General features: G+C 41.3%; 8 protein-coding genes and 1 pseudogene across 16 annotated transcripts in view; 5 read left to right on the top strand and 4 right to left on the bottom strand.

Moving 5' to 3' along the window:
* Positions 1 to 26,912, top strand: part of Egfl6 (EGF like domain multiple 6) — a 72,336-nt gene extending 45,424 nt beyond the window's left edge. Inside the window, exons 7-12 of the mRNA XM_035449812.1 lie at positions 9,155 to 9,277; positions 13,148 to 13,468; positions 15,242 to 15,322; positions 20,555 to 20,656; positions 24,244 to 24,509; positions 26,802 to 26,912. Of these exons, the coding sequence (XP_035305703.1) occupies positions 9,155 to 9,277; positions 13,148 to 13,468; positions 15,242 to 15,322; positions 20,555 to 20,656; positions 24,244 to 24,509; positions 26,802 to 26,912 (1,004 nt within the window). The remainder of the gene's footprint in view (positions 1 to 9,154; positions 9,278 to 13,147; positions 13,469 to 15,241; positions 15,323 to 20,554; positions 20,657 to 24,243; positions 24,510 to 26,801) is intronic.
* Positions 26,913 to 42,007: 15,095 nt separating this feature from the next.
* Positions 42,008 to 50,869, top strand: Tceanc (transcription elongation factor A N-terminal and central domain containing). 3 transcript variants are annotated; one of them, XM_027432779.2, is made up of 5 exons: positions 42,008 to 42,175; positions 44,049 to 44,082; positions 45,199 to 45,330; positions 45,442 to 45,545; positions 47,294 to 50,869. In XM_027432779.2, exon 5 carries the CDS (start codon positions 47,302 to 47,304, stop codon positions 48,448 to 48,450), a length of 1,149 nt encoding a protein of 382 aa, XP_027288580.1. In that variant the 5' UTR covers positions 42,008 to 42,175; positions 44,049 to 44,082; positions 45,199 to 45,330; positions 45,442 to 45,545; positions 47,294 to 47,301; the 3' UTR covers positions 48,451 to 50,869. The 3 variants fall into 3 exon arrangements, with proteins under 3 accessions (XP_027288580.1, XP_027288581.1, XP_035306085.1); XM_027432780.2 differs by having other exon boundaries at positions 45,199 to 45,334; XM_035450194.1 differs by having other exon boundaries at positions 44,049 to 44,087; positions 45,199 to 45,334.
* Positions 50,870 to 73,291: 22,422 nt separating this feature from the next.
* On the top strand, positions 73,292 to 74,719 carry LOC100768943 (stabilizer of axonemal microtubules 1). Its single transcript, XM_027432704.1, has one exon. The coding sequence runs from the start codon at positions 73,292 to 73,294 to the stop codon at positions 74,717 to 74,719; it is 1,428 nt and encodes a 475-aa protein (XP_027288505.1).
* Positions 74,720 to 76,397: 1,678 nt separating this feature from the next.
* Positions 76,398 to 97,849, top strand: Rab9a (RAB9A, member RAS oncogene family). Of its 2 annotated transcripts, XM_027432788.2 has the most exons (3): positions 76,421 to 76,532; positions 91,978 to 92,008; positions 96,620 to 97,849. In XM_027432788.2, exon 3 carries the CDS (start codon positions 96,651 to 96,653, stop codon positions 97,254 to 97,256), a length of 606 nt encoding a protein of 201 aa, XP_027288589.1. In that variant the 5' UTR covers positions 76,421 to 76,532; positions 91,978 to 92,008; positions 96,620 to 96,650; the 3' UTR covers positions 97,257 to 97,849. The 2 variants fall into 2 exon arrangements, with proteins under 2 accessions (XP_027288590.1, XP_027288589.1); XM_027432789.2 differs by lacking the exon at positions 91,978 to 92,008 and having other exon boundaries at positions 76,398 to 76,532.
* On the top strand, positions 76,436 to 157,855 carry Ofd1 (OFD1 centriole and centriolar satellite protein). Of its 2 annotated transcripts, XM_027432787.2 has the most exons (24): positions 76,436 to 76,532; positions 91,978 to 92,008; positions 115,286 to 115,384; positions 117,852 to 118,052; positions 120,786 to 120,854; positions 120,937 to 120,967; positions 123,711 to 123,818; positions 126,342 to 126,478; positions 133,518 to 133,691; positions 134,975 to 135,081; positions 137,387 to 137,506; positions 138,916 to 138,989; positions 140,316 to 140,407; positions 141,692 to 141,881; positions 143,060 to 143,190; positions 143,861 to 143,972; positions 145,591 to 146,202; positions 146,672 to 146,846; positions 148,949 to 149,049; positions 151,411 to 151,515; positions 155,217 to 155,374; positions 155,984 to 156,136; positions 156,851 to 156,918; positions 157,729 to 157,855. In XM_027432787.2, exons 3-24 carry the CDS (start codon positions 115,292 to 115,294, stop codon positions 157,769 to 157,771), a joined length of 3,054 nt encoding a protein of 1,017 aa, XP_027288588.1. In that variant the 5' UTR covers positions 76,436 to 76,532; positions 91,978 to 92,008; positions 115,286 to 115,291; the 3' UTR covers positions 157,772 to 157,855. The 2 variants fall into 2 exon arrangements, with proteins under 2 accessions (XP_027288588.1, XP_027288587.1); XM_027432786.2 differs by lacking the exons at positions 76,436 to 76,532; positions 91,978 to 92,008 and adding an exon at positions 114,765 to 115,120.
* Positions 85,643 to 87,899, bottom strand: LOC118239392 (annotated as a pseudogene).
* Positions 102,637 to 114,730, bottom strand: Trappc2 (trafficking protein particle complex 2). Of its 2 annotated transcripts, none has more exons than XM_027432790.2 (6): positions 114,608 to 114,730; positions 109,640 to 109,703; positions 109,272 to 109,383; positions 105,915 to 106,059; positions 105,107 to 105,192; positions 102,637 to 103,498 (listed from the first exon to the last, which is right to left on the bottom strand). In XM_027432790.2, exons 3-6 carry the CDS (start codon positions 109,362 to 109,364, stop codon positions 103,400 to 103,402), a joined length of 423 nt encoding a protein of 140 aa, XP_027288591.1. In that variant the 5' UTR covers positions 109,365 to 109,383; positions 109,640 to 109,703; positions 114,608 to 114,730; the 3' UTR covers positions 102,637 to 103,399. The 2 variants fall into 2 exon arrangements, with proteins under 2 accessions (XP_027288591.1, XP_027288592.1); XM_027432791.2 differs by lacking the exon at positions 114,608 to 114,730 and adding an exon at positions 111,971 to 112,231.
* Positions 132,139 to 132,325, bottom strand: LOC100767204 (60S ribosomal protein L39). Its single transcript, XM_027432792.2, has one exon. It carries the CDS (start codon positions 132,299 to 132,301, stop codon positions 132,146 to 132,148), a length of 156 nt encoding a protein of 51 aa, XP_027288593.1. The 5' UTR covers positions 132,302 to 132,325; the 3' UTR covers positions 132,139 to 132,145.
* Positions 157,856 to 161,887: 4,032 nt separating the features above from the next.
* On the bottom strand, positions 161,888 to 204,032 carry Gpm6b (glycoprotein M6B). 4 transcript variants are annotated; one of them, XM_027432741.2, is made up of 8 exons: positions 203,972 to 204,032; positions 195,680 to 195,799; positions 176,170 to 176,356; positions 173,383 to 173,539; positions 168,660 to 168,831; positions 166,285 to 166,358; positions 165,088 to 165,153; positions 161,888 to 162,116 (listed from the first exon to the last, which is right to left on the bottom strand). In XM_027432741.2, exons 1-8 carry the CDS (start codon positions 204,030 to 204,032, stop codon positions 161,967 to 161,969), a joined length of 987 nt encoding a protein of 328 aa, XP_027288542.1. In that variant the 3' UTR covers positions 161,888 to 161,966. The 4 variants fall into 4 exon arrangements, with proteins under 4 accessions (XP_027288542.1, XP_027288544.1, XP_027288543.1 ...); XM_027432742.2 differs by lacking the exon at positions 161,888 to 162,116 and adding an exon at positions 163,556 to 163,636; XM_027432743.2 differs by lacking the exon at positions 195,680 to 195,799.
* Between the last annotated feature and the right edge of the window lie 59,996 nt (positions 204,033 to 264,028).

The following is a 264,028-nucleotide window of genomic DNA, read 5'->3' as shown; positions in this document are numbered from 1 at the left end:
TTTTAATTTCATTGTATGGTGTTTTGGTGCTAGCTTCTTGAGCTCCTTGTATATTTTGGAAATCAGACCTCTGTCAGATGTGGGGCTGGTGAAGATTTTTTCCCATTCTGTGGGTGGTCGTTTTGTCTTACTGACTGTGTCCTTTGCCTTACAGAAGCTTCTCAGTTTCAAGAGGTCCCATTTATTAATTGCAGACCTCAGTGTCTGTGCTTCTGGCGTGATGTTCAGGAATCGTTCTCCTGTGCCAATTTGTTCAAGGGTTGTTCCCACTTTCTCTTCTAAAAGATTCAGTGTGGCTGGGTTTATGGAGAGATCTTTGATCCATTTGCACTTAAGTTTCGTGCATGGTGACAAGTATGGATCTATCTGCAATTTTCTGCATGTTCGAATCCAATTGTGCCAGCACCATTTGTTGAAGATGCTATCTTTTTTCCATTGTATGGATTTAGCACCTTTGTCAAAAATAAGTTGTTCGTAGGTGCGTGGGTTAATATCAGGGTTTTCAATTCGATTCCATTGGTCTATCGGTCTATTTTTGTGCCAATACCAAGCTGTTTTCAGAACTATAGCTCTATAGTAGAGCTTGAAGTCGGGGATGGTGATGCCTCCAGAAGATCCTTTATTGTAAAGAGTTGTTTTGGCTATCCTATTTTATTTTTCCATATAAAGTTGAGTATTGTTTTTTCAATGTCTGTGAAAAACTGTGTTGGGATTTTGATGAGGATTGCATTAAATCTGTAGATTGCTTTTGGTAGGATTGCCATTTTTACTATGTTAATTCTGCCTATCCAAGAGCACGGGAGATCTTTCCACTTTCTGGTATCTTCTTAATTTCTTTCTTTAAAGTCTCAAAGTTCTTATTGTACAGGTCTTTCACTTTTTTGGTTAGTGTTACCCCCAGATATTTAATGTTGCTTGTGGATATTGTGAAAGGTGATGTTTCCATGATTTCTTTCTCATTGAGTTTATCATCTGTATACAGTAGGGCTACAGATTTATTTAAGTTAATTTTGTATCCTGCTACCTTGCTGAAGTTGTTATCAGCTGTAGGAGTTTCCTGTTAGAGTTTTTCGGGTCACTTATGTAGACTATCATGTCATCGCAAATAGTGAAAGTTTGACTTCGTCCTTTCCAATTTGTATCCCTTTGATCCCCTGTTCTTGTCTTATTGCTCTAGCTATAACTTCAAGTACAATATTGAAGAGGTATGGAGAGAGTGGACATCCTTGTCTTGTTCCTGATTTTAGAGGAAATGCTTTGAGTTTCTCTCCATTTAGTTTGATGTTGGCTATTGGTTTGGTGTATATCGCATTTATCATGTTTAGATATGTTCCTGTTATTCCTGTTCTCTCCAAGATCTTTATCATGAAGGGATGTTGGATTTTGTCAAAGGCCTTTTCAGCATCTAGTGAGATGATCATGTGGTTTTTCTTTTTCAGTTTGTTTATATGATGGATTACATTGATGGTTTTTCGTATATTGAACCATCCTTGCATCCCTGGGATGAAGCCCACTTGATCATGGTGGATGATTTTTCTGATATGTTCTTGGATTCGATTAGCCAATATTTTATTGAGTATTTTAGCATCAATGTTCATGAGAGATATTGGTCTGTAGTTCTCTTTCTTATTCTTATCTTTGTGTGGCTTGGGTATCAAAGTGATTGTAGCCTCGTAGATAGAGTTTGGCAATATCCCATCTGCTTCTATTGTGCGGAACAGTTTGAGGAGTACTGGTATCAGCTCTTGTTTGAATTTCTGGTAGAAATCTGCAGTGAAGCCATCTGGTCCTGGGCTTTTTTTGGTTGGGAGGCTTTTGATGACTGCTTCTATTTCATTAGGGGTTATGGGTCGATTTAAACTGTTTATCTGATCTTGATTTAATTTTGGTAAGTGATATTTATCCAGGAAACTGTCCATTTCCATTAGATTTTCAAATTTTGTGGAGTACAGATTTTCAAAGTATGACCTAAAGATTCTCTGGATTTCCACAGTGTCCGTTGTTATATCCCCCTTTTCGTTTCTGATTTTGTTAATTAGTGTGCTCTCTCTCTGCCTTTTGGTTAGTTTGGCTAGAGGTTTGTCTATCTTGTTGATCTTCTCAAAGAACCAACTCTTTGTTTCATTGATTCTTTGTAATGTTTTCCTAGTTTCTACTTTATTGATTTCAGCTCTCAGGTTGATTATTTCCTGGCGTCTACTCCTCCTTGGTGAGTTTGCTTCTTTTTGCTCTAGTGTTCTCAGTTGTTCTGTCAGTTCTCTAATGTGACTTTTTTCTAGTTTCTTCATGTGGGCACTTAGTGCTATGAACTTCCCTCTTAGGACTGCTTTCAGAGTGTCCCATAAATTTGGGTATGTTGTGTCTGCATTTTCATTAGAATCTAGGAAGTCTTTAATTTGTTTTTTATTTCTTCCTCAACCCAGGAATGGTGCAATTGGGTGTTATTCATTTTCCAAAAGTTTGCAGGTTTCCTGCCATTTGTATTGTTGCTGAATTCTAGCTTTAATGCATGGTGGTCTGATAAGATACAGGGGGTTATTTCAATTCTTTTGTAATTGTGGAGGTTTGCTTTGTTGCCTACTATGTGGTCAATTTTGGAGAAGGTGCCATGTGGTGCTGAGAAGAAGGTATATTCTTTTGAGTTTGGATGGAATGCTCTATAGATATCCGTTAACCCCAGTTGGGCCATGACTTCTTTCAGATCCTCTGTTTCTTTGTTAAGTTTTTGTCTGGTGGTCCTGTCTAGTGGTGTAAGGGGGGTGTTGAAGTCTCCTACTATAAGTGTGTGTGGTTTTATGTGTGGTTTGAGCTTTAGTAATGTTTCTTTCACAAATGTGGGTGCCTTCGTATTTGGAGCATAGATGTTCAGGATTGAGATTTCATCTTGATGGACTTTTCCTGTGATGAGTATAAAATGCCCTTCTTCATCTCTTTTGATTGATTTTAGTTTAAAGTCCATTTTGTTAGATATTAGGATTGCTACACCTGCTTGTTTCTTGAGGCCATTTGATTGGAAAATCTTTTCCCATCCTTTTACTCTGAGGTATCGCCTGTCTTTGGAGTTGAGGTGTGTTTCTTGTAAACAGCAGAAAGATGGATTCTGTCTTCGTATCCATTCTGTTAGCCTATATCTTTTTACGGGTAAGTTAAGGCCATTGACATTTAGGGATATTAATGTCCATTGTTCGTTGGTTCTTGCTTGGTTTGGATTTATTTTTGGTGGTGTCATTGTGTGTGGATTTTGCTCTCCTGCTTCTTTTTGTGTTTGGCAATATTAGATTATCTATTGCCTGTGTTTTTGTGCATGTAGTTATGTTCCTTGAGTTGGAGTTTTCCTTCCAGAACCTTCTGTAGTGCTGGATTTGTGGATATGTATTGTTTAAATCTGTTTTTGTCATGGAAAATCTTGTTTTCTCCATCTATAGTGATTGAAAGTTTTGCTGGGTACAGTAGTCTGGGTTGACATCCATGCTCCCTTAGTGCTTGTAGTGTATCTATCCAAGACCTTCTGGCTTTCATAGTTTCCATTGAGAAGTCAGGTGTGATTCTGATTGGTTTGCCTTTATATGTTACTTGGCCTTTTTCCTTTGCAGCTCTTAATATTTTCTCTTTATTCTGTAGATTTGGAGTTTTGAATATTATGTGTCGGGGGGACTTCTTTTTGTGGTCCAGTCTGTTTGGTTTCCTATAAGCTTCTTGTACTTTCTTAGGCATATCCTTCTGTAGGTTGGGGAAGTTTTCTTCTATGATTTTGTTGAATATGTTTTCTGTACCTTTGAGCAGTGTTTCTTCTTCTACACCTATTATTCTTAGGTTTGGTCTTTTCACGGTGTCCCATATTTCCTGGATATTTTGTGTTAGGGATTTGTTGGTCTTGAGGTTTTCTTTGGTTGATGAATGTATATCCTCTAGCGAGTCTTCAATAGCTGAGATTCTCTCTTCTGTCTCTTGAATTCTATTAGTTATACTCACATCTTTAGATCCTGCTCGTTTATCCAACCTTTCCATTTCCAGCATCGCTTCATTCTGTGTTTTCTTTAATGTGTCTAATTCAGCTTTCATGTTTTGAACTGTTTCAAGAGCTTCCTTCACTTGTTTGGTTGTTTTATCTTGGGTTTCTTTAGCTTCTTTAAGAGATTTGTTTATTTCTTGAATATTTTGGTTTGTCTTTTCCTCCATATCGTGTAATTTTTTGCTTACTTTTTCTTCTATTTCTTTAAGGGATTTTCTTGTTTCCTCTTTGAAGGTCTCTATCATCTTGCTCAGATAATTTTTGAGGTCCATCTCTTCTTCATGCACTGTGTTGGGCTTTTCAGATCTTGCTGGAGTGGAGTCCCTAGATTCTGGTGGTGTCATATTGGTCTTTCTGTTGTTGAGCGGGTTCTTATTCTGTCTTCTTCCCATATCTTTTTCCAGTGAGTGCAGGTAGGATCTCTCTATCTCCTCTTGTTACTCTGTAGTGTGTGTGGGCCAGGAATTCAATGTCCGAAGCTCTGGATGGTTTTGCCTCTCCTCGTAGCCTCCTCACTCTGATGGCGTTAGGCCTCTTGGTGGATCGGTCGCCGGGAATGGAATGAAGAGTGGCCTGTACCCAGATTCGGGGAGCTCCTCCCTGCCTGGACGTGTCTGTTTCAAGCAGGGACGAGCCTGGAGGGATCTGGGTGGATGGCGCTTAGGACAAGAATTGGGTAAAAGCAGGGGGTGGCTCACCTGGTCTGCGATGAGTCCACGGAAAGGGAAGGAAGAGTGTCCTGAACCAAGCCAGATTCAGGAAGCTCCACCCTGCCTGGGCGTGTCTGTTTCAAGCAGGGCCGAGCCTGGAGGGATCTGGGTGGATGGCGCTTAGGACAAGAATTGGGTAAAAGCAGGGGGTGGCTCACCTGGTCTGCGATGAGTCCACAGAAAGGGAAGGAAGAGTGTCCTGAACCAAGCCAGATTCAGGAAGCTCCACCCTGCCTGGGCGTGTCTGTTTCAAGCAGGGACAAGGCCTGGAGGATCTGGGTGAATGGAGCTATTAGGACAAGAATTGGTAAAAACAGGGGGCTCACCTGGTCTGCGATGAGTTCACGGAAAGGGAAGGAAGAGTGTCCTGAACCAAGCCAGATTCAGGAAGCTCCACCCTACCTGGGCGTGTCTGTTTCAAGCAGGGACGAGCCTGGAGGGATCTGGGTGGATGGCGCTTAGGACAAGAATTGGGTAAAAGCAGGGGGTGGCTCACCTGGTCTGCGATGATCCACGGAATGGGAAGGAAGAGTGTCCTGAACCAAGCCAGATTCAGGAAGCTCCACCCTCCTGGGCGTCGTCTGTTCAACGAGGACGAGCCTGGCAGGGATCTGGGTGGATGGCGCTTAGGACAAGAATTGGGTAAAAGCAGGGGGTTGCTCACCTGGTCTGCGGTGAGTCCACGGAAAGGGAAGGAAGAGTGTCCTGAACCAAGCCAGATTCAGGAAGCTCCACCCTGCCTGGGCGTGTCTGTTTCAAGCAGGGACGGGCCTGGAGGGATCTGGGTGGATGGCGCTTAGGACAAGAATTGGGTAAAAGCAGGGGGTGGCTCACCTGGTCTGCGGTGAGTCCACGGAAAGGGAAGGAAGAGTGTCCTGAACCAAGCCAGATTCAGGAAGCTCCACCCTGCCTGGGCGTGTCTGTTTCAAGCAGGGACAAGCCTGGAGGAATCTGGGTGAATGGCGCTTAGGACAAGAATTGGGTAAAAGCAGGGGGTGGCTCACCTGGTCTGCGGTGAGTCCACGGAAAGGGAAGGAAGAGTGTCCTGAACCAAGCCAGATTCAGGAAGCTCCACCCTGCCTGGGCGTGTCTGTTTCAAGCAGGGACAAGCCTGGAGGAATCTGGGTGAATGGCCTTAGGACAAGAATTGGGTAAAAGCAGGGGGTGGCTCACCTGGTCTGCGGTGAGTCCACGGAAAGGGAAGGAAGAGTGTCCTGAACCAAGCCAGATTCAGCCATCATTTTTGTTTTGAGAACACTTAAAGTATACTATCTCACAACTATTAAAATATAGCATATTGTTATCAACCATATTTATCATGCTCTCAGTAGACCTCAAGACTTCAGAGAGTCCATGCCTCTTTCCAACTGCAGTTTTATATCCTTAAACCAATCATTTCCCCATTGTTAAAAGTCCCACATTGAAGCCTAATAGCCACAATTCTGCTCTCTGTTCCCATAAGTTTATCATTTCTAGGTTACACATAAAATTGAAATTGTGTGACATTTGTCTTCCAGTGTGTCACTTATTTTTTTTGGCAAGCATATAACTTTACTACTTACTAAAGATGAAATCAAATTTGCATGCACAGGTGAGCACTCACTGAAACACCTTGGATTCATCACATATTTGAGTTTCAATTAGCATATATATATATATATACATATATAGTATACATATATATATAGAGAGAGAGAGAGAGCAATAATGGCAATATGTTATGCATCAATAGCAGCAACAGCTTTTCCAGGTTCTGCAGTCCTTTGAACAAAATGGTAGAGACATCCAGCACACTCCATTTTAAAAAAAAACAAAAAACAAACAAAAACAACAACAACAACAAAGTAAAAAAAACAGACTCCCAGAAAACAGCACAGTTCTGTTACTCTTGTGGTACTTGGCACCATTTTTTTTAATTAGTTTCTCAATCATCATCTGGGAGGAAACCATTCTGAGCAACATCATTAAAAACAGCTCTGATAAATCATGGTCACTACTATGTATCATAAAACAGGTCCACATATGAGTGAGTACATATCATGTTTGTCTTTTTGTGATTGGGTTACCTCGCTCAGAATGGTTTCTTCTACTTCCATCCATTTTCTGTGAATTTCAAGATTCCATTGTTTTTTTCTGCTGAGTAGTACTCCATTGTGTAAATGTACCACATTTTCTCTATCCATTCTTCAGTTGAGGGGCATCTAGGATGCTTCCAGTTTCTGGCTATTACAAATAATGCTGCTATGAACATGGTTGAACATATGTCCTTGTTATATGAATGTGCTTCTTTTGGGTATATGCCTAGGAGTGGAATTGCTGGATCTTGTGGTAGACTCATTCCCATTTTCTTGAGGAGTCGCCATACTGATTTCCACAGTGGCTGTACAAGTTGGCACTCCCACCAGCAGTGGAGGAGTGTTCCTCTTTCTCTGCATCCTCTCCAGCATAAACTGTCATTGGTATTTTTGATTTTAGCCATTCTGACAGGAGTAAGATGGTATCTCAAAGTTGTTTTGATTTGCATTTCCCTGATGACTAAGGATGTTGAACACTTTCTCATGTGTCTTTCAGCCATTTTAGATTCCTCTATTGAGAATTGTCTATTTAGTTCTGTACCCCATTTTTTAATTTGGGGGACTAGCTTCTTGAGTTCTTTGTATATTTTGGAGATCAGCCCTCTGTCAGATGTGGGGTCACACACATCAATTTTTAAAAGGAAAATTATACAAAAGAGCACATGTTCTTTCCTCTTTCTTCTTTTAACCCTTTCATAGTTCAAGGGACAAACAAAATCACTCTCTGATAATACTGTTATTAGTCAGCTGTTAGTCTCATCTGCATGAAGTAAAACATTTTTATCTCTTAGTGAAGGGATCCCAAACGTCAAAGAGCTTGTGAGGTCAGATATGCAAACCCATTGCCTACAGCCAGCTTTTTCATCACACACCAGCTCCAAAATAACATCACAAAAACATATTATTAATTATGAAAGCTTGGCCTTTAAGCTTGTCTCGACTAGCTCTTACAATTTAAATTAACCCATTTATATTAATCTATATTCTGCCATGTGTCATTACTTCTCTTCCAACTTGTAACTCCTGTTTCCTCTCCATGTTCTGGATGGTGACTCCACCTTTCTTCTTCCTAGAGCTCTCTGCCTAGAAGTCCCACCTATACCTCCTGCCTAGCTATTGGCCTTTCAGCTCTTTATTACACCAATCACAGCAATACACCTTCACAGTGTATAAAGATGCCACAACAATTGCTCTTAATATATTGTCCTACAGTGAAGTGAAGTCTGGGTTGCCTCTAGCTCCCTATTCACATAACATGGATGACAAAGGTATGCACACGACAGGGAAAGCTAACCATTGGAAAAAATGTGGTTCTTTCAATTATGCTTAGGGCTTCTTGGGACACGTCTTGTATCATCATGTTGAAGCAACATCCAATTGCTGCTTTTTGAAACAACTTGGGAGGCCTCCACGGTTATTCCCTCAAATTCTCTTCGATACAAAGACAGACACATAAAATTCCTGTTTGTCATGAGCTTGGGCCCCAACTTGTACTGTCGACCCAGCCAGATGTGCAAGCAATGACAGTGGTGCAGTGTTCCCCAGTTCCCTGCCACTGCAAGGACTTCCCACACACACCAAGCTGGAAATCCACATAGCTTCACAAGGAAGCAAATCTCTGATTGCTAAAAAGTGCTTAAGATTAGCATCAGAGCTCCTTTTGTGGCTAAGTTCAAAACAATACACTGTTTTGTGTGCTTTCATCTACAAAGTCATAGACAGGACATGTGGTGGAGAGTAGAGCACTTGAAGCTCCCACCTGGGTGGAATCTGGCCAATTTTCCACCTCTAACTCCAGCAGACGAGCTCAAACCAGCCTGACCCTTTCCCCTGGCAGGTTCTGAACAAAATGCCCATGCCCATGAATTCAGATGATGTCAGAGGTTCTTGGCTGATTCTGTCCTTTGTTTATGAAGCATCTCAAGGCCATCCAAAATTAGAATTCATTTTCTGATACTGTTACTTTGTTTCAGATTACATAGATGAACAGCAAACCCATCCAAAATTTAGTATTTACTTTCTGATACTGCCACTTAGTTCCAGATTACATAGATAAAAATGTTAAGGAGAAACTCCAAAAATCTTAGCAGATTTCAATAGCATTAATAATAAGCAGGCCATGAAGTTGCTCTGGGGAGGTGAGCTGCAGGCACCCTCCCTACATACCAGACAGGTTCCAGGGAAAACCAGGGCTCTTGGCCAAAGGGCCTCTGGTTTTGAACACCTCTCCACTCTCAGGCAGCACTTAGTTTGCTTAGCGGTTGAGTGCTTGGCCTTGAAGTGGCTCAAGTGAAAAGGCTACTCTTTCAGCAAGCCCTTTATCATAAAGTTGTTCACTGGAATGTTCCCCTTTTCAGATATAAATGAGTGTGCTCTGAATATCCATATGTGCAGCCTCCATGCCAATTGCCTCAATACCCCAGGATCCTTCAAGTGCAAATGCAAGCAGGGATATAGGGGCAATGGACTTCAGTGTTCTGGTAAGTAGCATTTGGTCATGACAGTTTTTCTATCTTCCCCACAAAAAAGCGTTCTTTCCAGATCTCTTTCTCTCTGTCTCTGTCTCTGTCTCTGTCTCTGTCTCTCTCTCTCTCTCTCTCTCTCTCTCTCTCTCTCTCTGGGGGTGAGAGACATCCAATGAACTCTTCAATTATAGTAAATTTAAATTCTAAGTGTATAAGCCAGACATCCAATTAGAAAATGTCACAGCTGTTAATCTGGAATAACAAGAAAAGAGATTTCCCATGAGTACTATGTATAAAGAGACATTCTAGAAGATTTCTTCCTTAAGGAGAAACCCAATCTGACTAAGGTTCCATCATCTTATGGTACTAGGGTATTATTCCAAGCCCTTAGGATATTTCACACCCTGGAAAGAAGCATGGGCAATTAGATACCTACCATCTCTTATTACTTCAGCTTGGAAGTGGCAGACTTCAAGGGCCAAAATAATGATGATGGTAGTGGTAGTAATTAATGATGGTGGTTGGTGGGGGTGGTGATGAACACTATGAACCCCAGAGAGTACCTGGAATACCTGCCAGGACAAGCTATGTATGCTCACAGAGCAGGCCATCCTCTAGTAAACAGAGTCCTATAGTGTTTAAAGTCAACTAGCCAGCACAGTGACTCATGCCTGTACTCCCAACACTTAAGAGGTGGAAGCAGGAAGATAAGGATTTTATGGTCATCCTTGTCTGCATAGTGAGTTTGGCCTGGGCTTCATGAGGTCAAGATGAATAGTAGTAATTATGATAAAATAATAATTAACATCAACTTCTAGATTTATCTTTCTTTTTAATATTTTATTTTTTTATTATGCATGCAGCATTCTGCTTCCATGTACATCTGCACACCAGAAGAGGGCACCAGATCTCATAAGGGATGGTTGTGAGCCACCATGTGGTTGCTGGGAATTGAACTCAGGACCTCTGGAAGAGCAGTCAGTGCTCTTAACCTCTGAGCCATCTCTCCAGCCCCTAGATTTATCTTTCTTGTAATCCTGGCCCATTGTGTGACTAGACTTGCTTTTGTTTTGTTGTATTGTATTGTGTTTTTGTTTGTTTGGTTGGTTTTGATTTTCATTATTATTACATTATTATCATCATCATCATCATCATCATTATTATTATTAGTGTGTGTACATTATTATCATTATTATTATTATTATTATTATTAGTGTGTGTGTGCGTGTGTGTGTGTGTGTGTGTGTGTGTGTGCGCGCGTGTGAATGGTGTTTGAGGGGCATGCATACCATAGCATACATGTATACATGTGGAGGTCAGGAGAAACTTTCTGGAGTCAGTGCTCTCTGTCCACCTTTTTGTGGACTCTGGAGATCAAACCAGGCTTGTGCATCAAGAGCCTCTAATGAGCTGAGCCATCTCACTGGCCCTGTTGGTTTGATTATTTGTTTTGAAAAAAAGGTCTTGCTATGTAGTCTTGGCTGCCTAATACTCACTATGTAGTCAAGGCTAGCTTTGAACTGACTACTATCCTGCCATAGCTTCCTGAGTCCTGGGACTAGAGGCATGCCCTGCAACACCTGCTATAGACTTCTTTACTGCCCTGTCTCAAGTATCTCCTATGCCCTTTGGCACAATTCTCATCAGTATGGCTGTAAATCATATTCTGACCTGCCTCATATCCTGTGACCCCACCCAGCCAAGTCTGCTGATGACACACAGAATATCTTCTAAGCTGTGCAAGACTAAACACTATGTGCCATGACAGACATTCAACAGCACACACATAAAAGGTTCCTGGTATCCAAGTGGACTGTGGCTAGGTCCATTCCATGAAGAACTTTCAAAAGAATCGATTTTGAAGAAAAATGATGATGAGAAGCATAAATTGTGCCTGGAAATGTTTTTTAAAATGGGACATAGAGCTAGCCGGTGATGGCATACACCTGTAATCCCAGTTGGGGGGGGGGCACAAAAAGCAGGGGGATCTCTGTGAGTTCGAGGCCATCCTGGTCTACAAAGTGAGGTCCAGGATGGCCAGAGCTGTTATACAGAGAAACCCATTCTTGAAAAACCAGAGGAGGAGGAGGAGGAGGAAGAGGAGGAGGAAGAGGAGGAGGAGGAAGAAGAGGAGGAGGAGAAGGAGGAAGGGGAGTAGGAGGAAGGAGAGAGAGGAAGAGAAGGAACAGGGAAAGGGAAAGGGAAAAGGAAAGGAAATGGAAAGGAAAAGGGAAGGGAAGTGAAAGAGGAAAGAGAAATGGAAGAGAAGGGAAAGGGAAAAGGAAAGGGAAAGGGAGGGAGAAGGGAAGGGGAAAGGGAGGGCAGGGCAGGGCACATGAAACAAAAGTAGCTCCTCCAAAGAAGACTGAGGCCAATGAGTAGAAAGTCCAGTCTCTTGCAAAGCTGACTAGGTAATTTTTAAGAGTGGATCAGGAAACCTCACAGAGTCGTAATGGCAGAGGCATGGATAAGTATCCAGAGGGCTTTTGAGATGCCCAGGTCTCTGTGTCCCAGAACTCATTCTCCAGTTGATTGAAAGGTCTCTTTTGAATTAACTCTTTTTGAGGGGGGGGGTCGAGACAGGGTTTCTCTGTGTAGCTTTGGAGCCTGTCCTGGCACTCGCTCTGGAGACCAGGCTGGCCTCGAACTCACAGAAATCCGACTGCCTCTGCCTCACGAGTGCTGGGATTAAAGGTGGGCGCCACCAACGCCCAGCTTTGAATTAACTCTTAAGAGAATGGAAAAGAGTATGTCTCTATTCTTCAGAAAGCTTCCTGGTGGGTGAAAATCTTGGAATCTTTCTGTTGATTTAAAAAGTCATGGTTCCACTGAGAACCCATTCTGTAGTTTAAATCATATAACAGACTAGATAAAAAAAAAGAATTAAAGAAAGAACCAAAAAAATAACTTAAAGAAAAATATAAAAAACAAATATAAAAAATATTAAAAATCCCATGTTTTACCAGGGAAAACATAGCCTTCTGTTGATGGGCCTCAACAAAGTCCTGCTATGTCTGCCCTCCTTCCTTTCATATGGTATTTTAAATCTGAACAAAGGGGGAAATCTCAATACTCTCTCTCAAGCCATTCTGATACTTAGCCCTTCTTTTATCTATCACTGTTTTTCACTGACAAAGTTAGTGTGTTGCCAGGGACATAGGAAGTACAGCCAGAAGTGGCCCATCAATGATGACTCTCAAACCTGATCATTTTTAAATTTATTTTCTTCATTCTTTGACAATTTCATACACGTATCTAATGTATTTTGGTCATTTTGACACCCCCTCCCATTAGCCTCTCATCCCACTCCTGCTGAACGCCTTTATCCAAAGTCTCCCTCCTAGTTTTGTGTCTTTGTTGTTTTGTTTTGTTTTTTCTTAGGGTGGGTGGTGACCTACTGAGTTTAATTAATTAGAGTTGCTTGCATGAGCATGGGGTGAGGGTAGTTATTTACTGAAGCAGGGCAGTTTACCAGTATCTACACCATTGAAGAAAATGACTCCCCCCCCCATTAACCATTACCTACCAACAGCTCCTCAAAGAAGATGGGGCCTCATAAGCCTCTCCCCTCCATTCGTAATGGAATGTTGATAGGATCCATCTTGTGCAAGTTACCATAGCTAGCATGAGCTCCTGAGTGCAATATCCATGTTATGTTCAGAGGACAGTGTTTCACAGCACAACTGCTCATCCTCTGGTACTCATAGTTTTCCATCCCCTCTTCCATGACATTCCCTGAGATTTGGAGGAGGGTGTTATAAAGTTATTATTTGGGGCTGATTCTGGAAACATTTACTTCCTGCATTTTGACACTTCCAAAATGTTTGATTGTTCAAGAATGATCTCAACCAAATGGGAATTCTCCTGTCTTGCTTTTTGGTTTAGTTATCCCTGAAAACTCTGTGAAGGAATTTCTCAGAGCACCTGGGACCATCAAAGATCGAATCAAGAAGTTACTGGCTCACAAGCACAATATGAAGAAAAAGGTGAAGCTGAAAAATGTCACCCCAAGACCCACCAGTACACACACCCCTAAGGTTAACTTGCCTTTCAGCTCTGAAGAGAGCATTTCCAGGGGCGGAAACTCTGATGGAGAGCAAAAGAGGACGGAAGAGAGAAAGGGAGAGGGGCTGGAGGAAGAAAAAAGAGACAAAATCCTACAGAATGCGATAGAACAGGAGCGAAGCCTTCGAGGAGATGTGTTTTGTAAGTATTGCTTTCGTTATTCTAGCATTTTACAAAAACAAACATGATTCCTCATGAGAAATCAATGAACAAGAGTAGACAATTCCTGCCATAAGAAAGATGGCTTAGTTCCCTTTCAATATACTGATTCTGAAACATACAAACTTTTTATTTAAAAACATTTTATTACAATCACTTTATTAAATCACAAATAAAACCATCACACAGCAACTTTGAGGAGGCCACTCAAACATTTGTGCAATCCCAAACTATACACCTCAGTGAGCTCCTATATACTTATCATGGCCATTCTGAAGCTGTAGAGCTTCACTTGGGGTTTCACTACCAGTTACATTTTTATGCACCTATGCACCACCAAAAAGGAAACAACATAACAGAGTTGAAACTTGGAAAAAAAACTATCTATCCTCTTTCATGACTCATTTCCCTGTAGTCTGTCCTTTATCATCACCTGTCCTTTTGCCTGTATTCTGTCCCTTCTCATCACCTAATATTACCTTCTCTTGATCTTCTTCCTAAATGCTATACTACACCAATACTCACATGGGTTGACATATATGCATATAAGCATTAGGGGCTATGATCGGCGTATGAAGGCGAACATGTGGTGAAATGTTTTTAAACTAGAAAAAGGAAAACAATTTGACCCTCAAGTCCCCAGAAGCAAAGGCCTATGTAAGGTCTAAAGAATATTTTCCACAGGTGCTAAATGGGGTCTTCTTGCTCTGGGAAATGGGAGGCTAAGTCCTGTCCTGTACTTCTGTTTGGCACAGCCCTCCCTGCCAACACACAGCAATCATAGTTGAATGGCTGCCAGACTCTCCATGCAGGGCACCCACCGAATCAGAGACCTTCATCACCAGATCTCCCAGGCACTCCTGGAATTCACTATGTAAATTAGGCAGACCTTGAACTCAGATATCTACCTACCTCTGTTTCTAAGTACTAGGATTAAAGATGTGTGCCACTGTACCCAGCATTTGTAAAGTTTTTATGATGCCCATGGTGATGGTGCCCACCTTTAATCCCAGCACTCAGGAGGCAGAGGTAAGGTGGATCTCTGTGAGTTCAAGGACACCATGGTATAGAGTGAATTCCAGGACAGCCAGGGTTACACACACACACACACACACACACACACACACACACACACACACACGCACACAAAATAACTTGTCTCAAAAAAGAGATTTTATAGACTATCTGAGTTATTCCAATGAAATGTCATACATGCGCAGAATATATTTTGTCATATTATGCTCTCTTGTCCCATTCTCACTCTTGCTGGTCCCCACCCTCTTCCCAACTAGTCCCCTTCCTACTCTCATATCTTGTTTTTGTAACCTGTTGTGAATTCAAATTCCTTCTCAGGGAAGATATAAACAACCCCTCTCTGCCATCCTTATGAGGCCCCAACAATAGCACAAAGGGTGATTACACCAGAGCCTAACATGGCTAACCAATGAGTCTATTGGGCTTACTTACACAGTAAGTCTTTGCTTGATGGGCTACTTACAGGAGTGTTAGTGACCCCAAAGCAGACACACCACCATTCAGTCTCACGTCTGCATGGATGACAACTTCCCCATAATTCATAGATGGAGTCTCCCTTCAGTTACTCATCCATAACAATGGATGGTAGGGAGTGGTAATCTAACATGTTCTGCCATTAGACTCCATGAAAAACCTTCGAGGTTCCAATACTAAATTCATTCCTTTGGTGCATGAGATCAGGGTTGGGTTATTTCTTAACTGATCAACATTCTTTATCAGCTCCTAAGGTAAATGAAGCAGAGGATTTGGATCTGGTCTACATCCAAAGAAAAGAGCTAAATTCCAAACTGGAACACAAAGGTAACGTTAAAAAAATAAGAAAAACAAAACAAAATACTGCTCTTGTCTCAAAGAGAATAAATGATGAGTGGTCGCGGCCTAGGATTACAGATTTCAGGTATCTCAAACATCATCTTCCAATGTAGTAGCAGTTTCCTAGATTTTTATGGTAAGGAACAAAGAAAGTCATAAATCAAATCATTTTTCAAATGCACTGATGACAGCACCAGGTCAATAGTTTCCAGCCAAGTGGAGGAACCTCTGCTATAGGCTCCAGATGCTATCTGATGACATTTTTAGCTTTGGGGTTGGTGGAAGCTGGGAGTCTGCTAAGTTAGTACATCTGAGAAAGATTCACCTGATAGTCACAAAGGTGTCCAGTCAGACATGGAGGTAGGCAACAGATGGCTATTAAAGGGGCCAAAACAGCTCAAAATAATTTGACTCTAGATCTGCAGCATCCCGACCTCTCTGCAGTAACTCAAGTAGCCTTTGTAGAATGTTCTGTGTAGGTTTGGCTCCTTCCCAGGAACTTTTGTTCACAGCAACCAATGTTTTCTTTCTAAGTATTTATAGTTTAAAACAGTTAACAAACTCGTGGAAAGGAGCTAACATGAGATCACCCTTCGGGAAAACCTTTGTTAGATGAGGCCCTGACGTGGGGGAAAGACCTTTCAACTCAGGAGAGAAATAGCATCGTGGCTATAGGGAGCTCTAACAGGACCTTGAAGGGAGAAATAGAGCCTTCCCTTTAAAGCTAGAGTGCAAAGGGGTTGACTCTTATAGGTTTGGGGGGTTGAGGAGTCAACCTTCACACCATGTGATCTAGACTGCACTGGCCTACATGCCAGCATGAAGACAGGCACTAGATAGTACTATAAACTTGCCTTGTAAGTAGAGGGGGCGGGGGCACTTCAAGAACACAGCACAGCATACTTTCTTATCAGCCCCTGGGAGTAAGAGAAAAGCAGTTAGAGAGTCTGTGCTTGCACACTCTCGACTGCATCATCTTTCATTTCTTGAAATCACTGCTTCAATTGTAAGGAATCAAGAGAAAACTCACTATACTGTGGGGCACAGAACCTTTCCTGGGGAGACATGAGTAAATAAATATTTATTCACTCTAGATGTGGCACTAATAACAGACTGAAGTAACCATTCTACCCAAGTCTAAGTTGGTGAAGCAATGAGCTTTTCAGGTTTACTTCAAAGAAGTATGAGTGAATGAAAAATAACTGTATCACTGAGAGGTCCCACTTCATCATAGATAAGGATGATGTCAGAAAAGCTGCATCACGGAGTCCTGCCTTTTCAGGTCTTGTCTGCCCTAGTGCCTCCTAAGACTATTGCAGCAAGGCGGGGGTAATCACGAGGGAGGAGATGGCTAGAATCCTAGGTGAGAGTCCTGTGCCCCTCTCCCACTACAAGGGTCTGTTACTGACTCTGTTACCACTACTATAAACCTGTCCATTACTGTATTGATAAGTTTATTTTGTTGCCATGACTACAGGGCCAAGTACTCTGTAAATTAACTCAGCATCCTCTCCTCCATGATAAAAGATGGCTGTATAGGGCCAGGAGGAAATCCCTTTACCCCTAACCACCAGTGTTTAAATAATAGGTCATTTTATAATGTTTTTATTGGGGCTGGAGAGATGGCTCAGAGATTAAGAACACTGACTGCTCTTCCAGAGGTCCTGAGTTCAATTCCCAGAAACCATATGGTGGCTCACAACCATCTATCATGAGATCTGGTGCCCTCTTCTGGCCTGCAGGGATACATGCAGACAAATTTTAAAACCATTTTTTAAAAAATGGTTTTATCATACATTAATTATACATAATAAATTTCATTATGACATTTTATAATGCTTAAAATGTACTTTGACCATGTTTGTCCCTATTATCCTCTGTTGTGCCCCTCCCACTCTCACTGATTCTATTCCTCTTCCCAACTAGTTCCCATTCTACTTGGTATACATCTAGATCATGGGTCTGCCCCTTTAAGAAGCTGATCACATTAAGATGCCAGTCACATTAAGATGCCACATTAAGAGGCCAGATCTCTCACAGCCACACACCCCTGCAGCTCCCACTCCCAGTCAGTCAGGATGCTGTCAATAAAGCATAGTCTTACCCAAAACCTGACTCTTCCATGTTCTTTATCACACAGGCTATGTTGAACTAAACTTCATGACATGAAACTTCCCAGAAGTTTTTTTAAAAAACTGGCCACAACTAGCCAAACTATCTCCTTTGTCTCTCTGTCTCTCTATCTCCCTCTGGCTCTCTCTGTGTCTCTGTCTCTGTCTCTCTCTCTTTTTGTTTCTTAATATAGGGTTTCTCTGTGTAGCTCTGGCTGTCCTGGAACTCAATCTGTAGGCCTTGAACTCACAGAAACACAGAAATCTGCCTGCCTCTACCTCCCAAGTGCTGGGGTTACAAGTGTGTGCCACCACTGCCTGGCCACCAAGGGGGTTTCTATAAAGGCTTCTTCTCTTCTGGAAATCCCACTGGCATGCTGCCACGGGGATTACTTAGGGGTATCTCTTTTCTTGTTGTTTTGGGGTTTTGTTGGTTGGTTTGTTTGTTTGTTTGTTCATCCTTGTTTTTGGAAACAAGGTTTCTCTGTGTAGCCCTGGCTGTCCTGGAACTCACTCTGTAGACCAGGCTGTCCTCAAAGTCACAAAGATCCAGCTGACTCTGCCTCCCGAGTGCTGAGACTAAAGATGTGTGCCACCACCACCCTGGCTAGGCTATCTCTCTTAATGAAGCTCCTCTCCAGATTCTAAAAGAGAGACTCTTTCCCATTAAGATCCCCATCATGCTGCCTCTGATATGATAGATACACTGTCTGCCTTTAATGCTGTCCCACCTGAAAGTCAAACCTGACCTGTGGAAAATGGACAGTCATAGATCTCAGCCTGATTTAGGTTCTGGCTCAGTTTCAGCATTCAGTATCTGTGAAGCCTGGGTAAGTCACTTAGGAGCCTTAGATTTATTAAGGGTCAAATGACAGATATCTTTGATGATCAAATTAGAGGACATGACGTTTGTGGGGAGAAATGGCAAATTGAGATGAGTCAAGAAAAGGCAACTTATGGACCAGCAAGATGGCTCAGAAGGTAAAAGTACCTGCCACCAAACTTGATGACTTGATTTTGCTCCCCAGGACCCACATAGGGGAAGGACAGAGCTGACTTCCACAGATTGTCCTCTGACCTCCACATGCATAGTTCAAATGTAATTTTAAAAATGTTTAAGAAAATCTGGGCCTTGGTGGCACACGCCTTTAATCCCAGCACTCAAGAGGCAGAGGCAGGTGGATCTCTGTAAGTTCAAAGCCAGCCTGGTCTCCAGAGCGAGTGCCAGGATAGGATCCAAAGCAACACAGAGAAACCCTGTCTCGAAAAACCAAAACTAAAAAAATTTCAAGAAAAGGCTGGCCTAACATGGTAATACAAACCTTTCATGCCAGCATTCTGGAGACACTTGAGCTTATGTAAATGAGAAACCATTCTATACAGCGAATTTCAACCAGCTGGAGCCAAACAAAGAAACCGTGGAGAGAAAGGGGTGCTGCCTTAGCTTTACATCAGAAGTGTCTTGGTCTCTGTCCTCTTTCACAGTGCGTTGTTGTCGTTATCTTATGTCATGAGTCAGCACACTTTTCTGTGGAAAGGGCCACAGAGCAAATATGTGAGACTTTGTGAGCCAGATGGTCTCTATAGTTCATAGGTCCCTTTGTCCTTGTAGCTTAAAGGAACAAAATACTATCCAGGTAAATGGAAAGCTGTGCTTCCATAAGACTTTATAAAAGTATACAGTGGGTTAATGTGTTGGCTTACAGATCTCTGCTATACATAAAAGTAACCAGAGACACTGGTTTTGAACCAGTTTCCCAGCACTAGCTGACTCCACTCATATTCCTCTGATCCATCTGAACAACACAGCCACACTGCCACAACAGGAAACAACAACAAACAATACATTTTAGAAACTGCCAGTAGGTCAGCCTATTTGATCCACTATGTCCCTGGCAAATTTCTAACAAGAATGTTGGATTCATAAAATGCCCACTGGATTTTAATTAAGGGAAGTACTGGGCGACGACATGAGGCCAATGCCATTGAAAAAATAATTTATTATGTACAAGAGAAGGGGATACACTAAGCAAGAGTAGGAACTAGTGGAAAACTAGGCCAACGTCTTTAAGAGTTATGTAGAAGGAAAGTCAATGGGGAGGGGCCAAGAGAGATCTTGGATAATTTGAATAATTATAGAGGCCTTAGGGCAGTGGTTCTCAACCTGTGAGTTACAACCCTTTTGGGGGTCAAATGATCCTTCACAGGGGTCACCCAAGACCATCGGAAAACAGATATTTACATTATAATTCATAACAGTAGCAAAATTATACTTATGAAGTAGCAATGAAAATAATTTTATGGTTGGGGATCACCACAACATGTATTAAAGGGTCATAACATCAGGAAGGTTGAGAACCACTGCCTTAGGGGCATGGGGGCTATCCATAGCTATCTGGTTCTGAGATGATGTAGGTCAAAGGGAAATACTGGTTTGGTGTGTGTGTTGGTCAGTTTACTCTCACTGTTAACAAAATACCTGAGCCTTGTAGGAAGGGATGTGAGTTAGACGTCTTATGGCTGAGCACTCCACAGACACTTGTTTTCTGCGCTTTGACTCTGGACTGAATTGTATGAACAACTGGTTATAATTCCCTGCTTCTATTCATTAGTGAGGGTCATTGTGCTCTTAACCATGGAGCCATCTTTTTGGTTCCTTCAGTTTTCTTTTTTAAGGTTGCAACAGAATTTATTGAGAATGGCTGTTACAGATGTAACTCAAAATAGGGTATCTGGGGAGATGGCTTAGTAGTTAATTGCATTTGCTGTTCTTGCAGAGAACACAGCTTCTGTTCTCACCCACACGGTGGCCCACAGACACCTGTAATATACATATAATTAGCCACATAATGTCCTCTTCATACCTCTATGAGCACCAACACACACATGGTACACAAATATAAATGCAGACAAAACACTCATACACATAAAACATAAAAGTCTAAAAACAGTGAATGTGGTTTAAACCACCCCTACAAGCATGTCAAATAGGCACAATCTATATTCTGTGCACCTAAACCCATGACATCACCTTCCAGAGCTCCAAATTAGCTATTTTTATGACTCTCTTAATGGTTCTGAATGTAATTTTTATTTTTTTCTTTAGCAGACTTAAACATCTCAGTTGACTGCAGCTTTGGTCATGGGGTCTGTGACTGGAAACAGGATAGAGAAGATGATTTTGACTGGAATCCTGCTGATCGAGACAATGGTATTTAAATATCACTGCTATATGTTCTAGGAGAGGTAGAGAAGGCTGCTGTTACCGGAGGGTTATTCCTGTCACTGCTTAGATCATGGCTGTTTATCATCTTGGGGAACCTTTGACCTTCTGAGGTGGATGAGTAACTGGTGTCGCATTTATTTCCTCTTCATCCCTCTCTTATGACCCAGAAAATGTGTCCCAGGATCCATCCCTTTTTTATATTTACCATCTTCCTTTTAAGAGAGGGAGAGGAAGATGGGAAGGAGTCTTCTGTAGTTTTCCTTTTTTGTGTTTTGATAGGAAATAAATCTTTAAAGATAATAGGACCTCTGTGTACACTGTTGTTATAGTAGAGTCACCTCTCAAAGGATCAAAACCATGATGAATGTCAAGTTAATGACCTAAACTCCAAGACTCAGCTCTCCTCTCTGATGCCTAAGGAATTCTTTCTGGCCACCTGGCCTTGAATTGTTCTCAGTATTAGCACTAAGCCATGAACTTCCTGCCTTTTGTAGTGTCTGCTTCAGCACTATTGGCAGGCCCTGGCTTCCCCTTGGATGGAGGATTTGGCTTGCAGATACAATTAGGAGCACATATGGAATCCTGCTCTCCTGAAAGCTGGCCATATAACTGGAACAACTATTATACAGCTCTGGACTCCAGTTCCTATTTCTTTGTGGATGTACAGACTCAGCCTTGGGTTAGAAGAGCCTTCCTTAGGACAAATTCCTTTCTGAGATATTTCCTTACCTTACAAGTCCAGACCTGCAGTCAGAAAGCTTTGATATCCTCTACCAAGAATTCCTGTCAGAACTTGGATTGGGGTAAAAGAAATATATCCCACACAGCAGTTGTTCTAGTGTGCCTAACCCTAAAGATTCAAGGGCAGTGGACAACTTTAACAAGAGATAATACAATACATCTTTAGAGAAACTGTCTTGATAACTAACACGAGTTTCTTCTTTCTTCCATTATGGGAATGTAGATAATGGTGCTACCAGAGCTATAGCACATGGGGAGTCCTAGACTGACAGCTCACGCAGTCAGCATTGTCTTACATTGAATTTACCATCAATGAAGTCTCCTATTTGCAACACCCAATTTGCAAATGACCCCCAGGTTCTCAGCATCTGAGGCAATCACATCATACCTTCTCCCTTCCTACATGTCCAGCGGGTCTCAAAAATAGTCTTGTGTTCCCCTATAGAGAAAATGCAGACAATAAACATGGAATGAATTGAGAGTGTTGGAGGGATAAACGGTCAAGGAGAGCTGAAAGCTGAAAGGCTTTAGCTGGGATTGAAGAGGTCACAGAAGAGAGAGTACAGCTGATAGAGTGACTGGATAAAGTACAAGATGCCTTCAGTTGAGCTAAATACACTTTTTAGTATGTCTTAAACATATTGTTTATTTGAAATTCAAACTCCACTGGGCATCCCAGAGTTTAATTTGATGAATGCTCAGGCTCAGCTCACCTTCTCCTTTTTATCCAGTCCTGGACTCCAGCCCAGGGAATGGCTCTGCCTCCACTCTGAGTGGATTTTCTCACCTCAGTTAGCTTAGTCAATCCCATATGGACATTCCAGAGGCTAATCTGATCTAGACAATTTCTCCCAGCTGTGCCCAGAGGCTTGTCTCCTAGGTGACTCTAGATCCTGTTAAGTTGACCATCAATATTAGCCATCACGGGTATGATGGCAACAGACTCTGGTGAAGCTGTTGTAGAAATAATATACCATCCCAGTGAGAAATCACTCTTCACACATAGAGATTAACAAAGGAAAAAGCTCTTACCATGTTTCTGACTCTGGCTAATGCCCAAAGAGAAGTTGGCCTTGAATAGGATATTTTGCTAATTTATGTACACCTTAAGCTAGCATTCCACATAAGCTATCATCCTTAAATCTCTTTCAGGTTCCAACCTCAGGTTGCACTTTAAGTAATTTAAACAGAGAGACGGAAGATTGCAAGAGTGGCCATTTAGGCAGATGGAAGATTTACATAGCAAAGATAATTGTATATTGCCAGAAACATTTTAAGTATACCAGCATTGTTCTTTTCCAAATAGTTGTTACCAAAGGTCATCTTGCCCATCTAGCAGAATTATGCTTTTTCTGGGGAAAAGGACACAACAGTGCTTGGATCCAGTGAAGACTAAGGTAGCATCAGCCAGGGTCCTACAAGTGTCTCCAGGAGTTGTACCAGGAGAATACTGTACACCATCCCCAATGTCTTCCTCCCAGCTTCTTTGTGAATTCTTTCTTGTCTACTTTTTCAGGCCATGCTATGTAAGAGTTATTTTAGCTGAGTCTAGGGAAATGGTTCAGGGATTAAGAGCAATGGTGTTCTCCCCAAGGACCTGGGTTTAATTACCAGCATCTACATGGCAGCTCATAATCATCTATAACTCCAGTTCCACATACTACAATGCCCTCTTCTGGATCCTAAGATCACTAGGCATGCACAAGTACAAATATAGATGTAGACAAAGCATCCATACACATATAATAATAATAATAATAATAATAATAATAATAATAATAATAATAACGCCCAGTTTAGGCCAAGTGTATTCTGATGAGACATTTTTCTCTAGATCCACCTAAGTAGCTGGCCATCATACCTGTGATGGCTAACATTGTCAACTCAACAGGCTCTAACGTCACCTAGGAGACAAGCATATCTGCAAGAGATTGTCTAGAGTAGATTAGCCTCTGGAATGTCTATGTGGAATTTTCTAGCTTAAAATGAGATGGCAAAATCCACTCAGAATGTAGGCAGCACCACTCATTCCCTGGGCTGGGATTGAGGACTCGATTAAAAGGGCAAAGTGAGCTGAGTGTTCAGCATTGTCTACATCCCCACCGTGGATACAAAGTGACTGGCTGCCTTAAACTACTGCCGCCATGACCTCCTCCACCACCCAGGGCTATATCCTTGAACTGTAAGCCAAAATAAGTCCTTCCTTAAGTTTCTTTTTATTAGGGTGTTTTGTATCAGCACACAAGTCACTAATACAATACCTATCCTTGATTCAGTGGAAAATGCATCCTAAGACTCAAATAATCAAGGTGGAAGTGTTCTGGAACTCATTAGCTGCAAATTACCTTCAGTGCTAAATGACCATTCTATTATATTCCTATTTGCTTCTGAATGTGGAAAATTCCTTAGCTTTCTGGCCCTTAGAGCTCTTCTCTGTATAAGAAAATATTTCAACTCTCCAATCCACAGGAATCATTTTTGCATAATGAATCATTTTTACATAACTATTCTATTCTAATGTAAAGGACTTCAGCATGTCCTATGGGAGATTGTTGTTCATTTTTCTTTTCTTTTTTTTAATAATTTGTTTATTTCTATTATATGTACATTGGTGTTTTGCCTGCAAGTATGTCTATATGAGGGCATCAGATCCCCTTGGAACAGGAGTTACAGACAGTTGTGAGCTGCCATGTGGGGTGCTGGGAATTGAACCTGGGTCATCTGAAAGAGTAGCCAATGCTTTTAATTGCTGAACCATCTCTCCAGCCCTTGTAGTTCATTTTTCTAGCTTATTTATTCTAGCTTTCTCACAGCCTTTTGTTCTCTTAAAGCTGTTGGTTATTATATGGCAGTCCCTGCACTGGCGGGGCACAAGAAGGATATTGGCCGATTGGAACTTTTCCTCCCCAACTTGACACCCAAAAGCACCTTCTGTTTGCTCTTCGATTACCGGCTGGCTGGAGACAAAATAGGAAAACTTCGAGTGTTCGTGAAAAATAGCAACAATGCCCTGGCATGGGAAGAGACTCAAAATGAGGATGAGAGATGGAAGACAGGGAAAATCCAGTTGTACCAAGGGATTGATACTACCAAAAGTGTAAGTGGGGAAGGAATTCCATAGTTCCAGTGATTCAACAAACTATTTACTGTTGTCCATAGGTCTCAGGTGTACAAGATAGGCAAGACTTGCCTACTCAGTGTGACTAAGGAGGGTATTCCTTCAGTTCTTCAGAAATGACCTATTGGTGTGTCTAGCCCCTCTTACTAAGTTCCATGCAAACCAGCTATGCATTCTTTAATATCTTAAAAACAAATAAGCCCAGCACTCGGGAGGATCTCTGTGTGTTTGAGGCCAGCCTGGTCTACAGAACGAGTGCCAGGATAGGCTCCAAAGCTACACAGAGAAACCCTGTCCCGAAAAACCAAGAAAAAAAAAGCAAATAAGCAAACAGGAAAATAGTTTCTTGTTCATTCTATGGAACTTAGCTCAATAAGTGACAGCCAGAATATAATTATTTTAAGGTTATTTTAACTGAACTGAAGCCAGGTGGCAGGTAGGGGAATTCCCACTCTCATGTGGGGCAGAGGGGCAAATGATCCTGTAGAATTTTCCATAGAACTGATGAAAACTGTTACATTTACAGTTGTGATTTATATACATTAAAATCAGGAAAAAGAAAATGGGATATAAGTCCAGAGGCCAGGAAGGACCAGGCAGAAGCTTGTAGTTTTTCTTGCCCAGTAGACCCCTGAGCAGTTCTTAATTCTCCCAGCATCCACGTATGACAAATGACAAAATTCACAAAGTATTTCACACCAGGGAGGCTTTCCCAAGCCTTGGAACCCAAAGGGGTGTGTGTGTGTGTGTGTGTGTGTGTGTGTGTGTGTGTGTGTGTGTGTGTGTGTGTGTGGCATATGTGTGTATATGTCTGTATGTTAACATGAAAGCCATAGCCATAGTACAACCAACTCAGGTGTTGTTCCTCAGGCCTTGTCCACCTCGTTTCTTCTACATAGGCCTTGAACTTGCCAATTATGACAAACTAGCTGACCAGCAAGCCCAGAGGATCCACCTGCCTCTGTTTCCTTTAATACTGGGGCTGCAAGTGCACATCACTACATATGGCCTTTTTACATGAGTTCTGGGCATTGAACTCAGGTCCATATGCTTACAAGGCAAGCATTTTTATCACTTATCTGTCTCTCCAAGCTTTCAAAGTTGTTACTATGGTTCAGTCTGCCCGCATCATTGCTGGCATGGCTGACCTTAGCTATGCACTCTCCAGCATTTCCAGAACCTGCATTGATGTCATATAACTCAAGGCCCCCATCATAAACCACATTCTGAGCATGAACTGTCTGGCTTGGCTAAAGGTTACAGGTAAACAAAAACACCCTTAACCAAGTAGTTTTGAGTGTTTAGTGAGAGAAAACCATCTCTCAAATGTTCAGGTTTGGAACAACTCAGACCTGCTGAGTTAATCTTTTACTGTAGAAGTAGGTTTAATAAAGGAAATGGAAACGTCTCTAAAAGGAAGCTGGTTAATGAATTTGATAAAGAACAAATAGGATAAAATGATCAAGAGGTTACTGAGTTTGGAGGACCTTGACAAGAGCTGTTTCTTGAGAGAGAAAAGTAAAAAAATCACACAATAGAAGAACAAAGAGGGGGGTTGGGACGCAGCTCCATTGGTCGAGTGGGTGCCTGGCATGCACAAAACCCTGTGTTCAATCCCAAGCACTGTACAAACCAGGCCTGGTGGGGCATGCCAGTAATTCCAGTACTCAGAGATGGACAAAGGAGGAATGGCAGTTTAAGGTCATCCTTGGCTACATAGTAAACATCTATTCTCACATACACACACACACACACACACACACACACACACACACACACACACACACACACACACACAAAAGTAAACAAAGATTTTTCATTGTTTTCATTTCACGTCCTTAAAGGGAAATTCCAAAAGTTCCTTGCTCAGAATTATAGAACAGGACTTTCGTTTTCAAGACAGGGTTGCTCTGTGTAACAGCTCTGGCTGTCTTGGAACTCGCTCTGTAAACCAGGCTGGCCTTGAACTCACAGAGATCCGCTTGCCTCTGCCTCTGCCTCTGCCTCCTGAGTGCTGGGATTAAAAGCATGTGCCACCACCACCAGGCACAGGACTTTTCAGAATCCTCCAGAGTTTCCTGTGAGCCTGTCTTCTCTGAACAGAGGTCTCACTGTGAGCTCTTAGCATATGGGAAACATATTGCTATGTAGTCAATATGAAAGGCAATTTCCATACAATAGAGACACAAGTTTAGTCCTTGCTAACAGTTGTTCAATAGTCTGATAACATCATTGTTTTGAAGTAAACTTCTATTCTTTCTCCATTTTTAGGTCATTTTTGAAGCAGAACGTGGCAAAGGCAAAACTGGAGAAATTGCAGTGGATGGTGTCTTACTGGTGTCAGGCTTGTGTCCAGATGGCTTTTTATCTGTAGAGGGCTGAATGTCACTGTCTTCCTTTATAGCTTTATATGTGGCTTTTGGTTCATTTCTTTGTTATATATATATATATATATATATATATATATATATATTATGTCATAGGACTCTTCAATTTATAAATACAAGCTGAAAATGTGTAATGTTTCAACAGAAATACTAACATAAGATTCCCTTCTTGTGTCAAATGTACTAAGACTTGGTTAATATAAAGACACCACTGTGCCTTCTCATATGTTTCTGAATTTTCCACATTATGACACGAAGTATGGAAATACCAGCTCACTTACCCCTACCTAGTATATCTGCTCTTTCTGTGTGAGCAGATGGACTCTTCCAAATGACATTTCTAGAATGACAGCAACAGGAAAAATAGCAAAGATAAATGGTTAGTTGTTGAGGCTGGAGAGATGACCTAGTGGTTAAGAGCATTGGCTGCTCTTCCAGAGGATCCAGGCTCAATTCCAAGCACCCACATGGCATCTCACAACCAGCTGCAACTCCAGTTCCAGAGAGTCCAGTGCCCTCTTCTGGCCTCCATGAACACCTTCATGTGTGTGGTACACATGTGTATACTCCAGCCCATAAACATACACATAAAATAATAAAGTAAATCATTTTTTAAATGTTTAATCATTTAACTTTTAAGGTACTTCTTGGAAACAATGACATTAAACATAGATCTTTGCCTAAGTGGCTCAGCCTGCTCTCTCACAGTCAAACTAGCATATTTAATTTTTTTATAATCATATCCAGTTAACCACTTTATGTCATAGTAAGATAAAAGGATATGCTAGTGATCCTATGTTTACTTATGTGTATGATTCTGGAAAACATAATTTTTGTTCATTTCTCTGTTGAAATACTTTGTATTCATAACAATTGGCTAAAACGGGCTTGGGTGGCTTGGTGGAGTGTCTGGCAAGCACCAAATCCTGGGGTCAGTCTCAGCACCTAATAAATTGAATGGTGGGGCCAGTCTCAGCACCTAATAAATTGAGTGGTGGTGCCTGCCTGTAATCCCAGTACATCAGAAGTTTACGGTCATCCTTCGGTACATGGCACATTTGATGCTAATCTGGGCTATGTGAGACCTTGTCAAAAGAGAAGAGAGACAGAGAGTACCAAATCTGTCTTCCGGAAACAATATACTATGTATATTCACCAAAGCTATTCACTACACACATATCCCTGAAAAGACAGTACAGGAAAAAAAAAAAAAAGACAGTACAATGCTTTTGTGCGAAGAACACTGGACACTCATAGAGATTCCCCACCCACCATCCGACTCGTGGCTTTCTGGACTCTAGTAGATGAGTATGACAGCTAGAAAGGACAGATAGGAACACTGGCTCCTTACCAGTCACAGCACTGCAAATAATGCTCTCTCTCTCTCTCTCTCTCTCTCTCTCTGAGAGAAGTTGAGCAGTCCTCCCTGAAACTCACTTTTGCCAGGACAGCTGTTTAAATTCTGTTCCAGTTGACTGTAAGATAGCACTCATAGCAACATAGGTGGATTTTTAAAACAAAGCACTCAACTGGGTATTGAGGCACACTTCTTAAATCCCAACACTCAGATGGCAGAGGCAGGTGGACTTCTGAGTACAAGGCCAGCTGGGTAAAATACATAACATGTTCCAGGCTAGCCAGAGCTACATAATGAGACCTGGTCTCAAAATCTAGAAGTAATAATGTAAAAATAAATAAAAGGGCAGCACACATCAACTGTGGCCAGAAAGCACGTACTATGTGCTATAAAAGTTGTATGCGGGTCAAAGCCAGGCAAAATTAATCAATGGAGAGGAGTTGGGGTGTATTTACCATTGTGGGAAAGTGCTGGAAGGGACCACTAGGGAAAACTTGCAGAAAATAAGGAATTCTAGTGTTTGAGGGGTGTGTGGGATGTATATATGTGTGTTTCTTTCTTTCTTTTTTTGGGGGGCGGGGGGTTTCGAGACAGGGTTTCTCTGTGGCTTTGGAGGCTGTCCTGGAACCAGCTCTTGTAGACCAGGCTGGTCTCGAACTCACAGAGATACACCTGTCTCTGCCTCCCAAGTGCTGGGATTAAAGGCGTGTGCCACCAACACCCGGCTGTATGTGTGTTTCTAAATATGTGCATGTATATGTGCTTTCTGCTTCTGAATGGGCATGTTCAGTATGTAAAAAGTATTGAACAGTTCACTTAATGGCTGGTGCACTGACTTTTCTATGTATGTAATACTTCAATAGAAATTGCTTTTAAAAACTGAAAGTTGTGCCAGGCAGTGGTGGCACATGCCTTTAATCCCAGCACTCAGGAGGCAGAGGCAGGTGGATCTCTGTGAGTTCGAGACTAGCCTGGTCTACAAGAGCTAGTTCCAGGACAGCCTCCAAAAACCACAGAGAAACCCTGCCTCAAAAAACAAAACAAAACAAAACAAAAAAACCAAAAATCTGAAAGTTGTCTGCCCCCACCCTCACCCCACCCCTGTCAAAGTTGAATGTCACGTATGTGAAATTTTTCTTCATGATTTGAAATACCTAGAATGAATCCACATTTAAATACCAGGCAGGTTGTGACTTCAGTTACACACAGATTCATGTATAATCCAGCAGCCAAGAGTTTATAATGGGAATGTCTCTCAGTTTCCCCACCAATGGAACATCATCTGGCTACTGATGGTGAATGCCAGTGTAGTACCAAGAAGGACTGAGGCTGAGGGAAATTGGTCTTGCTGAGAAGTGTTTGAAGCACTTTTTGTATCCTGTTACTCTGTCTAAAACTCCTTTTACTAGGCTGAATACGGTGGCACATTAGTCTAAACACTCAAGAGACAGGCTGGAGGATCAGAAGTTCATAGTCTCAGCCCATTCCACATAGAAAGATACTCCCTGAGCCAAGACACACGGGGGGGGGTGGGCCTAGGTCCTATCCCAAAGGATATGATAGACTCTGATGACACCCTATGGAAGGCCTCACCATCCAGGGGGAGCAGAAAGGATATGTGATGGGTAGAGTTTTAGTTGGGGGGGGTGGCAGGGGAAGAGGGGAGGGAGAGGGAACTGGGGTTGTCATGTAAAACAATCTTGTTTCTAATTCAAATAAAAAAAAATCTGCCAAAAAACAAAAAGAAGTTCATAGTCTCAACAAAATAGCAAATTCAAGGTCAGCCTGAGCTACATGAGACTGTCTCCAAAAAGCCGAGGGGGGACCCCAGCCTTTAATCCCAGCAGAGGCAGGTAAATCTCTGTAAGCTTGTGGCCAGCCTGGTCTACATAGTGAATTTCAGGACAGTCAGGGCTACACAGAGAGATCCTATCTCAAAACAAACAAAGCCAATGAGGGGAGGGGATAAAGTGAACAGGGTAGAAAAGAAAGAAAGAGAAAAAAAGTCTTTTCTCTGCAAAGATGAGTCTCAGTCATAGTCACACAGCTGTCCCACTGAGCACAGGACACTTTGCATCCTGCAGTGTTTGAAATCTTCTCTCAGAAACCCCTCCGCACCCCCTGGTGACAGCTGCTATCCTAGTGTACCACCAGGCAGACACCATCAGACAGGCATCTGCTACTCCGTCTCTACCTCTTCCCCGGTCTTTTGTGAACTTTTGCTTCTCTCTGTGTACCAAAACCCTTCCAACCCAGTCATGCTTGAGACCTTCAAGCACTCAGTCTTCCAGACCTCTCTCAGTTCACCCTTGCTAATGCTTACTTGTTCTGTGTCTCATGTGCCTGGTCCCTGACAAGTGAAGGGACAGGATTCTTATAGCACAAGCACAGGGAACATATGGAGCTTCAGGTGTACCCTTTCTTGGGTAATATTTCATACAAGTACCACCCAATGCCTAATCCAAAGGGAAATTTCAGCACTGTGGTAACATCAACATCGACCTGTCCTGGAGTCACACACACACACACACACACACACACACACACACACACACACACACACACACACACACACAAAGGCTGTGTCAGTATGGGCTGGTAGCAAGCCGCAGAAACAGACCCCGAGGCACTTGCAGCAAGGACAGTAGTGTGTGTGTAGACAGGAGCCTTGGAAGTGAGCTGCGGTGCTAGAAGCAGGAGCCATTGTAGGAATGGCCTGCTCAAAAGTCAGAAATACCGGGGAATGGGGATGCCTGGTGCTCAGGCATAGAATCATTACCTAGCATACAAGAAGCTCTTTGTTCAAGCCAAAGCTCCAAATGAACTGGACATGACAGTGCATGCCTGTATTCACAGCCCTTGGGTGTTGGAGAAAACAGAATAAGTAATTCAAGGTTATCCTTGGCATTCAAGGAATTCAAGGCCAGCCTGGGCTACATGAGTTCCTGTTTCAAAAAGAAAAAGAAATCACAGAAGGTGCTGAGGCCAGGGAGCTGCCTCTGCCTAGGGTAAACAAGCAATCAATTAGCCATTTACAATGTGAGTAAGCTCGCTGTGTCCCACTCAAGTCTACCAGCTAGATCCCATGAAGCAAAAGCTGGAATTAAGAGCTTGTCAATTCCATCCAGAATACCAAGCTAAGTGATTGCCTCACAACAAAGGAGATGACGCCTTCCATTCTCTTCAGAAACCAGGTGGCCTTTGAAGCCGCCTTCAGATGAAAATCGACTATCATAAATACTATCACAGAAACCAAACAGTGCAGTTACTATGCTTTAGTTTACTATGGGGAAAATGAGGGTGAGAGGAGAAGCGCTTCTCTCACACACCACAAATCGGAGGAGTACACTTCAGGCCAAGTGTGTCTCCACAAAAGTCTGCAGAGAACGCAGCCATTCTTTATAATGTTTTCTGATGAGGAGACTGCCTGGCTCCAGGCATGTAGAAAGGGCTCTAGGTGAAGCATACAGTTATCAGTCTGGGAGAAAGTGCCATGAAGTTACAAGGTTAAAAAAAAGAAGAAAGATAGACAGACAGATAAGGAAGTACAGCCCCATGCCCTGTGGGTCAACACTCATGACTGGCTGTTTGGATGAAACAAACAACCTCCCTTTAAAAGGAGAGCCCAAGGACCGAAGTGAAGTAAGCCATTTCCAGAAGACCACACGTCGGGATCGGGATCTCTGGCCACCATCTGTAGTCCTGGAAACCAGCCACACTGACAGAATCAAATCCCACATGCTGGGCCTCAGCTCAGGTTTCTAAAGGACAACTGGACCTTCAACGGAATAGACAAGAGGAGGTATTTAAGTGAAATAGCATCCCTTTGTCTCATTTCTCATTGTGCTTTTTTTCCCTACAGCTTTCTGCAATTTTGGGGACTTTGAATAATGTCTAGCGACAAAAATCATAAAAATTGTGCTTGAATTCGCATCTTTTTAAAAATAATTTATTTAACTTTATTTTATATGCATTGGTGTCAGATTCCCAGGAACTGGAGTTACAGACAGTTGTGAGCTGCCATGCTGGTGCTGGGAATTAAACCCCGGTCCTCTAGAAGAACAGCCTAAGTGTTAAAGTTCTTAACCACTGAGCCATTTCTCCAGCCCTGAATTCTCATCTTATGATTATAATTGAAGGCAGACCTATGGATCCTTCATCATTCCCTTGCTTGTTCATATATATATTGGGGGATTGTTTTCGAGACAGGGTTTCTCTGTGGCTTTGGAGGCTATCCTGGAACTAGCTCTTGCAGACCAGGCTGGTCTTGAACTCACAGAGATCTACCTGTCTCTGCCTCCTGAGTGCTAGGACTAAAGGAGTGCGCCACCACTGCCCGGCTTCTTTTTGGTTTTTTTGAGACAGGGTTTCTCTGTAGCTTTGGAGCCCATTTCTTATGCTGGAATTTGCTTTGCAGAGCAGGCTGGCTTTGAAATCAGAGATCTTCCTGTCTCTGCCTCCCTAGTGTTGGGATTTAAAGGCGTGTGCCACCACCGCCTGGCTCCTTTGCTTGTTTGATTGTCATCAATCTATGGTAGCTTAAGTATAAAGATGTTTTCCCAAATAAGGTCACATGCACAGATTCCAGGGTTAGGAAGTAGACATAGCTATCTTTGTGGGGCGGCACTTCCATTCAAGTCCACACACTAATCAAATAAGAAATCTCCCCCTCTCTCCTCCTCCTCTATACCTACATTGATCCTGAAAAGAACAGAAAAGAAAGAGTGGAAGGCCTGTGTAAGATGAAGGCACTGAAGAAACTTACAGGTCTTTCTCTTTGCTGAGCAGAGGGAAGGTCAGATCTTTGAAAGCAATGAGTGACTTAATAAGTACTAATGATAGATGAAACTAGAAATGTTTTTAAATGCACTTATTATTAACATGCTCGAGTGTGCATGTGTGTGTGTGTGTGTGTGTGTGTGTGTGTGTGTGTGTGTGTGTGTGTGTAGTGGTGGCACACATCTGTAATCCCAGCACTCGGGAGGTAGAGGAAAAAGGATTAAAAAAAAATTCCAAGCCACCCATGGCTACATAAGTTGTTTAAGGCCAGCCTGGGCTACATAAAAGCCTGTTTCAAAGAAAGAAAAGTCACAAAGGGGGCTGAGGTCAGGGAGCTGTTTACCTAAGTACACAGGTATGTTGACTAGCTGTTTACAAACAAGATAAGCTTAAAGATGGGTCTATCCCATCAGTCTATGACATTCCATCGTGTAAAAGCTAGACTTGAGGACTTAGCCATTCCAGACCGTATACCAGCCCATCTACAACATTCCATTGTGCAAAAGCTAGACTTGAGGACTTAGCCATTCCAGGCCTTATACCAGCCCAAACAATTTGATTCTTTTCATAGCAAACATGACAACTGTGTGCAGGTCAGACAACAACTTTGCGGTGTAGGTTCTCTCCTTCTACCTTTATGTCAGCTCCAGGGATTAAACTCAGATTTGGCAGCAAGAGCCTTTACATGGTATTCCATCTATCTAGCCCAAGCCTGGACATTCTAAAACTATGTCATTTTTCTTTACTTATTTATTCAATTTTGTCTTTGACTGGGGATTGGTTAGGGTTTCATGCATGCCACTGAATATATACATACCCAGCCCTCTTTTTTAACCTTATTTTTTAAATGTTGACATAGGGTAGCACTGTGTTACCTAGGCTGATCTTGAACTTGCTCTGTCCTTGTCCTGCGTAGCTCCTCTCTGGATTTCTCATTGTAAATTAACCTGTGAAAGCCACACCCCACCCTAACACCAGGGCAGCTTAGGTCAAGTTTGTTAGGACACTTACAGCCCGGGAAGTGGCAAGGCACACCTAATTTCTAATCCTCCACCATTATCCCAGAGAAGCATGCTGGGATCCAACTGTGCCAGAGTCAACTCCTGTGGTCCAGATCAGGGTGTCTCCCACCCAACTCTGTTCTACTTTGCATGTTCTTATTTGGAGGAGTCATCTGGGAGCTTCTGGTTGAGGAAAAGGTCTACTAGAGTAAAGAGCCTCCAGAGCTCAAGTAGGGGAGGTGTCACACCAAGGACGCTTTTAGTGAGTTATTTCCTGGGCCTGTTAAACTGGCTTCTTGATGAATCCCCAAAGGGGGTTCATAGGGGGGGAATGAGTCTTTTTATTTAAATTAGAAACAAGCTTCTTTTACATGTCAATCCTACTTCCCTTTCCCTCCCCCCTCCCCTGCCCCCCCATACCATCCCCTTTCTGCTCCCCAGGGAGGGTGGGACCTTCCATGGGGGCTCTTCAAAGTCTGCCATATCACTTGGAGCAGGGCTTAGTCCCTCTCCCGTGTGTCTAGGCTGAGAGAGTGGGGGGGGATGAATCTTTGGGGATCCCTAGGTTTATCTTAACTCAGTATCAAGAAACAGATGGTTTACAGAAGAATGCAAAATGCATGCCATGTTTTGCGTTCTAAGGGGTTTGTGCATTTGGTTTCAGCTCTTAATGTTTTAAATCAGTGATTTTCTTTTTTAATTGTATACCTGAGTGTTTTGCCTGCTTGCAAAAGGGTATGTGCACATGCCTGAGGCCCACAGCATCAGATCCTCTGGAATTGAGTTAAGGATGTTTGCAAGCTACCATGGGAGTGCTGGGATCGAAACCCAGGTCCTCCCCAAATCAGTAGCTCTTGAAAGACTTTGGGGTGAAGTTAAGGGCAGTATCACAACAAATGAAGGTAATGGTATTCAATCTTGAATGTTCACTAGGAATACCTAAGAAGCATTAAAATACAGTAATGACTAGGCTTTAACCCAAGAGACTCTGATTTCATTGGCCTGACCTCCAGGAGTTCTAAAGGTTTACCAGTTACTTCTCTGTTGCTGTAATCAACTATCATGACCAAAATCATCTTAAGGAATATTTATTTGGGCTTAACTTCAGAAGGGTAGATATCCAGAATGATACAGAAGGCATGGCAGCAGGAGCAGGAAGCAGACCACACATGGGAAATAAAGAGTGCCAGCTGGAAGTAGAATGAGTCTATAAACTCTCAAAACCCTCCCCCAGTGACACACTCCCTCTAACAAGGCTCACTTTCTGAAAGTCCCAACCTTCCCAAATAGCTTCCCCCAATTGGGAACCAAGTACTGAAATACAAAAGCCTATGGGTGACATTTTTCATGCAAGCTGTAACACCACGTGATCCTAAAATGAGGTTGAGGATCACTTGCCTAAGTTGATCATCCTAGAAATCTCTGAAATTAAAACAATTGATAATCTCTAAGTGTTGGTCTGGATATAAAGCTATGAGAACTCCACTCCTTGCTGATGGGAGTGTCAATTATAACAATTATTTTGGAAAAAATATTTGGCAGTGTTAACTAAAACAAATACCTACCCTACTTCCCAAAAATTCCACTCCTGAGTATATACTCAAGAGCAGCGCATATGTCCACCAAAAGATGGAATGAAAATGTCCGTCGTAGCTTATTTCATGATTGTCCAAAACCAAAAACAAGGCCCGAGTGGTGTTCCATGCCTTTATTTCCGGCACTTGGTTGTCAGAGGCAGGTGGATCTCTGTGAGTTCAAGGCCAGCCAATGCTGCATAGCAAGTTCCAGGACAGCCAAGGCTATGTAGAGAGACCCTGTGTCTATAATAGAACAAAAAACGAAAACAATTCAAATGACCACTAACATCAAAATGCATACATTGTGTTAGTTGCATATAAGCCAATATCACACAGAATGAAAACCTACCGCAGAGGCAAATTCCATAGACATAAAATTGAGTGAGACAAACTTATATAAACTAGTACTATGAGTCTGTGTGTGTGTGTGTGTGTGTGAGAGAGAGAGAGAGAGAGAGAGAGAGAGAGACAGAGAGAGACAGAGACAGAGACAGAGAGACAGAGACAGAGAGAGAATGAGAGAGGAGATCATAAAAGTGAGTCAGACCCCCTGTAACTGGAGTTATGGACAGTTGTGAACCACCATGTGGGTGCTGGGAACTGAACCTGGGTTCTCTGCAAGAATAAGTGCTCTTTATCACTGAACCATCTCTCCAGGCCTTCCATCTTACTTTTGGAGACAGGTCTCTCACTGAAGTGGGAACTCCCTGACTCAGCAAGGCCCTGCCTCCAGCATTGAGGTTACAGATGTATAGCACTATGCCTAGTTTTTTCATAGGTGCTGGGGATTGGAACTAATGTCTTCACACTTGTACAAGAAGCACTTTACACACTGACTCACCTTCCCAGCCCAGTAAGCCTGTTTTTGAGAACATGAAGACAGACAAAGCTCATGTATGGAGATGGAGGTTATATAGCACTTATCCTGTGGTGGTGGGAGGGGCAAACAGGAAGCACTTGAGAGCAAATCTTCATCCTGAAGACATAATTTTACCAAGATAGAACTTTAAGGTGTATCCACTTTACTGTGTTTATTTATCAGCAAAAGAAAACTGAAATCACAACTCTATGACAATTAATTGTAAAGGGCTATATCAAACCAGGACTGTTGGTGCATGCCAAAAACCACAGCACTCAGGAGCATGAGGCAGGGGGATCACTGTGTGTTTAAGGCCGGGTTACAAAGTGAGACCTTGTCTCCAAAATAAAGGGCTTACAACAATGAAGTAAGTAAGCACTTAACACCATTTTTAAAATTGAAAGTCTTAGCCAGGCGGAGGTGGTGCATGCCTTTAATCCCAGCACTTGGGAGACAGAGGCAGGTGGATTTCTGTGAGTTCGAGACCATCCTGATCTACAAGAGCTAGTTCCAGGGCAGGCTCCAAAGCCACAGGGAAACCCTGTCTTGAAAAACCAAAAAAAAAAAAAAAAAAAAAAAAATCACTGGGTTTTTTGTTTATTTGTTTTCTGAGACAGGGTTTCTCTGTGTAGCCCTGGCTGTCCTGGAACTCACAGATCTGCCTTTAATCAGTCCCTGGCCCACCAGCCAGCCACTGTCTGATGTGTGAAGAAAGTAACTTTTCCTGAAATAGGCGCTGCTTCTGCGTCCTTTGACCTTTGTATGTCTGAGGTATCTGTTGCAGAAGTTAACCAGGGAGTTTGTGTTTCTACACTCTACCTTTTTACAATATCTCCTGCCAGATTTGAAGGGAACAGTTCTTTTTAAAAAAAATCCCATCCATTATATTGTCTGACCTTTACAAACATCCCCAGCTAAACTCAAAGTCCCACACTGGTGTTTAATCAGGAAATGAATGTCAGTCAGCACCTTAGAACCCCGCTCCCCTCCCCGAAAGGATGCAGTTGTTCTGAGTTCATTCCATGGACAACATCTGCAGCCTCTCCCTGAGTAAATGTGTAACACTAGCCTTTGGAGAGGCCCTAGGAAGGATTTTTACCTCCGTTCCTTGGGAATTTACAGGAAGGGGCTGTCTCTGAACGCTCAGGAAATCAATGTTGCCACTCAGAGACCTAATTAGAATTGAAAAAAAGAGTTTCCATTGCACTAAATGAAATTTATCCAAGAGAATCTCAGAGTATGGAAACAGCTGAAAGATGATTCTTAAACAAAGACCCAGGGCTGGAGAAATAGATGGCTTACTGTTTAAGACCACTTGCTGCTCTTGCAGAGGACCCTGCTGCAATTCCCAGCCAGGGGTTCTAGCTGATGCCCTCTGTGGGTACCAGGTACTAATATGATATACAGATATGCACCATCAGGCAAAACACTGACACACATAAAATTAAAAATAAATAAAACTAAAAGAAATAAAAAATACAAAAATAAACCTTCAAATGAAAACAGCAAAGACCCACCAGGCAGTAGTGGCCCACGCCTTTAATTCCAACACTTAGGAGGCAGAGGCAGGTGGAGCTCAAGGCTAGCCTGATCTACAGAGCAAGTTCTAGAACAGTCAGGGTTACACAGAGAACCCTATGTCAAACAAACAAACAAACAAACAAAAACACCGAAGACCCAAAACCTAGTGTCAAATAACTGAGTACTTTCATTGACAGTCTACTTAAAATTGCCCCAAACAGTGAACTTCTCAGAAGCCTTCTTTTTTTCTATTTCCAGGTGTTATAGAGTCATTACAGAGGAGCTGAGCCAGGACTGTTCAACAGAACTTTCTGCAGTAATGGACCTGTTGTCTACCTATGCCATGTAACACAGTACCCAATAGGCACAGTGGCTGAGAACTTGGCATAGATACACCCTGAGGAACTGACTTTTATGTTGTATCTAAACATAAATAACCACAGGTGGCAATTGTAGTGGCCATGGCAGGTCTATGCGGTAATTATGGCTCGCATCTTAGGTGACATACTGCGTTTTAATTTTTAGGTTTTTTTTTTTTTTTAACACCAGAGGAGAATCGGGGTTATATCTGGCTTTGTTTTTCACAATTTTGAGTAATGCCTTTTCTTTCTCCTCAGTATTAGCAGGGCCATAAGAAACTGGTTATAATGTCCCTGAAGGCTCTACTGGCAATTTTTGAAATAACTTTTAATATTTAGACTAATACTTTGGGAAAGTTTTTGATAGTTTTAATAGAGCTGGTTGGTTTGGGGATTGAACCTAGGGCCTCTGACATGCTCGCACAAGCATTCAGAAACACCTTCATTCTAGTACAATTATTTGCTTTTATAGTTTTGGTTTATTTATTTTGTGTATATGAGTGTTTTGGCTGCATGTGTATATGTGTGTACACCATATTTGTGCCTGGTGACAACAGAGGCTAGAAGGGGACCTCAATCGCCTAGAACTGGAGCTTCACACAGTTGTGAGTCACCACATGGGTGCAGGGAGTCACCACATGGGTGCAGGGAATCAAGCCCAAATCCTCTGTAAGAGCAGCAAGTGCTCTTAACCGCTGAGTCATTCTCCAACACTGTGGTATAATTGTTCTGAAAATATCTATATTTCAAGAATTGAGCACTATAAATCAATCCCATCGCAAAGGAAGTATTCTTCTGGGTAACCTCTTAAGGACAATGATGTTCCAGAGCCCTTTATTTATCCTCCTGAGCTCCCCAGTGGTTGTGATTGAACTCAAGGCCTTGTACACCCTAAGCAAACACTCTCCGATGAGCTAAGTGCTGCTTATCTTTACTTGTATGCTTCCAAATGTGGGTCAGAGTACTCAGAAAATGAAGCAAAAAATAACAATGGGGAAGGTATTTAAATTAAATAGGAGGGTACAGGGTTGAGGCTGTCACTGGCCTTTGAGTTCCTGCACAGTGAACTTCAGCCTAATCTAGTATGGAAACTGCAAGCATAACTGGCAAGTATAAGAAATAGCCAAACCGCCGGGCATTGGTGGCACACGCCTTTAATCCCAGCACTTGGGAGGCAGAGGCAGGTGGATCTCTGTGAGTTCGAGACCAGCGTGGTCTACAAGCGCTAGTTCCAGGACAGTCTCCAAAGCCATAGAGAAACCCTGTCTCGAAAAACCAAAAAAAAGAAAAAGAAATAGCCAAACCTCAACCAATCACAGTATTCCAAGTAAACAGACTGTATACACAAAGTCCCATTTGGAGCCGCATCCAGCCAACCCATCCTTCCCACGCTATTGCCCCGAGAATGCAGTGTGCGTATTTTGTCTGATTCTGGGCACTACGTAATTCACTAATAAGTCTTTGCTCAAACAGATTCTATTAAAATTAAGCTATCTAAAGCAATTATTCTTTTCTTTTTTTAACAAGCAAAAGAGTGACAAAGAGTCTTTGTAAACCAAACTCAAGTCAGGCTCCTAAAACTTCTCCTAGGCCTTATGCATGCACATCTTGGTAACTCTGCTATAGGAGAGTCCTGATACTTGAACTGACCCAGAGCTTCTCACCCAAGATATCCAATCCCCTCAGTGTTTGCTTCAGTTTCTCATTTGGCACTACCCACCTCTACCTGCAACCCCATACTGTCGGATCTTCAGCAAAAATCCTATTGGGTTACATCCTAGTTTGGTTTCTGTTGCTGTGATGACCACAATGACTCTGGCCAGCTTGAGTATGTGGAGTATGGCTCTGGCAGGCCTTACCCTTCTTACCCTTACATTCCCAAGCTGACCACCAAGGTCTATTCCCTTATTTGGTTACTTCCTTCTCCTGAGAGTGACTACCAAGTAAGGTCCGGCTATCAATGTATTGATGTCCAGAAATCAAAAGCCCCCTTGGCTCACCTAATTAACACACCCAATTAAAATGAACACCTCATCCTAACACGGGATGTCCCCCCTTTACCTTTATAAAGTGTCATTTTTCCACATGCCACGTCTGTCTCCTCTCTATCCTGAGTCAGTCCTTTGTCCCTCCAGGACAAATACCCCTGCTCCATTTCCCTTGTTCCCTTCCCCTTCTCCTTGTCCTCTATCTCTTGTCTTTGTCTCTCTTCCCTATCCTCTGTCCCTCTGGGGCAAATAAATCTCCTCTGTGTTGAGAACTTGGTCTTGGGGATCCTAAGCCCACACCGATACTTTTCCTTTCAATGGCCAAATACAACTTGGGGAGGAAAGGATTTATTTCTTCTTACAGTGCAGTCCATGGTTGAAGGAAATCAGGACAGGAACTTGAAGCAGAAACCATGGAGAAATGCTGCTTACCCACTTGCTCCCAGGTACACATCAACTACCTTTCATATACAGCCCAGGCCTAAGAATAACACTACCTTCCCACAGTGGGCTGAGCACTCCTATGTCAATTAGAAATCGAGAAAATGTAATCATACCCTGATATTAGCATAGTCCAAAACATAAAAAGAATCAGGTGTCCCCTCTCCTGATCAGCGGGAGTCCCTTGTCCTCTCTGTGAGGTAAAATCTATTAGATTCATCACAGAATCACCCTGCTTTCTGAATGTATCTAGTGCATACGACTGGGGAGTTTGCTTCCTTAAATCTTTCTCCCAAATTACTTTGGTTGCCAAAGGAGACTGCCACATTTTCTAGTTCAGTCACCACTGGTTTTAATGAATCCTTACAGGCAAGCAATATGCACAGGTGAATTCAGGTTGAGCGTGACTAATGAATGTTTACTACGGTCATTCATTCATCTGATTCATGCTACAAAGCAATGCTTGTTGGACTAATTACTGTTAAGTATGTCAGCAATTATGCCTTGTCTTTTGCTGCCGTTTATTGATTAATTTAGAGATAGGGTCTTAATATGTAACCTTGGCTGGCCCTGAACTGGTGGAGATTCTCTTGTTTCTGACTCTGGAGTATGTGAACTAAAGGCAACCACGGTCAGCCGTTTTTATTTTATATTGATGGGTTTGATTCTTTTTTTCCTTTAAAAAAAAACATATATACGGGCGACTACCTTGAGCCATTTGTACTTTATTGTTCTGTTGGAGGTTTTTTATTTTTATTTATTTAGGGAGGCGAGTATCGCGTCCAGCCTTTTAAGAAGGTTTGACCCAGGCTGGCTCCGAACACGGGATTCTCCTGTTCTGTTCTCCTGTTCTTTATTCTTCAGCGTTTGCCTACCAGCAGCCATCATAACGGCCCGCCTGTTTTTGTTTTGTTCGTTGACAGAAAATAGAGTAAGTTGGAGGTCATGGAAACAAATTTTGTCCCTGAAAAACAGGCAGCCAGGTTAGTTTCGCTTCAGGCCTCAGCTCCTCCATCAGGGACCCGCTAGGAGCCTGCCCTTCAGGTCGCTCAGCGCATGCGCCATTTCCCTGGCACGTCAGCGTCGGGACCCACGCCCGCGTTCTCTCGCCTGAATGTTTAGGACCGGTGGGGGTTTCGTCATCCTGCCCAGAGAACCGGAAGTTCCCTTAAGAGGCGGCCTCCCGGCGCTAGGGCGGTGCCTGCGCTTCCGGAGATGCTGAGGACTTTAGGGCGGAGACCGCACTTGTTGGAGCGGGGCGTTCGCCTTTTCCGTTAGCTCGGCCCCCCGCTGAAGGGCTAACTCCGGTTTCCAGTGGAAGCCCATCCCCGCTCGCAGAGGCGCTGTGGCGCGCCCTGTACCCGGGCGGCTCTAAGGTTGAATTCCCTTCTCCCCTCTAGCTGAGGTCCCTTGGGCGGGCCGAACGGCGCGCCGCCATTACTCTTCTCTAGGCCTCAGGGCGGTCCCTCGGGGGTGGATTTGTTCAGTCTTTGTTTAGTATTCAACCCCACCCACCGGAATCGCTCTGGGCGGACCGGTTCCTCTCGCTCTCCCCTGCTCCAGGATCGTTACGTGGCTGCGTAAAAACCGGAGACTCCCCCCCACCCCCCTCCCGCCCCCCCCACCCCGGCCAGGGCCTCCCTATGAAGCTTGACCATTAGGTATAACCTAGTGCTAGAAGGTTCGATTTTCCCCTTCGCTGTTGAGAGAGATTTAAAGACTTAAACGCATGGGTTACTGCTAGTTTGTACCCTAAGCCTCTGGAAATTTTCATTGTGAAACGTTCCTGTCGGTTTTCTTTGCGCTTAGGCTATTTTAGTACAGATGTATGTACTCCCTTCCCATATTTCCATATTTACAAGCGTCTGAGTGCTTTCAGGAAACATTGTGTAGGGCCTACTCTTACTGTCAAAGCTTTTTTTTTTTTTTTTTTTTTTTTTTTTTTTGGAGACAGGGTTTCTCTGTGGCTTTGGAGGCTGTCTTGGAACTATCTCTTATAGACCAGGCTGGTCTCGAACTCACAGAGATCCACCTGCCTCTGCCTCCCGTGTGCGGGGATTAAAAGCCTGCACCACCATTGCCTGGCGCAGGCTTTTATATGTCCATGAACATTATATATACATATATGTGTTTACATACATATATACACGTATGTTAACAGTAAAATGTATAAACATATTAGCATATGTTCTAGGACTGAACTACACCTGCCAAGAAATGTGTCTGATCTGAATTGGAATGTGTTAAAAATGTAAAGCACAACAGATTTTTTTGAGAATTAACACAATTAAAATACCCTTTTGCATCAGATTTTGAAAGGACAGTATTGGGGTGTGGCTTGGGTGTAGCTCAGTGGTACAGCCCATATTTTAGTGTGCACAAGACCCTGTGTTTGATCCCCAGCACCACATTTCTCTAAAGGAAAAAATATTTCAGATATACTGGGTCAAGTAAAATTATAATTAATTTCATCAGTTTTTAACGTGACTGTTACACATTGTTTTTAAAAAATGTGGCTTGAAATATTTTTGTGGGACAGCATTGCTCTAAGAAAGGCCTTAAAAAACAATGCCCTGTGGCCAAATACAAGACTGCCCATTTTCTGCTTTGAAATAGGGTCCCTTGTAGTCCTTACTGGCCTCTCTGTGACTCATCAGACCGGCTTTATGAAGTGCTAGGGGGCAAACTCGGGCCCCTTGTGTGCTTGCTAAGCACTTTACAAACAGCCTCATCTTCAGCTTCACTCCCCCCCACCCCCATGCATGCCTGGAAGCCAGAGATCAACTTAGATGTCTTTCGAAATTACTGTCCCTCCCACTTTGAGACAGGGTCTGTCACTGAACCTGAAACTCACCAATTCAGCTAGACTGCTGGGGATTCCAGATCCAGGTACTGGTTGCACAACAAGCAGTTTACCAGCTGAGCCATCTTCCCCAGTCCCAGCCTGCATATTTTATTATGTTTCAATGTATGTAGATGTCTGGGTATGTGCACATAAGTACCAGTGCCACTAGAGGCCAGAGGTATCAGAGCTTTCCAAAGCTGAGCTTACAAGCAGTTGTAAGCCACCCAGTGTAGGTGATGGAAACTGAACTCGTGTCCTCTGCAAGAGCAGTACACACTCAACTGCTTAGAAATTGCTCCAGCTCCATTCAGTATTTGCTATCTTTTGTTCTTGCTACAAAGGTAGCAGAGTTGAAAAGTCCCTCCACCAGAATTCTGAAGTATTTCCTATCTGTCCTTTTACAGAGAGTGTTTGCTGTCCTGTCCTGGAACACCACTGGTATGGTAGATATTAAATCTTTTTAAATGGTTTTTAAGAAAAAGTCTCATTATAAACTCATACTGTCTGGCATTGACAACCCTCCTGTCTTAGCCTCCTGAGTGTGTGCCAGTATACTTGGAAAGATTATTTAAAAATTACATTTGTTTATTGTGTGTGAATGAGCATTGCCACATTGTCTATGTAGAAGTGGGATAACTTGTCAGTTCTCTTCCTCTGTTATGTTCTAGAGATTGAACTCACATGGTTAGGATTGCAATAAGAAGTTTTACTCACTGAGCCCCTGGCAATGTTTTTTTTTTAACTTTCTATTGTAAATTCACATAATTTTCAGTCACTTTATAAAGACTAAGCACTTCGTTAAAACTGTCTCAATTAAACTGGGTGGTGGTGGTCCACGCCTTTAATCCCAGCACTAGGGAGGCAAAGACAGGTGGTTCTCTGTGAGGACAGCCTGGTCTACAGAGCTAGTTCTAGGACAGCCAGGGCTGCTACACAGAGAAACGCTGTCTCGAAAAACAAAACAAAACAAAACCAAACCCAAAACACCAACAAACGAAGCTATCTCTTTTCATTTGAATACTATTCCAAGGTGGCAGAGTCACCCCATTTTGAAGATGAGGAAGTAGAGGCACAGGATGATCAGTAAACTTAGCCAACTTGTTAATACCCTCCCTCAATTCCAGGAACTATACTTTTTTTTGGTCTTTTTGAGACAGGGTTTCTCTGTAGCTTTGGAGCCTATCCTGGAACTCATTCTGTAGTCCAGGCTCACCTCACAGAGATTCATCTGCCTCTTCCTACTGAGTGCTGGGATCAAAGGTGTGCACCACCACTCGGCTCAGAATAGTAGGTTTTGTTATGGCATTTTTATTTGTAGAAGTCATTATATTTTATTCTAATTATCTCCCTCATCCACTGCCATCTCCGTGTTCTCTTCCCCCTCTGACAGATTCCCTTCCTTGCCCCAGATAACACCCCTTTTGCTTTCATGTCACATGTATTCCATTACCCTCTCTTCACCCTCTCTCTTTTCATTATATCCCCTCTCTAGTTTTATGATAGAAGATTTTTAAATGATTTTCTTAAAGAATTGAGGTGGACTTTGTCTTCCAGGACTTAGATACAGTGAGTGGGTAAAAGGAAGTTGCTGCATAGTGACAAGAAGCTCACAAATTGAAAGGAGAGAAAGCATCCTGGAAACTTTGCCACTTGTTTAACAGAAGAACATATCTCGGGAGCTGTTTGGTAGGTGTGTTCAAGGGAAATGTGGGAAATGTAGACAAAAATGTTTTTAAATATGGTAAACATGAAAACACTGTAGTTATTTGATGTTTTTCACTGATTTTCTGTTGTTAGATGAAATTCATATCCCAGGCTTATTGTGAAGACTGAGGTAACCTGAGCGTGAATAGCACCATAGACTTACTCAGTAAATGTCCATTGCCTTCCACTGTTCAGAGGTAAGTATTAGAGACTATCAGGAATCATATACAACACAACATTTACTATATTACAATGCAAAGGATGCTAATTTGAATTGTACACAGCAGTGTTTTTAATAGTTTCTTATGTAATGGGACTTACTTAACATAATGTGAAGTTAGAGAGGTCAGTGTATTCAGTGAAGGAGCAGGACTGCAGCTCTGTTTGAAACTAATGATAACCTGTTGGTGGGGTAGGTTGGAAAGGTGAATTCCTGTGTGTGGTTTAAATCCGAATTGGCTGGAGAACTGGACAAATGCTCAAGTCCTACCCTCCGAGACTCCAGTTCATTCTATCTGGGGTGAGGCCCTGGGGTTGTTTGCTTTAGATTTTATTTGATTTCCTTGGATGATTCTAATATACAGTCAGGGTTAAGAAGCATCCATGGTGATAGCATGAGGCCAGGTTTAGGGAACTGCTGTAGCAAAGGCACAACTGCGTAATGGAACCATGCCTGTCTGTGGTTTAGAGTAGTCAAGGCAGAGGCCAGGCTGAGGTGCTATTCATCCCATGGACAGAGCCTAGTCTCTATCCTGTGAGTAGAAGGGAATGTCTGAAGGACTTTAAGCAGAAGAAAACACACACACACACACACACACACACACACACACACACACACACACACACACACACACACACACGAGAGTTAATGAAGCAAACTCTGCAAGGAAAACAATCTATAACTCCAGTCTGATATTTTCTTGTGGCCCCCACAGGTATCAGTCATATATGTGATGCAAAGACATACATGCAGATAGGCAAAACACCCATACATGTAGAATTCCACACAAAGAATTTTCTTCAAACTTAAAAAAGACCCTGCAATAGGGGATTTTTAAAAATACATTTATATGGCATATAAGTTTGCATAAAGGAAATACTGGTATCCTTTTTTCACAACTTTTGTGTAAATCTAAAAGTATTTCCAAATAAAGAATAAGTGGGTCATCTGGATTTGACCCTGTTTTTCCAGCACCTCAGTGTCAGCACATTGTACTCTGTTGACTTTCAGGGTTCAGCAGCCCTGCTTCCCAACCTGTAATATCTGTTTCTTTACATTGGTTCAGATATCAGTATCCCCATTTTTGTTGTTTCCTTTTTATATTCAGAAAAGTATCACTGCAAAGATTATAAAGGCATTAAGTATCTCGGTCTCATAACTGAATATGAGGAAAAAATAGCCCAGTATTTGCTTAGCATTGTCTTATGGATGCTTACATGAGCATGATTTTATTCCCAACATGATCATCAAATTCCACCCAAGATGAACTGATTTTTTTTAGACAAGGTCTCATGTATTCCAGGCTAGCCTCAAATTTTCTATGTACCTAAAGATTGTGTTAAACTCATGTTCTTTTTGTCTCTATCCCCAGGTGCTAGAATTGCAGGCATACATTACCATGCTAGGTTCCTGAATAATTTTAATCTAGAAAGGCACTTATTTGTACAGTTGGAGGTGGAAAAGTTGATAATCCTAGCTGATAATCCTAGCAAGGCTTTGAATGTTCTGCTGAAACTTTGCAGAGCCATTTTTTTCCTTCAGCTATTGAAAATAAAAGTATTGAAAGTTGACTATTTCACATTGTTGTATTATCTAATCTGCCACACCACCACACACTTTTATATCACATTACTCCTTCAGAAAATATCAAATGTACTGGCAGGAGCTGCAATTAATAAAGGCAAACTTTAAAAGATTGAACCGTCTTTTTTTTTTTCTTTGCAGCTGTGAAGATGGCTGAAAGAAAACATATCATTGCCAGGGCTTCCCTGATTGAGCAGCTGGTGTCTAAAAGGTATTTTGAGGATATTGCCAAAGAGCTTACTGAGCTTGAAATGATTTATGTGTCTAAGGAGCATCTCCAGGAGACAGATATAGTCAGAGCTGTATACAGAGTCCTCAAAAACTGTCCCTCGGTGACTTTGAAAAGGAAGGCCAAGTGTCTACTGGCAAAGTGGAGAGCTTTCTATAAGAGTACACATTACAAAACAAAGGAAAGCCTTAAATCACTCCATTATAATGTTAATAAAGAAGGTACAGCTAGTTCTCAGGATGTGAGCCAGGAGGAGGAGTTCGTTTCGAGCCAGGATGAAATATCAGGTCTTTGCAAGTCTCTCTCTAGGCTTGTACCCCAGGATGCTGCAAAGTCTGCTGCTGCTGCTGCTGCTGCTGCTGCTGCTGCTGCTGCTGCTGCTGCTGCTGTTCCTGCTGTTCCTGCTGCTGCAGCAGCAATTGGGTCTGAAAGTAGCATCACTGAAATGGAAATTAACGAAGAATATTTGGGGGGTGGTGACTCTGAATCCACTAGCAAGAGCTCAGGTGTGTTACAAGAATCCCTAGTGTCTGTTAGATCTAAAGGCATAGAGCTTCTTTACTCGGCATTAGCTAGTTCTTCTACAGATTACACAAAAACTCATTTGTGGCAGAACCTTGCAAGAGAAATTGAAGAGCACATTTTTACCCTTCATTCAAGCAACATCAAAAAATACAAAATTTGTATTCGAAGCAAAGTTGCCAATTTGAACAACCCCAAGAATTCTCATTTACAACAAAAGTTGCTCTCTGGAACCATGTCTGCAAGAGAATTTGCTGAAATGACTGTCCTGGACATGGCAAATGAGGAACTGAAGCAGTTGAGAGCTTCCTACACAGAATCCAGTATTCAGGAACATCACCTTCCCCAAACAGTTGAAGGCACACAGACAAATAAAATAAAGTGCAGGCGCTGTGAGAAATATAACTGCAAGATCACTGTAATTGCAAGAGGAACACTTTTCCTTCCAAGTTGGGTGCAGAATTCAAATCCGGATGAACAAATGACCTATGTCATTTGTAATGAATGTGGGGAGCAGTGGTACCATAGCAACTGGGTGTGCTTGTAATTTGTAAATAATCCCTTCAGGGGTGTGTGTTTTATGTGTATAACATAACCCTTTTGTGTTCATTTTTTATAGAATCTTACTGCTATTTTGTCTTTGGGATTTTGGCTTGTGAAAGATCTTACTATGCAAGCACAGTTAGCCTCAGTCTCCTCAGAGCTGGAATTACAGATATACACTACCACACCTGGCTTGGTATACTGTTCTTACTACAGTCCTGGGAATAAGGAAAGAGAGTTGTTTGCCAAAGTGCAGGCCACCATTGTTAAAAAGTTGTTTGGGAAAAGTACAAGACTATCACGTTGTACTTGTGGCCATTCAGAGTAGCACAGTAGCTCTACACAGCCTGAGATCATGTTAGAGAGGCAGACTCTCTGGACTGATACTCTTTGAATCCTGATCTGCAACTTGGTAGAATCCCCAGGTCATCCTCTGATAAAGTTGCAGGCCTGTGGGTTTCAGAATGACTATACATTAGAGTTTTCTTGGGCGCATTGAAGTATACTGGTGCTGAGGGCCAAGCCTAGAATAATTCAGTCTGAACCTATGGCGTGGGACCCAGGCATCAACATTGCTCTGGTTATTTCTTAGTTTGCTTTAAGTTGTTGTTAGAGTTGAGAAATACCTGTAAATAGTCTCATTTGAGCCTTTCTATAGTTCTGAAGAAATGAATGATATTCTGGAGACTTACAGATGAGGAAAGAGGCCCAGAGATCTTCAGTGACTTAACCAGGTTACATAACTGTAGGTAGTCTGCCTCACACTGATCCCAAATTATATACCTTCCTTCTGAAGCAAGTGTGATGGCACATGTCTGTAATCCAGATGCTAGGGAGGATGAAGCAGGAAGGTTTATGTGAGTTCAGGGCCAATTTAGATTGTAAAGTCCCTGTCTCAAAAAAATAGTACAAGTACATTGTGGTGCTTCAAATACATAATCCTAGCATTGGAGATGCTGAGGCAGACTCCCATGGATGAAGCCAGCCTGGGTTTTGTAGAGAAAGAATGTCAAAACAAAAAGATGCACAGTCTGAATATGACTTCCTATTGACTATGCAAAAAGTGCACTCCTGGAAATGGGTGCTAAGAAAATAGTGTTTGGGGCCTCTTAAGTTTACATGACTAGAGTTTTATCCTTTTGTCCTTGATTTTCTCATTTTTACAAGTCTCTCTCTCCTTTTTTTTTTTTTTTTGATTTTTCGAGACAGGGTTTCTCTGTGTGTATCTCTGGCTATCCTGGCACTCGCTCTGGAGACCAGGCTGGCCTCGAATTTACAGAGATCCACCTGCCTCTGCCTCCTGAGTGCTGGGATTAAAGGCGTGCACCACCCCACCAACGCCCGGCACAAGTCTCTCTTAACCTATTAAAAGTTGCACTGTGAGTTAGAATTTGGATTAGAGCCTGCTTTCTTAGTTAAATGAGCTGTACATATTTCCCTTTGTGTGAGCTTGTCTTTATCTTCTTTATTATACATAGTTTATTGATGTCAGGAATCTTCATGTCTTCAAAGGCATGTGTGTTCACTCCCTCAGCCTTTGAATTTATCAACATTCATTTACTAACTAACTGAAGTGGAAATCACTTCTCTAAGGCCTTTGTTTACTGATTTATATGCTTAAACACAACAAGCCTCTTGTTTAATATTACTAATTTTTTTCCTTAAAAATGATATAATGTTATTTGGGGTTTTGATTCTTTAACATGTAAATCAATTTTATGCATAATCCACACAGAAGGTTACCATGTGGTTAGATATGCATTTTTTCTTTTGTTGTTTGACAGAGTATCTATTTTTATAAACCTGACTCCACTCTGTAGCCTAAGCTAGGCTCGAACTCCTTCTGGCCTCAACCTCTGGAGTGCTGTAATTTGGGGTATAAGACACCATTCATTGATTTTATCATATTAAAGAATTTATTTCTTAGTTCCATGTAAACTCACATGTTTTCATCAATTATAGTGCCCTAAATCCCCAGTATTCCTTCAGTGGAATCTATAGGCTTTTCTTTATGTATATTTTACCTCTTTATGACAGTTCCCCCAGTGGGTGCATAAAACTAGCAGATATTTCTATTTCCTGTGTTTTGAGGCTGTCAAGTCTGAATTATATTTTGTTTTATTTTCTTCATTTTGCATTCCAGTGGTGTTCATTATAATGTAATGTGTTAGTCCTTTAAACAGAAACTTACAAAGTCATCAACAACTCAAAAGTTTCACAAAGTGTGGTTTCATGTGACTTGGAATGATCTTAAAACCTAGATGGTGGTTGTGCAAGAGTGCACACAGCACATGAAAACCATGTTTAATTTGTTCAAGTCAGTGTTGGTATTTGGGTTTTCTATGTATCTGCATATAAGTACTAATATTGAGATTTTGTAATCTACATTTACCAAAAATAAAAGTACTTGAACTGGAAAAATCTCTCATTCTCCAAGATTTTTTTTTAAATATGTGCGGTCTTTCTCATTTCCCATAAGCTTTGTCAGTTAGTTTTGCAACTAGGGAAATGGTGATGTGTGTTTTATTCTTTTGGTCAGTGAGACAGTTACATTTTCTGAGTACAGATAATTCTTTCACATTGTAGCTCATCTCAGAGATAGAAAGAAAGGGAGGGAGGAGTGAGTTTGTTTGTTTGTTTGTTTGTTTGTTATAGGGTTTCTTTGTGTAGCCTTTGCTGTCCTGGAACTAGCTTTGTAGGCTGGCCTTGAACTGACAGAGATCTGCCTGCCTCTGCCTCCTGAGTGCTGGATTAAAGGCTTGCAAGAAGTGTTTCTTTTTCTTTTCTTTTTTATTTTGGTTTTTTTCGAGACAGGGTTTCTCTGTGGCTTTGGACTGTCCTGGAACTAGCTCTTGTAGACCAGGCTGGGCTCAAACTCACAGAGATCCACCTGTTTCTGCCTCCTGAGTGCTGGGACTAAAGGCGTGCGCCACCATCGCCCAGCAAGAAGTGTTTCTTTACAGTTGCTGGTGGGGTTGATTCTCTTATAGGAACAAAGAGCAACTCTACAAACTCCAAGATGAGAAGGTACCTGATTATAAGGGACAGGGATGTGAATGAGAGACAGCGTGAAAGAGCCACAAAGTTCGTAAGTTCCATTGTAGGTCATGATAACAATAAGGACTTGGGGGGAGTAGGGTGGTTTTGTGTTTAAAAAAAAAAACTAAAGCTAGGCAATTTGTAGTCATGAGATTTGAGTTCCTTTTAGGAGGATCACTGTAGCTTTGTTGAGTGATGAGAGAAATACAGATGGATATGGAAACACCAGTTAAGTGGCTATTAGCAGTGGCCAACTAAAAGTATAGAAAGAGGGGCTGAAAAGATGGTTCAGCAGTTAGAGCACTGGATGCTCTTCCAGAGGACTCTTCAATTCCCACCACCTACATGGCAGCTCACAACTGTCTATAACTCCAGTTCCAGGGAATCTGGCACCTTCCCACAGATATACATGCAAAGAAAACACCAATGTACATAAAATTTTTTAAAAATGAAAAAAAATGTATAGAAAGAACAGTTTTCTGTATCCCAATAGTTAATGAAGCCCTTAGCAATTTTGCAAATAACTGCAGAATGTCAGCCTGTGCCCCAGTCTCCATGGTAACTACATAGGGTGAAAACATCCATTTTAATACCTGAATGTGGGAAGGTTTTTTCCATGGGTTTTCCTGAATCAGTCTCCTTTGTCCGTACTTTTTAAAGTGAAGGATTGAGTACAATTGTGGCTCTGTCTCTTCCCTGGGTATTTCCTGTGATGAGAGGCTTCTTTCATTCCCTGATACCATTTCTAAGTGCCAGGCAGGAAGCTTGTGGCTGGCAGTACTCCATTGCCTTTGCTGGGGCTGGTCCTTCCTCTTTTAGGTAAATTGCCTTGTTTTTTATAATGCCCAGTAAATGCAAAATATTTTGCCACAGTATTTTTATGTCCCTCAGAGGTACTTACTGTAAGCACCCAGATTGTAAGAAGCAACTTTCTAGTCTCCGAAGAGTGCCACAATCAGATGGGCTAACGAATGACAACCTCGTACAATCCTATTCATATTTAAAGTAAGGTTGCCAAAGATGTTACCACACACTGTCAGAAACTGCATTGGAAGGATCACACATTTTGTCTTGCCAGGTGCTAACTTTTCTGACAGACAGGAGCCTCCTTGGATCCTTTATGTGATATCATATGGCCATCTGCTATTTTGAAAAGTGGATTTTAGAATTAAAAATGTTAAAAATTAAAATAGGAACACATACATTCAAGGTAGCTAAAGCTGGCCTCAAAGTTCCTATATGAATTTTTGTGGATGTATATTCTTGCTTTGTTAAAAAATGAAAATGAGCTGGGCAGTGGTAGTACATGCCTTTAAAACCAGCATTAGGGAGGCAGAGGCAGGTGGATCCCTGAGTTCAAGGCCAGTCTGGTCTATAGAGCAAGTTCCAGGATAGCCAGGGGTACACAGAGAAACACTATCTTTAAAAAATGAAAATGAAACATGAATATGAGTGTCAGTTCTAGGTACTTACCATGGTCATCATCATTCACTATTATTTGAGACCCCATCTCATGTAGACCTGGCTGGATTTGAACTCACTACTTACTATGTAACCATAACCACAAATGATCTTGAACTCCTGATCATCCTGTTCCCACCTCCCCAGTGCTGAGATTATAATCATGTAACCATCATGCTTGATTTTATGGGGTACTGAAGATTGAATCCAGGACTTTGTGTGTTCTAGGCAGGTGCTCTACTGATTGAACCACATTTCTGTTAATCCTTTTCAAATGATGACACATTTCTGAAAATCTAAAACAGGCATGGAAAAGTTACAGAACTAAGAAAAAAATTAAAATATTATTCATTTAGAAACCACTTTTTATCTTCAGAATAGAACCACTTCTGTAATGATGTAAACACAGATGCAGCTGCTTATAAAAGATGCCAAATGAAATTATAATTCACCAAATTTACCTTTGTGGATTGAAACAAAAATTTAACAAATTTCCAAGAGTACCCATGAGGCCCTGCCTGAGTCATCTGACTGGACTCCACCTACCGTGCCTCTCCTTAAATCAGTGGTTCTCAAGTCTCCTAATGCTTTGACCCTTTAATACAGTTCTTCATATTGTGATTCCCAACCATAAAATTATTTTCATTGCTACTTCATAACTGTAATTTTGCTACTACTGTGAATCATAATGTAAATATCTCTGTTTTTCTGATGGTCTTAGGTGACCCCTGTGAAAGGGCTGCTCAACCCCCAAAGGGGTTGAGACCCAGAGGTTGAAAACCATTGCCTTAAATGATGGAGGACTGAAAACTACAAAACAGTTTCAGTTTCCTTCCTTGGCCACAATATGACCACAATATAGCACTTATCCAATCTTCATCTGACATAATTCATATCTGACAGCTGAACTCACGAATAGCTCAGTGGAAGAAAGCTAGAGCCTGTATTCACCCATGTCTAAAAGCAAAGGGCTCCACAATTTCAGGGGATTGTGTCTTGGTATTCATGAGGCCACTGGGCAGGCTTATCTTACTGTGTTTTCAGGCAGAAGTTTCTATTTCTGCAGTTTTGTTTCCATTCAGTAGATGGCTTTTTGCTCACAGCTTTGTGAAAACCCACAAATGGTTGAGCAGAAAATTTTTATATAACTTTAGTGAACATATATATATATATATATATATATATATGTTTTTCGAGACAGGGTTTCTCTGCCTCTGCCTCCTGAGTGGAATACATCTTAAAATAAGGTCGAAAGGACACAGGACTTTTCAGAAGTAATAAAACTGTGCAATTGCCTGATGTACACAGGTCTTTAATCCCAACACTCAGGAGGCAGAGGCAGGTGGATCTCTGTGGTTTCTTGGCCAGCCTGGTCTATAGAGTGGATCCCAGGCAGGATTGTGAGGGCTACATAGAGAGACCATGTCTCCAAAACAAAACAAAACAGTGCTGGAGAGATGGTTTATAGGTTAAGAGCACTGACTGTTCTTCCAGAGGTCCTGAGTTCAATTCCCAGCAACCACATGGTGGCTCACAACCATCTGTAATGAGATCTGATGTCCTCTTGTGAACTATATATATATAATAAATAAAAAAACAGAATAAATGCCATAAAATTGTTGGCCAATGGGTACTGAATTGTAGTCAGGACAAGGAAGCCTTGTTTCACATTACCTGGTAGGTGACTACAGATAGCAACTATGCACTATCTTAAAAAGTCACAAGAAGGGCCAGGTGGTGGTAGCACACACCTTTGATCCCAGCACTCGGGAGGCAGAGACAGGTGGATCTCCACAAGTTTGAGGCCAGCCTGGTCTACAGAGCGAGTGCCAGGAGAGGCTCCAAAGCTACACAGAGAAACTCTGTCTCGAACCCCCACCCCCAAAAGATGCTTAGTAGATATCAGTGTAGAGTTAAGTCAGCCTTTAGATTAATGGGCCTGGGATTCAGAGATGCAGGTCTAGGAAAGAATGGCAAATCCTAAACTCTAGAAGCCATAGATTTAGATAAGGTCACCAAATGATGAGTAGACACAGAGGAGATTGGAGGCATAAAATGTGGGTCATTCCACTGTTAAACAGTCAGGAAAGCAAAGAACTGACTGAGAGTGACTCATGGAAGGGAAAAACAGGCAATCTGCTCCAGCCATGAGAAAAACTGATCAACAAAAGGAAGTGAAAACTGGGAATGTTGGTGCAGGCCTGTAACTCATCTCAGCACTCAGGAGGCTGAGGCAGGAGGATTTTGCATTTGGGGCTACATAGTAAGCTTCAGGTCAGTCTGGACAGCTGAATGAGAGACTCCTAATGCACACACACATGCATGAATGCATGCACGCACATACCATTCATACATACATGAAAACTATCAAATGTTGTTGATCAGTTTCAAGGCTAAGACATATCTCTTGAATATAGCATCATGGAGGGTTTTGAGGCTGTTGGTGACTTAGACACATGAAAGGAATATTGGCAGCTAAGAACCCCTATCCAAAAGGGTGGCTAGCTTCTTTGTTGCTGTGGACAGGTAGCCTCTCACCAAGTGAATACATACAGGCATGACTGAGCACTCAGTAGGTCTGGGATGGAACCTGGGTGTCTCTGTACTTCTTTCCAGGTGGCCCAGGGCCCCCAGTCACAAGTAGGATCCCTAGTGTGAGGGCTTCACTGTGGCTGGCTGTATCTGCAGTGGTAGATGACAAGGTTCTTCACTGCACATAGATCTAACCAGCAGCATAGCATGCCAATGGATTGGGTTGATTCTAAAGGATTTTCTACTTTTCCAGGGCCTTGTCATTGATGAATTTCTTCTGCAGCTTGAAAAGCAAAGAAGAGACCTGGTGTGGTGGCGCACTCCTTTTATCCCAGTGCTCGGGAGGCAGAAGCAGGTGGATCTCCGTGAGTTCCAGGTCAACCTGGTTTACATAGTGAGTTCCAGGACAGCCAGAGCTACATAATAGAAAGACCCTGTCTCAAAAGTGTGTGTGTAATGGGGGAGAGGGGCTGTGAAGCTGTGTGCAAGCAAGAGGGTCTTCTATACAGAAACTAAATGCCAGGGCTCAGAAAACTACCCTGGCAGCTTCAGTGGTGCTTGGAAACTTACTGTTTACCTGGTAGGGCTCTGGCTGTGGTGGCCTTCCAACACTCAATTTGAGAAAGACTGCCATTATTTCTCTTCTGTATGTATGGATAATTGGGACACTGAAGGCTCAGAAATACCCAATAGATGCTCCATTTCCCTCTCTCAGCTAATTGGATGTTTTGTTAACAGATTTATTGAAATATAGTTCACTCATTTAGAGCATACAAGTCAATAATGACTAGCCCTATTTATAGAGGTGTGTGTCCATCACCTCAATGTTTTTTTTTCAGTTTTTGAGATAATTAAATGTATTCATCCTTGGTGCTGGAGATTGAACCCATGAGCATGCAAATCATCAACACCCCAAACTACAAAATTGTATAAATTAATGGCACACCATGTGATGTTTCCATATGTGTAATAAGTGATGAAATCAGGTTAAAGTTATGTATTTTATTTAGCATTACTTTTTTGAGCAAAAGCATTTGAAACCCTTTCTTGTAACTTTTAAAAAGTTTATTAATGCATTTGTTGTGCACATGCATGTGCTCCACAGCAGTGTGTGTATAGGTCAGAGGACAGCTTGCTGGACTCCTTGCTTTCTTTCACATTAGTTTGCTAATCAGTAAACGAATTCTGTTTATAGGTTATACTCCATATATAAATCGAGAGGCCCAAGTTTAAAATGGAGCTGGCTATGGAGCTAGAGAGACGGCTCAGCTATCTCTAGCTGAAGCCAGGCATAGTGGCACATGCCTTTAATCTCAGCACTCAGTACTCAGGAGGCAGAGGCAGGCAGATCTCATGTGAGTTTCAGCCAGTTTGGTCTACAGAGTGAGTTCCAGGACAGCCAGGGCTACATAGTGAGACCCTGTCTCCCAAAAATGCAGGTTTGGTTCCTAGAACCCAGGTCAGGTGGATCACAACCATCTATAACCCCAGTTCCAAGGCATCAGATGCCTCTGGCCTCTGAGGGTATGTTCACTCATGTGCACAAACTCACATGCAGACACGCATGCACACATGCCTGCCCCTATACATAAAATAATACAAATAAATCTTGAATATTTTAAAGGAGTTGGGTGTAGTGGCACATGCCAATAATCTCAGCACTTCGCAGGTGGAGGCAGGAGGTCATCCTTGGTTACATAGTGAGTTCGAGGCTAGGCCAGGCTATGTGAGATGCTATCTCAAACAAACAAACACACATATATGTTTATATGTATTTGTGAAAATGGTGGTAAAGCTCACTGATATAGTACATGCTTAATATCCAAGAGGCCCTTGATTTCCAGCACCAAACAATCTAGAATCTGACTATTATCTTCTCTGCCACCATCCTGGTTCTAAGCCAGTACCATCCTCATATATGTTAATATTGTCACCTGGATGACTAGTCTTCATATACACTAGATCTGCTAAGAGACTGTCATACACATACTGTTTTGTCCCTAGTATGTTTTGAACACAACTGTTGTCGGGTATTCACCAAACATGGCTTTAAGCCAATAGAAAGTCTTTATTAGCCAGCTGTCAACTATACTAGGTGTTCAGGAACCCAGTGTAGCCCTGCACCTTTCTCAGAGTGAGCTTTTAAGCACAAAAACCATGTCCTGGGTTGACATACTTTAGTTAACAAGAACAATTAGCCAGAAGTGGTACTACAGAAGCTAAAAAGCAAGGTTAGTACATTTAGAGACTTTCCAGAACTGTGAACTTTGATGGATTAGGTCTTTGTTTTAGTTTGACAGGTGATGCTGTCTAAGTACTGAATTTTATAGCCTGAATGGCACTTTCATCATGGAGTCAGTTAAGCTAAGGTCTGGGGACCTACTAAGGTCTGGGGCCCTGTTACAGCAACGGCCAAAATGATCATGGGACATACACAAATGAGATCACGTCACTCTTCTGCTCAAATTCTATGTTGGTTCCTGTCTTCAAGAGAAAGTCAAAATTCTTACGATGGCCTTCAAAGCCTCACTAATCTCCCGGGACCCATTACCTTCCTAAGTTCCTTGCTAACTAAATCACCATGACCACCCCCATATACCTTGCTATGGACTGGAACCAGTCAGGCTGGTCTCCTTGCTTTTCTTTGACTGTTCCAGGCACACACCTACCACAGGACCTTTGTGCTAGCTCTTGCTTTGGCTTGGAATGCTCTTATTCCAGAATGACTTGACTTAGCTCTCACAAACCCTACCTCAAAAGTCACCTTTTACTTTCCCTGGCCATTTCCTATTATCACCTACTACCCTTTCTGCTTTGTTTCAAAGAGCTTATTCACCATTTAAACACAATGCCTTCATCATTTACAATGATGATTCCCTGTCTCTTTCACTAAATTGTAAGCTCTGTGACTCAGAGATTTGTCTCTCTGGCTCCCAATTTATTCCCATCTCCTACACTAGTTCCTAATATACAGAAAACCTTCAAGAAATGAATGTTGCCAGGCTGGAGAATTAGAACACTGCAGACATTTTGCTCTTCTTCTCTACGTAGAAGCTTTCAGTAAGCACACATAGTCTTGGGTCACATATTTCCAAACCAATACAAACCTAATTTGCAATCGTTTTATAATCTTACCCTTCCTAATATAGTTACATTCTAAGGATTCAATAGCATTGTTATAGAAAAAAATGAAGAACACCAAAAATGAAAATTCCTGAGCCAGGTGTGGTTGTACATGCCAGTGATCCCATGTCTTAGGAGGTGGAGGTTCAGAAGTTCATGGCCAGCCTCATCTACATAGCAGATTTAAGGCCTGCCAGGAATACTGAGACCTTGTCTCCTGGTTCTCGCCTTTAATCCTAGCACTTGGGAGGCAGAGGCAGGTGGATCTCTGTGAGTCTACAGAGTGAGGTCCACAGCAGCCAGAGCTATGTAGAGAAACATTGTTGTCCCGCGCGTGCTGTATTTTCTCGCCGGCAAGAAATACACGCAGGACACTCGGATCCTTCTGCAGACAAGCTTTAATGCATAAGCTTACCAGAGCGGAGACACTGAACTAAGAAACCCATCCCTAATAAAGGCTGGCCAGCCGCCTGGGACGTGTTACCCTATGAATGGCTTCAGCTCCTCAGGCCAAATGAGCCACGGGATAGGCAGAGATCAAAGGAATGGAGATTACCCAGCGCCTGTGAAGTAATTTACATCTTGGTGTCTTTAGGCACCATTATTGTAATGGAGCATGCAGGAAACGGCCCCCTACACATTGTCTCAAATCAAAACAAAACAACAACAACAAAAAACAAAGCCAAATCATAACAAACCACTTGCACAGTTTTACTTGCCAGAAATTCTTACAAAATATTTAATGAGGCATGTTGTTGAAAGAAGTTATCAGACTGAATATGTTTGCTAATTTATTTTGAGTGTGTGGGAGGGCCTTGCAATTTAGTCATTGAATATTATTCATGACAGACTTTACTTGGCTATACAAGTCAACAAATTCAGAAGCAATTCTTTGAACATATTTCTTCCTACATCACATATATAAACACTAGTTCCTTTTTCTTTTCTCATTTTAGTTCTCTGAGACAAGGTCTGATATTGCCCAGGCTAGCCTTTAATCCACCATGTAGCTAAGGATGACCTTGAACTTCTGGTCCTCCGCCACCACCTTCCAGGTGCTGGGAAAACAGGCCTGTAATGCTGTGAGTGCTTTGCATGGTGCTAAGGATGGAACCCAGGGTCCTTGCCCATGCCATATAAGCACTCTCACCTGAGCTACATCCCAGCCCTAGAAACACCAAACTTTTCAAGTTATAGGTTGTTTTTTTTAATGTTCATGTGTGGTTTTTAAAAATCTAATTCAGTGGGTTTTAGTGTGACACAAAGTTGTTTGTCAGTTACCAGAAAAGATGGTGGAATCTTTTAATTTTCTAAGAAGTCTGGTAGCAGTTAACAGTTATTTGAGTTCCCTGTCCTCCCCCAACTAATTCAGGACTCCCATAAATATTTTTTGTTTGATTGTCTGTTTATCTGTTTGCTTGTTCATTTGGTTGGTTGGTTTTTGACCCAAAGTTTTTCTGTGTAGCCCCAGCTGTCCAGAAACTCAGTATGTAGACCAGGCTGGCCTCAAACTCACAGAAATCTGCCTCCTTAGTGCTGGAATTAAAGGTGTCTGCCACCACCACCTGGCTAACTATGAATCTTGATTCTTTATATTGGCTCTAATTTGCCTAACCTAAAACATTTCACAAAAAATATAGTCGTAAGATAAAGTCATAAGGCCTTTTATGTCTGTTTTTTTTCCCACAGGACTGGTGTGTGGTGTGTGTGTTTAACTCAAAATGTAAACCATATTTTTCTAACCAAAGGAACTTATAGTGATCCTTAGTTCAAGTATATCTTAGGTGAATTTACATAGGTACTTTAACATTTGCATGTTACAATTACACCGGTTCAAATTTTTGTGTCAGAAGTTGTTTCGGGGAGGGTGTGGTGGTGAGCACCTTTAGTCCCAGCCTGGTCTACATAGTGAGTTCCAGGCTAGCCAGGGATGTATAACCAGGCCCTGTCTAGGAATAAAAAGCCGAAACCAAGAAATAAACCTTTAAAATTTTTTGACTAGCCACATGCAAAAGTTAACATTTTAAAGGCAAGATATTCTTATGTATAAGATAAAAGTCATAAGACCTTTCTTTCTTTGAAGAAAAGGGAACTAAGGATATTTTCTGTAGCACGAGTTCTGATTGGTCTTAATAATAAAAACGTGGAGTCAGATATCGGGGTGTGTGCTGGAGGGTCAGAGAAGTGAAGGAGCCAGCCAGTAGAGAGACTGCTTACCTCTACCGAATCTCAGACCAAATGGGCGATCCGTTGTCTAGGAATCCTCAGACTGAATGCTGTCTCTATGAAACCTCAGACTGAATGCAATAAGCTCCTGTCTCCTACTGCCTTATATTCCTCTCTCTGCTCAGACATATCACTTCTGTCTCCACCTCCCAAGGGCTGGGATCAAAGGTGAGAGCTCTGTGGGTGGCCTTGAACTCACAGAGATCTGTCTGCCTTTGACTCCCAAATGCTGGGATTTAAGGTGTGTGTCACCACTGCCTGGCCTCTATGGCTAAATAGTGTCTTAGCTTCACACTCTGATCTTCAGGCAAATTGTAGATTGAAAACAAATTATCACCACAATTTTCATATATATATATATATATATATATATATATATATATATATATATATTATATATATATATATATACACACACACACACATATATATATATATATGAAAGACCCCGAAGGGATACTTTCGTAGAGGGAGACCCACACACCCAGGAACCAGCGAGGCCACGAACTGGATGTAAAAAAACAAGAGGCTTTATTGGAGACGCGGGTACCCGGGGCGACTTAGCTTTTCTGAGGCCAAGCGCCCCGCGCCAAGGGAAAGGCGTCCTTATATAGGGAAAAAGGCGCAAGCTAGGAGCAGGGATTCTATTTGATGGTTCAAATGAGGCACAGAGCCATTCCAGATCAGCATATTCTCAAGGTCTGGTGTCTGGTACAACAGACTTGATTCCTCCCTCTGCGCCCAGGTGGCTGACCTTGGGGGCGGAGACCTTGGGTACAACAGACTTGATTCCTCCCTCCGCGCCCAAGTGGCTGACCTTGGGGGCGGAGACCTTGGGACGGAGTGTTTCTCAACGGGGGGGGGGGGGCGTGGGGGCGAGGGGTGCTCGGCCCCAGCCCCGGCGCGGTGCCAGGGCAGCCCCGCCTGGGTGAACCGGCTTGGGAGGGAAAACGGCAGCCGGGGGAAGTGGAGGCCGGCGGGGGCAGGATGAAGGTGAAGCAGGGCAGCTCTGCGGCAGCTAGCAGCTGCCGGACAATTATCGCCCCGCGCTGCACTCTCCAGCCCATCCCGGCTGCTCCAGAGAGAACACCCAGCATCAGCATAGGCGGGGGGGGGACAGAGAGGCAGCGGGCCTTTCATATATATATATATATATGCAAGGAAGTGCACACTAAAACCATCATGTTAACTAAAGTCTATGTTGTGACCCAGCATGTCTCAGCCTTAGTCCATGAGGTTCTACCTGAGTGGGGGTGTGTGGACCTGGAAGCTCCGAGCAACCCAACAGCGATAAAGACCAAACACAGGCATCTTGTCATCTTAGCTCTCAGTTCCATGTTGTGGAACTAGAGTCATTTCTTTATTAGCCGTCTTTTCTGGTGTTTCTTAACCATCCTGCTAATACCACGAGGCAACCATTTCTCTCTTTGTTCCCTCTCTCCTCTGGTCCCTTGCCCCTCTTCCCTCTAACCTTCTGTCCTCACAAGTTATTCACACACCTCTCATCTCCCTGCCCAGGTGCAGGCCTATTCAGATGCTTAGGTGCATAGATATGCAAATAAGAGGCATATTACCCTGAGGCCATGGTAAATGGTAGTAGCCTTACTAGCATTAACAAGACAATAGTGGGCCGGAGCTTTCTGGTGCTCCATGTTTAGTGAAACCAAAGGCCAGATCTCAAAATATTCCATAGCAGAAAGATTTTGGTCCCCCACAAGTATAAAATTAGGAATACATACTAAGTTGGATCAATTTTTCTGCCCCTCTAAACGTATTTCCTCCCCTTCCCAAATACAGATACCATATGGTATAACATTATTGTATTTAATATGAGGTAAAAGTTACTTCTAATATATGTTTCTCACACAATTTCATAAAATTGAGGATTTTACACTTAGCCCATTCTGTGTGCTTCGTTTTTATCACTGCTTTAAATTATTTGTAGGCTTGATTTCATAAAATTATCTATCAAGATGCCTGGGCAGGTCTTAGGTTTGTATACCCCAAATGCTCTGAGGTTTAGCTCTGAGCATGGCAGGTAGTTACTTAATATTACAGTAGAATTTATTTTCTTTCTTTTTATATCAAGACAGGGTCTCACTATGTGGCTCTGGCTACCCTGAAATCCACTATGTAGACCGCCCTCAAACTCACAGGTATCTGCTGGCCTTTGCCTCCTGAGTGCCGAGTAAAGTAACTTTAATAAGCAGGACTGAAGGTTACTACTGTCGATGTTTCAAAACTGAACTCCAGGAAAAGTAATTTATCAAAGGTTTGTTAATCTCATTTTGTTATGGAATGAAAGAAGTAAAGGTCTGAATTATAATCTGTGATAGATTATATTATTGCTCAAATATTTGATGACTCTCCCAGTGGGACATTTCCACAACAGCACCTAACTCAGATAAAACTTTACCATGTGATTTTTTAGAGCCCCTCGGTACAAAAGTGTGACTTGTTTTGGTAAATGTCACCTCTAAGTAGAAGCTTTAAAAGTCAGGGGTTTTATTTTGGTCTCATTTGTTAAGAGAAATGAGTTCATTAGCTCAGGCTCATCATTTTTGGTCCCCAGGGGAAGATACAGACCCACAGCTGACCTGTGGTGTGCATTAAGATAAGAAGGAAGTCTTTGGTTTTATTAAACACTGAGAGCTGGGTACCGTGGCTGAGCAGTCTAAGGCCCTGGATCTTAATCAATCCCAGTCAATCCCAGCACTTGAGAGGCAGAGGCTGGCAGATCTCTGTGAATTTGAGACCAGCCTGGTCTACAAGAGCTACAAGTTCCAGGACAGCTTGCAAAGCCACAGAGAAACCCTGTCTCAAAAAACAAAACAAAAAAAAACCAAAAAAAAAAAACAACAAAAAAAACCTAAACAAACAAAAAAACAACTGAGATTTATGAGTGTATTTTGCTACTGTGTTGCTTTGCATAAACTGACATATACATGTTGAAGGAAACATAGGTTCATTTACCTGCATTTATATCATGAATCCCAGTAACTTGTACTAGATAATTGATAAGATACATTCCATCTTGGCATTATTCAGTGATTATAATTACAATAAAGATATCAACTACTTCTCTCTGGAAAACATAATTTTCTGGTGAGCCTGGGGAGATGGTTTGGTGGCATAGAGTGCCTGGTGCATGGGCATGAGGACCTGAGTCTGTATACCTAGCAACCCTGGAAAAATCCAGTCCCTGAGGCACATGTCTGTGACCCTACTGCTGGGGAGGTGGAGACAGATGGAAGCCTGGAGCTTGCTGGTCAGTTATTCTATACTGTGAGAAAGACTGGATAGTGAGAGACCCTGTCTCAGATAATAAGGTGGAGAGAGATGAAGGAGAGTGCCTGAGCTCCAGCTTACACACACACACACACACACACACACACACACACACACACACACACACACACACACCACACGAATAATGTACACAGACATCTTATAAATTATTGTATTCTAATTGAAAACTTCTGTGCTAGAGGGATATCCTCTATTCCAGTTCCACCCAATGGAATTTCCTACAGTGGTGAGCATCTTTTATATCTTCACTGAAGAGTAGTCAATGGAGAGTGATATAGTTAAGGGAATGAATTCTGAAAAGGTCTCTCTCTGTAGCCCTGCCTGTCCTAGAACCCACTATGTAGATCAGGCTGGCCTCAAATTCACAAAGATCTGCCTGTCTCTGCTTCCCTCCCAAACACTGGGATTAAAGGTATGTGCCACTACACTTTACTATTCAGGTTTTAATTGGTTTTATTTAAATGAATTTTATTTTAAAGACAAGGCCTCTACAGGTAAAGGTTCTTGCTGTCAAGCTTGACAACCCAAATTCAATCCCTGGGACCTACATGGTGGAAGGAGAGAACTGACTCCTCCAAATTATCCTCTGATCTAGATACACACACACACACACACACACACGTGTGTGTGTGTGTGTGTGTGTGTGTGTGTGTGTGTGTGTGTGTGTGTATGTGTTTAAACAAAGTCTCATAATGCCTAGGCTGGCCTTAAACTCACTATGTAGCTGATGACCTTGAATTGATCCTCCTGATGCTGTTGGGATTGTAGACATACAACAGCATAGATAATTTTATATTTAAATTTAGATAATCACATATCCCTAATGGTTAATGGTTTGGACAACAAAGGTCCAGTCCACAGAGGCACGAACCTGATATCCCATGAGGGTCTTCACCTACTTTTTAATATTAGATTTAGGTCTTATGATTTTATAATCTTGTCACTGAAATCAGTGTATTGCTGAGCATTGATAGCACATGCCTTTAGTCTCAGGAGGCAGAAGCAGGTAGATCTCTGAGTTCAAGGCTAACCTGGTTTACACAATGTTTCCAGGACAGCCAGGGCTACACAGAGAAACCCCATGTCAAAAAATTAATCAAACTAAGCAAGCAAATAAACGAAGTAACTTCTGTCTTTACAAATTTTTATGTTTTCTGGATTTGTTAGTTGTACATGTGGAATTGAGCTTTGCTAATAACCACTTTACACCTAGCCATCTTGTTGAACTATTTATTTTATTTTCTTAGATTTATTTTATGTGTGTGGATTTTGGCCTGCATGTCATGTATATCTGTGTATCACATGTGTGCCTGGTACCCTTGGGGACCAGAAGAGGACATCAGATCCCCTGGAACTGGAATTAAGGATGTTTTTCAACCATCATGTGGGTGCTGCAAATTGAACCCAGGTCCTCTGGAATAGCAGCAAGTGCTCTCAACTGCTAAGCCATCTCTCCGGCCACTTGTTAAAGTCTTTTAATGCTTGTCTTGGGGTTTCTATTGCTGTGAAGAGACACCATGACCACAGCAACTCTTATAAAGGAAAACATTTAAATTGGGTGGCTTGCAGCCGGGCAGTGGTGGCGCACGTCTTTAATCCCAGAACTTGGGAGGCAGAGACAGGTGGATCTCTGTGAGTTCGAGGCCAGCCTGGTCTCCAGAGCGAGTGCCAGGATAGGCTCCAAAGCTACACAGAGAAACCCTGTCTCAAAAAAAAAAACACAAAAAAAATGGTGGCTTTCTTATAGTTCAGAGGTTCAGTCCATTATCATCAAGGCAACGTGCAGGCAGACATGATGCTAGAGCAGACGCTGAGAGTTAATACATCTTTACTTGCAGGTAACAGGAAGTGGTCTCTGATGCTGGGCAGTATCTTGAGCATATATGAGACCTCAAAGAACACCTCCACAGTGACATACTTCCTCCAACAAGATCACACCTGCTCCAACAAATGCCAAACCTCCTAATAGTGCCACTCTCTTTGGGGACCATATCACCTGTAATTTGATATGCTTTTGTTTATCACTTTGCAATTCTCATACTTTCTTTTTACATCTGTGCACTAGGACCCCCATGAAATGTTGAGGAAAGTGATGCCAGCAGACATCTTTATCTTTTTTGTTCTTTAAAAGTCCTGCTTTCAGATTTTAATCAAAGATAATGTTTGATGAGATTTCAAGAAGATATTCTTTATGAGGTTCAAAGATTTCCCTTCTAGTCCTGGTTTGCTGAGGGTTAACTTATCTTGAATGGGTGTTAAATTTTATTGGATGCATATTTTTAACTGGTACATGGTGTATGTGTGTGTGTGTGGGGGGGTGCTGGGGATTGAACTCGGAGAGCCTCAACCATGCTAAGCACATATTTTACTGTGAGCTATACTCAGACCCCTGTTTTATTTTTATTTATTTATTTATTTGTTTATAACCTCTTTATTGAATCTTTGAGAGTTTCACATCACACACCCCAATTCTGTTCACCTCCTGGTGCTTGAGTATTCCCCCCTCATCCCTGTTGTGCCCCCCCCATGAAAGAAAACAAAACAAAGTAAGCAAGCAAGCAAACAAAAGCAAGAACAACAACAACAACAACAACAACAACAAACTAATAAGCCAAATATCTGCCTTTCCTCTCCTGTCTCTCCATCACCTCTTCATCCATCCTGGTGGTGTTGGAGGCTTTGGGATGTCATACAGTATACCCTTTTGTCCCATCTGCTTGACTGGCAAATGTTCATTGCAATGAGTCACTGGTCTGGTTCAGGGCCTCTGGGTTTTTAGTACACCATCCTCGATGGATCCTCATCAGAGCTCTTCTGGGGTATCCTGTGGGTGCCCCAGTCTTGGAGAACTTGTGGGTGTCATTTCACAGGACCAGTCCCTTCATGAGCTCCAGCAGGACCTAGATGGGGTAGATACTAGGGTGGATCAACCCAAGGCCCAGTCGTGGTCCTGGTTGTTAGCCAGGCAGGTTAGATCGAGCCACTGGGGCCACCCGCCTTAGGTGCTAGGGTGGAGTAAGTGCTGGGACTAGCTAGCTTTCTTGCTGTAGTGTCCATCGAGAGACAAGGTCAGCTTTCCCAGGCCAGTGAAGGGTGGGGCTGGCTCAGGATAGCTCTCTGATTTCATCTCACATGATTCCTAAGGCCTCCTGCAGTGACAGTGGCCACATACAGACAACACTAAAGACCCCAGCTATAGCTGGACCATGGACCCAGACATGGCCCTTGGCAGCAGCTTTGGCTCGGACAACATGGCTCAGGGTGGAAGGAATTGCCACTTAGGTGGGATGGTTCTGGCAGCCATAGGTCTCAGGTTGTGGCCCCAATCTTGGGTCTCTCTGTGACCATTGGTGGCAATGCAGGACCTGTACTTTAGCTCAGACCCCAGCCACAGTAGGACCACGGACCCTAACACTGTCCTTAGCAGCAGCTGTGTCTGGATGTCACCACTGCCCCTAGTGACAGTATGGCCCTGAGACACTAACTTGGCCCTCCTTCTTGGGTGTCTTCACAGCCTTCAATGATAACAGGAGCACTGGACATCAGCATAGCCCCTGGCTGCAGTGGGGTCCATGGATCCTGACATGCCCTCAGCTGCAGCTCGGGCCCAGACGTCATTGAATAGCAGCACTGGTCACTCAGATCTGGATGCATCCTGGTCCTTGGACATCAACCTGGACTCAGGTGGCTGACCTGACCCTGGGGTTCTTCATGGAGCTCAGTGCTAACCGGAGCTCATAAGTCAATTCAGACTCTGGCCACTACAGGGCCAGAGACCCAGACATGACCCTAGGCTGCAGCCTGGGCCCAGATGACACCCTGGCCCCAGGTGGTAGCATAGGCCACCCATATCTGTATGGCCCCTGCTGTTGCATGGCCCCCTGACTCCACCCAAGCTGCAGACTCTGGCCCAGATCCCAGGCCTCTATATGGGCCCCAGAGACAATTTGTGCCACAGAATTCAATGCAGGCCCCATGTGCAGCTATACCATGGACTCACAATGGCCTCAGGCAGAAGTTCAGCATTCTTGACATCCTTTTTCTGAGTGGTAGCTCCAGGCACTGAGGTCAGGATGGCTCTGATAGCAGCATGGCCCCCGGGACAATAACAAGGCCACAGGATGCATCCCAGATTCTAGGCTTCATGTGACCTTTGGTGATAACTCAGTATGAGGATTAGGGTCCCAAAAGCCAGTAAAAGAGTGAGAGACAGACCCTGCTCTCAGTGTTAGGAGTCCCACAAGAGTACCAAGCTACACAACTGTAATATATATGCAGAAGGCCTAGGTCAGTCCCATGCAGGCTCCCTGGTTGTCTGTTCATTCTCTGTGAGCCCCATGAGCCCAGGCTAGTTGATTCTGTGAGCCTTCCTGTGGTGTCTTTGACCTTTCTGTCTCCTCCTCCTTGTCCCCAGGATTCCCAAACTCTGCCTAAGGTTTGGCTGTTGGCCAGAGCCCCATTTTTAATATCTATTGAGTTGACTGTACTTCCCCCCTTTAAACTGCTGAGATAAATCCAAATTAATCCTAACACAGGAAATCCTATTGTTTTGTTTTCTTTTGATCATTAGCCACTTTCTCCTGCCTCTGTGCATGTCTGATGATCTCTATTGAGTGCTGAACATTGACTATAAGACAGGAATGCTCCAGATTGTGTCTTCCACCAATGAAAGTTCCTGCTTTTCTGTTAGACAAGTAGGATGAAGGACTTACTGCTTCCATCTAACCAGAGATTTTATTTCTGCTGAGTCTGGATGCAGTTTGGACCAAGATCTCTATGAGGTTGGAGTATTTATGCCCCAGTGTGGATGGGGTGAAGTTGAGGTTAGGAGGATGGAGGATAAGAAGTTGGCACTATGAAGATGGGAGTGGTGGCTCATAACTGTAATCCTGGCACTTGTGGGTCTGGGGAAGGAGGATTGCTTTGAGTTGAAGGCCAACCTGGATTGCAGAGAGAGAGATTCTGGCCCCCTGCCCCAAATAGAGGATGGGAATATAAGTGTGATAGCTGTCTCAGCTCCCATACCAAAACTGTGATGATAGCCACTAACGGGTATGAGATGGCTACACACAGAGTGACGAGAAGAGGGCAAAAGTGGAAGGCTTTGGGAGTACTTGGAGAAGCACAAACATTTTGGATATGTCCGTGTAGGACTTGTTTTGGAGGAAATAGTGCTGGACACTGGCTTTCTGTCTTGCACTAACCACTGTAACCTAAGGTGAAAATTGCACTTTGATGCTCTATAAAAGACTTCCAAAGTTTAACATTTCTTCCTTGCTGAGATTATAGGTGCAGGCCTTTAGTCCTAGATACCTGGGGGGCTGAGGCAAGAGGATTACAGTATCTGCCTGTACTGCAGAGTGACTTAGAGGGCAGCTAGGACAACTTAGTGAGACCCTATCTCAAACTAAAAAGCAAAAAGAGGGCTATGTGTGTAGTTCAGTGGTGGAGTGCCTGATTAATGTTTGCAAGTCCCTGAGTTCAAACCACAGAAAAGCTTCTAACACCACTGAAAGTTTCTACATGGGGCTGGAGAGATGTCTCAGCAGTTAAGATCACAGGCTGCTCTTCCAGAGGACCTTGTTCTGAATCCTAGCACCCTCATAGTGGCTGAAATTCATCCTTAACTCTAGTTCCAGGGGATCTGACATCCTCTTCTGGCCTCCATAGGCACTGTCCACATGTGATGCACAACCATATAAGCAGGCAAAAGACCCACATACATAAAATACAATTAATAAATTTATTTAAAGAGGGTTTGTCGCTCAAAAGAATATTATAACAGAGTTCAATTCTTGAATAAAAATCACCCAAAATCTTACTACTAAAATAATTCAATTAAAGTTTTTTTTGTGTGTCTTCTGTTCTTTTGTTTATAAATACTCAAATGAAAATACAAGCAATACCTCTTTTTGTAACTGTATCCACAGCATTTAGACAGCAATCTCCCTTTTTTCTAAGATTAAGTTCAGTTTATGACTAATATTTATCAGTAAATCAGCAATGGGATAAAAAATCTTCATTTCACTTATGAATTTTAATGCTTGTTCCATTCTGTCAATTGAGGGGAGGGCAGTAGTTGGTATTGAATGGAGGGCTTTGTGCTTACTGGGCAATCATTCTACTGACTGAACTATAGCTCCAGTCTCTATTCTGCCATTTAAAAAACCCTGATTTCTTTTTATTCTCATGTAAGTGTATGAGTATGTTCACAGGTGCCAAAGGAAGCCAGAGATGGTTTGGGATCCTCTTGAGCTGAAGTGCCAGAGTCCAGCTCCAGCAGAGTTCATGTGCCACAGGAAAGATGTGTGAAGTTGGTGAAAAGTGAAGAATCTGACCAGCCCTTGTCTTTCAAACTGATGGCCCCAACTAGCTCAGGCCATCTTTATTTATACAAGTTCTAATGCATTCAAGCACGATCAGTTCCAAATAATTTCTCTTTAATCATTTTCCAAGAATCATTAACATTTTAGTTTCTTTTCTTCTTTTCCACTCCCTTGATGTCATTGACCTTTACCCCATATCATTATATAGTAAGCCAAATGTTTATATCTAGCTAAGTACATCTTATTCATACTGTGCCCTAGCTGGCAGCAAATGTGGTTCTAAAGTAAGAGATTTGAGCCCTGTGATTAATTCTTGACAATATGAAATCAGATGAATATATTGTGATGCCTAGAGTATCATTTTCAGGTGTATACCAGTTTCTGAGTAATCTGTATGTCAACTTTATTATATGGATTGCAGTTATAATCTTATTCTTTATAAGTTCTCAAAATAATGATTAATACCTAACTCTAACTATTAGGATTAAGTTTCTTTATTTTTCTGGCAATTTCTACATGTACTTTTCTTTGAGAGGAACTAGTAGTTTCAGATTTCTTTATTGATACTTTGATATTGGGAAAGTATCTGAGTATTCATGTCCTGGTGCCAGAGAAATGTCTGACCTTTCATGTCCTATCTCTTTTTCTTTCTATGTTCCTATAAGGTTTTTAATGTCATCTTTAAGAAACCGTTTTCCAGGGGCTGGAGAGATGGCTCAGAGGTTAAGAGCACCGACTATTCTTCCAGAGGTCCTGAGTTCAATTCCCAGCAACCACATGGTGGCTCACAACCATCCGTTATGAGATCTGGTGCCCTCTTCTGGCCTGCAGATATACATGGAAGCAGAATGTTGTATACATAAAAAATAAATAAAATCTTAAAAAAAATAAACTGTTTTCCAAGTTCTTACGTTGTTTGGAATATATTCATCTCTTTTTGGTAATAAGCGATAATCCTTAACCTTAGTGAGTTCCTCCTGCTTATTCAGGATGACTGCAAAGAGACCCAAGGACAACTGGAGGAACTGGTTTCTGTAACAGATCAGAGAAATTTAATTTTTCTATAAAGACTTTTGTTCCCGGGGGCTGGAGAGATGGCTCAGAGGTTAAGAGCACTGACTGCTCTTCCAGAGGTCCTGAGTTCAATTCTCAGCAACCACATGGTGGCTCACAACCATCCATTATGAGATCTGGTGTGGTCCTCTTCTGGTGTGCAGATATTCATGGAAGCAGAATGTTGTATACATAATAAATAAATAAAATCTTAAAAAAGACTTTTGTTCCCATTAAATTCAGGTATAATCATGACAAACAAGGCAAAAACTTGTTACCATAAGAATAAGAGTTACCATAAGATTAAGCATAGCAAAAATTAGAGAAGCCTGAAGCCCATGGGCTCCCTAAGGTCAGCGCATGAATTTGCAGTATTGTATCCATAGGTCCTTGCCAAATGGATGGGATTCTCCAAAGGGCCTTACCATCTAAGGAGCTGTATTTGCAACATACCTATGTGCCATTCCCAAGGGTGACAGCATGGCTTCCGCCACCCAAGGCCCTCAATCTTATCTATAGCTACACATTTGCTGAGTTGTTTGCTCAGTGTCTCCTCCACTCCTCCTAGGAAAAGGACTACATTGATTTTATTCACCAGACCAAAGCCAGCAGAACTGTGTAGAGTTTTAGTCCTCTGGAAAGAAGAGTGGTGGTGGGCACATGTACCACCCCCAGTTTTCTTACACGTAAGCACCTAGCATAATGAATGGTGCTTTGTGGAATAAGCAAGTATTACTGTGGATTGACTGTTCACTTTCTGTGAATCTTAAAATCACCCAAGGGAAGAGTAAAAGTATGTCTATACTGCAGGTCTTGGAAGCCATTGGAATGGTGTGGCACTTACTCACATATGTGGGAGGTGCAAGTTGTATTGGCCCCTCTCTCCAGGTTTCATGGTTTTTGATAATGGATAAACTGACAGAGTGACTTTTGTCTCCCTATTTGCCAACCAATATCAACCATTGTATACAATTTGGGGGAATACATGCAAGAATGTGTTCAATAATGGTTGAGGGTCAGATCTTTCATTTAATCATATCAGCTCCAGAGTGGAAATTCTAAACTTTGCTCATTAATGAAAAGCAGGCTAAGAATAATACTTGAATTGCAACAGACACCTGAAGCCAAAGGGATTGGAAACTGTACTCAAAACTAGGTTTATGAAGGTCAGGAGTGAGTTTACATAAGAAGGAATGATAGAAAGTGCCACCCAGTGTGCTGGCAGTGTGATTTTTTTTACTAGTGATCATCCATTTATTTACTTGAGAACTCCAGGGCTCTCCAAATTCAGCTAGCCCCATCTTCCATCTTTCTTCCAAGACCCAATGGGGGAAACCCTATCATGGGCCTGCCAGCGAGGTAATGAAAATTTCCTGACCTCACAAGAAGTCCTTGTGACAGCATCGCCACACCTTCAGGCTTGAAGACGTCACAGAGGACCCCCAGGCTGGGCCCCGTGGCTTCCGGAGGCTTTAGGGGACCAGGCCAGTCACTCCAGGTGCTCGGTCCTGGCAGCAGCAGAGGTTGCTCTGCGCTGCTCAGCAGAGTGGGCCGGGCCCGCAGGGGTGTGGACTGGGTGATTCTTGCTTGTCCAAGGCAAACTTTGGGAAGGAAACGGGACAAGCGGACTGTGCGAGCAGGCCGCTTAAGTTTCCTTTCAAGAAGATAGCCGCATCTGCCAAACCTCTTGAAACTTGGCTGTCCTCCCACCAGGCTGGTTGGGGGTCCATGAAGAAGCTCTTGCCCAGGGGTATGATGTGAGGTGGTGTTGGAAGAATGGCACTCATGAATAGGAAGTGCATCTGTGACCTTTGCTCCTGTGGCAGGCATCACTGCCCGCATCCCCCTACCAAGATTTATGAGAAGTCAGAGAAATCATGTCATTTCACCGAATACACCGAGAAATATCCTACCTATCATTCTTACACGGCGCGAGAGTCCTTCAAACCCAAGGTAGAGTACCAGAAAGGAACAATACCAATGGAAGGCCTGTCCACAACCAAGAGAGACTTTGGGATTCACAGCATAGTACCGGTGAAACATCATCGTCCTGACAAGTTCACACCATGCCAAGATGAAATGGATTTCCTGACAACATATAATCAACACTACAACTACTACCCTGCCAGTCGAGTGTGTTGCATCAAACCTCGAGACAACAAACATCCGTGTGCTGACAAAATGGAGAGTGTGCCTACGTACAAAGCTGATTATTTACCTTGGAACCAACAAATAAGACCTCCGTTTCGTCCACAGCAAACATACCGTCCTGCGTCCTGTAGGTTCGATCATAGAACCACACACCAGGACGATTATCCCATGAAAAATCTTGTGGATACAGTCAGTTACAAACCTTCACCTGGGCCAAAGCTCTGTAACATCCCCCTGGAGAATATGACGAGCTACAAAGCGAGCTATGTGGCCCATCCTGTGGAGAAACGGTATGTGTACGAGGCGGAAAAGTATAAACCATGTGAAATCCCTTTTGATGGCCTTACCACCCACAAAGATTCCTACAAGGGTTTGATGGGGGAGCCTGCGAAGAGCTGGAAACCTGGATCCAAGCACTGTGGGCTAGATACACCTTTCCCAAACAACACCGAATTTCGAGATAAATTTCAAGCTTGGCCAACACCTCAGATAGTCCCCAAAGAGTCTGTTCCCTATATTCCTCCTGAAGGGAAGATGGATCTTCTGACAACTTCGCAAGCTGACTACACATGCCCCAATGGTGTTCCTTCTCAGTCTTGCCGGTCAGTCCACCCCATAAAGAAGTGTGAGCGCTTTGAAGGCTCCACCACCACCAGAGAGGATTACAAACACTGGGCCAACGTGCGCAGGGATCCAGTCAAACCTGCTTCCCAGCTGAAATTCCCTGATGAGCCTATGGATTACATGACCACCAATCGTGCACACTATGTGGCCCACACACCTGTCAATACCAAAAGCTGCAAGCCTACTTGGTCTGGCCCTCGTGGAAACATCCCTTTAGAAGGTCAAACCACCTATTCTACCAGCTTTACCCATAAGGAAATTCAAAGGTGCCCAGCCTCATATTCTGAACCCCCTGGTTACATCTTTGAGGAGGTGGATGCTGTAGGGCACAAGTTGTACAGGCCGGCTTCTCAACAGAGCAACCACCTTGGCTTTGGTGATGCGGAAAGTCCTAGCCAGAGAGAATTGGCAGTCCCAGCCCATCACTGAAAAATTGTTGTTTAGCAATTGAAATTGCACAGCATAGTAAAAGCCAACAATTGAGGATTATTAAAATTGGACAAAAAAGAATTCCCCAAAATGAAAACAACAATGTAAACAAAACAACAACCTTTATTATCAATTTCAGGATATTTGAATGAAATAAGAATCACCTAAGGAGAACAACATGGAATCACCAGCTGATTGACTCCTCTTAACCCTTCCTCTGCTGTACCTACCTAACCCCCCCATCCCCTCCCATTTCCCTTGCTTTGGGCTCATGAAATCAAAGCTGGTCTCAAGAAAATACTTCTATGATCTAGGTGTATTTTATTAATTTGGTCATTTGCCAAACTTGAACTATCAATAATAAAATTTATGTTGGGGAAAAAGTAAAATGGTGTGACCACTCATTTTTGTCTTTTAATTCCTTAAAATTTTTCATAATGTTGTGGATTAAAAGCAGACCCTTATACATGCTAATCAAATACTTGACTGCTGAGCTACACCCTAACCCCTTTAATTCCATTTTAGGGTAAGCAAATTTCTGGTACTTACATATTGAAATTATTCAACTTAATATTTATTTTAGTATCAACAACTTTGTATTGCTGCAAGAAATATGCTCACCTTAGTTTCTAGGTAAACTGCACAAGTACTACATTGGTTTGGAATGCTGAAAATGAATAAATGTTTTTGTATACCTGTACTGAAAATAGAAAAAAAAACTCATGAAATATGCACAAAGTAATGCCCATTAGCTCATTAGCTTTGGTTTAAGTAAATAAGCAAAAATTAACCCCCAGATTACTAAGTTGTATATGATAAAATTTTAAATTTCACTTACTTTATTTACTTATTTATCTTTTATCCTGCAGGTTCGTTGTGTATATATTGTGGCTTCCAGTTTGTGTTTTTATGGGACTGCTGAGTGTGCAAACTAGTGGCTTTATATTTGTTTCTTATGCCTTTTCTTGGGCTATTTACTTTTCTTTTGTCCTATTCCAATGTGTTAGTTTTTTGTTTTATCTTATTTTATTTTTATCCTTTAGAAGCCTGTTTATTTTCTAATGAGAGGCAGAAGGGATAGATCTGGATGGGGAGGGGGTGGAAAGGAACTTGGAGTAAATCGAGAAGAAGCCATAAGCCTAAAAGATTTAAATAGAAAACCTTTTATTATTCTATAATCTCACAAACATATTCCTTTTTCATCTACCTGTTCGTTCCTCGTTTGCACATTCTTTTTTTTTCAATAGTGCAATACTGTTGTGTCATTATGCTTTTATGACCAGTTTCTACTTTTAACTTTAAAAGTAACTATTGCTTTGTGAACACAATAGAAGAAACGCAGGCGGGAAGACCAGAGCAGCAGCTGGCACAAAGGAAAACTGCGATTTTGCAAAGCAGTCGGTTGGGAGACCAGGCTCCAGACTTTCTGGCTCCGTTTTCTTTGTCCCTACATTCCTGGGACCCGCATCAGGGTCTTTGCCTCAGGGTTCAGTCTCGCTTCCTCGGGCCCCGCCCCTCAGCTCCTGGCCCCGCCCCCACAGACTCAGGCCCTGCCCCCTCCCAGGCCTGTGCTACCATTCTAGGCCCCGCCCGCCCGACTTAGGCCCCGCCCGTCTCCCCACTGTCTAGGCCCCGCCCATCGCTTCCGCCCCGGCCCGCCCCGCCATATTGATCCCTCTGCCGAAGTCGCCAGGTTTTGGAGCTGGAGCTGGGTAGCGCTCTCTACGCTGCCGAGCCTCTGGCGCTTTCTTCCCTGGTTGCACCCAAGCGGGCTGGCCAACAGCTCCCGGGGCGTCCTGTTTGTGGCTGGAAGGTGAGCGGGGGGTCAGCATTCCCTTTGGGGTCGGGCTGGAACTGGTTAAGGGTGCGGGCGCCGCAGGAGCTGGGGGCCGCCAGGCGAGGGGCGCGCCAAATGGACGCGGGTTTGAGGACTGCTGGGCTACATGGGCGGCTTGTGCCCCGGTGTAATGACTGACGCAGGAGGAAACATCGGTTTGCACATCAAACACACGGGAAAAGGGACATACACCCAGTCACTCGGGGCATATACGCGCGTGTGCGCGGGTACACACACACACACACACACACACACACACACACACACACACACACACGCAGGAGGAAACATCGGTTTGCACACTCAAACACACGGGAAAAGGGACATACACCCAGTCACTCGGGGCATATACGCGCGTGTGCGCGGGTACACACACACACACACACACACACACACACACACACACACACACCACACACCACACATCGAGGAAGAGAATTCTATAAAGCACCCCGGGGAGGCGATACGCCCAAAGCCCCAAACACTTAGGATGGTGGAGGGATGCGCACACGGACAAATAGGCAAACACCTGGGTACACACATATACACCAGTCTTTCCCCTAACCACACAGGGACACCCACACACACGAGACCAAACCTTGTGCTGGAGTTACTGACTAATGCTGGGGAAAGCAAGAGCGCTTGTGTTATTTGAGTTTGGCGACCTCTGACATCCTACCCAGTTGAGCATTTACTTAATGTCTTTGGCCCACGCAGGTGAGGGAGGGAGCTTGAAAGATAAAGCCAGGGCAAAGACCATGTAGGCGGTTGGGAACATTGTCTGATTCAGACCTTGGCTGAGGTTTCAGAATCGCGTTTCTTCCTTTCTTCCATCTTAGTAAGTGAAAAGACCAGATGAGGCTTTTTAAGTGCTGACCAAATGGTTGGTGTGTGTATTATTGTTTTGTTTTTTTAAGTGATGACACATCCCGTGATCATACTTCTTTTGAGGAATAACTTTTCTGCAAGTTTCCAAATTGGCACATGATCAGTCTCTTCATAGCGTCCTCATAAAATCAGCAGACTGAATTTGGTTTTTGTTTTGTTTGTACAAGTTTTGTCTTTTTTTTTTTTTTTTTTCTTGCTAGTTTCACTGCAGTGGAAAATCCCTACACTGGCTGAAATCTCAACTAGAGTTGAAGGAAACCCAAGGCTTTCAACTAAGGACTATTTTCCTTTTTCTTTTCTTTCTTTACTCGTTTCCTTCCATTGCTGGAGACCAAACCCTGGGCCTTGTGCTTGCTAAGCAAGAGCTCTATCCCTGAGCGAAAGTCCCAGTTCCTCCCTTAGTTAGGGACTTAAGTAGCCTGCCTTGACTTTGTCTTTTATAATCTTAGGTAGAAGTTATTAATTGTGTGGCACTCCAAAGTATCTTACATCAGAGTGCCATATCTAACAATGGTGTGGCAGTTTCTTGCTTTCAGGGTTTTCATGTACATTGTAGTTTCTTGCTGTACTGCAATGTTATGCTTTGGAACCTTATTTACTTAGAACATTTGGGGATTTAAGGACATTTTTGTTTTATTTTCTGCAAGGTTAGAGTAGACAAGCAAAAACTAGAACATCCATTCTTGAAGACTAGGAAAATACATTGTTGGTATTCTCTCTTTTCCATAGATCTTACATTTTCCCTATCCAACTACTTCCGTTTTATACTATAGCATTCTGGAGACCTGAAGTTCTTTTAGTTCTTTAACCTTCTTCAGTTTCTTACTTTTTATTTCGAAGTCCTACTCCATATCATTTGAACTGGTTTTCCTGGTGTTTCCAAAGCAATGGCTCTGTTTTACAGATGATGAATTTGCTGGGACCCTGGAGGGTTAGATCTCCTCTCCAAGGTCACCTAGGGAATGAGGGAGCAGTGCTGATTTTCAAAGTGTGTTTGTGGGCTTCTTAGAGTAGTAGTTTGCATTGCGAGGAAATTTTATCCTCCCAACAGATATTTGAAAAATGTCTGGAAGCATTTTGGTTCATACTCGGCTTTTATAGTTCTTTAAGCACAATGTCTTTAAGCACAATTTTACTATTCAGGGTAGCATTTGTATTATTTAAAAGCTTGTTGGGGGAAAATTCTCTTTATTAAGAGGTGTATGAATACCTGGTAACAAAATCCAGGTTATTTTTTATTTGTTTTGGTTTTTGAGACAGGGTTTCTCTGTGTAGCTTTTGGAGCCTATCCTGGCACTCCCTCTGGAGACCAGGCTGGCCTCGAACTCACAGAGATCCACCTGCCTCTGCCTCCTGAGTGCTGGGATTAAAGGCGTGCGTCACCAACACCCGGCCAAAATCCAGTTTTTTGTTTCCATTTTTTTTTTGCTTGTTTATTTTTAAGCTGGTCTCAAACTTGGTATGTTATCAGAGGCTGACACTGAACTCTTGATCTTACTGCCTCAGCCTTCAAAATTCTGGGATTATAGGGATGCACTACCATACAAGTTTCGGAATCTTTTTTCTTCCCTAAGACACAAGTGAGAAAAACTTTCAAGCTATTAGGAACCATTCCTGTGGATTTAATAAGTTTGTTTCTTCATTATTCCATTCATTCACAGATATGTTCTGAGCATCTTGCTAGACGTTGGTACAAAGGTGCTGGCCAGAAGGAAGAGTAGTGGGGAAGCTTCCTCCTTCCTGAAACTTGCAGTCTAGTCAAAATCATAAGACCAGGTCCTAGAACAGAATTTGTTGTTTGGACTACTCAGGAACTGAGTCAGGTGCTCATTAAGAAAACAACACATCCACACCCAGCACAGAAGTACCTGTGTCATGGCATTCTTTTCTGAGCAGACTTAGATGAAGTGGAGGACAGTTGCTGTGCTCTTTAAAGCTTTGTGCAGTTGAATTAGGCGTGTGTGTTTACTAAACTATGTCCAGAGACTAGTCTTTTTTCCATAATAGGGTCTCACTGTGTGATTTCAGCTGGCTGCAAATTCACTTTGTGGAGCAGGAGGCTGGCCTGCAACTCAGTCCAGCTCACTGTGCCTGGGGAAGCTATTCTTTTTTTTAATTTTTATTATTATTATTATTATTATTAATTCAAGTTAGGGAACAGGCTTGTTTCACATGTAAGTCCCCTCTCCCTCTCCCCTCCCCTCACCCCCATTCCTTCTCCCCCACCTCCAACCTACCCCCCCATCCACCCACCACTCCCCTGGCAGGGTAGGGCCCCCAACAGGGGCTCCACAAAGTCCACCAAATCTTCCTGTGCTGGGCCTAGGCCCCTCCTGGGGAAGCTATTCTTAATGAACATTAGAGTCTTGCTTAAATTTAGCCTCAGTAGATAGTAGATGGGTGTTTTATTGTTGAAATCAAGAAATAAAATGAAAAATTTAAAATAACACTTGCAAAATTTTCTTTTTAAAGATTTATTTATTTTTAGCAGGGCGGTGGTGGTGCACTCCTCTAATTCCAGTACTTGGGAGGTAGAGGCAGGTGGATCTCTGGTGGGGTACAGGCTAGCCTGGTTTACAGGTCGAGTTCCAGGACAGCCATGACTATTATACAAGGGAGACCCTGTCTCCAAAAAACAAACCAAAAAACCCCCCAAAATTTATTTATTTATTTTGTGTTTATGTATGTAGGTGTTTTGCTTGCATGTGTGTCTGTGCACCACCTTCAGTCTATGGAGGCCAGAAGAGAATAATGGATCCCTTGGAACTGGAGATACAGATGGGTGTGAGCTGCCAAGTGGGTGCTGGGAATCAAACCTAGGTCCTCTAAAAGAGCAGCCGGTGCTCTTAACTGCTGAGCCATTTTTCCAGGTGGCATAATTTTTTTTTTCCTTTGGTGTTTTTCAGCCTGATTTTTCCATGTGTGTCTGAGGCCAGTCAGAGACCAGGCCTTTTCAAGTACATGCTGCTCCTTTCTAGTGGCAATTATTACTGTTATGTGAGCCCTGGGGATCAGTGATGGCTCTGTGTGTGTAGGGTTGAATGTCTTTAGTATTTCCTGAGAAAACAGTCACATAGTCAGTAGGTTTGTTTGTGGGTGTGAGCATATGTGTATATATGGTATATATGCATGTGTCTGTGGAGGTGAGAGAAGGATGTGGAGTATCCAGTACTATATTCCACCTATATTCCCTTGAGACAGTCTCACTGAATCTGGATTTAGGCTAATGGTTAATAAGCTGCAGTAATCTTGGTTTTCATGAGACTACAGCCAGCTTTTTCCGGGGATTCTGGGGATTCGAACTCAGGGCCTCTTGGCTGTACAGCAAGGTTTTTCACCTAATGGAGCCATCTCCTCAGCTCTGTAGCTTTGGCTTTTGACTCCTGCCACTGCATAGTGTTTTTCTTTGCTAACAAATACAGACTTCTCTATTGCTTACCAGATATTCTCTGCTATGCGGAGTGTGTGTATGTGTGTGTGTGTGTGGGGGGGCGCAGGTTATAGGAATGCTGAATTTCATATCACATGAAAATGATTGCCAGTACATGCAGTCTAACAAAGGTATGTGGGACTTTGTTTTGTTTTTCTTGGAAGGGTCAAGAGGAGTTGGTGCCAGGGAGTCTTGCTCAGTTATTACTTGTCTTGCTACTCCAGCATAGTTAGGTCACCACATTGCTTTCTTTGTAAAAAGATACATTACTTCCTAATGTCTGCAAGAGTATGTATATCAGGTAGAGACAGCAAATCATTAACTGCCACAATTTTGCCCTGGGCAGTTCATTGGTTAAGCAGCAGGAGGAAATAAGCCAATTAGAAATGGTGCCCAATGAGGCTAAGTTGAAAGCTATGTAGATAATAAAAGCTAGTATAAGAAAATAGGGTTTGTAACTACCAGGTCATCCACAGAGGCCATTTATTAAAGAGATGTTGGGTAGGGGAGGAACTGAAGTCAGAAAATGCCGCAGGGAGTTTGGTGGGAAATCAGGAAGCAAATGAAAGGTCAGGATATCTGAGGCAGGACACCTGGAGCCAACTAGGTATGTAGGTGGTGGTGGTTGTGGTGGTGGTGGTGGTGTGGTTGGGCAGGCTTGTGGCAGTTCCAAGCCTGCTTTGCCTCAGGGTGCCTGAGCTGGTTAGATAATTTGAAGGAGAACTCTGTTTCTCAATGTGACTCTTGGTACTGTACATATTGTTATGTGCTCTGGGTATTTCCACATTCTGGATTTTTCCACTACAGTTTGTTAATTTTTGACCCTGATATTTCAAGCTGTAGAATGTCATTGTATTAGAGACAGGACCTGGAGATGTAGTCAGTGGGTGTTAAATAAGATAACAGCTCTATATGAGGCAGTCAGGTCTGGCTTCATACTGTGTGGAGACAGACCCCACTTTTGTCTTGGGCTGAAAGCATTATACATGTTTGCCGTTGTATTGACAGGGACTGGAGAAACAGTATGGAAGGGTTCCACTCATTCCATACTCATTCCATGACTATGTTTGTTTTAATCTAAGAGTAAAGGGCTGAACTAATTTAATCCCAGGTTTTTGTGATTTGGATTAGGTGTTCCGGTACAGAAGTTAAGATAGCTTCCAAGAGGTGGTTGCTCATAAACAGCTGTGTTAGCAGTGTAAGAGAAATGTGTAAAGGTCTCACGCTTACTTCAACATCTTGCTCCTAAAAGGTGGGAGTGTTGAATGATTCTAACAGGGCAAAAAAAGGCCAGGCTTGGTAGTGCATGCCTGTAATCCAGGCACTTGGGAGACAAAGACAGGAGATAAGGACTTCAAAGCCATCCTTGGCAGTATATAGGAAGTTACAGGCCATCTTGGACAACATGAGACCCTGCCTCCAAAACAAAGTAGAATGAAAACAAGTGGAAATCTCTGGGTTGCTATCTTAAGCTTACAGGGTCATTGTAGTCTTTTGGTTTCAAGCTTATGTGTTTGATCTGGTAAGTAGACCTAGACTACATACACAGTGTAGTAGGAAGTCAAATTAAAAAAAAAACTGCTAGGGGGCCTCATGTTGTCGAAAGCAGAGTCGTCTGGAATGAATTACAAATTCTAACACTTTTTCTTTTGTTGACAGACAGGGTTTCTCTGTGTAACAGCCCTAGCTGTCCTGGAACTCCCTTTGTAGACCATGCTGACTTGAACTCACAGAGATCTGCCTGCCTCTCCCTCCTGAGTGCTGGTGTCACCACTCCCTGGCTGAATTCTAATGATTTGAAAAAACAGTTGGTTTGGAGGAACAGACAGATGCCATCCTTATAATCATCCTTTCATTTTTTTTTCTGTGATCCTGGGCAGATGCACCTTCACAAAGTTATGTCACCAAAAGGAACATGTGCAATGTAGTGTTGAAATTTTGAACTCCTTTGAGCATGGTATCATATGATGCCAGCACATCCGTTACCTTTAACATTTAGAGTAGCCTGCCATACTCCTGTGAAGCCATATAGTTTAGGAACCATAGCATTAGATGTTGGTGTTTTCCATTAGAGTTTATAAACCTAAAGGGTTAGTGGTAAGGAAACAAGGCATTAAAGTTGGTTTTTAATTCCCTACCACTCCCCTTCCTTTAAGTCTGTAAGCTTTTCTCCTGGGCTTGTAGTTTGGGAATGCTGAGGGGAACAGGGGCTGCAAAGGAAAGCACAGGCCAGGTTTCCTATGCAGGTTGTCCCTCATCCCTACTTTGCCATCTCTTTTCTCCACATCACTTGCTCAGGAAATAAGTGTGTTGAGGTGGTATGAGGCTGGCTGTTCTTTCACAGAGTGTCCCAGCTTTCAGTCTTTTCCTGTCTCTGTGGTTGGAAAACTGCTGGAGAGCTAAGCAGTGGTTTTTCAGTCCTCTGGCTGAGTTTCCTTGCCAGTCATTTCTTCTTGAGTTTCACACTGCCACCTCTAAAATAGTTTATTTTTTTTGGTAATATTGACAGCCTTTAATATACACGGAGAACCACAGTAGACAGACTAAAACAATTTAACTCTATAGCTACCCGAACCACAGGGGTCCTTTCTGATTTACCACACTTAAACTGTCAAGTACTGTTATTGTATTTGTAAATGAATAAGGTTATTTCCAGGCAAATTAAACCCCTAAAAACAAAGAAACCCAAATAGTACAATTAAAAAAAACCCCTCATGTGAATATACAACTTAATTCTCTCCTCTGGAAGGCCTTAAGTTCAATTAGAAAGGAAATGGAGAGGGGAGGTAGCGAACAAAACACCCATGAACTGCACAGGTAACTGCTAAGACACAGAACCTCTATCTTTTAAAACCAATCCAATGCTAATGATTATGTAATGGTATAAAATACATTTAGTTATTTATAATCTTGAAATAAATGCTAAATTCAGTTTTTATCAACTTTTTTAAAGATTTTATTTATTTATTATGTATACAACATTCTGCTTCCATGTATATCTGCAGGCCAGAAGAGGGCACCAGATCTCATAACGGATGGTTGTGAGCCACCATGTGGTTGCTGGGAATTGAACTCAGGACCTCTGGAAGAATAGTCGGTGCTCTTAACCTCTGAGCCATCTCTCCAGACCCAGTTTTTATCAACTTTTATTGTGTCCTTGAAATAAAACTATAAAAGCATTTCCAACTTGATTCAAAATAAAAACAGCAACAAAAATGAGGCCAAAATTTATAATTCTCACCTAGTGCTTGCTACCTTTTTAAGTTTTGGCAGACTAAAAAAATGTTTGTTTTTAACACAGATAAAATAACCTTCATTTTGCCTCCCTTTATTTATGTGTAATCCTACCACATTTTAAAATTTGTTATAAAAGGCTTTACACTTTCCAGATTTCAGATTTTGACAGTTTTAAATATGTGGCAAAAATACAACAAAAAGAAGGGAGGGAGAAGGGAGCTGGGATTGTCATGTAATTCAATCTTCTTTGTAATTCAAATAAAAAAACATAAAAGTGACAAAATAAAAAAAAACAACAAAAATTCAAGCGATGGAATCAGTGTTATGATAAACAAGCTTCATATCCTAATGAACCAAGGAATCAAAAACATTTTGTCACACTACACTATAAAGTTATTAACTATACACACAGAATATGTCCCCTATAAAATGTACAAGCAGATCACTAAAATGTCTGATCTGGTAAACATTTTTTTCCCAATACAGACTATACTAAGTCCATGGGAGTAACAACTGTCCGCCTCAAAATAATTTAATTATAGTACCCAGGATCTGTTTTAATACAAAGTTAAATACTTGTTATTTTGGGGATTATCTGTTTGTTTGACTGAGCCAGGAGTTAACAATTTAGTATTACTCTAGTATATTAACCACTGCACAGTAAATCTGCTTATCACAGGTTTTCTTCATTATTTGTAGTTATGGGGTACACATAGATAACTTAAAATGGCAGACAACCATAAAATTACTTATCTTTGATAGTATATTGTGTTTAGGATATGAATGGTATGAAGTATTGCCACAATACACCTCAAGATGTGGCCAACTGTAATGATTCACTAGATTGTGCTCAGTAGACACTTAGCTAAATTAAGTAATTATTCTCCAATTATCCAGTATAATGTTTTGCCCACAGTAAGGGTTCAGTAAATGTCTGTTGAACATACAGTCTAGGCAAGAGGTGAGAAAGAGATGGGCCCTCATGGTTGGATGTCGAGTATAAGTGGAATTAACCTGGGAAGGAGTTGTTAGATGTAAACTGCACATGGTATACAAGTAAATAACTCAGATGCCAAACAAACAAACAGTTATGCAGAAAATACTGGCACTGGAATAAACAAAGGCAAGACCTGCCAACAATGGCATAAGTGGAACTGACTTTTAAGAGATAACCAAGAAAAACTATATTGGACCATACCTTTACCATCCAATTTAGTTTGAGACAGACTAAGAGAGGCAATGTTAGAGACGATGGCTGTCTTCTTTGATATTCAGACATTCTAGTTTACAATAACTTCTCATGGATCTGCCACCCATGAGTCAATATACACTTCTTCATATTTAGGGATTGGTTTCCACAAGTACAAAGTTGAATTTCCTTTTATTTGTCCTAAAATGCTTACTTTCAAACTTGAAGGGGCTTCAATTATTCCATGTAGTTTTCAATAATTCTTTTATCTTTTCAGACCAGAGTCAAAATATTCGTACAGTATTCATACTGCAGCACCTTCCACCCCACCCTCTGGTCGCTTCTTTAGTTCTTTTTTCCGCTTTCAGATCTGGGTATTCAGCTGCAATTTGGTCTATCATTGTCGGAAAGGCTTCGGCTACGCTGTGGTCTTCCAGTCGGTCTACTGTTTCTAGGACTGTAAGATCTTCAGTAGTTGTAATCAAAAGAACGACTCCTTGATCTCCTTTCATAACTTCAGCTCTGAGAACATCTATATCGATCATAATCATATTGTGAAGAGCTGGATACATTCCTCCCTTCCTTGACTTTCATTTGATTTGGTGTCTTCCAATTCCCCTGTGAAAACTGTATTTCAATTTGACACCCACAAATCCATTTTCTGTCCAAATTATGTAAAGCATCTTCAGTATCACGAACATATGCAAATTGAACATTTTCAAATCCTCTTGGACTTCGAGTGTAGAAACCAAGTGGAACATAAACATCTACTATTGGACCATAACTACCAAATTTCTTACGTAAATCTTCAGACCTGGTGTCGTCTGCCACATTCCTGACGAACAGAGACGAGTTGGGGGAGGCGCTATGGCGGCAGAGGGAGTCTGGGCCTGAAGCACTAATGGACTCAGCAAACCGTCCGTGGCTCTGGCAGCGACTCACATCCACTCACACACTCCTAAAATAGTTTTTTTGGTGGCTTTTTTTGAGTCCTTTCTGTCACTTGTAGGTGAGGATATGACTTTTGACCTACTGAGTTTAGCTGGGCCTGGAGATGGTATTTAATCTTGGTTAGCTTTCTGGTCCGATCTATAAAGCATGGGGGGGTAGTGTCTGAATTGTGGGAGATTTTTAAGGGGCTGTGTCTTAGATAGTGTGATGGTTAGTGTTGTCAACTTGTGGGCCTGTGGACATCCTGTTTAACTGAGGTGGGAAACCCCTCCATTGTGGCTAACACCATTTTCTGGTCGGGATACTGAGTTGTTTAAATGGAGAAAGGGAGCCACATGTATTCATCCTTTCTCTGCTCCTCATTGGCCACATGTTTTCATCCTCTCTGCTCCTCATTGGCCACATGTATTCATCCTTTCTCTGCTCCTCATTGGCTACATGTATTCATCCTCTCTGCTCCTCTGCTCCTCATTGGCTACATGTATCTATCCTTTCTCTGCTCCTCATTGGCCACATGTATTCATCATCTCTCTGTTCCTCATTGTGATGCAATATGACTAGTCACTTCAGATGCTTGCTTGCCTTAAGTTCCCTACTGTGGTGGCTGTATCCTTGCTTCCCCAGAGCAGTAAGTCAGAAACTTTCTTAAGTAGCTTTTGTCAAAGTATTACGACAGATACTTAATAGATACTGTACTAAGTAGTCGCTGTTAAGATATTTAACTCAATAAGACAATGGTAATGGTTTGGGAAAGAAGTAGACAGAATTCTTCGTATGATTGAATGAGGTAGATAAGACAAGAGAGGTCTTGGAAGGATAAATAACATGCTTTGCCATACTGAATTTGAATACTGTTATTATAAAGGACTTGGATATTCTTGTGTGGCCCTGAGATGTGAGAGGGTGAAGGTGGACTTAAATATGACTTGGAAAGATTCCTGTGAGAAGAGTCCATTCTAGCATTTCAGTAGGGTTAAACGGGGTGCCACTGGACAGGTGACAGGTACATCCAGGAAACAGAACTTCATGGTTTCTAAGCCTAGACTTATTCTACCCATCACTGCCTATTTCCCCATCTGCCTCCACACTAGATTAACTCTCCAGAGTTACATACAAGGAAATGAAGGAAATGGAGACCCACTTGACAAAGTATCATGCCAGTACCAGACATTTGCCCAGAGGTGAGATGGGAGCCTTTATGACATAATAAGGACTAGCCACTCCCCATTATTGCCTCAGGAAGGACTGAAGTGTATGACAATAGCCAGTGGGAAGAGTTATGGACTTCAACCTCAGGATACTACATTCTTTGAGAGAATGCTAGGAAAGGGAGCACCTGGCTGAAGAAAGCTGAAGATGTAACAGAGAAAGCAGAACCTCATCAGTGGTTTCATGGACTATTTTAGAACATTTTCAAGAAGGAGAGGGTTATTGTCACTTTAGGGCCCCCATGTAGAGAAGTGAGAAGAAGCCATTGGATTGGCTAGTGGTCATTTTCTGATGACTTGCTGATGTTCCAGAGAATGGAGGTGTGTAACTCTGGAGAGTCAAACTAGTGTGGAGGCAGATGGGGACATAGGCAGTGATGGGTAGAGTCAGTCTAGGCTTGGAAACCATGAAGTCGTGTTTCCAGGATGTACCTGGACATCTCCAGCAATACAGAAAGTTCTGAATTATATGTTATTTAGTTGTTTAATTGAATCTTTTGTCCTCTTAACGTACCCAACTACAGATATGCTCTTATGAAAAATTAATGTATGTTTTTATTCAATTAGATGCTTCATTTTCCAGAAAGTATACTTGCTGGAATGAGTGACTTAAATAGAGTATGTGCATTGTCAGAGATAGTTTGGCTTATTTGTGGTTTGATTTCCACAGTTTTTTGTTTTGTTTTATTTACCTTTCTTATCTGTAAGTTAGTATTCAGTGCTAGACAATCTTATTTCACTTCAACAACTTTTTTTCCCCTGAGATAGCTCTGGGGAAACAGCTCTGGGTGTCTTGGAACTCACTCTGTAGACCAGGCTGGCCTCAAACTCAGAGGCCACCTGCACCACTGGCCCTGCCCAGCACCACCACCGCCTGTTCCAGTTGGCCAAATCTTAAGCCTCCATGTTGGCCTGTTCTTGTGGTATTTTCCTTAGTTCTGGTTTGTTTTTGCTTGTTTTGTTACCTTTTTGCTATAGAGCTAGTACCCATTAGACTCCATGATATCCCTAGCTTATATCTCATTCATTTTCTCTTTTTGCCCTCCTCTCCCTGCTCACAGTCACATGTAGCTCAGGCTAGCCTGGAACTTGTAATTTACATTGTCTTCAGCTCCTGAGTTCAGCGTTTTACAAGCATGTGCCACCCTGTACTGCCTGAAACTCAGCTTCCCTGTCTCTCTTTTTAAAATAAACATGCCCCTTTTAATATATAATTTATTTAACTTTATTTTCATGTGCTTTGGTGTGAAGGTGTCAGATCCCCTGGAACTGTAAGTACAGACAGTTATGAACTGCCATGTGGGTTCTGGGAACTGAACCTGGGTCCTCTGGAAGAGAACAGCCAGTGCTCCCAACTGCTGGGCCATCTCTCCAGCCCTGAAGCTCAGCTTCTTAAACTATGAAATTAAGTGAAATGGTAATGATGCCTCTAATTAGGACATTCAGGGTGAATGAATGCAAAAGGAACTTGTGAATTTGGGGAGAGGAAAACACCTTCCTAAATTTAAATGAGGAGTGATAAATTCAATTAAAAATTTCAGAAGTGAGAAGTTGGAAAGGGAGTATGTGTTTCTGAAGTTTTGAGGAGGCCATTTACCAAAGGGAGCCAGCCTACTGTCCCTTTAGTACCTTACAAACAAATGTGCTAACTTTTCATCGTGTGCATGCCCGCTTCTTGTTGATGTCTGTAAGTAGTACTTAAAGTGTTTTTCTCATTCGAATTGCAAGAATCAACTTTCCCTACATATTTTAATGGATATCAAAACTAAGAGGAAGAATGTATATATAAGTATAGCTAGAAATAATAATAGAATAACAAATAAAGGAAATGATTTATTTTAGCATTTATTTGCATTTCACCATGCAGACAAAAAGAGGACAAATGATTTGTCTTCGTTAGGGTTTCTGTAGCTGTGATAAAATACCATGACCATAAACAACTTGGGGAGAAAACTTAATATATTCATCACTGCCCATTTCCTCATCTGCCTCCATACCAGATTAATGCTCCACTGAGTTACTTCAGTTTACAGCTCTCAGGTCACACACCATTGATGAGGGAAGTCAGGGTAGGGACCTGAGGCAGGAACTGATGCAAATCATGGAGGAATGCTGTTTACTGGCTTGTTCCCCATGGCTTGGTCAGCCTACTTTCTTATAGCACCCAGGGCCACCAAGCCCAGGGGTGGCACTGCCCACACTTAACTGTGCACTCCTACTTCAGTCACAGGCTTGCTCACAGCCAATCTAGAGGGAGCATTTTCTCATCTGAGGTTCCCTTCTTCCAAAAAGCTTCTGTCAAGTTGACATAAAACTAGCCATCAATGAATGGATGACATAGGTGTTGTGTAACTCCTGGGGACTTGGCATTGTAATTGGGAAACAGACATGCAGCTGGGAGCATATAAGCAAGTGGGAAGTCATAGTGAAGGTGAGAATGATAGTGAGTACAAAGAAAAGAGAAAGGGCATCTTGGAGGCTTCTTGTATGGGGTGATCTGACCTAGGCCTCTGATGGCTGAGTTTTGTAACCATTGTGGTAGGAAGGTGCCTCCTGTACCAAGGTCATAGCCCAGGCAAAATTGGGGAGTCCACGGTAGCTCTGGATGGGAGTGGTGAGTTTTGAAGGTACTGGGACAGACTTGGGAGGTTTGATAGCAATAGTGCTCTAACCTGCTGAGTGTTCTCTTCAACCCCCTTAGTTAGGTAAATCATTTCTACTAGGTCATCTAAAGTTTTTTTTAAACAAAATTTCATTTTCTTGGGAGGAGGTGGTTGTAGAATACATTTTTTGTCTCAATGGTATATAATATGTTTGTGTTACTGTGAATGTTTTTAACCAGCATATTTCATTTTTATTAGAAGGCATGGTAGACATGTTGAGTACTAAATTCTGAATGGTAAATGTTAGGAGCATGGTAAAGAGGTTCAGTCAGAATTGGAAGTATTTGAGAGGGGGTGAGGTATAGCTGCATTGGCAAGGGAGTGTAATAGTTAGCTAGGTACCAACAAAAGGGAAGCTGGAAGTCTTACGATGAAAATGGGGACTTACAGAGAGAATGGAGAATCAAACAAGACACAGCCACCTCAGTTTTGGTACTTTTAAGACCAGCTGACACCATTGGTAGTGTGACAGAGATTGTGAAGTATCCATCCTAGCTCTACTTGAAGTCTTCTTCCTCTGTCACTTGCAGCTTATTTGTTTCTGTGGCAGCCAGTTACTTTACTAGGCTCTATCTCACCAAGTCTTCTACTACTGTCTCAGTGCTCTCTCTCTCTCTCTCTCTCTCTCTCTCTCTCTCTCTCTCTCTCTCTCTGTCTGTCTCTCTGTCTCTGTCTCTGTCTCTCTCTCTCTCTCGCTCTCTCTCTCTCTCTTCTCTCTCTTTCTCTGTCTCTTGTATTTTTTTGTGTTTTTTTTTGAGACAGGGTTTCTCTGTGTAGCTTTGGAACCTGTTAGCTCTTGTAGACCAAGATGGCCTCAAACTCAGAGATCCGCCTGCCTCTACCTCCAGAGTGCTAGAATTAAAGGCGTGCGCCACCATCGTCCGGCCTGAGTGGCATCAGGGTTCCTTGGTGTGTGTTGGTCCATTGTCCTGGTTCTGGCTCTTTTCTTTTCTAAGCTCCACTATCTTAACCTGCTTTCCTGAAGCAGATACACTTTTCCTTGGAGTCAAGGCTGCTTCCTAAGGGCAGCATGTGGCTAAAATGGTCATTGAGACATGGTTGTAACATAACACACTAGCAACATTCAGGCTCTTAGTTCCTGTTTTCCCTGTGTTATCCTTATTTTGTTGTCTGGGACATGGTTCTCAGCTACCCAAAATTTGGGCAAGTTTAATTCCCAGTATAATTTTTTTTTTTTTTGGTTTTTCGAGTTAGGGTTTCTCTGTGGCTTTGGAGGCTGTCCTAGAACTGGCTCTTATAGACCAGGCTGGTCTCCAACTCACAGAGATCCACCTGCCTCTGCCTCCCCAGTGCTGGGATTAAAGGCATGTGCCACCAACGCCCAGCAATTCCCAGTATAATTTTATAGCTGTGCCTGCATGTGAAAGTTAGAAAAGAAGGGTGGGCAGGTAATCTTGACAGAGGAAAAACAATAATTAAAATACAATATTTGATGTAGGGGCGTTTTTAGGCTGAGATAGATCATTAATAGCAGTTAGGTATTTTAAAATTAAAAATACAGATGTAGTCAAATGCTTTTTTTAACATTTAATTCTTTTTACAAAAATTATGAAAACAGGTATACGCCTGCAGTCCTAGTTACTCTGTAGGCTGAGGTAAGAGGATTAAAAGTTCAAGGTCTGGCCTAGACTACAGAGCAGGTTCAAGGTCAGCCTGGGCAATTTAGTGAGACCCAGTCTCAAAAGTAATAAAAGGGCTGGGGTTATGTAATTCACTGGTAGAGCCCGCATAGCATATGCACTGCCTTGGGTTCAGTCTGTAATACTATAGGGGGAAAAATCATCAAAACAAATGTACCTCACTAATGTGAGCTTCGATTTTTTTTCCTCTGCAGAAAATAATGATGCTTGAATTGAGCTACTAAGGTAAGGTTCATAACCTGTGTTTTATGTTTTTTATTCAGATGTCTTTATTTGTAGAATTTAGCTTATTAAGTTATATTAAAGTTGATGAAGATTATTCCTTATAGACAATCTTTCCAACTGTGGAATATCAGATCTCATATTACATTTATTTTTAATCTGAATTTTTAAAGTTACATGGTAGGATATTTTTATCCCTTTAGCTTATGCTAAAGAAATCTCAAAGGTTCTGCTGCTTTTAGAAAAGAATAGAGGGGCTCAGTGCTTAATAGTATTTGTACTCAGCTGGACTTGGTGGCACACTCCTTTAATCCCAGCACTTAGGAGACAGGCAGGCGGATCTCTGTGAGTTCGAGGCCAGCCTGGTCTACAGAGTGAAGTTACACAGCAAACCACATCTGGAAAAAACCAAACCAAAACAAAAAAATTAATTAACTAAAAGAAGTGTTTGTACGTAGCAGTTTGGTTCCCAGCACCCAGGTAATAAGCAAGAGCAGGAGACATTTTTTTTATTTCCATAAGCTTGCTGTGATTATGTTAATGAGTGGATTGAACAAGGCTGGCTTCTCTTAAATATCATTGGGAACTAAGATGGTTTATATATTTATTATTACACCATGTGTATTTGTGTACAACTCTAAGGTTAGAATCAAAGAGGTGTTCATGTGTGTTAATAATGTTAGGAAAGCCCATTTGTTCCCAAGTAGGAATGTCTGGGAACCCCCAAACAGTAAATATGCATGTAAAAATATTACTTGGTGTGTGGAATTTGCAAATGTAAAATTTCTTTTTAAAATGTCATGTCTAGAAAATCCCACATAATTAGGATCACTACAATTATGTAAGTCTGTTTTACTCTCACAACAGATCATGATACTTTAGTGATCCCATACAAAGAACAACATTGATGGGAAAAAGTAGCGGCAGTGACCAAGCTGAGAAGGTTTGAGGGCACAGCAGTGATTTTTGGGGTGGGAGTTGAAGCAGCACCAAGCTGAAGGAGTGGTATGTGCTTTGTCAAAAGCATAGACAGTGAGTTATTGTACGACATTATTCCTGTGAGTAAAACATCCACTCACTCAGATAGGGAATTGACAACAGAACCACTAAAGACTAGCTTGGTGAATCAATGTGTTTTGTTGGAGTTACTTACAGGAATATGGGTGAGGGGTTACTTAAAGGAACAGAAGTGCCCATAGACACCTGCATCCCTTCCCATTATTGGTAACAGCTTGTGAAAGTTAGAAAACCTGGAGCTCACTGCACAGCCTGCAGGTAGCTCAACAGGTTGGAGTGTCCTTTCCTGCTGGCTAGGTTCATCTGAGCCTTTTCTAGGCAGCTATGCCACTCTTTGTTCTCTTAAGCCAGTGGTTTTTAACCTTCTGTTGTGGTGACCCCCAACCATAAAATTATTTTTGTTGTTACTCTATAACTGTATTTGCTACAGTTCTGTATTGTAATGTAACTAATATGCAGATGGTTGACGGACCCTTGTGAAAAGGTCATTCTACCTCCAAAAGGTTGCAATCCACAGGTGGAGAACCATTGTTCTAAGCACTTTAGCTAGCCTCTGCTTCTTCCAGGTGTCTGGGCTAGTCTGTGAGTGTTATTTGAAGCTTTGCTTGTCTGAGAATGACTCTCAGCAGACAGACAGACAGACAGACAGACAGACAGACAGACAGACAGACAGACACACACACACACACACACACACCTCTCTCTCTCTCTCTCTCTCTCTCTCTCTCTCTCTCTCTCTCTCTCTCTCTCTCTCTATTTTTTTCCCCCTCCTTCCCTTTCTCTCACTCTTGGGGAGGGAGGGGTTTAGTGAATCTGGTCAGATTCAGGGACTTTCTAAGAGTTGTTTAATTCCTGTCTTAATGAGCTTCTGTGGGTATTTCACTTCCTTGTAAATACTATCTTAAGATTCCCTCCAAAATGGTAGGTTCTGATCTGGTAGGAAATGGTTATACAGCAGTTGTTGTGGGCTGGCCAAGTCAAAGTTAAGCCTGAAGAATAAACCATTAGAAAATTTTAATAATGATGAATAAGTTTTAGATGTTTTCTCTGTGTTGAAATACAGCACAGTGGGAACACATTCTGAGAAATGCATCATTACGTGACTTCAGTGTAATGTGAACATCCTCCAGGGTGCTTACATAAACCTAGGTGGGGTTGGTCAGTCACTTGCCAGGACCTCTTGATAGCATTATAAACCTGGGTAAGCATAAGCTATGTGAGGCTTGCTGTTGGCTTCAACCTTGTGCTTCTCTTGCCATTGTCTCGAGTGCTGGGATTACAGTCATATACCACCACAGCCAGATTTTGATCATTTTTTATTCATATTTTTCCACTAGTTTGATTTCTCTCACTATCTAAACTGCTGTTTTTTTTTTTACCAGAATAGTAGAAATATAGTTAGAAATGCAGAATTCTTTTATGTTACAGAAATATTCAGTAATACTAAATACCTTCACATTTAATAAAGAGACAAACAGATAATGTCTGCTACATTGGTTATAGAAATTCGTCCTAGTAAAAAGCAATTATTCTTCATTTTTTTATTATTTTCCCACCATGGGAGTCAACGATATCCAATTTCATGATAAAGCTGATGAGATTTTTATTTTAGAACTCTTGTCCAGTATAACTAAATGCTTTTTAAATGTGGCCATTTAAATTAGACTAAAATTAAATAAATGGGGCCAGAAGTGTAGCTCAGTGGTAGATGTCTTAATGCTTAGCATGCAAAAATCCTGATCCCCAGCACCTAAATTAATTAAATTCAGTTTCTTATTAATCAAGTGCTCAACAGCCACATACAGCTAATGAGTACCATGTTGGACCTTTCCATCATTATGTAAAAATCTTTTGGACAGTGCTGATGTAAGAAACTTAATTTTCCTTCATAAAATTTAATCTACTTAACATACTTAAATTTGAAATATTTACATATTAGATGATTTAGTTTGCTTCAACTTACATAGAAACAAAGGCAAATAGGAGTTATGGAACAAACAGGTTTTGCCTTAGGTTGATAATTGGTAAAGATGGGGTTAGGTTTTATGGGCTTTTCCACCCAGAAGTTTTGTGCATCTTTAATTTTTTGTGTGTTGTCTTTTGAGACAGGGTTTCTCTGTGTAGCCCTGGCTGTCCTGGAACTTACTCTGTAGATGAGACTTAACTCACAGAGATCTGCCTGCCTTTGCCTCCACCTCCCAAGTGTTAGGATTAAAGGCATGTGCCACAACTGTCTGGCTTTGATTTTTTTTTTTTTTACAATGAAATAAAAACAAAACATCAAGTAGGGACCGTGCCATCAGTAGGGGACTGAAGTAGCCATCAGTCACAGGCATCAGAAGTATCACCCCCACAGACTGACTCCTGTAGTGTAGGAAAGTTTTAAAATTTTGCACCTAGACTGCTTTAAAGGATATGTATTGTGTACTAGCACATTTTCACTTAAGATTGATTTTCGCTTTACTTTATACACACATGTGGGGTTGGGGAGATGGCTCAGTTGCTAAAGTGCTTGTTCTGCAAGCATGAGTACCTGAGTTGGGACCCCCTGTACTCATGTAAAAAACTGGCTATGGAAATGTACCCATAATGCTAGCACCAGTGAGGCAGAGACAGGAGGGTGTCTGGCTTGCTTGCTGGCCATCCAGCATAGCAACATCAGTGGAGCTTCAGGTGAGAGACCTTGTCTAAAACTCCTCCTCCCTGCTCAAAAATAAAAATGGTGGAAGACATCTGGCATTGACCTCTGTCCTTCATGCATGCTTATATGTACACACACACACACACACACACACACACACACACACACACACACACACACACACGCACACACGCACACACGCACACACGCACACACGCACACACGCACACACGCACACACACACACGGGGCAGGGGGAGCAGAGGAGAACACAGCATGGGTACATTTTTGCTAAGAGTTGGAGCTGCCCAAATGAGTTTTATGAGTCTTATGCTCTATTATATGAGAAATTCCATGCTGCTGTCACTGATCTTAGCAACTCAAAATAGTGCTGCCAATGAAGACAGTAAATTTATTGTACTTTGTGGTTGATTGGTTTTTATTTCTTATCTGAATCAGTGAGATTCTGAAAGCTTCTGACTTTCCTACTCAATAGCGCCTATATCTGAAATAACAAGGGGGAAGGGCAGTAGGAACATCTATCAGTGAACTGGGGATTGAGAAGCTGTTTAACGTTGTTAAACCTATGGACTTTGGACTCTTGCCACCTCTATCAGTTTAGGGTGGCTGGGGCTAGAGGAGTTTATGATAGTGATGGCTCAGAAAGGTCTCTGAGGTTAGATTTGGTGTGAGTCTAGCTTCACAGTCAGCTGTGGTGCAAGGAAGGGCAAGAGTGAGACTTTACTGTTATTTCTGGGGAATAACAAATGAAAATGGATAGGGATTGGTACATGTCTAAGTGACAGTAAATGACAATTCTCATTATTTGGGTAGTTCCTTTGCAAGGAAGAATCATGTGTTCTTATTTTATTTAAATGTTGATTTTATTAGAATTGTGTGGATCGAAACAGTATAAAGGCATGTAATGGTACCTACCCCCCCTTTTTTTTTTTACAGGAATCTGAAATAAAAACTCATACTATTAATAATGGCAGGAAAATCATCTCTCTTTAAAGTAATTCTTCTTGGAGATGGTGGAGTTGGCAAAAGTTCTCTTATGAACAGATATGTAACCAATAAATTTGATACTCAGCTCTTCCACACCATAGGTGTGGAATTTTTAAATAAAGATTTGGAGGTGGATGGACATTTTGTTACCATGCAGATTTGGGACACAGCTGGTCAAGAGCGATTCCGAAGCCTGAGGACACCATTTTATAGAGGTTCTGACTGTTGCCTGCTTACATTTAGTGTTGATGATTCTCAAAGCTTCCAGAATCTGAATAACTGGAAGAAAGAATTCCTGTATTATGCTGATGTGAAAGAGCCCGAGAGCTTTCCGTTTGTGGTTTTGGGCAACAAGGTTGACATAAACGAACGGCAGGTGTCTATAGAAGAAGCCCAAGCCTGGTGCAAGGACAACGGCGGCCATCCTTACTTTGAAACAAGTGCAAAGGATTCCACCAATGTCGCAGCTGCCTTTGAGGAGGCCGTTCGAAAAGTTCTGGCTTCAGAAGAGAAGTCAGATCATCTGATTCAGACAAACACGGTCAATCTGCACCGAAAGCCGAAGCCAAACTCATCTTGCTGTTGATGGCATTGAAGAGATGGTCGGTGCATGCATACACACACACACACATACACACACACATACACACACACACACACACACACACACACACACACACACGCACGCACGCATGCACGCATGCATGCACTCGCGCTCGCGCGTGCACACACACACACACACACGCGCGCGCGCGCGCGCACGCACGCACACATGCACACACGGAGGGTGGAAATGAGAATATTTGCAGGAGGGTTCATCTACTAATAAAATTCAACTAACGAATGAATATTGCTGCCTCATTAGTTGTTGGTGGGAGAAGGGACACATTCACTCTGGAGGAAATCTATTTACTCAGTAATGGCACCTTACATTTATAAATTGTAATGGTTGTCTAATGTTTAATTTAAAATGTTAGTGCTAATAAGATGACCAAGAATTGAATTGTAATTCAAAAACCTTGACTATTCTAGAAGTTACACTTAGGTTGTTTTTCCCCACAAGAAAATGGAGAATTACTTTTATATGTGTATATTTTTATGTAATTAGCATTCTATTCTTGGTCCAGGGAAGTAAATTACTATAGTGATACTATTAAAGATTAAAATCTAATGCTTTTCTTTATGTTGCCATGCTTTTTTGATTTGATCACTTCATCTCTTTAAGATGACTTCTTGCTGGGCAATGGTGGCGAATGCCTTTAATCCCAGTACTCAGGAGGCAGAGACAGGCGAATCTCTGTGAGTTCGAGACCAGCCTGGTCTATAAGAGCCAGTTCCAGGACAGCCTCCAAAGCCACAGAGAAAACCTGTCTCGAACCCCCCCCCCCAAAAAAAAAAAAAACATCACATTGATTTATTCAATTGTGTGGCATGCACATATATCCCCCTTCCCAATAGAGGAGGTAGCTTTTAAAAGAGTCTCATGTATTCCAGGTTGACCTTGAACTTCTGGTTTTCTTGCCTCCACCATCTGAGGAATTACAGGCATGAGCCTGTGCTGCCATGTTTAAATGTATGACAGGTGAGCTGTATTTTCAGCTCAAGATTGTACTTCCTGAGAGGGTAATGAAGGCTACTGTGTTTACACATGTATTTCCTTGGTATCTTCTCTGTTGAGTGATTTGCTCTCAAAACTATTCTAAAAAGACAACTTGCAGCATCGGTCTGTGATGAAACACCATGACCAAAAAGCACCTTGAGGCTTTTGAAAAGGGTTTATTTGGCTTACACATGCATATCACTGTTTATCATCAAAGGAAGTCAGGAACCTGAAGGAAGGATCTGATGTAGAGGCCATGGAGGGGGTCCTGCTTAGTGGCTTGCTCAGTCTGCTTTCATATAGAACTGAGAACCACCAGGCCTCACCCACAATTGGCTGAGTCCTCCCACATCCTATAGGCCTGCCTGATGTTACTGAGGCTCTTTCGTCTCATAAGAAACTCTTTCATGAGTTGATTTCATATGTGGTATCACTGACAACAGTCCTGTCCCGTGGAAGCATATCAATCATAGCCTAGCCTGATTGCTGCTATAATATGGTTAAGACCCTTCCCTATGATAATTAAGGACATACTAGAGTAGGAGAGTGAATTCCTAGGCTGGGAATTCGGAGATGGTAGAATGTGAAAAAATAATCAGTGTCTCTCTTGACCCCACCCATTGGAAACTAGGAGGAAACAAATTGCAGTAAGCTTTACTTTTTGAAAGTAATTCCTAACAAGAGGGACAATTTTGTTATGGGAACATTTTAAATTTGGGGCAATTCAAACTCATGTTACAGTGAACTTTCATTCATGTACACACACACACACACACACACACACACACACACACACACACACACACACACACACACACGTAGCTGGATGGATAGGTTTAGACAGTTCCATATAGTGTTGGCTGGCCTTGAACTCCTGATCCTCTATTAACAGGACTGTATTAAGCCCCCACCCAAATGGCCTCAGTTTAATCAGTTCTTCAAAGGCCCTGCCCTATACATAGTCACATTTTTAGTTTTTTTTTAATTTTACTGTTGCTGTGATTAAATATTGTAACAAAAGCAACTTAAAGAAGAAAAGGTTTTTTTCTGGTTCACAGTTCCAGCCTGTAGTCCATCATGGCAGGAGCTCCAGAGAACAGTCAGAAAAGAGCAACACATGCATGCATGCTACTTGAAGAAGCAGCTGAAGAGGTGAACTCTAGAATTTGGAGTCAGATATGGTGGGTGGCAGAAGCCAGAAAAATGATCCACACATAAGGGAGAGTCAGATCAGCAGCTTGGTTCTGCTAGGAGAGGCCGAGTTCCTTGGAAGGGAGCTCATATATGCCCTCTTGGATTTCAAGCACCAGATGAATGAAATCAGGGTGTGACTACTCCAAGGTATGGTTGAGGATTTTATTGTAGATATGAGAATACAGTCATGGCTATTTGTCCTGAATCTTTTGGGGACCTGACACCAGTGTTCACAGTCTAGAATCCCTTGCTTAGGGAATGGTGTCACCTACAGTGAGTGAGTCTTTCACTTCAACAAGGTGATCAACCATTGAGACTTCCCACATGATTTTAGATTGTGTGAACTTGGTAATACAATCAGGTTTTGGAGGTTAAGGTTTCAACATGAATTTTAGGGGGACATAACAACTCAGCCTATAGATATATTTAGGCTTTTATTACACACAGACACGTGTGTTTTAGGGCTACTTTCTGGAGGATAGGTATTTAACAGTAGCTTGGGCAACTTTACCAGTGCCTATACCACTGAGGAATACGATTTCCTCTCCCCTCAAGGAACTATCAACTGCTTACAGATCCTCAGGGAGGGGCAGGAGCCTCATGAGCCCCTCCTTCCTACAAATTTTAACTACCAGTAAGTCCTTAGGGAAGGGGGTGGGGCCTATGAGTTCCTCCACAATGGAATGTCAACACACCCAATCTTGTGCAGGTAATCACAGCTGCCGAGTTCACCAGTGCAGTGAACGTGTATTTTTTTAATTTGTAGATTGAATGTCTCTTTAGCTTTTGTTTGTTTAATGAGACAGACTCTTGTAGCTGAAGCTTACAAGTCCTGACCTTCCAGCTTCTATCTCCAGGTACAGGGATTTCACAGTTGCAAAACCCTACCCACTTTTTTTTTTAACATTTTAACTTTAAAAAATATTTTCAAATGAAGGATTATACTAGTTGGTTTTGAAAATATATAGGCAGCAAGCAGTGATCAAAAGAAGTTTTGTGTCTATGGAGAAAGTACCCAGCACCGTGTTAAAGGAGTACAGTGAATACTGGCTAACCTATTATGCACGCTACCAACTGTATAAACCATGAGGAAGAGGAGGATAGCCTTGGCATTAAAGTGTAGCAAACATTGAAAGGAAAAAAATAAGCATGAGGTGGATGAAGATAGGGTTTTCTTTTGATTGAGGAAAAGTGATGGCTGCTATTACCTAGACATAGATGGACAATACAGAAAAGCATGAGATGGGAAACTAAGCAGGTGGTGAGGCAGTGGAAGTAGTGACAAGCAGCTGCCCAGGAAGACAGCAGATAGATGGTAGGAACTGTCATGGTTCACTGCTTCGGAGGAGGGAGGCCCTGCTGGTAGAGTCGCCATATGGTGTCTGACTTTCTTTACAGTAATATCTAACTAAGGTTCAGCTGTGTAGTAATACAGAGCCTTCTGTGTACTCTCCGTGTGAAGAGATAAAAGGTGCATTTGGCCACTTGAGCAGAATTATTTCGGTTCTTTTACCCTTCTGAGAAACTTTGTAGTTGACATCCCTTGTCTCTAAACTGTTTTACATCTCTACACTAACTTTTCATATTAATCTAATAATGCCATGATGCAAGTTCTCTCCAAGAGCAGTAAAGTGTTAAGTAGGAAAAAATGGACCAATATAAGTTCCCAGAGAAGGAATCTAGGCAATCTAGCTAGTCTGTGGTTTCTAGGATGCTATGGACTGTCAACTAGGAAGTATGAGAGTCTTAAAAAATTAAAACATGCCAGGCCTTTGTGGTCCACACCTTTAATTCTAGCACTTGGAAGGCAGAGGCAGGCAGATCTCTGTGCTTTCAAGGCCAGCCTGGTGAGTTTCAGGTCAGCCAGGGCTGTTACACAGAGAAGAAACCCTGAGCCATGGCATATGTACCCTCCCTCCAAACTTCTCTCTCTCTCTCTCTCTCTCTCTCTCTCTCTCTCTCTCTCTCTCTCTCTCTCTCTCTCACACACACACACACACACACACACACACCTACTTTAAAAAGCCACAGGGGTAGTAGCATGGACAGAATAGTTAATGGTGCCTATGTAATAAAAATACATCAAAAACATGGATGATACTGAGTGAAGTACCCTAAGAATTTCCAGCTACAGAAAGGACACAAACAGGTTTGTGTATTTTTATTTGGATCCTTTAGAGTATAAATGTATACTGTAAATTTAGTGCCAACACAAAATTTCACATCTAGTAGGGACATTACCTGTCAGATCTAAGCTTTGTCAGATGAGCTTGCTTAATGCTGTAGCCATTACACAGGTTCTGGCTCCATGCCTCTATGCCCGAATGGTGCTTTCCAATTTGAACACTCTGAGGTCCCAGTCATTGTGGACCTCCCCTTGAGCTACTTGACAGTCTCATGTGTAAATTAGTACTTAACTTTGGCAATATACAAGGTGAGTGGTCCTATTTCCATCTTGCCCTCATAAGCCTGAAGAAAAGAAAGGCTCTTTGCAAGGTACCTCTAGTGCTCTCCAGGCCTAGAAGCCAAGTCTCACACCTGACTTCATGCTGTAATATGATGATGCTGCTGGCTGTCTGGAATTAACAGCACCTCCCTGGGTTCGGGTTATGTGCTCACTGAGAGTGAGACAAGTTGTATATGATAAGTATATATTTGGGCCTCTCCTTTTAGTATTGTTCCAAGTAACAGATTTTTTTAAAAAAGATTTATTATTTTTAATAGTATGTGCCTGCAAGTGCAGGTGTTCAAGGAGGCCAGAGGCACTGGATCCCTCTAGAACTGCTCCACCTAGGTGCTGGGAAGCCAACCTGAGTCATCTACAAGAACAGAACATACACTTTTTTTCTCCAGAACATACTCTTAGCCGCTGAGTAACATCTCTCCAGCCTCAAGTTCTAGATTTTTACCTGAGTGCCTTTGGCAGCTAGTGAAAGGTGATCTGTGATCTGAGCTGTTGAGATATGCCATATTAGTTTTCAGACTTTAGTAGGAAAATGGGATTTAAAAAGTGTTGGTGTTGGGCTGCATTTTAAAAGTAGGCTTTTAACTACCACAATCTTGAATGTAAGTATTTAAGAAATCAAAGAGTGATGGTAACAACTTCACAAAAGGATACAAGAAGGCTTGTAAGTACTTACTCAAAAATTAGAATGGAAAAAGTCTTCCAGTGTGTACACGAAAAGCTGGTTTACTTGTTTAAGCTGGTTTACTTGTTTTTCCATGCATATGTGCCATTGTAAAAATCAAACCAACATTTCTTATAGAAGAAGCCACATCTGCTACCTCCCACTCTATATATAGCCTAAAAGGCTAAGTGCAAATGTCAGTGTAACCCAGACTTTTATTAGCAATACCAAAGCTGTATTACAACATTTTTAAGTACAGATAGAACATGTTCATTAAACTTTCATTAAAGTTTACTAGGAGAAAGGAAACACATTTTGCTGTGGTCTGTAACTGGTCCAGTGTATACAGGTCTAGGGTTTAGAAGCAGGCAGGCATGTAACACTCGGCATTGCAGAGGCTTTCTGCTTCAGCGTCTTGGTACTGTAGTGTACTATGCATTTTAAAAGAATCTCTTTAAAAGTGTAAGTAACTCAATTTCATTCATGTCTGCAGAAGCATTTCATTTTAAATACATCTAACAAATATTAACTATGACATTTGCTTTTGAATTAATAAATTAAGATCAAATTATTTCAATCAGAAAAGTCAAAAGTTCATTCTCAAGCTTTTAAATAAAAACATTTACAATTACTGGTAAAGAGCTCCTTATAAATAACACTGTTCACAAGCAAATATTAATGCTGATAATCAACATGAAAACAATTTTAAGTGAAAGTTTTCAAGGCTATTTCAGATGACTTACAGTGCACACATTCCTGAGTATACACCATGATGGCGATACTGTTTATTTCAGAGTTTTTCTCCATTTAGCTTAAAAGGTGTTTCTTTCCAAGAAACTGAACTTTTCTGTCAAATGCACTTGATCGTATTGGAGAATTGGGTTCATAAAATGGATTCATCGAAAACTAGGAAAGAAGAAGGTATTAGTGAGTCTGTTAATGGAAAGAGGCTAATAAATCACAGGTTGCTAAAGGAAAATTACATTTTAACTTAAAATTTAGCAAGACAATAGCCTGAGTATCATTTTTAATTTTCTTTGAAAGTGCTTCATTGTTAATTTTTTTAAGAAGCAGAATTGGGATTTTTAAAAAGGTACTTAAATATAGAATATAATCATGAGGGTTAAAGAGAAAGACACCCAGGAAGAAAAGCACACCCAGGGCATTTGTATGGGCTTCACAAAGGATGCCTTCACAAAGGATTGTTAAATTGTAACATCTTAGCCAGGTGTATGTGCATTCCCTTGTAATTTCTGCAGTTGGGAGGTGCAGGAGGATCAGGAATTCAAGGCTAGCTTTAGCTGCATAGTGAGTTCAAGACCAGGTAAGGTTACATGAGACTGTCTCAAAAAGGCAAAGTGGCTCAGTGCCTAAAGGCATGCTTGACAACCAGACTTCCATCCCCAGGACCCACATGGTGGAAGGAGAGGGCTGATTCCTGCAAGCTGCCTGGACCTCTCTCCATTATGAACATCATGGTAGGTGCCACCTCTCCCCAGCACCCCAGCCCCACAAAGAGACAAAAAATGCAACAATAATCTTTAAAACATAAGCAACAAAAACATCCCCTTAAATTTTTCTGGGAGATAGTTTCTCATTCGCCTAGCCTAGTCTTGAACTCTGACTAGCATTAAACTCACTGTAATCCTTTCAGTCTCCCAGGTATTGAAATTTCGGCCTATGTTACCACACCTGTTTGTCTGAGATAGAGTATTATGTAATTCAAAGCAGCCTCAAACTCATGTATCTGAGACTGACTTTCAATTCCTGATCTTCCAGTTCTGTCTCCCAAGTGCTGTGATCACAGGCATGCATCACCTTCCTGGCACCTCTTCAGGAATTCTGTTTTCCAATATTTTTAGTTCTGAGAAGTACCTGCAGCTAACCTAATGGCTTTATTTTTTAGGCCTATATACATTAACGTGGATCTTGTATCTACCTTTTATTAATTATAAATGTGGATATAATTTATATGGCCTTTTGAATTATGTAAACAAATGGTAAATGTTTCAGATGTTCAGTCAAAAAAATGTTATAACATACTGCTATTAAGTACAGTCATTTTTTTTTCAAATTCTTGGTTAGCCCAGCTAGCTTCAAACTCATGATCCTCCCAAGTGCTGGGATTAAAGACACCTGCCACTGTGCCTTGTAATCCTTTTAATTTAATCCTTTAACATGCTTCATAACATATGTGAGAAAACACTAAAGTGGAATTATTACTGATAAGAGAAACAATTTTTCTGCCTAGATATTAGGACTATGTCTCTAGCCCTATCTGTTTTTTTTAGAAATTGTCTTTATTTATTTATTATGTATACAGTGGTCCACTTGCATGTCAGAAGAGGGCACCAGATTTCATTACAGATGGTTGAGGGCCACCATGTGGTTGCTGGGAATTAAACTCGACCTCTGGAAGAGCAATCAGTGCTCCTAACCACTGATCCATCTCTCCAGCCCTAGCCCTATCCTTTTTAAAAATCAGATTATTTTAAATTATAGAATATACCATACCTTTATATACAAATCATAGACATCAGTAAAGAAGTTCTTTATTCCATCTTCTTGCCTCACATCATGAAGCATAATAAATCTCATATGTGAAAAAGTTAAGGCATAATATTTACTAGAAATGAAAAATTCAAAGTAATCACCTGATAAGATAATCTCCATATTAGTCACATGAAGTATATTTTGTGATGGTAAAGCTGAATATATAAGCTGGCTTAAAGTCAATGTAATTTTACCTTAAGGAGAATGTAATCTTTTAAAGTTAGGAAACAGATAAAGTGAAATAGCCCTTGGTACGGTTCAGATAAACCCTAGTTTTACATGTGAGACACTTTAAAATTATTGGTTAAACAAAATGTGTTTACAAAAAAAGACCTCATAAATGGAAAATTTTTATCTCAGCCTGACTCTTTGAAGTCTTCAAATTCAGAGACTCTGCCTGTATGTTTCAAGTTCTTGTTTTCTAACTCAGTCTTTGGTTAAGTGTTTGTGATAATGTCTGAGAGGCGTTTTCTTAACTGCTAACTGATGTAGGAGGGATGAGCCTACTGTAGTTAGTACCATCCATAGGCAGGTGGGCCTAGGCTGTGTAAGAAAGGTAGATGAATATAAGCCTGAGCAAGCCCAGTATACAGTATTCTTCTATGGTCTCTGCTTCAGTTTCTGTTTGAACTCCTGCCCAGACTTCCTTCAACAATGGAGTGTAACTTGGAAAGTGTAAGCTAAATAAACCCTTTCCTCCTGTAGTTGGTTTTTGTTATGATGTTTGTAATGGAAACAGAAAGCAATGTACAACGTAAGGAAAGGATATGCCCTGCAGTGACAAATGCCGATACAAACCATTCATTGAATTTGTCCACAGTTTTTAAGTACATGTTATTAGAAAGCCACATGTTTTCATCCACAAGGTCAAGAGCAGCATGGGCTATGAACTGGTTCAGATGGCGGTGATCATCCTATATGACAGAGAATGGAGAAAGATGAACATTTCCATATGGTTTTGGGACCACAGACAATTCATTCTGAAATTCTGTCAATTTGTGTGTGTTGTGTGTTTTCTCTTATTTTAGATATGGCCTTACTATGTAGCCTAGAATGGTCTTGAGCTCCTGACCCTGCCTCAGCCTCCCAGGTGCTAGTATTACAGGTGTGCACCAGCATGCCTGGTTTTCATTCTGTACATACTTGTTTTTCTTAGGGGAGGATTCTTTTGCATTTACTTCATGTATTGTCATCATGAGACATAAAAGATTATTATTTTTTTGGTTTTCAAGACAGAGTTTCTCTGTATTGCTTTGGAGGCTGTCCTGGAAGTAGCTCTTGTAGACCAGGCTGGTCTCAAACTCACAGAGATCTGCCTGCCTCTGCCTCCTGAGTGCTGGGATTAAAGATGTGTGCCACCACTGCCTGGCAAAAGATTATTTTTATAGTCTTGATATCTATCACTCATAAATAATAGGAACAGTCAATTAATAAATGTCCTCAAGAAACTATTAAACATTTTGTTTTGAATGCTGGAAGAAGTCAATTACCAAATTCTATAACTTTTTAATCATACAAGGAAAGACTACTACTTTTTTTTTTTTTTTGGTTTTTCAAGACAGGGTTTCTTTGTAGCTTTGGAGGCTGTCCTGGAACTCACTCTGTAGACCAGGCTGGCCTCGAACTAACAGAGATCCACCTACCTCTGCCTCCCGAGTGCTGGGATTAAAGGTGTAAAGATGTGCACCACCAACGCCCGGCTAAGACTACTATTTTTAATGGGGGAAATAAGGCAGACCCTACTTTCCGGAAGCCCATATCTTATTAGAAGAGAAACACACAAGGTTTGTGAAGAAACACCTATAACCCCAAATGTAGATCAAAGAGGGCACTTTTCCTAGACCAAAGTGGATGTCAAGGAAAGATGCAAAGGTATGCTATGCACATGTGGCCTCAATAGCCAGACACAACAGGGAGAGCCAGGCTTCTTGAGCAGAAACAGCAGACAGATATGATATGTTAGGCCTCTTGCAGAACAAGAGCTTACATGGCTTTGGGATCTGGGATCTGAGATGGGGAAGGAGGTCACATTCAGCCCCAGCCATGAACTGTCATCTCTGTCAATAGTAAAAACAGTACTGTCACAACCACAAGTGTTCTCTTTGTGGGCTAAATGGCCTAACTGGAAAGAAGGTAGGAATGTCTATTATGTAGAGGGGACATTCACAACCTGGATGTAGTCTTACTTCTGTAGAATTCTCTTTCACAATGTCCATTTTTCAAAAACTACCTGCTATGATATAGATAATATATAGCAGTGGTTCTCAACCTTTGGGTTATGACGCCTTTGGGTGTCAAACAGCCCTTTCACAGGGCTCTTCTAAGATCACCTGCATATCAGATATTTACATTATGATTTATAACAGTAGCAACATTAAAGTTAAGAAGTAGCAATGAAAATAATTGTATGGTTGGGGATCACCACAACATGAACTGAATTAAAGGGTTGCAGCATTAGGATGGTTGAGAACCACTGCTAGTCTCTCCTTGATAAAACTCATATGGTCCTCAGAATATGGCCTTACTTAGAAAGAGGGTCACTGCAGATGTGGTTAATTAAAATGAGGTCACTATGGAGTAGAGTGGGCCTCTAGTCAAGTGTTCTTGATGTCCTTGGAAAAAGGTTCGTATTGTGTGCTGGCTCACACCTATAACACCAGCAATAAGGAGGGTGAGGACAGAATCAACCATGAATTGGAGGCCATCTTGGGCTATCTAGTGAATTCCTGGCCAGTCAGGGCTAGAGTGAAACTCTGCCACATCCTCCCCGACAAAAAATAAGTGGGGAGATTTGGACACATGGACACAAGGAGAATGCTGTCAGATGACTAGTATTATGCTGCCACAAGCCAAGGGAACTGCCTTCTAAAGGATCGTGGCCTTGCCAAGGCCTCAATTTCAGACATTTGCTCCTAAAACTGTGCTACAATGCATTTCTGTTCTAAGCCACTCAGTTCTCAGTACTGTGCTACTGACAGTCATAGGAAAGTAGTATAACCTTCTTATTCAGGAGGTTGTTGCCAGAATGGGGCTGGTGGAAGGTCGCTAGTTGCCCAGGAACCCTTGCACAACTAAACTATGTTTATATTCCTAATGCTGCCATGCCAAAGATACCTGAATCCTTAGAGAAATGGATATATTTTGTGCCTGTTGCTCAGCAGTGTTTCCCATGCCTGTACACTGATGATTATTCTAGAAGAATTGGGCACACACTGCGGAGATGCTTTAAGAAGGTGATGGTAGCCGGGTGGTGGTGGCACATGCCTTTTGTCCCAGCACTCAGGAGGCAGAGGCAGGCGGATCTCTGTGAGTTCAAGACCAGCCTGTTCTATAAGTTAGTTCCAAGACAGCCTCCAAAGCCACAGAGAAACCCTACCTTGGAAACTCCCCCCTCCAAAAAAAGAAGGTGATGGTAGCCAGAGAAAGTGCTAAGACCAAGTCAAGTTAAAAAGTATTTTGATGTGCTGCTACCCAATAGGCCTCTGGAGTGCACAGAAACTGGATGCAAGTGGCAACTTGCATGGAGCTATTGCTGCCACTACCTCAAAACAAAATTTAAGTGTTTTCCTGAAGACAAAGCTTTGAAAAAACACAGTACCAATAAATGGCAGAAAATACTGTAAACAAATTGCTTTGGTATTTTGGTGGCACAATTTGAATAGCTGAAAAATACCTCCTACTTAAGATTGTACAATGGGGACAATGTAAGCAATGCTGCAAAAGCCACTGATAGGAAGTGCTATAGTTCCAGTGACAGAAGGACAACATATGGGAGTAAGGTTCTTTTTTAATGCTCAGGTGTAAAATGATCTATGTCTGTTCTGCTGAAAAATGTGATTTACTGAAACAGAATGGACTACTGTGGCATTTTGAGGCAACAAAAATTGTTTTAGGAGCTTGACAGGTGGGCTATATTTGCATATGCTTAAAAAGCATTTCATAGTGAGTGGCACTTCTTCCCTAGTTGGTTTCTAAAAGTCTGGGACTCCAGAGAAAGTCTTATTTAATTGTTGCTATATCTTAGTGGCTTCATCTCTCCAGATCTATTTCAGTTCTAAAACACTATTATTCTATACCATTACAAACAGCCTAAAAATTCTTACGAAGTTTAAGGTTGCATACATACTTTGGATTCTGCTTTCCCAGGTGGCAAAAATTCCATTTCAAAAACTGGATTATCATGGTGGCCAACAATTACAAAGTAGAAGCTTCCAGACATTATCTTCAATATATAGCTCCTAATCAAATAAAAAAAATCACACACTTTTAGTCCTCAGTACCAAGACCCAAACTGAACATAGGTAAAGCATGAAATTCTAAAGGAGGATGTCTGGCTAACAAGTACTCAATAACTGTTATGTATAATAACACAGAAGAATGTATGACACTGGGATTGACAACTAGTAACTCCTCAATGTGGGGTGGGAATCTAGTCAACCACAAGTGTCCAGTCAGCTTCCTGGACATCTGAGGACGTGAGAGACCACAACTCACCAAGACTCTCTGGGTCTTCTGCTGATTCACACAGTGAAATCCAAAGAAATCGGAAATGTGTTTCCTAATGAAGGAGAAAGCAAGGCAAAATTAGCACTTCTAGTTCAAACTGGAAAGCTATGATTGTGGAATACAAACAAGAGATTCGATGGGGACAATTAATATTTAGAACATTATCTGGGACAGGGGCCTACACCTGCAGATTGCAGGCCAAAATATAACCTCATGCATCCTCTTACTATGGTCTAAAACTTGCCTTTCCTCCATTAACAGAAGAGCTGAGTATCAGCAACAGAGACCATTTAGCACACACAGCCAAAAGTATTTACTATTCAGTCCTTCCCAGAAAAAGCTGCTTGTTTTAGAAGAGAGGTAGGAAAAGAGTCCAATAGTAAAAGTGTGAAACAAATACAAACAGGAATACTAGAATAGCTATGCAAAGCTAGGGAGATTTGGTAGAAGTTTCAGAGAAAGGGAAAGGAGAGAGAACTTGAAATTTTAACCTACTAAACAATGATACCAAAAATTCTGGCTAGAATAGGCTGCAGGGCTACAGTTTGCCAAGGGAGGGATTTACTTTGCTCAGCACACATATTTTTAAGCATAAGAGGGGGGGGGTCCTGGACAGAAGAAGGAAGTGCATGCACAAGAAAGATAACCCAAATCATGCCCCACACTTGGTCCTTTATGGGCTGTGCAAATGCTAAAGAAGCCTAGTGTCTAAGGATAGCCTGAGATAAAAATAGGAACCAGAAGACAGTCATATGAGGGTTCTCTTACAACGTATCCAGCTGGACAGTGAGACAGATCTTTCCCTTAGAACTTATTAACTGCACAAAACAATGGCTTTCTCAGGACATCCTCATGCATGTGCAATGCACTTTGATCATCCCACTTTTTCACCGTTCTCTCTTGTTGCTCCTTCTTACAAATGCCCTCTCTCAAATAGTTCCCACTTCTACTTCCATGTGCAAATGTCATTCAACCTAGATCCCATACTTAAGAGAAAGCATGCAGCATTTCGACTCAGGAAGGGAGCATCTACAACCTTTTAGCAACTCTTCTCAGGTTTACCTCACACTGGGTAGTGGGCAAAGGTGACACATCTTTGTTGTCCCTGCTAATGAACCCTCTGCCAAGGCAGAAATGTTCTACAATAGTACAGTTTAATATGGAAGCCTCTAAGCATTTGAAATATAGCTAGTATAACCACAGAACTGAATTTTTAATTTATAGGTTTGAACTAAGTATGTGTGTGAGGCTAGCACTTCCAATTGAGCAGCTCAACTCTACTCTTCACAAAACCTCTGTACCTTCTCCACCCACAAAACAAGTACTACAATTTAGAGTTCCAACATATAAAATACAAATTGTCTCATGCCCGTTTTCCCAGCACTTGGGAGACTGGGGCAGGAGGGTCACTGACTCTGAGGCCAACTTGAACTAAACAGTGAGTTCCAGAACAGTCTGAACTAGAGTGAGATCCGGTCTCAAAATGAGAACTAACAAACAAACAAACAAACACAAAGTAATTGCTGTGGTTAAAAGAGCCTGTGCTGATCAATTTATGAGTCTCCTCATTTTCTTCAATGCCCTAGAGACCCCTGAAGCATCTCTACAAGGAGAGTCTGAAGAGGTGGACATACACACAGCTTGGTAGTAGATTATATATCAGCACAGAGGAAAAAGGAAGAATCCAGGATGATTTCAAAATACCTAGCTCAGATAAGCCTGATTAATGACCCTCCTTCTCTGGAGATGTCCACATCCTAATATCTGAACTTTTGAACATGCTATGGTTCCTGTGGATAGAAAAGGTTCTTATTAGCTTATCCCAAATAGAGAGATTAAGCCAGGCACTTCAATCCTAGTAGTGGGGAAGCAAAGGCAGGCAGATCATGGGTTCAAAGCCAGCCAAGCTCCATGAAAAAGAGCAAAATATGTAAAAGAGTTGAAGTGTATGAAATATGTTAAGAAAAGCAAATGCCTTTATAGGTTACCCTTAGGAAAAGCAGGGCTTCCAGCAATGGGTATACACTGAAATAACCGAAGATGCAAATCTGCTTAATTTCTATTTTCTCTGTTATAAAGCATGACTTCTCAGCAGCAAGCCATATTAGACATCAGGAAAACTCCTAGGCATTTCAATTCAAACAAATCTTCAGGTCCTGACAAATTATACAGCTTAGAGCAACAAATCTACATCTATTGTTAAGTGACATTAAAGAAGCCACAGAGACACAGATGCCAAGAAATAGGTAAATGTTATTCTTATCTTCAAAAACAGGTAAAAGGGGTATATCCAGAGATGAAAACATAAATAGGTATTACCTGGCTGGTTTTGGTCAGACTCCATGCCAACACCTTTTCCTGTACAGTAGCCCATTCAGTATAAGCAAAACCAAAATATGAACCCAAAAGTTTGAATTTATTGCTCAGTAAGCAGTATGACATGTCAAGAACAGAAAGCTAAAGCATTCTAGTCTTCATGAAGAGTAAGACAGTGGGGCAAAAAGATTGCTCAGGGGCTGGAGAGATGGCTCAGAGGTTAAGAGCGCTGGCTGCTCTTCCGGAGGTCCCGAGTTAAATTCCCAGCAACCACATGGTGGCTCACAACCATCTGTTATGAGATCTGGTGCCGTCTTCTGGTCTGCAGATATACATGGAAGCAAAATGTTGTATACATAATAAATAAATGAAATATTAAAAAAAAAGATTGCTCAGTGGGTAAGAAAACATAATGCTTTTGAAGAGGACCCAACTTTGGTTCCTAGGTCCCACATCAGGCAACTCACAACTGCCTGTAACTCCAGCTCTAGGGGATTTAATTCCTTCTTCTGGCCTCTGTGGGTGACTGTACTAACTTGCACTTACACACACACACACACACACACACACACACACACACACACACACACTTTAAAACAAATAAATCTAAAATACAAAACAACAACCAAAGCTGAATAAGACAGTGTCCTAGTAAAGTGGGGAAAAGTACTGCTGTCATTTTCATTAAATTCTCTGCAGAAGGTACTCAGTTCTGGGAATCAAAGTTTAAAAGGATGGATACAATAAACAACGTGTTAGGGGAAGGTGGGATTTAACAAAGAATGCTCTGGAAACAAAACAAGAGCAACAGAAGGAACTGAGGGTATTTTAAACTAAGTGGGAAGTGTCTTTTTGGTGGACAGGGGTCTAGTATATTATTGAAATACAATACAATGTCTGGTAGAAAGGGATTTCACCAGCGACAGCAAAGGCTTTCTTGAGAGCAAAATCTAATCAGCTGGTATGACTGCCTCGAGTTGGTGCTGGGAAACAGTGTGGTCAGCAGTGAATAACTGTGATCAATTATTCATGTCAGCTATGAGTTTTAGGGAGTGCAGCACTCGCATGAAGCCAAGTATTTGCTAATTCTGGGCTTGACAGACTTATTCTAAACTGCTCTAGAGGCCAAACCTAGGGCTGTCATCCGAAGTTATCAGGAAGCTAAAATTCATGATGGTGGAATACCCCCAGTGAAAGAGCAGGAGGATGGACTTAGAAAATCCTTTCCAAGTTAAGCATTTTAAGTTAGCAGCAAATACAAGAGAAAACTCATACACCCCAATTCAAAATCCATTTTTTTATAGGAAATCTCTCCACAGTCTCTGGAGGAACCTCTAGAAACTGCCCTATGTTCCTGACAGCAGTAGTTTCATTTGTTCTACAAATTACAGACTGTAAAACTAAACTGGTGTTGCATGGAACATGTCTGGTGCAATGAGGAGCTGTATGAATACACCACCACTGACAGTATGACCACCACTGACAGATCTCCAATGGGAGAATGTCCCTATAATATCAGAAGCAATGTCCTCACCCCCAAGTGAACTTATGTTGGCTTTTAGAGACCACTAAATCTACTTCTATTTAACTTTGGGACCAAAGACGGTGAAGAGTTCAAATATCTTTGGGCACTGATGCTATTTAGAAACAGTGTTTACAACACATCAGCATCATTTTAGAACAGTCTTCACTATTCTGCTCAAAAGCTTTACCAGTCAAGGCCCTGAAAAATCACACTTTCTCCATAGAGGTGTCCTCATTCGCTTCCACCTGCAACCACCTTTCTTGCTAAACTATTCAGTCCACAAGACTTCTTAGTCATCATTAATTCGCTGACTGCAATGTTTTTCCTCTTGCTTCTAGGGATTCTGGTTTCTTTTCTTTCCAATTAAAGTTAATTTTTTTTGATAAAGGGTCTCATTTATGCCAGACTGGTGTCCAACTCGCCAAGTAGTGAAGGACGATTTTAAACTTCTGATCCTCCTACCTCCACCAATACTGTGGGGGTTTTGTTTTGCAATGCAGTGCCTGGGATTTAATCCAGGGCTTTGTGTATGCTAAGCAAGTACTTTATCAATTAAACTACATTTCCCAGCCCCAGATTTTCATTTTCTTCTTCAGGTATACCATAGCCCAAAACTGACATCGCACTTTAAGCAATACTGCCTGTCTTCCCAGTGTTGGGATTACAGGTGAGCCGCCACGCCCGGATCTCTATAATCTGAGCTAGACATGCCTGGCACTTGGTTCACCTTCATCTTTCTGACAGCATACACACAATGAGGGTTTTCTATAAAATTAAACTCTCGAGGTTCTCAACAAGATGCGATTTTTGCTTCTGAGAGCATCTGTCAAAATTCGGAGGCAGGTGTGTGCGGGAATAGGGTATTACTGGCATTTAATGGGAACAGACCACTGTAATGGCTCTGTAGTGGACATATAATGGGCTGTCTGACCTCGAGAACATGTGGAAACGGGGGTTCTATCTACTGGGAGAACAGTGATTAAGCGGCCCCGGAGGCTGGCTAGGATGTCAGGTCAGGACAGAGATACAAGCCCAACATCCGCTTCACGCAGGGCCTGGGACGTCTTTGGCGGACCCGGAACGCCCGCCCCCAGCCACTTCCCTCTAAATCTTACCTGTAGGTAGAAGTTGACGGCAAAAAAGCCCGCCTCGGAAACCCGGGTTCCGTTGTTTCAGCCGGGAAACCCGGGTCACGCCCACGAGAGCTGAGGCTACGCTCTCGCGAGATGTGGCCGAGCGACCTGAGTTCGCGCATGCGTCACAGCGCTCCAACCGGTGGCGTTTACGTTTGGTCTATACGTTGGGCCGGCTGACGGCGGGAGCAGCGTTTGCTTGAGCTACGGAGCAGTGAAAACTGTCTGCTGAGCGGTCGATTTTGGTCCCCCTCTTCTGGTCTTCCTCTTTCTTTGGTCCAGAGTCCCTCCGGGGTCACGGCCCCGCCCACCCTTTCGAACTGCGCTTGCTTGCCGGTGTAATGGGCTGAATGCTCAGCTCGTTCTCCCGGGTACCCAGAGACAGAGGCTGGGCTCGGAGGTCGGGGGCTCCCTCTCCACTCACGGCCCGGCCCGGCCCACGGAGTCTGGCCATAGAAGGCTGAACTCGAGAGGAAGCAGATAACAATGGCCCAGGTAGTTCCACCTGCCACTTCCCAGGGTCTTTAAGAAAGGAAGTTCCTTGTTTATGTTCCTTAAAGCCCCGCTAAACATCTTAGGGCTTTCCGGGAGGCCACTGGTCTGCCTTCTGAAATCTAGGTCCCCCTTTGCCTCTAGGTAACTCATCATTTTCTCTTTCAGTCCGCCATGTCCCTCAAGTGTGATGTGTTGAGTCAAGATGAACTGCGCAAAAAGCTATACCAGACGTTTAAGGATCGGGGTATACTGGACACACTTAAGGTATCAGATTTAGGCACGACTGTCCTTAGTTTCACAAGTGTAACCTTTAACAGTAGGCTCCACATTTAAATTCACCCAGAGCTTCACTTTATAAATTACTAAAATATAGATTGTATTGGTGAGTTACATTTTGAAAATGTTGCGTTTCAGTCATCTTAACGAACATATAATAGATTAATTGAACTAACATTAATGTAGCACATAACATGTGTATAGTGAAAGCATTGTAATAACAATAAGTTGCTGTGGGTGATGGCTGTGGCACATGTCTTTAATCCCAGCACTTGGGAGGGAGAGGCAGGTGGATCTCTGTGAGTTCGAGGCCAGCCTGGTCTACAAAATTACACAGAGAAACCCTGTCTGGAAAAAAAAAGAATAATTGGCTGTTACAAATCTTGTTTACAATCTAGGTTTGACCATGATATATATATATATATATATATATGTAATGAAAGCAAAATGGGGACTATTGGGAAAGGACAGGACTGGGGAGGGTAACAGGGAGGTAAATATGAGCAGAGTACAACAGCATACATGTATGAAAATATCAAAAATGAAACCTATTCCTTGCTAACTAAAAAGCAATAAACCCAAAACTTAGATTTACACTTTTCAGAATTAATAGGTGATTTTAGAGTCTTTTTGGATGACACTACATAGAAAATATGAAGAAGTTACTGCTTACTGTGTAACAGTTTGAGAAACGGACCAGGTGTGTTGTCACATGTCTTAACTTGGGAAGCAGAGGCAGGCACATCTCTGACTTTGAGGGCAGCCTTGGCCAAATAGCCAGTTCTAGGTCAGCCAAGACTGCATAGTGAGACCCTGTCTCACTAATAGTAAATTGAAATATATTAAAATGTGACTGTTTAATGTAGATAGCAAATATCTATTCGTGCACCTTAAATTTAGGTAACAGCAAGGTGTGGAATGAGTGATTTCAATGTTTCATTATAATATACCTTTCAGAAATATATTTTACATTAAAATTGGAAATTAAAGAAAGGTGAGGGGCTGGAGAGATGGCTCAGAGGTTAAGAGCACTGACTGTTCTTCCAGAGGTCCTGAGTTCAATTCCCAGCAACCACATGGTGGCTCACAACCATCTGTAATGAGATCTGGTGCCCTCTTCTGGTGTGCAGATATACACGAAAGCAGAATGTTGTATACATAATAAATAAATAAAATCTTTAAAAAAAGAAAGGTGAGCCTGATTTTCCCACTCATTGTTTTAATTTTTTTTGAGGGGGTTTTTCAAGACAGGTTTCTTTGTGGCTTTGGAGCCTGTCCTGGAACTAGCTCATGTAGACCAGGCTGGTCTCAAACTCACAGAGATCCACCCCCCTCTGCCTCCCGAGTCTGGGATTAAAGGCATGTGCCACCACCACCCGGCTTCACTCATTGTTTTATTAACTTCATAAAAATATATGACTTGTCTAGAAAATACAAAAAAAGCAGAAGGGAAAAAAATCCCATCTTTTATAACCACAAACTGGTATGAGGTGTGTGTATCATTTTAAAATTTAGATTATATAAATGGGCCTTTCCCTGTTTCCTCAAGTTGCTTGAAATCCTTGTTTTCAGTGACACCTGATTCATACTGGTTAGTCAAAGGTCATTTAGGTAGCTGTCACCTATTGAATGTTTAGCTTCTACTAAAGTCTATACATGATTTATTGTGCCTGTCATTTTCTGTCTACCATAGAGAAATCCCATTTCTGAGTAAAAAGGCATGAATAGGTTTTGGCCAGTGTATGGTGTTCCTTCTGCCTCTGCCTGGTGAGTGCTGGGTTACAGGCCAGTGCCATTATGCATTGGGGCGTGAGCATTTTTAGCAGTATATCCGATCTGTAACGGTTTTTTTTTTTTTTTTGGTTTTTCAAGACAGGGTTTCTCTGTGTAGCTTTGGAGCCTATCCTGGCACTCGCTCTGGAGACCAGGCTGGCCTCTAACTCACAGAGATCTGCCTGCCTCTGTCTCCCGAGTGCTGGGATTAAAGGCGTGCGCCATCAACGCCCTGCTGTAACAGGTACTTTTAACTACTCTTTGAGACAGGGTCTTTGTAGCCCAGAATGGCCTTGAACTATTTATAGAGCCAAGGATGACCTTGAATTTCCCAGTTTATTTGAATTATACTGCCACAATCCACATTTGTGATGAAGTGGCAGAATTTTCCCCTTGGCTTGATTTCCTGATGATAAGCAGCTGAAATTGCTTTTAGAGAAGTCAACTTATGGTCTATAGACAGTGGGCTTGGAAGCTGGGGAAAGAAAGTTTTTGCCCAAGTTCACTGAAGGATAAGACAAATTGTGAAGAAAGTGCTTCCTACCTTCTGCCCATGGATCTAGAGTCATTTTGAAAATGAAAGAAAGAGTTCAAGTAATATGACAGATCTGTGTTTGTTTCTATTGTGAATGTGAAATGTATCTCATTTTGTCTTCCTTTTTTTAAAAAATTTTCACATTAGACACAACTCCGAAATCAGCTAATTCATGAATTGATGCATCCTGTATTGAGTGGAGAAGTGAAGCCTCCATCCATTCCAGTGGAAGGGAGTGCTCTCCTAATTGGTGCTTCTAACTCCCTGGTGGCAGATCACTTACAAAGATGTGGCTATGAATATTCACTTTCTGTTTTCTTCCCAGAAAGTGGTTTGGCAAAAGAAAAGGTAAATTCTGATAGTTTCTTCCTCTAATAACTGTGAAGTACTTCATATTACTCTACTTGTCCCTTGAGTGTCTAGGCTTATTTTTTGTTCATCTTTGATTCATATCATCCCTGCACAAATCTATTTGTTAGATAACAAATTAGTACTAAATATGACTGTTGTTAACACTTTGGTATTTCAGTCTTTTGTAAAATAGTGATGTGTGGAATCACTAAATGTTTTGGGGTTAAAGTGATGTTACAGTCCATGTGGTTTAAATTATACTGGTAACTGCCATTTTTGCAATGTTCACTGTGAAACTGGTACAGTGTTAGGAACACTGTAGGGAGCACATGTGTTACAAATGATGACTCAGAATGTAGATTGGTGAAGTGATTTGCCCAAGGTGAGTAGCTTTTAAATAGCATTGCAGGACAGAACATCTTGATTTCTAACATGTGTTTCCTTTAGATTACTGCAAGTGTTTCTCTGCTTTGTAGTTAACATTAGTACAAAATACACAATTTAAGAAAATCTATAAAGTTCCCAACTTTAAAAGCACATGTCTTATGGTTTACCACTCTAATAATTTTAACTAGTTCTTGTCACCATTGAACATAAAGTCACATTTTATTAATTATTTTAAAGTACTATTTAACATTCTCAGAACTTGTATATTGTCTAAAATAGAATTCTGTTTTTGGAATAGTTTTAGGTTTGTAGCACAATTGAGTGGAAAATAGTTTTCATATATTCTCTATCCTTCCCCCATGCACAGAGTCCTACACTATCATTTTTCATCTAGGGATACATTGGCTGTAGTCAATTATTCCAAATTGGCATTTAATTGTCAGTTGAGTATCTTTTACATTAGGATTCATTCCTGGTGTTGTATCTGTGTGTTTTTGTTTTTTTTGTTGTTTTGTAATTGTCCAAAAGTTTTAAGACATAAGAACAATGTCAGTATTCTGATGAAAGGTTGAACTTTAAACATGCTATACTTTATTAACAACTATATTAAACTTGTCAGGATAATTTATTACTTAAGCTAGGCATGGGGCCACACATCTGTAATCTCAGCTCTAGACAGACATGAGAATCCCAAGTTTTAGGCCAGCTTGGTGAATCCAGGCCAACCACGTATAAATAGTGAGACCCTGTCTTAAAACAGGAATTCATTTTTAGCTTATCTTCTTTCTAATGACACATTTTACATTGTGATTACTGTGTAATAGTTATGTAACTATAGTAATATGTTGGGGCATAGCATGAAGGACCTTGAGCCCACAGACCTCCAGAGAAACCAGGAATGTTAAGCCTACAGGATTGTCTTTCCAATTGGAAAAATGAAAAACCTGTTCTTCCAACCAGAAAGCTGATAATTAGAAGTGATTAACAGCCAGGTGATTTGCATTATCTGTTGGACCAGGCCATATCAAGTTTCTACAACCAAGACTGTAGAGACCAGGCCAGATCCTTAGGCACTTAAGGCTAGTACAAGTAGTATATCTCTAGAACCCTTCTTCTTGGAAGAAATGACATGTACCCTAAGTTGAGTTTCAGTGTAATTATGCTTCCTTTGCACCAGAGATTGTATCACATCAGGAAATTTCCTTCCAGATTATATTGGGCTTAAATACATTGGGAATAAACTACCTGTTATTAGACCTCCTGAAGTGTGATCCAGGTTAATGAAGTCAATCTTTACCAGGTTTTCATTTCCATCTCTTTGTGCAGTTTGCTTCTCTGTACGATACCGACAAGGACTCCTTCAGTAATTATTAAACAAGTTCATAACATTAATAGTTTCTAATAACGTAAATGCCAACCAGAACTTTTTCTTTAAAGGGAAACCACTTGAAAATAACATGGTATCAGTGTTCTAAGGGTATAGCTAGTACACAATACATACTTTAGTAGAAGTATATATGTCAAGAATAGGTGTGTGATTAAAAGTATTTCAGGCACACAGTAGTTATTCATAGTTGCAGACTAATAAAGCCTGGAGTTTATTTACATTTTGAAATAACTGTAAAGACCCTGAAATTCATAAATCCACTGGTTCAGCAGATAGCCAAGTGTCATCTATAAAGCATTAATAATTTCTTCCAATCCTGTTTGTATTGGGAGGTTAATTACTTAGTTAAAAATATTTTATCTGGGGCTGGAGAGATGGCTCAGGGGTTAAGAGCACTGACTGCTCTTCCAGAGGTTCTGAGTTTAATTCCCAGCAACCACATGGTGGCTCACAACCATCTGTAATGAGATCTGGTGCCCTCTTCTGGCGTGCACTGTATACATGATAAATAAATCTTTAAAAAATAAAATAAAAAGAAATAGATTTAAAAAAATTTATCTGGACAGACAAGATGACTCAGCAGATAAAGGCACTTGCTACCAAGGTTTGAAGTCCTGATTTGGAGTTCTAGGTCTGATATAGTGGAAGGATTGAGCTAAATCCTGTAAATTGTCCTCTGCTCTCCACATATACACCATAACATGTTCATGTCCTTCCAGTACACACAAAAATAAATTAATGTAATTTAAAAAGCAAATTATTTGATCCTTCTGACCTCCATATATTTATTGTAACTTATTGACAACATAAAAGCTTTATTTTTGCATTATTAGTTTACTTATGTTATTCTAAATTTAACATGAGTTTTAATTGTATATTCAGTAGTATATCATAATTAATTGAACTTATTGGTATACAAATTGGGATGCTTAATCTTTTTCCCCCCTCTCTTGAAGGTATTTACTATGCAGGATCTATTACAGCTCATTAGAATCAACCCTTCATCCAGTCTTTACAAATCACTGGTAAGATTGTTTTTATGGTCTACTTTGATTTGCTACTAATAAATGAGTAATTTAATAAAGGTGAAATATTTTCTTTTAACAGATTTCAGGATTTGATAAAGAAAACAAAAAAGGTAGGAGACTTCATCTTTGTGGAGAATAACAAGGTCTTTTTATATGCTTTTTCTTACAAAAATAGCTTGTGGTTATTAGGGAGAAGAATAGGAAATTTACTTAGCATTAAAACATTTGATTTTCCTTGCTGACCATGGCTTGCTTTTAAATAAGCAGTTGTTCATATTATTTTGAAAAAATACTTTATTTTCCCCATATTTCTATGTTTTTAATAAGTCTTAGGTAGTCAAGAACTCAACTAGCAAATGAAAATACTCTTTATACAATACCTACTGTTTAGAACATTTACACAATATCTCCCCTCCCCATGGAAAAAAAACTAGTAACATGAGCTGAATATTTTTGTATATTATATATGTTTCCCAGAGATAATTTATGAAGTGTTAAATGTATTAGTAGTTTCTTTAAAATATCAATGCTTTTTTATAAGTTAAGTTTTTATACATCCTTGATAAATTACCTCAACCCTGTCCACGATAATGGCCTTTCATATTGTATATTGTTACTAAGGTTGCCAGACCATGCTTTAGACTTAATAATGGGCTTTGTGTCTTGAATATAAACTGGCAACGTAGCTGCCACTGATAGGTAACCTTTTGGTCTTTTTAAGTAGTCTGTGACATGTGCCACAGTGGTCCTTTTGTGTTTGGACTTTTGTCTTGCCATCCCTGCTAAGATATTCATAAGCTTGGAACTTAATGAGCAAATATTAGCGTGTCTACTTTCCACTTGCCTTTTAGTCTTTGACTTAATTGCCATGTCTCTTGAAAGTGATGTTTGCAGTGGGTAAGTAAATTGGCTTACAAGGCTTCCTGCAATATAGATCATTCCTACTGAATTTCATTATGGCCACTGACCCTTCATTCCAGAGTGAAACATCTCTCCAAGGCTGTAGCTGGATCAGTTTGTATTACAAAATAGTGTTGGCCAATCTAAATACAAGTGAATTATTATATAAAATAAAAAAGACACTTTTATTTCATACTGCTAAATAAATGACTAGATAAACTATATTCTGAACTCCAAGGCAGTGCGCTATTAGGGTAACTCTGGTTTTGATGGAGATGCCTATTTCTGCTGTCTTATGTGGTGGCCACTAAGTTTATGAGTTACCTGAAATGGGACTACTGTGACTGAACAGTGAACTTGGTTTTAGTTGAATTTAAATTCAGTTGCCCACATGGCTGATATATTAGAACACACTGGCCTAAACTATGCCACTAATACCTGTTGCCAAAATATTGAGAATGAAATTCAGAGCTTGAAACAATATTTAGAAACAATCCACTTTACTATAGCTATTTATGTTATCCTTAAAAGATTGTTGCCCATAATTCCATCATAATCTACTTACATATTTCTGGTTCAGAAAACATCTGATTTAACAGCTGTTACCATCTTAATCTGGTAACATTTCTGGTAGTCAGAGAAACTGAGTAGCAGTTGTGTTAAGCATCCAAGTACCAAAATTTGGATAGAGCTCTTTGCTTACTATTTTGTTAATTTTGGCAAAAAAATCAGTATAAGGAGAGCTACAATTCAAATTGAGGATATTAGATGATCTCTAGATGGAATGTAGACTGTGGCCAAACAGTGTTACTGTCATGTTCTCACTTGGTCTTGGAGAGTGCTGAGTTTCTTAACTCTGTAATAGTGGAGCCTAGCAGCTGAAGAAATTGGACTGTGCTATAGGTGATAGTTACTTATATGGGAGGACTTAGTTATAATCGTGAAATTGCAGTTAAGTGTATAGCTAATACATAGTAAGAGCCAACTTTCTTATTCTTAGAATGGGAATTTGGGCCAGCAAGATGGGTCAGCACATAAAGGTGCCTGTTGCCAAGCCTGATCTACATGGTGGAAAGAGAACTGACTCTCATTATGACTAAGAATTTAGTTAGTTTGTGATTTTTAGATAGGGAGTGATGTGTTTGTAAGAGGAAGTTGTGAGGGTTCCATGTGGCTCTGTTGATGTAAAGGGAGTTACAGTTATGGGAGTAGAATTTTAATATCTTTAGTAGAGAGGGATAAAAGATTGTAACTTGGCTGATAGAACAGGAATATTTCAACTGTTCAGACCATTTTTAAAGAACATATTTTACTCCCTATTGATGGAGAATTAGTTGTTTGAGTTTTTGCTATGAGAAGCAGTAATCGTGCATGATACCCATTTTGTGCCCTTATTGAAAGTTAGTACAGCAGTATAAACTCAAAATGACTAGGTTAAAATAATGTACATTTGGAATATATAGGACCACTGACAAATTGCTCTCTTAGATTCCCATGACAACACTTGACACCAGCAATTTAATCTTAGCAATGTTATGCAGAAAATGTGGTCTTTTATGTTATTTTCATTTATTTATGGGTTTCTGTGTATTTAGCATTTAAAAGGTATTTATTTTCCATTTACATTTTCTTCCTGTGAACTTTGTCCGTGTCTTTTCCTAATGTTTTGTTTTACTGATTTGTTAAGAGTTCTTTGACATTATGATAAGCCTATCTGTATTACAGAATCTTTCCAATATATCAGTTGTCTTTTGACTTTATTTTATGCCATATATAAATTTATAATTTTTGTGGTAATAGCAATCTCTGTATTCCTTTTAAGGTTTATATCATGCTCAGAAAGACCTCTCCTTGGTAATCAAATGATGTTATAAACCAAGACTCATAAACAGCAATAAAGCAATGGTTGAATGATATTCTGAAACAAAACTATGTATGCTATGCTTTTTTTAGGTTTTCTTATGAGTTTCTTAAAGGAACTGGCAGAATATCATCAAGCTAAAGAGAGCTGTGATATGGAAACACAGACAAGTGCCACATTTCCTAGCAAGGTATCCCTAGGTAATTATAGCCTTCTTACTTCAATTCTGTTAGGTATCTTGTTATTATTTTGTTTTTACCTTATTATTTTTCAAACAGGGTCTCACTATATAGCCCTGGCTAGATTTGAACTCACTGTATAGACAGAGCTAGCCTCAAACTTTAGATTGTACTATTTCTGCCTCCTGTGAATGCTGGTATTTATAGATGTGTACCACATCACTTGGCCCTGTTTTGTTTTTGGAAGAAGAAAATTAACTTACTTATGATACTATATGATTTTTTTTCCCTGATCTGGAAAAGTGCTGTCTGTATGTAGGTGACAAGGAAATTCATTTTTGTCTGGAATTGTGTTGCTGGAGGGACCAGGAATTGTTTTCCACTGTCACAATCTACCCTTCTGAAGGCCATGGCTATACTGGCCAGTCATGCCAGGATGCCAATTATTCTTACTTGTGGAGTTTAACCTCTTTTAACTAGGAAACTCATGTCATATCTTCTCTAACCGTATTTTATAGCCATTAAATTAGTATGTGTCTTGGCCAGTATTCTATTATTGTGAGGAAATGCATTTAATTGGGGCTGGCTTACAGTTTCAGAGATCCATTGTCAGACACAGGCAGACATGGTGTTGGAGAACTAGCTGAGAGTTCTACACCCTGATCCACAGACTGCAGGCAGAGAAAGAGAGCCACTCACTGGGCCTGGCTTGGGCTTTTGAAACCTCAAAGCCCTCCTCCCAAACATACTACCTCCAGCTAAGATATACCTACTCCAACAAGGCCACACCTTCTAATCCTTTCAAATAATGCCACTCCCTGGTGACTAAGCATTCAAATATATGGGCCTATGGGAAGGGAGGAATTTCTATTCAAACCACCACAGTATGTTACAAACTGTTTGCACTTCAAAGAGTTAGAGAAGTCATTGTCTGCACCTTTGTATAGTATCCTTCTCCTACCTGTGCTGGCCAGTTTTTATTGTCAACTTGACACAACCTAGAGTTGCCTAGAAAGAAGGACCCGCAATTGAACAATTGCCTCCATCAGATTGGACTACAGGTATGTCTGTGGAGAATTATTTTGATTGATATCCAAGGGCCCTGCCCACTGTGGGCAGCACCATCACTTAGGAAGGGTCCTAAATTGTCTATAAAAGCTAGTATTATGAGCTAGGAAACAAGGCAGTAAGCCTTGCTTCTGTGTTTTTGTTTGAGTTCCTGCCTAACTTCCCTCAGTAATGTACTGTGATCTAGAGTAAAAGCTGAAAATAAAACTTTTTCTTCTCTAGTTGCTTTTGGTCATGGTGCTTGTCACAGCTATAGAAAGCAAGCTAGACACTATCTTTTGGTTTTGTCAAAAGAGATGGAAAGCAGTTACTTATATGCTTACCCTCCTTTTTGGCTCATCCTCAATTAATAGTGCCTTTATCTTGTAGGAAGATAAGGAATTCATCATTTACAAAGATATATTCTACAATTAGTTTCTTAAGTATAGTTTTAATACCATTAAAATATTGTGCTAATTGCAAAGGAGAGCTTTCCAGTAATACAAAGCACATAGATAATTTTGAATTTTCTAGTGGTTACATTTAAAAAGATCAAACGAAACAAGTGAAATTCATTTTCATTATTTAACCCCAAACATTCAAGATATTTAGCAAGTACTCAGTATAAAATTATTAATGAGATATTTCACATACATTTTTTTTGTAGCAAATCCTGGAGATGTAGGGTGTTTTCACTAAAACACATCTCAATTCAAATTGATCTCATGTCAAATACTCAGTGACCACATGTGGCTAGAAAGTCCTGTGTCAGACTTTGTGGTTATGGCTCATTGAAAAATAAATGGAATGGCTAGAAAAACATGCTCACAATTATGCCTGCCGCAAACACTCAATATTTTAATCTACTCCTGCTATTCCTTTCTTCCCGTGTGTGCTGTTGTGCATGGGATTGTCCTGCATATTTAGATTTACCCTCTGCTTCATGGTTGTTTTACATATTCTGGTTGGTTTGAGGGCTAAGGGCCTCCTGGAAAGATCTGGCATGAGAAAGTTGTCAGGACTTGAGTTGGACTTGGTTGTGTTGTAGTTGCTTAAACCTTTGGAAGTCACTCAAACTCTATGGTCGTTTGTTCCTTATCTGTAGAATGCGAGAGTTAAAGTACATAGTTTTTACGCTTTTAAAGTCTTTGTTTTGAACATGTGTCAACAGTAATCCAAGTCCAAAGGTCTCTGCACTTAGAAACTGAGAAGAGATTGATTGATTTGTACTTGTCAATTTATTATCGACATTTGCAAACATGCAGACAATTGAAACAATGTTATAGGGAATATTTGCTTACATAGATGTGGCTGTAAAATTTGTGTTATACTTGTTTATTACTTATCTGTCCACTTATCCATCTTAGTTTTTTAATGTATTTCAAAGTAGGTAGCAGACATCTCTACACTTCCCTTTTAGTATAGTATTCTTTGGGCCTCTTAAATACCTGAGTTGATTTTATATTTCCTAATTGGCTGTGTTATTTTTTTTAATAGCCGAGAAGTTTCAGCTTATCGATGATGAATTTGCAGATGCCATTCCTCACCGTCCCAAGCTAGAATCTTTAGAGACAAAGTTAAATGAATATAAGAAAGAAATACAACACCAGCTTCAGGTAGAAATGTGTCAAAAGGTAAGCTGTAGTTCTTTCTGCTGTTAATGAGAGCTACTCCCACTTGTCTTCTACTGTCTTAATCTTAGCTATGTGGGGAAACATCTAAAACTTTTTATTAAATAATGGAGTACTATCCTGATACGCACATTTTTTTATTAGTTCAAATTAGGAACAAGCTTGCTTCACATGTCAATCCCTTCTCCCTCTCCCTACCCTCCCCGGCCCAACCCCTTCCCCACCTCCACCTGTCCCCCACCCCATCCTTCCACCCTCCACTCCCCAGGCAGGGTAGAGCCCTCCATGGGGGGCTCCTCAAAGTCCACCACATCATCCTGGGCTGGGCATAGGCCCTCCCCAATGTGTCCAGGCCGAGAGACCATCCCTTCACATGGGATGGGCTCTCAAAGTCCCTTCTTACACCAGGGAAAAATACTGATCCCCTTCCAGGGGCCTCATAGAGTGTGAAGGCCTCCTCATTGACATCATGTTCAGGGGTCTGGGTCAGTCCCATGCTAGCCTCCCAGACAGCAGTCTGGGGTCCATGTGCTCCCTCTTGTTCAGGCCAGCTGTTTCTGTGGGTTTCACCAGCCTGGTATGGACCCTTTGATCTTCATTTCTCCCTCTCTGCAACTGGGTTCCAGAGTTCAGTTCAGTGTATATCTGTGGGTGTCTGCCTCTGCTTCCATCAGCCACTGGATGAGGGCTCTAAGATGGCATAAAAAGTAGTCATCAGTCTCATTATAAGGGAAGGACGTTTAGGTTATCCTGTCCACCATTGCCTAGATTGTCAGTTCGTGTCATCCTTGTAGATCTCAGGAAATCTCTCTAGTGCCAGATCTCTCCTCAGAACTATAATGGCTCCCTCTGATATGGTATCTCTCATCCTGCTCTTCTCTAATTTTCTCCCAACTAAACATTTCTGCTCTTCCATTTCCTCCTCTCCCCTCCTCTTCTCCTCCTCTCATTCTGGCAGCTTCCTCTCCCCTACCCTCATGCTCCCGATTAGCTCAGGAGATCCTGCCCCTTCCCATTCTCCGGGGTCCATGCATTTTTCGCTTAGAGGATCGTAGGCTGGCAATCCTTTGCTCTATGTCTAAAATTCATATATGCGTGAGTACATGCCATGTTTGTCTTTTTGTGACTGAGTTACCTCACTCAGGATGGTTTCTACTAGTTCCATCCATTTGCCTGCGAATTTCAAGATTCCATTGCTTTTTTCTGCTGAGTAGTACTCCATTGTATAAATGTACCACATTTTCTCCATCCATTCTTCAGTTGAGGGGCATCTAGATTGCTTCCAGGTTTTGGCTATTGCAAACAATGCTGCTATGAACATGGTTGAACATATGTCCTCGTTGTATGAACATGCACTATTTGGGTATATGCTCAAGAGAGGAATTGCTGGATCTTGAGGTAGAGTGATTCCCATTTTTTGTGAGCAACAGCCATAATGATTTCCAAAGTGGCTGTACAAGTTTGCACTCCCACCAGCAATGGAAGAGTGTCCCTTTTTCTCCACATCCTCTCTAGCATAGATTGATATTGGTGTTATTGATTTTAGCCATTCTGACCGGTGTAAGATGGTATCTCAGAGTTGTTTTGAGTTGCATTTCTCTGATGGCCAAGGATTTTGAGCACTTTCTTAAGTGTCTTTCAGCCATTTCAGATTCCTCTGTTGAGAATTCTCTATTTAGTTCTGCACCCCACTTTTTAATTTCATTGTTTGGTGTTTTGGTGGCTAGCTTCTTGAGTTCATTGTATATTTTGGAAATCAGCCCTCTGTCAGATGTGGGGTTGGTGAAGATCTTTTCCCATTCTGTGGGCTGTAGTTTTGTCTTACTGTGTCCTTTGCCTTACAGAAGCTTCTCAGTTTCAGGAGGTCCCATTTATTAATTGTAGATCTCAATGTCTGTGCTACTGGTGTAATGTTCATGAAGCAGTCTCCTGTACCAATTCGTTCAAGGGTATCTCCCACTTTCTCTTCTAGAAGATTCAGTGTGGCTGAATTTATGTTGAGATCTTTGATCTATTTGGACTTAAGTTTTGTGCATGGTGACAGATATGGACATGCAATCATCTGCATTTCCGAATCCAGTTGTTCCAGCACCATTTGTTGAAGATGCTTTCTTTTTTCCATTGTATGGATTTAGTATCTTTGTCGAAAATCGGGTGTTCATACATGTATGGGTTAATATCAGGGTTTTCAATTCGATTCCATTGGTCTGTCTATTTTTGTGCCAATACCAAGCTGTTTTCAGAACTATGGCTCTATAATAGAGCTTGAAGTTAAGGAAGGTGATGCCTCCAGAAGATCCTTTATTGTACAGAGTTGTTTTGGCTATCCTGGGTTTTTTGTTTTTTTCCATATAAAGTTCAGTATTGTTCTTTCAAGTTCTGTGAAGAACTGTGTTGGGATTTTGATGGGGATTGCATTGAATCTATAGATTACTTTTGGCAAGATTGCCATTTTTACTATGTTGATTCTACCTATCCAAGAGCATGGGAGATCTTTCCATTTTCTGGTATCTTCTTTAATTTCTTTCTTTAAAGACTCAAGTTCTTACTGTACAGGTCTTTCACTTTTTTGGTTAGTGTTACCCCAAGATATTTTATGTTGCTTGTGGATATTGTGAAGGGTGATGTTTGTCTGATTTCTTTCTCATTGCATTTATCTCATTGTATATAGTAGGGCTACTGATTTTTTTTAGTTAATTTTGTATCCTGCTACTTTGCTGAAGGTGTTGATCAGCTGTAGGAGGTCCCTGGTAGAGTTTTTCGGGTCACTTATGTAGACTATCATATCATCTGCAAAAAGTGAAAGTTTGACTTCTTCCTTTCCAATTTGTATCCATTTGATTTCCTTTTCTTGTCTTATTGCTCTAGCTAGAACTTCAAGTACGATATTGAAGAGATATGGAGAGAGTAGACAGCCTTGTCTTGTTCCTGATTTTAGAAGAATCACTTTGAGTTTCTCTCTATTCATTTTGATGTTGGCTGTTGGTTTGGTGTATATTGTTTTTATCATGTTTAGATATGTTCCTGTTATTCCTGTTCTCTCCAAGATCTTTATCATGAAGGGATGTTGGATTTTGTCAAAGGCTTTTTCAGCATCTAGTGAGATGATAATGTGGTTTTTCTTTTTCAGTTTGTTTGTATGGTGGATTACATTGATGGATTTTCATATGTTGAACCATCCTTGCATCCCTGGAATGAAGCTTACTTGATCATAGTGGATGATTTTTCTGATGTGTTCTTGGATTCTATTCTCCACTATTTTGTTGAGTATTTTTCCATCGATGTTCATGAGGGATATTGGTCTGTAGTTCTCTTTTTTAGTTGTATCTTTGTGTGACTTTGGTATCAAAGTGAATGTAGCCTTGTAAAAAGAGCTTGGCAATGTTCCTTCTGCTTCTATTGTGTGGAACAATTTGAGGAGTACTGGTATTAGCTCTTGTTTGAATTTCTGGTAGAATTCTGCAGTGAAGCCATCTGGCCCTGGACTTTTTTTGGTTGGGAGGTTTTTGATGACTGCTTCTATTTCATTAGGGGTTATAGGTCGATTTAAACTGCTTATCTCTTCTTGGTTTAATTTTGGTAAGTGATATCTAGCCACAAAGTTGTCCATTTCCTTTATATTTTCGAATTTTGTGGAGTATAGGTTTTCAAAGTATGACCTGATGATTCTCTGGATTTCCTCAGGGTCTGTTGTTATATCCCCCTTTTCGTTTCTGATTTTGTTAATTAGCGTGCTCTCTCTGCCTTTTGGTTAGTTTGGATAGAGGTTTGTCTATTTTGTTGATCTTCTCAAAGAACCAACTCTTTGTTTCATTGATTATTTGTAATGTTTTCCTAGTTTCTACTTTATTGATTTCAGCCATCAGTTTGATTATTTCCTGGCGTCTACTCCTCCTTGGTGAGTTTGCTTCTTTTTGCTCTAAAGCTTTCAGTTGTTCTGTCAATTCTCTAGTGTGACTATTCTCCAGTTTCTTCATGTGGGCACTTAGTGCTATGAACTTTCCTCTTAACACTGCTTTCAGAGTGTCCCATAAGTTTGGGCATGTTGTATCAACATTCTCATTAAATTTTAGGAAGTCTTTAATTTCTTTTTTTTATTTCTTCCTCAACCCAGGAATGGTGCAATTGGGTGTTACTCAATTTCCACGAGTTTGTAGGTTTTCTGCAATTTGTATTGCTGTTGAATTCCAACTTTAAAGCATGGTGATCTGATAAGATACAGGGGGTTATTTCAATACTTTTGTATTTGTGGAGGTTTGCTTTGTTGCCAACCATGTGGTCAATTTTCGAGAAGGTTCCATGTGGCGCTGAGAAGAAGGTATATTCTTTTGTGTTTGGATGGAATGTTCTATAGATATCTGTTAAACCCAGTTGGGTCATAACTTCTGTTAGATTCTTTGTTTCTTTGTTAAGTTACTGTCTGGCGGTCCTGTCTAGTGGTGAAAGCGGGGTGTTTAAGTATCCTACTATAAGTGTGCGTGGTTTTATGTGTGGTTTAAGCTTTAGTAATGTTTCTTTTACAAATGTGGGTGCCTTCGTATTTGGGGCATAGATGTTCAGGATTGAGACTTCATCTTGAAGTCTCTTCATCTTGACTTTTCCTGTGATGAATATGAAATACCCTTCTTCATCTCTTTTGTTTGATTTTAGTTTGAAGTCTAATTTGTTAGATATTAGGATTGCTACACCAGCTTGTTTCTTGGGCCCATTGATTGGAAAATCTTTCCCCAACCCTTTACTCTGAGGTAACGCCTGTCTTTGGAGTTGAGGTGTGTTTACAGCAGAAAGATGTCTTTTGTCTTCATATCCATTCTGTTAGCCTGTATCTTTTTATAGGCTGGTTAAGACCATTGACATTGAGGGATATTAATGTCCATTGATTGTTGGTTATTGTTTGTTTTGGATTTATTGTTGGTGGTGTCATTGTGTGTGGATATCGCCCTCCTGTATCTTTTTGTGTTTCGTAAAATTGGATTATCTATTGCCTATGTTTTTGTGAGTGTAGTTATCTTCATTGGGTTGGAGGTTTCCTTCCAGAACTTTCTGTAGTGCTAGATTTGTGGATATGTACTGTTTAAGTCTGGTTTTGTCATGGAATATCTTGTTTTCTCCATCTATAGTGATTGAAAGTTTTGCTGGGTACAGTAGTCTGGGTTGACATCCATGCTCCCTTAGTGCTTGTAGGGTATCTATCCAAGATCTTCTGGCTTTCAGAGTTTGTAGATCATCTGGCTTTCAAAGTTTCCATTGAGAAGTCAGGTGTGATTCTGATAGGTCTTCCTTTATATGTTACTTGGCCTCTTTTCTTTGCTGCTCTTAATATTTTTCTCTTTATTCTGTAGGTTTGGTGTTTTGATTATGTGTGTGTGGGGGGGCTGCTTTTTGTGGTCCAGTCTGTTTGGTGTTCTGTAAGCTTCTTGTACTTTCATAGGCATATCCTTCTGTAGGTTGTGGAAGTTTTCTTCTATGATTTTGTTGAATATGTTTTCTGTACCTTTTTTTGCAGTTTGAAAGGCTCTAAATTTTTTATTACTAGACTTATTCCCAGCTTAAACATGACCAAGTCTTTAGATTTAAAATGTTGAACTCCATCTGGCAACATACAATGCGTTGACCATTGACCGTGATTCAGTACAAACTCTCAAGTCTTGCCATTGATTGTGTGAATCCTTACAGGCCCAGCTTGGTTCTCCTCCAGTGTCTTCTCTTGGAGTTGTACCTGATTTTGTTACCAGTTTTCATCCAAATCCACTGAGGAATAGGACGATTTTGCTTTTGTTTCTTGGCCAGGAATCGCTTGATTCTGAAAGTCTTGTGAGAAGACATGGTGAGAAGCCAACTCAGGCGTACGATGCATGATGGCAAAGGAAAGGTGAAGAGGAGCGTTTTCTGTACCTTTGAGCTGTATTTCTTCACCTTCTTCTATACCTATTATTCTTAGGTTCGGCCTTTTCACAGTGTCCCATATTTCCTGGATATTTTGTGTTAGGGATTTGTTGGACTTGAGATTTTCTTTGGTCAATGACTGTATATCCTCTAGCGAGTCTTCAACAACTGAGATTCTCTCTTCCATCTCTTGAATTCTATTGGTTATACTCTCATCTTTAGTTCCTGATCGTTTATCCAGCCTTTCTATTTCCAGCATCCCCTCATTCTGTGTTTTCTTTATTGTTTCTATTTTAGCTTTCATGCCTTGAACTGTTTCCAGTGCTTCCTTCACTTGTTTGGTTGTTTTCTCTTGGCTTTCTTTAGATTCTGTATGAGATTTGTTTATTTCTTGAATTTTTTGGTTTGTCTTTTCCTCCATTTCATGTAATTTTTTGCTTGTTTCTTCTTCTATTTCTTTAAGGGATTTTCTTGTTTCCTCTTTAAAGGTCTCTATCATCTTCCTAAGATACTTTTTGAGGTCCATCTCTTCTTCATCCTCTGTGTTGGGCTTTTCAGATCTTGCTGGTGTGGAGTCCCTAGATTCTGGTGGTGTCGCATTGGTCTTTCTGTTGTTGAGTGTGTTCTTATTCTGTCTTCTTCCCATGTATTCTTCCAGTGGGTGTAGGTGGGGTCTCTCTATCTCCTCTTGTCACCTGGTGGTGTGTGTGGGCCAAGACTTCAGTCTGCAGCTCTGGATAGTCTTGCCTATCCTGGTAGTTTCCTCACTCGGTAGGGGTCCGGCCGGTGGCCGAGGGAGAAGGAAAAGTGAGGTGTTTCCAGACTCAGGGAGCTCCTTCCTGCCTGGGCGGGTCTACTCTAAGCAGGTGCAGGCCCAGAGAGATCCTGGGTGAATGGGATGTTGGGCAGGGATAGGGCAGGAGCAGAGGGTACACTCATCTCGGTAGGGGTCAGGCTGGTGGAGGGGGAAGGAAGAGCCTGATACGCACATTTTAAAATCACCATTGGTGGCATCTTTTCACACTTTTGACCGAATCCTATAGGACAATAAAGATAACACTAAAGATGGATTAAAGATGTATTTGGACAGAACATTATTATTAAAACCTAATGAGTTTTTTTTTTACTATTTTCAATTTTTGTACTCAATTCATAGTTGAAGTATTTTAGAGAAGCTGAAATAACAAAAGTTAAGATGGAAGAGAAAAGAAAGTATGAAAAGGAATTGGCTGAGTTCCGGAATGAATTTGAAAGAATTTATCAAGCAAAAAATGAAGCCCTCATTTCTCAGGAAAAGAACACCCTGGAAAGAATTAAAAAACACCGAGAGGTAATAATTTGGGAATAATTTACTGGGTGGCTGTGTCCTGCTGGTGTTAGTAGGCTTCATTTAAGATCCAGCAAGGACAACTCTGGAGGAACAGTTATAACTATTGTCAAGAGTGCAAAGAGAAGGGTGAGTTCAGACAAGCTCATGTAGACTTTGTTCTGTGGGGCAGAAAAGAAAGAAATGGAGAGAATTCCATATTGTGATTAGGAGCCACTCAGCAAACAGCATGTATCTTGTCAGGCAAATTGGAGAGTGGGTTTTAGGAGAGGCTGGGGGTAAATAGTTGCTATGGATGACGGGGAGCAGCTCTTTAATGCAGAGAGGATGATACCATTGCAATACCCAGCTTAGGCAGCAGCCTAACAGTGAAAACCAAACCATGTGCTTGGACAAGAGGTTTCTCTGATCTGGCTTTGGGGAGGATTGATAATTTCTGAGCCATCTGTTCATCCCTTTCCATGAGGGTGTAACAGTAGCAGTGGTTGAGGAATGTTGTTTGCCAAGCTTAATTTAATTTGCGAAAGGCAGCCTCAAGAATTAAAGATCTTGGGGCTCTGCTAGGGGGTGAAGAGGGCAAAGAGAAACAGGGAAGAAGGTGAGTGGCCCCCATCCTAGGGGAAATAAGGATACATGGCAGTTTCAGAGTGGTCCAGGAGTAGGGTCTGAGAGGCTGTGTTCAGAGTAGCCTAGTCACATTTCAGGCAGAGATTTCCTTCAGGAAAACCTGTTTGCTTGCTAAGAGCATGTCTTCAGCCAAATAGGACTTGCAGTACTCTTTTCAGTGTGCATCCAGAGTTGTCAGAAAGTTTTCAAAATGTGAGATCATTACATCCTCATGAGATTGTTTCTCTCTCTCTCAACCAAATTGTGACAACTTTTCTGCCTTGTGATAGGATGACCCAGCCTATTCACTAGGGAGTTCACCTGAGCCCGCTAACTGAAACATTTAGGAACCATCTTCAATCGCCATGGAGATTCTATTCATTACTGACTGTACATGTTTAAAGTTTTCCTGCTGAAGAACTTATCAAATTTTAGTAAGGAAATAGGAGGGGTGTTAAAGAACTAGACTAGGGATGTTAGGCACAGTGTAGTTTACCATTCATTGCAAATATAATACAGATTTAAAAAGTAAATCTTGATTGACATTTCTGCAAAGAGAAATTGTTACTCTAAATATTTGTCAGTTTCATTGTGCTCTAGAGTTTAGGAAGCAACATCTGACTTCCAGTGTTTTTATTTTATTTTGCTTGCTTGCTAAAAATAAGTGCTTTCCTATGCAGATTGAAACGAAAGAAATTTATGCTCAAAGACAACTTCTACTAAATGACATAGATTTGCTTAGAGGTAGAGAAGCAGAGCTGAAGGAAAGAATTGAAGCATTTGAATTGTAAGTAATACATGTTCTTTTTGGATATGAAAAACTCAAGTATAATGTCTAAATTTTCTAGCCTATTTTGAGGGGGGGGTGTCTTCATGGGTATATGCAGGTGCATTCACCCATATGTGCCTGTGAAGGTCAGAAGTCAGTTATCTTCATCACTCACTGGTTATATTTTACAGGGTCTTTCATTGGTTGGCCTGAAGCTCATTGATTGACTAGACTGGCTGGACAGCAAGCTCTGTGCATCCATGTATTTCTTTCATCTCCCCTACCATGCCTAGCTTTTATATGGATATTGGGGCTCTGAACTCAGGTCCTCATGCTTGCATAGCAAACACTTTATTTACTGAGCCATCTCCCCAGCCAAATACAAGCCTAGTATGGTAGTGCATGTCTGTAATCCCAGCACTTTGGAAGGGTAAGACAGGATGGTTTCCATGAGTTTGAGACCAGCTCAAGCTCTATGGTAAGTTCTAAGCCAACCTGGATACTTGAATTAGGTGTTCAGACCTGCTACATTTACCTGTTCTGTATTCCAAAAAGGAAATACAATAGTCTGGCTTGACTTGTCATGGATGGAGCTATTTCTCATGTTGTTAATACCTTTCCTAATAACAAAACAAAATAAACTTTTGAGAGAGAGTTCCTGGCTGTGAAGGTGACATCAGCTGATTTAGAGTACAGCTTGGGGCGGGGAAGCTTAGAGTTTTCCTTGTAAACTATTAGATTACAAGTTGGGCACCATGATGAAATATTTCTATCAGACTGCCTTTAGGCTAGACAACTTGGAGGTACTCCTAATGCTTCAACAGATTGTGTGCTACCTTCCATTATCAGACCTAATAGTTTCATATATGTACTGGAACTTCAGGCATCCTGGCCTGCTCCATTTATCTACTTTGTACTCCAGTAAGGAAGTCTGTTCTAACTTAGCTTGTCATGGAAACATTTCTCGTGATGGGGACAGGGATGCTACTTTAACATTTTCTAAGTGCTCAGAATGCTTCATCCTTCAGCTTTTACCTGGGACTGCTAGCAAGTTCACCATCTGTAGTATGTATATATAACCTTTTTTTCTCAGTTAGAATCAGCTGTTAGCACTCAGTAAGTACTCTAGGAGTCTAGTACGTTAAAGAAACTGTCACTGTTTTCATTGGTGGTGTTTTCTCACTTCTGTAGGCCCAGATCATTTGATTTTTTCTCTACCCAACCTTTTACCTCCACTTCTTCTCTGCCCTCCTAAGCATTCAGGTCAATTGAATGTACTTTCCAGGTTAGCCAGCAGAGGGTGCTGATGCCAACGCCTGGAGCTTTTATCCAGTTCTTGGACCAGTGAGCTTTGGGTAGTTCTGAGAATGGCTTGCTCTCTGCAGCACCCTGGAAAGTGGAGAACTGCTTGTTCTGCTCACCTAGTCTCACTAAGAAGACCTTGTTGAGTAAATGTATAGCAAGGATATGACTTCCCTTACCTCCCTCTTTCCCTCCTTCTTTCCTTAAGTCCCTCCATCCACTCTCTTCAGTATTTAGTCAATAGATTAAGTGTTGAAAGCAGATCTTCGACCTTTAGTATCTATGGGCTAGTGAATTAGATCCAACAGTTGTAATAGGTATTGTTAAAAAAAACAGTTGTGTATGTAAGATAACATTTGTTTGTGTTTTATAACATAATTCTTCACCTCTATAACTATCTATAACTTCACCATCTATAACTAGATTTTTGTTTTAGTTTGAAATATAGTCTCATTTTTTAGCCCTGGCTAACATGAAACACACTATGCAGACCATATTGGCCTTGAACTTGTAATGATCCTTCTGCTTCTACCTGTCTAGTGCTGGGATTATAGGCATGGGCTCTGTGGTCATAATGTAACCAGTTTGCTTGTTTTGTACGTGTGTTTAATTTTAAAATCATTCTATTTATTGATGTGTGATGGTGAGTGTATGCCACAGCAGTGCACACATGGAGGTCAGAGGACAACCTGTGAGAGTCAGTTCTTTCCTTCTACCATGTGGATATGGATCCTGGGGGTGGAACACAGGCTTGGCAATAAGTTCCTTTACACTACTCTCCTAGCCAGTTTTTAAGTGTTAGTTAGAGAAGAAACTACTTTGGCCTTGACTCCTTCTTGCGTCTTTAAGCCAGATGCCCCTGTCCTGCTCCCTCCCTAGTTCTGATACACTGTAACTAGATCAGTTTGTAAGATGTAGAAAGACTTCTGTCCTGTTGTCCTACAAACATTTTTCTTCTAATTTGTTACATTAAATATTGTACTTTGTTTATTTTATATTTTGTTGTTGTTGTTCATTTCAGGACCCAGAAGCTGCAAGAAGAGAAAAATAAAAGTGAGGCTGAGGCTATTCAGAGACGGGAACAGAATCTAAAGAACATTGAGGAGACCTATGATCAGAAGCTCAAAACTGAACTTTTAAAGTAATTGTTTGTCATTTTTAAAGAACTAATATGTTTGAATTAAGTTGGTAAAAATGTGACCAAAACTGGTGATGTCTGTAAGGCTAATATTTACATGACAAAGCTTAGTGATGGAACAAAAACTATTTTCTATGACAATCAAACCTTTCGGATGAATACTTGAATTAGGATGGTTTTAAAGTATCTAGTGTAGAGACTAGGTGTAGATTACATCAACTGCTCTTATTCATGGCTTTTCTGGCTGTGAGGGCTTGAGATTTACTTTAACTTTGCATATGTAAATATGTATTATATTGTATATTTATTACCTTTAACTTTAGGGCATCATATAACTTGCTTAGCTTGTGTAGCAGATTAGCTGTAAAATTGAAATTCTAATCACTTTATTCATCTTTCTCATGCTGCCATTGAGATGAATGTCAGTAACAATTTATAAACTACTTAAGGTAGAATTTGACCATGAACATGTATGTGCTTTGTAAAGCCAGAATCAAAAAGGAACTAAAGTGAACTATATGAAGCAAAAGGTGATATAGGGAAAGGAAAATATGACAGACATGGTTACTTTGGTTCACACTCCTTCCCTCCTGCTTCTTGCTATGTGGTTCGGGTTGACTCAAAATTCTTGACTCTCCTGCTCTAGGCTCCCAAGTTCAGTGATAGCAGATGTGTGCCATCATGCCCAGGTATTTTAGCTTTTCTCTAGTCTGAATTTTATGTGCCAGTAACTAGAATCCCAGAGCAAAGACAGTTGGATGGCAGCTTTTCTAGTGGCATTTGTATATGTTCCACCTAATAACTTTTAATATTTGTCTTTGGTTTCAGCAAATGTAAGGGTGGAAGATGTTCATCGCAGGAGGGTTTGTCTTTTTTTCATCCATCTCTGGCTAGTGATAAATGAAAAAAAAATGTCAAATTCCATGGAAACATCTCTTTTGCTATTACTGATGTGGATAAAATAACAGTAGGCTCTCAATTGTACATAAGCCCTAAGAGCAAAAGTTCTTTTCCTGGTTGGGGTAAGGGAGATTGTGCAGGCAGATTACAAGTGACTGCCTTGCCATCTCTGGGACATAGAATTTGTTGTGTGCTAGGTAACCTTTGTTTTGTTTTCTTTAATGCGCTCTGTACCAGTTGAGACCAGTGGAAAAGTAGTTGTTTTCAGTAACCCTATGATACCACCCTTCATTTTGTGTGATTGAGTTTTAGGGCCACATTTACAGGTTGGAGGCAGGGTTTTACTGAACCTTTGATGTTTAGAATTCAGTTGCCTAGTCTTAGAACGGAGACTTTGAAGTTTCTCCTCAGCCATGTTGGCACTCTTAGGTATGCTGGGCCACAAACCTTAGGGTTAGTGGTCTTTTTGAGGGAGATGGCAAGAACCTCATCTTAGTCATTCTGATTCTCAGATACCAACTGGAACTAAAGGATGAATACATCGCTCGAACAAATAAACTACTGGAAGAAGAAAGGAAGACTAAAGGTGATATGGGTGGCTGCCTTGTTTTAATTTTGAAATAGGTTGCCTCCTAAGTTACATCTATTGTATATTTTAAATATAGCTTTCACTTTTTTTGTTTGTTTTTTTCGAGACAAGGTTTCCCTGTGGCTTTGGGGGCTGTCCTGGAACTAGCTCTTATAGACCAGGCTGGTCTCGAACTCACAGAGATCCATCTGCCTCTGCCTCCTGAGTGCTGGGATTAAAGGCGTGAGCCACCACCACCTGGCTCACTTTTTACAAAACATTTATTTACTGTTATTTGTCAGAGGGAGGGGTTTGTGTGCTATGTGAAGGTCAGAGGACTTATGAGACTTGGTCTTTTTCCTTCTACCATGTGGGTCCCTAGCATTGAAATTAATTTTCAGACTTAGGAGCAAGTATTTTTACCCACTGGTCCATTTCACTGGCTTTTAATTTATTTTTTAATATTTATTTATTTTTGTTTCATGTGTGTGGGTGTTTTGCCCGCACATATGCCTGTATGCCATGTGCATACAATGCCTGTGGAGGCCAATAGAGAGAGACAGATCCCCTGGAGCTGGAGTTACAGATTGTTAACTGCCATGTGGGTGCTGGGAATTGAGCCCAGATCTTCTGAAAGAACAGCCAGTGCTCTTAACCACTGAGCCATCTCTCCAGCCCCATTATAGGAAATTTTACTTTCTCTGTCCTCTATGACCAGGTTTCATAGTTCTCAAGTTTATATTGACCTCAGACACTGGAAGTTGAGTAAGTTTTCAATTTTCAGATATTTTACATTTTAATATATTTGTAGGAAATAGTGAAAAGAATATGAACTTTGGAAATTTCAAACACTTTTTGAAGTAAACCAGAGCTGCTTACTTGCTATTGACTAGATACCAACTATGTGGCTCCTTTTGCTCATGTCTTATAGAAGCAGATGCATCTCTTGTAGTTTAGCACTATTGTGTAGTTAAATTTATTGAATTTCCTTCTGATATTATCTGCATGGACTTTTGTGTTAAACAATGGACAAACTACAGAAGAAAAACAGACGTCTTTGCTTTTTAAGGAAAGTAGGCTCTGTTAGTAGGTCCATGTCCTTCCCAGATGGAATAGCTGGTTTGCATGTACTAGGAATTTCACCACATATATGACATGTGATTTGTCACATGTTGCGTAATGGGCCTTATTTCTTATTTGCTCACTCAGCTTTTGACTTATACACTTGTTGCTTTACTCTATGAAACAATGGTGATTAGGTCTCATAGAATGGCCACAAATTATTAAATGTCTCTTACGTTCAGTAGGAAATCACTATTTAACTGGTTCTTTTTTATTCCCTAGAAAAAACTATTCATTTGCAAGAGGAGCTCACAATTATTAATTCCAAAAAGGAGGAACTCAGTAAATCTGTAAATCGTATGAAAGAAGTTGAGGTAATTGTTAAACCCATTTTTTAAATTTCCTTAATGATGTTAGAGTTAATACTATTTATTATTTACAGAGAACATTGGGGTGTTTTGAGATTTATTTATTTTTATTTTATGTTTATGGGAATTTTGCCTGTGTATACAGTGCCTTTGGAGGGCAAGAGAGGGCATAAGATCCCCTGGAACTGGAGTTACAGAGAGTTCTTAGCTGTCATGTAGGTGCTGGGAATCAAACCCAGGTCCTTTGGAAGAACAGTCAGTGCTCGTAGCACTGGACTCTCTCTCCATCCCCTTAGGCCTTTCGAAGTGCTTGGGCTGATTACTTTATGATTAAGAAGGTGATACCTGAAGTTAGAATTCAGTAGGTTCTAATTTCAAGCAGAGGCACACAGAGACATAGAAAAAGAGCTTGAATCTAAGAGTCCTGCTGCTCAAATCATGTCTCCCTCCCTTACTGCTTATGTGCCTTTTGGCAAATTCTGTGAGTATAATCTTGGAGATATTTCTAACAATGCATGATTGTTGGGTGAGTTGGGTGAACTACCCATAACAGATGGCCAGTATATCTTAGCTTCTATCCTAGCCTGTTCTATTCCATTGGTAGCAATTAAAATTTTCTATCACTACATCATTCTCTTACAGATTTTTTTTAGACAAAGTAAGGTAAAGTTTTTACATGCCACTGGTACTATACTGCTTGTCATGTAATGGACAAAACTAGAACTTTAAGGTAATTAAAGGAGATTGTAGCTGGGTGTAGTGCTGTACACATTTTATCTTAGCACCCAGGATACAAGCAGATCTCTGAGTTCCAGGCCAAACAGAGCTAAGTGAGACCCTTTCTAAAACAAACTGAAGTATATACTATAGGTGGAATTTACTAGTTCAGCCAGGAGATCTGTGTAGACTTTCAGATTCAGATATGGGACATATAAGACTAAGAAAAGGAAAGCACCTCACAGCAATAGAGATTGTTTCCACCTTTTATCTGTTCATGTTTTTTAAATGTCTTGTTAAGTTGTGCAGTTGTATTGGTGACATTTGGGAATTGCATTCACCATACACTTTTTTTTTCACCATACACTCTTTACTTACTTCATAGGACAAAGGTCTATTGATATAGGTTCTGAGCTTGCCTTGGCTTATCACCAGTGCAGAGAGCCTGACCTCTGTCTGGTAGTCACTGTCATTTATTCATTTATGATGCTTAGATTCAGACAGCCTTCCTGCCTTTACCTTTGCAGTGCTGTGAAAGTTATTCAGATATAAGTTTTCCTTTTTCAATTTTAGCTGGAGCTAGAGTCTGTCAAAGCCCAGTTTTTGGCAATGTCAAAACAAAACCACTTGCTGAATGAAAAAATGAAAGAGATGAGTGATTACTCACTACTGAAAGAAGAGAAAGTGGAGCTTCAGGCACAAAATAAATTACTTAAACAGCAACTGGAAGAGAATAGGAATGAGAACTTACGTCTCCTAGACCGTATGTCTTTTTTTTTTTCTGATCTGCATGTTTCTGTAACTTACAGTAGGTCAGGATTATAGAACATCTTCCTATCTGTAAGGGGGGCTTACGTTGGGAGAATCTTAAGATCCTTATATTGCAGCTGCTTTCTTTTTGCTTGCTTTTGCATAATTCATAGTTTCATTCTAAGTAATATTTGTTAAATAACTGCCTCTATGGGTGGCTTCAGGGTTCATGCCCTCTGACTGTTGCCTCAGTTGAGCCAGGAAGCACTTGGAGCAAGGCAGGGAGAGGAAGTTGAAGTTGTAGTTATTTCTATTCTTAGTCTTGCTCACCAGGTACACCAGTCTGGACATACTGTGTCTCTCAGGCAAGAGAACCTGCAGTCCCTGCTGGGGGGCCTCCCACTAGTGCTCTGGGCCTGTGCCTACTCATTGTACTTCTGGGAATTTCTCCCTCTCCTAAGCCTTCTAGTCCTAAGGGATCACTAACAGTGTGACTCTGTTTCTACTGCACTGTTCTTTATGATTACCCTACATAAGGCACACTTTATTAATGGGGCTCTTAGGTGACCCAAATGAAGAGCACCATCAGCCTTATTTGTGGAGCCTGACTGCCATGGGCTGCTGTTCAGCTGGGATGAAAACAGGGGTAGCCACTAACAGGTGACAGCTGGGGAGCTCTTTCTTTTTTCCCCCTATTTTTAAAAAAGATTTATTTATCATGTATACAGTGTTCTGCCTGCATGTATGCCTTCAGGCCAGAAGAGGGCACCAGATCTCATTACAGATGGCTGTGAGCCTTCATATGGTTGCTGGGAATTGAACTTAGGACCTCGTGAAGACCTGCTGTTCTTAACCACTGAGCCATTTCTCCAGCCCAGGGAGCTCTTTCTTAAAATACTGTCTGCATGTGGTAGAGGAAAGAGATAGGCTATTGAGTTAATTTAAGAATTTGAAAGAATTCTTTAACTTAGAGAGCTCTTGGAGGAATAAAGTTACATTGCCATGAATTATTTTATTTTGAAATTTGTGAATCAGAATTGTTATTAGACCATTTAATAGAAGTGGTAGAATATTAATTGCATGAATAAAGAAAGGAAACTATTCTTTATCTGCTTTTTAAAATGAAATAAGCAAATTTAATATTGATAATAACTAGAAATATTTTTCTTTTTTTTTCTTAAACCTTCTTAGGTATAACTCAGCCACCTCCTGAGCTTTTGGTTTTTCAGAAAGAATTACAGAAAGCAGAGCATACTGTAGCACTGGAGCACAAGGAGTTTGAAATGCAACGGCAAGCTCTGCAGAAACAGCTTCAGAGTGAAGTGAGTATTGGTCTTTCTTCTTGTGGGTACTGTGCCAGTCCACTTGATAGTAGCTAAAGAAACTTTATACATGTCACACTAGCAAAAATCGGATTTATATGAATACAAAGAGTTTCTTCCCCCCAGCATTGCAAAGGAGTCTTTCTCATATGAGAAAATGCTCTGGTGATTCTGACTTTATATTTCTGATAGCAATAGCACTGAATGGAAAGCACATTCGTCTAGACCTAAACTTCTCAGAGGACCTGGTAATTACCACCATGAGTCTCCTGATACCTGCTTTGTGGCATACACACAGCCACTGTGTCTCTGTAATTTCTGCCTTTGTGCAATAGAATAGCTAGCTGTTTTTAAGACTTAAATTGAAAAGGGAAGGGGGGAGGTGCACACCCATTTAATCCCAGCAACCAGGAGGCAGAGGCAGATGCGTCTTTGTGAGCTTTAGGACAGCCAAGGCTTCACAGAGAGACCCTATCTCAAAAACAAAACTTGTTTGGTGAAAACTTGTTTGGGTGTTGTTGTTTTAATAGAGGTCATCCTATTGGTTATTGGTGTAAAAGCTTCTTCAAATTGGCAAAATAAAGAATGTAAACACAATAAGAGAAATTTTCCTTTTGAAGCAAGCTGTAATTGTTTTGTATTTATTTCTTTTTCTTTGGCTCTTTTTCAGATTGAACATTCTACACAGTTAAAGGGCCAGATATTAGAATACGATGCTTCTGTTAAAAGGTTAACCATTCAGGTTGCTGATTTAAAATCACAACTAAAACAAACTCAGACAGGTTGGAGACTTTTTTAAAAATAAATTGCTTATTAATTGTGTGCGTGTGTGTGAATGTGTGTGTGTGTGTGTGTGTAAGAGAGAGAAACTGACACGTAGAGCACCAGAACACTGTGGCACTCAGGTTGAGGCCACAAGACTTACCAGGAATTGGTTCCCTGTCTTTGCCTTCTTCCACCTTGCTGAGGCAGTGTATCTCTTGTTTTGATGGCTGCACTATCTACTCCAGACTAGCTAACTTCTGAGCTACCTGCCCATTGTCCTGCCCATTTTCCTGCTCTTCCTACCTCTCCCATCTTGCCATAGGAAGCAGATGTGTACTACTACATCCAACGCTTTATTAAATTCTTTGAATATGTGTATAGTATATCTTGATCATATCCTCCCTACTCCTTTCCAGCTTTAGCATACCTGTGTATAAATACATAAGAGAAGCAGGATAGCTGGACGCAAAGAAAATTGCTTTCAGAATTGGAGACCTGTTTTTGTTTTGGCCTTCAGTTGAAGTTGTCTGATCTTGGGCATAACACTTAACTTCCTCAAGTTCCTCATTTATAATGGGGATAAAGATTCCTATTGGGCCACAATGAGCAAAGATGGAATGGATATTGGGCATGAGCTGCTATATGGAAGTCACTCAGGTACTAGTTACTACTGCTAATAATTCATTACTCTGTATTCCCTGTGGATGTCTCTCATCTCTTCTGCTTCATAGAAAGAGTAGTAAAGCCTGAATGCTTTCTTTTTCAGTTGCTTTTGGACCCAGCGTGTATTTGTTTCCAGTTCAGCTTGGTTTTCATCCTTCCTTGGTCTGAGCTTTACTCAGTTCCTGCTTGGACTCATGTTTCTCATCAATCCCTTGTTCCTTCCACCTCCTCTAGTTTTATTTTTAATTCTTTATTCCTTTTTAAACTTGTTTTCTTCAGTTCCTTGTTTTCTACTCACAATTGTTTGCTAGACTATCCACTACTTAAATTATAGTAGTCTCGTAATGTGGAAGCAGATCAGTGAAGCTAAGGCCCTCCTGCAATCCACATACATGGACCAAGTCCACTGTACACTTGTCTTTGTAGCATCACAGGAGGTGTTACAGGGTAAGAGACAGCATAGATGCTAGATTTATGCTAAGAAATCTCGGCAACTCTAGGAATTGCTGACCATGTGGTCCCCACCTCAGGAAGACAATGTCTCTTCTCAAAACAGAGAGCAGTGAGAATTCCTGGCTGAGTTATCTGACAGTTAAGTTTGGGGGGTGGGGGGACACTGTGTTGCAGTTAATTGTGTGAGTATCCATGCTGGTTGGAATAAACAAAGATTTATTAAATGGATTTGCTACAATTCTGATCTGTGTAGACTTTGTACCCAATGCATTGCCTATTTTCACTTCTCACATGCAGGCATTTCAGACTCATATGTAACAGATTGTGAAATTATATCATGTTTATAAAGACTTAATACATAAAGTTAGCTTTCAGTAAATGTTAATAGTTCTGACTATGGCTTAGGAAACTTTAGTGTGCAGTCTTGATTGTACTACTTAAAAATACTCTTGAGTATAATTTAATTTTATTCACAGCTTTCTCTTCTTATTTCTCAAATTTTCTTTTTGTGACCTGCAGCCCTAGAGAATGAAGTATTCCGAAATCCAAAGCAGTCTCTGCCCCTTCATTCCCTGAGTGGTCTAGTGAGTGGCAAGATGGCACCTCACAATGGGGATACAAGAGGGGATTTCTTGAATGTGCCTCTTGAACAGAACAAGGTTATGGCAGGTGCAGTTAAATCAAGGATCCTACCTTATGCAAATACAGCGGCAGAGGCTAGTTCCCCAGACTCTGACCTTGAGTTTGTAGCCAGTAGTACTAAAGCCAAAGTAAGAGAGCTAGAGCAAGAGGCTGAGCGCTTGGAAAAGGCGTTCAGAAATTACCATCGAAGAGTTACTCGGGATCCTAACATGAGTCCTCAGCCAGCAAAGAGTCCTCCATCTGCATACTCGATAGGAGTTCGTAGAAGCACAGCTTCCAGTTCCATGGATAGACATGTTTCTGCAGAGGACAGGGTTGTGTCTGAACAGCCTCTTGTGGACATGGTAAAGGAAGAAAAGCATGATGTGTCCAAAGCGTTTATGGGCAGTGTGGCTTCACGGCCTCGAAGGACCTCTTCCTCTGTACGCCTCTCCTCTACACCCCATCCAAAATCAAGAAGAAGCCTTGATAATGAAATGTATCTGGAAGGTAAGTCACTGTCCAGAGGGTTGTGACATAGATGCATTTGACTCAGGTAGTATACTCAGTAGTCAGCCTGTGAGAGCCTGCTCCAGCAGTGGTGGGTGTTCTCTTCCTGCCATATGCTGCTCAACAGTGGTAGCCCTCCCATGTCACAGGGTGCTGTGGAAGCACAAAGGGTGTTAAGGTCTAGAGTTTCCTTAGCACTAAGTAGTATTGAGGGAACAACATGGCTTTTGTCTTGCTGCTGATTAGTTTTGTATGTTTCATGTTACTAACACAGTTTGATTTTGGTGCTTGAATCAAATTAAATCATTTCCTTTGTGGATCTCATATATCAAGCTTGGCTATTTGCAAGGATGGCATAGGATTTATTTTCAGCTTAATAGAGCTTTTTTTTTTTTAAAAAAAAAAAAACCTTTGATACTTTCTCTATGCAGCTTGTAACATACTTGCCCTGATTCCTTTTACTTCCTAGGTCTGGGTAGATTACACATTGCTTCCTCCAGCCCTTGTCTTGACAGAGCAGATGGGTCACATGTTGCCTCTTCTAGTCCTTGTCCTGACAGGACAACAGCCCAGCCATCACCTATTCAATCTAGGCACAGTTTCTCTGGTCCTTCTTTGTCCAGTGCTCAAGAGAAAAATGCCTGGTAAGTTATTTTCTCATCAGCTTCTGTTGACTCATGCTACTGACCTACTGTTTTGACTTTTACTTCTTTGGCCTTTTTAAGGCAATATTAAAGATTATGTGGCAGTCTGAAATTTGCAGTTAGATTATAAAATCATTTGTGATCTTTGAAAGTCATCTGAATTATGGAGAATGTGTGATAATTGTGTTAATAAACATCTTCATTGCTCTGTGAATGGATTTCATTCATAAAGATAGACAAATGTAAATAAATTTTGCTAGAGCAAATAGATTTGGCTCATTTTTAAAGTTGGAGAAGTTTCACACATCAAAATGTCATTAAAAATTATGTTTTGAGGGCTGGGTGTGGTGGCACACACTTTTAATCCCAGCACTCAGGAGGCAGAGGCAGATGAATGTCTGAGTTCAAGACCAACCTGTTTTACATATTGAGTTCCAGGACTGTCAGAGCTGCATAGACTGTCTCAAAAACAAACAACAAAAAATGTTTTGGCATTTAAATATAAACAAGGTTTCAGTTTGTCTATCATTGAAACATTCTGGAGTATAATGGTGGGCTCTATGGTATGAGTGTCAAAGTAGCAAGAAATGGATGTCTTTAGAAACTAGGCCAGTAGGTCGACAGGGCTGTGATTCACAGGCAGAGCCACAGCAGGAGATTCAGAATCCCTGCTTGTGGGCACTAGCTGGGCACTTGATGTTTGTGCTACCTACCTGTTCAGACTTTAAAACTGCAATGTCTGCCTACCATGGTCCTAGGGCATTTATATTCTTTAATATTTTTTAAATATTCTTCTCACTAGTGATTTTTTTAAAGATTTTATTTATTTATTATGTATACAACATTCTGCTTCTATGTATATCTGCACACCAGAAGAGGGCACCAGGTCTCATAACAGATGGTTGTGAGCCACCATGTGGTTGCTGGGAATTGAACTCAGGACCTCTGGAAGAGCAGTCAGTGCTCTTAACCTCTGAGCCATCTCTCTAGCCCTATTCTTTAATATTTTTATGTTTTTCTCAGACAGGCTCATTTGCTATATTGCCCAGTCTGACTGACTTCAAACTTATAGTGGTCCTCCAGCCTGTCTGTCTCTTGAACTCTGAAGCAATAGACAAGAGTACCTAGGGCCAGCTTGTATTGAATTTTCTTATGAGAAAGCCAGAAAGAGTATGGAGACCCACAGTATGTGGAGTCAGCATACTTTGACACATAGTTGGGCTTGTAGAGTTACATTTTCAGCTAGTTTGTGCTGATGGCATATGGAATTTGACTTGTAGTTAGTGGAAAACAACCCTAGGAATAGTGTTGAGAGTACGATATTCTTTGTTAACTGGAACAGTGTTTACTTATGGACATGGGGTGGTAACAAGGGAGGTGGCTGAGTAAATATGAATTAGTTTACAAGAACATGCTTGGTGGCAGGTTCAGTTCCTTGGAGCTAATCTCTCTCTCTCTCCCACCACACACACACACACACACACACACACACACACACACACAGAGACCTTTTCATTTTTCTTCTCTTTTGAAATGTATTGAGATAGAAACTAGGATCTCATGTATGCTGGGCAAGCACTCTACAACTGGAGCCTAGAGCCATTCTTATTATTATTTCTTAATGTGTATGGGTATTTTGCCTCCTTCTGTGTCTGTATACCACATGTGTGCCTGGTGCCTGCAGAGGCCAGAAGAGAGTGTCAGATCCCCAAGAACTGGATTTACAGACTGTTGTGAGAAGTCATGTGGGTGCTGGGAATTGAACCCAGGCCTTCTGGAAGAGTAGCCAGTGCTCTTAACTCCTGAACCATCTCTCCAGAAAATAGAGCCATTCTTTATAAGACAATGAAATGAATTTCAGAGCCAAGCATGCTTGCTTATGCCTATAATTCCAACATTCAGGAGACTGAGACAGGAGAATTACCATGAGTTTGAGGTCACTCTGGGCTACATAGTGAGTTCTAGACCAGTCACAGAGAACCAGTCTTAAAAAAAAATCAAAAGTTTTGTAAATTATTTTCAGCAACTAAAAAACTTTTGCTACCCTATTCTCTTTATGTTACTAACACTTCGTATCCATGTATTTTATTTTTCCAATCCAGTTTTTATCAGAGACTAACTGAAGCTCAAGACAAAAGTGAATTTTCAAATGTGGACAAGCAATCTTTGAAAGATAAAGAGGAGTGTGAACCACCTTTTAGATGTAAGCTTTGAATATTAGGTTTTGTGTGTATCTATATGCATGTTTACACATGTGCCATGGCACCTGGGTGGAGGTCAGAGGACAACTTCAGATGCCATACCTCATCTTCCACCTTGTTTAAGGCAGGGTGTCTTTATTCACCATTGTATACCAGTATGTCACACTACACAGCCAGTGAGTTAACTGACATTGTCCTGTCTTGGCCTTCCATAACACTTTAGTCATGCTGGGATTACAGACACTTGCTATCATGAACCTTTTTACATGGGATTCTGGGGATTCTAACTCAGGCGCTTTCACTTGGAAAGCAAGTGCTTTACTCATGGAACCAATCTTCCTAGCCATATAGCAGTTTTAAAGATTTTATTTATTTTTATGTGTAGAGGTATTTTGCCTGCCTGTATGTCTATGTGCCTCATGCCCATAGGGGCCAGAGGGATATATTGAATTCCCTGGGACTGGAGTTACAGATGGTTGTTATCTGCCATGAGTATGCCAGGTGCTGGGAATTGATCTTGGGTCCTCCTTAAGAGCTGCCAGAGCTTTTAACCAATGAGCCATTCCTTTCCTCCTACCCTGACACACACATACCAGTTTTTATAAATAGAAAATGTAGGAAAGCTTTCTTTTAGCAAAATAGTTGTATATTGGGACATTTCTAATTTGTGATAAGGTAGAGATACATTATTTTTCTTTTAAACAATTTTATCAACAAAAGTTCTTTTAAACAACTTCTGTTATGTGCATGCATGCACATGTATGTGTATCTGTGTACCACAGCACATGTGGAGATCTGAGAACAACTTGCAGAATTCAGTTCACTTGTCACCCTGTAAGGCATTGAACTCAGGTAGTCAAGCTTATTGGGAAGCACCTTTACTTGGTGAGCCATCTTGTCAGCCTTGTTTCATTTTTCTGTCACAAAGAATATCAGGTTGCATTTGAGTTTCCTTTGGAAAAAAATGGTATATCTCATAGTTTCCAAGTTAAAACCAAAGCCATAAAGTGATATTTCAAGGTTGGGGTTACTTCAATTAAAAAAAAATAATTTTCTCATAATTGTCCATTTTTTCCTTTCTGTGGAATATGAGATATTTTCTTTAAATTATACTGATGGAATCGAAGTGAAAAAATGTTCAAATGAGGGGCTAGAGCTATGGCTCAGTCTGTAAAGTGCACCTGCATAAAAGCTGGGTGCAGTAGTGCACCCGTGTGATCCAACACTGGGGAGGGAGGTGAAGACAGGAGGATTCCTGGGGGTTCACTAGCCAGCCAGCCTAGCCATATCACTGAAGTTTCAGGGTTGAGTGATAGACTGTCACAAAAAATAAGATGGAGAGTGATTGGGAAAGACACTGAATATTGACCTGGCCTCTGCACGCACACACAAAAACTAAGGTGAGAGTCAAGAAAGTGGTGGCCTAAATATAACCTTGCCTTGGACTTTATCACCCTACTTTATAGGTATAATAAAAATATAGGGTCCATTACCTCTGAGACTCTTTCCAGCTTGAGAATTCTTTACATTTTTATATAACCTATATTTTGGGCTTGTAATTTCATTGTCAAATCTGAAAGAATCATTTTGCATAGTTAAATGAAAAGGCTTAGTGAATTTTGTGAATTTTTTTTACTAGTTAATAATGACTTTCTTAAGTCATTAATTTTTTAATTTTAATTAAGTCATTAATTTTAATTCTTTGAGAATTTCATACATGCATGTACAATGTATTTTGATTACAGCTTTTGATTATAGCCATTGCCTACTCCCTCTCAAATTCCTTCCTGACTCCCCCCACCATTTCCCCCATCCAATTTCATAACCCACTGAGTTCAGTTAGAGCTGTCCATATGTACATGAGTATGTGGTCATTCACTAAAGCAGGGATGACTTGTAGGAGCCTTTTCCCTAAAACAAAACAAAACAAAACAAAATTGTCTCTTTGTACTCCAGTAGCTTTCAGCTACCAAAGCTCCTCAGTTAAACAGTAGGGTTGATTTATCCCCTCTTTCATCTGTACCAGGATGTTGACGGGCTTTCAGTCATGAATTCAAAAGATTTTATATGCAAATCATATCAATTCTCTGTTGAGTAATGAATCTAGTTTTGTTAAAAAAATGTAATTCTTTAAAATAGAAAGAAACTTTGATAACTGAGCACCTTGAAAATGTTTGGACTTAGAACCCTGTAGGAAAGGGCCACCAGATGCTTTTAGTGTAGTTTTGGTGTTCCATGGTTACATCTATCCCCACTACTCCCTAACCCCTAACCACCCTCCATTCCTGCACTACATAGCCCTCTCTTCACTTTCTGCTGTTACTAAGGGCTCATGTACAATTATGTACCTCATTTGAATGCAGGGAACAAGCCAGAAGCAGAAGGACTCCACCCTGCTGGTGACATGCCTGTCATGGATGTTGCTGCAGCTGCTGTGCCTTCCAGACCAATTTCATACGACTACCCAAGTAAGTGGTTTTTCCCTTAAACTAGCAGTAAACAGTAACCACATGTTGCATCCTGATCTGTGTCCTCTGTAAATTCTTTCCCAATTACTAAAGCTCTTTTGTTCTTACATTTATTTATCTATTTCATTAATTATGGATACTGCTGTTTGTATGTGTGCATGAGAGTTCAAGGCCGTGGGAGGTCAGAAGAAGACATTGCATTCTTTGGAGCTAGAGTTACAGGCTGTTGTGAGCTGCCTGGTGATGGGTTCTGGGAACTAAATGCTGGTTCTCTGGAAGAGTAGCAAACACTTTAACCCCCAAGCCATTTCTCCAGGCTCAACATTGTTTCTTTGTCTGGGGTTTTTGTTTGTTTGTTTATTTCTGTGTGTTTATTTGTTGATGTCAAAGGACAACTTGTGGGAGTCATTTCTCAGGGATCAAACTTGGATTTGGTAGCAAGTACCTATACTTGCTGAGCTATCTCTCTGACCCTGTAGGAATTTCATAAACATAGATTAATTCAGAGACTTGGGCTTGTGGTATTATCATTGTTAATAACATACTAGAAACCTCTGAGAGGAAGACTTCACAGACTTCACATTAAGTCTTTTGTTTTGTTTTGTTTTTTTGAGGCAGGGTTTCTCTGTGTCTGGAGCCTATCCTGGAACTAGCTCTTGTAGACCAGGCTGGTCTCGAACTCACAGAGATCCTCCTGCCTCTGCCTCTCGAGTGCTAGGATTAACGGCGTGTGCCCACTCCACCCCCATCCCCCCACCCCCGCTCACTTTTAAGTCTTTTTAAAAATGTTTCTTTGGTCAGAGTTGGGCAGAGCAATAACACTTTTCCCTTAAGACTCCTCTTCTGCAAAAATTGTTCCATAAGGAACTGTATCATTCTTAGAAATTATGGTAAAAACTTCAAGTAATGATCAAGTCCCATTGTATATCTTTAATATAATCGCAAACATTTGAGTATTTATTGTCTTACTTGCTTCACTTATGTCATAAGTTAGCATAGAAAAACATATTTCAGTCTTCATAAATGTTGATATCTTTATATCATCACTGAGGAAAGTAATCATTAGACATCTGCCTGGCCAATGCTTCTTTCTCTTCTTCAGCTTATCCCCTTCTCTGTCAGGTGGAAGAGGGAGCAGAGAGCAGAACTGAGGGAAGTTTGTGTTTTGTTCCAGCCCAGCCAACAGCCAGGTCCTTGTCTTCTTGGCCTCAAACTTGAAAGGAAATGTGTTACTTAAAGCTACCTCTTAGTGCTACCCAAAGAGGAACATCATCATCATCATCATCCCCCCCCCACACATACCCAAAGTCTCTCCATAGTAGTTTCTTGTTTTAAGCCACAGTCCTTAGGCAGATGAGGAACCACTGAAAGGAGCAAGTGTGCTTCAGAAGATTATTCATTTAACCAAATGCAACCAAGCACCTTCTCTCTGTTAGGTACTTGCCTAGGGGCTGGGTATAATCAGTGAGCCAAACTAAGCTCCTGCCTTCATGGAGAGTCTGGGAAAAGGGTGCAGTGAAGGAGTCCAGCAGGCCCTTGGTAGGAGGAACAGAAGGTACAACAGCCATGTTCACAGACCTGAGGGAAGGAGCCAAAATAATAGCTAAAGGGAATAGGTGAGTAGCTCCCTTGAGATGTAGCTTTTTAAATAATCAGCAGCATGGTTATGTGTTGGTCACTTGAGAAATTGTCATATATTTGTCTCTGCCTCTTCATCTAGGCACAAATAAAGGTCAAAATATGTGTCCTTGAGGTGGCTAATGCATATGCTTCTGGTCTTGACTTTTGTGTCCAAAGAAGTTTCTATATAATGCTGCCACTTCCTCTCTTTCCCCTTCCCCCTTTTCATCTTGCTCTGTTTCCTCTTCTTCCTACCTCCTCTTACTTCCCTTTTTCTTTCTTAGCAACAGTCCTATTTTGTTATTGCTATTCTCTGTGGAAAAGTAAAATCATTTAAAGTAACCTCTCCACCAGAAAGGAGGGACAGGGTGGTTGTGCCTGTGAAAGTGTGAGACAATGCTATTTTAATTTCACGACATAGATAGATAGATAGATAGATAGATAGATAGATAGATAGATAGATAGATAGATAGATCTGTGCTGCCATTCTCTTGTCAGTAAAGCTAACTCCATTCCTGCTCAGCATTTGGGGAAAGGCAGGAGTCTGAAGAACTCTGGTGAACATGTGTCATTGTTGCTGATTGACATTGTTTGGGTGGAAAAATGTAGGTCATGGGCCAGAACAAAAAGAATGGCCAGCAGTAGCATCTGTGAAATTGAGACTTAATTAAACCTTTGAAGGACAGGGACCTGTGCAAAGAATGAAAGGGAACAGACAAGTAATTAAAACATGGGTGTGGTGGTTTGAATATAATTGGCCCCTATAATCTCATAGGGAGTGGCACTATTAGGAGGTGTGGCTTTGTTGGAGTGGGAATGTCCTTGTTGGAGGAAGTGTGTGACCGTGGAGGTGGCCTTTGAGGTCTCATATATGCTCAAGCCACACCCAGTGTGGCCAGTAGGACTCTCAGCTCCTTCCATGTCCCACCATGATGATAATGAACTAAATCTCTGAAAATGTAAGTCACTCCAATGAAATGTGTTTTCTTTATAAGAGTTGCTGTGGTTATGGTTTCTGTTGCTTTTCACAGCAGTAGAAACACTAACTAGGACAATGGGCCTTGCTCAGAAGAAATAGAAGTGGGGAAAATATGCACACATGATGTTTTAGAAATTATAATACACTGGCAGGTAACTCACTGGTGTGTTTATGTATCATTTGGAGGGTAAGGAGGATTTGTAACAGCAAGATCAATTGTACAAGCACATAAGCCCTGCTGGCTCAGTGGATATGGCATAAACTATATTGCCTGGACTCTCCTTGAACTTGGGGCTCAGCCTTCTGAATTGCTAGCACTATAGTTGTGTGTATCTGTGGCCTAACTAGACAAAGATGATGAAAGAACCAGTATAACTTTGGGAGGAGGCTAGTGTTGTGGAATTTCTCCAGGCCTGTGTTAGAAAGCCCAGTAAAGACATGCTTGTGAGGCTGGGGAGAATGGTTGGGAATGAAGAAAGATATGGAAATGACTGGGCATTAAGATGATCCCTAGGGAGGGGCTGGAGAGATGACTCAGTGGTTGAAAGCACTTCCAGAAGGTTCAGGTTTGATTCCCATCAGCCATATGGCAGCTCACAACCATCTGTAACTCCAGTCCCAGGGTATCTGACACCCTCTTCTGGCCTTCACAGGCATTGCATATACGTGGTAGACAGGGCTAGAGGATGAAATGGAGAGAGTTCTGTGTAGGGTAGGAATGATTTGACCATCTTTTTAGGAGTAATGAGAAAGGGTTTTGAAACTGTTGTGGCAATAGGGGCTAATGGTTCTGAAGCTAGGAGAGGGATTGCACTCAGTTGTGACGGCAGAAATGTAGGATTTTCTATGGAAAGGCTGAATCAGGGAGAGGAGATGAGTGAAGAGGATATAGGAGGGAGGGAGGGCATTTGAGTTATTTTGGTGTGGCTTATATCCATCTCAGGAAAGTAAAAGTCTGGGTATGTTGCTGGGGGTTAGTCATTGGGCTGGAAGACAATGAAAATAGAGCAACAGTTTAGAGTAGGTAATCAGAATCAAGCCTGCAGAAGACTAGCTGTGAAAAGTCTGATGCTGGCAGCTACTCTGTTTTCTGTCCTGTTAGATGTTGATGAGAGCCAAACTGGAGAACAAATGGAAGAACAGCAGCAGTGGGAACTCCACATGAAAGAACGGAGGAAGAGAGAAGAACAAAGGCAGAATGAACGGCAAGAAGCTCTAGAGAGGGAAAGAAGAGAGCTGGAAAAACTGGAGCAGGAGCGGGTAATGTGTCACTTAAATCTCTGTACAAGTTGCTTCTCAGACACCTTCAGCAAGGACCTTGAGCTCAGGGATGTGAGCCAGTAGTGCTGTGAGGTCAGAGAAGCAGCAGGTAACTTCAAAGGCATTCCCTCTCCTTTCTTTGTTGTGTTTGCCTTCTGAGCATCTTGGTTTTGAAAAGACATTCACATGTACTCTGATGTGTTGTGTAACTTCCCCCTGTACACACATTCTAACAGAGCCAGCTAGTCAGCCTGGAAGAGCCAAGACAAGGAGGTGGTTCTAGTCAGTCTGTAGTGGCTTCTAGGCACACACATCTCTGTCTACCTCTCCTTGCGTCTCATGTTCTGATTTTAGTGCTAGGAAGAGGGATTACTTTGGCTATTTAACATGTCTTAGAAATGTTTCTTGGCCTTCTGGTTAGTCCCTCCCTTCTTTGAAATGACATATTTATCTGATAGTAGCAATGACTTTGGTTTAAATACACACACACTCCTCTGGTATGCAAGTTGTGTTTCCATGATAAGGATCATGCTGCTATGATTTTTAAACACTAAGAAGCTTTTAAAATATGTTCATGTATTTCCGATTTTGGCACCGGCCTGTTTCTAGAGAATGATTGAAGAATCACTGAAGATTGAATTAGAAGAAGAATTACAAAAAAGTGTTCAAGAACCAAAAGACAAATCAACTCATGGTGAAAATCCTTTAGAGAAATACATGAAAATCATCCAGCACAGACAGGAGCAATCAAGTGCAGATAAGGTGACTATGCTATGGATAGCCATGTGGGGTGGCAGAGGAGAGGGTAGTTACTGGGGAGGCTTATTCCAACACCTTGGGACATGTATTGTCTATTGAAGACAAGAAGGCTACATGCTAAAAAGTGACTATTTGGGGCTGGAGAGATGGCTCAGAGGTTAAGAGCACTGACTGCTCTTCCAGAGGTCCTGAGTTCAATTCCCAGCAACCACAAGGTGGCTCACAACCATCCATTATAAGATCTGGTGCCCTCTTCTGGTGTGCAGATATACATGGAAGCAGAATGTTGTATACATAATAAATAAATAAAGTCTTTTAAAAAAAGTGAATATTTGAAATGGAACCATGAATCTTGAAAAATATATTACACTGCTGACAAAATTTCAGTCTTTGTTTAGGTAAAACATTGAAAAGATTCTGATTTGTCATTTTGTATCAGTTGGGATGTCCTTTTTGAAAACAAGCAGTAGTGATAAATTATGCAATTTTTTCTGTCTAAATTAGGAGTATTGAAAATGCATGCTATTGGATTATTTTGATATGTTTGCTAAATTTGACTTTAAGAGTCATGTATTAGTCTCTTATATATGTTTCCAAAATAATTATTAGAGAAATCCATGTACTGATTCTTGGCCTTCCTGCTAAGATCGAGTGTAAAAGCATCTGTTTCATGACATTAACTTGTTTCAAAATTCTTCTTTCTCCATCCTGTGGAAGAGCTCAAAAAAATCAGGCAGAGAAAGCTCACTAGTGGACACGATGACACCTAGTGACAAGGATGAAAGGTATGGTTTCCCTCAAACATTCTGTCCCTCAGGCGAACCAGTATTGCTCATTTTGTCAGCTAAAAGTGATCAGATAGTTAGCCTTGCCTTAAAGAAATTACTAAATCAGTAAAAATTACTGTCTTTTGAAAGTTGGGCATAGTAATGTATGCTGGTAATTCCAGCATTCAGTAACCTGAAACAGGAAGATCAAGAGTTTGAAGCTAGCCTGGGCTACATAGTGAGTCTCTCAAATAAATGAATTTAAATGGGATGGAGATTTAGCCTAGAAGTGTTTAACTAGAATGTGTGAATCCCTGGGTTCAATCCCCAACACCTCATAAACAGGGTTTTGTGCTGTCTGCATGCCTATTATTCCAGCACTCAGAGGTGGAAGGAAGAGGATTAGAAATTTAGTCCGTTTTGGCTACATAGTTTGAGACCAGCCAGGGATTCATGAGACCCTACAAAACCAAACGACATAACCAAAAACAAAACAAAGTTCATTGTGATTTTATTTGAAATTGGCTCTGATAAAACCCTTCAGAAAAGGAATAGGAACAGTATGAAGATTAAGAACAGTGGTTCTCAACCTTCCTAATGCTGTGACCCTTTAATACAATTCCCCATGTTGTGGTGAACCCCTCTCCATAGAATTATTTTCATTACTACTTCATAACTTATGAATTGTAATGTAAATATCTGTGTTTTCTGGTGGTCTTAGGTGACCCCTGTGAAAAGGTCATTCAACACCTACCCCCACCCCCATCATGACCCACAGGTTGAAAACAACTGGCATCAGTTTTTTAAATATCTAATTTTTCTCTTTAGTTCTCCAGGTTTTTCTCATGAAGAACCAGATGACGTCTGGTAATCATATTAGCTGCCTAGCTTCTTACTTAGAAGAAGTTGTGTAATAGTATTCTTACTTTTCTGTAATTAAAATTGTCAGAAATTTTGTGTGTAGTGATTTTTTTTTAACATGGTTTTAGCTGGGCGTTGGTGGTGCACGCCTTTAATCCTAGAACTCGGGAGGCAGAGGCAAGCGGATCTCTGTGAGTTCGAGACCAGCCTGGTCTACAAGAGCTAGTTCCAGGACAGCCTCCAAAGCCACAGAGAAACCCTGTCTCGAAAAACCAAAACAAAAAAAAACCATGGTTTTAATTTGGTACCATAATGTATGAAACAAATAACAGAGTCAGCTGAACCTTTCCACCACCCTTTTTCTTTTTTGAGACACTTCTGAAATCCTGGCTGGCCTTGAACATGCACAGATTTGTCTGCCTCTGCCTCCCTTTTAAGGCATACATTGCCATCCTCTCATTATCCGTGGAATTTATTTATTACACTAAAATGACACTCCTCTCCTGGTTTTGTCTTAAGTTATACCTATTTGAAAACTTATTTTGTCAGGCTGCAGGCCTGCATTTCCTAAGTTTAAACTGTGTGCCTTCTGCTCCACACTTAGGCTCTGACGTGTAAAACAGGAAGCCATCCATCCAGCACAGTTTTCTCCCTAGTCATGAACACAAAGTTTTCCATTGTAATGTCTATAAATAATATTTTACCATCTACTCTGGTTAAATGTGTGGGTCCTCCAATACTCATATGTTAGAACGTAAACTGTAGTGTGATGGTATTAGAAGGTCGTCCTCTAGGAGATGATTAAGTCATGAAAGCAGAATCCTCGTAAATGGAATGAATGACCTTACTATAGGCCCATTTGCCTCTCACCTTTTTAGAGAGACAGCAATCACCTCTTTCAAAAGTACCAAGAACTTCACCACTAATCCAAGGCCTAACCCTCACCAATCACTGAACTTGTCATCACTGTTATTGAGCTTCTCAGTCTCCAGAACTGTAAAAACAAAACAAAAAAACCTCAGACTTATCCAAGCAGTGGTGGTGCACACCTTTAATCCCAGCACTTGGGAGGCAGGGGCAGGCAGATAGATCTCTAAGTTTGAGGCCAGCCTGGTCTACAAAGCGAGTTCCATGACAGCCAGGGCTACACAGAGAGACCCTGTCTAGACAAAACAAAAACAAAACCCCCCAAATTTACTTCTTTATAAGTTATGTGGTCTAAGATATTTTATAATAGGCATAAGCCAACATCTTTATGGTAGTATCCTTGATCCTTATTTACAATGTTGATTTTTATTTACAATGTTGATTTTTAAGTATGTAGGCTTCCCCTGTAACTTGACTTCATTTTTTTCCCTCTGAGACAGGGTTTCTCTGTGTAACAGCTCTGGCTGTCCTGGAACTCACTTTGTAGACCAGACTGGCCTTGAACTCACAGAGATCCACCTGCCTCTGCCTCTCGGGTGCTGGAAATAAAGGCATTAACCACCAGCTGGCTCATTCAACTAAAATGTTTTACAAGAGGTAATTGGAAAAACCTATGCCCTTTGGAGCTTTCTATGTTTGATTTTGTCAATTAAGACTGCTTGTGATTTTGTTAAACCATTAGAGTTTATTCAGGAGGTTCCTGTGGCTTATCCAATGACACAAACTGCAACCTAAGCAGAGAAGGTATTAAGTGAGACAAATTTCATTGCATTTGGGCTCCTGCTGTTCTGCAGTATATGAGTGAGAGGTGCAGTGATCAAGTGTCAACACCTCATATAGAGATTATTGTGTCCATAATGCCCAAAGGCTGGGCCTTACTAAGAAAGGTCAGGTGTAGACAATCCAAATGCATAATTATAAAGTAATGTTTGAAATTATAGAATGAAATTTCAAGTAACAAATTTAGTGCTGCTGCTTCACAGAATAACTATTAGAATTAGATTTCATTTTATATCCCCAGATCTTTTCCTCTAGACTTTGGGTTTGAAAATGAGTCAGCAGCGTATAGACCCTTACTATACTTTGCCCAAGATTAAGCTATGTGTTAATCCTGTAGGTAGATGGCTTTTTATTAGAGAAACTAGTTATGAAAATCTTGTGCCTTTCACAGACCTCTTAAGTGCTAGTGGCATTTTATACAAAATACAGCCCAGTGGGTTATAATATTTCCTCAAATTGCTCTTGCTAAAAACAGTTTTTTTGTGTGTGTGCAAAATAAAACCTGTAGCATTCTCCCATGGACTGCATTTCTTTACCAACGTGAAATTTTGAATTATATTATTTAAAAATGACACCGTACTGCGAACAGAGAAAGATAGGATTTATGTATGGTAAAAAGACAAGCAAATGAAGCTATAATTTTATTTCATTACTCTTTAGTACATCCACAACTATTTCCACCTAAATAGATCTTTAAAATAAGCATACACAAGTATTGACTATTATCTACAAATATTTATTGTAACACTTGAATAGAACTACAGGAAGCCCTTGGCACTGATAGAAAATATTGATTCACTGTTAGGGTACAAAAATTTATACATAGCAAAATTTAATGCTCTTTACATAAAAAATATTAGACTACTTCAACAAAACTTTCATAAATTCCTGGCAATAGCTACCAGAATTAGAAAAGTAAAATTAGGCTTTAGACACTGCCTCTTCTAGAACACTGGACTCTAACAGCACCTCCACTGCTGGAAAAAAATATTGAATTCTGTCATGCAACAGGAAAACAAAACACTAAGCTATCTTGGAACAACTGTTCTACAGAGAAGAGAGCGTCTCCCAATTAAAAAGAATCCAAATAGGCGGTTTTCGGCATTGACCAAAAGAAAAAATCCAAATGAAATACGATAGTTGATGTTCGATTTTAATAGCATCTTGATAAAGGTATGCTTCCTTTCATTTGAATACATTTCTGCACATGTATATGTTTTAAAATCCAGGAAACAGCCAAACCACAAGGTAACTCTTAACATGAATATACATAGTTAACCCTATAGTATGCAGCCCCTTTGAAAAGCACTGATGCACCCCACAGTTATATGGATCATTCCAGAAAGAACAACACAAAGCTTACCATCACTAATACCCAGTACCTATTAGTCACTTAATGTTCTGGAACACAATGAGTTAGAAGGCAAGTTTCTTTTGAAAATGGCTTAAACTCAAGCAGTTTTCTTGCTGAACATCAAACATTATTATTCCAGGAAATTAAGATTTAGATAAGAAAACAAACAAATACCAACCCTAATTTAAATTACTTATGTATTAAAGTCTATAAAAGTAGGAGGTCAGAGGTCTGTGGTCAATTTGCAGTTAGGTTTTAGATAGTTGATATGAAACTGTAAACTCACTGTCCAGACCACTTAAGATGTTTTAGAATGGTGGTCATTTTAACAAGGTAACACTTCTTAATTAAGAAAAATATTCATGGAACAGAAGTCTATGAAGGAATTTTGGGTCTCTGGTTACAATATAAATTCTTAATAATTTAAAGCAAATATTAAGGCAGAGCTGACATTTGTTTCCAAACAAGAAGGGTGATTACTGAATCGTCACTATCATTTTGTTACGATGTGAGCTAATATAAAGTTGATTTTGCAGAGCTCGAGTCTGAATCCAGCTTCTGCACTGATAAATTTAGCGTAATTGCAGCTCATTTTAGCATTACTGAATGGCATGGGAAACGAATGAGTGAGACTTTGGGGATGCTAATTTTTACAAGTTTGAAGGAATCACCTCTTTGATGAGCTAAAGGTTAATAAAGGTCAGCTATCAGAAATGAACTTCACACCAATTCTATTTTGATAACACTCGAGGACAGGTGGCATATGTAAATCTAGAGTCACATCCTTTGATACTGGCATGCCACAGGTCCCTATCAAGGAGCATGATGTAATTCCATTGCCTGTGTTAGAACTGCTCTAACAATTAAGTGCACATGCCACAACTTTCCAAAGGATAAACGGTCATTCTGTCAAAGTGTTGCCTTTTAAAATGGCTAACATGAAACCTCCAATATTTGTTCTAAAGAAAATGATTTGCCCACTGGAAGGTTTTCCTAGAGATCCACCCCAGCAGCTTGAGACAGACAGTGAAATGTTGGTATGTCTACATTAGTTTGGTGGGATACACATCTGTACTGCAGAGCAGCTGTCTGATGATTTGTCAGAGCTGTAAATTCGTCGGCTGACACACTCTGGCAAACACTTCTAAGTGTAAGAATTGAGTTGTTCTTTTGACCGAGACTGGATATCTTGCAGTTCCTGTTCTTCCTTTGCTTTGATATCCTGGTAAGCCTGCATTTTGCTTGCATCCTTTAAGTAAGCCCAGTTAGAAGACAGTATCATGAGGAAGTGGATCTGGAAGAGAAGGGTGAGCATGATGGCTAGTGAGCATGTGAGAAGGCAAAGCGAGCTGGTAGTCAGATTAGACGGATCGGTTGGAGAGGGGCGAGGGTTATTCGCTATTAATGCTCTTCTCGAAGCAGAGCTGTCAGAGGCACAGCATGCTCTACTAGTTGGCTTCATACTAAGAGCTGAAGACAAGTTAGTATGCAAATATAGTAAACTTGGGAATAAAATGGCCAAAGTTATTGTTAAAGAAGTCAAAATGAAACATGACAGTGCTTTTTACCTTCTTGAGAGTAATTTTAAAGACAAATGCAGAAGCTCAGAAACATTGCCTTTTAGGTTTAAAAGTCTAGGGCCAAGACTTAACTGTGGGTAAAGAAAGATTCCCCAAAGGCCTACAAGTGTGAAAAATGTTTATTTTTGAGTAAATAATTATAGAATTGTATATTGAATGTGGAAAAATTGAATGAATGTCAAAACCAAAATTAAAAACTAAGTATGCACTCTGTATGTTTAACACATTTTTAGTAGTGAAAACTGTTCTTTTATAACTGCCTTTACTTCATATCCTCTAAGTTCATTTCACATAAAAATCCTTATCATTCTTTACAGTTTATGTGGCACACATATCCTTCTCATGTATTTTCCTACTGCCTGAAACAAATCTACACAGCTCAGTTTCCTTAAAAGCCATACTTCCTTCTCAACGTATATGAGACCTTCAGAGATCTGGGCCCAACTTCTCTTCCCATTTAAAATCTTACATGCAACTTAAGAACCTAGTTATGAGGGAACAGTTACTATTCAGCAAGACAAGTTACTAGTTTTGTGGGTTATAAAGACGTGACTATTATGCCAAAAATATTTAATCATTTTTCAGAGTGACACCCTTCTTCAAATTTTATCTGGTCTACTTGAAAGGGCATTTATTTGGTTATGAACAAACCATGTGATATAAAAGCCTTTTAAATGGAATTTAAAATATGCTTGCAAAGTATTTTCTAGAAAAGAGAATAACAAAATGAAATCTAGGTTATAACTTTTCCATCTTCAGCACTTGTTTTTCTTTTCCATCATTAAGGCTGGTTATCAAGCAAGCAAAAATAATGGAAAATGCAGTATGTCAACGTGTTAATACTTCATTTAGAGGTACTGCTCCAAGTTTAAGTTCAAGAAAATTATTTTTCAAAGAATGCTCACCAGTATCAGTAAATAACAATCCTTTTCAAACTGTGAAATAGCCAGACCCCATTCTTTTGTATTCTTTTGTAATCCACGTACAGTAAGTCATATTATTTAGTCTACCATGCAAAGTGGGTTAACTGAAGCTATTTACAAATTACTGTAGCAAAACTGTAGAAAGCTAGACTCTGATTTAGTCTGGAGTGTCAGTGATATTCATGCTACAGAGCCGAGCTCTCTAAAGCTCCTTATCAGCCTTATGCAATTTAGAACTTAGTGCAGCAATCTTCCCGACTCTTAAACTTCAAAACCGCATAGTTATATGTAGTAGCCATCATGTAGATCAGCTGGTGGAAGAGAACAAAACAGGAGAGTAAGATACAGGCAGTGGGGGGCCGATGGTGCGACACCTCTAAACTGGGGCAGGCCATGAGTGCCAGCTCACAGTCTACGGGCTTTCTCCCCACCTTCCAATCAAAGCAGATGATTTTTCTCATCTAGCACATGACTTTTTTTCTGATCACACATATATAATGTAAGTCCTTGGCTCTGTCCTCAGTAAGCTTATTAAAAAGCCTTGGCTATGGTTCAAGAATAACAAGAGAGAGAGCTGGGTCAGCAGTATGAGAGATGAATCTCACTGCCCTATTTCTTCTCATCTTTTCCAAACTGCCTGCTCAGCAGCAATTAGTCTTCTTCCTGCCTGTTGTTCAGCCAAGAGAACAGGTCACCATGGTGATTTCATGGGAAGGAATGACTTCATGGTTAGGAAAACTGGGGATTGGCCATCCTCAAGCAGCTGAAATCTCCTTGCACTCCCAATCTTAAATTAGTTTTTTACAAGGCATAAACCAAGCCCCCCCCCGCCCCCCCACCACCAGTTATACCCAGACATGCATGCAAGCCTGTTTGCTTCTAAGTTGATTCTTATGTGCAGATTCCAAGTTCGCCTACTTAGTAAAATATGTCACACCAAAACTATTCTCTCACCCATGACTGGACACGCGCAAAGCAGTTAGATTTGAGTCCCCTCGTGTGCACAGTTCTAGCTGAGGTTTATTGAGGTGAGGCTTTGCTGCCTTTGTTCTGTGCTCACAATGTAAACAAGCATACTATTTAGTGCCAATTTGCTAAAATAGCTCCCAAGAAAGGTGTGTTAGTGCCTTCCAGAGATAATGTGTGTGAGAGAACCTTTATCCAGACATGGGTAATAGTGATGATAGTAGTAATGAATCAACTATTATATATTAACTATATATATTATATATTAACTAAGGTGTTTTACACTGAAATCTAAACACTGGAATAATGTTACCCAGAGGCTACTCTGTATTTCCCTGACAGGCTATGTTCAAGATATACAATTTAGCATTTGAATTGACTTTATAGTATATTATTTCTGCACATAAGGAGATCAACTATATATGTATATTGTATTTCTATTTGGAAGTCAAGATTTCTTTGCAAAGAAATGGGCAGTGCCTCATGTGAGTTTCTATCCATGAATGAAGTCATGGAACTAATTGCTAAATGCAATAAGGCAACATGCTATGCCTAGTCAGCAGGTGTTGGTACCCTCTCTTCTTTCCAGTGTCCAAATTGCATCAGTCGGTGCCAAGGCAGCTACTAGTACTTCCTGCAAACTAGACATTTGGTAAGTTTACAGAGGGAACAGTTAACCATAGCTGAATACACACATCCTTTGCTTCATCTGCTGGTAAGAGCTGAAAGGGAAATCTATTGTTTGGAGGCAGGAGCAGGAGTGCTACACAAGGGGGCTTCTGGGATAGTTACTCACCAGGGCAATGACGGTGGCACCAGCTCCAGCACAAGCCACAATGAACAGGTGATAGGACATGTAGAACTAGGAAAGAATAGGGTACCATGAACATTTTGTGTGGTGTGAAGGGGTCTTACATGCTGTTTACTCTGCAGGTATTGGTTGCTAGCCTGGGCATAGGCCCAGATGCCCTCGGAGCCCTGGCTCATGTTATAATCACTATGGGAGGCTCAAACATTTCTGATGCTCAGGCTGCACCCCAGAATCACATTGGAATAGCAAAGGTCTGGGCCTCAACCATGGATATAGTGTAGTCCCTGTTCTGAGTCACCAGTCCATGTTATAGCTATACAAACAGACAAGCCAGATAGGGTAAAGGCTGATTGTTTCTATAACTTGGTGTTTTCCAAAACACATCAGTGTTTTCTTAAATATACACACTCCCACCAGTGCACTGAAGACTTTTGTTTCCTAAACAGTTGTAAGCCCACAGCTGATGAATAGCATTAAACAAGTTTGACTTCAGAGCGTTAGGGTATGTTACCAGATAAGGACTTTTAAAAAAAGGCCCTCATAACAAGTTGTTCTGGACATAGAAATGATTAGCTCTGGTCTCCTACTAAAAATCTGACATATACACAAATTTAGGATACTTTATTGTTTTTGTTTGTGGGTATGGATATTTTGTATGCATGTATAATAGTATGTGTACCACATCTGTGCTTGGTATCCTTGAAGGCCAAAAGAGTATGCTTGGTCCCCTAGGACTGGAGTTAACAGATGGTTGTGAGCTGCTATAATAGGTGTTGAGAACTGAACCTGTGTCGATCTGAACAGCACCAAGTATTCTTATATTCTTAACTGCTGGGCCATCTCTCCAGCCCCAGGCTTTAAAAAATGCAATTAACTTCAATTTGTCTGTGACAAGTATTTCTTTTTCGGAAAACATTACTAAAAATCATTTCTCAGATTTTTAGATTTGGGATCACAAACTACTTAAGGATCCTTCCTAAATGGGCTGGGCCATACAAAATGCACATTATTATTATTGTTTTTTGTTGTTGGTGGAAAATAAAGAGTGATGGTTACACAGAGTTAAACAGTTTACACAAAAGATCTTCCTTTCCTGGCACTTTGGCCATCATCTAGAGCCCTGTTTCTCAGCTTAGGTTGTAAGTCACCAAGTGTGAGTGACCAGGACTGTGACTTGTTTACCTCATTCGTGTTGCAGATGTTCTCCAGGGCAGAGCCACAGATTTTGCCTGGGAAAGCGTTCCAGGGAATGATACCTGTGAAATGAACCCCAACAGAATTATGAATACAAACTGTGCTACCCAGTGACTTGGCTTCCATTTAGTTGCTTTAGTTTTGTTGTGGTGTTCTCTCCTACCTGCAACACCAGGGGTTGAATTTAGGGTCCTTGCATGGCTAAGCACACACTCAACCACTTTGCTACAGTCTCAGCCCACCTCATGTTCTCAGTAGACCTTCTCACTTTGGATTCGTTACATTGTTAGCTATGTTCCTTTTCAATCAAGTTATCTGCTGTCTGAATGAAATTCAGGCAATGAGGAACCAAGAATAAGCTCTGTTTGGGCAACAGAGCAAGAGCTAAGTCATTCTAGTCCATGTGAGACTTCAATAGCTGGGCATTTTTTTTTCCTGTAGACTGTACTTTGTTCAGTGGAGTTCAGTATTTGTAAATGTCAGGTTTTAGTTGTGTAGATAAAGGTTTCACTATGTAGCCCTGGCTGGTCAAGGACTAGCTATGTAGACCTTGTTCTTGAGATCTGCCTGCCTTTATGACTCCTGAATGCTGGGATTAAACGTGTGCATTGCACTGCATAGCCCACATTTTGAATGCTAGATTTTTTTTCTCTAAATAATTTGCAGGGGAACCCTCTCATGAAGCATGATAGTGGTGTTTTAGATCACATGAATCTTAGAGTCTGTGTCCTGACCACAAGAGCACAGGTTGTGTTTTTCTAGCTATAACTCGTGTTCTTTCCGCAGTTGTCCACTGGGTTACCACTCTTCTCTCTCTTTAATGCATGGAAATGTGCTTAAATATAAGCATGACTCAATTTACACTTCTCACAGAAAGTAAGGAAGGGACTTTTGTTAAGTCCTCATTCTCTCCTATCTCTAATGTCAACTCAAGTACTCTCAAAAATAACCAGCCAGGCATATACAGGATTTTAAAACATTATTACCATGGCAACAAGAGTTCTTTGTAAGGAGTACAGAGATTATTTGTACATATTCCTTTATGAAAACTATTTTGAAGCAGGGTCTGAGTCTGCCTAGGCAGGCCAGGAACTGGCAATCTTGTTGCCTCAGCTTCTTGACGCCTATGATTATAGATGTGCCACCGTGCCCAGCCCGAGGCCCCTTTCAATCTGTTTTAAGGCTGAACCTTTGTGAGAAGAGATCTGCTGTGGGCATTTTAGGCAGGCTTTATACAATGCTATAAGATAAGATGTTGGGAATAAGCTACATAAGAAAATCTGTGTAAAAATGAAAGAGCCATCTTTGTCCAGGACACATTCCGAATTCATTTCTAATGGAAAGCTTTCTTCCTCCCTGTTTTCTGGCAAGAACCCATTTCCTACTATTCTAGCTAGAGCAGTAATTACACTCCCTTTTTAGCATGTGGCCTTCCCTCAACAAGGGAGGCAATTTCCACCCAAATTAATTGGTTAGAAGCCCCAGTGGCTTCTTACAGGAACTGTGCTTTGAGGGTCCCATTTGTGAGAAAAAAAATACATATGAGCCAGCTTTTGACTACTGAAGACTGCTCTGCCAGAGTCCATCATAGTGACTTTGAAATACATCTGCATTTTATGTTTTTTTCAGTAAAGATAAGTTGAAGTAATTAGTCATTTAAAGAAGGTTCCCTTAAAAGAACCAGGCATACAAACGTATTAGGTGAAAAGTCAGCATGTAACCGACAAGATCTAGGCATGGGGAGCATATGCCAGGATCCCAGAACTCAAGAGACTGAAGTGGGGCTATGAGTTCAAGGCCAGCTGGCCAGCCTGGACTACCTAGTGAGATAAAAACAAAGAAAAAAGAGGGAAAAAAGAAAAACTAAAAATATATATAAATTTTTACAGTGGGTATCAAAATTTTTTAATTGAACTTCATTATAAAGTAATTTTGCAGCCTGGCGTTGGTGGCAGACGCCTTTAATGCCAGCACTCGGGAGGCAGAGGCAGGTGGATCTCTGTGAGTTTGAGGCCAGCTTGGTCTACAGAGCAATTTCCAGGACAACCTCCAAAGCAATACAGAGAAATCCTGTCTTGAAAAACTCCCCCCACCAAAAAAGTAGTTTTGCATTATAAAAGACTTATTTTTTAAACCATCTACCTAACTTGAAAACTATTTTTACAAATCTCAGATAACATCCTCTAGCAAGTATAAAGGTCCAGGAATGCTTGCCTCCAGAAAATAGAGAAGAGTGTGAACTATTCATGAAGAAGGCAGGGAATGAGTTATGATGGTTAAAAAGAGGTCTATGTGTTAATTACATCCCAGGCATAGGCCCAAGACAATGAAGGAGTGATGGGGACATGATTGAAAGGAGGTACCATATTGCCGGACATCCACACAGATCTGCTCAACACCCGAGGTCCCGTTGGTTTGTGGGGATTTGATGACTTCACAGGTTGACCATATGTTGTAGAACATAAACACAGGCACCGCAGAGAAGCCGAACACACCCAGCCAGGCCACTCCCAGCACATATGTGAGGAAAACGAACTAGGGCAGAAAACGAGAGAAGGGAAAAAGAATCTCACTGAAATGGGCAGGTTCATCTCAGGGAAAGGGCTGCCCTTTTATGCCCAGTATGGGATCCATGGGATACAGGATGAATCCAGCAACCTGACCTGGCTGCAACTGAGGAAGAAACATCTGCTCAGCATAGAGGAGCAGGAGAGGCATTGCTGTCATGGGCCATGAGGACAACTTGTCTTGCTGTTTCTCAGGTACTTTCCACTTTTTTGGACAGTGTTGTCTTAGTGTGTTCTGGAACAGACTAAGTAGGATAGACTACCAGGGATCCTCTTGTCTCTGCCTTCCCAGTGGTAGGATTCCAAGTTGGTCCACCATGCCTGCATTTTTTTATATTGAGTTCTGAGCATCAGATTCAAGACCACCCCGTTGAGCCATGTCTCCTGACCCTCATATTCCTCTTTTAACCATCAAAGTCATGAGAACCCAAGAGATGGGTGTCCTTACTCATTCAACTAATTAGTTACAGGGCCTGAATGAAGATTGCATTTTGTTGTTGTTATTGTTGTTTGTTTTTGTTTTGTGTTTGTACTGGGAATTGAATCTAGGGCATTGTACATGCTAGGCAAGTGCTCTGCCACTGAGCTAAACACCTGGTTCCCTTTTTATATTTTTATTTTGAAAAGTGATCTCACTAAGTTGCTTAAACTTTTGATTTTCCTACCTCAACCTTGCATAAAGCTGGGCTCACAGGCCAGCACACTTGGGCCAGCCTATGAGATATTCTTTCTAAACATCAGCTCCAAAAACTCCCAGTATCCTACTAAACATGAGCTAGGTCCAGAATGTCTTTACAGGTCACTGAATCATAACATCGTGTTGCTTTCTCAGCACTTCCCTTTGTTTTACCTTGCATGTGGGTATGGAAAAATAGCAACTGCTACAGGAAGCCTTTTCTCAAAAGGAACTCTGCAAGTTTCCTGGTCCAGGGAACTTACTGGAAGCATTAGATACTTGAACCTTGACCAAAAGTTTGTCATGAGCATGATGAATCTGTTAAGAGTCCCATTTTCCTCTTCTATTTCATCTTCACCTAACTTCATGCAATAGGGGGAGAATGACCTGGACATCAGGTTCAAACTGATGCCCCTTATTGGTCAGCCTGGGAAACTGCAGATAACAGGGTACTGTCCTGTTCTTGTAAGGGCATTCCCAATGTCTGAAGCTCCTGTATTGCTAAAATTTCCCACCTCTTCTTCCTCCCCAAGGCTTCCAAGCTGGCCGTATCAACGTTTTCTCTTTCTTTCTGTAACCATAGAAAACTGACGCCCCTGATGGGCTTTCTAATAACACCAAAGGGACTTGAGAAGGGGCTGATGTTCCTTGGACTAGGTGAGCATTTACTTCCCATGGAGGGGTCAGGTCCCAGAGGTCAGACCGGTGCTGGGTAGATAGCACCCTCTGGAAGCTGCTCCTTCCACCATGATGAATATGGTGTTCAGAGCCTTGCTCAGCAGCCTCCTCACCCCGGGCAAGTAGGTGTTTGTTTCCCAAGGCCTTCCTCAACACAGAGCAGTCGTCTCCTCACCTCACATCGGCATGCTGCTGCAGAGCCACCCACCCTGCACTTTTTTGCCCAGTCAGTCTAACCTTTCAAAACCAGAGTGGGGACCAGTGAGATGGCACTTACTACCAAGCCTGAGGAGGACCTATTCCATCCCGAGAATGTTCAAGGTAGGAGGACAGAACTGATTGCTGCAAATGGTCCTCTGCCATCCATACATGCATCATGACATGTATGCTATATATCAAGCTATTATGGTCCTCCCCCCACTAAATAAATATAAACATTTTTTAAAGTCCAAGTGGGGCTGGGTAAAGTACTTACTGCTACAAGCATGAGGGCCTGAGTTCCATACCTAGAATCCATATAGAAAGCAGAGTGGGGTTGTACACACCTGTAATCCCAGTGCTGGGTAGGCAGAGAAAGGCACACTCCTGGAGTTCACAACCTACCCAGTGTGGTTCAATCAGCAAGTCCCAGGTCCCAGACCAGCCAAAAGAGATGCTGGTGTGAGACAACGGGCATATGGTCCTTAACAGGAGTGGTGGCCACAGTCCTATCTCCTTCCAGTAACACTGTTCATGGCCTTGTCTTATGCTGAGGGAAGTGAGGCCTGGCCAGTCCCCGTGGGAGGACAGTGGTACAAAAGACAGCAGGAGCCTGAGGTACAACTATTACAACTGTGGTGCCATTTGGACAGAACTAGCAGAATGGAGGTCAGGGCAAGGTTGTAGGCATTTTCAGGTACCATGTGCCACAGCCTTCAGGATGTGGGCTCCTATAGTGAGGAGGCCATTAATGGGAGGGATGACATACAGACCGGACCTGATACATCAAATGATCTGGAACTTCGCAGGCATCTCCTTGGCTACTTCTTTCTTGAACTTTCAGAGACATCATATGTCTCTAGATGGCTCTGAACCTCCCCAGCATACAATGATGTACCTCTGGACTCCTGCACAAACCTTGGTGGAAACTTCCTTATGGTTTTACTGTTAGACAGGTGACAACCAGTCATCTCAGCCCAGAGGATTCTCAGAAACCACAGCCCCTAGCTTGATGTGACACCCTAGCTAACTGCATGTGGTCTTCCAAGGCTGTATTAAGGCCCCATGGGTCATACTGAATCCACCAATTTCTCCACCCCTAATGGCACACAGCTCCTCAACGCAGTACTGGAGCCATGCTTGTCTCTCATTGTCCCACCCATGACCATGCCCAGAGGTCCTCCTCTACTCCACTGCCTGGGCTCAGGTGGCATCTCCACAGTCTGTCTCACTTGAGTCCTGAGACAGTGTCTTGCAATCTCACTTCTTCAAATTCATCCTCCATAGCCCTGAATGACTGGCCAGATCTTACACTACTACCCCACTTGTCTTTGCCTACCAATGTCCTCCTCCTCCTCCTCCTCCTCCTCCTCCTCCTCCTCCTCCCTCCTCCTTCCTTCTTCTTCTTCTTCTTTTTGGTTTTTCGAGACAGGGTTTCTCTGTGTAGCTTTGAAGTCTATCCTGGCACTTGCTCTGGAGACCAGGCTGGCCTTGAACTCACAGAGATCAGCCTGCCTCTGCCTCCCGAGTGGTGGGATTAAAGGCATGCGCCACCATGCGCCACCAACACCCGGCTGCAATGCCATTCTTAACCTGAGAATGGCATTATCTTGATTGGGTCCCTACCCCTCCTCCCAGAAGTGTTCTCCCCCCTCACCTCCATTCTTCCTGTTCAGCACATTCACGTGACTAGACTGATTTTCTGGGCCTCCCCTGCTCACACTGGTTCCTCTTTCCAGTCTCATGTGAAGCAATTTCCTCTGTTTTGGTCCGGGATAAAGCCCTTCCTGATTATGTACTTCAGTGTCCCTGTCCCTTGGCCTGGTGCCACTCGTTCCCACCAGCATCATAACACTGCCACCCTCCACTCTACCCCTTTGTCTGTGCAGCCAAGGACACAAAATCCCAGAACCAGGCAGAGCAGCAGCTGGGACAGCCTCCATCTCCATAATTTTCCCAGGCCTTTCTCAGGATGGTATACTTCTGCCAAAGTCAGGATTGGATTTACCTTGATCATTTTAAAATTTCGATTACTGTGTGAGTATTGTGTATACAGGTGTATGGGTATCACAGCACTCCTGCAAAGGTCAAAGGCTAGCCTTCAGGGAGTTGGTTTTTCTCACATTGTGAGTTCTCAGGTTTGAACTCAGGTTGTATAGTATGTATGGTGAGCATTTTCACTCACGGAGCTATCTCACCAGCCCCACATTTACCTTAAGAAACTCGATATAATAGTGCTTATAATATTCTTCATGACCAGGTTCAGACCACCAAGTCATCGAGGGCACAATTCCACTCCCAATAGCATGCCTCCTTTACAAAAACTGTTGTAAACAGTGGACTCTCCTGGTGCTGGAGAGTCTTTGCTCTCCTTCCTGGTACTGTCTTCTACCTCCTCTGCAGTGTGGTGAAGTCACAGCTATGCAGTAGGAAGCATCATTTCCTCCTGGGAGGGCCACAGCGTGCCTTATGTTTCTTTTTCAGCATTAGTACTTTTCTCAGACTTCCAAGTATTTTCTCTACATCTGATCATTCTTCCAATGAATAGCAACATGTCCAGCTGCCTGTGAAACTTTTGACAGGGATATATCATATACAGTAGCTGTATAAGTTTTGGGATGTAGCTCACTGGTACAGTACCTACCTAGGATGCAGAAGGTCCTGGTTATTTCCCAGTGTTAAATACTCATGCATATGTACTATATGTCATGTTTCCCTTTTGTGATGAAGCAGCCTTTAACTATGTCTTTGAAGATTTATCTTCCTCTGGAACAGAGCCCAGCAAAAGGGAGACATTTGACTTAATACTATCAGTCACAAATTTTATCAACAACACAAAGGTTTTCAAATTCCTCTGGCCATGTTGGTAAGAACAGTATTTGTGTCATGGAATATCTCCTAGTTTCACCTAGTAGAAAGAAACCCAGCCACACATGGCTCTGCTGAACACCAGAGTTTAGTACTCACCATGCCACTGATGCATCGGCCACAGGCAGTTGTTTTAAACTCACCGTGCAGCTCTTTCACTGCACTTGTGGTGTAAAAGCCTTCTGCCAACAGAATGATACCATACAAGAAGAAGAAGGATGCAATTCCATAGATGACATACTGCATCAGTTGGATCCTGTGAAAAGAAGATGGCTGCAAATGTGAGCGGCACTGTGGAATGGGGACACAAGGCACCCTTACTGTGGCATCTCTCGTGGCCTCATCAGGCTCACAGGGCAGCCCCTGGGGACATTGCTGCCCACTCGAGGAGCCCAGGCCTTCTTATGTTAGGACTGTGGGTGAGGTAGACAACCTTCTCAAGCAAGAGTTTTCTTTGATCAAGTCTTGTACAATGGAAGTTCATATTTCCATTTTACATGTAGCACAGGCACTGAGGAGTCAAGCTACCAACCCAAAGCTACACAGTGTCACAGTAGGCATTTGAACCCTGGTTCAATAGACAGCATGCTTTTTCCAGCATGTCAAAATGCTTCCCAACCAGGCTTGGTGGTTGATGCTATCACTTAAGTCAGCCCTAAGGGTATCTTTAAGGAGAAATTTGTGCAGATTCTTGTTACACAAATGATGGGATTGTCAACTTCCATGTAAGTTACAGAAAGTTCATTCACAACTAAGTTTGTCCCTTAAAAGCAGATCATCAGGAAATGGCTTACCAGTAAAATCATCTGGGTTGTTTGAGAAAATACCAGTACCTGGATAATGCCTCCAAGAGATTTAGTTAACTGGTCTGTAGTGAAGCATGGACATATTGTAAACTTTCTTGGAAGTTTGAGAGCCATGGATTAAGATCACTAGCTAATGGAGTTAATACACATTTTCTGTTATTTCTTTTCTGCAATTTTTTTTGTCTTTTTTTCAAAGAAAAGACAGGGTGCCATGTATACTGGATTGGCTTTGAACTTGCTATATAACTGATGTGAACAAAAGGTCCCAGAAAGAAACCACACTTTCAAACTGAAATTTCTAGAAGGCCTGTGAACTGGTTAGTACTTAATGACTGTGGACAGGTCCAGAGCCAAATTACAATTTAGCTTGGGCTATCTTTAACCCCCTAAATAGCCACTCTTTGTCCACCTCTGTGTCAGACCTAACATCCTATGACTAACAGATAAAAAAATCCCTGGAATGTATTAACTTAGTAGAGAATTACCTTCCACCAACCAAAAGCTACAAGTATCATCAGATATATCTGAGGCCTTCAACAAAGGTTTCCTGCTTTGCTGTAACCCCCCTCTCTGATGGTTCCATCAGTGTATTTGAAAAATGTCTTGATTTATGGCCTTCTTTATTGTTACTGTAAAAACATGAAAGTGGTCTCATTTTGGAACATGGAATTTGAGGTGACCTAAATCTGTGTTCCTGAGCCATGGTCACTCTCATCTGGCTCTAATACATATTTTCACATCAACACTGATGGCTTTCAACTTCTTGCCTCTACCCGCTTGAGCACTGGGGCACCTACAGGTGAGTATACCAGTTTATGCAGTGCTTCGAATCTAACCCAGAGCTTCATACATATTAGGTAAGCATGCTCCTGATCAGGCTATGTCCCCAGCCCTCTGCCCATACATTTGTACCGGTTGATTCTCCAGTACAGCCTCCACATTCTTGCTCATCTCTTTAGATGTCATTTGTGAACAGATTTTAAAATGTGGGTTTTGTCAGGCATGGTAATTGACACCTGCAATCCCAGCATTTGGGAGGCAGAAGCAGGAGGATCATCTCAAGTCCAAGGACAGCCAGGGCCATAGCAAGACCCTTAGCATCCAAACCAAAAGCCATTTCACCATGATTCCACAAATGGCCATTTATGCCTTTTCTACTCTGATAGTGATGTTTCTTTACAATTACAACCCATAAACACTGAAACTTCAGAACTACAACAAAAAGGCCCAAAGAATTGAGCAAAGGGAAGCTGCTTGAAGCAAGTACATATGGCCACAAGTGGGGCTTGCAGTTAGAAGATCAGGCTTGAGAACTGTTGAGCTGCCAGTGAGAATCATTCCACAGTAGGAAGACAGAGGGCCAGGGCTTTGATTCCAGAGCTTCCTCTTTGCTGCACTGGGGTGCCCTGGGCTTAGTTCTCCTGCCAGAAGAATTAATGTGGAAATACTGTTATTGAGGTAGAAATACTGCTCCTGTAGACTTAGACTTGCATGAGTCCTCCACAGAGGATCAATTCTAGGGGATAAACTAGAGGATTCTTGTTACACGGGAACAATGATAACTGTCTGGTAAGGTGCTCTACAGCATCAATCTGTCACCATGTTAGAGTCCCCACATCTACCACTACTGTGTGGAGTATTTACACCTGGTCATATGCAAGTGAGATTCCACCCTGGGCCTTAAATACCCACTACATTTTTGGCCTTTTTCTCTTTTGTTGTATCATGGGCTCCTCCCAGCCCCATTTCTTTTCTATTTTACGAAACAGGGTCTCATATCCAAGACTGGCCTCAAATTTGCTATGACTTTGAACTTTGAATATTTAAAAATTATTCTCTGATAATTTCCTGTGTTTATATCCTTGTGGATTTTTTTCTATCTGAATATAGCAAGCTTTAATCAAAGGTGTTGATTTCCTGCTGAAGGACTGGGTAGTGTGTGTGTGTGTGTGTGTGTGTGTGTGTGTGTGTGTGTGTGTATAAGAGAGAGAGAGAGAGAGAGAGAGAGAGAGAGAGAGAGAGAGAGACCACTGAGGTGGTTGCATCTTTAATACATTTGTAAAGGGAAGGGGATACTCACACTTCACTCAGCAAGGCGTGGTCACTGGTGTTGGTAGAGAAGTGTTGCTCAAGAATTGCCACGGAGCCTGCGAGAGCCACATGCCCACAGCCACAGAATAAGGCGACTCCTGAGAAGCACAGGATGGTGGCCACCAGGGAGGCATAGGGAACTCCTCCCAGACACTTGATGCAGCATTCAAAGCAGCCTAGACCAAAGGAGAAAAAGGTGGCCATGACGGGTGGTAATGCCTCTGGTGTTCATGAACACTATCGTTAGCACATAAATTTCTACTCCATCGCTTTTCTCAGCTCTATGTGAACATTCCAAGGACCACAGGGGGAGTTCCCACGGTCTCACATTCTGTGAGTGAGGACCCTGGCACTCCTAAAGGGAGTGGAGCTATAATCCAGTCTCCAAAGGTAGTGAGTGACAGCCATCAACTGTCAATTATGAGATATAACTTAAGACAAGAGCTTCCTGACTGATTGTGAGTCAGAGGGTACCTGCCCAAGTGACAATAAGGAACACTCATTCCACTTATAAAGGCAAAGGGGAGGACTGCAGAGCCATTGTGGCTCCATGAACAAAAGCCACAGTCAACTTTCCTCTAAACCCAGCCTTCTGGGGTTTCAAATATATCTACTTCCATAGCACCCGATGGCTTTCCCCAAGCCTTCGATGTCCTGGGAGGCTGGAAGAATCCAATGTGGTAATTAGACTGTTGCCAGGTTTGGAAAAACATGGAGGGGACCATTTTGGAAAGTGCCACTAAGGTACTGAAGTACCAAGTTACCAACATCCACCCAAGTGGGTCCGCCCAAGTTTGCTTCAAAATAACAGAAATTATCTCAGGTGTTTAATATAAGTTCTCCTCTCCAACCTGGGAAGCACAAGCAATTCATTTACAGTCCTCCTCCTCCTCCTCCTCCTCCTCCTCCTCCTCCTCCTCCTCCTCTTCCTCCCCAGTTTCCATCTTTATACACATGCCACATGCTCAGAGTCAGAACCCAAACCCAGTAGGTGATATTTAAGTAGTTGAAGGGGAAAAAGAAACAAGAGGGGAGGAAAAGGACAAAATGAGACTCCATGAAGTGAAATGAAGGAGACAGAGCCAGACTTCACGCTTGGTATAGAGAAGATGAGACTTCTATCTACCTTTTAAAAAGGATTTATTTTTTATTATTTTATGTGTATGAGTGTTTTGCCTGCGCATATGTACATCTGCGCACTACATGCATGCCTCATGCTGGAGGAGGTGGTGAGCCTCCTTGCAGGTTCTGGGAATTGAACCCAGGCCCTTTGCAGCAAGAAGTGCTCTTAACCAATGGGCAAACTATCCAGTCCCTTTATCTACTTTTTAAAGAAACTTTTCCTTGAAATGTCCATAAAGGCCTGCCTGATCTCCACAGCCAGGTGACATTTTTAGTATAGAGACATTTATCATCCAGTTATCACAGTGCTGGCCTTGAGGATAATGTATGTATCTCTCCTGACTTCCCATCCATGTTTATAATATCCAGACCCTCCAGTAAATGGCCTGTCAGGGAAAATCCAACTTTAAATGCATTAACATGCTTAACAGCAATCAAGGGCACTTCATTAGCTTGGGGTAAGCACGCTAAGCTACTTAAAAGGCTTTCCCTCAAATGGTCTTCATAGGATTCAGGGATTGTAAACCCAGCAGAACAAAGCAGTGATGAAGTCTTCTCAGATGAGCATACCATGTGAAGGTAACACTCATGTCAGTCTACCACAGAAAGTGACTGGATTCTCTGCTTTCTGAAACTGCTCTTTAGCTCATTAGAAAATGCAAAACGTCAGGGTTTCTCAAGAAGCCTGTGCATCCTCCTATTTCAAAAAGATGACCACCTTTATTCAGGAAGGTCTAAGTCACTGAAACAGATGTGTAAAACCCCATAAAACAGAACCAGTGCACAATATGGTTCCAAGTTCATTAGCAATTTAATTCCTTAAAGAGATCTGGACACTTGAGATTTGTGAACACAGATGTTGGAGCTCAGGGTTTTCTTTTGCTTTGGCTACATGGCTTTCTGGAGACTCGGTAGAAGGAATGCAAGTAAAGTCCAGATTCTCTCCAGGCTCCTAACCTAAGAGAATCCAACATCCTTGGGTTTGATCTGTCCCAAAAGATAACGAAAAGATAGAAAGCTAGATTGGTGTGTTTTGGATCATTATTGACCTCCTATTCACAGTTTCTGTGATAATATGAAGAACAAGATGGATGCTTGCTGTTGTATCTGATCTTTATTAAACATCTGTGTGGCTCCAGAACTGTGCCATCTGATCAAGTAGTCACTGGCACATGTGGCTATTGAAATTTAAGTTATTTAAGAGGAAGTAAAAAGAAAACTTCATTTCCGCAGTAACACTGGCTATGTTCCCTGGGTAACCACCAGAGCTAGTGGCAGTCATAATGGATGCTGCACATAAACAATGTTTCATTATCACAAAATTCAAACTTACCATTTATTTGCTTTTCTATAATATGAACGGGGTTCTTACTGAATCCAATGAAATCACCTTGGATTTCATTCACTAGGTACTTGTCAAGCATTGTGCTTAGCACTAGGTACATGCATCCGAAATAAGATACTTTCACCTTCAAGATCAGTCTGATGCTGCATCAAAGAATAGTCTTTGCTCAAGCATGTCCAGTTGTGTTAACACTGCAACACAACACCGTCATATACAAAGCTCACGCTCAAGAACTGCACAATAGAATCACAAAATCAAATTTTAAAAGCCCTCATGTTTTAAGTAACTTTTATTATTTTGTGTTGAACCACACTCATGGCTATCCAGTGGTGCACAGCCATATCTGGTTACATGATGAGGGTTAGGGTACAGAGTGTATGAAACAATATACATTTAAAGGTATTAGACAACAGGCTATGAAGAACTACCCTTGGCTAATGATATAATTACTAAATCATGTCGTAGCAGCAGCTATGCTAGTGTAAGTCTATGTGAAGGCACAGCTTGGCTTTCATGCCCCTTTCCTTAACCAATATTACAAGTGTTGGGGTCTTTTGGGAGATAGTTTTATTTATTGGAGCTTCTATGAGGCAGGGTTCTGGACCAGTGGAGGAAAGCAGAGAGGAGGGAGCAGGGGTGCCAGAAGGGAATGTAATTTATACTGGAGATGGGGCAGGAAGGCTTTATGTGATGACCATAATATATAAGCTGATAAAGTACTCATTCATTTTGGGATATTTTGGGTGCATGTGTACTTTTAACAACCGGTATCTTCTCTTGCCATTTGGAGTTAGGGTTAAGTGTTACAGTATAGCACATTCATTCAGCCCTTAACAATGGAGCACATCCTTCCAAATCCACAGTGGTTACTTTGAAAGGCTCTTTTATCCAGAGGGTTAGAGTATTCTGCCTTTTTTCAAAGGAACTATCACAGCTGCTCCCAGGCTCAAAAACACAAGTAGGGTTAAAAGAACAATGCTGTCAAGTCCCAAATTCAACACTGGAGCAAGGCTAATGTTTCTCTGCAATTTCTCACTCCCACAGACACCATATACTGCGTGTTGTTGAAAGCAGGGATTCAGGAAATCACAACCACATCAGTGAATTCCAGTCTTGACCAACATACATTTCCAGCAGATGGTTTCATTTGTGGCTGGGGAGTGTGACTCCTCCAGATTTGAAACCACATACTGATCATCTTCATTCTACACACAAACACAGAAACAACTCTTAAAGACCCTACTAGACAATATGACTAGAAGCTTGTGATATGTAACATGGAGAAAAACTGATTAGGAAATACTACCAGGTGGACCTAGAACTTATTCTAGCTTTGTTGGCCAGCTATCTAAAGAGCTAAAATTCTTTGTGTGGTGAATATCCAGCTACCCACAATTGGATTGCTTTCCACCATTTCTATGTCACCATAGAATCTCTCAACACTCACAGAGGCTCAACTTGGAGATCAGCTACCCTGATACAAGTTCCTTACTGGGCCAGTTCCAGCTGCTTTCTTCTACGACAAGCCAAATTCCACCACAACGAACTCTAACTCCCCCAAAACAGTTCTTGCTTTTGGTCAAAATGGAGAAGAAGCAAAGCCCAAATTTAACTTCCTGCCTGAAACAAGAAAACTGGACAGAGTATATGAAACAATATACATTTAAAGGTATTAGACAACAGGCTATGAAGAACTACCCTTGGCAAATGATATAATTACTAAATCATGTCGAAGCAGCAGCTATGATAGTGTAAGTCTAAGTGAAAGCACAGCTTGGCTTTCATGCCCCTTTCCTTAACCAATATTACAAGTGTTGGGGTCTTTTGGAAGATAGTTTTATTTATTGGAGCTGCTATGAGGCAGGGTTCTGGACCAAAGCAAGGATAGCCAGCCATTCCATGCCTTTCGAAGAGTAGACAGTGTTCAATGAATGCATTTGATATCCTATGCTAGGTGCTGGAGACCCAATGGCCAGCTACGATATGTGTGATCTATACTCTGTTGAAATTTGCAGTGTATGGAGGGTTAGAGGGTGCTTAAACTATTTTAAATTAAAAATTGTAAGGAAAATGAACAGTGGGGACAACTCCGGTTTCAGGAGGGGATTCAGAAAGGTATCCTGAGCTTAAATCTGAGAGTGAATTAGGTCAAGGGAGGAAAAGATGGAGAGGAAGAGTGATCCAGGGAGTGAGAAGAACATGAATGAAAATCCTATGGTGGGAGAGAGCAAGGTACAGTCAAGGGCCACCTGAAGGGTGAAAGGAGGCAGAAACAGTTCAATGAGAAGGTGGAGTGGTGAAACCATGATGGTCTATAGGTGCTTGATCATATAGGGTTTATTAGGTCACTTTACTAATTCTGGAATTTGTTCAAAGACTCCTGCTGTGTACAGTGGCGCACAACTTTAATTGCAGAACTTGAGCGGCAGAGGCAGGTGAATCTCTGTGAGTTCAAAGTCAGCCTGCTCTACAAAGTAAGTTCCAGGCCAGTCAGGGGTTACAGAGTGAGACCTTGTCTAACACCCATCCACCCACCCCACCCTTAGAAAAAGATTCTACTGACTGATAAACTGGTTAGAATTTCCCTGATTGTAGACACTTGGAATGTTACAGGTCCTGAGCCAAATAAGCTTGGTCTATTTTTAGCTCTCTTAACATTAACATTAGCCTCTCACATTAACAGACAATCATTGCCCACTTCTGTGTTGGATATAATACTCATCTTTATTATTTACTAGGTAGATCCTTTTGGAATATACAAATAGATTCTAGTCTTTTCCAACCCAAAGGACTAAGAATGCCATCAGATAGTTTCTCAGACCTGAAGCATAGATCTCCTCTATTTCTGAATATTTCTGTTCATCTGCTGGTCTCACCTGTGGATTTTAAAAATCCTTTGGTTTATGAACATTTTTTGTTCTGTTACTATAAAAAAACTTAATTAAAACTATTACCATGTTGGAATATGGTGTTTAGGGGGTCTCAATCTTTCTTCCTGGAACATGGTCACTCATATTTGACTGTAGAATGAACTATCACTTTGAGGACAACTGCTTTTTGTGTCAACAGATGCATCCTCAGAATCATGCAATGCCATTCAACATTTTAAATCAGGGAAAGAGACAGGAGCCACACAAAATGACTCTGGCTGATGAGAGGAAACATGTGGGCTTGCAGCTCAGCAAAGCTAACCCTGAAGCCAACAGCTTCTACTGGACAGCAACAAAAACTCCCAGGGGTCAAGAAGAAATAGCTGGGCCAGGCAGTGGCTATCTCTAAGGCCAGCACTCAGGAATCTGAGGTAGAAGTGTGAATTCTAAGTCAGTCCAGGCTGTACTCTGTTTTCATTTGATCTTAGCCCCACAGCCAAGAAGTAATACAAGATCAGAAAGCAGAGAAACAGGGAGGAAACGTGCTATTTGGAAGTGCCTTGCAAGGGTGGTTTCGGGAGGAACAGCTGTAGCTTTGAGAAGTGGGCCGTTTGTGAGCTGTATAGCTATGCAGAGTCTTGAGTGTCATCTATACCAACCAGCTAAGTGTGTACTGCACCATAGTGAGAGCCCCTCTTCCTGGAGTGGTATGCACAGGTTGGAGAAGACACTCTAGTTAGCAGTCCCACTTGGCCAGGATCAGATGTGGCCTCACAAGTCCATGTGAAATGCCTACTTTCACACAGTGCTTGGCATCTTATCCCCTACACAATGGAGGCTCCCTAGGATTTAGTCACAACATTCTATCCACTTGCAAACCTAGTGGCTAGTTTGGGAGCTACAAGGAAGAAAAACAAAAATGTTCTAAATTGTTCCACTGTCCTGAAAGACTGCAACTACAGTGCTTTCTGAGAGACAAGGAAGCCCTGATAACCTCAGCACTTCTCACATTAAAAGTACCTTTTACCGTGATGTGAGAGGGGGCTAAGAACATAGATATAGGACCACTGGAGAAATATGACTTACATGCACCCCTCACCCCCACCAAGGTGCCAGGTATGTACACTGGCAGAGGAAGTGGGCTAACTCCAGGTTAGGAAGTCCCAGGCAAGTGATGTTGTGAAGTACTGGGGTGGCGTTCCATATCAACAGCACACCGTGTTGCTAAAAGCCAATGCTTGTTAAGGAAGAGTAATGTTTTGCTTCAGTACACTTGCAAACCCACAGACTTGAATTTTCCCAAGCTTCAAACCAGCACTCATAATATTAGTTACAACAAACCAAAAGGGCAAGGAAAGCACCCCCTCCCTGTTCTTATGGCTATGATCTTATTTTTATTAAAATAAAAAAATCAATGCCAGGGTTTCAAACATATTTTTACTAGTAATTCTCAATCTCTCTCACCAAACTTGAAAACTCTTTTTGAGCTAATATCTTAAGCCTTCATTTAGCTGGTCTCTGTGTAAAGATAGTTTTAGGTTTGATTCACACAAAAGCTCCACTGTGTCTTAGTCTAAGACAGTTTAAATATAAACCACATAGGAAAGAGAAAAAAGTACACATCAATGCTTCTAACTGTCAATGGCCATTTTGTCCCCAGCATCCCTAGAACCTTTTGTGCAGAACAACAGAATAAAACACCTTTTGTCCTTGGGCTTGCGGATGGCCGTTGCCATGGCTGTGAGTTCTTAATGGCCAAGTGATTTGCCCAAGTCATCCGTGATCTTGGCTGCAGATTTAATGCTGGCTCAGAAGGAGGGCCAGCGGGAACAAGGGTTCAGATTCTTCCCCAGGGAATGAATGCCACACACACGCACACACCATACTCCCCTCTACTTGGGGCATGCCTTGCCCCTTTACCAAGCTACAAAATTAAAAACGGAAAAGCGCTTTTTGCAATGTTCAGACCACCAGCTACAGGGAAATGGAAGCAGCTAGAATCCTACAAAGTACACAGACACAGAAGCCTCCTGGATGCTAAGAAGCATTCTCAAGAGGGGATGATTGTGCCTTATGGGGATATCTGGCAAAGTTTATTGATATTCTTGGTTGTCAAATCTGGGGTAAGAGATGCTACTGGCATCTAGTGGGTACAGGCTAGGGATGTTGTAAATATTTTATGGCATGCAAGACAGTGTCTCACAACAAAGACTTACCAGGCCCCGAATGTCAATATAGTCCTAGAGGAGAATGCCTGAAATACTATAAACAGAAAGTTACATTATTTAGACCAGTAATTCTCAACCAGGGGCCATCTTGCTCCTCAGGAGACACTGGGAAATGTCTGGAGATAGTTTGGGCTCAATTATGCTTGGGGTGTGTTGCTTGCATTTGATGCTAAGGGTGAAGAATCCTGCTCTGAGTTTACAATGCACAAGCTTGGTCATAGGATTTGGCTTTGTCACCAGCTGTCTAAGGTTTTTAAAAATGTATGTGTCTGTCTATGTGTGTGTCTGTGTGGGTGTGTGCATGTGAGTGCAGGTGCTCCATGGATACTAGAGGCACCTGTTTTCTGGAGCTGGAGATATACGTAGTTGTAAGCTGCCTGATGTGTGTGCTTAAGAATGAGACTCAGGTCATCTGAAAGAGCAGCAAATGCTCTTAACTACTGAGCCTTCTCCCCAGCCCCCAAATTATCTTTTTTTTAAAAGAAAGGTTTAATATAAAATTACTTTGTGTTTTTTAAACATGTTAGAGCAGGTCTTGCTCTTTCTAGCACATTAGAAATATCTGAGAATTCCAGTGTCTGAGCTCCACTGACCTGGATTGATTAGCTTGGAATTTCCAGTTGATAAGTAGGTAATATTCAGAAACAACAGAGTTTGTTGTTGAAGACTTTACACTTTCCTGGTGATTTCAATGGAAAACCAAGGATACAGAACACAGGTCAAAAAACTGGTCCATGGGGCAAATCTGGCTTGCTCTCTTTTTAGCTATGAATGAAGAATGACTTTTACATTTCTAGATAGCCAGTTATAGTAGTCCACAACGGAAGCCAAATGCCCAAGAGAATGAAGCAGTAAGATCACAAGTTCAAGGCAAGTTTGGGCTATTCCTTTAGTCTGTGTTCATAATATCCCTAAGTAAGCCAATTGCCTCAATGGGGCAGGGGGGAGGTTTGAAAAAAATATTTCATGACATATGGAAAGCATATGAAATTCAAACTTGTGCATCCATGAATAAAGCTTTATCAGCACATGGCCGCCCACATTCATTTCAGAGTCAAGTTCGGAGGCAGAGTTCAGTGGTTGGCCATGGATAATTACATCAGACCCTCTACAGGAAGTGCCTTCAGAGCTCTAGTGGAGAAGAGCAGTGGCCGGCAGACTTTACCATGCAGAACTCTGGGTAGGGGCTGGAGAGCTCAGGCAGTAAAGTGCTTGCTGCTCAACTGTGGGAACAAGAGTTTGATCCTCAGAACCCATGTAAAAATGTGAGGTGGCGTTTTGTAATTTCGGTGCTAGAGAGGTAGAGCTAGGCAGATCCCAGGGGCTTGCTGGGCAGCCATTTTAGCTTATTAGGAGAGCTCCAGGCTGAATGAAAAACCTTTTCTCAAATAACAAGGCGTATGATGTCTGAGGAATGACACCTGTGCACCTGTGATTGTCCTCTGGCCTCCACAAGTGCACCCCCAACACTACACCACACACACACACACACACACACACACACACACACACACACACACCTGTGAAGTCCATGGAGATAACCAAGCTGCTGCTTTTCTGACCAGCTCCCAGAAGATTCTCTGGTGCTGGTCTGCCAGGCCCACCCTAAGCCAGGAAGGCAGAGTTTTTAAAAGGAACTTGGTTGAGCCCTGGGAGATTGCAAGGCCCATTCAGGAGGCCAGCAAGGTCCAAACTCTTTTTACAACATCACGAAAGCATTATTTACTTTTGCCACTGTACTGACATTTGCACAGTAAAAGTGCTGAGGCTGTAGCACAAAGCAGACAATGGCTCCCAAGTGTAGTAAGCACATTCTTCAGCATGAAGCATCACAGCAAGAGAGAGAAAACTGCAGAGCTGGCTTCGTGTCAAAGCATCCTTGGTACAAAGGAAACATCCATCTGTGTCCAATGCCATATATGTTAATATCAGGATGTTTAGTAAATCTCAACCCAAGACTGCATTTTTGGATAGTCTGCACAATGGAAGTGGAGGAAGGCAGAGCACTTGGATAGATATCGCACATCAAGGAATGGGCATAACCTTCGGCAAAGTTCTGGTTCAGTTGTGTCACAAGCCCACCCGGCACCTTTTCTCATGGAACACTGTTTTTCTTTTTCTCGAAGGAAGCTCTGACAGGCTGTAGTTACTCAGACATACTCAGTTCAATTTTGTCTGAAATGAACTAAGTGAACAGCTTGTTATTTCAAAGTAAACAACTGATGGTATCCTTTGCCAAAGAACTTGGGGAAACATGTACCTACCACAATGAGACTGACAGTTTCCCCAGCTCAGATGACTTCTTGATGAAGTCTTGGAAATGATATGAAGACACGGGGATTTTTGTGGTTTAATAAAATGTGTCAATACTGGGAATTCACACATAGACACACACACACACACACACACACACACACACACACACACACACACACTGCTAGTGTTTTCTAAATAATCAGTGTGTGACTTTACAAAAATCATTTCTGAATATAAGAGTCAGTCAAAGCCCAGGTTATAGCAATGGATTTTAATAGATCATGGTACCAAAGGATCATCAATATGGTTTCAGATTTCACATTGTGAACAGTCTTTAAGAAACCACTACTTGGGCCAGCAGGATGGCTCTGTGGGTAAAGTTGTTCTCGATGGCAAGCTTGATGATCTGAGTCCCATCCCTGAGACCCACATGGTGGAAGGAGAGAAATGACTTCTGTAAGTTGTCCTCTGGCCATCCCCCATAAAGTATAATAAAAATATTCCTTTACAAAGAAACCACTGCTTGATGAATCTTGTCATTAGCAGAAAAGAATTTCCAATTCTGCGATTATTTTAAAAGGCCACTGAAACTCTCCTCCAACCTTAAATGCATGAGAGATGGAGTTTTCTTCATATAGCTCAACTAAGGTAAGACAAGCCAAGATAGCACTGAACGAATGTGGAGGTAAGTCCCATGTTATAAAGATTAAACAGCATGAATAATAGTACTCACTCTTCTCACTAAAGTATTTCAATTAGGAAAATATTAATCTTTTGAAGATGCTATTTGGGATAACTTAGGATGGGTTTATTATTGTTTAATATGGATGTTGAACTGAGGATGCAGCTCAGTGGCAGAGCATATGCCTGGCATCTACAAGGCAGCCTCTTTTCAGTCTCATTCTGCCCAAACCAAAAGTTTAGTGTTTATATAATTTCTTATATAAAAATACTTATTCATATAACCAATATCATTCAAAGCTTTTGCTTTTGAGGGAGCCCCTAATTTTATGAGTATAAAGGGCCTAATACCCCAAAGTCTGAGAATCAGCAATTCAGAGGTATTGACAATTTATATTGTGACATCAATTCATGGCAGAAAGACTTCCCTTAAAGAGCTAAGAACAAAGCCACTCGTAACTTACCTCCCAGTCCTTTTGACTCGCTTATAGACCTAGTTATGAATGTTCAACCACGTAATGATAGGAATACTATTTCTTTTCTTCTTCTTTTTTTTTTTTTTGGTTTTTCGAGACAGGGTTTCTCTATGGCTTTTAAGGCTGTCCTGGAACTAGCTCTTGTAGACCAGGCTGGTCTCGAACTCACAAAGATCCACCTGCCTCTGCCTCCCGAGTGCTGAGATTAAAGGCTTGCGTCACCAATGCCCGGCTGATAGGAATACTATTTCTAATGTCATAAAAGTAATAATTTCTCAGCAGACCCTTCTAAATGGTTTCCCTAAAATCTATTTAACAAGGAACTTTAATTTCTGTGGCACAGCATAAAAATCTTAAAATAGATTAACCTTCAACATTTGTGATACTATGTGAGCAATGGAAGCTAGGTGACCATATAAAAGTTGGACGGGTACGTGGCTGAGAATAAACAAATTCAAGAAGCAGATACTAGTTAGCCTTTCTTTTGCTTTCTGTAGGAATTGGCTTTGGCTTTCCTAAAGATCATGCTTAATTAACCCTTTGCCTGGTAAAGTGGGGAAGCAGGGGGTGAGGGAGACTGACACTGAGTAGGGAAAACTAGTTCTAAGTCCAGGTAACCCTAATTTTTCAGAGCAGGGAGATCTGTGGGAAGTGAGGTTGAGGTCTAGTGACATTCAACATCCTTGATCACTTGGGGTAAGCATCTTTGCTTTCCTGGATCCATTCATTGAGTCTGTTGATTTGCTGCTATGTGTGAGACATTGTGCCAGTTGTTCCCTTCCCAACACTGATCCTTGTAGCAGGTGGTGAAGGAGCAATATACAAGTACATAACTTTTAATAAGGATAAGAAGAGAAGCAACATAGGGACATGGGGAGTGAGGTAGAGATAAATGTCCTTGGTTAGTGTGAGAGACTGACGGAAAGGTCTATGGATAGACTGAGTGTAGATAGGCCTTGGAGAGCACACATGCTCCCATGATAGACACTGGGGAAGGAGTGCTTTATCAACGTGGTGTGGGAGTCAAGGTTTAGCTGAGTTTCTCAAGGACACCAGGGTAGTGTTAGGAGAAGTTGGCAAGAAAGGCAGGTGGGCCCTCCTCCAACCGTAGGAGGCAGTCAAGCCAGCCTGAGCCTCTGTGCTTCATTTGCAAGCAGGAGAGGGGGCAGGTTTGTGTGCAGGCAAGTGACATGATGGGAGATGTGCTTGTGAGATTCATCTGGCACTAGTGTGTAGGCTGGGCCTGAGTGGGTGCAAGCTAAAGTCTTCAGCTGTGGGTGGAGGCAGAATCAGTCTTTTTGAGTTTTATTCAAAGGGGACAGGGCGTCTTCAGGGGAAGCAGGAAGGATGAAAATCAGACAAATCCACAGAGCTTTTAAGCAATCAATGTCACTTGCCAATTTGTAGGAACAGATAAATGAGAAAGGGCAAGAGAACTTATGTGAAGCCATCTTTGTAAGGCCACTCTAGAAAAAGCACAGGAATCCAGAGAGAAGGCAAAGCAGAGGTTGATTATGGGAGGGAGGAACAAGGAAGGGAATAAAGAGGGCTTGGTGATCTTTGGGCATGACAAAATAACATTGTCATATTTAGTATACAAGGAAGCCAAGACTTAACCCTTGAAATAGATTCAGGGCGATGATCAATACTGACTTTCAACTTGAAAGGATGTAGAATCACCATGGAGACAAGCCTGTGGACATGTGAGGGAGTTTCTAGATTGGGTTAACAGTGGTGGGAAAGCAGCAGCATCCCACGGGCTGGGGTCCTGGATTGAATATAAAAGAGGATGTGTGCAATACCTGCTTTAATCTCTCTCTGATCCTTGGCTATGGGTGCAATGTGACCAACTGTTTCATGCTCATGCCACCATGACTTCTTTGCCATGATGGCCTACACCGGTGGTTCTCAACCTTCCCAATGCTGCAACCCTTTAATACAGTTCCTCATGCTGTGGTCAGTCCCAACCATAAAATTATTTTTGTTGCTTCCTCATAACTGAAATTTTGCTACTGTTATGAATCACAATGTAAATACCTGTATTTTCCAATGGTCTTAAGTGATCCCTGTGAAGGTGTCATTCAACCACCTAAAGGGTCTCGACCCACAGACTGAGAACTGGAGGTCTATACCTTCAGACCATGAGCCCAAATAAACCTTTCCTTAAGCTGCTTTTATCAGGTATTTTGTTGCATCATATATGCATATTACTTCCACCTCAAAACAAGGTATTTTATCTAGCTACCTATTTATTTATTTCATGGGAAAGCAATCATAGATCATCCGTCATGGGCATGGCTGGTTTACATAAAATTTTATAAAAACCCAATGGGTGGCAGCTCAACCCTCATATAAATTTCCACTAATTACCTCCAGGAAACAGCACAGGAAGGTAAGGTAGGAGAGTTTCAATCCCATGTGTCTCCTACCAGGCAGACATTTCATCACTGGCATTATTCTCCTTGGGGCAAAACACTGTCCATGTAAGTGTCTAGATAAAATCCAAGCATAAGTTTCAGAGAAAGGCTCAACCTATATAAATGGCTTTTTGAGACCAGGAACATTCCATTTAATATCAGCTTGTCACAGACACAGAAATTGGTTATGTGTGTGGCTTCGGTGAAAGTGAATTGGGATGACAAAAAGGACACATTCTGAAGAGGTGGACGACTCAAGCTGCCAATGTTTTCTTCCCAGCCATGTCAGGGCATCTCCACTTACCTCCAAAAAGGTCAAAAGATGCCAAGGCAAAACTAAATAGTTGTCACTGAAAATAATGCGAAGCAGTAGTATTCCTCTTTCTGGAATAATCTAAGCTTTGTTCCTAAAACTATCTGTTGTGTCTGGCAAACAGCTCCAGATCAGCTTCCAGGACTGATGGATTCTCTCCTCCCTTTTCACCTTCTTTGCTTGCCTACTCAGAGCTAAAGAGCATACACAGAGTCAAAGGCTAAGCAAGCTGATGGAGTGGGGACTCGTTGGGCCGCTGGGACACAAAGAAGTGCTACTCGAGTATTGGGCAAATAGCAGCCCAAAATTGGAATGTTTGTAAACAATCTAGAAGTTTTCTCAATATATAAGATAGATGATTATAGCTTTTCCTAAGTAAACCATGGAATAGTCACTGTACAATAGACCACATTTTATAAAAATAAAAAGCAAAGGAATCCTGAAAAGCAGAGAACTGCAGAGTGTGAATCACAACTACAATATGTTCGAATTGTCTTCACCTCCATTGAACCAGAAAACCCAGAGTGGCTAGAAGCATATCATGGGCAGACAGCTTCCCTGGCTTCAGCTGTACATACTCAGAAAGCTGCTGCACCTAGACTCTAGAGAACAGAGTGACACGTGCCCTCAGAACCTACATGACATGGCCACCCCTCCAATGATGGAGGAAACCCCACTACAGACAGGTAACATGTTCCTGGCACATGTAAAAATAGCAAGAAAGGGGTTTCTCTATTGAGACAAATTTTAAGTGTTTGAAGATACAACCCTAAAACATAGTGGCCATAAATCCTAAAGTTCTGAAAGAGTGGCCCTAAGGGTCAGTAGCAACCCTCTTCCATGTCCGGCTAACAGATCCCGAGGTAGAAGTTTCAAGGTCAGCAGTGAAGGGGGCAAATGAACTGCCTCCAGGAGTGTGAACTGATTCACAGAAGTGACTTCAAGGTGCTCTCAGGCATTCTCTCTCAGCACCCCTCCACAGCAACTTATGGATCCATTCTTAGTAATGCAAGTTACCAAGCTTGGGCACCAACCCTTCCTCCAGCTTGCCTCTCCCAACACTCACCATCCTGTCACACAAACAAGAGGGCGTGTTCCTTGTTTGGGCTTCTGGATTTATCTATGAACATCACAGTGGTTTGCATTGTTTTAGAGAAAGGGTTTCTTGTGTAGCCCTGGCTGTCCTGGAACTCACTCTGTAGACCAGGCTAGCCTCAAACTCACAGAGATCCACCTGCATCTGCCTCCCAAGTGCTGGGATTAAAGGTGGGAGCCACCACGGCCCAGCATTTGGAAAAAAGAAGGATTGGAGGTTGGCAAAGTGAGTGGTTGTCTTTACTTCGCAGGTTGAAGTCTGGATGTCCAATTTACTGATAAACAGTCATCTGTTAGTTTGCAGCCTATGTTAAACAACCATCGCTGACACATAATTGGGCCATATTGAGAAAGATGGGAGACACTGTGTCTCTTTCCCAAGCTCCCATCCACAACTTTCTCCTCCATCATTGTTACTCATGTATCTTCATAAGCAGAGAAGGAAAAAAGATTTAAAACTGTTTGAGAGCCAGGTGTGGTGATGCAGGCCTTTAATCCCAGCACTCAGGAAGCTGAAGGAGGTACACCCCTATGAGTTTAAGGCCAGACTGGCTTACACAGAGAGCTCCAGTGCAGTTAAGGTTACATAGTAAGACCCTGTCTCCAAAGAACTAAAATGAAAATAAAAGAAAACTGTGACAGCATTTGGGAGGTAGAAGCAGGAGGATCAGGGACTCAAGGTCATTCTTGTCTACATAGAGAGTTCAGGTCCAGCATGGGCTGCATGAGACCCTATCTGGGGGGGGTGTGGGGAATAATGGTCTTAGTAACTATAAAATCTTAAACATGTAATCTCCTTAGATGTTACAGTGAAAAGAAAAGAAAATCATGGGGGAGGAGTCAAAGCAAAAGACACTGGACCGACCTTGATCTTTCTGGTGGGGAACAAGAAGTTGTGGTAAGGTGGCCTCTGCTAGTGACTGCATGGATGAGAGAGTCATTTTTCTTTGGCAAAGACTTCCTGGTCAGCTAGTATCAATACCTCCTTGGCCCCCATGGAAAGAAACTGAAAACTATGTAGGGAAAGGGGGGAAAAAAAAGAAAAGACAAATGAGCCATATGGAATTCTCTATTTTTTCCCCTCATGCCATCTGGTTTAAAATCTAAGTACAGGATGGCAAAACTGTGTTGATTTTGGAGCCAAGAAAACCTGGGGAGACGTCTCCTGGGGAGATAATGAAATGGCTGGGCCAGGTCTTCTCCCTCTGTGATCTAATCTTTTATACGGTCCGATGTAATGTCGCTCTAGATACAAATGGGACTTCAGACATACATTTGGCACCTGAGAAGCCAAGGATTGAAGTGAATGAATACAAAAGTTAAAACAACACACACATACATGTAATCCATTTTAGGATTTTGGAAGATCGCCCTTTAAAATTTAAAGTTCAAATCAAATGCAAGGATTTTCTTTCCCTTAGGCAAGAACCTGATAGCTCCCAGAATTCATACTTGTAATATCATCAGCAACCTGAGACCTTAGGCAGCCTGGACCTCTCATTATAGCAACAATTTCAAAATTCCCAAAAATGTAACTTTTAAATTGGGGAACGGAGGGGAGAATGGCAAACTCATGTTGAACTCAACTTCTTTGGTGCTGAAGCTTGAGTGAATGGCCAACGGAGCTTCACAGGCTGGACTCTCAAGAAAAGTGAGTGACTGTAGTGGCAGTCAGACCTTGCTTGTGGGTGGATGGCATGCCCTGAACAAGCAATATCACCTTCAAAAACCCATGTTCCTCAGGGTCTTCCCCTTCCAAAAAAAACCAATTGCAGGAAAGTCTTTGAAGCCTTACTTTTTTTTGTTGTTACTCAGCTGTAACTGCAGCTTCAATTGCCCCACATTCTGAGGTTCCAGCTGTTAGGTGCAAAACACATATACATCGTGCTCTTCTATAAAATTGTTTAATGCCTGGAGAACTCTCCAGAGCCACAAGACAGAGATATGTTTCCCTCTAGGAAGATGACTGTTTATTCTTTACCACACAGCCTAGAGTCTGGTGTCCAGGAACTCAAAGCTCTTTTTGATTTCCAACTGCCTTGTTATCATTAAATTGTTTTTTTACATTTATTTGTTTTTGTATCACACACACACACACACACACACACACACACACACACACACACACACTGGTCAAAGGACAAATTGCAGGAGTCAGTTCTCTCCTTCTACCATGTGGATCCCAGATATTGAACGTGGATCCCAGATATTGAACTTGGGTTATCAGGCTTGGTAGCAAGTGCATTTACCCACTCGGACATCTTGCCGACCCCAACGCTTATTCTTCAAATAAACACTATCCTTTCTCAAAAGCAGCAGTTTGTGATTCCTAGTGGGTAACAATACTACTCCCTTTCTCTTTTGCCGTTGATTTACATATATATAATGGGATGGGTTATGTACAGTAAAACAAACAAACAAACTAAACATGGCTTCCATATATAACTTATATACTAGAAAATTCACTTTTTTAAAAGGTAGGGTCTTACTATGTATCACTGGAACTGTGTAGCCCAAGTTGGCATTCAATTCATGGTAATCATCCTGTTTCTGTCTCCCAAATTCTGGGATTATGGGTGTGTGTCTCACTGTGCCAGGATCTCATCTATTTTAAATGCTACATTTCAGTGGCTTTGAATTAATCTAGAGTTGTATAATCATCCCCACAATCTAATTTTAGAACATTTTTATCACCCCAAGAAAGATCCTTGGTGCTCATCTGTAGTCAATCTCTGCTCCATACTCCCCTGAGACCCTGGCAACCACTCTCTAAGGAGTGCCTCTAAGGACTTACCAGTTCTGAAAACTCAATAAAAATGAAGTCTTAGGTGCTTGGGCTCCTATGTCTGGTTCTTTTACATAGCTTCATGCCTTTAATGTGTATTAAGTCATACTATGTAATGGTACTTCATTCCTTTTCATTGCTGAACAGGAATCCATTGTATAGTTGTATCACAGTGAATGGCAACAGCAACTTTTAAAGCAAGACCTCAGCCCTCACCACTACATTCTTTGAATGATCTATGCTAAAAGATGCTCGTTCCATTCTTGTTCACCTTGCGGGCACACACAGAACAAGCAAGCAACTACGGGCTGGGGCTGTAGCTCTGTTGGTAGAAGGCTTGCCTAGCATGAATGAGGCCCCTGGTTTGATCCTCTGCACCACATAAACTGAGTATAGTGACACACACCCATAATCCAAGCACAAGGTCATCCATCAGATGTTCAAGGACAACCTGAGATACATGTGATTTTGTCTCAAAGAAGGATAAGGAGGAGGAGAAGAAGACAGAGAAGCAGCCACCCTATCAGCCCTACGTGGAATGATGGAGTGCATGACCCAAGACACAGAACTAAATCCAAAATCAGATTTCATGGCAATTAACTTCATGGTTCCATTTTAGGTCTTAAAGGAAAGAGAACAGGTCTTCCATTCAACAGAATGTTTTATACAATCCCTCAAAATGTTTCTAGGGCATTCAGCACACTGCCATTTCTTTGTTCTTTTAAGGCATGTGTGTGAGCATGCCTGCGTGCACATATGGAAACTAAAAGTTGATGCTGGGTATTTTCCTCTCTCCCTTAGTTTTTGAGACATGGTCTTTAACCAACCTAGGGCTTACCAATTGGCTTTGAGCTCCAGTGATTCACCTGTCTTTACACCTCTCATGCTGGGATTACGGATGCACACTGCCATCTGCTTTTACATGGGTTCTGGGAATCTGAACTCTTGTCTTCATTTTTGTGCAACAAGCACCTTTTGCATTGAGACACCTCCCCAGCCCCTATCACTGCCATTTCAGGTTGATCCCTGAAATAAGTACACAACTAAGTTGGGAAAAATGACATCACAGGTTGAGACAAAATGATAGCAATACTGTAAAGCTTACTATTGAGTTTATGTGACCCGACACTCGTCCTTTGTATTACATTTTACATGGCTTGAACTATTGTCCTACATTGAGCTAATTGAACTGAACATTAAGACACATTCAAGCTTTAGGGATGGGGAATGGGGAGGTTCATACAGTTCAGAAACCTCTCCATCTCAAATCTCCAAAATTGACCCATACACAGTTTGCTCAGACCTAGACCCCTAATGGTCACAGAGGTGAGGGTCCTTCATGAGCAAGGAAAATGGAAACTGGACTCAAAGGACCTGCCTGATGGGGAGTCTAATCTATCTGATCTTAATTTCACAGGCTTTGGGTTTGCTTTCCTGGAAATATGGGTTGATGCTCAAGGAGGGTCATACAAAGCAGTACCATTGAAGCAACATGTCCATATGCTCAAGACATTCAGAAATGAGGCTCCTTGAAGTCTCTGACCCAGTTCTGGGCCCAGTTCTGGATACGTACAGGCTTCCTACCCTGTTACTGATTCAGACATCTGAAAGTCTGTGGTTAACCCAAGGATGTAGCTCACTGTACACTGTTCCCTTTGATACAAAGAAGTGGGTTGAGGAAAGAGAGGGGAGGTGGGAAGAAGGTGGAGAAAAATGGGTGGAATGGAAAGGGGGAAAGAAAAATGAAAATGATTTAAAAATTATTAAAGGGCCATTTCCACCCACACCCATGTCAACAAATGAATGCATCCACCAAAACATAAAATACCACCAAACTGAAAGAGCCATTATAAATCACAATCAAGATAACAGTCGAATTGTTTGTGGAATTCACCCCAAGGCTGTATTTACCTGGACTGCTCAAGGGGCCAGCCCTGTCCCCCAGGGTTGGCACGGGACGGTACTGATGGTTCTTTGAGCCTGGGTACATCCAGTGGTACCTGCCAATTTCCATTTCAGCTCTGCTGTTCACTGCCAATTTCAGTGGCAAAGAGTCAGTGTCTATCTCCAGCAAAGATTCTATTATCAGCATTTCTATTTATTCTCTTAGCATATAGTAAAGGAAAATGGGGAGTTAAAAATATGCTACCAAAATGCAACTCTTCAGTACCAATTTATCAATTCAACATAAGTTTCAGAATCAGTTGGACTCTTGTCCTCCAATTTTGAATTGAAGTATACATAAATTACCAACATTTCATTGTTTCTATTTTCTGTATTATCTCCTCCCCTAAAATGTTCATTTGGGGATGATAGTATTCATGGTAAAAATGTGGTTTCACATAATGTGTTTCTTTCTGTTTATTTCCTTCTCAGACCTACAGAACCGTAATTCTTGCCAGCTACACAAGTGAAGGTGAACAGTGGCTCACTCTCCATTATGGTGCCCAGTTCCTATTCTAGAACACTGGCAAATTACTTTGTGGCCTGTTGAATTCTGGATGAAACTCTCACCTTCCCATTCACACCTGAGGTAGCCTCTGCCATTTCATCTTCAGCTCAGGGCATCACAGAGTCCAAAATATTCTGAATTGAATTCTACTTCAATAATCTTTCAGTGTGTCATAGAGGAGGAATTACTTGTTCATATGGTAACAAATGGCTTCCCAGGGACTCCAGTCTCTATCTGGTAATAGATTTCCTACTTCTTAGGGGATTGGAGAAACAACAACAGTATTTCTCAGTTTTTTCCCAGCATGGAATATAGGCTTCCAGTCACTGTTAACCAAATTCTAACCCTCAAGTTCTTAAAAAGCTAAAAATGTCACTATGGCCCTTCCATGCCTATAAATTCCACAAAATGTGTGTAGTGGTGATGCCCTTTGGGATATTACAAAAACTTAAATATTAAAAAAATGCCTTTGGCATTGATGTGGGTAATGATTCCATCAGAAGATGAGGTTCTAATCTAATGTTCCATGTGGCACCTCATATCATTGAAGACTGGATAAATAACCACACGGTGAGGCTAGCAAATGCCCATCTTCACCAGATATACTACAAAACTTACCAAGCCTTAGAAACATTCCCAGTTCCACTCGACAGTCTCTGAAAACCCTCAAGAGATTGGAGACGGGGGATACACTTTAGTTAGTGATACTTCAGAGAAGACCCTTTTGGATTCTAGGTCAGATAAAAATGTCTCATTTAAAAGGAAAGAAGGGCTGGGAGTGTGTAGCATGTGTAAGGTTCTGGGTTAAATTTTTTTCTTTTCTTTTTCTTTTTTTGGTTTTTAGAGACAGGGTTTCTCTATGTAACAGCTCTGGCTGTCCTGGAACAGGTTACATTTCTAACACCCCCAAAATAGTAAGTAAATAAAGGTTTTCAAGTAAGAACAGAATCATACCATGAAGCTATTTTTGCTGCTTCTGTTTGGGTTGTCAAAAATGATGATAGCTATAATTTATGGTGTGCTTAAGGTGTGCTAGCAATGGTGTTACACATGTGATGCCTGATGTCTCGCTAGCTATACCTACCCTAGGAAATTATCATTCAATCTTGGCAAGTGAAGAATGGAGATCAAGAAGAGACCCACCACTTGCCCAGGAACACAACCTGGAGGTAAAGACTGGCTATGCAGTTAGAAAATTAGCCTCCAGAGAGTGCACATTCAAAACTCCTAGCATCAACCGTTTCCTCCTCCTCCCAGCTTTGGGGGACTAGATAAGTTCTACGTTTTCCTCCTTTCTCAAGTTGGTAAGGTCCATGTGAAAGTGAGGAGTAGTTCAGTGGTTCCTAAAGAAATAGTCCTGGTCCTCTGTTAATTCAGGATTCATTAAACTTAACTCTACTTTCCCTGGAATTAGATGTTTGCCCTCTGGTTTTCAGGGCTGAGGGTATAGCTCAACAGTAGAGCACTTGCCTAGCATGTTCAGTGCCCTGGATTTGGTCCTGAGTACCACCCAAACCCAACCAAAACAAATAAACAAAAACTACATCCAATTTGCAAAAGCCATTCTCTTAGACAAAGGTTATAGTACATTCTCAGACAGAAAAGAAGCCCAGCCAGGTGCAAAGAACCATAGGGTCAAGTCAGCTCATAGTATAAGCTGATTTCCTTTTGGTAAAGTTGATTGTGAGGCCTTCATATTGACTCCTCAAGTAAAAAGAGTTTAAGCAGTTTAATCTCTTCTGATAGGAAGTTTTTCTTTGTGTGTGTGTGGGAGGATGCTAGAGATTGAACCCAGAACCTCATGTATACCAGGCATGTGTTATAGCATCCATCTACCCCCACACCCCTCATCTTGTTCTAAATTTTATCTATATATGTACAGCACACAATAGTTCCCAATAAATTATTGTTGGGTGAGCATTTCATTGAAAGCAAAGGACCACACTAGGGGCCTATGGACTCCCGTCATGCTGACCTCCCTGTTAGTCAATAAAGTCTGCTGGAACATAGTCACATGAACGTGTGTACATAATACCCATGGCTGCAATTCTGAGGGCATATCTGTGCCCTGTACTCATAACCACACATGGATGGGAATGTCTGCAGATATCTGGGCACTCAGGCAGTGGCCACTGAGCAAAGATAATGAAAATGTATGGATTGTCCAACTATGATTTTTTTTTAAAAAAATTGAAGAGCAGCAAGTGCTCATCACCACTGTGCCATCTCTCTAGCCCTCAAATTGTGACAATTTCTCCAAGAAAAATATGGCGGCTGGCCTTCTCGAGTTTCTTCACAGAATGTGAAAATACTATGACTACAGCAGATCTAGAGATGAGAGTAGACAACCACATGGCTGTTTTCCAATCTCTTGAGCTAATACTTCTGGCCTTTGTTATAACAGTAAATCTTTAGATATGTGGGGGAAAAAAGAAAATCACTTCTGTGTTGTACTTTTGAGCAGATCTTGGAGATATTAAACACAGTGACCTGCAGTGTTATGACATCAGACTACATACTTTAATCCCAAGGACAGGATCCAGACACGATTCTCGGCATGGGCAAGAATGAAGAAATGGTCTATTCCTTACACAAGCAGACTATGACATGATCTCCTTCTGAGATGCTAGAAGAAAAGTGGCTATGGTGGCTCAGGAGGACACATACAATTGTGAGTGGTCATCACCAAGGTGGGTACATGACATAAATCATGGGAAATTGAGGAAAGAAAAAGCAAAACAAGCTCCCATCCATATCCCCCATTTACTTTGATAATATGATGTAGGGCCGAGTGACTGCCAGCCTGGAATGATTTTTACAAATTATCACTGGGAACAACCAAGTGACTAATATGGCTAGTGAGGGAGACCACATTCACTGAAGAAGGTCTTTTCAAAGCTGTGTTTGTCATTGTCTGTTGTTGGCCATTATCTAAAATGTGAGGGGAAAGACTAGGTTCTGCCATAATACTGGACAGGGCTACAGACCATCATCTGGGAAATAAAATCTGACTGGAACACTGTTACGTGCCCTTATACACATCCATCTGTGGCTGCTTCTTCATGATAGGATAGCAGAAGTGAGCAGCCACAGCAAAGATTTGTAACCTGGAAGGGTAAAAATATGTGCTACCTGGCCACTTATAGGAAAAGTGCATTATGCCCTGGTAGGTAGGGCTTGGTATACAAAGTGGTTAATATAATAAATGAAATCAGCCTGGAAAACAAGGCATTCTTTTATTTTCTCTTACTCACTCTCTAAAGAGATATATCGTAGAGCTGGGTGAGGATCAAAAGTCTCTGTCCCTGCTGTTCGGTATTTGCCGCCAAATAGCACAATATGGTTAAAAGCCATATGAAGCGATTTCTAATGATGCCTTTCACTCTTAAACCAGGAGCTGAGAGCACAGGAGGAAGAATGCCATTTCAAAGGAGCATGTTATTAAATGAATAAATGACAAATGGTGAGTAAAACCGGGAGTGGAGACTCCCTGTCTCAAAAGCCAGGGTGTCCCATTCTTCCTCTACCCCATAGCCACTCCCTCTCCTGGCCAATTAGCTCATGTGTATGTCTATTTGGTCTAAAGGGAAAAGAGGAAAGGGGTGACTCTGAACTACTCCAATTCATCCCCAGTCCTGGTAAAGGTGAGTGGACATCATGCAGACACTGGTTGTTTTGCATGTCTGTTGTTTTGCATGTCCGTGGATGCAGCAAGGCTAAGAGATAGTGCCACTAAGACCGCTTACCCTAAACTCACCTGTATTTCCAAGTAACAAAAAAGCTCGTTCTTATAACTTACTGCCACAATGGAGGTTTATGCTCAGTTTCAAGGAAGAAATAACATGGCCACGTCGTGAAAGCATGTTCACAGAACTGATAACAAAAATGGAATAGCTAGACAAACTTGCTCAGATCTTTCTCAACGTTTAAATTTTCTTAAAAAAAAAAAAAAACCCACAACTCTTCCCCTCCCCAAACCATCAAAGGATGCCATGTCATGCCTATCACATATGTCCCCCGCCATCTGGCCAGCCACTTTTTGCTACAGCCTATTCCCCAGGCCCCGTCACTTCAGATGCTCACCTTGGCAAACTCATACAGAGAATAACAGCATCTAAAACTTTCCTTGTATCACATTCACATAAACAAGTTAGTAAATGTCAGTGAGAATGTCATGGATCCTTCAGAATAATGTTAACATGTTAAATGTTCCAGAGAATTGTTTTTTCTTTAAACAAAACAAAACAGAGAACCAACATGCACATGTTTGCTTAATTAAAAAAAAATAAGCAGAAAGATTACAATGAATCTGTTAATGTTGTAAACAAGTCACTGATTCAAATTCATCTTGTATTTTGACTTTGTCCTCCAATTTACTTTCAGCCAAACATTATTTCCAATTGACCACATTTCTCTCTTCCTACGTGGCTAGAAACTTAATTTGATACTTGGATTCTGGGATTGATTTCAGCAATGATTTACAAGAACTGAACTAGCCTGCTTATAATTATTCTAGGAGATTCCAATTTCCTACATGTAATAAAAAGAATTTTCAGCCCAGATACTGCCCTCCCCCCATAATAGAGCTCCCGAGCTGTTAGGGATTCAATTGTTTTTCTACCCCAGCAATTCCAGACACATCTGTTTTCACAAATGAAGTGACTCTAAGTGATACTCCACGGAAACAAATGGAAACCTAGCTTTCCATCTTTTTATTAGCAGAGCCATCATCCACTTCCTTTAATTGCCTTATTCATTTTCTCTGCTCGTTCCATCTTTGCTGAATCTGTTTACTCAATTTGGCCACTTAATTCTACACTCTAATTTAAAAAAAAAACTGTCACTTGTAATAATTTCGCATTTGCTATACTCATCTGAGAAAACCTGCTTTATTTCTCCTTAAAAAAAAACCCAAAGCAAACGCCTGTCTATGCCTGAACACTCTGTGTGAATCTTGGTTGCTCAGCAGCATTCTGGGATAACACTATGAGAGCACTGCAAAAACACAAATGCCTTCCCTTTTGTGAAGACTTGGATCATTTTTGTATAAAGTAAGAACAAAGTGATTCTGATCAAGTTTCTAAAGAAACAGACCTCTTGGTGGCAGTTAGTGAATTGCAATAGCTCAAATGTGTTCCCTTATGTAAACTCCCTCTGGGAACAGACACCAACTAGAAAAAGCTGAGGTCAATTTATAAATCTTAGTTTAATTTATATTCTTCATAGACACTGTAATAATTATCCGAAGCTATTCATTCGCAAGCTGTTGATTGCTAGCCATTGGGCAACAATACCCCTAATTAACAGACAGGCACTGTCCCTGCCACCAATAACTGAAAGCCAGTGGGAAAAGAGGAACAAATGGAATCACATATATGCAAACAAACCTCTGTGAAGTAACAAAAATACAGAGGATAAAATGTAGGAACTAAGAAGTCTTGCAGACAAGGAAGAAGAAGAAAAAGATTCTCCAAACTCCACAATTTACACATTTCATTTTGTAAGTAATATTGTTAAGTTTGCAAATGTTAATGTCAATGAAATAAGCACGAGTTTTAGACCATTAACATTATATCTGAAGGAATACAGAAGCATGAGTATACAGGACCACTCATGGCTACAGTTTTATAATAATGGCCCAGCAAACTAGGGAATGACAAAGATACTTATGGGAGTTTGGACTTTGGGCAGCTAGCATAAGATCATGGTCATTCAAATCAAGGTGCACTGATAAATCATCTTCCAGAGTGCTTTGGGGTGGGAGTCCACACAGTGATCACAATCCTTGTGGCTGCAGATTGAGAATAAACTTCTTGGCCCAGATTCTGATCCAAACATGTGTCACACATGTGACCCTAGCTAAGTAGCTTTTCATTTTTGAATTATTTAACAACTAGTGTTTATGAATCCTGGTCATCTTTAAAGTTCCTCTGAAAAACGGTATTTTGCTTCTACTGTTGCCTCTATACTGATAGCTAGTTAGTTTTCATATCTTGGGGATGTAGTGGCAACCTGTAGACCTGCTATTAAATATGTAGATAATGTAAAATAAGGACAGTCTATGAGACTAAATGAGAATTAGCCACACATTTGTATAGTAAAGATTTTATGCCTTTTGTTTTGTAGAGAAAAACAAAAGACCCATTTCTGCAGATCTAGATGGTCATGCAGAGGTCACAATGGTTTTATCTGTCACAGGCAAACACGACATTAATAAAAAAAAAAGCGTATAAAGCAAAATCATCCACTTTAGGAGAAAAATGTTCTAAACTGTGGTAAGTTTTCTCCAGGATATTACTACATCATCACACATGCAATCACCTTAGATGGAAATGAAACTTGAAAAATATACCCGAGTTTTTCTTATTGTTATTTGACCATTCATGTAGATTAGGGGTAAAGTGAGAAAAAAATTACATGCAAGAAAAGACAGAGTGTCTTTTGTTAGGGGAGGAATAGGCTGGCTGTAAGGATTGAACTAAAGTACCAACTTTAAAATCCAATTGGTATGTACTTGTTGCCCTTGAATTGTAAGTTTAAAAGTGATTAAATGGCAAATTTGTGGATTGTATCATGCTTCTAAAATTAAATTTTAAAAATGAAATTGGTCTGTTTAGGATGGAATATTAATATAGGCAGAAAAAAATCTATATGAAAATAAACAGCCTTTACCCCAATGTGCTGTAAAGTTGAACTGCATGTAGATGTGCTTTTCATGTTTAAAATGGTTGACAGCAGCAAATTCATATGGCTCGACCCATATATTCATAAAGAAAATGTGGCTGAAGAATTACTATCATTTAAAGACTGCACTTGTGTGTAAAAGCCACGAGAAAGAACCTTAGCATGATGGATTGTTTTGGAAACCTGAGCCAATGCAGTTATAAAATATGTTTTTGTGCATCTTATGACAGTTTTTTTATCTCAAAGCGAAGAGATCAATTACAGTGTAGCCAGACACAGCTAACCTAACAGTGGCTGAGATGTTTCTACGGGGCGTCAAACTTGACCTCAGGCATAGCGTCTCTTTTCTGCCATTTTCTTGGTGCAATAATTCCAATTTCTCCAAAGTATGAATATCAAAACTGTGACATGCTCTGAGACTTCTTTTAAGGATGGAGCCCTTGGACAGTTTTCCTCCTCCAAATCTTTAAGATATAACCAGCAAAAGACCTCTTTCCTCCTATCAGTGTTAGGGGACAAAGCTGATTTCATGCTCCCACTATAAATGATTATTTCATGTCATAGTCTGATACATGGAAAGAACAATCATGTTAGAATAAGAAACTTACAGCATGTCTAAATTACTCCGGTATTATTGGAATCAAAGCATGTTTAGCATGCCTGTCTCTCCAGTTCCTCCTTAGCTTTAGCACAGAGTAACACATCCCCTAAACCCTGAATGTAGCATGCAGAACACAGAACCTAAGTTATGATTGATTATTTAGTAAAAGAGAGAGAGAGAGAGAGAGAGAGAGAGTTTTCCCACTCCAGCAGCCCAAGGTGACAAACTACAGAATTCTTTTATGAAATACCATGTTACATAGAAATACTTGCAACAGAAATAGAAGAGAGGCTACACTATTAATTTAACATTAGTCCCCAGGATAAAGACAAAACCCACCCTAAACAAGACCACACCATCAGGGATTGTTTTCGAGCCGTTTTACAAGAGACAAAACCTGGATAACCCCTTTTAAGCACCCTCAGTGAAAAGCTTTAAAACAGGCTATTGTCAGAGTGCTGGGTACCTTTTCTCTCTTGGCTTTGTTCAGTATTTTCCTCCGCTGCAGTTTCCATGGCTGGCTTCATACCATCCACCAAAAATGCTTTTCCCTGCTTCCTCCAACACACACTTTTCCCCCTCCTCTTCCTTTTCTTTTGGACTCCCCTCAGTCTCTCTTCTTTACACCCGCCTGATTGAGAGGCTCTGTTCTTCACTACAGTAGATTACAGTGCCATCCAAGATGCAAAAGTCTTGTCAGCGTCAAATTCGCTCTGCCTACTGGTCCATAAAGACAGCTGCCAAGGAGCAGGCGACCATACGTCACCGAGGATCCCAGTTATAAAACAGCCACTGTTTGCCCCCACTCCCAGTGCACCCCGGGAAGGTCCTGCTCCCCCACCAAGCTCTTCCTCCTTGCTGTCTCCCTCTTAAGATCTCCCTTCCTCCTCCCTCTCTCTCTCTCTCTCTCTCTCTCTCTCTCTCTCTCTCTCTCTCTCTCTCTCTCCTCCCTTCTTTCTTCTTGCCAACTGCAACCCAATGAATACTAATTAATTCTCCCAGGAAATAATAGACTTGTGACATCAGAGGAAAGGATGTGGAGAAGAAAGAAAAGAGCCCCCCTCCCACCACGTGACTTGGTCAGGCCACACTATATGTTATCTCTCAGGAGAGTGCCTGTTTTCCTATGCTTCCTCTTTCTGGGGGCATCAGTTTTGTTTATTTTATTTATCCCCAAGCCCTGACAAAGAATCTTCAAAAGCTGTGTCCTTGCTCTATTTTTTTAAAAATACTTCTGTTTCACAAATCTCCAGACAGGCTGATTTTAAAAGAATACTAAAGACAAGAGAATAAAAGTCTGCAAGAGGGAAGAAACACCAAATAGCTTTAACAACGGCAACATAGCAATTCAATATTAGAATTTACTTCTTTGTATTAATATATGAGAAATTTAGCTTAAATCCAATTTCTCAATAGGGGGTCTATGCTTATTCAACAATAAGTATATTGAAAGTATATCTAGTTGATATTTTGGTGGTTTCTGATATGAAAATAGTTTGGTTTTTTTTAATACATCTGCATGGCATTTTATTCATTAGAACTCCTCAGTCAAAATCTCAAGAGGGTACTTTTTGTTTGTTTTTGGGTGCAGTGAACTTTATTGATGGTATTCAAAAGAGTAGGGCTCCCTAAGCCCCTCCTTATTCTGGGGGTCTGGACAGGGACTCCTGTCTCTTGCTCAAGTCCTGTCTCTCCTCTCTCTTGCTCAAGTCCTTGCTGGGGGTGGATGGTACATTTTAAAAGCACTCTAAACATCTGGCTTCAAGGCTAGTGTACCAACAAGGATTCCAAGGATGCTGATGGCTATTTCACAAGTCCTTCTGCACTAGCAATGTTTTTAGCTCATGGTAAGTATTGGAATTTTTATTTTGATTACAAGTTTTTAAGCACCACCGGTTTCAGAGACATTTTTATAATTGCATTTAGCCCACTTACCTTCATTATCCCTACTGAAAAAAATTCTAGAAACTAAAGTCACACGCAAAGATAACTATTGACAACCACAGGATAAAGGAATCCTAAACCCACCTTAGTCTGTTTAACATTACCTTGGGAGTAAACATTAAAGGCAAGTTGGAGGGCCAGTGAAATGGCTCAACAGATAAAACTGTCTGCTGCCATACCTGACCACTAGAGCTCCAACCCTGGGACCCCCCATGGTAGAAGGAGGGAAGTGATTGCTGCAAATTGTCTTCTAACCTCCAGATTCACTTGTGGACACGCACACAATTTTTTTAAAAATAAAAGTTGTAAACCACCACTCCTAAAACACATTCTCCAAAGTTTTATGATTTTTTTCAATACCTGAAAACAATGTGGGAAGATCCCAAATCAAAATCCCATAGCAGCCTGATCTTTTAATGCCTTGGTTTTAGATAATCTCTCACGCCCTTTATATTCAACATTTCTGCTGTGCTGAACAAGAAAAGACTTTGAAAACCAGTTTGGCCTGCTTCAACACTTTCTTTTCATTTTCCATCTCACTTTCCACTTTTCCCATTGTCCCTTAAGATCACACCCTCAAAATATGGCTTCAGCCAATTTTATTGTCTTCCGGTGAAGGGATTGGGAAGGTACCACCTAAAACTTCAGTTTTTAGGAGGGCCTCCATGGTGAAAATTTATAGTGTGCCCTAGTGGAACAATTTAAACACGTGTAAAAACAACTTAGGTCTATTCAGACAGAAAGAAACAAAGAACAGCACATAAAAGTTCTTCTTGTGCGTTGGTAAGATTGCTCTTGCTGCCAAGTATTGCCTGAGTTTGATCCTCAGGACTCACATGATAGGAGGAGAAAACTGACTTCCACAGTTATCGTCTAACCTTTACACACATATCATTACACATGTATGTGTACATACAGTAAAAATAAATGAATGTAATTGAAAATTAAAAGTTTAATTGCAATTAACTATGCTAGTGTGTATTTTATAAAGTGTCGAACAAAGTCATTTAATTCTAGAACTATTAGAGGAGCCTAATTTCTTTGGCTTTTCCTTCAGACTAAGTTATTTATGTAAGAAACAGGGTCTAGCTACAGTGATGCACCCATCATTGAACCAAATTGGGAACATTAGTTTAATAATACAAGTGAAAAGGCAAAATATGAAAGGCAGCCTAAGTTTAAGGACAGTTGTTGTTCTATAATATAGTGACAAAATGTTCATTTCTACATTTTTACAGTAAATAAGCAATTCATTATTTTTTTACCTTATTTCCAACTTTACTTTTGTTATGACCGTGATTTATGACAATAGTTCTGGAAATTGCCATTGTACCAGTTTATAAGCAGCTTCAAAAAATCTTAGAGGTTTATGATAAACCATATGATTCAGAAAGAATAGAAAGAAGCAATAGAGAAAAAAGCAACAGAGATCTTGTCAAGAAGAAAAAAACAGAATTCATGTTTAAAATATTTTAGAGTTATGCATCCATATTTTTGGTCAGAAAAGGTGAATATATAGAATGAACAGGTTATGAAATGTCTCCCTGAGCTAAAAATTTCTTTGAGCCCTGTGATATAAGACAATGGAGATACTTCTAAAAGCTGATGCATGAATAAGAGATGTCAACAGAAAACGGATGTATTAGATTGAACCTTATGAAATTGTTGGCACTGTCTAAAAAGAAGTGCGGTTTCACAGAGCTTGTCTTGTCCACCTGTACATCTGCTGGAGCATCACAGTGAGCTCAGTAAACATGCATGTCCTTGGAAAGAGTCTCCCATGTGCTAATGTCTACAAGTATGGCCATGAGCAAGCCATGATGTCTTTTCTAGGTAGTCCACAGGCTAATGGGTCACAGGGGGCTTGCTTAACCAGAGCACTCCTTCCTGCCAGTGATATCACAAGATGAACAGAGAAAGAGTCCTTAAGTATCTAGTGGATGCCAGGAGCCAACTTTCTGTGATATGTGACCATGGTTGGTCATCTGAAAATTCATCAACGTGCACAGTGATCTGCCTAGTCTAAACACATGGCACAGAACAATTTTTCCAATTGCCTCCTTTCCTCAACTTTCTGAAATTATATTTTAAGTTTGTTTTTTATTTTTATTTTGTGGAGCAGGGCTCAAAATGATTAGAGTCAATGAACACTAGGAGGAAATTTTGTTTATCAATTCATTCTAAGTCTAATTCTTCTACAAGACTTTTTGGCTCATAGAACATTTATGTCACATGAAATATACTCTGCCATAATCCTTATTCATTGTCCCACAAAGAAATGCTGCATAAATATAAGAAACACAAAATAGAAAAAACAGAATAGGACTAGAAATTAAGAATATGATTCTTAAGAATTGGTTTTTATCCATAATTAGACTGTACCAAAACTTTTATCAATTTGGTAAGGCCTTTGTATTGCATGATAATGCAATTTCTAATTTTTTTTTAGCCAGAAGGATTTCAAAGAGCTTGTGGCCACCCTGGACTACCAGTGTGATCACACACACACACACACACACACACACACACACACACACACACACACACAAGCAAATCAAAAGAGGGCTGGCACACTAGTTCAGTGTGTAAGAGCACTCACTGTCAACCCCGACAATCTAAGTTGCATCCTTGGGACACACATGGTGAAAGGAGAGAAGGTTATACTCTGACCTCCACATGTGTGCTATGACACATGTGACCTGTACACCCAAAATAAGTCAAAATGTTGTTAAAATAATAAATAAAAATAATTGAGTTTCTAATTTTTCATATAATGTGAGATTTGGAAAATACCTTTGGATTCACTACTTTTTATTATTTTCCTTCCTGTCTTTCCTCCATATCTTCTGTTTATCTGCTACACTTTACAGAAAATGACAACTTATAATAAGCTGAAAGTACAGATCAAGTCAGATGATGCTTATGAACACTTGTTAGAAATTGTGAAGCTAGGGACTGGAAGATGACTCAGTAGTCAAGAGCACTGGCTGTTTTTCCAGGGAACCTGAGTTTGAGTCCCAACACCTACAGGGTAGTTCACAACCATCTGTAAGTCCAGTTCCAGGGGGTCTGATACTCTCTTCTGACCTCTGAGGGTACTAGGAATACATGTGGTACACAGATACGTATGCAGGCAAAACACCTGTATACATAAAATAAAGTAAAAGTACTTCAAAAGTGTGAAGTATGAGTTAAAGATGTAGCTCAGTGGTTGTCTAGCATACAAGAGTGCTTGCCTAGCATACAAGAGGCCCTGACTTTAATTATTAACGCCACAAAAAATGAATGATGAATCTTTGTAAGGGTAAGCCATAATCCACAGTAGTTCCCTTTAACGGCAGAGGTTGTTCCCAAGTAGATCCTTGGCTAATGTCCACAACTTTGAGAATAAGAGGATTTTTCCCCTTACTTTTCAGCCTCATCAGCTGTTTACTTAGTGTCAGGCAGTAACCTCATTAGAAGATCCAGGAGCTGCCAAAACAGCAATTGTTGAGTTTGGCAACAGTCAGCTTGAGGTGTGCCCAGCTCTTCTGTCCCAAGAAAAAAACTTCATAGAACCAAATGTTCAAACAGAGAGTAAGAATAAGTTTGGCATGCACAGACTAGGATTCAACATGATAGCAACAGGTGCATCACGGGCAGTTTCTACATTCCCAGCTGAGGAATGGGCTCAGCACAGGAGGCACTGTGGCATGGGGTGGCACGTGAATTTTCCTAAGTAGGATGGACCACATTTATCTCGAAGTCAATGTCATTATTGTGGCTTCCTTCCTCTCTCTCACATCAAGGTTGCTCAATGTCAGCATAAGCCACACATAGCATGGGGTCATTCTCTACTGAGGTGATGTCCTGGGCATAGTGGGTGTTTGAGAATGTCCCTGGCCTCCACTCACTAGATGTATGTTTCTGAGGGAGGGAAGTCACTCCCAGCTGAGGACCATTGCCTTCAACCTAGTTTTCTATGGTTACTATAACATTCTCTTATTAGCCAATGGCTCTAAAGCCTGGCTGTGCCCTGGAGTCACCAGGGAGGGTTTAACAATACACTCCAATCCCAGATATTGCGATTGGTTAGTCAGCTTGTGTGATGTAGTGTAATCAGATCTTTAAAATCTCCCCCAAGGCATTGGAACATGCAGCAAGCTTGTAGGCAGTTGGAACACAATCATCACTTTGGGGAGAGTACAGATTGGGGAATTTGATGGACATATAGGAGACCAGAGTCAGGGCAACTATGAACAACAGGGAAAAGATAGAAGAAGCTCTATACCCAGCCAGGACAGACAAGACCAACAGCATCAAGTCAAGAGACAGGAAGTCAGTGTTGAGACCCACAGGGAACAAAAGAAGATCAGGGGATATACTGATTTCCTAGAGCCACTGTGACAAATGAACATAAACTTCATAACTTCAGACAACAGAAGTTATTCTCTCATTGTTTTGGAAGCTAAAAGTACAAAGCCAAGGTGAGGGAAGGACTGCGTTTTCTCTAAAGAGACAATGAAATAGATACCTTCTCGCCTCTGTCAGCTTCCAGCATCATCAGTGGTCCTTACTGTTCCTTCTTTGGCTTGATACTATGCTCCAATCTCCACCCATGACATCATATGGTGTTCTCTCTGTGTGTCTCATAAGGATACCAGTCACATTGGACTCAGGCCTACCTCAATCAACTATGGCTGTATCCCCACTTCATTATATCTACAAAGACTGTTTCCCAATAATGGTACCTTCACAGGTTCTGGGAGTGAAGACTTTAATATATTGGCACCTGGGAGACAATTATGACTTAATTCCCACCAGGTAAGAGACTTAGAAAGACAATCATATTTGGAAGCCATGTGAGCGATGCCTATAAAATTGCTCAGTCTAGGCAGAATTTGGAAATGAAGAATTGGGTGCTAGCAGCAGGGAAGGACAAATTATAGTGGGAGTGGGTGTGATGCCAGAGCAGAAGGCTCAGAGGAGAACACTATGCAAGTACCACTTAAATTCAGGGGGGCCTTGGTAGAAGTACTCTCAAATGAGGCCAAGGATATTGGAGAAGATCCAAGACAGGGGCCTGTCACAGAGGAGAGAATTTTGAGAAGCGGGGGATGTGACACAGTCGAAGCAGTCAGACAGGGAGGATGTGGCAAAGACCACCAAGATGGAAAATTCCAATTTCCTTGCCAGTGGCATCACAGAGACTAGAATGGAAACCAGCTTTTAAAGGGATCACGGGAGGACTGGGAAGTGAGGAAGAGAAGGAAAGTGTGGGCCATGTTCTAAAGAAATGTACTGAGAGGAGGCAGGGGGAAAGATGTAACAGATAAAGGAGAAAAACACAGCCAAGAGAAAGTCCACCAAATGTTGGATCCTGCAAAAGCAGCTGGGAATGGTAGAGATTAAGATGTAAGTGGAGGTGGCTAAGTGACAACAAATCAAGAGGACAGAAGAGTAGGCAGTAGCTACAGAGGGCAAGCTGGGACAGCTCTCCTTCTAACATGGAAGTAAGGACAGGGGAGATAGAGGAAAATGATATCTATCCAATTCTAAGATTCAAAACACTCAAAAGTGGTGGTGGTGACTGGCAGGTTATTAGTGTCACCTGTCCTGTGTGGAGAAGGCACATGTATTACCTGATAGCATCCATGTCACAGTCTTAGCAGGGATGACCAGTCCCAATAGATGACATAGTGGAAGGATGATGATCTTGGCCTGAGTGCGGGTTTCTTGTGAATATTAGTAGACCTTAAATTTTCAGTATACCAGGGGCCCCAGTAGGTAGGGAAGGAGGGAGGGAGAGAGAGGGGGGATACCCTTACTATGTTATTGCACATTACACTGGGGAATGGGTCCCACAAGACAGTCACACCTAATAAAAAATGAAGAAAAAAATGATAGCCAGGTGATTGGTTTTTGGTTATTTTTTTTGAAACAGGGTTTCTTATACCTAAAGCTGCCCTTAAACTTGCTATACAGCCAAGGGTAATCTTGAACTCCTGATACTGTCTCCCCCTCCTGAGTACTGGGATCATAGGTGTGCACTGCCACACCCAGTTTCCATAGAACATGGGGCTTTGTGCATGCTAGGCAAACACTTCACCAACTGAATATATCCCCAGTCCCTGTTTATGTCTTTTAAAATGTATTATTTATTTAAAAAGGCATGAATGTGAGTGTTTTGCCTATGTGCATATACAAGCACCGCATGCATGCCTACAGAGGTCAGAAGAAAGCACCCAATCTCCTGGAACTGGAGTTACAAATGGTTGTGAGTCACCATGTGAGTTCAGGGAACTGAACCCAGGTCCTCTATAAGAGCAGTAAGTTCTGTGAACTGCTGAGCTATCTCCCTAACCCCTCTTTCTAATAAAGGGAAAATTCTATTGTATACACAAGGCATATATCAGGAGACAGGTGATCTAATAAGGAGGTGCTTCTTGGTTCATTATCACATTCCACAGGGCTTTTGGATTCTCTCATGAAGAGTGGTACACCACCCAGCTCTTCCTGAAGGCTTCTGCCTGATCAACAAACACATCTATGCCACATGTACCAGATGGGTCTGAACAAGAGCATACCTTCAAATTCCATTTGTTAGGTCTTTGACTGCAGCTCTTAGAATTCCAGTCATGACTCTCCTTTATCACCAAAAATCCCAGAGGGCACAGTATTCCACCATGAATGAACTGCTCAACTTTACAGCTGGGGGGAAACCAGGGTGCTCTACTAAAGAAATGTCACAAATCCTCTGTCAAAACTCCACCCCAGCTAGCCTTTCCAGTTCCACAGGCCCAAGTACTTCTGTTTCAGGTAGCTTGCTGGGTGATCCATCCCCTCCTCTACATTTTCAGCAGCTGCTTTAACCCCTCCATTTCCCTCTTACTGATAAATGCCAGCTCTTTCCACTGGAAGACAGCCAGGCACATTTACCTGCTTTCCACTTGGGTTGGAAAGGATCACTTGGAGCAACAATTCAACATTCAATAGGTTGCCCCGCAGGAAGGCCACCTAAAGCAGATATGTCTCTTTATCTATGGCCAGCTTTGTTAAAGAGAGACAATTTGAAGTTAAATCACAAGATATCTGGATGGTAAAATATCACACAAGTTGAAATGTTATGGGATATGTCCGGCAGCATAAGAATAAAGATGATGTCTCTTTTTTCAAACACCCCCCCCCAACTAAGTCAATGTGGGGATTAAAGAGTTTCTGTCTCTTGGCCTTCTAGGAAAAGGTGCTTTCTCAGACAGGCACACAGAACCCCCCCCCCCAATTTCCTTTTGGAATGGCAGATACATCCAGGCCCACTCACAACAGTTCTCATTTCATACTCTTTGGGAGACAGGAAGGATCAAACAGTTGTATTTGGCTAACCTTTACATATGCACCAGGGACACTAGGCTAAATGGGGTTTCTGACTACATGTGGAAACCAGAGTGACTGGGCTCAACACTGTCTCTATAGAACCCTACAGCTGCCCTCCTGTGAGATGTGTCACACAGCCCTGCACATAAGGACAGGGACTGCGGGCACCCTCTGCACCAGCACTGTAGAGGGAAGTTGACTCATGTTTTCTCTCTTTCTTTCTCTCTTTCTTTCTTCCTTTCTTTCTTTCTTTCTTTCTTTCTTTCTTTCTTTCTTTCTTTCTGTCTGTCTCTCTCTCTTCCTCTCTCTCTTCCTCTTTCTTTCTTTCTTTCTTTCTTTCTTTCTTTCTTTCTTTCTTCCTTTCTTTCTTTCTTGTAGAACAATATTGAGAGCAGGCCTTGCCATCTTCCTTGGACAGAGGTACCAAAGAGCAGGGGGAATCAAAGGGACTTGGGCTAAGGCCAGAGTTTGAGCAGAGCCTTGGCTCTCAGATGCTAATGCTGGGAATTCAGGAATCTGGCAGTTAGAATGGAAAGGCACAAAGCTAAACAAGGTCCCATGCAAAAAGAGGTGTTCAACATCATCAACTATTTAGTTTCAAGAGTTCGGGTGGTTTTCTTCAAATAGCTCTCATGGGTAGGAAATGTAGCTCTGTTAAGAGAGTACTTACTTAGTATAGATGAAGCCTGAGTTCAATCCCCAGCACCTCATAAAGTAGCTATAGTAGTACACACCTGTAATCCTAGCACTTGGGAGGTGGACGCAGAAAGATCAGCTCAAGGTTGTCCTTAACTACAGAATGGAAGAAAGAGAGAGTGGGGGATAAAACAAGAAACAAACACTATTTTCACCCCCAAACATGATTATCCAGAGCACCCACCCCCTGTAGAACCCAGTACTGTGTACCCCCCTGACAGAATAAGGATCTCATGGCCACATCCTTGCCCACCATCTGTTCTAGCCAGTTCTCCCATAACCAGCCTGGTGATGTCACCTGAGCTTGCATGAGCCTTGACTTCATCAGCTATGAGAAGAACTCATGCAGGAGCATCCTCCACTGGGCTATTGTTAACATAGCAAGATGCTGCAAAGCCTCAACATGCCTCCTACTTGGTACTGACAAAATGCTATTTCTATTTTGGAAGCTTTTCATGCTCCCACTACTGCCATACAGTCCCATGGAAGAGCGAAGCAGAGGAAGGACTAGTGGGTGGTTGCATATCCTACTAGATCTTTCCTTGTCCTTGAGGCCCTCCCACATACCTTTTAGTTTAGGGCTTTTTTTGAGACAGGCTTTCACTCTGTAGTCTAAGCTGACCTGGAACTCATAGCAATCATTCTGCCTCAGCCTTTGGAGTGTTGAGATTACAGGTATGAGCTACTATGCTTGGCTTCACTTCTGTGCCCTTGTCTAGCTTGATTAGATTTCTAGAGTCACATCTGTCCTCAATCCCTATTTGCCTTTGACCTTGTCCTAACCAGTTCCCAAACCATACCCAAGGAGGCCTACCTGAGGAGGATGCCCAAGGATATAATACCTCATAAATAAATAAGTAGAGCTGATATGAATAAAGCAACAAGGTTAAAGAAGGCATGCCTCTAAGGGCATTTATTCTTTAACAGGTAGATGGAATTTATTTCTATAAGTTGGAGGGGGGCACTTGTTAACACCTGAGTTTCTGAGATAAAATTAGATTTGCCTCTAGTTTCATTTTTCTTTTTTTGAGACAGTATTTCTCTGTGTAACAGCTATGGCTGTCCTGGAACTCTCTTTGTAGACCAGGCTGGCCTTGAACTCACAGAGATCTGCCTGTCTCTGCCTCCCACGTGCTGGGATTAAGGTGTGCACCACCACCTCCTGGCTCTTCATTTTTTTTTGAAACACAATTGAATTTCTTCATGTCAGAGATCATACCAACAGAGCTACTTTCATGGGCATGTAACATGTATCCTATCCTTATCTCAAAAAAGAACCTTTGATATCAAGGTCTTGAAATCCTTTCTTTAGAGACAGGTTCTTATGTGTCCCACCCTGGTACACTGGGACTGCAGGTATGCACAACCACACATAATTTATGCAATGCTGGGGATCGAACCTATGGCCTTGTACATGCCAAGCAGTCTTCCAACTGAACTACCATTTCCAGACTCTTTCCCTGCACTTTGAACAAACAGACCACATTTTCAGTTTGCATTGAGCTCTGAAAATTTTGTAGTTAGCCTAACCTGTGAGGCCTAATCTAGTAAACTGTCAACATCCAAATTTCTAACAATAGGATCACTCAGATGCTAATGCTTGTGTTGACTTCAAAGCATTTGGCAAAATCCCATCAAATGTTTGGGGGAGGGTAGCTTGCTGTTGGTAGCATCCTTCAGTTATAAACTCCAGTGAGGAAGAAAACTGGGCCACTGTGTATTCAAAATGTCTACAAGATGGTAGCTGTCAATTCAGAGAGTAAGGTGTTTAGTTCTCCATCACTCATCTCTGCATATGGTCTATGTTATGGCCATGGGAAAGTCACCTATAGCTTCAAGAAGGTGGGTATAAACCTTCATTTTATTATTTCCTTATGTGAAATAAAGACATGGCAATCAATCTAGAATTTCTTCACAGAAAACTACAAGAATTTTGTTCAATTCCTCTAATCTTATTTTAAACAAATGTGATATATAAAGAATTCCAAAACAGCTGGGCGGTGGTGGTGCACACCTTTAATCCCAGCACTCAAAAGGTAGAGGCAGGTGGATCTCTGTGAGTTCAAGGCCAGCCTGATCTACAGACACAGAGCTAGCTCCAAGACAGCCATGGCTGTTACACAGAGAAACCCTGTCTCAAAAAAAAAAAAAAAAGAACAGAACAGAACAAAAACAACAGCAAAAATCCAAAACAGAAAAGAAAATTTATGAGCATGTAGTATCTTCTCTTCTTTCCCAGCCTATAGTCAGGACAAGACAGGACTAGAGAGTTCCATTCTCTTGACCACAGCCCAAATGCTCTTGTTTTTATATGATGCATAGTTAGAAAATATTCTCTTGGAATAAGGCACAAGTACCAAATCTACAACATATATGCTCAGCAAAGATAATTCTTCCCAAAATAGACATCTTTGCAAAAGCCAGGTTTAATGTATTTCTACAAAATGCTTTTCAAAAATAAAACACTGTTGGGCCAAAGCAGAGCATAGTAGAAAAAGACAGCATAAATCTTTGGAAATCAGTGCTTGATAATCTTTATTTTGTATTTTTGAGACAGAGGGTCATTGGTTAGCCCTGGCTATCCTGGAACGCACAATGTAAACCAAGATGACTTCAAACTCACAGAGATCTGCCTTTTTTTGTTCACTGAGTGCTGAGATTAAAGGTGTACACCACTACAGCTGACCAATTTATTTTTAAAATGAAACTCTGATAAACCACACCATAGGATTAAGTAAATGAATGTATGCTACAGGCTTTCCAGGAGACCTAGGCACCCTCCATGAGAAGTAGTTGCTATGATGAATAGGTGGAACCAGAGTTGGGTGTGAAACGCCTTTTAACAAAGGCAGTAAGCTGTAGGACCAAGCTTGTCAACCTGCCTCCGCCAGAACATAATGGATGGATAATGGTCACCTGCTCCACCTACTCTCAGGGGACAAACTTGGATTATGGGCAAATCGCAGCTCCAAGCTGAGCGCCCACTTATTTCCGCCCACTCAGGAAAACCAAAGCCAAATGCAAAGCAGATGCAGTGGTATATGAGCAGAAAGAATGTGTACATTTAAGAAAAGGTCAGTAGGCACATTTGCATGCCTTTCTGTGTAACAAATGATTAGAAAGGCTAATAGCTTTACTGAAGCACACAAGGGTTAACAGGCTTATAGCTGAGAATGGCTGCTTTAGGAGAATATGAAGTAGCTCTAAGCACTTATAATGATAAAGTACTCCAAGAATCTAAGCTGTTATAATTATACAGCCCAAGAAGAAACAACCATTGCTATTTGGGCTAACGGAACAAAAAGCAAGTTCTTGATTTGGGCTAAGTCTTCAAATCCCCAACCCAAATATGAGTTTGAAGTCATTTTTTCCTTCTTTTTAAGCATTTGATCCTAAGGATTGACAGAGAAACATGACACCATGCTAGAAAATGAAGTTCCAATATATTTAGAGAATTTAAGAGGTTTACTTTCTTCTTGGTTTTGTTTTGGTTTTGTGAGACAGTCTCACTATCTAGCATAAGCTGGTCTTCAGTTTCATGACACCCCCCCCTGCTTCTCAGCCTCTTAAGGCTTGGGATTACAGGCATCCACTCTGATGATTTAAATCCCGTTAACTAGTTTTTCCTCTAAGTAGACATTCAGCACCTGGTTTGTGGTAATCAAGAATGTTATTTAGAGGACTTGATGTGTACCCTCTTTGCCAGTTTCACAGATGGAAGCTCTGGGGAATTCATGTTCACATCCAAGGACAGATCAGTCAACACACAAATTATGTAATATATTTATTATTAGTTGTGAAAATGTAACTTTTTTTCCACTAAGTTTTGCTAGGGCTAGTGAAAACATTAAAAGGAAATTAGATGACTTTCAATCCTGTTACCTTCATACTTAATACATTTCATAAGGGAAAATTCAGAAATAATTCCATAGAAATAAGTACTTGTGATTTCATTGCATTCATTTTTTTTGGAGAAAGGTCTGTCTCCCTACACAGCCCTGGCTGCTGGAATGTGTTTTATATGACCTTGAGTTGGAAGGAATCCCTCTTACCTCTGCCTTCTGAGCACTGGGATTACACTCCTGGACCACCAGGCCTGACTGCTGTCCTCAAGTTTCTGTGGCCTGAACAGAGAGAACAGTGGCATAGGGCCATGCCAAAGCTGATGCAGAACCAAATGCAGATGCTACTTAGATTAATGTGGCTCTTAGACTTTTCCCTTACACCGTCCATAGTCGTGTGTTGCTCCAAGAAGGGCTATGTTCCAAGAAACAAATGACTAAGCAGTTCCTTTGTTGTGAGATCAGGTGTACTTCTAAAAAGCAAGATAACTAAGCTGTCACTACAAAATGTAGTCTTATGGGACCACTGTCATTTGTGTGTCCCATTAACCAAAACAACATTGTGTAGCCTGTGACTGCAACTTCCCATTTCCACAGTGCAGCGTTATCACGCCTTTAACTCTTTAGAATGTATAAATAAGTCAAGGAACCAAAAGATGCAGTCAAGTGCTGAACTTTAAAAATTATTTTTTTAAATTATGTATATATGTGTGTGTATGTGGCAGGGGTGGGGGTGGGAGTGGGGGTGGGGAGCATGGAGTCTTTGAACACATGAGTCCAAGTACCCATGAAGCCCAGAAGGGGGCATCAATTTATGTGGAGCTGGAGTTATAGGTGGTTATGGCCCACCCATTATGGGTGTTAGGGACCAAACTGATCCTCTGGAAGAACAACAGTACATGCTCTTAATAGCTGAGCCATCTCTCCAGCTATCTTTTTTTTTTTTTAAGAATAATAACATTAGCAACTACTGCCATAAAGACTATAAGCCTATATTTTTGTTTCACGCATAAAGCATACTGCCATCAATATTTGTCAAAACAAACCTAGAATTCAGCTAACATTTGTGACCTACATAGAATATGCCACAAGTACACATGACAAATACATAAACAGCCTCCAATGATCCATGTGAAATTTCAATTTAGAAGCACTTCTGCTTGTCTTAATGGCTGCTTGCTAATGAATGCATTATTCTTTGGTTATAAAAAAATCCACATATTTAAAAAGCAGTCCAGTTAAAATGGCCCTACAAGGAATTAAATCAATGCACTTACACAGATAAAAATCAGCCACTCTGAGCAGGAAGGAAAATATGTTTGTTTTCTATTGTGGAATATAGGATCTCTATATCCAATCCTGTTGTCTCACTTTGTAGAAATTGTGATGAAATATGCCTTATAAAAAATATAAGTCAGGTGTTGTGGGACAAACCTGTAATCCCCAGCACTGGGGAGGCAGATGAAGGAGGATTTCCTTTTAATTTAAAGCCAGCTTGATCTACATAGTGACTTCATGCCAGTCAGGGCTATATAGCCGGACTCTATTTTGAAATAAGTAAATAAAAGTGAAAGTATCGAATATAAAAACTGAGCTACATATATGGTTATCTGGTGAGAAAAATGACTGGGCAAATTGACAATGAAAATAAATATAACTAACACTATTAAACCATGACAAGCCGAGGCTTTGAAGGCCTAAGTTACTGCCATAGTATCATTAGGTCTGTGGTTCCATTTCAAAAAACCGATTTCTTTTTCTTTGTTTCCCACTTAGCAATGCCTTGTCTAGGACATGGAAGCTTGACCCCAGTATTTCTCCCATCCCCCCATCCTGGCTTGCTTTTTAATTTGAAGCACAAAGTGTCTCTTGAAGGAGGTTGAACAGTCCCCTTGAGGATGATGCCATGGAGCAAAGATGACAGGAGGTGGCGTCTGGGGAGGGAGGGCCAAACATACTCATGAGAACCCACCCGGTGCTGGGCAGCCTGCAGACCTGAGAAGTTTCCCGGGTGACTGGAGCTGCTACCCTATTCATCCCCTTTCTCCTGGTACAATAAGGAGCCTCCAAACCCTTGAGACTCTGCCGTCTCCTCTCTATCATCATTCATATCTCAGCTATGACAGGACTAAAAAAGGCTCTGATGGGAAATGTGCCACCAATTAGCATATCCCACCACCCCCACCCCCACTCCCCCACACAAAAGAGGCTTTTAAGCTTCTGCTTTTTAAAAACCAGGGGCTGGGGAGGGGGAGGGGAACCACCAGGCAGCTCTTAGCAACAGTGTCTGCAATTCAATGATCTGCACTCCCTCAAAACAGCTTGTATGTTTTTCAATTTTCTTCAAGCAAGTCTCCTCTCAAATGGCTTAGGAACTTATTAGAAAGTATTTATTTGGCCACTGGGTGATAAACGGCCTCCCTCTTGTCGTTAAATTGCAATTCAATTCTTTGATTAAAAATTAATAATTATAAACCTACAGTCCTTCCTTCATAATCCTATTACAGAGCATCCTCTGCTCAGAGAAATTGACAACAAGAAGAAATGCTCTGAGGGGACACCCCTGTCACATTTATTCACATGTTTCCCAACTCCATGAATAATGAGGGGAAAGATAACAGAAAGCAGCATGGCTGTGTTAGCCTGGGATTTGCCTGTGGGATGCCAGCAATCATTTTCATGCTTGCAGTCTACCTAGGAAGATTCCCAAAATGCAACAGGGCTAACCCATTTGAAAGGTCACAAAGGTGTCATTTGAAGAGCTGGACAGATGACTCAGTGAGCCAGAGTGTTTGCTGCTCAAGCATGAGGACCTGAGTTCAGATTGCAGAACCCATGCAAAGAGCCAGAGAGGGCTGTAACACCAGTGATGTGGTGGGGTGGAGACAGGAGGATGGCTGGGGCTTCAGGGTCAGTGAGAGACCTTGATTTAAAGGAATACAACAAAAAGTGATTGAGCAGGACACCTGACTTCCTCCTCTAGCTTCTGAACTTGACCATGAACACCTCCCCACAAGTATGTATATACCCCCACGAGTGTGTTTTCTCTCTCTCTCTCTCTCTCTCTCTCTCTCTCTCTCTCTCTCTCTTTCTCTCTCTCTCTCTCATCAATTTCTAGAGACTAGCAAAAAATGATTCATGGTCCATGCCATGAAATATTAATTCTCTCAAGGACCAATTCTCAATTTGAAACAGAAAAATGAAGATTTGTCTAGCTCAGAACAAATTCTTTAAAGGCCTCTGAGCAGTAATGACCTCTCAAAACCATTAGGGAGTCCTTAAAAGGGTGGCTTCCTTTACATGGGTTCCAGGTCCTTAGTTACCCAAAGCACACTTCCATCACAATCCAGCTTGGGGAACCACTGAGTTTATTGGGCATACTTTACAGAGCAGGAGTGGGAGGTGACTTTCAGGAGTGTTGATGGCTGCAAAGCAACTGTTCCATCAGAAAATTTCAGCTGAACATGGAGACTTTCCCATAGCTGCATAGCTGGGGTACATTTATATACTCTAGCATGTCCAATGACCATGATGACACATACATTTAGGACAGAATAGTACAGTAATGGCTGGGAATTGCAGGAGGTTGACTGCAATCTCAGTTGAGGGTCTAACGACCTTCCCCACCCTCTCCTGTGAGAGAATGCCAACACTCTTCATCTGTTGCTTGGTGCAGAGCAGAGCCGAATCAAACATTGAAAAAAAAAAACATTGACAAACATTCAGATGATGGCTCGTGGGCTCCTACCTCCAGCTGGGCTATGCCTGGAGCAGCTAGCTACCCATGGAGAGGCAATTCTGTTCCTCCTACCCATGGCTGTCTTCCCTGGTTGGACTATCCCATTATTTTCCCCAGGGTCCATCTATGGATGTGTGAAACACACAAAATAACTTTTCCCTATAGAGTCAAATGATTACTCCTGGCCTCAAAGCCTCCATTCCAGATTTGAGGACAAGATTTCTTTTCTAAACTCCATTCTTTTATTTCCCAAACAGCCACATATATGTATGTGTACACACATCCACATGGACACATCATTTTACATGTGACTGGAAAGCTATGGGGTCTAATCTGGACAGGAAAGAGAAATTTAAGTTAGAATATGTTGAATTTAGGAGGACTTAAGATATTTTGTGTTTGTTTGTTGTCTTTTGGAAGCCTGCTCTTTTCTGAAGGGAAACAGAGGGGACAGATCTGGGAGAGAAGGGAGGTAGGGGGTCTGGAAGGAATGGAGGGAGGGGAAACTGTGGTCAGGATGTATTGTATGAGAGAAGAATCTATTTTCAATAAATAAATATTTAAATGAAAGTATATGTGTATATATATGTTGGCACTTACATATGCATAGATAAACATATACAGGCATCATATATGCACTGATATATAATAAACATATGTGTGGATGCACATGTGTCCCTATGTACATAAAATCATAGAAACATGCTGTGCACACATGCATACACTTATACAAATACTTTCATTTAAATACATTACTGCCTTCGAAACTCAAAGTATACAAAGTTTAAATTTTTTTTAAAAAAATTATTGATTGTATTGTACAAATGTTTTGCCTGCATGTATATATGTGCGCCACATACATGCCTGATACCTGTGGGGATCAGAAGAGGACACTGGATCTTCTAGAACTGGAGTTACAGTCAGCTGTGAGCTGCTATGTGGGTGCTGGGAACAGAATCTGGGTCCTCTGCAAGAGCAACTAGTGCCCTCAACCGCTAAACCATTCCACTTTTTTTGTTCTTTGTTCACTTTTAATTCCTTAAAACTTTCTTGAGGTTATTTTATGTGTATGGGTGTTTTGCCAGCACTATATAGATGTAGTACATGTGTGCCTGGTACCTTCAGAGGTCAGAAGAGGGTATTAGACCTCCTGGAATTGGAATTACAGACAATCGTAAGCTACCTTGTGGGTGCTTTGCAAGAGCAACAGGTGCTCTTAGGTGCTAAGCCAACCCCCCAGCCCCAAACTTCTCTCTTTTTGCTATTTGTTCATTTTGGTTAAAACAAGTTTTTAAAACTTCTATTTATTTAGGTATATGTGTGTACGGTATACTAACAGAGGTCAACACCTGGTGGGAATTGGTTCTCTATTTCTATCACGTGGGTTCCAGGGATTGAACTCAGTTCAGTAGGTTTGGAGGCAAGTACCTTCACCTGCTGAGCCATCTTGTTGGTCCCTATTTGAGGATTTTGAGAAACAGTCTTGTTATATAGTCCTGGCTGACCTGTAACTAGTTATGTAGATCAGGCTGATCTTACATTTATGAAGCTCTTCCTGCCTCTCCCTCTTTAGTGCTGGAATTGCATATTCCTCTTCTTGATCCCTCGCCCCATCAGATGCCTCCCATATACCCCAACCCCAATGCCCTCCTTCTCATCAAATGCATCTTTACTCCCTTTAGAATCACAGTCTTCCATTTACCAGCTAAGCCACATTGGGAAGTTAAATAACTTCTACTTCTAAGGATACAGTTCTGCCTCTGAAGTGTAATAATTGTAGTAATACATTCCTGTACCACCATATAATATATAGTCTGGAACAACCATTCACAGTAGACAGAGTCCCTGTCTATACTGTGTATGCATGCTCTCGCTAGAAAATACATATCAAACATAACTCATCCACATTAGTTACTAAACAGATACAGGCCAGGGGATCAATAGTTCAAATCCCTCTTTACCCCTTTCTTTAACCTTCTCTAACCTCAAGCTTGTATCATTAGCAGTGACCAGTTGTAATCTCCACAATTGCCCACCTGAAGCAAAAAACCAAACTTTCTTTTCCCAAAATGAAAACTTCCATGGAGTCTTTCCCCTCCCATGCAATGAAAATGTGCATGACTAGATCAGGCTGTCTATCATGAATTGCCCTCTTCTTTGCCAAACCAAGGGTCCCTGCTCTACTGCCAGGCTCCTCACAGTTAACCTTTGTACATCCTCTTGCCTCTGCTTCTTGGACCAGTTTTCTCACTCTTCCTTGATTTCCAACTTGATATATGTCTCTTCCTTTTCAAGGTACAATTCGAGGGTCATGGTATGTGTGAAAGCATGCTTTGGTTCTCATTGTCTATGTTCCCCCAGTGTTATCTCATTGTACCACCGTATCTTTTCTCCCCAAGTACCCATGCATGTCAGCCTTACAGTTCATAAAGATTTCCATATGTATTTTTCCCTCTGGTGCCATGTCATAGAAACTGGCCTAGGACATTACTTATGCCCTTTGGTTTTAAAATTATAGTGTAATTTCTTTACCTTAAGTAACAAAATAGCCACACAGTATCATTTCTATCCAGAAACAGCTAAGTATCCAGGCATGTACCTATAGTTGCAGATACTTGGGAGGCTGAGGCAGGAGGATCACTTGAATCCAGGGGTTCAATAACAGCCTGAGTAATATAACAAGAACCTCTTTACCCCATCGCAAAACAAATAAAATGGGCTTGGGGATGGCTCAATTGATAAAGTGCTTGCTCTGCAAGTATAAGGACCTGAGTTTAATCTCTGGAACTCACATAAGCAGAAACAAAAACAAAAAAAAGTTAAGTAAATAGCATTTCATTACCAGAAGGAATTTGGCAAACAATACAGTGCAAATTTATGCATCTAATGCATTGTATCCCTAGAGCTCAATACATAGAAATGCTACTAAGTAGCTTTCATTTTCCACCTATGGGTTGTGAAGCCCAGGGGGCCCCACATGACCTCACTATGGAACAGGAGACACATCCATCTGCCAGCAGCAATTGTTTTATTGACCTGATTAAAGAACAACTATTTCCATGGTCAAGAAGATCTATCCAAACACATCAGCCTCAGCTACACAATAGCAATAATTAGAGATTCATTATACATGGATTAAAATATGAGTCAGTGAGCACAGCACAGAATCATGTGTTATTAACATTTACCCAACCTATTTCTTTTGCTGGTGATGAAGTATGATTAGAGGCAGAGCCCATTTTTAAACAAAACCAACCAAATGCAGCTTTGTTAAGACATTACAGACATACCTCATAATTCATCCAATTGCACAAACTGTTTGGAACATATTCCCACCTTTCTGCTTATTGCAATTGTCACCACAATCTGATTTTGAATGTTTTTGTTCCTCCTAAAAGAAAACCTAATCCCACCAGCACTCAGTCCCTGCCCTTCCTACTAACCCTGACAGAAAGAAGTAACACAGTTTCTTTATAAAGTTGCCTTTTATGGACACTTACTTAACATGTAATAAAAACACTTATTTTTATTTCCGTAATCTGTGTTTTGCTCATCATGTATGTAGGTGTACCACATTCATGCAGTGCCCGTAGAAGCCAGAAGAGGGTGTCAGACCCCTCAGACTAGAATTCTAGATAGTTGTGCATCATCATGTGGGTGTCAGGAATTGAACCTGGGACCTCTAGAAGAGCAGCCAGTGCTCTTAACTGCTGAGCCCTCTCTTGAATCCCAATACGCAATCTTTAACTACAGGCTTTTTCCAGTTAGCATAATGATTTCTAAAGGTCATCCACACTTCACATGTTTCTTTTGATTGCTGCTGAGTCACAGTCCATCGCCAGTCTGTAGCAAATTTTGTTCCTTCATTTGAGTTTTGGCTTTTGGGCTATCATCAATATTACCATTATGGACAAGCCTTTGTGTGAACCAAGTTTTCAATTCTCCTTGTTATATATACCTAGAAGTGAGATGAATATCTGGGCCATATGGGAACTCTATGTTTAGCCATTTGAGTGTCTGCCAGACTGTTTTCCAAAGTGGCTAGCCTACACATTTTTTCCATTTCCACCTGTAGTGTGAGTTTTGAATTTTCCACACCCTTATCAACACTTCTTTTCTGTCTGTTCGATTCTGGCAGGTGCGATGTGGTATCTCATTGTGGTTTTGGTTTGTGGGTCCCGAAGGACATTTTTTCATGCACTTCTCTAGGTATTTTTTTTTAAGGGATGTTCTGTTAAATCTCTTACTTTCATTCTGAGCTGCCAATTGTGAGCTCTTTTTTTTATACATTCTTGATGCAAGTCTCTTAGATTCTATTCTATTGAGACAGGGTCTCACAATATAGACCAGGATGGTCTTGACTTCACAGAGACCTACCTGCCTCTGCTATGGATTGATTGCATTTCTATTTTTCTGATAGTATCTTTTGCAATACAAAAGTTTTAAATTTTGATTAAAAACACCAATTTACCGATTTTCCCCTTTGTTCTTTATATTTCTGGTGTTGTATCTAAGAAGTGTGTGTGTGTGTGTGTGTGTGTGTGTGTGTGTGTGTGTGTGTGTGTGTGTGTGTGTGAGTGTGTGAGTGTGAGTGTGTGTGTGTGTGTGTGAGTGTGTATGTGTGTGTGTAGTGTGAGTGAGTGTGAGTGTGTGAGTGTGTGTGAGTGTGTGTGTGTGTGTGTGTGTGTGTGTGTACATGTGTATTCATGGGAGTCAGTTCTCACTTTCTTCCATGTGCATCCCTAGGATCAAAATCAAGTTGTCAGGCATAGTGACAAGTACCTTTACCCACTGAGCCATCTTGCCTGTCTATATAAGCTTTTCCATTATTTTTAACATGGAGAGAGGGGCACAGAGAGAGAGAGAGAGAGAGAGAGAGAGAGAGAGAGAGAGAGAGAGAGAGAGAGAGAGAGAGCTGGGATCTAGCTTGCCTCAATTTACTCAAGTGTCTGCTACTATTTGCCAGGATAGTCTTTTTTTTTCTTTTTTTCGGTAGAAATCTGAGCACCGAAAAGGCTTACAACTCTATTTATTTAGGAAAAATCACCAAATTTCATCTCACAGGATTTTTGTTCATTGGAGAGAAATAGCCTTCACTCTTATCTCTTCCAACGGTCTACATGCTTCTAGTACATTCAGAAAGTAGAGCTTCTGCTTCCCTGCAAACCTTGAGAGTGCAGAGCTGATTTGTTTTACAGTGATTTTTACCTGTCACTTAGATTGCAGGTGCCCAATAGTTACAAATGTTTTATTTAAGTCATTAGCATTTTACTACTTTTTTTTGAGACAGTGTGTTTAAAAGTTAAGAAGGCAGAGGATGTAGCTTGGTGCTCAAGCTCTTGCCTCTTATATACAAGGCCTTGGGTTCAATCTGAAATAACACTAAAAATGAGGAAAAAATTGAAGAAAGGTAATTTTTCAAAGCCTAATGATCATCAACAACAAATTAAATTAATGCAATTAAGTTTTCAGAAATCACATTGTATTATCCCCCAATGACTTTGTCTCCCAAAATCATCTTTCAACAAATAAAGATCTCTGGTCTTTATAGATTCCAGTGTATTATTTCTCACAGAAATGTATAAATTAGCTCTATCTAAATTCTAACCCAGTACTAATCCCATTTACATTTCATTTTACATAGATTGACTATATGAATTATGGTTCTATTCAGCCCCTTCCTCAGCATTACTCAGGCCCTCACCATAGCCATCTCTTTACAGGAAATGTGTTTGCTAATCCACTAGCCACTCAGATACAAGGAGATTAATGCTACTGCATTAGAAAATGACTCCTATAGATCATGCCAAATGAATAATTCCCAATATTGGACTTTGTAGTAAAGCCAAAAAGGCCCTCCAAATGATGGCTTTAACATTCACTGTCTATCAAGGTCCTTTTTACAAGTAACTTTACTAAAAGTGTTTTAAATATTAATAGCTCATTAACATTTTCTATCACTTTGTTTTTAAATGGTGCTGGGGATGGAACCCAGAATCTTGTACATGCCAAGCAAGCACACCACCACTGAGCTACACCCCCAGCCTTCACTGTCACTTTTTAACCACCTTTGTTTCAAGACATCAAAGGTGAAGTAGAAAAGAAACACCTACATTTTTTTCTATATCTAAGCCTAGAACTACATGAATATTCAACGGCCATTACAATGGTATTAAGAAAGCTCCCACCCCCACAAAAGAAATCAAGGACTTCAAACACATTTCCTTTGACTCCAACTTCTTCTGTTGCATATTACAAACGTCCCTCAACCAGCTTCCCTACACCCCAAAGACCCTCACATAATATCCCCTTGGGACCTCACCTTTCTGACTGTCGAGGCTATCTGAACGGAGAGGGGCTTGGAAAGCATAGCCTTATGATCACTATGTCAATGGGCCTCACAAAAGACACTCCCTGCGTAAGGAAATAGTTTGTAAGAGAATGTCAAGACTACAGAAACCTAACAGAAAAGTTCAGAGGTGCAGGAGAGCTGGCTCACTTGGTAAAGCGCTTGTAGTGCAAGCAGGATGACCCAAGGTCAGACCCTAGTAGCCATATAAAAAGCCTGGCTTGGCAGGCAAAGGCCTGAAATCCCCATGCTGTGGAGGCCGAGTCAGGAGAATCCCTGAGGCTTTCTGGCCAGCTGATAGTCAAACTGGTGAGCTCCAGACTCAGTAAGAAACCCTGTTGCAGAAAATAAGGTGTGTGTGTGTATAGGGGGGGAGTCTGGCAAGATGGCTCAGTGGGTAAAAGAGCTTGCGGTGCAGCTTGACTACTTGAATTCAACCCTGGAACCTTTATAAAAAGCCAAGTGTGGTGGCACAAATCGGTAATCCCAGCACTCCCAAGGCATTATGGAGGCAGAGACAAGACAATCAGCTGCAAGCTCACAGACTACCTAGTCTAGGGGACATAGGGAGGCAGAAACAAGACAGATCCTGCCTTGAAAAGCATAACAAACCCCGAACAAACAAAAGCCAAGCTGGAAGGAGAGAATCCACTCCTCAAAGCTCTCCTCTAACCTCCAAGTGCAGTAATGATAAATAAAGCAATTTTAATGTGATGGAAGGCGATTGAGAAAGACCTTACACCTTTGGAGCATACACATATGTATCCCACCTCTCAAAATTTCAGAAGCGACAAAAAATGTTGACAGGAAGAGGAATTTAAAGGGAAGTCTGGGCATGGAGGTACATACCTGTAATCCTAGCACTAGGGAGGTAGAGGCAAGATGATTAAGAGTTCAAAGGCATCCTCAGGCCCAACTAGACTACATGAGATCCTATTTCAAACACATACTCGCACACACATACATATGTAAGCATGGTGGTACACACCTTCAGTTTCAGCAGGAGGAGTGCTATGAGTCTGAGGTCAGTCTGGACTGCATAACAATAACCAGGACTCCTAGGGTTGTATAGCAACACCCTGCCTCAATCAAACAAAATGAAGTACATAAATAGATGTGGAGGAAATAGGTAAAGAGCTGGTGTGGTAGTAAGATGATCGTTTCTTGGAACATGTTGTGACAGAACGAGAGAAAAGAGGGCTGATTAGAAAGATTGTAAGGGACAGTGCTGTCTTGGATGTCCACGAGCCCTTTCCTTCCAACTCCAGCATCCTGTGGACTCTTGTAACACTGCCAATCTCCTGCCCTATTCATTTGGACATAATCATGTATTGCCGTACACTATCAGTTATTTTGGGCACACAGTCATTGCCTGGAGGCTGATGCATACATGGGTGCACTGTAAATATAAACAAATGCATGATAAAACAATTGAGTATAATCAGCTTAAAGCTGAATGTAATTGATTATTCTGGATTCTCCTAACAGTCATCATAATGTTAAGACAATGAAGCTAACAATTCCCCTTGCATAGAAGTTGTAATGTCATCAACACCATGATTGTTCTGGGTTGAATGTAAGTAAAATGCCCTCTCTCTGAAGGCTCATGGCTTTGAATAGTTGGTCCCCAACTTTTGGGAGGTTGTAGAGCCTGGAGGAGGTGAAGTCTAGCTGAAGGAAGCAGTGACAGAAGGGTGGTTATAGCCTTGAAGGTTATAGCCCAGGTCCACTTCCTACTTCAAACTCCCTGAACACACACATATGACTGAAAAATAATAGGCCTGTAAGATGGCTCAGTGGGTAAAGCACGCACGCACGCATGCGCGCGCGCGCGCGCGCGCGCGCGCGCACACACACACACACACACACACACACACACACACACACACACACACACACACACACACACACACACACTTCTCTTTAGAGACGGCTCTGCCATGCCAATTCTTCCCTGCACTGTCTAGCAAGATGAAGTCTCTTTAGATGAGCCAGCCAGCTCGTTTGAATGTATACCACCAACGGAAGTGGATGTGGCTTTGGGCAAACTGTGGCTCCATGGGCTTGGCTCTGATTGGCCAGCTGCTTGCCTTGAACCACTTCACACTATTTTAACTGAACTGCAGCTCTCTCCAGGCTGCCGCAGGGAAATGTGCCTGGCATGACAAAACTGTCTCCTAACAAAATTACTATTTATCGCAAGCTCCTGCTTGAAAGAAAAAAAAAAAATGACCCCATTCTTTCATTCTTTGACACTACAAAGGACCAAAAGGGAACAGGGCTGATACTGGCTTCAGGGATTTTCATGAAAGACTGTACCAGCACTGTGAGAAAGCAGGATACAGAATAGATGGCCTTAGGTTTGGAAGTAGGGGTTTAAATACACAAATTCCTTAACAAGCATTTTCTCTCTAGAGCAAGTATTTTTTTCTAGGGATTCTATATTAGTGCAGCTATTTCGAATACCTGCTTCTCTGAAATCACCAAGGCTTGATAGACTCTGCAGAAAGAAAATGCTAGGGTTGCAGGCAAGCACAGCAATGCCTGGTGGTTTGCATTTGTGCCTGGGATTCAAACTCAGATCCTCATGCTTGTCCACCCACTGAGCCATCTCCCCAGCCCTTCACCCTGACTTATAATGCCACTAATAAGCCTGCTCAGCTTTGACTTTTCTAGAAATGGAATTCTATGGAACGCTCTCTTGAGATAGTCTCCTGCTTTGCTGCACATTCCAGTAGCTTACTCACTCTCAGAGCTGCATAGAAATTCGTGACACGAATAAACCATGGCTTATTTAGCCAGTCTCCTTCAAAAGACATTTGGACTGTTTTGCATTTGCTGTTTGGAGGAAGAGTTCCATGCATTTATTTTCTAAAATGTTAGTAAGAATTTTCAAGATAACTAAATAGCTGTCTCACAATCAAGTATACAAATTCTAAGTACTCAACTTGATGAGTTTGGCATGTGAACCATCAGTATAACCCACGTGAACAAAGCCAAGAGCAGGCAGTTTCCCAGGGTACAGTCTCTATTTTAAAACACTCCAAAGCCAGCAGCAACCCCCAAATTTTTATACATACCACACAGCCTCCAACTGAGGTGGTTCAGTACACAAGGTTAAGTCCCAATTCTAGGCCATTCTCTGTCATTGTTTGGTGACCTCCTGGGAGGCCACTCTCAGCTTTGGTTTCAAAGACTAGCAAATGAGGGGATACAATAAGATGAACACCAGGGCCCTTTGCAGTTCCTATCAAAGAAACCCATAGGCAGTGTTCATTTCCTACGCTGGAATCCTTGTGGTGATCTCTAGTCGTTAATAGTGAATCACCATTGTTCTGCTTGTTACCTGCCCAGTTTCTCACATATCACTATATAATCATCTTGCAGCCATCTCTGCTTATGGTAGAATAATTGTAGCTTTTGCTTTTTCCCCAAACTGGCTCTTCTCCAAGTCTTCAGGGCTTCTCCACAAACATCTTCTAATTATCTACATGCTTCTAAAAAGGAGCCCCCAACGGATTCTACAATTTTAGTCAAGTTGACCAAAGGTGATTAAGGTCAGAGAAGCCAGTCTTCTAGGACTCCATCCAGAGCCGTCCTATTCAAACTCCGGGAAGGGGGCAGTGGCAGCCAGCCTGGGCGTCATCATCAGACCACTTTGCCTCTTGGGAGGGCCATTAGATTGCAAAGCATCCTGCTCCTCCACAGTTCCCTTTCCTCCAGAAACGGCTAGTCATTATCCTTAGATAAGCCCAATGTATGAATGCAAAGATATTCAAATCTTAGGAAGACACACTTAGCCTGTTTCCTTCAGACTCCCCTACCTCCTAAGGACCCTTACAATGACAGTTTACCCAGCAAGATGTTTAATCACATTCTAACAAAGTCTCTTTTACTATGTAAGGTAGGAGATTCATGGGTTCTGGGGAGTATGGCCAGGGCATCTACAGGAGCTGTTCATTATTCTGCCTTGCACAAGTGAGGCAAAACAGGCCAGAGAAAGGCAATAATTATTAGCCAACATCTCTCTTGTTTATTTGTTTTTGAGAAAGGTTCATACTACATAACCCTGGCTGTCCTGGAACTCACCCTGTAGACCAGGCTGGCTTTAAACTCTGAGAGATCTACCTGACACTGCCTCCTGAGTGCTAGCATTAAAGACTCGAGGCATCATGCCTACACAAAAGTCTTAATTTATGATTTTCTTGTTCCGTTACTACAAAAATGTCATGATATGTTACCACATTAGAACACAGGATTTTGGGGAAGCTTGCATCTATATTCCTGGGCCATGGTTGTTCATGTCTAGAATAAACTAGCTCTCATCTCCTTTGATATGAGAATTGCCATTTTAGTGATGACACCATCACCCAATAGAGTGCTTCTTCCTAGCCTTTGAGGAAAGGCTTGGGTTTATTTAATGAAACAGATCAGATAGTTGCATGTCATCAACAATGGGAACTGTCTAAATTCATTCTTTCAGAAAGCATTCTGTGAGTACCTACCTACTGGATGGTAGTAGGGTGTAAGGACTCCCGGAGATTCACAATGCCAGGTTCTTTTAAAATCTGTGTCTCACACAGATAAAGAAGGTATTTTCCACCCTTCTGTGTGTATGTGTGTGCATGCACATCCTGTAGGCATACAACATGGGTAACTTCATAAGAAATAGTTTATGAATTGGGGCTGGGGACATAGCTTAGTTGGTAGAATGCTTGCCTAACATGCAGAGGACCCTAGGATCAATTCTCAGGACCATTTAAACCAAGCATTGTGGTACATATCTATAATACCAGTCCTGGATGGTAGGGGCAGGAGGATCAGAAGTTCTAGGTCATTTTCAGCTACATAGCCACTTTAAGGCCAGCCTGGGCTACATAAGATCCTGTCTCAAAGAACAACAACTCAAACAAGCAGTCAATCAAAATTAAGTAGGTATTGTGAAGAAAAACTTCTAAAAAGAAACTGGGTTTGCAGCCAGACTCACCCTAACATCTGGACCTGCTGGAGCTTGTGAAGAGACTGGTCCTGTGGAACAATACCTGCAGGATCTCCATGACTTGGGGAAGCCTTGGGATATCCCAGAGGAGTTCCAATGAGGATCCAGTGATGGTGGTGTACCAAAAACCAGAGGCCTTGAACAAGACCAATGACTCATTACAATGAACATTTGCTAGTAAAGTTGATTGGACAAAAGGGTATACTGTGTGACATGGCACTCCTAATGCCACCGGAAAGAATGAAGAGGTGTTAGAGAGGTGGGAAAGATGGAGGAGCAAAGAAGTTTCTGCTGTTGTTGTTCTGTTTTACTCTTGGTTTTGTTTGTTATGTTTTGTTTTGGTTTGATTTTTAAAATTTTCTTTTGGGGGAGGCTCTGTGGCAATGAAGGGAGGATATGGGGGACTAGGAGGTGGGTAGGGTGTGTGACATTAATTTCCAAAGAATCAATAAAGAAATTATGGTTTTTTTTTAAAAGAAAGAAACTGTTTGCAGAAACTGACTGATTAGAACTTTTTTTACTATAGAGAGATTTGGGGTGTTACAGGTCTAGAGACTAATTACATTATCTAGGGCTAGTTCTTGTTCTCCAGCACAGACATTCTTTGCTCAACTCTGTATTTGAATTAACATCTTGTGACTAATAGAAAGAAACCTTTTGACATCTATTAGCTTAGAACAGTAGCTTCCACCAATAAGAATGCCATCAGAGAGTATCTTGAGCCCATAGAAAACCTCCCCCATCATGGCTGTATCCACCTCTCTGATATACCCACCATTGTGTTTTAAATTTGCATTGATCCATGACTTTCCTTGTTCTTTAAAACCACAAAAACTTCATGTAACTGTTTTCATATTGGAACATAAAATTTGGAGTAACTTCAATTTGTGTTCCCAGGCCATGGTCACTCAAAATGGCTCCAGAATAAACTAATTCTTATTCTCTATAAGATGTGAGCTCTGGTTTTCTGTCTTTTGTTTTTTGTTTTTGTTAGCAATACAAAGATGCCATATGAAAACCTTCTGATTTGTAGGCTACTTTTTCTTAAAGTACCAAAAAACAATTTGCTAGTGATTTTATTCATTCAATGACTATGCTTACCTTCTGTGTGTTGGAAGTCTGAAGAATACCAGAAGGCATAAAGAAAGGATTCAGTTTGACCTGTGGCACACTGACAATTCAAATTCTTTATATATCTCACAAGAAGTTGAGAAGAAAGGGAGCATCATTTACTAAAGGTCTGAAAATCTGTTTGTATGAGATGCCCATGGCATCTGTGCTGCAGATATGGTCCCATGATGCTTCAGTTCTCGTGCACACTACACAAAACCATTCCACACCTTCCTACTTTAGCATAAAGTAGGGATGTTTTGTGTAGTGGCCATCCTCCCATCTGAGTGAATATCTGTGTTGTGGCCATGATCACTCTGTTTGCTTTCTCCTCTGAAGTTCATAGCTACTTTGGATTACAATTCTTCTTCTGCCTTTCATTTTTTGGACGTAATACATCTACCCCTACCCCATGCCTAGTTAGGCTTGTCTTCTAGGACTCTAGTAACAGCACGTTTTGGGATTTCATGATGGATTTTATGTAACTTCCCTATAATTTATGAAAGGATACAGATTGTTTGAAGTCCCTCTGACTTCCTGCTTTGCACCTTAGATAGTATACAGATGTACGGAGAGGTCTCAGTAGCATCTATATTAATTCCCCCTTTGAAATAATTGTAGTAAGTCTGGAGAGATAGCTCAGATGTTAAGAGTGCATACTACTCTTGCAGAGGACCCATGCACAGCTCCTGGCACCTATGTCAGAAAGCTTATGACTGCTTGTAACTCCAGCTCCAGTGAATCTCACACCCTTCTCTGGTCTCCATAGGCACCTGTACTCACATGCACAGGCATACACACAGAGAGACATATAATTAAAATAAATAATTTTTTAAAAATGCAAAGTCTCTAAAAAAATCCATTCTAAGATTTTTCATTCACCTTTTCCAAAATACAAGAAAGTCTAATGTTGAACAGTTTTATAATTCACAGTAACTTCTAGCTTTGGGGTATAATTTACATACATTAAATTTCACCTATTTAAGTGTATAATTTTATGAGATTTAGTAATTATATTCAGTTGTATAATTACAATAATCAAGATACAAAACAGCTCCCTCTATTCACGGTACCCTAGTACATTCCTGCAACTCATCTCCTTTATCCGATCCCCAATTTTTCCTTTTCATTGATCAGTAGCATTCTATAGAATATATATGTCATGGTGACAGTTATACTTTTTGAATCACATTTTTGATTGCTTCAAGTTTTGGAGCCTTTATGAATTACATTTCTAGGAACATTAATGTATAAGTCTTAGTGTAAACAGAGTTTTATGTTCTCTTGTATCAGTCAGTGAGTTCTTTTATATACCAAACCCAATTATAAATGCTTTTCATTTCATGCTAACATCAACCCTCAGGAATACTTTCAGCTCATCCCAAATAGTGAAGTTGCACAACTTTATACAATGAGGAAGTGGAGGAGTCAGGATTTGAACTCTGCTAATCCATGTGGTTGTCATGGGGATCAAATGAGTTAATACATATAATGTGCTTAGAATAGCAAGCGCTCAATAAATGTCAGCTATTATAACTAAGCTCTTTCCCACACACGATCCTACCACCCACAGAGTACTCAACAGTGCTTGAAATAAGGCTGCACAGCAACCGAAATAAATGGATAATGCTGCATCGTTCCCTTTTCTCTGTTTTACCACTGTCCTTTACTTGGGTCCCAGGTTAAGAAAGAAATCTGTGTCTCTTCCCCTTGGCAACTGAGATCACAATAGTAGTGACAACGGACATCACCCAGTGCTAACACACAAAACAAAACTATTTCACTGAGGTGGAAGAAGAGCCTCCTAGCTGGACCAGGTGGATTTTGTACCTGGAATCTGACAAGAAAACAAGATAATCCTTAGTAGAGTTTCCTCGCCATTGTTATCAACTGCTTTTCTTTCCTTGAATCACTTGAGTTTTGTGGATTTGAAGAATACCTCTCAAAACTATTACAGAACCCTTGTTGGGAAGAGCAAAAGATATTTAAAATAGAAAGGAATCTGGGGTCCAGGGTTCAGGTCCATGTTTGGGTATAAATATACATACACGTAGATATACATACTCAGAGAATATGTACATATCTACAGAGAAATCTATTCGATAGAAAAGATTTAGTTTTGAATATGGTTCCTATATAGAGCCCTGGAAGAGCATAGCACTCCTATAAACTCCCAAAAGGATTTTGTTTAGTTGGAGGTTTTTGTGTTTGTTTGTTTTGTTTTTGAGGTAGGGTCTCAACTATGTAGTCATGGCTAGCCTGGAATGCACTATATAGACCAGGTTGGCCTTGAACTCAAAGAGATTCACCTGTTTCTGCCTCCTATTTGGATTAATGGCATGTATCACCAAGTCCAGCTTAGTTTTGCATTTTTGAAGAGTGCCACTGAAGAGAAATGTATATGAAAACATTGCAGGAAGGAATTGAAATGTTGTTGTTGTTGTTCCTGGTGTGGTAATTATCCACTTTTGCCCTTTTGATCTTATCAGATAAGCATTTTGGCAGCTGTCAAGTTTTTGCCCTAACTGGATATGAGAGCAGTAGAATGACCAATTTCTCAACATACCTATACCTTTCTAAGTGAAGTGAGACTTTTGTTTTGTTCCAGCTGGCTATATTTGGTGTCTGTGTTAGTCTCCGCTACTAGGCTGGCTAAGGGAGGAGCATAGGACTTCAAAATGAGCCTAAGAAGCAGAGCGACTCCTTGTCATAAATAAATGAATGAATAAATAAATAAATAAGCCTTTACTTTAGCTTTGATGTTCAAAATCACTCAGATAAAAATTTAACTGATGGGGAAGAGGCTGGAGACATGGCTCAGTGGTAAAGAGCACTTGCTGCCCTTGCAGAGGGTCTGAATTCAGTCACCCACATAGCAGCTCACAACCACCTATAATACTCCAGCTCCAGGGGATCTGGCGCCTCTACTGGCTTCTGCAGGCACTGAACACATGGTGCACACATACACATGCAGATGAACACTCATACATGTAAAACAACAAAAAATAAAATTTTAAACATTTAACTGATGAATATATATTATTTTAGTTCTTAACACTAGTTTTGGCAATCATGCTGATAAATATTATAGTACTTAAAAAGCCAATAATGAAAATTGTGCATCCAAATTTACTCTCATATCATGTTTCACCAAATTTAAAAAAGAAAATGTATTTTAGCATCATAGCATCCTAATGAACTTGTTAATTAAAAAGAACCTGAACAGATTTGATTAAATAAAGTAGTATATGCAAATAGTAATAGCAAAATAAAAACATAAACAAAGGGTATATGTGTAGAAAATGAGGCCCCCAGTATAGGTTTCATGCATAAAAATCCCGAAAAAAACTATAACCAAATTCTGCTTATACTTGTACTCTTCAAGGGAAGAAGAATCAGTAGATTCTCTAGGAGTCCATGACTCTGAAATGGTGACAATCATCTGTCGAGTGATAGCTAATGATAGGGTTCTCAGGCTATGCTCTCATGTCAGTAGATAAAGCAAGTTGACGCATGGTCAAAGACAATGTCTATTGGTGTTCAGAAGTTACAAAGCCACAGAGAAGCAGGCAGGGGTTATAGCTCAACTGGTATAGTACTCAGCTAGCATGCATGAAGCTCTGGGTTCTGCAATCCCAATTCTCAGGATGTAGAGTCTTTAAAGTCTAAGCCTATTTTCCACAGCATTAAATCATAAGAGTAACCTGATGGGCAATATACATGTTGTAAAGCACTAGCAATAAATACAAGCACAGACAGCCCCCTGTATTCATGTATAGATCTAACATGCAGCAATCAGAAATTTGAAAAACTCCTGTCTGCACTGAATACATACAGAATTTCTATTTCTGGGCTAGGGATGTAGCTCAGTTGGTAGAGTGGTTGCCTAGCATCCAAAAGATGTTGGGTTTGCTTCCTACCACCACATAAAATGCATGTAAGGGTGAATGCTTGTAGTGCTAGCACTTGGGTTGGAGGTAGGATGATCAAAAAGTTTGGGGTCATCCTTGGTTACACAGAGAGTTCGAGGCCAGCTTGAGGTATATAAAACTGTTTCAAACTAAGCAAATTAGTAAACAAACAAACAAACAAAAACCCTGATGTTTTTCTTATCATTATTCCGTAAACTACAGAATGGATTTCATGGCTTTCATGCTATAGTGTATACTATAAATGATCTAGAGAATATGGGAAGATGGACATATATTATTGTGTACTGTTAGTGATCCAGAGAATATGGGAAGATGGACATGCATTATATGTAGATAGCCCCTCCCTTATGCTGGGGACTGAACCCAGGGCTATACATTGTTCTAGGGCCATGTTATAGAAATAATCTGCCTTCCCAGTGAGAAATCACTCTTAACATTTAGCAATTAAAGGAGAAACTTGTTGCTGAAAAAAAAAAGAGTGTGTCATTAGCTGTGGCTACTGTCCAAGGAAGAGCTGGCCCCAAAAAGAAGATTTTACTAACTTATGTACACCTTAGGACTATGCATGCTATAAACTGTCATCCTTAAATCTCTTTTAGGCCCCAGCCCTAGGTTACACTTTGAACAATTTAAAGAGACAAGAGACTCCAAGTCTAGCTGCTTGGCTAGATGGGAGATTTACACAGCACAGAGACTATCCAGAATTGTTTCTATAGCACACCAGTGTTGTTCTCCTCAAATACTTGTTACTTGGGTTCATTGTACCTAAATGGCAGAATTTTGTGGTAAGAGAGGACTTAATGGTATTTGTTACCCTGCGCTGCCCCCTTGAGCTGACTGTCAGAGGAATGTTCTTTGGGGATGAGCCTAATGGCTGGTCAATCCTGGTGAAGAAGCATTTACATCCTAGCACTGTAAATTTCACTTCTCTCTAACAGGCCTGGTTAGCATACTATTTATCTTTGGGTATTTTGGAAGCAGCAGTCCCTTAGCTGAGTTCTACTTGATATCAATTCTATTACTTTGAGTTTCTTCGACATTATCTGAATTGAATCTTCAGCATCTTATATGCAGATATTAATATACTGCTATATAAGCATCACGAGCATCCATGGATTTGGTATCCAAGAGGATACTGAGACCAATACCCCGCAGATATCAAGGGCAGACTGAGCATTATAGAGTTAGTGGAGAATAACCAGTGAGAAAATTACAAATATCCCTTGCCAAGAGCTAGCTGTTTTACTTCTGATTTATTAGTAGAAACATGATTTAAGAATTGGAATAATCAGCTAGGCAGCGGTGGTGCACGCCTTTGATCCCAGCACTCGGGAGGCAGAGGCAGGTGGATCTCTGTGAGTTCAAGACCAGCCTGGTCTAGCTAGTTCCAGGACAGCCTCCAAAGTCACAGAGAAACCAAACCCTGTCTCCAACCCCCCCAAAAAGAATTGAAATAATCACACAAAGCCATTTAGCCATGATGTAATCACCTTCTCCCACCCCAACCCCACCAGTACTGCAGATCTTGCTTTGGCAGGCAGTAGCAGTGGTCTCTACTCTGTTCTGATGATCAAGAGGCTCGCACAGTTTTACATGCTACATAATTAATTTTACCAAAACATCGTCCAGGGGTAATCCTTGAAAAAATGAGCCACAAAAAAATAGAGTTTCACACCAATGTAGTTAATTTCATTTCTGTTTTAAAACAAATGCTCTCTCCATGTGCTACAACCATTTGAAATAAAAATGTACTAAGCTCATTTGAGTTGTTCAATCCATAGTAACTATTTCCATCCCCTATAAAAATGGTAGATCACAATGCCACAATACAGAAATTTTGCCTGAAGACGGCATGAATTTGGCCCCAGAGGGGGGGGGGAAACCCAGGAGCCCCAATGCCACATGCAAAACCAAGCTGGTTGTGTATATTCTGATGCCAACCAAGCTGGCCATTGTGTGCCCCTTTTCCATGCTGGCTGCTTCCCAGGGCTCATTACGACAAAGGTTGTTCTTTCTCCCTCCTCAATGAATGCGGCTTTTGAATACACTTTTTAGTTCTATTTGGTCCCAGCACCGATAGGTTATGTTAACCATGCTCCCCTAATGGGAAATTCACTCACTTTATTCCCAGAGAATGAGCTGCCCTGTGACAATTATAGTAGTTTTCAAAACCCCAGGATATGTGGCGTTTTTTGAAAGGAAAGGGATGGAGTCCTTGGCAAAACAACAAAGAAATAATTTCCCTTTGGTCTATCCTTGTCTGTTTTAAAGCTTGCAGTGAAATGGTAAATGAAACCGGGGAAGTAGCTGGGTTGCAGTTTTGTAGGTGATACTCATATTTTGTACTAAAACAATTTCTTTTCCTGTGTGTGTGTGTGTGTGTGTGTGTGTGTGTGTGTGTGTGTGTGTGTGTGCACGAACAAGTGCCATAGTGTGCATGTGTGTGTAAAGGTTAGGACAATATTAAGTGTCATTCCCTGTCTTCTACCTTGTTTGAGCCAGGGTCTGCTACATACACACCAGGCTTGCTGGCTTATGAGTCCTTGGGAATTTTCCCAACTTCACCTTATACTTCACACAGAGTGCTGGGATTTCAGACACTGGTTACTATGTTAAGTTTTATGTGGGCTGTGGGGACATGAACTCAGGTCCTCGCAATAGTGCAGCTATTGCTTTACTCACCAAGCCATCTCTCTAGTCCCTAAGGCTCTTGGTGGCATCTTACTACTGCCCAGAAAACTAGTGGGCTAGGGTCAATTTCTTTCTAGAAAGCAATGCAAGGTAAGCAAAAAAGAAGAAAAAAACTTTAAATGGCACCAATGAAGTGATATTAAAAAGGTTGGCTGTCTCTTGACTTTCCACTTTATGGCACAAGGGACCACAGGAATCAGCAAGAGGCTTGACCAAAGCTGGAAGAATTGATGCTGTCCGTTTAACCTTTAGCCCATCTCCCCAAGGGCTTGCATATTAATGGCAATAGACAAGTGAAATAGGTCTGTGCAGGGGCTCATTTAGCAAAATGGCAGAGTAGCTGATATGGTGCCAATACCCTCTGGTAGAACACAGACAAAGGGGGCTGCTATGTTAGTGTCTTGGGCACTGTTTTGGACGAGACAGACATACTCCTCAAGCTAGGTGGTTCAGGAAAGGGAATAATTTTGACTTTAGGATCTTCTAAAGGTTCTTTTAAAAACCAAAACCAAATTTGTTTCCTTAGTGGAGGTCTCTCCCCCCTCCCCCCTGCAATGGGTGTGTGTGTGTGTGTGTGTGTGTGTGTGTGTGTGTGTGTGTGTGTGTGTGTGTGTGTACAGGTTGAGGACAAAAGTTTATAGACAGTGTTTTCTTTATTCACTCTCTAGTTTCCCAACCTCACTTTTTATTTATTTGTTTGTGACTGGATTCTGGCTAACCTAGAACTTATTATGTAGACCGCTTAGCCTTCTTCATGGGCCCCTGGGATCAATTTCTTCATTATTATTATTTTTTACAATTACTTTTCCCCTGTCCTTCACTCAGGCCCAAGGTTAAAAAAGAAATACACATCTCTTTAGCTTGGCAACCGATATTATAATAATGTCACAGCATACATCATTCAGTGCTAAGACATATGACAAAACTATTTCATAGTGAGGTAGAGGAGGACCATAGTGAGGTAGTTAGGCCAGGTAGATTTTTGTACCTGGAATTTGTACATGGACTTGATTTATTTAGAGGAGAGGGAGAGAGAGGGGGAGGGAGGGAGGGAGAGAAAATGTGCTATGGTGTAGGGTAATTAGTTCTCCTTCTACCATGTGAATCTCAGGGATGGAATGAAACTGGGATAGGAAAGCTTGACAGCAGGTGGCTTTACTTGCTGGGCCATCTGTCTGGCCCAGGATCAATTTCTTGAAGGACAGCTGCTTTAGAGACCTGGATTATCTCAGATGTGATGCTGTGGAGATGTTATCATCAAAGTGCCCCACAGAAAAGCAAATGGGAAGGTCAGAGTGTTGGAGTGTCTTGTGGGAATCACTCTGTTTCTGCAAACAGCAAGAATGAAAGGTCAAAAAAGAATTGCAGGGACTAAATTCAGAAAGGTGAGATTCAGAAACCTTCTTCAGTACAATATGCAACACACAGTGAAGGCTATGTGGTGAAAATGCCAGCATGTATCAGGCTTTGTCACAAAAAGGACTCCTGGCTTGGAAGAACCCTATGACATTGAACAGATGTTCAATTCTGCCTCCTTATTTCTAAATCTCAGGCCACAAAACCACTGACTCTCAGGGTGATTGTAAAGATCATATGCACGTGAAAGATTCTGGTAAGCTGTAAAGTAGATCACGACTTTGTGATCAAAAGAATAAACAGGGCCAGTAGGATGGTTTCCAGGCTAAAAGTGTCTGCTGTCAAGCCTAGTGACCTGAGTTCAATCCCAGGGACCCATATAATGAAAAGAGAGAACTGACTTCTGCAAATTGTCCTCTGGCCTCTATATGCCACTGTGGCAATCCACCCTAATGAATGAATAAATAAATAATAAATAATAAATAAATAAATAAATGTAAACATTCAAACAAGGGCTGAAGCCCTGGGTATGATCCTCAACACTGTGTAAGGTGGATATGGGTGGTGGTAGATGCCTGTAAGACCAGTGCTTTCAAAGAAGAGGCAGGAGATTCAGAAGTTCAGGTCAAGTTTAAGGCCAGCCTGGGCCATATGAGGCCCTGTCTCACAAAATAAGATAAAACAAAACAACAAAAGAATTGTCTGCTTGGACAAGAAGAAAAATGACCCTTGGCTAGAAAATAACAGGGCAAAAATAATTGAAGGAAGAGAGACCCAAGGTCTCAAAATGATTCAAAGATATGAACAAATTTAAATATTCCAGTGAAGACATTGGAGAAAGTAACTAAATCTTCCCCTATAATATTAAACAGGGTAAGGAAAATGTATCTGCAATTTACAAAAGGGGAAGGAAGATATATGTTTTAACAAAGAGTTGGGAATTTGATATACATCCTAGCCAACAGTCTAAAGTAAATTTTTGAGAAATGTTATGTGAGTACTTAGGAATGGGTACAGTGATTATTAGAAGCAAGTCCATACTCTCCTCCTTTCTTTAGATAAGGTTACCTTGCTAGGCTCAGGGAATACTCTAGGGACAAACTGTTGGGATTTGGACAAGTATATTAGTCAACTTTCTTTACTGTACAACACCTGAACTAAACAACTTAATGAAATAAAGGTTTATTTGGACTCTTAGTTTTAGATATTTCAGTCCATGATTACCCAGTCTCCTTGTTTCTAAGTCTGTGATAAGGTCTAGCATCTTAATGGGAGGATGCGGTAAAACAAAGGGGCTCACATCACGGTGGCCAGGAAGCAGAGAGAAAAACACATCTGCATTTCCTCCTTCTTACTCTATTAGCCCATCTGGGTCACCCAGTCTACAAAATGGTTGGTGATCTCATTCAGGGTAGGTCTTCCTTAGTTAATCCTCTCTGTAAACATCCTCAGAAACATAGCCAGACACACACTTTACTAACACTATTTTAATAGGTTCTGAGGATTGAACTTGGGTCTGCAAGCTTTTAAAGTGAACCTTTCCTAGGTATAGCTCCACTCAATTAAGATTAAGCATCACAAGGGATTTTCCAAAGCTTCAAGTTCGCTTGTTCAAAAGGGAATGTGGAGGAAAGTCCTGCAGTGAGACTGGTTCTCAAAAGATCTCGAAGCTGTATCTGAAAGCAGTGATCCAAGTATGAAGTGCCTGAGTGGAATGCAGGTATTTATGCACGCTATTTGTCTCAATTACTGTCTTGTTGCTATGATAATAACACCCTGAGAAAGCAACTTAAGGGTCAAAGGGTTTATTCTGGCTCACAGTTCCAGAAGGTTACATCCCATCATGGCAGGGAAGACATAGTAGTGGCTAGCAAAGGCATGATTGCAGGAGCAAGAGATTGGCCACACTGTATCTTCATTCAGGAAATAGAAAGGGAACAGAAAGTAGGGCTGGATGATAAAACAGCAAGTCTCACCTCCAGTGACCTACTTCCCGCAGAAAGGTTCTACCCTGCTAAATGTTCCAGGTCCTTCCCAAACAATGCCACCAGTTGGGGACCAAGTGTTCAAATACGTGGACATTTCATATCCAAACCACAGCATTTATCAACGTCTAAAATTATGTTATTGGTATTCTCATGATTAACTGTGCAGGTGATTTGAAGCCAAGGAGTAAGGGCAGCTCATGCTATGATAAAATTAACTGGATACCTAAAGGAACCTGGAAATCCAGAAACATGGAGGAGACTAGAGAGATTAAATGTCATGAGGACAAATGCCTAGGCCTTAGGAACTAAATGCATGGTTTCAAGATGGGGAAACAAGAAGGTCACCACCACGTTTGAATGAGATGCCCCTCATAGTTTTGGGCATTTGAATACTTGATCTCCACTTGCTCACACTGTTTGGGGAGGCTTGGGAGGTGTGGCTTTGCTGGAGGAAATGTGTCCCTGGGGGTGGCTTGGAGAGTTTAAAGACTTGCACCATTTTGAGTTTGCTATCTCTGCTTTGTGTTTGTGCTCGAGCACTCAGCTCACTGCACCAGGCAGCATGCTTGCTGCCACGCCTCCCCACCAAGATAGACCCTCACCCCTTTGGAACCATAAGCCAAACAAAGCCTACCTTCTACAAGTTGCCTTGGTCATAGTGTTTCAGTCACAGTGATAGAAGAGTAACTAATGCAGAAGATTTGGAGCAGACTCAACAGCAACAGAAAACAATTGAGTGGGCTTAATTTGGATAAACATCTAGGTAAGTTCAAAGTGTGTGGCCACTCAAAAAGGCCAACCAAAGCTTACATTGAAAGCCCAACAGCAATGCTGATACCCCTGTTCCATTGTGGATGTGCATTGTCTTTAACAAGGAGTCTAGTAACACACAGAAGAGCTTGTGGGTGGGTTAGAAGTACCTATCACTCTTTCTCTCCTGAACTTCACACTGTGCAAAAATGCCTCCAGTTTGTACACAAGTGAAAGATCCTCACTGAGAAAAATTAAGTTGGGGCAAAGACTTTTCCAGGAAGCGAGAAATTCTTCATGGAAATTTAAATTGCTTGCAAGTATGTTTTAAAGTACTATTGGAAAGAGTCATTGAAATGACAGGAAATGCTTTGTGTTAAAAATCACTTTGATACAATAGCTGAAAATTCTAGATTTTTAAAATAAAAGGCCAACATTAAAGTAGAGTTAAGTTTCCAAGGCTTATTCTGGTCTTGATTTTAGAAGATTGCCCTCACAACTGAATGGAACTATGGAACTTTTAACTCAACTCCAAAACAAGCCTGGGCTTTCCCCCCTTCTATTTCATTTATTTCTATTAATAGAACATGAATTAGATATGTAAATCAACTCTTGCTAAAAGTAAAATATAGGCTCTTAGTCATCTCTCCTTAGGTAAAATCGTCTGCTGCTGGTTATTAACCAGCCCACAAGTAACAGATTAACTTTTAAAATATGATGGTTGCATAAGAGTTTTCCCTTACCCCTTGGGTCAAATGAGGGGAAACTCCATGACCTAGAAAGCAATGTATGCTGTTTCCACAGAAAACATTCTGTTTCCACAAAGTTTGGCAATAGCATTCTTGGACAACTAATATCGTTCCTTTCTCACACTTATTCAATAAAGCAATTCACTGCAAAAATCCCCAAGGTGATTGTTGATTTGCACATAAAATAAGACATTCCCCATTTCTGGGACCCCAGGGAAGCATTTCTTACCTTAATTCTAAAGCTTTCCAACACAGTCAATTATGTGTATAAGTAAACAGTACTGGGTAGGATGCCCAGAAATGTGGAAATGTGCAGATGCTTGATTCCCAACAATCTATCTTTTCAAGCAACAGATACAAAGAGCATGGGAGGCTAGGAGATGATTCTCCAGAAGAATTTTATCAAAAGTCACTGTGCTAATGATCCCAAAGATATTAGGTATTTATCACATGATCAAAGGATAAACAGAACATAGTGCATATATACCCATACAATGCAATACCGAACAATGGAAAGGAATGAAATAGAAGCTACAATGTAAATATATCTCAGAAAAAAACCATTGTGCCAAGTGAAGGAAGCCAGACAAAAAGATTATGTATGAATTCACATAAAATAAACATCCAAAATAATAAAAAAACTATAGAGACAGAAAGGAAGTGAGTGGTTGCTTAGAGCTCTTTAGAATTGGAGAAGACATGTTGGATGCTAGAGAATGAGGTTATTTTCTTCTTCTTTTGAGGTGCTCAACAAGATAAAACTCAGGGCCTTAAGAATACTAGACAAGTGCTCTATGACTGAGCTACATTCTCAGCCCTTTATTTTAGGGGGAAGAAATGTTCTAAATTAGACTGTTGTGGGGTTGGAGAGATGACTCAGTGGTTAAGAGCACTGGCTTTTCTTCCCAAGGATCTGAGTTTGATTCCCAGCACCCAAGTCAGGTGGGCTTACAACTGCCTGTAATCCCAGCGGAGGATTTGACACTTCTGAGGTGTGTGAGCAGTTACATGTACATATACCCACCACATACACTTAATTAAAATAATAAAAATAAATCTTTTTTACTGTGATGGTTATAAACTATGTTCCATTGTCATCTCAATGCTTTAATTCTTATTTTTATTTTTTGATATTATAATACAATTATATCATTCCCTACTTACATTTCCTCCTTCCAAACCCTCCTTTGCTCTCTTTCAAATTCATGGCCTCTAATTAACTATTGTTACACACACACACACACACACACACACACACACACACACACACACACATGCACATATATATTTATATATATTTCTAAATGAATAAATACAATATGCTCCATCAATAACATGTTACTTTTATACATGTAAAAATAAAATAAGCCTGTGGTGATAGTGACACAAACTTGTGGCTATTCTAAAGCACGGTGAATTACACACTTTAAATGGGTGATTTATGTGCTATATAAATTCTATTTTAATTGTTAAAAATGGAATTGTGACAAAACGTAGGACCCTCAATTTTTAATCTCTGGTTATCTGATTTAATTTCCATATGGAATCAGCTCTCTCCCCTTTGGCTTTTTTTGCCCTCTTAGAACACAGTAACCTTCCAATTTTTAAGGAACTTTTTTTTTGTTGTTTTGAGGTCACTTTAGCCTTTTAGAAGGGTTGTCAAAATGTCATAGAGTCAATAATTTTAGTTCCAGCACCTGGAAGAGGGATTCCAAATTCAAGGCCAAACTTGGCTACAAAGTGAGACCTTGACTCAATGGGTAAACACCATTAGAGTTCTGATAAATCCTTTACTGAGTTTCTTATGTTAATATCTTACATTGCTATTCAACAGTCCTCATAACTGGACACCCAAGCCTAGTATAGCTCTATTAACTTAATTGTGGCACTTACTTGAAAGTTACCAGTTCTCCAAGTAGTATACCCTTTCTACCATAGGACCTTACGCCATGTTTACTTTTCACATGTCTTTAGTCTACTTCAATTTGACAGTCTCTCAGTCTTTTCTGTGACCTTGATTCTCTTCAAGATGATTGAGTAAACATTTTGGAGAAAAACCCTCACCCTGGCTTTAGTTGACATTTCTTCTTGTTTGGTTGAAGTTGTGCATTTGAAGGGAAAACATAATAGGGATGCTCTTTACATCACTGCTCGTGGTAGCAGGAGTGAATGATACTGACAAGTGTTATTGATCCATATTCCTTTTGACATGTACCTTGATAACCTGCCTAAGGTGGGTTCTGCTAAGGTTCTATACTGAGCCATGAACTAATTTTCATGGGCTCAATATGCTGACTTCATATATCTTCCAGGGACTAGAGACAAGACAATGTCAAGATCATTTCGGTGTAGACATTAAGATGACCAGTGCAGCCTTTAAGACAGACAGATGAAAACCATTTGCCTTTTTTTCTCTTTTTATATCTTTATTTATTAAAAATAGTGTGAATGTTTTGCTCACATGTATGTCTGATTGCTACATGTGTGCCTGGTTCCTGTGGAGGTCAGAAGAGGCATCAGATCCCCTGGAACAGGAGTTACAGGTGGTTGTGAGCCACCATGTGGGTACTGGGAATTGAACCTAGGTCCTCCTCAAGAGCAGCCAGTGCCTTAACCACTGAGCCATATCTCCAACTCCCTCTTCTTTTTTTCAAAAAGGCATGATGGTATCTACTTCATAAGGCAGTCTTAGGATTAAATGGACCAATTAGAACAATGCCTGCCACATGTTCTAGACTACAATGACATAGATTACCAAGAGATGCTTCATTCCATGTAAGGGCCATGGAAATATGTTTAAGAGATTCAGATGGTTTCATCATTGCAATTGTTGCCTAATAAATAAAAAACCCAAAACATTTAAAAGCATAGTTCCTAAGTTGAGTGCCCTGATGAATGCTTGTAATTTTAGCACTTGGAAAGTAGAGGCAAGAAAGATAAAGAGGGAGTTTGAGGCCAGCCTGGGCTATGTGAGGTCTTCTTTCAGAAACATGAGATAAAATAATAATAACAAGGGGCTGGAGAGATGGCTCAGAGGTTAAGAGCACTGACTGCTCTTCCAGAGGTCCTGAGTTCGGTTCCCAGCAACCACATGGTGGCTCACAACCATCCGTTATGAGATCTGGTGCCCTCTTCTGGTGTGCAGATATACATGGAAGCAGAATGTTATATGTATAATAAATAAAATCTTTAAAAATAATAATAACAAATGTATTTGCTTAAATAATGTCTCTGCGGTATCCTTCACAATTTCCCTCACTAAAATAACAAATTCTCATTTTATTAAGCTGTACTTTGTCTTTTAAAAATTAAACATGGCATTTAAAAGACTGGGCTGCTTTAAATAACAAAGCTCACCATGTCATCTTCTTTTCTTACCCTGAGCAACAACACATGAGACGACTCAATAGTACATATTGTGCAAAAAGACACATCTTAAGCTGCCAGCAACTTACAACAGACATATTAATGCTATTCTTATTCAAAAAGTGTGAGATTAAGGAAGACATTGTGAGAAGTCAAAATCTTTGTTTTAATGCCTTGTAAACAGATATAAACAAAGAATAAGTCTCCTCCTAGGCATAAAATAAAACATTTTCACAAAGAAAAAGGCTGTACTTTTCTGGGTTTAAGGAGAACAATTTAAGAATCAGGGAAAATAAATACTACAAATGCTACATTCCTTGGTTAATTAGATTCGACAAAGACTCAGAACCATGAGTATATGTAGCACATTCTGAAGGCTCTGGGTGATACAACTTTGGAATGTGGGAGTTACACCCCCAGCCCCTGCGAAGGCATTTTTGCAATTTCCAGTTGTTACTAGAATAGCCTAACATTAGAAAGACAAAAATAGTAGTGAGTGCCTTTGAACACAGAGAACTGGTAACCATCTCTGTCCTTGAGAAGCTGATGGCTGAGTACAGGTAGAAAAACATCAAACCATCATTAGAGCCCAAAGGATCAGGGATGACTCTAATAGAGATGTGAGAGGGCACATGTAGTGTCTGTCCAGTAAGAGCTAGCTGAACCCCATTCCCCATTGAGGGATACTCCCTCAGCCTAGATATACAGGGGAGGGCCTAGGCCCTGACCCAAATCATGTGACAGACTTTGCTTATTCCCCCATGGAAGGCCTCACCCTCCTTGGGGAGCAGAAGAGGGATGGGGGGGTTCAGTGTGGGGCATGGGATGATGGGAAGGAGAAGGAACTGGGACTGATACATAAAATTAGATTGTTTCTAACTTAAAGAAAAAAAGAGCTAGCTGAACAAGCAGCATTCATAGAACTACAGACGCTTCAGTCAGTAAAGTACCTGTAAGGCAAGCATGAGGACCCAAGTTTGATCCTCAGAACTCATGTTTAAAAAAATGCAAGCACATGCTTATAATCTCATCACTGGGGAGGGGGAGACAGGAGGATCTATGGAACCTGTAGTTCCAAAGCATTGAGAGTCCTTGTCTCAAAACAGGGTAGACAGCATCTAAGGAACAACACTTATCCTCTGGCCTCTCCACACATGAGTACACGCAGGCACATGTACTCGTGTGGGCACACACAGAAATCAAATCTTGTTGGGCAGAGATGGATCCAGACAGATATTCTGGGGGAATCTGGAACTAGCTACTGTTTGTTAAGAGGGCCCATGGGCTGACTCTAAAGGCAGCAGGAATCTTGTACCAGCTTGTGCAAGCTCGTTACAAAATATCCACCTAAAACCATGGGTGACAGTGAACAAGAGAACTGTTTCCAAGGGAATTCAGTGGCCATGATAGAGTGCTGTATATCTGACCTTGAGTGTGGTGGTTGTCTGGCAGCATTGGCAGTGATGTCATTCACATGCCATGATGTTGTCTGACCCCTTTGGAATAATGGACAAGCCTCTCGGGTAATTTCAGAACACTCTCTACTCCTAAATTGGAGAGCCGGTTGGAGCTCATGTGTGTGCACAGGCAAGACCATTCTTTGGGTCCCAAAGTTCCAGCTGTGCATTTCAGTGTCATTGAAAGGCCTGGGTCACAGGGCAGGAGGGGACACTTCCTCCATACCCTCCCCTAAGAAACCCCTCCCCCAGCTTCCAGGAAGCTAAAGGAAACCCCCACCAGCTAGAGCTGCTTTTGACTGCCATTTGTTCTCTTGGGCATACTGTTCTCCTAGAAGGAAGCCCCTTTTAGATTTTTGAACAGCCCACGGAGATATTCAAGAAAGCAAATGTAACAGGGTCACAAGGTTGTCCTTGGCAGCATGGAAACTTGACAGAAACCCTGAATTAGCTGCATTAGAGCATCTGACAAGGTGGCAGAGAGTGAAGAGAGCAGTGCTCAGGCATGGCTGTAACCAAGTCATTGTGCCAGGAAATATTTTATTATTATTATTATTATTATTATTATTATTATTATTATTATTAATTTTAGTTTCGAGACAGGGCCTTATGCACTTCCAGGCTGGCCTTGAACTTACTATGTAGCCGAAGATGGCCTTGGACTCCTGATCCTCTTGCCTCCACTTCCCAAGTTCTAGGATTACAGGCATATGCCACCACGTCCAGTTTATTATGCAAGTTCTGGGAATCCAAACGTAGGTCCTTCATGGTTGTGTCACAAGCGCTTTACTCAACCTGCCATTTCTCCAGCCACAGATTCCTCTTGATACTGAATGTCAAGTAAGTTCACCATGCTTTCTTTAACTTGTCAAATCTACAAAACTAAACAATCGAATGTTCTGTCTTTCATCTGCTTCAAGCAAACAAAACTCAGTTTCCTGAATAGCAATTCTGCACCGTTCTGAAATACAGGGAATATTTTAAGGGTCTACCAAAGACACTGCAAATCCCCCAAAGCTCAAGAGTCTGTAGACTTGACTTTGTTTCTATTGCCATTAAAATACCTGGGAACTGGGGCTGAAGAGATGGCTCGGTGTCTAAAGTGCCTGTCACACAAGCACAAGGACCTGCATTTGATCCCTAGAACCCATATCAAAAGCTGGGTCCTGCAATCTATGGTCAGGGAAGCAGAGACTTGCTGGCTAGACAGTATAGCCAAATAGGTGAGCTCCAGGTTCAGTGGGAGACCCTGTCTCAGAAAATAAGGTGAAGAGTGACTGAGGAAGATATCAGTAGTCAGTCTCGAGGTACATGGAGGTACATGTGAACAAGAATGTAAGTGTCTGCATGCACACACACAAGATCTAGGGAATATAGTATAAGAAATGGTGTCTCTATATTGTCACATGACTTTTCTCCTGAGACCTATAAACTATAATACATCATATCATGAAGTAGACTGAATTTTCTCCATAGACATTAGATAAATGAGGTTGCATTCCTGGCCAAAGACTCTAAATCAGAAAGAAAGATATAAATCAATGACAGAAGGAAATATACAACGTCTAGCCTGCATAGCATTTGAAACTTGAAAGGATCCAAGTAGGAGAAAGTTTAGATGACATGGTCCAGGAGCACATTTAGTCTGTCCAGAAATCTTTATGGGAGAAGGAAATGGAGACACAGGGAGAAAAGCAACATCTGTCAGGCATGTATACATATTTTGTGTCACCTCACTTAAGGAGACATTGAGTAATTTGTTTGGGAAGGCGTCTAGTTCTTTGGCTTTGAGTTCCCAGAACAGGGTATTTAAAGACCTATCTGCATCACTTAAAAACATTTTAAAATTATGTGCATGTGGGAGTGGGGGATTTGAGAACAAGTGCCAGTGCATATGAATGCAGTGCCTGGGGAGGCCAGAAGAGGGTATCAGATCCCCTGCAACTGGATTTACAGACAGTTGTGATCCACCTGTGTGGATGCATAGAACCAAACAGCCCTCACTTTTTTTTTTTTTAAAAAAGGCTTTATTTTTTATTTTCTGTTTATGTGTATGTGAATGTATTTATGTACACCACATGTATACAAGTACCCAAGGAGGCCAGCAGAGGGTATTGGACTCCTTTGGGCCTAGAATTGCAGGTGGTTGTGAGCACCAGACATAGGTGCTAGGGAGCCAAGATAGGTTCTCTACAACAGCAGAAAGTGTGCCTCACCATTGAGCCATCTCTCCAGTTCCTGTACCATTTTTCTTATAAGTCTATAAAGCATGCATAAGTAAACTGTTATCATCAAGTACACATGGAAGATTGACATATTAAAAATGAGGCATCACTAAAATCTGAAAGGTCACTGACTTTTATCCTAAACTAACATATTAGTTCATATAAGTACCAAAGAGCCCATTAGTTATCCTGCTGGCTGCCTTAGAAAAGGGAATGCTTGGGAGAGAGGTGTAGTTCAATGGCAGAGGCACTTACTTAGAAAGAAGGAACTGTTTAATGTTCAAATACATGTCCAGGCCTGTATTATATGTAGGAGAGGCCTTGGGCTCGGCCAACATCAGTGAGAAGAAAGAGAACAAAAACCAAGCAAACAGAAGAAAACATATAAATGTTGAGAAGTTAAAGCTAAATGGCTGTTCTAGTTTGCTTTCTTTTACTGTGATAAACACGGTGACCAAAAGGAACCTGGGGAAGAAAAGGGTTTGAATACTTATACTTTAGGGTCCATCATCGAGCAGAAGCTAGGGCAGGAATTGAAGGTAGGAACTCAGAAGCAGGAACTGAAGCAGAACCATGGGGGGAATGCTGCTTCCTGACTTGCTCAGCCAGTTTTCTTCTATAGCCCAGGACAACTGGCCTCAGAAGGGCATCACTCACAGTGGACTTGGCACTCCCACATTAATCGTTAATCAAGAACATGCCCCACAGATATGTACCTGATGAAATCTGATGAAAGCAATTCCTCCACTGAGGGTCCCTCTTCCTGGGTGACTACAGTTTGTGTCAAGAAGACAAAAACCTATCTACAACACAATGGGACAAATATACTTAATTTCTTGGAAATTTCAAAATAGCTAGGTGGAAGGATTTTGAATGTTCACAACACAAAGACATTAAAACTGTGAGATGGCAGACATGCTCACTACCTTATTAGATCAGTGCACACTATAAACCTCTATGAAGATATCACAGTACCCATAAATATGCATAACTATGGGTCCAAATCTTAATTTCCTTCAGTACAGTCAGGGTATTTGACTACAATGAACCAGAAGAGAAGAGGTTAGCCTTATACTGCAAAATTCAACATGATTTTTGACTTGAGTTTGGAGTGGTTTTAGTTTTTCACGACCTCTACTTTCAAATGCGATAACTGAGGGTTTTGAGCTGAGTGTGACGGCACACACCTGTGAACCAGGAGGACAAGGCAAGCCTGGGCTACAAGGAGACCTCGTCCCCAAACAAAAACAAAACTCAAACTGTAAGCCCATAAACACATGAGCTTTTTAAAAACTAAAACCGAACAGAAAGTGAGTACAAAACAAAAGAATTGACACTTGCGCATCTGTACCACATTTGGAATTTGTTAAATCAGCAACAGGGGTGAAACTTTGACCTTGCTGTCTACCCAGGGCTCCTGATTTTCGGACTCATGAGCACAAAATGCTTCTTGATTTCTGGGTTATGAGCCACAAAGACTTGGCTGAATTAGTATTCAACATATTCAAGGAGGCAAATGTATTCAAATTTCAGCTAACGAATTAGCAAGCAAAAGCTCACCCTGAAGTTCCACATTTAATCAATGATTAATTTAACCCGATGCCTTTAGGAGCTAAATTGATCTCTTTGTAGTCCACAGCATTTTTCTCCAGAGAAATGTGCAAACATTGCCTGTGACTAGTACATTCCTCCATCTTTATGTTTACAGTAGAGTATGCATCAGGATGTAGCTGCATTGCTGGAGCATGTGAAAAATGCTTGCACACATAGGCACTATTTATAAGTTCCCAGAACTGTTGACATTACAGGGCCAGCAACGGATAGCATCCCTATATAATCCTGTCATCCCAGGCCTCTGCCCTGGAATCTTACATTTCCTGTTTTTGCCTACATGAAAAGGCTCCCCACTATTCTCAATGGTCACTCGTCTGGTGATATCATTCCTTCAACAAGCTCTCAACGTGGAACCCAGCTCCCCACCTCCCTTCAGTCTCTACCCAAGCCATTGTCACTGAAGAAAGTAATGTCAAAATATAGAAGATGTGGAGTTGGGTGCTAGGCTACCAGTGTCCCCAGGAATGGTGCCCTTCATCTTCCAGCAAGTGTGCTCCTATTCCTGTCTTTTCATCCACTGATGGATGCTTTTGTGTTTTCATTTTGGTACAAGTCGAAATGTAATGACATGCGCACAGGGGAAAGAGTTCAGTTTGGGGGGCTTCTCTCCTTCCAGCAGACTTTGGGGCTACCGGAGAGAAGACAGAGGTGAGGCTGCTCTGTCTTCTCTACTACAGAATCTTCGAAGTCTCTTTTATACCACAAATGCCTTTGCACCCCTCTCAAGGTGGCTGTGAAGGCAGTGGGAGGCGGTAAGGAGAATGTCAGAAGGCCACTAGGCACTCTCCATCACTAGCTTGCCAGTCCTTCTTACCTTACTTCCCAAGCAACTGAAAATGGAGGAGAGAAGGGCAGTGGTGTGTAAGAAGGGAGTCTCAATACTGGCTGCATTAGAATTGCTTGGGGGAGCATTCTTTCACTATTGCTGCTGCTCCTACCCCTAAGTCCAATCAATCAGAGCCCCTAGAGGTGCAATCAGGACAGTCAGCTCACCTCACTGACAGCACAGCTAGAGAGCCAGCAGTCGACTGCAGTGCTTTTGCTGCAAAGTGATCTCTTCTCAAGCCCTCCTGTAATTCTACTGTGTCTCACCAAGCTTAAAGCCCCGAATCACGTAGCTGATGCTACATTCATGCTTTATATTCTACATGTGTGGTGGGAGCAGAAAAACAGATGGGACGCACTGAATTAGATGACCCCTTTCAACACTCAGCAGCCATTTTTCTTTGGCTGTAATAACACCTCCCATCATCTCCTGACGGGCATCAACATTAAGGAAAGGTGGCAAAGTGTGCTCATGTTTTAATTTTTTTCCTGTGTGTATGTCTGTGGGTGTACATGCATGGTATGTGTGTGTGGGGGGACTGGTGTCAATCTCAGTATCATTCCCCAAGAGCAATCCTCCTTGTTTATTGAGGTAGAGACTTCTACTGGGACTCTGGGCTCCACGGTAAGCTATGGCGGTCCAGCCCACTAGGCAAGGGAACCCTAGGGATCCACCTGTGTCTACCTTCCCAGCATTGAGGTTACAAACTCACATCACTGTGCCTAGCTTTTTGTAGGTTGGTTGCTAAGGATGGTATCTAAGCCCTTATGCTTATGCAGCAAGCACTTTTACCATCTGAGCCATCTCTCCAGCCCTTAGAGTCTTCAAATATTTCTGTAAGCAGCCAGGGATTACTGTAAAGCCTACTTCATGTAAGAAAGCCATTGCTTATGAGATCAGACTAGAAAAATATTCAGTCCTAACAGATCTTGTAACATACATGCAGAAATTCTTCGTGGGTAAAATCAATTACCCTCCATTTTCTTTCATGGGAACCCACAAAGGATGGAAACGTGCACATTCCCCTTTGCCCCGAGAAATGAAATCAAGATCTCCATTTGTCACATGGTTTCCAATTGAGCCAATATTTGGCAGTTCCTACTCAGGCCACTCAGCCATTTCTTGAAGATTCTCTGTTCAGGAGCTCGGCACACACTGAAGCATTATGCCGAGGCCTCTGGTAAAAGCAAACAGGAAATGCATTCTATTCTCTGGAGCAAAAAGATGTAACTTTTTGCCTCTTATTTTTTTTCTACATAGGCTAAGGTTATTTTGTTTAATCTATTTGGGTTCTCCCGTCCCTCCCTTCCCTTCTCCTGTTGTTTGGTGGTGGTGTCACAAGCTGAGACTAGAAATGAAATAGGGCACATTAAAAAAAAAAAAAAAAGCAGAACTGCTTTTTGCCTTTTGTCTCCAAAGCCAATTATTTAAAATAGAATCACGACTGCTTCAGATAGCAACAATACCTCTTTCTCTGTGGACTATTTTTAATTTCACATTGCCGCCGTCTGTGGCCTCCAGAAATACACAGCATTTTCCTTCATGGTGCAGCCAGCTGATCTCCAGTTCTCAGGGCCAACTAAAACAGTGGCACATTAACATCAAAGGGTTTCTCAGACTGAGCAAGCAGACAATTCACCTGAGGCCATTTGCTTAGTAGTTTCTGACTGCTGACCCGTGACTCGGGTGTTTCAATGAAGCCCTGAGGTCTTCCTGAAAATGCTGGTCCTGAGACCTCACTCTGGGAAGCAGGGACCCAGATGAAAGTTCAAAACCCTGGTGTCTGTTGGGTTTCCTTATAAAGGCTGGAGGGTTGGCAGGTCCTCGGGTCAATGGAATGAGAAGCTGTGGCCTGTGGCCTGGGCATTAATGGGCAAAAACTACTCCAGGTGATTCTAATCTATGCCAATCTCCAGAGCATAACATCATGAAAACAGTATGGGACCACAAGCTGCACATCTCCCAACTCCAACCACAGCCAAAGGGCTAGAAGACAGACATATTAAATATGGATGCATGGGTAAGTGAGTTCCTGTCCCTGAGGAGGTTAACAGATGTACTACTGGAGTCATTCAGCCAGCAAAGATTTGGGGGACAATTGCTAAATCCCAGCAATGCTCCTGGGTACTAGAGATCCTGAGACTATTTAGCAGACTTGGTTCCTACTGTCAGAAAGGGACAATTTGGTGAGTAACACTCAGTAACACAAAGCCAGGTTGATTTCGAGCCCTAAGTGCTAGGAAGCAGATATGCTGAGTCTAACAAGAAGGTAGGACATCCTGATGTTTCCAGCCTAGAATCAGGGAAGCATACCTTTTATGGTCCAGCCAATCAATGATCAAGAAATCACAATGTTCCTACCACCCCTCCTTCTTCATCTCAGGGTGTCATGTAGCTAAATTGCCCTTAAACTTGCTATCTAGCCAAGGATGACCTTTTACTTCTGGATCCCTGCTTCTTGGGTTTACAGGTGTGTGCCATCACATCCTTTTATGTTGTGATGGGGACTGAACCTGGGGCTAGTTATCTAGCTCAATCCCTAGACCCAAACGGAGGCACTTCTAAACGGAGCACTCCTGCCCAGGCAATACTCTAGAGCAGTGGGTGGCTCTCAACCTGTGGGTCTCGGCCCCTTTGTGGGCGGTCCCGGGTTACCTAGGGCCATCTGCATATCAGATATTTACATTGCAACTCATAACAGTAGCAAAGTTACAGTTATGAAGTAGCAATGAAAGTATTTTTATGGTTCGGGGCCACCACATCATGAGGAAGTGTTTTAAATGGTTGTAACATTAGGATCGTTGAGAACACTGCTTTAGAGAATTAATAATACAGAATCCCTGCGGGTGGAGCTGGGCCAGGAGTTGTTATTTATATTTTTTAAATGGCATTTATTTAGTATGTGTGCATGTATGTGGACAGAGAACAACATGCAGAAAGAAGTTGGCTCTCACCTTCTACCATGTGGGTTCCTGGAATGGAACTCAGGCTATCAGGCACCTTTACCTGCTGAGCCAGCTTGCTGAGCCAGGAGCAGTTCTGAAAGGCCCTAGGTGAGCCCACCTGTTACCAAGGTCAAGCACCATTGACAGAGCACAAGCTACACAAGTGTACCAATCCCTCCACTGCAACCTCCCATTGAACCTGGAAAGTACTTACAAACTGCAGAACACTAATTGGCAACCAGACCCCAGCTGACTCAAATGCACATAACCCCTGCAGAAACCGCTGCTCTGTCTCTGGAATTCATAACAAGAATATGACAGACATGTTAATCTTGCTTTCCAGCTACAGAAAACAACTCAGATGCAAACAACAACAATTGCTAACTGTGAAAGGGTGGTTTCTTAATCTCCTTTTAAGCTCCAGAGGCCACACTTTGGTGAAACATTCTGTGTTTACCATTTGTCTGAGCTGGCAGTCCACCCCCCTCATAGGAGGCCCAACACACTGCTATGAACTCCGTGGGTGCTTAATAAATATTTGCTGGCCACCTAGCTCACCCAGATGTGAGAACAAAGTGTGTTTTCCTTGGAGTTGGAGAAAATATAGCCACCTAACCATTGCATATGACCTCAGGAAGGCAGGCACAATTCAGCTTGTGGCCAGGTTTTGGAAAGTAGCAGGGCAGGAGGTGCTGGAGGGGAGCGGGAAGAGACCAAGCAAGAAGTTTCGGCATCGCTGTACCCATGGCATGAAATAAACAGAAGAAAACTATGCCAATCACTGCATAATGAATTCGCTTCTGGCTGCCAAAGTAGGGGGCCTCCGAACAATGAACAATTTGAACGGCTTCTGTTTCCACAATGCAGCCTTGTGAATGTCCACGGGCAAGAATTTCTGCCTACCAAGCGCTGCGCATTTTTCTTTTGGGGGCTGTGCTTTATGATCTGGGCAGCAAATTGTGGGCCAAATGAACATTTCCTGTCAGGGCGGGAAAAGGAACAGTTGAGTCTGCTGTCTGGCATAGCTCTCAGGTATGATAGACGTAATTTCTCTTTCTCGAAGCCATTTTCTGAAGCAAAGGCAAATGCTCAAAATGGCTGCAGTGGCCTGGCTACATGAAGATGACATACCAAAAGGGTTGGTTTCAAGGATGTCCCTGCAGACATGGCCATCCTCCAGCTTCAGCATCCTCATACCGCCTTCAAGTTTCTGTGAGGATGTGGTGACTAATTTGGCAAGTCATGGCAGAATCCTTTGTATGCCCTCCCAGTGTGCCAGGTGGCCTTCCAAGATTGTCCCCAGCCTGAATCTTTTTGAGCCATCTGGGAATAATCACTACTTCAGACAAAATCTGGGGCCTAAGTAAATGGTATTTATCTAGTACATATAGAATAAAGTTTCCTTTTAGTCCTGTTTTCTGAAACTCCTTCCGTACAACAAAATCTTTAGTCATAGAATCACACGGGCTTGTGTTACTGTTCCTTGTGCCTGTAGCCAACTGCATTAAGTGCATTTGGACAAATCAATGCAAAATGGCTATTTAAATGATTTTTCACACAGAGATGCTTACTTTCCTCCAATAACAAAGGCATGTGACACACTGGGTGCAAGTTGCCCATCATGATCCAGAGGAGTGAAAAACTACCAAGGAAAGTACCATCTCAGGAACCACAGGTCTCATTACTCTGGTCAGCCGATCTCACCCTAGGGTTGGCCAAGAGATGTGTACTATTCACCCCTGCAGATAGAGGTGATTAAGGAATGTTCCCTGAGCCCAGCCCATTATAGCACATGCCTGTAATTCTAGTACTTGGGAAGCTGAAGCAGAAGGATTGAGAATTCTGGGCCAGCCTGAGCCACATAAGGAGACCCTATCTTAATAGTAATAATGATTATTTCCTGGGAAATACATCACACTTAAGGCTTTTAATGCACGACAGAGCTGTAAGAGACAGCACCCACCTTCCAGAAGTTCTAGAAGAATGAAATAACCACTCAATTATCTTGAGTTTAAGGCTGAACATATTAAACCCTCATAGGGCGGGGGTGGGGTGGGGGGAGACTTCTTCCTGTCAAATATTAGTTCCTACCTTCTCTTTGAAAGAGGTAATATTCCAACTTGGCACTTTTTTGCAGCTCTCAATGCCATCATAGTAGATCAAGAGGAGACAAAGTTTAAACACAGTTATGAGTGTATTGGTGAGGATGGCTAGGATATTTAGTATTAAGACTGAATAATTAGAGGCTGGGGAGAAAGTCAGTCAATAAAGTGCTTGCCTTGCAAGCATGGGAAACCGAGGTCAGTCTTAGCTGAGTTCAATTCCCAGAACCCACATAAAAGAAGCTGGGCATGACTACCTATGTCTATAACCCTAGTGCTGTGGGGGGACAGAGACAGGGTGATCACTGCAGCTTGCTGGCCACCAGCATAACTCTATTTCAGTGACAAAAACAGTCTCAAAGGAGTAAGCAATAGAGCAGGATGCCTCTTGTCCTTCTATAGATGCCGTACTCATCCATGCAGTCACACAAGCCCACACACACTTGCATACACACCACACATTCACACATACAGTAAATAAGTTTTTCAAAAAGCCAAGATGGACAGTTTCTAAGGAACAACACTGGAGGTAGACCTCTGGCCTTACTATGTGCACATATACATATTCGTTCATACTTGCAAACATACACACACAGACAACTGAGTAACTCAAGGCTGAAGCTGTAGCCATGCTTTCATGTTTTCACGTGCCCTTGTTTCATCACAGGGAACAGCCAGTTGTCTATAAGAAATAACAACTTATGATTGCCTTTGGAGAGTTAGCTAACAAAATATAAAGCAATCACCAGCTGGATCAATTAATCCAGGGACCAGCAAACTGTTTCAGTAAAGGGCCAGATAGTAAAGATGCTAGGATTTTGTGAGCCTCATGTGGCCTGTATTATAAAGAGTCACTTTCTCATTTTGACAGAAACATGGCCAAAGATAGATAACGCACAAATAAATGTCCCTGGCCAGGCGTGGTAGCACGTGTAGCTCCAACTACCTAGAAGGCTGAAATAGGATGATCACTTCAGCTCATGAGCTCAAGGCCAGACCAGGTAATATAGGGAGATCTCAAAGATCCTCTAAAAAAATTAAATGGTCTGAATTAGAAAAAAAAAAAAAGAAGACCAGTGTTGGGATAAAACTTTACTATGGATACTGGGCTTTGAATTTCTTAAAATTTATGCTTCATAAATATTATTTTATTTTTCTTTTGAACTTTTATTACATTTATATATATATATTTTGTGTGTGTGTGTGTGTGTGTGTGTGTGTGTGTGTGTGTGTGTGTGTAGGGGTACACTCATGCCATGGTGCACTTTGTAGGCTATAATATGACTTTTGGAAGTTGTTTTTTTTTTCCTTCTATGATATGGATCCCGGGGTTTGAACTAGGGTCATCAGGCTTGGTAGCAAGAGCCTTTACCTATTTCACTTTTTTTGTTCAACCATTTAAAAAGGTAAAAATAATTTTTAGTTTACAGTCTGGTCCACCATCAGTCACAGTTTACCAAACTCTGATATGAGGTAGTCTTTTTGCATACACACCTGTATTTGGCAGGATGTTCACTAAAACTAACAGACCTGAATTATCTTCTGACCTCCAGACATTTGCTGTGGCATGCATACACATGAACACACACTCATGAATAAATAAATGCACTTAATTAAAAAAAAGACTTCATCAGATCCAAGGGTGGTTCTAAACAATGTAGGTCACTTAGCTATAGAAACACCTCACTTTTATATTTGGCACTCAGAATAAAGGGGTTTGCTGGTTTGAATCTATTTTAAGGACAAAACAAAAATTTAGTCAAATATGGGGGGTTCATATATAGAGAGAACCAAAGTGAGCCCTACATGCTCCCTCTCCTTTCTCCTCTCTCACAACTACTCGGCCCTAGGAAATAGAAATAACAAAAAATAAGTCAGTCTCACTATTTCCCCTGAACTGTTGTTACATCCTTTTGGTGAGAATGAGCCTGCCGTTCCTTTCCACACAAATATTTTCATTTGGGGTTTCTTTTCATCATGGGCGAGATCTTAATTTGAGAGTGTCTGTTGGGGCCTCTTGGCTGATGTTTTGCCTTCTTTAGGGCTTCTGAATTTACCCACATAATCATAACAGCCCAGGGGGCGACAATTAGCTCTTCAGCACCTCCTGCTATGATCCTGCCTCTCTGTGTGACTTTGGCAAAAGCCACAGGAAAACAAATGAGTCCAATTTCCCCCAGAGCATAATGCTCTGGTACTTATTTTTTCTTCATTTATAGTTGATTTAAGGAGTTCTAAACTTGTGTTGAAACAGGCAGCTTTCATTTCCCCAGAGAGGGATAATATTCTTTTAGCAAAATTCCTGGGTCAAATCCATGTGTATTTTGGAATGGATCAAAAACTGGAGGGGGGCACACAACCCAACAGATTATCATTCTGGGAGAAAAAAAAGTCATAGCCAATTACTAACAATTCCTTCTGGGAAGTGACTAGTAAGGAAAAGGATTTTCCAGACCTCAAAAACCCTGCTTCTCCAGAAAAAAATATCTGCCAATATCTTACCATATGTGGCTAGTGGGACCGAAATGCTGGGACACAAATAGGGTTTTTACAGAATTTGATAAGTAACCTTGAACAGCCATTTCATCTCATTCTTCTTAAAGCCACTTTTAACCCCCTCCCTCCCCCCAAATGAAACTACAGTGTTAAATACTACAGTGGGCCATAGGAAATTCTGAGTGGTTTCCTAGGTAGAAAATGGTTGTACATTGTCAGTTTGATATGTTTTGCTCTAACAGAAATTATAAAGAGTTAAGTACAAGCTGGGGTGGTCTAGAGTTTTAAATATTAAATAAGGGCAACTGTGATGGCTCAGCTAATTAATTTGACTTTACTTGCATGAACAAAAAGTAGGAAACATCTATTCCACATAATAGAATCAATGGTTAGGAGAATTTTGTTTTATTTTATTGTATCTTGTAATGGAACATAACACACTTAGCCCAAATCGTAAGTGTTCTATTTTTTATTTACTTTTAAATATTATGTTCCATTACTCTGTGTGTGTGTGCACACGAGGGGTTTACATGTCATGCTATGTGGGGGGAATCATGGGACAACTTTGGCTAGTCATTTCTTTCCTTCTTTCTTTATGTGGGTTCCAGGGACTGAGCTCAAGTCATTAGACATGCACATAAGCAACTTTATGTGCTGAGCCATATTGTCTTGTCCATCCCACAGATACATTCTTTATTGGTAGGAAAAGGTTAGATTTCCTTAAAGCTCCACACAGTCTTGCCTTGTCTCTAAAATTCTACTGGCCTTAAGAGATATTGGAATTATGCATTTTATTTTATTATTTAAAGATTTTGTATTAGTCATTCTACTTTGGGGGTGTATTTAAAGTGTGTGTGTGTGTGTGTGTGTGTGTGTGTGTATGTGTGTGTGTGTGTGTATGTGTATGTGTGTGTGTACGTTCACATTCCCATCTTCCTATGGAGGGCAGATGTTGACTTCAGGATGTCCTCTCCACCTTATATTTATTCACAGATGGAGCTCACCATTTTGGCTAGTCTGGTGGGCTGGTGAGCCTTCAGTTCTGTTTGCCTGTGCCCTTCTAGGGCTGAGGTTACAGGTATGCATTGTTGAGCTCAACTCTTATATGGTCACTGGACAGAATTAGCCTTTCAAATTTAATTTTTTGAGAATGCCATACATGAGTACTATATTTACATTATTTCTATCCCCCTCCTCCCTGTAACTCCTCTCCACTCAAATTCATGACCTCTTCTTTGATTATTGCTATACATAATTATTATATAGAAATTATTTATTGTTTTACACACACAAACACAAATATCTCCTGCTGTGTCCATTCAGTGTTGTTCATATGTATATGTACTTAGTGCTGACGACTTGGGTTTAGATAACTTACTGGGGTGGCCTGTCCCTGGAGAAGATTGATTCTCACTCTACACCCATGTAAAAGTTGAACTTGTAGTTCTGCCTGTAGCTCTTCATCTAGGGGCAGAGCCTTGTGAGATTGCCTTGATCTGTGTTGGCATGTCAATTGGCATTAGCATCGTTCAGGTCTTGTTTAGGGGATTATATTTGTGATTTCATAGGTGCAGTTTTCCTGCCATCTGTAGAAGACACTATCTCACAGCAGATGTCCTTGACTTCTGGCTCTGACAATCTTTCTGCCCCTCTTCTGTGAAGTTCCCCAAGTTTTGAGTCTATGTGTTGTGTTATAGCTACATCCATTAGTGCTGGGCATCTCATGATCAGTTGTTCTCTGCATTTTGGCCAGCTGTGGATTTCTGTGTTGCTCTCCATCTACTGCAAAGGAAGATTCTGTGGCTATAAGAGTAAATACTTGAAAGGCAGCTAGAAATTACTCTGGTCTAGGAAAGGGGCAGCAATAGGGTTTCTTCTAGGGTCCATGGCTTCACCAGCCATGAGTAGTCACAGTCAACAAGGTTTTTGTTTTGTTTTGTTTTGTTTTGTTTTGTTTTGTTTTGTTTTGTTTTGTTTTGATACAGGGTTTCACT

Source organism: Cricetulus griseus, chromosome X (genome assembly GCF_003668045.3).
Source record: "Cricetulus griseus strain 17A/GY chromosome X, alternate assembly CriGri-PICRH-1.0, whole genome shotgun sequence".
Classification (NCBI taxonomy): domain Eukaryota; kingdom Metazoa; phylum Chordata; class Mammalia; order Rodentia; family Cricetidae; genus Cricetulus; species Cricetulus griseus.
This window is presented reverse-complemented; position numbering and strand designations above follow the sequence as displayed.

Coding starts and splice junctions, on each gene's coding strand:
- Tceanc (XM_027432779.2), top strand. CDS start 47,302: ATGGCTGAAAGAAAACATATCATTGCCAGGGCTTCCCTGATTGAGCAG.
- LOC100768943 (XM_027432704.1), top strand. CDS start 73,292: ATGGCACTCATGAATAGGAAGTGCATCTGTGACCTTTGCTCCTGTGGC.
- Rab9a (XM_027432789.2), top strand. CDS start 96,651: ATGGCAGGAAAATCATCTCTCTTTAAAGTAATTCTTCTTGGAGATGGT.
- Trappc2 (XM_027432790.2), bottom strand. CDS start 109,364: ATGTCTGGAAGCTTCTACTTTGTAATTGTTGGCCACCATGATAATCCA. Junction 105,193..105,914: donor GGCATTTGTCACTGCAGGGC/ATATCCTTTCCT, acceptor TAACTTTTTCAC/ATATGAGATTTATTATGCTT. Junction 103,499..105,106: donor TCTATGATTTGTATATAAAG/GTATGGTATATT, acceptor CTTCTTTCCTAG/TTTTCGATGAATCCATTTTA.
- Ofd1 (XM_027432786.2), top strand. Junction 140,408..141,691: donor ATCGTATGAAAGAAGTTGAG/GTAATTGTTAAA, acceptor TTTCAATTTTAG/CTGGAGCTAGAGTCTGTCAA. Junction 155,375..155,983: donor AAAAACTGGAGCAGGAGCGG/GTAATGTGTCAC, acceptor GCCTGTTTCTAG/AGAATGATTGAAGAATCACT.
- LOC100767204 (XM_027432792.2), bottom strand. CDS start 132,301: ATGTCTTCTCACAAGACTTTCAGAATCAAGCGATTCCTGGCCAAGAAA.
- Gpm6b (XM_027432741.2), bottom strand. CDS start 204,032: ATGAAGCCAGCCATGGAAACTGCAGCGGAGGAAAATACTGAACAAAGC. Junction 168,832..173,382: donor GCCGATGCATCAGTGGCATG/GTGAGTACTAAA, acceptor TTTCTGCCCTAG/TTCGTTTTCCTCACATATGT. Junction 166,359..168,659: donor TGTGGATGTCCGGCAATATG/GTACCTCCTTTC, acceptor TTCATTTCACAG/GTATCATTCCCTGGAACGCT.